The sequence below is a fragment of the Aotus nancymaae genome, unplaced genomic scaffold, assembly GCF_030222135.1.
Source record: "Aotus nancymaae isolate 86718 unplaced genomic scaffold, 86718_ANA_hifiasm-v0.15.2.pri h1tg000062l, whole genome shotgun sequence".
NCBI classification, from domain to species: domain Eukaryota; kingdom Metazoa; phylum Chordata; class Mammalia; order Primates; family Aotidae; genus Aotus; species Aotus nancymaae.
In genome coordinates, this window is record NW_026988476.1 from 33,835,912 (window position 1) to 34,092,686 (window position 256,775).

Sequence of the window (256,775 nt, forward strand, 5' to 3'; positions counted from 1 at the left end):
TACATATTATGTTAACAGTATAGTTGCAGTCATGTAGGTATGTGAAAAATTTGTATCATTTTTATTAAGAATAAATAAATTCATGAATAAATGACAGTGAAAGATGAAAGAAAATAAGAGAAGCATTCCAAAAAGCCAGAGACATAATATAGCCTAGAAAACACAATTATCCTAGGGTTAGGGCATAAGTGATAGGAAGAAAAAATAAGGCTATGGAGGTTGGTAGAGGCAGGGTTATAGTCTTTTTTTTTTTTTTGAGACAGAGTTTCGCTCTTGTTACCCAGGCTGGAGTGCAATGGTGCAATCTCAGCTCACCGCAACCTCCGCCTCCTGGGTTCAGGCAATTCTCCTGCCTCAGCCTCCTGAGTAGCTGGGATTACAGGCACACACCACTGTGCCCAGCTAATTTTTTGTATTTTTAGTAGAGACGGGGTTTCACCATGTTGACCAGGATGGTTTCGATCTCTTGACCTCGTGATCCACCTGCCTTGGCCTCCCAACGTGCTGGGATTACAGGTGTGAGCCACCGAGGGTTATAGTCTTATAAAGAATGTAGTCCTATAGGCCAGAGATTACCAACCTTTTTTTCCTTTTTTTTTTTTTTTAGAGATGAATCTTATTATGTTGCCCAGGCTGGAGTGCAGTGACTAATCACAGTCACGATCATAGAGCACTGCAGTGTTCAGCTCCTGGGCTCAGGTCATCCTTTTGTCTTGGGCTCCCGAGTAGCTGGGACAACAGGCTGTGACAATGCTCTGAGCTTAATCTTTTGACTCTTCAAACTTCTTTTTTAATGTCAAAAACTGTACAGATTACCACGTGATAGTAATTGTAAGTTTAGCATCTATTTTTTTTTTTTTTTTTTGAGACAAAGTTTCACTCTCGTTGCCCAGGCTGGAGCACAATGGCGTCATCTCAGCTCACTGCAACCTCCACCTGCCGGGTTCAAGCAATTCTCCTGCCTCAGCCTCCTTGAGTAGCTGGGATTATAGGCACGTGCCACCACGCCTGCTAATTTTTTGCCTTTTTTTTTTTTTTTTTTTAAGTAGATGGGGTTTCACTATGCTGGCCAGGCTGGTCTTGAACTCCTGGCCTTGTGAACCACCTGCCTGCCCAGCTAATTTTTGTATTTTTAGTAGAGACGGGGTTTCACCATGTTGACCAGGCTGGTCTTGAACTTCTCAGGTGATCCACTCACTTCAGCCTCCTCCCAAAGTGCTGGGATTACAGGCGTGAACCACCATGCCCAAAAAGTATCTATTGATTTAAAAAATATATAAAGAAAGAATATATATATATATCTACATATAAAAAAATGTTAAAGCAGATTCACTAGTAATTTTACTTATTTAATTTTTTTTAGAGACAGGGTCTTGCTCTGTCTCTTAAAGTGCAGTGGCATGATCACTGCTCACTGCAGCCTTGAACTCCTGGGCTCAAGGGATCCTCCCAACTCAGCCTCCCAAGTAGCTGGGAGTACAAGCATACACTACCAAATTCTGCTAATTTTTTTTTTTTTTTGAGACAGAGACTCGCTTTGCCACCAGGCTGGAATGCAGTGGCATGATCTCAGCTCACTGCAACCTCTGCCTCCCAGGTTTACACGGCACTGTTACTAATTGATTACAGTTTGGCCTTTCCCCTTCATTATCCAAAACCTGGTTGGCATGGGATTATACCCCTCTTCCAACCCAGGACAACTCTGAAGGGTCATCATAGCTCATACTCTACATGAAGTTGACTGAAGCTTTCACTACAACTTCCCAGCAGCCCAACTTCTCCCTCTGCCCATCCTGTTTACCTCTCTTTTCTTTCCCTTCCCTTCTGCAGGTGATAAACCCAAGAACGCTCCCTAAAAAATACTTGCTATTACTAATCTCCATCTCACAGTCTGTTTTCTGGGCATGGTTCTCCTGCCACAGCCTCTGGAGTAGCTGGGGACTACAGGCGTGAGCCACCGCACCCAGCCTAGAATACTTTTCGATTGTTGGTTGAGTAGAGCAAGGCCAATATGATTTGAGAAAAACAGAGATGGGAAGGTTCGTTATAGTTAATCATTTCCCATTTTTGCCTTGCTTCCTTTGCCGAAGTCTGTTTGCCATCTGAGAGGGGTAAGGATTTCTTAGATCTTATGAAGCCAGAACTCACGTCTGGCTTCATAAGATCTAAGAAATTAGATGTGAACCAAGTATTAATAATTTTGGTGTTGCGTACTGCATCTATGAGAGAGTAACCATTGTTCTTTGAAGGAGCAATAATACTTCTACGCTACTGCAGGACTTTGGGAAATAATGTTTGAGGATAGGAAGCACAGAATAATTATTCAAAGATGACAAGTCTTCCTGCCTCAAAATTGTATCACTCGGATTTGAATAAAAACACCAAGGTTTTTCCATTCTTGAGGTTTTATACTCTTCAAGTTCTTGAACCTGAGATCTGAAAAATAAGGCAACCCCATCCTCTCCTTAAACAAGTTAGAGCCAGTAACTTTTTATTTTTCTATGCACAGATAAAAGAATTATGCAGAAAAAGCAAAAGAGGCGGGGGCTTTTTCCACATTACTGAAATTCACATTAAACATATAGTTAGCTTGCTATATGCAGAGAGCAATGGTGTTGAGAGTCCCATGATGTGAATTCAAGCCTATTTTAAACCAGATATGAGAAAGTTTCCAAACATCTTTGTGTCTTGGATTCTTTATCTGTAAAACTGCGTTATTGAGAAGATAATTTGAGACACAGTGCGCAAAACAATTTGTTAGGGCTATTATTTCTAACCCAGAATGTGTTGACTGTCACTAACAGTGCATTAGTTACGATTCATCGAGGGCAGCTTCTGGACTTTCTGTTTGGAAGCCCAGCCGAGGCAAAAGCAGCAGTGCGTTTAAAAATTGGAGTGAAATTCTTTCGGTTCGTGAAAGCAGTAACCTTGGAAACGAGACTGGTACCACCCCTTTCAGTCCTAAAGCTTTGTTTCTCCCGCTTTTCTCCATAATGTTTAGGACATCGCTATTTTACGGCCTTTTTGTTTTCTTTTCTTTCCACATTATTAGCACAAAAGAGAAATTCCCCTTCTACAGAAGCAAGTACAAGACTTTTCTAGTCGCCCCTTTCTGGCTGCAGCTCACCTATTTTTTCTATTCCGCGGTCGGAGCCCCAAACGTCCTCAGACAAATATTTTCGCGAGGGCCAGTGTGGGACAGGAACTCCCTAGATCTTGACTCAAGGGAATCTAGTAGGTAATAACAGAAAGGATTCGGACCCATAAACCAGAGACATCAAAGACCGCCAAATTTAACAACACCCTTTGCGACGGAGAAAACTATCGCGAGAAAGGACTGCAAGGAGATGAGAGGAAGCAACGTTCTCGCGAGAAGATGGCCTCGGCGGAAACTCGGAAATGGCCCACTAGGCGACTCGGCCCCAGCCAGTGGGTGGGGCCAGAGTAAATCCGCCCCCTTCCGGCTTTTTTCCCCGCCTCCCAACCGTGAGGTGCTGCGTTGGGGTCGCGGGCAGCTGGGTTCTCCCGGTTCCCTTGGGCAGGTTCAGAGTCGGGTTCAAAGCCTCCGGAACGCATTTTGGTCTGATTTGAGGAGGGGGGCGGGGAGGGACCTGCGGCTTGCGGCCCCGCCCCCTTCTCCGGCTCGCCGCGGACAGATAAGCCCGCCTCCACCCTCGGCCGGCCTGGGACCGTGTCCCCCGGGCATCTCCAGCAGAGGCCTGAGCTTCTGCCTGCAGGTGTCTGCGGCAAGCCCCCTAGGGTACACCCCGATTTGGCCCCATGGTGGGTTTCGGGGCCAACCGGCGGGCTGGCCGCCTCCCCTCTCTGGTGCTGGTGGTGCTGCTGGTGGTAATCGTTGTCCTCGCCTTCAACTACTGGAGCATCTCCTCCCGCCACGTCCTGCTTCAGGAGGAGGTGGCCGAGCTGCAGGGCCAGGTCCAGCGCACCGAAGTGGCCCGCGGGCGGCTGGAGAAGCGCAATTCTGACCTCTTGCTGTTGGTGGACACGCACAAGAAACAGATCGACCAGAAGGAGGCCGACTACGGCCGCCTCAGCAGCCGGCTGCAGGCCAGAGAGGGCCTGGGGAAGAGATGCGAGGATGACAAGGTAAGGACGACCCCGTTCTATTTCAACCCCCATCGTTTCTTTTCTCTACGAGGTCTGGGGCGGGGGTTTAATCCGGTAGCGGTTGCCCTATCCCTTACAGTACTGCAGTCCTGAAGGCTCCTTTCACCCCCAACAACTCTGTTTCTGTCAGACTTTTCCTGGTTTATCAGTGCCATGTTCTCCGGTCCCTGCCAGACAAAACTGACTTTAAATTCTGGTTCTCTAGAGTGGCCTGTGTGCGGATGCCGCCTGTTCTCTAAGCTCAGCTGCTGAGCTGGCAGTAGTAATCGTCTGGCCTATGTGGCTGCCTTACCTTCAAAGACACACAGATCTGGAGACTGCCAGATTTGGTGTGGGTATTGTTGTCTCATTCTTATTCCGTACACATTGATCAATATTTATTTCGTTATTTAAAGAACGAAGCCGCCTCTGACTCCTCTACCTATGGTAGTCACCATATATTTTTTAAGCTGTGTGACTTTTTAAATCTCTATAGGGCGATATATTGAATAACTAAATAATCAGCTATTACTGCTTTTTTGTGATCAAAATGTTTTGATAGATGGACCCTCGAGCTATATGTGAGCCGCACTTGTGTCTGGGACATAGTTGATCCATAATTATCTACTCAATTTGAATTGTTAATGAAATTAGCCAAAAGATTAGAATCTAAAAATAAGTTTTTTTTGTTTGTTTGTTTGTTTGAGACGAAGTCTCACTCTTTCGCCCAGGCTGGAGTGCAGTGGCGCAATCTCAGCTCACCACGACCTCCGCCTCCCGGGTTCAAACGATTCTCCTGCCTCAGCCTCCGGAGTAGCTGGGACCACAGGCCCCTGCCACCACGCCCGGCTAATTTTTTGTATTTTTAGTAGAGGCGGTTTTTCATGGTGTTACCAGGATGGTGTCCATCTCCTGACCTCGTGATCCGCCCGCCTCGGCCTCCCGAAGTGCTGGAACTACAGGCGTGAGCCACCGCACCCAGCCAAAAATAAGTTTTAAGCAATAGAATGCCCTGTCAGTGTCTTCATTGAAAGAAAATAGAATGAAATTTTGTATGACTAAGTAGCTATTAGGGTTGGTGTTTTATGCAGACGGAAAACTATACAAAGTTTTAAATAGTAAAAAATTTAAAATTGAACTGTAACCATACTTGCTACTGAATAGTCTTTATTTTCATTATCTCATTGGTAACTATAGTAATAGTTTATGACTTATGCAACTTCTGTAGGTATAATAGAGTTATGAATATTTCAGGGCAGGATAGTAGATGCCTTTCTTTCTATACACTTCTTTGGTAATCTTCACATTTCTGTGTGTAAATGCCGGTTATAATTACAAGTTTTACTTTGTGTATTAAAATCACTTAAGGGTGAGTCATTATAAATTAAACTGTCCACGAGCTTCTAACTTTCCTGTTGACAGCCTCTACCTTGCTTTCTTATTTCATGAAGATTAAGGCTCTCAGCTAAGTGCTTCCCTATAACCCCCTCCTCTTCACCGTAACATAGACATGCTCTGACAGGGGCAGGGAATCAGTAAATTTATGTATGTGCTACATACCGAGCTCTAAAGACTGAAAAACTTGGGCAGAGTAGGTAGAAATCCCTGAAAATTTGGAGTATTAAAGTAAGGTCTTCCTACTTGGAATGGTTAAGCATTACAATTCACATTCTTCTGTCTGGTCTCAAAGGAAGGTCTCTTCTAGTAATTAATAACTGTTGATTACATTTTTTCATCCACTGGACTTTTTTTTTTTTTTTTTTTGAGACAGGATCTCACTGTGTTGCCCAAGCTGGAGTGCAGTAGCTATTCACAGGCATGATGCACTACAGCATTGAACTTCTGAGCTCAAGTGATCTTCCTGCTTCAGCCTCTTGAGTAGCTGAACTGCAGGTCTGCACCACCTTGCCCAGCTCTACTGAACTGTCAGTCTCTTTCAGTTTGTTTTACTTTTTACCTTCAACAGGATGTGGATGTCCCCTGTTCTAAGTAAAGAACAAAAGACTTATATACATTGCTGTCTCCCAAGCAACCCATTTGTTTTTTCACTTTCATTGGTAAAGTCAAATCATCGATAGTCTACAAATGTTCCATCTACTTGTTTTTTCATACTCATCCTAATCTTAAAATGTCTACCATCTTTCTTTCCTCCCTTTTTCTGAAACTATTCTCTTAAAGGTCACAAATAGCAGTCTTCCTAGTCAAAACCAAAGAACATTTTAATTCTTACTCTATTTGATCTCTCAGTAGTTTGAGCCTGTTGATTGTCTCTAGCTATTTGGAAACTATTTCCTTTCTTGCTTCTGTGATATTGGACTCTTCAGTCCTATCTTCTTCACTATATTCCTTGCTGGTTTTATTTTTTCTTTCCAGCCACCTAATAAGGGATTTTGTTCTTGAGCCTTTGCTCTCCCTTGAGAGCAGTATTCCTCAAAGTGGTGTTAAACAGAATTCTCTTCTTATAATATTTCATAGGTGGTAAGGAGAAAAAAAAGAAAACCTGTTTTGGAGGGAAATGTTAGTGTATCCTCCTCTTGGAATTTATGATGCCTGCTAGAATATAAAAGCTCTAAGAAAATCATTAGTAAAGAAGCCTATTCAGTTTTGTTTAATTCAGTCTCATTTAGTTTATTTGATCACAGGTTACTATTTTCATGGCCTACCTGTTATGGTACAGAATCAAATAGCAAAGCACACTAGTTTGGGAAATGTTGCCGTAGGTATCTTTTTTTTTTTTTTTTTTTTTGAGACAGAGTTTCACTCTTGTTGCACAACCTAGAGTGCAATGGTGTGATCTCGACTCACCACAACCTCTGCCTCCCAGGTTCAAGCAATTCTCCTGCCTCAACCTCTTGAATAGCTGGGATTAGGGCATGCGCCACCACACCCGGCTAATTTTGTATTTTTAGTAGAGATGGGGTTTCCTGAGTAGCTGGGATTAGTGCACACACCACCATGCCCAGCTAATTTTGTATTTTTAGTAGAAATGGGGTTTCTCCATGTTGGTCAGGCTGGTCTTGAACTCCTGACCTCAGGTGATTCGCCTGCCTTGGCCTCCCAAAGTGCTGGGATTACAGGTGCGAGTCACCATGCCGGACCTGCCCTGGGTGTCTTAACTACTAATAAGTGTTTGGTTAATATTCTATGCAGCTGACTCACAAGTTTGCTTCTCTTACTTGAATGTCAGTTCTGTATATTTTTTAAAAATTTTTCTTTTTTTAGTTTTGTAGAAATAGGGTGTTGCTATGTTGTCCAGTCTCACTCTTGGCTTCAAGTGATCCTCCTGCCTTGGGCTCACAAAGTGCTGGGATTCCAGGTGTGTGCCATAACACCTGGTGTGCCACTTCTTCCATATTTTGAGAGCTGGCTATAATAACTTTGTTGGGCTGCTTGTGAATGTCTGTTCTTGGGGTTAAAGAGGACTCTGTGCTGCTTAGTAGAAAGGGTTGTCCTGGTTTCTGTCTTTTAAACTAAAGAGTTTTTCGGTTTTTTTGTTTGTTTTGAGACAGAGACTTGCTCTGTCACCCAGGCTGGAGAGCAGTGGTGCGATCACAGCTTACTACAGCCTTGAACTCCTGGGCTCAAGCAGTCCTCTCACCTCGGCCTCCCAAGTAGCTGGGACTATAGGTGCATGCCACCATGCTGGTCTAATTTTTTATTTTTTGGTAGAGATGAGGGTCTCATTATGCTGCCCAGGCTGGTGTCCGATTTCTGGCCTCAAGTGATCCTCCTGCCTTGGCCTTCTAAAGTGCTGGAATTGCAGGTGTGAGCCACCATACCTGGCCACATAACGGTTTTAGATCTGGAAAATTATTGCAAAGATAGTACGGGGAGTTTCTATGTACCCAATACCCAGTCTTCTCTGTTATTAACATCTTACATAAATATGATGCATTTGTCACAATTAATGAACCAGTGTTCATATCTTACTGTGAAAGTCCATGCTTTATTCAGATTTCTTTAGTTTTCTCCTGCTGTCCTTTTTTAATTCCAATGTCTCATCCAGGGTACTATGTTATATTTAGACATTTATGTCTCCTTAAGCTTCTTTTCAGACTTTCCTTGTTTTTCAGAGCTTTTCTTGTTTTTGATGATCTTGACAGTTTTAAGGATTACTGATTAGGTGTTTTGTAGAATGTCCCTCAATTGGGAATTGTCTGAGTCTTTTCTCAGGATTAGACTGGGATTATGGGTTTTGGGAGAAAGACCACAGAAGTAAACTACCAGTTTCAACACATCATATCATGGGTGCATTTTACAAAATGATTTATCACTATTGATGTTAACCTCGATCACCTGGCATGAGATAGTGCTTGTCAGCCTTCTCCACTAAAAAGTACTCTTAAAAAAAAACAAACTCTTTCCATATTGTACACTTTAGAAGAAAATAATTATGTTCACCCTCATTTAATGAATGCGTAGTTATGCTCTTCCTCCTTAAGGGCAGAATATCAACATAAACTATATGGAATTCTTCTGCACAGGGGATTTGTCTCTTCTCCCTCATTTATTAGCTGAATCATTTACTTACTATGGACTCGTGGATATTTATTTTATACTTCGGCTTATAATCCAATGTGTTTATTTTTTTGTTGCTCAAATTGTTCCAGCTCTGGCCGTTGGAGACTCCTTCAGTTAACTCCTTTATCCCCTCTTTACTTTATTTATTTATTTTTTTGAGATGGAGTTTCACTTTGTCACCCAGAGTGGAGTGCAGTGGTGTGATCTTGACTCACTGCAACTTCCGCCTCTGCAGTTGAGGCTGTTCTTCTGCCTCAGCATCCTGAGTAGCTGGGACTACAGGTGCGCGCCAACATGCCCAGCTAATTTTTGTATTTTTAGTAGTGATGGGGTTTCACCATGTTGGCCAGGATGGTCTCGATCTCTTGACTTCATGATCCACCCACCTCGGCCTCCCGAAGTGCTGGAATTACAGGTGTGAGCCACCACGCCCAGCTCCTTCTTTACTTTTATAGTGCCAGAAAGTACAGAGAATTTCCACATACCCTATGCCCAGTTTTAGTGTGACATACTTCTTTCTTCCTTTTTGTACTTTAAGGTGCTCTAAGGTCATCTTACATATTTCCTACTCCAGTCCTAGAGTCAGCCATTTCTCCAAGGAGCCCTGGTTCCTTTTATTGGAGAATGGCATTAGAAACCAAGGGCTGTGGCTGGGCACAGTGGTTTACACCTGTAATCCCAACACTTTGGGAGGCTGAGGCAGGCAGATCACTTGAGGTCAGGAATTCAAGACCAGCCTGACTAACATGGTGAAACCCCATCTCTACTTAAAAATACGAAAAATTAAAAAAAAAAATACGAAAATTAGGCCAGGCACCATGACTTATGCCTGTAATCCCAGCACTTTGGGACATCAAGGTGGGCAGATCACGAGGTCAGGAGTTTGAGACCAGCCTGGCCAGCATAGTGATACCCTGTCTCTACTAAAAATACAAACATTAGCTGGATGTGGTGGCACATGCCTGTAGTCCCAGCTATTCGGGAGGCTGAGGCAGGAGAATCACTTGAACCTGGGAGGCAGAGGTTACAGTGAGCCGAAATTGCACCATTATACTCCAGTCTGGATGACAGTGAGACTTTGTCTCAAAAAAAAAAAAATTAGCTTGGTGTCGTGGTGGGTGCCTGTAATCCTAGCTACTTGGGAGGCTGAGGCAAGAGAATCGCTTGAACCTGGGAGGCAGAGGTTGCAGTGAGCCAAGATCACGCCGCTGCATTCCAGCCTGGGAAACAGAGTAAAACTCTTTCTTAAAAAAATAAAAATAAAAAATAAATCAGGTCTGCATGGCAGATATGCTCATTGCTACTATAAGGTTATCTTTGGAAATCTGGGAATCCTTGCTCCAGAGGAATCAGAAAAGTGATATTTAATTTCTTCCACATTATTATGCCATTCTGTCACTTCCAATCAGTTACCTGGGCTAACTAAACATAGAAATTCTTTTTTTTTTCCTTTTGAGATGGAGCCCCACTTTGTTACCCAGGCTGGAGTGCAGTGGCATGGTCTCAGCTCACTGCCCATCTACCTACTGGGCTCAAGCGATTCTTCTGCCTCATCCTCCTGAGTAGCTGGGACTACAGGCTCAGCCACCATGGCCAGCTAATTTTTTATTTTTTAGTAGAGATGGTGTTTCACTATGTTGACCAGGCTGGTCTTGAAACTCTGACCTCAAGTGATCTGCCCACCTCGGCCTCCCAAAGTGCTGGGATTACAGGATTGACCCACCACATTCGGCTTTGAACATAGAAGTTCTTTAAAGGAGCTTGAAGCTGCTCCTGTCTTGTCCAAAGAAGTAAGAAACAGCCAGGCACGGTGGCTGATGCCTGTAATCCTAGCACTTTGGGAGGCTGAGGCAGGCAGATCACCTGAGGTCAGGAATTTGAGACCAGCCTGACCAACATGGAGAAATACTATGTCTACTAAAAATACAAAATTATCTGTGTGTGGTGGCGCATGCCTGTAATCCCAGCTACTTGGGAGACTGAGGCAGGAGAGTTGCTTGAACCCGGGAAGCAGAGGTTGTGGTAAGCTGAGATCACGCCATTGCACTCCAGCCTGGGCAACAAGAGTGAAACTCCATCTTAAAAAAAAAAAAAAGTAAGAAACAAGCCCTGCTTTTCTGAGATTCCCTCAAAGTTTTCTTATTTTTTACCTTCCCTCTAAAGGATTTCAGCCTGGAGGAATATATTTGTTTGCTAGGGCTGCCATAACAAAGTACCACAGACTAGGTGGCTTAAGCAGCAGAAATTTATTTTCTCACATTTCTGAAGGTTAGAAGTCTAAGACCAAGGTGCCGACAGAGTTGTTTTACTCTGAGGCTTCTCTTCTTGGCTTGCAGATGGCAACCTTCTTGCTGCTTTATTGTGACATGATAGTTCGTTGTATGCACATATCCCTGAGGTCTTTTCCTCTTCTTATAAGGATACGAGTTATATTGGATTAGACTCATTGTAACTTAAGCACTCTAAAGACCTTGTCTCCAAATACGGTTACATTCTGAGGTCCTGGAGGTTGGGGCTTCAATATGTGAATCTGGGGGAAACACAGTTCATCCTAGAACAAGGGAGATCCATCAGACAGACAGACAGACACACACACACACACACACAACCTTTTATTTCCTCTTTCTATGAGAAAATCCTTATTTCTTTTTCCTCAATATAGGGCATTTCTGTTAACTTGGATTATTAGTCTCTCTCTCTTTTTCTTTTGAAGACATGGGATCTCACTATATTGCCCAGGCTAGAATGCAGTAGCTATTCATAGGTGTGATCATATCACATCACACCACAGCCAGGAATTCCTGGGCTCAAGCAAAGGTCCTCCTGTATAAGCCTTCGGAGTAGCTGAAACTACAGGTGTGCACCACTGTGCTTGGCTCCTAAACTTGGTTTCTTGCAACCTATAGCTTATACTGAAGCTCTGTGGCCCAGGTGGGCCAAGTCAAGCTCTTGATAAATTGAAGGAGCTGTTAGAATGTAGAAGAAAAGTTCTCAAAATTGTCATTTTGTTATAAACACACACACACATAAGCCAGTTTTGAGGTTTGAAGCTGAATAGTAAATGACTTTTTTTCCCTTTAACAACAGTAATTCTCCCTGATGTAGTAAGTGAGTAATACAGCCACTCTGAAAATAAGGTATGAAGAAATTTAGGCTGGCTTCACAAGAGAACTGACTAAAAGAAGTGGAGACCAAGGAAAGGGGACTAGTTAGGAATCTACTAAGTTCTCTATTCTTCAGTCAGAATGGTGTTTTTTTAAATTTAATCAAGTAACTCCTCAGCATGTTGAAGCACTCAATATGATATACTGAAGGAATCAAATACAAAACCCAAATGTCTAACCTCAGTCTTAAATAATGGTTGCATGGGCATCATTTATAGGAACCAAGAAGATACAAAAGGGATGTCTTTTGGAGGAGTTACCAGTTTTGTCTGATTTATTTAATTAAATGCATATGCCTTTAGTTGAATGGGGAAAAGGTCATGTGTCAGAAAGGAGGGTGAGAAGTGTATTATACAAAAATTTTTTTGGGGGGAATATTTTGGAATATAGTAGTAACCTCTCTTATTCTTGAGAGGTTTGAGTAAAATACTATTCTTAAAATAGTAGTGCCTACTACCTGAGTGTTGGGTTAGCTATTGTTATTCTACAGCCATTTCCTTATTTCTGTCCTGTCTTTTTTCCAGGATGGGGCTCTGTCTGTGTTCCTGCCCAAGATCGGGTCCCAGCCGTAGTCTACCTGCCTCACCCTTGGCTCCTGAACATCTGACTTTTTTTTGTTGTTTTCAATTTCCTGGTTCATTTCCAGTTAGGCTTAGTTGACTCCTCCCATAGGTGTCTCAGCTGACCCCGTAGAGCTTGCCTGTTCCTCTGTAATTTGAGTTACCATCCTTCTACAGTTTTAATATGCTGCACATGATAATTCCTGCTTTTGCCTCTGCCTCACCAGCCATAATCTGGCCTTTAACTGTAATTGCTGCCTCAAATTATTCATAAATCAATCAAAACTGGTAACTCCTTCAAATGATACCCCTTTCGTATCTTCTTGGTCCCTATAAATGATGCCCATGCAACCATTATTTAAGACTGAGGTTAGAAATTTGGGTATTGTCTTTGATTCCTTCAGTATATCATATTGAGTGCTTCGACATGCTGAGAAGTTACTTGATCAAATTTAAAAAACATCATTCTGACTGCAGAATAGAGAACTTAGTAGATCCCTAACCAGTCTGCTTTCCTTGGTCTCCATTTCTTTTAGTCAGTTCTCCTGTGAAGCCAGCCTGAATTTCCTCAAACCTTATTTTCAGAGTGGCTGTATTATCAGGTTAGAATTCTGCTGTCTCATCTTTAAGGTCTTCCATAGAATGGCTCCAGCTCCCTTTGTCTCCAACTATCTCCTGACCCAAATTGTTTTTCATTTCAGGCTGGTTGTTTACTTTTGCCTGCCCACCTGCCTTTCTGTATCATGTTAATTCCCGTTTCTATGCCTTTGTTCCTGCTGTTTCACTCTTAGCTTCTTGCCTCTTTTCTGTGTATTTATTCTACCAATCTTTCTTTTTTTTTTGAGACAGTCTTGCTCTTTTGCCCAGGCTGGAGTGTAGTGACGTGATCTTGGCTCACTGCAACCTCTGCCTCCCATGTTCAAGAGATTCTCCTGCCTCAGGCACCTGACCTCGTAATCCACCCACCTTGACCTCCCAAAGTACTGGGATTACAGGCATGAGCCACCATGCCCGACCTATACTACCAGTCCGTTATCCAGCTTCTGATCTATGTCTACTATGAAGCCCTCTGTGACTTCTGACCTAGAACATGCTTTTTCCTCTTTTTTTTTTTGAGATGGAGTTTCGCTCTTGTTGCCCAGGCCGGAGTGCAATGGCGCCATCTTGCCTCACTGCTACATCCACCTCCTGGGTGTAAGTGATTCTCCAGCCTGAGCCTCCCAAGTAGCTATCACCATGCCTGGTCAATTTTTTTTTTTTTTTTAGTAGAGGCAGGGGTTCACTACATTGGCCAGGCTGGTCTTGAACTCCTGACCTCAGGTGATCCACCCACCTATGCTGCCCAAAGTGCTGGGATTACAGGTATGAGGCACTGTGCCTGGCCATGCTTTTCCTTCTTTATACACAATTTACACTTATTGTTTGAGCTTCAGTAACTTATTTTGTTCATTTTTCACTAATAGTTTATTGTGTATGAACTTTGTTTTCTCAACAAAATTTTAAGTTCCTTGAGGAAGGACTATGTTTTAAATTTTTTGCTGTGGGAAAAATAGTTCTTAGTGATGACACAAAATGTGGGGGGTTGATTTGTATCCCCTAAAAGGATATGTTGAAATCTAAATCACCAAATATGTTGAAGTCTGAATGTTATCTTATTTTGGGAATAGGATCTTTGCAGATGTAATCAAGTTAAAACGAGGTCATACTGGATTAGGGTGGGCCTTATTGCAGTATAACTGGTGTCCTTATAAGAAAAGAAGACAGAATTAGAGAGGAGAACACCAAGTGCATGAATACACAGAGACGCGTAGACACATTGGGAAGACAGCATGGCAGATGAAGGCAGAGACTGGTGTTATGTTTCCACAAACCAAGGAATGCCCAGGGCTACCAGAAGCCAGAAGCCTCCCCCTAGAGGCTCCAGTGGGAACAAGGCTTTGCCGACACCTTGATTTTGGACTGCTTTATGCTATTCGGTTTGTGGTACTTTGTTATGTTGGCCCTAGGAAACAAATATATGTAATGCATACTTAAAAGTTACTTTGATTTTTTGACTACAGAACTTTTTTTTTTTTGAGATAGAGTTTTACTCTGTCACCCAGGTTGGAGTGCCGTGGTGCAATCTCAGCTCACTGCAACCTCCACCTCCCGAATTTAAGTGATTCTCCTGCTTCTGCCGTCCAAGTAGCTGGGATTACAGGTGTGCACCACCACACCCGGCTAAATTTTGCATTTTTGGTAGAGACAGGGTTTCACCATGTTGGTCAGGCTGGTCTCGAACTCCTGACCTCAGGTGATTCGCCTGCCTCGGCCTCCCAAATTGACTAGATGACTTCTCTTATATAATATATACTATGTGGCAATATGGTTTGCTGGAAAGAATAAGGGCTTTTGGAGTCAAACAGACTTGAGTTTGTAATTCTGCCATCATATTTCCTCTCCTTAAGCCTGTTTCTTCACCCATAAAATAAGGAGGATTCATGAAATAAAATATTTAGAGGTCTGTCCCATACAGAGCTTGACATTTAATAATTAGTTCCTTTCTTTCATGGGTGCATTGGTATAGTTAATCTTGAAGAAATTTGGGGCTAGGTGTGGTGGCTCATGTCTATAATCCCAGCACTTTAGGTAGCTAAGGCAGGAGGATCACTTGAGGCCAGGAGGTTGAGGCTAGCCTGGGCAACATAGCAAGACCCTGTCTCTAAAGGTGGAAAAAAAAGCTGGTCATGGTGGCACATGCCCACAGTCTTAGCTACTCAGGAGGATCACTTGAGCCCAGGAGTTTGAGGCTGCAGTGAGCTATGATTGTGCCACTGCACCCTAGCCTGGGGAACAGAGGAAGACCCTGTCTCAAAAAAGAAAGAAAAGGAGAAGATAAGGAAAGAAGGAGAGAGGGTGAGAGAGAAAGAAAGAAAGAAATAGGAAAGGAAGGAAGGAGAGAAGGAACGAGGGGGTGAAAGAGAAAGAGGGAAAGGGAAGAAAGAAAATAAAAGAGAAGAAAGAAGGAAGAGAGGGAGGAAGGAAGAAATTTAGTCTTGTATTATTCTATTGAAACCCAAGTATATTAATTCAGTTGACAAAAATTTATTAAATATATTGAGCACATACTGTTCTGTACACTAAAATGATCTTTAAAACATATTCTCCCTTTTCTTTATCTCTCTTTCTTATTTTTGTATTTCTCTGTTTTTTCTTGCTCTCCTGATAAAGCACTGAGTAATCTCAGGGAGTTCTATGGAGAACATAAAACAAGCCTCTTTTTGAAAAATGATGACTAGGATTTAGTTGTACAGAAAAAACGTAAAAGGACATTCAAGGAGCTCCCTTTCACTTACTCCGTAGAGGAAAAATAACCAGTTCTTATCGTGTGGCATGTAGCATCTGTCTCCTGAAGTGATAGGTAGTACCTTTTGACTTATGACTTCATTAAGCAAGAGGAACTAGTCCTAATCTTTTCTGGTTGAAGACCTGAAAATTCCCCGTGTTGGCCTCTTCCTCAAAAGAGTAACTCTCTTTTGTAATTCTGCCATCGTATTTCCTTGAATTCAAAGTCCAGGCTTTTCTCTAGGGACAGGCTGGACATGCAATAATTTCAGTTTCTCACAGTGCTTCAAGGCTCTCACTCCTAATTAAATTTATCTAACTTTCTTACACTCTTTCTGGCCAGGTAGTTTCTCTTTTGAACAATGTTGTGGCAGAGGTTTTGCTCAGGTGCTTTCAACGTCTGATTCTTTCTCTTTTCCAAACTGCATTTTTCCCCTGAGGATGACTTCAAAACTTATATCCCGGAAGCTTTTTCTATTTAATATAAAATGATTTGCTTTCCTTTTGCACTTTCAATTCTTTATATCCAATTTAAATTCAACTTAGGGCAAAATTTTTTTCTCATTTGATGATTAACAAAGGCCTCTCATAGCTCACTGCAGCCTCAGACTCCTGGCCTCAAGTGATCCTCCTGCCTTAGCCCCTCAAAGTGCTGGGATTACAGGTGTGAGCCACCATGCCTGGCCCCATTTTCACTCTTAAACTTGACTCTCCATGACATTTTATACTGATGATCTCTCCTTTCTCTCCTTTTTGAAACTTCTTCCCTTTAACTTTAATAACACCCATTTATCCTGGTTATCCTATCCTTTTCTCACTCAATGTTTATATATGTATGCTTCCATCTTTAACCCCATTTTCATTTCTTAATTGAACAAATACGTTCAAATTTCTATTTTGGATCAGTTGCTATGCTACATGCATATCACATCATGAATGAGTGAATAAGACAGACATGGTATAGGAACTTACACTTGAGCAGGGGCTATGAGGGGAAGACCTAACCTATTTTGAAGGTTTAGGGATGACATTCTTGAAAGAATTTTAGTTGAATCCTAAAAAAAGATCAGGCTTTTAATGAGGCAAAGATTGAATGAGAGGTTTGGGATAAGAAACTCAGGTGAGATGAAAAGAGGGTTCCAAATGTAGGATGTTGCATATTTTAAAGCACAGGGTATCAGGCAGGTGTGGTGCCGCATGCCTATAATCCTAGTTACTTGGGAGGTTGAGGCAGGGAGAATTACTTAAATCTAGGAGGCAGAGGTTGCAGTGAACCGAGATCATGCCAGTGTACTCCATCCTGGGCTACAGAAAGAGACCCTGTCTTAAAAAAAGAAAAAACAACACAGGATAGCGGGATAGAGGAAAGCCTGGTGAGTTTGAGGATCTAAAAGTTCAGTTCATTATGTGCAGCTGGACACAGTGGTTCACACCTGTAATCCCAGCACTTTGGGAGGCCAATGCAGCAGATCACTTGAGGTCAGAAGTTCGAGACCAGCCTGGCCAACATGGTGAAACCCTATCTTTACTAAAAATACAAAAATTAGCTAGGTGTGGTGGTGCGTGCCTATAATCTCAGCTACTTGGGAGGCTGAAGCGGGAGAATCCCTTGAATCTGGGAGGTAGAAGTTGCAGTGAGCCAAGATTGTGGTGCCATTGCACTCCAGCTTGGGCAACAGAGTGAGACCCAATCTCAAAAAAAAAAAAAAAAGTTCATTATGTGGAATGAGGGAGCTGGAATGAGTGTAATAATATTTGATGTTGTGCTGCAAGACTGGATTCAGATTATGAAATGATTTGTGAATCATGTTAAGGGCAATTAGAAGCCATTGATTGCCTCTCTTTTTTACATTAAAAAAATTTTTTTTTTTCACCAAGATGGAGTCTTGACTCTGTTGCCCAAGCTGGAGTGTAGTGGCACGATCTCGGCTCACTGCAATCTCCACCTAATGGGTTCAAGCAGTTCTCCTGCCTTAGCCTCCAAAGTAGCTGGGACTACATTTGTACACCACCACGTCCAGCTAATTTTTGTATTTTTCATAAAGTCAGGGTTTTGCCATGTTGACAAGGCTGGTCTCAAACTCCTGGCTTCAAGTGATCCTCCTGCCTTGGCCTCCCAAAGTGCTGGGATTATAGGCTTGAGCTACCATGCCTGGTTGTTCTCATTTTTTCTTGTCTTCCAATGATATATTGTGAATTTATTTATTTATTTCCTTTTTTTTTTTTTTTGAGATGGGGTCTCACTCTGTTGCCCAGGCTGGAGTGCAGTGGCACCATCTCAGCTCACTGCAGCCTCCGCCTCCCAGGCTCAATTGAGTCTCCTGCCTTGGCCTCCCAAGTAGCTGGGACTGCAGGTGCACACTACCACGCTCAGTTAATTTTTGTATTTGTTTGTAGAGATGGGGTTTCATCATGTTGCACAGGGTGGTCTTGAACTCCTGGACTTAAGTGATCTGCCTGCCTGGGCCTCCTAAAGTGTTGGGATTATAAGTGTGAGCCACCATACCCAGCCTGTGAATTTCTTGACTATAAAAATATAGTCTAAATCTAGTGTAAATCTAACACTTAATATTTCATACTGTTTCCTCTGTCTGGACTCAGTAAATATTTGATGATTGATTCAGCAGTTTGTACTGGTTCTTTAACCAATGGGTGCATAAATATGTGCTAGGGCTACCACAGATATTATCCACATACCTGATTGCACTGCCTTTTCTGGACGACATGACTAAAATATTCAGATGTAAAACTACCGCTTGTCAACTCATCTTTCTAGTATACGTAGAATATATCTTTTATTTGAAACATGCTGTAGTAGATCTAGAATAATATTTTATTCATTTAGAAACTCAAAAATATTTGGGTATGTCTTCATAGCAATGTGTAAGAAAAAAGTTTTCTTTTGAGATTTTATTTTTATTCAATTTATTGAATAAAAATATTTGTGTGATTCAATTTAGTGTTTAAGTGAAAAGAACAAAACCTTGGGATTAGCTTCACGGGGGTATAATGAAAAAGTCTGAGTTATAAGCATAACTTGAATTTTTGCTTGTTTTTTTGGTGATAGGGTCTCATTCTGTCAAGCTAAAGTGCAATGGCATGATCAAGGCTCACTGCAGCCTTGACCTTCTGGGCTCAAGCAGTCCTCCTGCCTCAACACCTGGAGTAGCTAGGACTACAAGCTTGTGCCGTCACACCTGGCTAATTTTTTTTTTTTTTTTTTTTGAGATGAAATTTTGCTCTTGTTGCCCAGGCTGGAGTGCAATGGCTTAATCTCAGCTCACCCTAACTTCCACCTTCCAGGTTCAAGCGATTCTTTGCCACAGCCTCCCGAGTAGCTGGGATCTTAGGCATGTGCCACCACGCCTGGCTAATTTTGTATTTTTAGTAGAGATGGGGTTTCTCTCACACCTATAATCCCAGCACATTGGGAAGCCGAGGCTTGTAGATCACAAGGTCAAGAGATCAAGGCCATCCTGGCCAACATGGTGAACCCCCATCTCTACTAAATTTACACAAAATTAGCTGGGTGTGGTGGTATGTGCCTGTAGTCCCAGCTACTGGGGAGGCTTAGGCAGGAGAATCACTTGAAACCTGGAGGTGGAGGTTGCAGTGAGCTGAGATTGCACTACCGCCCTGCAGCCTGGTGACAGAGTGAAACTCCGTCTCAAAAAAAAAGGAGACAGGGTTTCTCCATGTTGGTCTGGTCTGGTTGGTCTTAAACTCCCAACCTCAGGTGGTCCGCCCACCTTGACCTCCCAAAGTGCTGGGATTACAGATGTGAGCCACCTCACCCAGCCTTAATTTTTTGAGATAGAGTCTTGCTCTTGTCGCGCAGGCTGGAGTGCAGTGGCATGATCTCTGCTCACTGCAGCCTCCGCCTCCCAGGTTCAAACAATTCTCCTGCCTCAGCCTACTGAGTAGCTGGGATTACAGGCACCTGCCACCATGCCCGGCTAATTTTTGTACTTTTAGTAGAGATAGGGTTTCACCATGTTGGTCCAGCTGGTCTTAAACTCCTGACCTCAGGTCATCTGCCCTGCTCAGCCTCCCAAAGTGCTGGGATTACAGATGTGAGCCACCGAGCCCAGCCAATTTTTTTTTTTTTTTTTTTGAGGCAGAATCTTGCTCTGTCACCCATGCTGGAGTTCAGTGGTATGATCTCAGCTCAATGCAACTTCCACCTCCCAGGTTCAGGCAATTCTCATGCCTTAGACTCCTGAGTAGCTGAGATTACAGACATGCACCACCACACCTGGCTAATTTTTGTATTTTAGTAGAGATGGTGTTTCACCAATTTGGCCAGGTTGGTCTTGAATTCCTGACCTTAAGTGATCCGCCTGCCTCAGCCTCCCAAAGTGCTGAGATTACAGGTGTGAGCCACTGCACCTGGCCACAACTGGCCTATTTTTAAATTTTTTGTAGAGATGTGGTCTTGCTATGTTCCCCAGGCTGGTCTTGAACTCCTGGCCTCAAGTAATCCTCATGCCTCAACCTCCCAAAGTCCTGGGATTACAGGCATAAACCACCATGCCTGGCCTATTCAAACTTTATCATGAGATTGCAGCAATTCAGTCACATCTTCAGGCTCCACTTTTTTTTTTTTTTTTTTTTTGAGACAGTGTATCTCGGCTCACTGCAACCTCTCCCTTCTGTGTTCAAGAGATTCTTCTGGCGCAGTCTGTGCTCACTGCAACCTCTCCCTTCTGTATTCAAGCGATTCTTCTGCCTCAGCCTCCTGAGTAGCTGGTACTACAGGTGTTCAACACCATGCCCAGCTAATTTTTGTATTTTTATTAGAGATGGGGTTTCACCATGTTGACGAGGATGGTCTCAATCACTTGACCTCATGATCTGCCTGCCTTGGCCTCCCAAAGTGCTGGGATTACAGGCATGAGCCACCACACCTGGCCCTCTTTTTTTTTTTTTGAGTCAGAACTCTTGTTGCCCAGGCTGGAGTGCAATGGCATGATCTCAGCTTACTGCAACCTTTGCCTCCCAGGTTCAAGTGATTCTCCTGCCTCAGCCTACTGAGTAGCTGGGATTAGAGATGCCTGCCACCATGCCCAGCAATTTTTGTATTTTTAGTAAAGACGGGGTTTCACCATGTTGGCTAGGCTGGTCTCCAACTCCTGACCTCAAGTGATCTGCCCGCCTCAGCCTTCCAAAGTGCTGGGATTACAGGCATGAGCCACCACTCCGGGCCCTCCAGGCTCCACTTCTAATGCTAGTTCTCTTTCTCCCTCTCTTACTCTGTCACTTAGGCTGAATGCAGTGGCGCAATTACAGCTCACTGCAGCCCCGACCTCCTGGACTCAAGCAATTCTCCCATCTCAGCCTCCAGAGTAGGTGGGCCACAGTCCTAAGCCATCATTCCTGGCTAATTTTTAAAAAATGTTTTGTGGACACAGGGTCTTGCTATGTTGCCCAGGCTGGGGTTTTTTTTTTGAGACGAAGTCTTGCTTTGTTGCCAGGCTGGAGTGCAGTGGCGCAATCTCGGTTCACTGCAACCTCTGCCTCCTGAGTTCAAGCGGTTCTTCCACCTCAGCCTCCCGAGTAGCTGGGACTACAGGCGCGTGCCATCACACCCAGCTAATTTTTGTATTTTTAGTAGAGACTGGGTTTCATCATGGCGAGGATGGTCTCGATCTCTTGACCTCGTGATCCGCCCACCTCAGCCTCCCAAAGTGCTGGGATTACAGGCGTGAGCCACCGCGCCTGGCCCCCAGGCTGGTTTTAAATGCCCAGACTCAAGTGATCCTCCTGCCTTGGCCTCCTAAAGTACTAGGATTACAGGGATGAGGCACCATGCCTAGCCTAATTTTAGATCTCTTGCTATTTGTACCACGTCTTCAGTTACTTCCCCCACTGAAGTCTTGAACCCCTCAAAATTATTCATGAGAGTTGGAATCAACTTATTTCAAATTCATGTTCCTGTTGATGTTTTAGCCTCCTTCTATGAATTACAAATATTCTTTTTTTTTTTTTTTTGAGACACAGTCTCTGTAACCCACACTGGAGTATAGTGGCACAATCATGGCTCACTGCAGCCTCGACTTCCCTGGACTCAGATGAACTTCCTACCTCATCAGCTTCCCGAGTAGCTGGGACTACAGGCACATGCCACCATACCCGGCTAATTTTGTATTTTTTGTAAAGATGGGATTTTACCATGTTATCCAGGCTGGTCTCAAAATCCTAGGCCCAAGCAATTCCCCTGCCTTGGCCTCCCAAAGTGCTAGAAGTAATGGCCACTCTGCCCAGCCACAATTATTTTTTTTTTTTTCTGAGACAGGGTCTTGATGTGTTATCTAGGCTGGAGTGCAGTGGTGCTATCTCAGCTCACTGCAATATCTGCTCCCTGAGCTCAAGTGATCCTCCCACCTCAGCCTCCAAGTAGCTGGGACCACAGGCACAGACCACTACGCCTGGCCAATTTTTCTGTTTTTAGTAAAGACAGGGTCTCACCATGTTGCCCAGACTGTTCTCGAACTCTTGAGCTCAAGCGTCTGCCCACCTCCATCTCCCAAAGTTCTGGGATTACAGGCATGAACCACTGCACCCAGCCTCTACAAATGGAATCTAGAATGGTGAATCCTTTCCAGAAGACTTTCAATTTATTTTGCCCAGATCCATCAGAGGAATTACATCATGGCAGGTGTAGCCTTATAAAAGGCCTTTCTTAAATAATAAGACTTGAAAGTAGAAATTACTCCTTGCTCCATGGGCTGCTGTTAGCAGACATGAAAACATTAATCTCCTTGTAAATCTTCATCAGAGATCTTGGGTGACCAGGGACATTGTCAGTGAGCAGTAGTATTTTGAAAGGATTCTTTTTTTTTTAAGTAGTATGTCTCAACAATGAACTGAAAATATTCAGTAAACCATGCTGTAAACAGATGTGTTGTCACCCACACTTTGTTGTTCCATTTATAGAGCACAGGTAAAATAGATTTTGCACAATTCTTAAAGGCTAGGATTTTAGAAATGGTAAATGAGCATTGGCTTCAACCTAAAGTCACCAGCTGTCCCTAATAAGAGAATCAGCCTGTACTTTGAAGCTTTAAAACCAGACATTGACTTCTCTGCAGCTATGAAAGTCCTACATGGCATCTTCCAATTGAAGGCTGTTTCACTTACATGGAAAATCTGTTGTTTAGTATAGCCACCTTCAGTGATCTTAGTAGATTTTCTGGATAACTTGCTGCAGCTTTTTCATCAGCACTTGCCACTCTTGCCACTTCGCCTTGCACCTTTATGGAGATGGTTTTTTTTTAAACTTCATGAACCAACCTCTGCTGGTTTTAGACTTTTCTTGTGCAGATTCCTTACCTTTCACCCTTCATAGAACTGAAGAGACTTAGAGCCTTGCTCTTGATTAGGCTTTGGTTTAAAGGAATATTATGGCTGGTTTGACCTATCTGGACCATGGAAACTTTCTCCATATCAGCAACAGTAAGGCTGTTTTGCTTTCTTGTTATTCATGTGTTCACTAGAGTAACACTTTGAATTTCCTTCAAGAATTTTTCCTTTCCATTTACAACTTGGCTGTTTGGCACAAGAGGCTTAGCTTTTGGCCTGTCTCTGCTCTTGACGTGCCCTCCTCACTAAGCTTAATTCTTAGCTTTTGATTTAAAGTGAGAGACCTACAACTCTTCCTTTTACTTAAATACTTAGAGGTTATTGTAGCATTGTTTTGTCTCAGGAAATAAGGAAGCCTGAGGAGAGGGAGAGAGATAGGGAAATGGCTGTTCCGTGGTAATTCCTATTACCCTTTCTCTAACCCTTGGCAACCTCTATTCTACTTTCTGTTTCTATAAATTTGTTTATGCTAGATATACAATATTTATTAATTAAACTTACTGTCCTCTATGAGTACAGTTTGTGGTGCCCCAATTAAAATAATATTGGGCCGGGTGCGGTGGCTCACGCCTGTAATCCCAGCACTTTGGGAGGCCGAGGCGGGTGGATCACAAGGTTAAGAGATCGAGACCATCCTGGTCAACATGGTGAAACCCTGTCTCTACTAAAAATACAAAAAATTAGCTGAGCATGGTGGCGCGTGCCTGTAATCCCAGCTACTCAGGAGGCTGAGGCAGGAGAATTGCCTGAACCTAGGAGGCGGAGGTTGTGGTGAGCCGAGATCGCGCCATTGCACTCCAACCTGCGTAACAACAGCGAAACTCCGTCTCAAAAAATATATATATATATTGAAGGTCACAGTTCACAGACCATGACGGATGTAATAATGAAAATTTTCCAATATTTTGAGAATTACCAAAATGTAACATAGGGACATGAAGTGAGCACATGTCATTGGAAAAATTGTGCCAATAGATTTGCTCAATGCAGGGTTGTAAGAAATGCATAAAGCGAGGTACAATAAGACAAGGCCTGCCTGTATCCAAGTTATATTGCATATCATCAGGGACTTGTCTCATAAACTGGAAACTAACATGATATTCTCAACAGGCAGAATGAAATAAAACCCTTTATTGATACAGCGCTTTATGATTTTTCAAAGCTTATATGCGTAAGTCATTTATTTGGGAAAGTTGAATACCATGTGGTACATGGTAGGGATTGAAAGATAGTAAGATTCCCCTTCTTTGAATAAGTGAGGGAGGCACACATAGAAAAATAATCCATAATGCATGATTAAATGCTATAGTACAGCTACTTACAAAGTTGAGAATACAGAGGAATGATTGATTAACTTTCTCAGAAAGTCAAGAAAGGAATAATTCACTGAAAAGGTAATCTTTAGTAATTTAATAAAATGTAAAAGGGGTAAGGACAGGAGGAACATAAATGAAGCCAGGAAAGCTGACAAATATGTTGTGCCTTCACACAAGGTTAAGCAGTAGAATAGGAGAGTGTAATGTAAGGTAATAGGGTATTGAGAAATAGGGGAGGTTTTATCTGAGTTAAAGCTATTTGGGGCCAGAATGATGATGATTATTGTTATTACTTTTTTATTGTAAATTATCTATAACAAAATTTACTATTTTTACCATTTTTAAGGGTAAAATTTAGTGGCATTAAGTATATTCACAATGTTGTGTAACCGTGATTGCTACCATCTATTTCTAGAACTTTTTCACTATCCCAAACAAAAACTCTACCCATTAAGCAGTAATTCCCATTGTCCTTCCTTCCAGCCTGGGGTAACCTCTATTCTACTTTCTGTTTCTATGAATTTGTCTATTCTAGATACCTCATATACGTGGATTATACAATATTCGTCCTTTTTTCCCGGCTTAGCTCACGTAGCATAATGTTTTCAAGATTTGTTTATGTTATAGTATGTATCAGAATTTCATTCCTCTTTATGGCGGAATACTATTTTATTGTATATATATACCATGTTTTGTTTATTCATTCATCTGTTGATGAACACTTGAGTTGTTTCTATTTTTTGGTTATATTGAGTAATGCCTCTATAAATGGTGGTGTACAAGTATCTGTTTGAGTTCCTGGTTTCACTTCTTTTATGTTTAGGAGTGAAAATGCTGGGCCATCTTCTATATTTACTCTTTTTTTGGAGACAGGATCTCTCTCTGTCACCCATGCTGGGTGCAGTGGCATGATTGTGGCTCACTGCAGCTTCGACCTTCTGGGCTCAAACAGTTCTCCTACCTTAGCCTCTTGAGCAGCTGGGACTACAGTGCGTGCACCAAAAGCACAGACAACAAAACTAAAAATTGGCAAATGGGATTACATCAAATTGAAAAGTTCCTGTACAGCAAAAGAAAACTATCAACAGAGTCAAAAGATACCTGCAGAGTAGAAGATATTTGGAAATCATGTGTCTGATAAGGGGTTAATATCCAAAATATATAAGGAACTTATACAACATAATAGCAATAAACAACCTGTTTTAAAAATGGGCAAAGGACTGGAATAGACATTTCTTGAAAGAAGACATACAAAGCCAACAGGTATAGTCATATGGAAAAATGCTCAACATTATTAATCATCAGGGAAATGCAAATCAAAACCACAGTGGGATATTATCTCATACCTGCTAGAATGATTATTGTCAGAAAGATGAAAGATAACAAATGTTGGTGAAGATGTGGAGAAAGGGGAACCCTTGTACATTGTTGGTGGGAATGTAAATAGCCACTATGGAAAACAGTATGTAGGTTTCTCAAAAATTAAAAATAGAACTATTTTATGATCTAGCAATCCCATTTCTGGGCATATATTTAAAGGAAGGCTACCAGGGACTAAAGGAAGGGGAAAATGGGGAGATGTTGGTCAAGGGGTATAAAGTTTCAGTTATGCAAATGAATAAGTTCTAGAAATAATGTACATAAGCATATCAAATCATCAAATTGTATACCTTAAATATATACAATCTTTAATTGTCAAATATCCCTCAGTAAAAAAGCAATTGAGAATAAAGTAAATAAAATAAAAAATTCTATGAGATTCTTAATTTATTGCTTTGGCTAAAAAAGCTACATTTTGGAGATTTTTTTTTTTCTTTTGTGTTTTTTTTTTTTCTTTTTGAGACAAAGTCTCTCACTCTGTCACCCAGGCTGGAGTGCAGTGGCACGAACTCAGCTCACTGTAACCTCCACCTCCCAGGTTCAAGCGTGCACATCACCACGCCTGGCTAGTTTTTGTATTTTTGGTAGAGACAGGGTTTCACCACGTTGGTCAGGCTGGTTTTGAACTGACCTCGTGATCTGCCTGCCTCGGCCTCCCAAAGTGCTGGGATTACAGGCGTGAGCCACCATGCCTCGCCCTCTTTTGTGTTGTTTTTAAGTCAGTCAAATTTAGCAGTGGAGGATTGTAGAAATAGTAAAGAAGACATTCTACTCCTTTACATAGTAATAGCTAATACTAGCTAATTTTTATTAAGCTCTTACCATGTGCCAGCCGTGTTGTAAACATTTGTTTATCTCTGACATAACCTTTTTGACAATGCTATGAGTCAGGTAATATTCTCATTTCATAGATAAGAAAACTGAAACAGAGAAGGTAAACAATATATCCAAGGACATAGAGCTAATGAGTAGTGAATTCAGAATTCAGACTGAGGCAATCTGACTTTAGAGGCCCCCTTCCCCCTTTTTTTTTTTTTTTGAGACAAAGTCTTGCTCTGTTGCCCAGGCTGGGGTGCAGTGGCACAATCTTGGCTCACTGCAACCTCCGCCTCGTGGGTTCAAGTGATTCTCCTGCCTCATCCTCCTGAATAGCTAGAACTACAGGCAAATGCCACTATGCCTGGCTAATTTTTGTGTGTTTTGTAGAGACCAGGTTTTGCCCTGTTGGCCAGGCTGGTCTCGAACTTCTGACCTCAAGCAATCTGCTTGCCTTGGCCTCCCAAAATGCTGGGATTATGGATGTGAGCCATTGCACCCAGCCAAAGCCCCTTATTTTATGTACTATGTTATTGGGTCTCTGCATAGTCACAGTCTTTCCTTACTTTGTGCAGCATTAGTTATATGATGCAAGTTTAAGAAATATCTAGAGAAGAGCAACTAAAATCATCAAGGGATGAAAGGGTAGTCACAAAAGAACCAACTAAAAAGACCTGGAAAGGCTGGGAGGCCAAGGCAGGAGTCTCTCTGAGACTAGGAGTTCGAGACCAGCCTAGACAACATAGTGAGTCTCTCTCTATATTTAGAGAGAGAATGGGTCTAGATATAGTTATAGATATAGATTAGATATAGAGAGATATCTCCAGGTGGCCAGGAGTGGTGATGCATGCCTGTATTCTCAGCTACTTGAGAGATTGAGGCAGGAGGATCCTTCGATCCTAGGAGTTTGAGGCTGCAGTGAGCTAATGATTGTGCCACTGTACTCCAGCCTGGATGACAGTATAAGACCCTGTCTCAATCAGTCAATTAAAATATACATACATATATATGTACATACATACTTGGAAAAGTTCCTAAAAGAACATATGACTAAAGAATATGGAATAAACTTTCTATACCAAATCCTGCAAGGTAGTTTTATACATATCCTACTTACAAATGACCCATTCTTATAGATTATGCCACTGACTTGATGCCACATATGATATTTCTTAACTGAAAAAGAAGAAACTATTTTAGAGCTTACTGGGGAAAGTTTGTTAACAGGTTTTACTTCCTTAAATATGCCACTGCCTAAGAATAAAAACATTTTCCCCCAACAAATGTTGTTATGGTGCCTGGAACGCCTCTCTAATTGGAGTTGTTCCAGGCACTATAACTTTAATATGAATTAATGGCATAGTGTCTGTATTTTTCAAATGAAAATCAGAACATGATGTCTGAAAAGGTTTCTTTTTTTTTAAATTGTGTTAAGTGTGTATGTCGTAAAAAACACATACTTTCAAAAGAGTTGGGAGAGACAGTCCTTCAACAGGTATGGGATGAGAACTAGAAATATTAGCCAACATTAATGTACTATCAAAAGTCTTGATGATTAATTCATTCTAACATAAACCTAACGTAGAATTTATTTGTGTATGTGTGTGTGACAGAGTCTTGCTCTGTCTCCCAGGCTGGAGAGCAGTGATGCAGTTTTGGCTCACTCCAACCTCTGCCTCACAGGTTCAAGCTATTCTCCTGCCTCAGCCTCCTGAGTAGCTAGAATTACAGGTGCCCACCATCACGCCTGGCTAATTTTTGTATTTTTGGTAGAGACAGGGTTTTACCATCTCATTTTGGTCAGGCTGGTCTCGAACTCCTGACCTCAGGTGATCTGCTGCTTCAGGCTCCCAAAGTGCTGAGACTATAGGCGTGAGCCACCGTGCCAAGCCATTAACGTAGGATTTCAAATCCTTGAAATTTAAAGTTTGTGAACTTCAAACTTGCATGTTCTTGGGAGAATGTAACAAAAAAGAGATTAAAACTGCCGAATAAACTATAATTGTTCTCCAACTTTATCTGGATCTCTAATCCACTACCTTTTTTTTTTTTTTTTTCTTTTTTGAGGCAGAGTCTCACTCTGCCACCCAGGCTGCAGTGCAGTGGTGCTGTCTCGGCTTACTGCAACCTTTGCCTCCCAGGTTCAAGTGATTCTCCTGCCTCAGCCTCCCAAGAAGCCGGGATTACAGACATGTGCCACCACACCTGGCTTATTTTTGTGTTTTTGGTAGATACGGTGTTTCACCGTGTTGGCCAGACTGGTCTCAAACTCCTGACCTTGTGATGTGGCCGCCTCGGCCTCCCAAAGTGCTGGAATTACAAGTTTGAGCCACCGTGCCTGGCCCATTACCTCTTCCTTTCTAGCAGCCCTATTTACTCTTTACATTCCTTCCTATCCAGCTAAGATTTTGTTTCATTTTAGTTTTTTGGCATTACCCTCTCTTTTACATGCCAGTTTCAAGCACAGCTGCAGAAAAATCATATAACCAGATTTGTAGGAATTTATGATCAGGAAACTCAACTGAGTTTTCTTTCTTTTTTTTGACTGTCCTAAATTATTACGTATGAATTTTACAAACTTTACTTATATTAGTGGTAACGGTGGAGCTGGAGAGTATTGTGCCTTCTCCAAGCTGCCTGGTGAGAACCACCAATAGTGTGGTGGAACCTTGGCCCTTTCCAAGGCCATGGCTCTTTCGGCCTGCAGATGTCAGCCCACACATCTCCCTGTGCTTGTGGACTGGTTTGGTGATCCATTGGGTGTCAGGATTTCCTCTGATATCTTTATAGAATGGAACAATGAGAATAACGTCGAAAAATTTGTATGTGGAATCTTCACCAACCCACTAAGAATTCAGGAATCTTAGAGCCCCACAGTGGCGTCCAGCTCGCTCCTATGCAACAGATTGAAGGCTCTGGCGTGTGCTGCATCCTGCGCTGCACAAGCATTCAAAGACCTAAGAGGGAACAGTGAGGGGATAAAGAAAGATAACACAGACAAACATAGAATGCTAGGCCAGGCGGTCCGAAAAGCTGATGATGTCCGTCTCTTCTGCCCCAACCTGCCTCAGAGTACTTTATCTGTTTACAAAGCACATAGCAGAGGTAGCGTGCAGTTACTTAGAACAGCCTGTGATTATAATTCTCATACTTTAGTTAACATACTTCAGCTAACAACTGTCTTGCAGCAAGGTCAGTGAGAGCTGGTTATCTTTTCCTAGGCCTCTCTGTTCTTCTTTGAGATATACACATTCTCCTATTATGGTTTCGCTTCTCTGGGGTTCACCCGAAGTTCACAGCAGCCTTGCTGCTGATTTGCCCACAGTGGGTGGGCTACTCTGGCTCTCTACAGAAGGCTTTGAGCAAACTTTAGCTGGTTAACACCATGATGGACAGACTTGCCGTAAGTTGCACCCTTAGGAACTGGGCGTTTTCGGCCACCACAGCAAACATGAATCCTATATATAACGTAATCTTGCTTGGTCTTTTAGCCTAGTCAGCGCACTTTATCAGGCCGGGTGGGATGGTAGCCCTGTGGAAAGCAGAGAGCTGCCGGTACTGCCAGCAGCAGACCCTCAGAAGAAAGTGCATGACATCAGACTGCTTCTTTCTCCATAGCTCCTGGATGTACTTTTTTTTTTTTTAAGAGACCTTTAAGAAATCAGCGTAAAAAGGCTGAGAATACCCAAAATCAGAATGCCTCTCCCTCTACAGGTGATCACAGTTCCTCATCAGCAACAGAACAAGGTCTGATGGAGAACAAGTGTGTTCCATTAACAAAAGTAGGCTTCAGAAGGTGGATGATAAGAAACTTCTGTGAATTAAAAGAACTTGCTCTAACCCAATGCAAAGAAACTAAGAACTTTGAAAAAAGGTTTGACGAAATGCCAACAAGGATAGACAATTTGGAGAGGAATATACGTGAATTAATGGAGCTGAAAAACACAACACGAGAACTTCGCGAAGAATGCACAAGTTTTAACAGTCGAATTGATCAAGCAGAAAAAAGGATATCAGAGTTCGAAGACCAACTTAACGAAATAAAATGAGAAGTCAAGATTAGAGAAAAAAAGGATAAAAAAGAATGAGCAAAGTCTCCAAGAAATACAGGACTATGTGAAAAGACCTAATCTATGTTTGATAGGTGTACCTGAATGTGACGAAGAGAATGAATCCAAGTTGGAAAATACTCTTCAGGAGATTATTCAGGAAAACTTTCCCAACCTAGTAAGACAGGACAATATTCAACTCCAGGTAATACAGAGAACACCACAAAGATATTCCTCAAGAAGACCAACCCCAAGGCCCATAATCGTCAGATTCACTAGGGTTGAAATGAAGGAGAAAATACTAAGAGCAGCTAGAGAGAAAGGTCAGGTTACCCACAAAGGGAAGCTTATCAGACTTACAGCAGATCTCTCAGCAGAAATCCTACAAGCCAGAAAAGAGTGGGGGCCAATATTCAACATCCTTAAAGAAAAGAACTTTCAACCCAGAATTTCATATCCAGCCAAATTGAACTTCAAAAGCGAAGGAAAAATAAAATCTTTTGCAAACAAGCAAGTACTTACAGATTTTACCATCACCAGGCCTGCTTTGCAGAAGCTTCTGAAAGAAGCACTACACATATAAAGGAACAACCAGTATCAGCCTTTCCAAAAATATATCCAGCTAGCATCAAATGGCAGTATTAAACTCATATATATTATTAACTGGATAAAAAGCCAAAACCCATTGGTACGCTGTATCCAGACCCATCTCACATGCAACGATACACAAAGACTCAAAGGGACAGAGGAAGATTTACCAACCAAATGGAGAGCAAGCATAAATAAATAAATAAAAAGCAGGAGTTGCAATTCTCACCTCTGATAAAATAGACCTTAAAGCAACAAAGATCAAAAGAGGCAAAAAAGGACATTACATAATGGTAAAAGGATCAATGCAACAAGAAGAGCTAACGATCCTATATATACACACACCCAATACAGGAGCACCCAGATACATAAGACAAGTTCTTAATGACTTATAAAGAGACTTAGCCTCCCACACAATAATAGTGGGAGACTGTAACATCACATTGTCAATATTAGACTGATCAACGAGATAGAAAATTAACAAGGATATCCAGGACTTGAATTCAGACCCAGAACAAGTAAACTTAATAAACATTTATAGAACTCTCCACTTCAAATACTTAAAACATACATTCTTATCAGTACCATATCACACCTATTCCAAAAGTGACTACATAATTGCAAGTAAATCACTCCTCAATAATTGCATAGCATTTCATAGGTTTAAATGAAATATTGGTTGGCTGCTTAAAAAAAAAAAAAAAAAAAAAAGACCTTCAAAGCTACTGCAAATCAAACCTGGATGTACTTGTATGCACCCATGTTGGCTTACCAAACTCTTGCAGGATAGGAGGGAGACCTATCTCCTAGGATGCAGAGTCCCTGGACCTTGATGGCTGAAGAAGAAGATGATCAAAGGCGGATGAAAGAGCAAAGATCCCTAACACAGCCTACTTTCAACTGAGTTTTCAATAACACCTTACATATTATACTTCTCCAGGCAACACGCCCTTTCCAACAGCTTTCAGATCTCTGCCCTCCTTAGGCCCATTTCAACTTTTTATCTCCTTTCTCAAGCTTAGTAGGTGATCTTGTCCCCTGCTTGACCAAGAATTAGACTGATAAAACTTTACCAAATCTGCAGACATACCTACATCTGTCTTTCCTCTGTTAAAATAAAAGAAGGTTCATCCTTTCTCCGGGGCCAGCCTCTCTACCTGTTCTCTGGATCCAATGTCTTCAATTTTTTAAAGACTTGGTAGAATTAGTAATCCAGTCCTCCTCTTATATTTACCCTCTCAATCTATACTTGCTCCTCAGCATTTAAAAAATAGTTGTCTGGGCCAGGCATGATGGCTTACTCCTATAATCTCAGCACTTTGGGAGGCTGAGGCAGGTGGATCATCTGAGGTTGAGAGTTTGAGATGAGCCTGACCAACATGGAGAAACCCCGTCTCTACTAAAAATACAAAAAAAATTATCTGGGTGTGGTGGCCCATGCCTGTAATCCCAGCTACTTGGGAGGCTGAGGCAGGAGAATCGCTTCAATCTAGGAGGCGGAGGTTGCAGTGAGCCGAGATTAAGTCATTGCACTCCAGCCTGGGCAAAAAGAGCAAAACTCCACCGCAAAAAAAAAAGGTCTTTCCAGGAAAATTTCTTGAAAAGACATTTTATCTCTATATGTCCTACTTTTATCTGCATTTTCTCCTCCTACTTTTGATAATTTCAACGTCTTTTCCCCAGCATTTTATGTTCTTATCTTGCAGTTTACTTCTTAGTCTCCTTTGCTGGCCTCGCCTGTATTCATTATTAAATGTTATAGTTCATAGTTTTCTGTCTGAAATATTCTCATTCTACTGTCTTACTAAGTAATCATATTCACTCATAAAACTTGTTACACTCTTGTGGGGCGCAGTGGCTCACGGATATAATCCCAACACTTTGGGAGGCTGAGGCAGGCGGATCACAAGGTCAAGAGATCGAGACCATCTTGGCCAACATGTTGAAACCTCGTCTCTACTAAAAATAGAAAAGTTAGCTGGACATGGTGGCAAGCACCTGTAGTCCCAGCTACTCAGAAGGCTGAGGCAGAAGAATCACTTGAACCTGAGAGGCGGAGGTTGCAGTGAGCCAAGATGGCGCCATTGCACTCCAGTCTGGGTAACAAGAGCGAAACTCCGTCTCAAAAAAAAAAAAAAAGGTTACTCTGTGTGCTAATGACTAAATCTGTCTCCTTTATCCAGACTTCTCTGTTGTTTCTTGTATATTGCTGTATATTGCTGTATCTTTAGGCTTTATACATTGTCTTTCACCAAGTAGGTGTTCAGGAAATGTTTCTTGGTTATTGGCTTGGTTATTTACCAAATGAGTAAACTTTATAGTAATTCTTTGTGATACTTCTTAACAGTCCAAGATCAAATACTTTGTATCCCCAGGCCTAGCACATAGTGTTTACTCAGTAAGTGCTTTATAAATGACTGATTTAATAAATAATGAATAAGCACTGCAATAAAATAAAATAAAATATTTTAATAAGATGAGTAAGTGAATGAAAAAACTTTATGCTGTTCCATTATAGCCAATCAAGACCAAAGACCTTGTTTATTCTCTTTGAAAATGTAACTGGGTAGGCCGGGTGCAGTGGCTCACACTTTGGGAGGCAGAGGCAGGTGGATCACCTGAGGTCAGGAGTTTGAGACCAGCCTGACCAACATGCGGAAACCCCGTCTCTATTAAAAATACAAAAATTAGCCAGGCATGGTGGTACCTCCCTGTAATCCCAGCTACTCAGGAGGCTGAGGCAGGAGAATCGCTTGAACGTGGGAAGCAGAGGTTGCAGTGAGCCGAGATCATGCCATTGCACTCCACTTTGGGCAACAAGAGCAAAACTCCGTCTCAAAAAAAGGAAGAAAAAAGAAGGAAATGTAACTAGGTATAGATTATACTAAAACGTGGTTTAAGAAGACAGTAATTCTTTAACAGATAAGTAAAAGTTGCAGGCGTGTTTGACTGCATACTCTGTGTGAACTATGAGTAGTGAGAATAAAACCAATCACGTGGCCGGGTGCGGTGGCTCACGCCTATAATCCCAGCACTTTGGGAGGCCGAGGCGGGTGGATCACGAGGTCAAGAAATTGAGACCATCCTGGTCAACATGGTGAAACCCTGTCTCTACTAAAAATACAAAAATTAGCTGGGCATGGTGGCGTGCGCCTATAGTCCCAGCTACTGAGGAGGTTGAGGCAGGAGAATTGCTTGAACCCAGGAGGTGGAGGTTGCGGTGAGCTGAGATCGTGCGATTGCACTCCAGCCTGGGTAACAAGAGTAAAACTCCGTCTCAAAAAAAAAAAAAAAAAAAAAAAAAAAAAATCACGTACCAGATCTAGTATATACGGAGTAGTCACAGACACAGACTCTGGACTGGGACTGTCTGAGAAAGTATTCAATATCTGCTGTAGGTATATGACTGAGGGCAGTCTCCTCATTTGTGAAATGGGGAAAATAACTGTGCCTACTTCATAGAGTGGTTGTGAGGATTAAATGAGATAATGCTTGTAAAGCACTTAGCCTTAGCCTAGGATCTGGCACAAAATAATAATTTAATACCCATTTGTTATTATTATATTCCATTTTGATCCAGCTGGTATAGGTGCTAACCATACTATAGATGAATAATTGCTAAACCTGGCTGCTTATCAGAATTACTTGAGTTTTTTTTTGTTGTTTTTTTGTTTTTTTGTTTTTTTTTTGAGACGGAGTTTCGCTCTTGTTACTCAGGCTGGAGTGCAATGGCGCGATCTCGGCTCACCGCAACCTCCGCCTCCTGGGTTCAGGGCAATTCTTCCTGCCTCAGCCTCCTGAGTAGCTGGGATTACAGACATGCGCCACTATGCCCAGCTAATTTTTTGTATTTTTAGTAGAGACGGGGTTTCACCATGTTGACCATGATGGTCTCGATCTCTTGACCTCGTGATCCACCCGCCTCGGCCTCCCAAAGTGCTGGGATTACAGGCTTGAGCCACCGCGCCCGGCGAGATTTTTAACATAAAGATTCATAGGCCATCCCCAGATTAGTGAATCAGACTGGAAGAAGAATATATATATATTTAAAGCTCCCCACGTGGCTGGGCGTGGTGACTCAATGCCTGTAATCCCAGCCCTTTGGGAGGCCAAAGTGGGTGGATCACCTGAGGTCAGCTGTTTGAAACCAGCCTGGCCAACATGGTGAAAGCTTATCTCTACTAAAAATACAAAAATTAGCCCGGCATGGTTGCAGGTGCCTGTAATCCCAGTTACTTGGGAGGCTGAGGCAGGAGAATCACTTGAACCTGGGAGACAGAGGTTGCAGTGAGCCGATATTGTGCCATTGCACTCCAGCTGGGTGACAAGAGCAAAACTTTGTCTCAAAAAGAAAAAAAAAGTTCCCCAGGTGATTCTGAGCATCAGCCTGGTTTGGCAGTTATGTTACAGAAGATAGAATTGTCTCTAGAAACCATCTGAGTATGACATATAATCATGTGGAGAAACAGGAGTCAAGAATGACATCTGTAAAAAGCCAATTGTATAGAACCTTTGGAATAAATGCTCATAGTTGTGCTGATTGCCCAAGAACAGACTGTAATGAAAGGGAAGCAGGCGCAGCTGAGCCATTTTCAAGGTCCCAAAATGGAAAGTGAAGCCGAGTAACTGAGCTGGTAAGAGCTGCCAAAATTAATTTAGAGAAGCCACATAGGTTGGAGAAACATGAAAAGAAGTTCAGAAGAGAGCTGGCAGAAAAATAAAGATGAAGTTTTAGATGTTGCAGGAACAAAGATTAAGGGAAAATAAATGAAGTACCTGGGGATGAACAAGAAGTGCTATAGGGAAATAACAGAAAAAATAATTCTTACTGAGAAAAACAAATAAAGAACCTAAAACTTAGGACAGAGAAGAGGTCTCAGGAAGGACAGTAAACACATTTTAAGAGATTAACAGGGAAAAGGCCAAACAGAGCAAGGATAATTGGCCTATTATAGATGAACTCAAAATCCCAGAGATACAAGTATTACAGAAAGAGAGGGATAAGGTAAAGCCTAAAGGCAATGACAGTGATAATAAGGGGAAATAAATGAAGGCACTCAAAAACAAAACAAAACAAAAAAAACAAAAAACCTTGAGGAATAATCAAAATTATGCAAATATGGATAAAGTATAACTTAGGAGAGTGTGTAGTACAAAGACTATGGGACATAAAATCTAGGGGGTCATTAAGCAAACATTTATTCAGTGTTTATGGTTCTACGCCAGTTTTGGTTCTATTTTTATGATTCTACGCCAGTTTCTCTGTATTCCATTTTAAATGTGCTTCTGAAATTGCTAGAGGTATGCTTTTCTTTTCCTTTTTTTTTTTTTTTTTTTTTTTTTTTTGAGATAGTCTTACTCTGTCACACAGGCTAGAGCACAGTGACACAATCTTGGATCACTGCAACCTCCCACCTACCTCCCACCTCCCACCTACCCTTCCTACTAGCTGGTCAGGAAGTTATGTGCTGTTACCTGTCTGGAATATACTTAGAAAAAACGTCAAAGTATTCTGAAAGCATTAGCAGTTCAACAGAGAGTAAATGTGGCAAAATGAAGACAATCTTATTTTCTAATCATGTGGTTGTAAGAATTCAAATTAATTTCTCAACAGCAAGGACGTTTTGGCAGTCATTTGGAAGGTAACCAAATTCCTGATGACCACAAGGAAATTAAAACTGTGAGGAGAGAGCTGGGTGTGTTGGCCTGAGCCTGTTATCACAGCTACTGAGTTCAAGTCCAGCCTTGAACAACATAGTAAGACTCCCTCTCTAAAAAAACCCCAAAAAACAATGAACTATGAAGAGGAAAGAACACCTAGAAGGCAAGTTAAGCTTTCTTTTGAAGGTGAAGGGATGGTGGTGGAAATATTAAATGAAGACTCTCAGAGGAAGGGTTAAAGCCAAAGGAATTAAAGAGCTGGCCAGGCGTGGTAGCTCACGCCTGTAATCTCAGCACTTTGGGAGGCCAAGGTGGGCAAATTACAAGGAGTTCAAGACCAGCCTGACCAACATGGTGAAACCCTGTCTCTACTAAAAATACAAAAAATTAGCTGGGCGTAGTGGCGGGTGCCTGTAATCCCAGCTGTTCATTAGGGAGGCTGAGGCAGGAGAATCGCTTGAACCCAGGAGGCGGACGTTGCAGTGAGCTACTGCACTCCAGCCCTGGAGCTCCAAGTGACAGAATAAGACTCTGTGTCACAGAAAAAAAAAAAGAGCTAAAAGACCAGATTGGGCAACATGACAAACCCTGTCTTTACCAAGAATACAAGAATACAAAACATTAGCCAGGAGTGGTGGTATGCGCCTGTGTTCCTAGCTACTTGGGAGGCTAAGATGGGAGGAGTGCTTGAGCTTGGGAGGCGGAGGTTACAATGAACTGAGATTGCGCTACTGCACCCCACCGTGGGTGACAGAGTGACCCAGGTTGAATATATCTATTGGTTGAATATACATATATTCAACTATAGATTGAATTTCCCCACCTCCATTAAAATTTTAAAAGTATAAGAATATAAAAGAGACAGTTCAGGGAAGCTGAAGCCACTCACAGCCTAGTGTTTAAGAAGAGTGAGGCTGTGCTCACCTCTGTAATCCTAGCATTTTGGGAAGCTGAGGTGAGTGGATCACGAGGTCAGGAGTTCGAGACCAGCCTGGCTAAGATGGTGAAACCCCGTCTCTACTAAAAATACAAAACTTAGCTGGGCATGGTGGTGGGCGCTTATAATCCTAGTTACTCTGGAGGCTGAGGCAGGATAATCGCTTGAAGCCGGTAGGTGGGAGGTTGCAGTGATCCAAGATTGTGTCACTGTGCTCTAGCCTGTGTGACAGAGTAAGACTATCTCAAAAAAAAAAAAAAAAAAAAAAAAAAAGGAAAAGAAAAGCATACCTCTAGCAATTTCAGAAGCACATTTAAAATGGAATACAGAGAAACTGGCGTAGAATCATAAAAATTGATTTAAAAAAGTAAGACCCCCATCTCTACAAAAGACAAAAAAAATTAGCTGAGTGTGGTAGTACATGCCTGTGGTCCCAGTTACTTGGGAGGCTGAGGTGGAAGGATCTCTTGGGCCCAAAAGATCAAGGTTGCAGTGAGCTGTGATCATGCCACTACACTATAGCCTGGGCAATAGGGCAAGACCCTGTCTCAAAAAAAATATTTTTAATTAAAAAACAAAGTGTTGAAAATGAATACAAAGGATGATGATGTTCTTTGGAAGGACAACAAATACAAAAACAAAAAGAGATTGGGTTCTGCAAATGAAGGAAGTAGGAAAGAAAGTAAAACACAGGCTAATTGGAAGTTACTAAGGAGCAGTTTTGAGTGAGCAAACTAATCAAATATTGTAGTTGTTGGTGTCAGGTTTTTTTGCTGCCCCTGTAGCTTTCCCTCAGTGATCTCATTCTCGGGACCTGGATTGCTATTTGAATGTAAATGGCTCTCAAGTTGTCACCAAGCTCCAGACCCTTATGTCCAACTGCCACCTGAAGTTCTCTTCTTGGATATGTCACAGATGCCTCAAAATCAATAGGTCCAAATCTGAAAATAATAATTTTTCCACTTCTCTCCCCTACCCCAAGTCTCTCTTCCTGTGTTTCCCTATTAAAGAAAATTAGGTTCTTACTCAGCTAGTCACCCTGATTAGAAATCTAAACATCATATTTGATCTTTCTTCATTTACTCCTGTATCTAATCAATCCATAAGACTATGTGTCTTATCTCACATGTATTTACCTCTCTTTTCTGATTCTATTAGTTTAGACCAGAAGTTGATAGACTTTTTCTGTAAAAGTCTAGACTGTAAATACTTTAGGCTTTGCAGGATAGTCTCTGCCACAACTACCATAGCTCAAAAGCAGCCATATACCATATGTAAACAAGTTAGTGTGGCTGTTTTCCTATAACATTTTATTTGTAGACACTGAAAATTGAATTTCATATAATTAATGTATCATAAAATCTTCTTCTGATTTTTCTTTTCCCCTAGCTATTTTTTAAAAAATGTAACAATCATCCTTAGCTTCCTTCCCTACAAAAACAGGCTCACAGGCCCACCCCTCACTTAGACCAACATTCTTACCTGTAATATGACAGTAGTACTTGGTCTCTCTTTTCTCTCATCTTGCCCCCTCTATGCTATTCTTCATGTTGCAGCCAGATTGACTTTTTTAAATTGCAAATTGGATTTCACTACCTTGCTTAAAATAACTTTAAAGATTGAGTATAGTTTACAGGGTGAATCCATATTTCTTGGAAGATCCTTCTTAATTGTGAACCTTGCTTACTTACCATTCTAGCCATATTTCTTACCAATTCTCTCTGTTATAGCTACTAGGAATTATTTATAGTTCCTAGAACATTAGGTGTTTTTCATAGGTAAGTTTTGACATGTGCCTTGAATGTCTTTCTTCCTCATCTTCTCCCTATTTATACCTGGCTAAACACTACTCTTCCTCCAGGACTCACTTCAGTCATCATCATCATCTCCAGAAGCCTTCTCTCACTCTATGAGCTGTATTAAATGCTTCTACTAAGTTCTCCCATCATGTCCATAGAACCAAATGATAGCATTTATTTTACTGTATTATGATTGTCTATTTACTTGACTCCTCTCCTAAATAATAAGCTCCTTGAGTACATAGTGTTTGTCCATTGTTTTATCCTCAGTTTCTGTTTTTCTTTTTTTGAGACAGGGTCTTGCTCTGTTGTCCAGACTGAAGTGCAGTGGCTTGATGATGGCTCATTGCAGCCCTGATCTCTGGGCTCAAGTGATCCTCCAACCTCAGCCTCCCAAGTAGCTGGGACTATAGGCACATGCCACCACACTTGGCTAATTTATTATTTTTTATTTTTAGTAGAGATAAGATCTCATTGTGTTGCTAGGCTGGTCTTAATTCCTGAGTTTAAATGATCATGATCCTCCTGCCTTAGCCTTAAAAATGCTGGGTTTATAGGCATGAGCCATCACGCCTGGCCTCCCAGTTTCCTCTGTGATACCCTATAGTACTGTCAGCATTTTAATGTGTGTATGGATTTTTTTTTTTTTTTTTGAGACAGGGTCTCTCTCTGTCACCTAGGGTAGGAGTGCAGTGGTGCAGTCACAGCTCACTGCAGCCTCAGCCTTTTTGGGCTCAATCAGTCCTCCCACCTCAGCCTCTCAAGTAGCTGGGACCATAGGCATGCACCACTATGCCCAGTTAAGTTTTTGTGTTTTTCATAGAGCGGGGGTTTTGCCATGTTGCCCAGGCTACTCTCAAACTCCTGGACTCAAGTGATCTTCCAGCCTTAGCCTCCCAAAGTGTTGGGATTATAGGCATGAGCTGCTGCACCTGGCCATTTTTTTTTTTTTTTTTTTTGCATTTTAAAAATTGACATGTAATTCATGTACCATAAAATTTATCCTGTTAAAGTGTACAATTTAGTAGGTTTTAGTACATCTAAAATGTTTCACAACCATCACTATGGTCTAATTCCAGAATATTTTCATCACCCCTAAAAGAAACCATTTGCCTTCACTCCTCATTCCTTCTTGTCCCCAGCCCCTGCCAGCCACTAATCTCCTTTCTGTACATTTCATATGAATGGAATCAGATAATATTTGAACTTTCATGACTGTCTCTTTTCATTTGGCATATATAGTGTTTTCTAAGTTCATTCATATTGTATCATGTACTAGTACTTCATTTTTTATTACTGAATATCAACATTATATTTCATTTTATATATATTTATATTTGTATATTAAAATATATTAAATTTATATAAATTTTTATAAATGTAAATTCATATGTATGTAAAATATGTGTGTGTATACATATATATATACATATATATACTTTTTTTTTTATTTTTTATTTTTTTATTTTTTGAGATAGGGTCTTGCTCTATCTTCCAGGCTGGAGTACAGTGGTGCAGTCCTAGTTCACTGCAGCCTCAAGCTTCTGTGCTCAAGTGATCCTCCTACCTCAGTCACCTGAGTAGCTGACTACAAGCATGTTCCACCATACCCGACTAATTTCATTTTTTATTTTCTTTAGTTATTGTAGATCTCACTATGTTGGCCAGGCTGGTCTTGAACTCCTGGCCTCAAGTGATCCTCTTGCTTTGGCCTTCCAAAGAAGTGGGATTCTAGGCATAAACCACTGTGTCCGACATAGCTTTATATTTTAAACTTCATTCTTCAAAGCCCCCAGGACTCCAGGGGAAAATAAAAAGGAACCCCTTTTATTCCTTCTCCTGCTTCAGCTAGAGCGGTTCTATTTCATCTATTATTTATGGACAAACTTTCATTTTAAATTTGAAAGTCATGGGCCCTCAGCTTGAAGAATATACTCTACCTGGGACTAAAAGATACTCCATGGTCTTTTTACTCTATCTTTCTTTCCAACTCTTCTTTTCATATGCTTCAGTCAAACAGTATGTTGCTGGGGTTTTCAGGTATACCTCATGCTTTCCTGCCATTGTACCTTTTCTTATATCATGTCCTCTATCTGAAATGCCCCTTTCCCATCTGTTTAAATTTTTACCTAGCTTTTAATGCCTAATTCAGATATAATTCATTCCATGAAGTTTTACCTGATCTCTGGATTCTTGTAGAAATTATACTGCTTTAGATGGTACCACGTCTAATTTCCTTGAGACTGTGCTCATGTTTTCTTAGTAGTTTTATACTCTCCCATCCAGTGGCTTGACATAGGATGGTGGGGGAATGCGGGTTGGGGGTGACTATAATGGATTGTATGGGCCAGGCGTGGTGGCTCATTCCTGTAATCCCAGCACTTTAGGAGACCAAGGCGGGAGGATTGGTTGAGCCTGGGAGTTCAAGACCAGCCTGGGCAACATAGCAAGACCTCATCTCTACTAAAAAAAAAATATTAAACTTTTTTTACAGGCATGGTGGCAAACGCCTGTATTCCCAGCTATTCAGGAGGCTGAGGTGAGAGGATCGCTTGAGTTGGGCAGATGGAGACTGCAGCAAGCTGTTGTGCCACTGCACTCCAGCCTGGGGTATCTCAAAAAAAGAAAAAAGAATAAGAAAAAAAAACCGATAGGCCCAGCGTGGTGGCTCACGCCTGTAATCCAAGCACTTTGGAGGCCAAGGTGGGCAGATCACCTCAGGTCAGGAGTTCAAGACCAGCCTAACCAATATGGTGAAACTCCGTCTTTATATATAAAAAATAAATAAATAAAAATTAAAAAAAAAACAAAGGATAGCATGAGGGAGATCTTTGTGATGATAAAATTGTTCTGCATCTTGATCGATGCCTCTATCAACCTAGATTTATACAAATCTACACATATGATAAAATGAGATAGAACTATACATATGTATTATACCAATGTCAATTTCCTGGTTTTGATGTTGTACTGTAGTTACATAAGATGTACCCATTGTGGGAAATTGTGTGAATTGTGTGAAGGTTACCTGGGACTTCTCTCTGCTGTCTTTGCAATTTCCTGTGAATCTATAATTAATTTTAGAATAAAAAGTTTAGGTTGGCCATGGTGGTTCATGCATGTAATCCCAGCACTTTGTGAGGCTAGCAGGAGAATCACTTGAGCACAAGAGTTCAAGACCAGCCTCAGCAATATAGCAAGACCCTGTCTCTACAAAAAAATATATTTTTAAAAATTAGCTGGGTGCTGTGGTACATACTTGTAGTCCCAGCTACTCGAGAGCCTGAGATAGGAGGATAGACTTGGACCCTGAAGGTCAAGACTGCAGTGAGCCGTGATTGCAGCACTGTACTTCAGCCTGGGTGACAAAGCAAGACTCTGAAAAAAAAAAAGTTTAAAAATACATTCTTTAGGCCGGGTGTGGTGGCTCATACATGTAATCCCAGGACTTTGGGAGGACAAGGCAGGCAGATCACTTGAGATCAGGAGTTCGAGACCAGCCTGGCCAATATGGTTAGACCCCATCTCTACTAAAAATACAAAAATTAGCTGGATATGGTTGTACGCACCTGTAGTCCCAGTTACTTGGGTGGCTGAAGCAGGAGAATCCCTTGAACCCAGGAGGCAGAGGTTGCAGTGAGCCAAGATCATGCCACTGCATTGCAGCTGGGTGACAGAACGAGACTCCGTATTAAAAAAAATCATTTTTCCCACTGGGTGCAATGGTTCACAGCTGTAATCCCAGCATGTTGGGAGGCAGACGCGGGCGGATCACCTGAGGTCAAGAGTTCAAGACCGGCCTGGCCAATGGTGAAACCCCATCTCTACTAAAAATACAAAAATTAACTGGGTTTGGTGGTGGGCGCCTGTAATCCCAGCTACTCGGGAGGCTGAGGCAGGAGAATCACTGGAACCCAGGAGGCAGAGGTTGCAGTGCACTGAGATTTCACCACTGCACTCCAGCCTGGATGACAGAGCAAGATTCCATTAAAAAAAAAAAAATTCATTTTTCCATGGTGCTACTTCTGATTAATATGAATCTGCCTATGCCTTTAAAGTAAAGATACCTTGGGGTGGACAAGAACCTATCTGTAGTGATATTTTAGTTACATTTTACAATTAGAACAAGCTTGCCTAAAGCAATAACTGAGACAGAGTGGTTCCCTGTGTACAAGGTCCTGACTTGTCCAAGGTCTTATTTTAATTTTTAAATTGACTGGTAAGCCTTTAATTTGAGTCATGTTTTGGTATACCTTAAGTTGTTAGTATTCTTATGTACTGGCTCCTAGATGACAGTGACCATAGCTCTGAGTTTTGGAAGAAAAAAAAATTATGTGATGTTTAGTTCGAATTTTAAAACTTTTAAAGTTGTTAAATTGTTTATCAATTGAAATGAATATTCTTGTGCAAATTTAAAGTAAGCATTACAAGATCAGAATTTACTGCTGATTCTATTTTGGAAGAGGTAGAGTATAAATAAATAGAATTTTTCATTTGCATTTATGATCAAGCACAAAGTGAATATGAGCAAAATAATGGGTAAAAAGTACATATGTTTTAGTAAAATGAAAACTTAATTTTTTTCAGGTTAAACTACAGAACAACATATCCTATCAGATGGCAGACATACATCATTTAAAGGGTAAGAAACTTAAATTACAGATTAAAGATAAACAAAGATCACTAAATGCCTAAAATTCTGAAGAATTAAGAAATAGTAAATAGCCTAATGAAATAAAATTTTCTGAACAAAGCTCCTCTGATGGTAAAACATTTATCCTTTTGCCTTAAGATATGAATTATTGAATGTTCCTTTATATATGATAAATCCAAGTTAAAATTTGAAATCTGTATCTTAACCTTGTGCTATAGACAGGGTTATGTAATGAAATGCTCTTAAGAGAATACTCAAAGAAAATTGACCTGTAGCTTCAGATGCCATGAAATTTCTAGGGAAAAGGTGAGAAGTGTTCCCTCTGTACTGTATCCAAACTGCTAAATTAATTTATTCAGGTCTAGGGATGGTTTGGATAGAGCCTCCAAGCTTAATGTTTTAGATGCCCTGGGAACAGAAAGAAATGTGGAAGATAGATTAAATATATAAAAATAAATAAATAAATAATATAAAAATACACATATATATTTTTGCTTGGACAAAGTGATAAAGAGATACTATAGCTTTTATGGAAAAATAAAAAAGCCCTACAGTCTGCATATGTTACTTCACGCCATTGCTGCTGGCCTTTGAAATTTGGGATCTAAGGAACAATCCTCTTCTTCACACCCTTTGGTTATAATACTGTATTTTAAAACTCTGCATGCATCATCTCTAGGTTTATGTATGTGGGTAGTACATACTCTTTAGCTTCATAAATATCCTTTATTATCATTTTGAGCCTCTTCAGATATACTTAGATAATCTATTTTTATTGTCTTCTTGAAGTAACCAACCTTAGCTGGCTTTGTAATGCAGTAAAATTTTCCCCCTTAACACTTCCTAATGTATGATCATTAGGAAGTGTTATTTGTGTGTTGTAACCCTAAAATAAGTTGTTGATTTCCTATTATCCGTGATTTGTAACAGCTTTGATTTTCTGTTAGAAATGCTTTCTGGGTGGTCACACTGGTTTTTGTTGCATCTGTGTCCATGTTCTACTCTTTTTGACTTATCAAAATATATTAGGATGACACAGAAGATGCCACAGTGCCAGTGCTGCTTCCAACTTGCAATTTTTACAAATGCTTCCACTTGTCGTCAAAGTATACTTCTTATTAAATATTAAGAAATACTATTAGGGCTTATTAAAGGAATAACTTAATGTGTATTAACTGCTTATTAAATAGATGAGTTGAATAAGAAGTCCTGGCCAGGAGTGGTGGCTCATGCCTATAATCCCAGCACTTTGGGAGGCTAAGACGGGTAGATCACCTGAAATCGGGAGTTTGAGACCAGCCTGACCAACATGGAGAAACTCAGTTTCTGCTAAAAATACAAAATTAACCGGGTGTGGTGGCGCATGCCTGTAATCCCAGCTACTCGGGAGGCTGAGGCAGGAGAATCACTTGAATCTGGGAGGTGGAGGTTGCAGTGAGCTAGGATTGTGCCATTGCACGCCTGGGCAACAAGAGAGACACTCCGTTTAAAAAAACAAAGGACCTGTGATGTGGCTTCTGTTAGTATATATCAACAAAAATGACAACCTGTGTTACTGATTAAAAATCTTTATGGTACCGTATGTGTTGAAGTAGATCTTGAGATATTTTGAAATTGTATATGATGATACTCTTCAGCAGAGAAAAAGATCTTGATTTGTATGTATAGCTGAACAACTTTTGGTTTTGAAGCCTGGACTCTTAAAATTGAATTTCCATAATGTGACTTTTGCAACTTTGGAATGATTTCTACTGAAACAAACTTCTTGACAATTTGCCTTTCATAAGCAAGTTTTCTTTGAAATTAATATCTGATATAGTAGAATTAATAGACACTAAGACACTTGAGATGGTTTATATTTTCTTGGAAATAAATGAAAGTTGGTTTTTCTAACCCTCGAGATAATAAATTGACATATCAGATTTATTTTGATTAGTTTACCTTGCTTTTATGCCTGTTACTAAAAGAAAATTCAAAGTCAAAGTTTTCTAGAAGTAATTTTTTTTTAAAGCTGATCCCAGGCAACCCATTTCTTACCTATCCCTAATCTTTTGAAGTTAAATTAAGCCATGTCGTTCTATAACATAACTGGTGTTGCTTTCAGAAATGGAGCATCCTGTATAATTAACCTGACTTGTATTAACTTACTCTAAGAGTTCTGCTGTGGTGACCTGGAACAGTCACACTAGACAGAATATCTCTAGGTTCATATAAAGAAAACACATGCCAATCAATCAAAAGTAAAATTTTTTTTTTTTAACTTTTAAGTTCAGGGGTATATGTGCAGGATATGCAGGTTTGTTACATAGCTAAATGTGTAACATAGGGGTTCGTTATACAGATTATTTCATCACCCAGGTATTAAGCCATTAGTTAGTTTTCCTGATTCTCTTTCTCCTTTGTTTTTCTTTCTGATCTGCTTAATTTTCCCCTTGCAGATCTGTGTTTTGACCTACTGGAAATCACCAATTACCTCTCTGCTTTATGATCTTTCTCTGTATTCAAACAGGAAAAAAATCTTATTTTACATGGACTAAAACTCATTTATATTAATGTTTTATTTTTCTTTGTCAATTGTATTTTAAGTCTGTCTTTAATTACAAAGGAAAATTTTATTTCCTGATAAATGAATTTCAAATATTGTCAACGGGAAGTTTTGTGGGGAGGCAGAGAAGCCATCTGAAATCTTAAAGTTATACTAAGCATCAGGTTCGTTCTGAAGCTATTTCAGGTATTTTACAGCATAGCCTGAATCAGAAGGGACTGTAATTTTTCTGTTCCCTTTTTCCTGAGGAGAATGTGTCCTAAAGATCACCAATTAAAATCTCTTCCTCATAGTTAAGTTTTGTTTGTTTTTTAATTGTAGTTTTTAGATTTAGCTTTCAATTCTAGAACCTGTCCAGCCTGAGCACAGGTTTACTGAACTAGCTAGTTCAGTCCCTGAGCTACAAGGCTTTTTGCCACTGTTTCCTACTGTGATCTCATTGTCGCTGTAGAATCAGCATTCATAGCTGGGGCCAGGGTTTCTGGTACCTCTGGACTGCTATATCTTAGGAGATGAGGACAGAGATCAGGCAATAAGCTGAAAAGGTTGTTTATGGTTACCTGGCCACCACAGATTCATCCCTTTTATTTGAGATGGAGTGGGGTAAATCAACCATGTTTACATATTGAAGAATTAATATAAAAAGAGAAATTTGGCCGGGTACCGTGGCTCACACGTGAAATTCCAGCACTTTGGGAGGCTGAGATGGGCGGATCACCTGAGGTTAGGAGTTCAAGACCAGTCTGGCCAACACAGTGAAACCCTCGTCTCTACTAAAACTACAAAAATTAGCTGGGAGTGGTGGCAGGCACCTGTAATCCCACCTACTTGGGAGGCTGAGGCAGGAGAATCGCTTGAACCTGGGAGGTGGAGGTTGCAGTGAGCTGAGATCATACCATTGTACTCCAGCCTGGTTGACAGAGCTAGACTCTGTCTCAAAAAAAAAAAAGAAAAAAAGTCAGGGTGTGGCTTATGCCTGTAATCCCAGCAGTTTGGGAGACTGAGGCAGGTGGATCACAAAGTCAAGAGATTGATACCATCCTGGCTAACATGGTGAAAAGCTGTCTCTACTAAAAATGCAAAAATTAGGCCAGGCACAGTGACTCACACCTGTAATCCCAGCACTATGGGAGGCCGAGGCGGGCAGATCACAAGATCAAAAAAGAGTTTGAGACCAGCCTGGCCAATATGGTGAAACCCTGTCTCTACTAAAGATACGAAAATTAGCTGGGTGTGGTGGCACACGCCTGTAGTCCCAGCTACTTGGGAGGCTGAGGCAGGAGAATTGCTTGAACCCGGGAATCAGAGATTGCAGTGAGTCAAGATCACACCACTGCACTCCAGCCTGGGCAATAGAGTAAGACTCTGTCTCAAAAAGAAAAAAAAATTAGCTGGGCGTGGTGGTGCGCACCTGTAGTCCCAGCTACTCGGGAGGCTGAGGCAGGAGAATTGCTTGAACCTGGGAGGTGGAGATTGCAGTGAGCTGAGATTGAGCCACTGCACTCCAGCCTGGCTATGGAGCGAGACCCCATCTCAGAAAAAAACAAAAAGAGAAAAATTTAAAATATGGCTTGAATATGCCAAGGTAATGATTCACTGCAAATATTTTTTGTGAATAATTTATTTTTTCATACTTATTATATTATCCAATAGTTATGCATATTGTTAAACATTATGTGTCTCGTCAGATGTTTATGTGACTTAAATTTTTGTTCTTCATTATTGCCACAGTTATAATTCCACAATAACATTTAGAGAGTAACAAGAACAGAAAACAAAACACCTCATGTCCTCACTCATAAGTGTATGCTGAACAATAAGAACACATGGGCACAGGGAGGGGAACATCACACACTGGGGTCTGTCAGGGGGTTGGGGGCTAGGAGAGGGATAGCAGGGTGGTGGGGGGCTAGGGGAAGGAATAGCATTAGGAGAAATACCCGGTGTAGATGACGGGGTGATGGATGCAGCAAACCACCATGGCACTGTATACCTATGTAACAAACCTGCACGTTCTGCACATGTACCCCAGAACTTAAAGTGTAATTTAAAAACTTTTAGAAAGTATAGAAAAAAAAATATTCAAAATCTTACCATCAAACACAATCACTGATAGCACTTTGATATATATATATATATATATATATATATATATATGTTTGTTTTTGGTTTTTTTGAGATAGAGTCTCCCTCTGTTGCCCAGGCTGGAGTGCAATGGCGCAATCTCTGCTCACTGCAACCTCCCGCTCCTGGGCTCAGGTGATTCCCCTGCCTCAGCCTTCTGAGTAGCTGGGATTACAGGCATGCACCACAGTACCCAGCTCTTTTTTGTATTTTTAGTAGAGATGGGATTTCACCATGTTTCTCAGGCTGGTTTTGAACTCCTGACCTCAGGTGATTCACCGGTCTCAGCCTCCCGAAGTGCTGGGATTACAGACCTGAGCCACCGCGCCTGACCCGATATATTTTTATTCTAGTCTTTTTTTTTTTTTTTTTTTGCGTGGATTCAATTATATGTTTACATCTGCTGTTTAAAAACATATGCTTTTTATTTTTTAAAATTTATATATATTTTTTCTTTTTTCTTTTTTTTTGAGAAAAATCTTTTTATCGCCCAAGCTGGAGTGCAGTGGCATGATCTTGGCTCACTGCGACCTCTTCCTCCTGGATTCAAGTGATTCTTCTGCCTCAGTCTCCCAAGTAGCTGGGATTACAGGCATGTGCCACCACACCTGGCTAATTTTTGTATTTTTAGTAGAGATGGAGTTTTGTTTTGTTGGCCAGGCTGGTATCGAACTCCTGGTCTCATGTAATCCACCATCCTTGGCCTCTCAAAGTGCTGGGATTACAGGCGTGAGCCACCATGCCTGGCCAACATCTGTTTTTTGTTTTGTTTTGTTTTGTTTTTGGTTTTGGAGTGCAGTGGTGCAATCTCAGCCCACTGTAAACTCCTCCTCTTGGGTTCAAGTGATTATCCTGCCTCAGCCTCCTGAGTAGGTGAGATTATAGGCACAGGCCACCATGCCCAGTTAATTTTTGTATTTTTCATAGAGACACAGTTATACCATGTTGGCCAGATGGTCTCCAACTCCTGACCTCAGGTGATCCGCCTGCCTCTGCTCCCCAGAGTGGTGAGATTACAGGCATGAGCCACCACACCTGGCCCCAACATTTGCTTTTTAAAAACAGCTGGGCATGGTGGCTCAACGCCTGTAATCCCAGCACTTTGGGAAATTGAAGCAGAAGGATTGCTTGAGCTCAAGAGTTTGAGACCAGCCTGGGCAAAATAGTAAGACCTCATCTCTATAAATACATGTATATATCTACATCTCTCTTCCCACTCAGGAAAGTGGCTCTGTATATAGTATATCTCCCAAGTATTTTTAGAGTAATACGAATTCTATAAGCCTTCTCTGAAAAGTGGTTGTTATAGTATTGGTACATTATAGCGAGATATTATATTTTAATCTTAATACTGTTGCTTATACAGTATAGACCCCTGTTTTTATTTATAAAAATTATTTTAATACTACTTTTGCTTAACTGCTTAGGCTGTTAGCTGTTTTTAAAATCACCTAGCCAAGAAATTCTTATTTATTTATTTATTTATTATTATTATCATTTTATTTCTTCAAATGGAAGTTCAACTCCATCTAAGAAATTAACATTTACTATTTTTCTCCTGCATTTCTTTTGTTTATAGGCCATGAGGGAATGAAATGTAGAACATGTGTGGCTGGTGATGGATTAAACATTTACAAACAAGTGTTTGGCCAGGTTATAATTTACTATCCAGTTTGAAATTTCATATTAATCATTTCCACTAAAATATTTCAGTCCTAGTCCAGAAATTATGAACTTTGAAAATAGAATTTTGGGATATGTGGAGCTACCATCCATAGCCAAACTAGAAATATATATCTAAAGCGATTGGCACCTGAGTTGTTAGTCAAATATGATTTAAAATAAGGGAAAAAACTTAAAATTTATACCCATAGTAAGCATATCTAAAACTTTTTTTTAGTCAAAGCATATCTTTGACTTTTTTTCCTACTTTAATAAAGCAGATAGGTTTGAAGAGATAGGTAGCTTTTTGTATTGTCTCCACAACTTAGCATGTGTCTACATAAAGTGAAACAGTGTATAATTTGAAGACTATTTCAGGTTGGTGTGAAAGCCACTGAAGCTATATTGTTTTAAAAATAAATGTTACTGGTCGGACATGGTGGCTTATCCCTGTAATCCCAGCACTTTGGGAGGCCGAGGTGGCTGGATTGCTTGAGCCCACAAGTTCAAGACCAGGCTGGGCAACCTGGCTAAACCCTGTCTCTAATAAAAATACAAAAATTAGCTCCAGCTACAGGTATTGTGCACCTGTAGTCCCAGCTACCTGGAAGGCTGAGGTGAGAGGATCACTTGAGTTCAGGAGGTGGAGATTGCAGTGAGCCAAGATTGCACCACTGCACTCCAACCTGAAGGACAGAGCAAGACACTGTCTCAAATAAATAAATGAATAAATTTTATTGACCATGAATGTGTTACAAAAGGCTATTAAATGTGGTATTAGTTACATAACTTAATTTCCTGGGAGTGTTAGTAAAGAAATTGAGAATTATGTGTAATTTAAAAGACATCCCAGAGCTTCTCAATAGGAAGCATTATAATGAGTGAACTTGATTCCTTTGGTTCTTACCTCGTGTGGATAGAGCAACTTGCTGAACTTCGTCAGGAGTTTCTTCGACAAGAAGACCAGCTTCAGGACTATAGGAAGAACAATACTTACCTTGTGAAGAGGTTAGAATATGAAAGGTAAGATGTTACGTGCAACATATGTTTATTAATCTAAAATATTTGTCCAACTTTGGGACGCAGTTCATTTCTTCCTCTCTGATTTTTGTTTTCCTTTTCTTCTCTTCTTTCATTTTCTTAGGTCTTTTTAATTTCTTTTCTGTTATCCTTCTATAGCTCTTTGAAATCCAGACTCTTTTATTTTGATAAATTAAACAGCATGAAAATATCTCTTACAGGGCATGTTGAGTTTGTATATGTTGTAGAATTCATGTGAAACAGAAAATACAAGTTCTTGAGTTTTATCAAATTTGATGTGGCAAAGATAGAAAGAAGATTTGTGATTCTTTTTGACGGGCATGCAGAAGATGAAGCTAGCACTGGGAGATGTTCCCAGAAGAGCTGAGGGACTGAATGCTGGCTGCTCTTCCTGCTCTGTATGTCAACCCTCTTGCTGATACCTCTACACTTGGTGATGAGGTTGGGAAACTTCTTAGGGGCCTTTCTAGCTATCACTCCTTAAAAAATTTATTATATTTTTAATCAATTTTATGGTAAAAGATATTCTTTAGATCTATACACCAAAAATTAGAAAGATTTGCCATATTTTAAAGCATTTTTGTTCATTTCTGACTTCTTACATATGCAGAGGTAATATATTATTCTAGCATATTAATGTACCAGAACTTCTTTAGTCTCTTCAATTGTGGGACCACAATAGGAGTTTTCCTTTTCTCACTTTAAGATTTTAGGTATGGTGTTTCACACATATAATCCCAGCACTTTGGAAGGCTGAGATCGGAGAATCAGTTGAGCCCAGGAGTTAAAGACCAGCCTAAGCAACATAGTGAGACCTCTGTCTCTACAAAAAATTTTTTAAAAATTAGCTGGGCATGGTGGCACATGCCTGCACTCTAGCTACTTAGGAGGCTGAGGTGGGAGGATTGCTTGGGCCCAGGAGATTGAGGCTGCAGTGAGCCATGATGATGCCACAGCACTCTAGCCTGGGTGACAGGGTGAGACCTTGTCTCTTAAAAAAAAAAAAAAAGACTATCACAGCTATAAAAATTTCCTTGCAAAAAATATTTCCCAAAACTAGCTGGGTGTGCTGACACATACCTGTGGTCCCAGCTACTCGGGAGGCTGAGGTGGGAGGATCACTTGAGCCTGGGAGGTTGAGGCTTCAGTGAGCCATAATCATGCCTGCACTCCAGTCTGGGCAACAGAATGAAACCTTGTCTCTAAATAAATAAATAAATAAATATTTCCCCTCCCCTTATGTTATTTCAGTAGCATATTTTCTCAAACATAGAATTCCTCAGAAAGAATGCTTTACCAATTTTGTTGCTTTTACAGCATAGATGAAAGATTGCTTTCTAAAATTATTATACTCATTTATAATGCAGATATTTCCCCATGACCCTAGAATTTGGTTTTAATTCTAATTTAATTTTGCTAGTATAGGAATAAGATACTATTATATATATATACACATACAGGAAGTTGGTGGGTTGTTTTGTTTTTTCTTTTTTTTGAGACTGAGTCTGTCTCTGTTGCCTAGGCTGGAGTGCAGTGGCACAATCTCAGCTCACTGCAACCTCTGCCTCCTGGGTTTAAGCAATTCTCATGCCTCAGCATCCTGAGTAGCTGGGACCACAGGCATGTGCCACCATGCCTGGCCAATTTTTTGTATCTTTAGTAGAGACAGGGTTTTGTTGTGTTTGCTAGGCTGATCTCGAACTCCTGGCCTCCAGTGATCTGCCTGCCTTGGCCTCCCAAAGTGCTGGGATTATGGGCATGAGCCACTGTGCCCAGCCACATAAAGGAAGTTTATTTTGCATTTTATAATGGTGAGATTTAACATTTTTCTATATATTTGTTAACTGTTTCTTTTGCATGATTGGTCTATGTGTATCCTTTGACTACTTGGTCAGCAGAAAGTCACCATCTTTATCTGTTTTACTTCTATTCACTTTCTCTTTATGGCACCAGTCTATCTTCTTTATTAGTTTCTTTCATTTCTAGTATTCTATGGTTTAGTCTTTTATTACAGTGTTTAAAGTACTATTGGATGAATCATCTGCTACCACTCCTTATTAACTCTCATAATTCTAGCTTTCCTCATCTCTTACTATAAATTGGTCTCAGTTTTCTCTTCTATAGTATTTTTCTCTTCCATAATTGAAGTTGGTTTTGATAGTGTTTTTTATAGATGCAATTTATGGAAATAATAGGAAAATAACTGTTTTTATCTTTGTAATTTGTTTTCGCAATTAGCTTTATCAGTATTATCTGTCTCCTATAAGTTCAAGTGTTTAAGTTTTGATTGTGAGCTATTTGTATGCTCTTTGTTTTTTCCAACCCACTCTCCCCTGCTGACTGAATGTTTTATCTTTCTTAATGTATGTGTTAACTTCTGGACAACTTTGAGAATACAATTCAAGATAATGTAATCTAAAAGAGTGACTTTGTAATTTAGTTTTCAGTGTGGACAGCAGATCAAGGAATTGAGAGCACAGCATGAAGAAAATATTAAAAAGTTAGCAGACCAGTTTTTACAGGAACAAAAGGTAAATTTTTTAAGTGTTCTTAAATCCAGACATCTCTTTTATAAGTCATGTTAATTTAGAAATCAAAATTGTAATTTGCCACAAAAGTTAGAAGTTTTCCAGCCAGCCTGATTCCAAAAGTGATTTACAACGGCTTTATTTCTGAGTATATTAAACAGTTGCAAAAAGTATAATCTTAATTCTTAAAACTGGCCAGGTGCAGTGGCTCACACCTGAATTCTCAGCACTTTGGGAGGCCAAGGCGGGCAGAGGTCAGGAGTTCAAGACCAGCCTGGTCAACATGGGGAAACCCCATCTCTACTAAAAATACAAAAAATAGCCAGGCCTGTGGTATCTGTAATCTCAGCTACTCAGGAGGCTGAGGCAGGAGAACTGTTTGAGCCCAGGAAGCGGAGGTTGCAGTGAGCCAAGATTGCACCACTGCACTTCAGCCTGGGCAACAGAGTGAGACTCCGTCTAAAAAAAAAAAAAAAAAAAAAAAAAAAAAAAAATCTAAAACTAATTTTGAGCCAAAATATCTTTTTTTTAAAAAAAAATTGTTGTTAATATATTTCTCAGATTGTAAAGTGGGCAGCATTTTACTGAAAATCAACTACTTCCTTTTTTATACGTTTGAGAAATAGAAAAAAAATGAGATACTTTTTCCTTTATTATCAGTTTCTGTTATTCTGACACCCTGTCCTAAAACACAGAATTGAGACACTAGCCACTATAACCAAATTGATTCATACTTTTTTTTTGGGGGGGTGGTAAATTCTTTTATTAATTTATTCATTTTGAATTAATAGGTATTATGAAGATTCTTTTAGCAACAGAAGAAATTGTCTGAAGATTACTAGTTATTAGGATATGATTCATTTTTTATACCCTGTAGTCTTACCTGACTAGGCATGCTTTGTATGTACTCTTGTGATTTAAAGGAAAGAAAGACTTAAAAGTGAAAAGTATTTGTTTTGCTTTTTGGTAGCATCTCTACTAAAGAACTAGAAGTTAAGGATATCAGGTTTTCATTCTTAGCTTTTTCACAATTTTGCAGTAGGATATAGAGGATGTCATTTCTTTGTCTATTGCATTTTTAAAATCTACAAAGTGAAATAGCTGCTGCCTATCTGCAGTCTACTTTGAAGAGGTGTGAGGATGGATTGGTGGAAGAAAGCAAGCCTGAGTGAGCTACCATAGTAGAGGCATTGAGGGCAACCAAAAGGTATTATTGAGACACTGGAGGGTTAAAAGAAGATGTTAGAATACAAAAGGAAGGGGAAGAGAGGTTTGCTATTGCAATTGTGTCATTATAAGCATAGTATATAAATGATGGGATAAGTTTGCTCACTTCTATTCTCTTAAGGAAGGCAGATGAGAACTTCCCCTTTTTTTCCGAGCCATTGTAATTCTTTCTGTTCTTCTATACTAGGCTATTTTTTATGTTATTAATTAGCTAATGCCTCTCCAATTCTTCCTTGCCAGTATCCTACCCTAAATGGAACAAGGCATGGCAGGAATTAAGGTACCCAGAGAACTTCTTCTTTCTGGGTAGCACATCAGCCCTTACTCTCTAGACCAGCTATCTAATTCTCCTCCCCATCCTTCATTTCCTGCTCTTTAACTACTGTAGCAAGTTGGTTCTGTGCAATTTGAGTTTTCATAGAGACACATCCAACGTTAGCTATATGAAATAAGCATAATTTGTATTCAGGGCTTTATTTATCTTTTTGATTGTTTGTTTATTAATTTTTGAATTAATTAACCAAGCACATGTCTATCATACAAATGACTCTGGAAAAGGAGTCAGCAAACTGTAGCCCACAGGCTGAATTCAGCTCGCTCCCTGTTTTTGTACTGTTTAGAGCCCAAAGGCTGGGTGTAGTGGCTTACGCCTGTAATCCCAGCACTTTGGGAGACCAAGGCAGATCACGAAGTCAGGAGTTCAAGACCATCCTAACCAACATGGTAAACCCCATCTCTACTAAAAATACAAACATTAGCTGGGCGTGGTGGCACACGCCTGTAATCCCAGCTACTAGGGGGCTAAGGCAGGAGAATGGCTTGAACCTGGGAGGCAGAGGTTGCAGTGAGCTGAGATTGCACCACTGCACTCCAGCCTGGGTGACAGAGTGAGACTCTGTCTGAAAAAAAAAAGCCAAAAATGGTTTTCACATTTTTAAATGGTTGAAAAAAACAAAGAAAATTATCTTAGTACATGGGAAAATTATAAGAAATTTATATTTTGATGTTCATAAATAAAATTTTATTGAGAAACAGCCATGCTTGTTTACTGCTTTTATGCTATAAGGGCAGAGATATTCTCAGCCCAAAGAAGGCTAAGGAGACTTGAGGACTTAAATGCAGTATAATAGCCAGGAGCAGTGGCTCACACCTGTAATCCCAGCACTTTGGGAGGCCGAGGGGGTTGGATCACGAGGTCAGGAGCCCAACTAACATATGGAAACCCTGTCTCTACTGAAAATAAAAAAAGTAGCCAGTATGATGGCAGCCACCTGTAATCCCAGCTATTCGGGAGACTGAGGCAAGAGAATCGCTTAAACCTGGGAGGCGGAAGTTGCAGTGAGCTGAGACCATGCCACTGCACTCCAACCTGGGCAACAGAATTAGACTCTGTCTCAAAAATAAAAAAATAAAATAAATAAATAAATAAATGCAGTGTAGTTTTCTGAATTGGGTCCTGGAACAGAAAAGGACTTAGTAAAAAAACTGGTGAAATCTAAATAAATCTGGAGTTTAGGTATTAATAATGTACTGATGTTATTTGTTTAGTTTTGTAAATGTACCATGGTAATTATGGATGGTACGTTAACAGGATTTTAAATTTTCTGTAAATCTAAAATTGTTTCAGAATAAGAAGTTTATTTAAAAAACAATCAGGAGGGGCCGGGTGCGGTGGCTCAAGCCTGTAATCCCAGCACTTTGGGAGGCCGAGGCAGGTGGATCACGAGGTCAAGAGATCAAGACCATCCTGGTCAACATGGTGAAACCCCGTTTCTACCAATACAAAAAAAAATTAGCTGGGCATGGTGATGCGTGCCTGTAATCCCAGCTACTCGGGAGGCTGAGGCAGGAGAATTGCCTGAACCCAGGAGGCAGAGGTTGTGGTGAGCCAAGATCGCGCCATTGCACTCCAGCCTGGGTAACAAGAGCGAAACTCCGTCTCAAAAAAAACAACAATCAGGAAACCCCCTAACCAAATCACAAATATTACATCTAGAAAGGCATCTTATTTTATTAATATTAATATTGTCCATTCGTAAAAAGGTACTATCAATAATGAGTTAAAGGGACAACATTTTTGTTAACTATTTCTAGTGGAAAAGTATTTTTGAACAGTAGCTTGTTGACTTTTAATTTTGTTCAATATTTGTTTCATCCACATCTGCAAAAGAGTGAAGAGTAACTATAGCAATAGCCTTATATGAGATAGCATTATAGTGAAGATGCACAGAGATTCAAGCTGGCTGCTCAGCTTGTGCCTCATGGATTTTCTCACCCTTGGCATTCATATTGATATGTTCAAAAATTTCAGTTTATCATTTCATTAGTCTATGATTAAGCTATCAGAATTGATTACAGCTTACCAACTTGCCAGAAAATGTGGGATTTGGAGTCAAAAAGACTGCTGTTAGAATTCCTTCTTCACAAGTCTCTAGCTTTGTGACTTTGGACAAACTACTTAACTTTTTAAAGCCTCAGTTTTATTTCGTTTTTCTCAGAACTGTCTACTTTATGGCTACTAAAGCATAGATATGAAAGCAATTTGGAAACTATGAAGCATGATGCAAATATTTGTTGTTGATTTTATCTGCCAGGGCACTGGAATACCTATACCTGATTGTCAGAGTACCTTTCTCCTTTATTGTGACACACTCTGAAGATTTGACTTTTGTTTTTCCAGATTCCATATAGACTTTTTGTACTATTTTTGTAACATTACTAATAATTACATTTCATACTGCTTTAGAGTTTACAAAGCATTTATAGATGCATTAAATATTGACTAGAGGGATCTATATGTGGCATCCCAAGCATGTGTACTTGACTTCTTGCTGCTCCCAATTTTCCATCGAGGCAAACTCAATACTGGTCCACCGAGAGAATTGAGTTAGGCCTAACCATATACTTGAAGATTCACATTTCCAAGAAGATGCTAGGTTAGGAACAGATTGGAGGAAGCACTCACCTGTTTATTGTCTTGCCATTACTTTCTGTGCTTTGGTGGCCAGCACACTTAGGAATAAAATTGCCTGTTTTTTACCCTTGCTCTTGAAGAAGCACCTGTCTGCCAGTTTCCTCCTTTCTGCCATCCTGCTTAATTTCCACATATGCTTACAGAGAACCCACTCTGCCCATAGCACCCAGGATAATGCCCAATTGTAGGCCATCAAGGCAACCTACATTGCTCAGCAAACTGTCTTGCAGAATCACACACCTCAGCATAGCCTACCAGAATCACACACCTCTGGCTACCAAACTATTCATTTACTGTAACTAGAGACTTTCAGTAGTGTTATTCTTTGACTTTTTATCAGGTATAAAAACTTCACAGAAAATAATATATCCCACATCTCCAATTGTTCATTATTTGAACCCATGGTATATGTTTTACAAAAAGAACTGTTTGAGAACATTTAATTAATAGTTGTGTCAGTGGTTTAACAGTTTGCATTGAAAAATACTTACTGTTATCAAATCTTTATCTAACAGCAAGAGACCCATAAGGTTCAATCAAATGATGGAAAAGAATTGGGTATAAACGATCAAGTAGTATCTAAAAATATTCCAAAAGTAGCTGAGAATGTTGCAGATAAGAATGAAGAACCCTCAAGCAATCATATTCCACATGGGAAAGGTATTATTATTATTTTGTTTTGTATTAATAGGATATTGACTTTTTCTTCCTATTTTGAAGTAAATATTTTCAATCATAAAATTGTTTGATTTTAATTCACACATGATTCGGTGTCTGCATTGTTTCAAATTTGGATCCTTTGGTAGAAGAGAAAAAAGAATAAGTTATTTTAGAGTTAAAGCTGTGTCCAAAGCAAGATATAAAGATGTTCAGTTGATGTAGCCTATTGCTTTTAGAAACTGATTGTTACATTCCTTCAAAACATTTTCAAATTATGTAAGAAAAATTATACAGTTCTCTCTTTTTGTTACTTGGGCAGAACAAATCAAAAGAGGTGGTGATGCAGGGATGCCTGGAATAGAAGAGAATGACCTAGCAAAAGTTGATGATCTTCCCCCTGGTAAGTAAAAATTCTGAGAGAATTCAACTAAAAAGATGATAATACTTTTCATGTTACCCGATTATCTTTTTGGGTAACACTTGGAAAAGTCACAGATATCTAGATGATTGATATTTCTAGTTAATTAAATAACCATTAATTGCCAGGGCTTTTTTGAATGCACTTTTATAAAATTTTTTGCTAAGATATATGAAATACTTGTTTTTGCCTTGATAAGAATCAGTTATATTTGAATCTTTTCTTCATGACTCAGAGTTTTTGCTTATGACAGTTGTGCTATGTAGAGTCATTTATATTTACTAAAAGTTTGCATGGCTCTTTTCTTTTTTTCTTTTTTTTTTTTTTTTTTCATGTTTTAAAAAAGTGACATTGTTTTATTACTATCTGCAGGTGGGGCCCTTATGAGGTGGCTGGTGTGCTGGGCTCAAGGGGTAATGTGTGGGCTGTGGAGATGATGACAGAAAGGCTGGAAGGAATTGGGGTGGATTTGAAGGCCAGGCCTAAGGGGTCCTCAGGTCCGCTTCTGGGAAGGGACAGCCTTGAGGAAGGAGTCATGGCAAGCCATAGCTAGGCCACTAATCAGATTAAGAAATTCTGAGAAATCTAGCTGCCCATCACTGTTGATGTCCAGTTTCTTCATCATGCGGTCAAGGACACCAGGGTCCTTCTGGTTCTTTGTGAAGGCAGCCAGTTCTGTATTCATGAAGCTCAGGAACTCCGTCTTGGAGAGAGAGTAGTTATAACCATCTTTTCCAGCATACTTCTGGAAAACAGCAATCAGGGACTCAATGCACCGCTCAGTCTCTGTAGGGCTGGAGATTTTTGCCATGTTGGAGTTGAGCGAGGCGCGCGGGAGGCTGTGGCTGGGAGTCGGCTCTTTTCTTTTCTACCAAATGTGCCCAGATTCCTGTGTTGTTGGTACGCTTTAATAAGGCATAGTAATACCCTAATAAGAGTTATTTAGTTTTGAGGGCTTGGCTTTTCCTTTTAGTGAATTATCCCACAGTTTAGGATAGTTTACATTTTTTTATTCTTCTTTTCTGGCCACTTCTGTTCATTGTATATCTATTTCCTCCTTAATTGTCTGCTTCTTATCCATTTTCACTTGAAGTCCTGATCCCACTTGCTGCTATCTTAACTTCCTTCATTTTTTCCCCTTCATGTCTCTTCTTTGTTTTTCTTGCCATATCTATGTTTCTTGGCTATTAATGGTGCTTCTCCCTGCTGACTCCAATTGATTATGCTAGAAAAATCAGAAATTAACAGCATGCTTCTGTTGCTTTTGGCTGGTTTTATTTCTTCTCAATCTCAGTAATTACTTCTATAATTATAGCTATTTGTACGTGACTGAAATTGCTAAATGTTTAGATCTAATAAATGAAGTGTTGGTCCTTTCCTTTATATAGTTTTGTTGTTTTCTGAAATTCTTATGGGTTTCCAATTCATAGCGTATTCCCCTAAAATAAAGGTAAGGACAAACGCAGTAACATGAATTTGAAAATGAAGAATCAGAATTACCAAGCTTTGTTTGTAAGGCAGTGAAGTAGTCAAGTGATTTTTAAAAATTTATTTATTTATTTTGAGATTCAGTCTTGCTCTGTTGCCCAGGCTGGAGTGCTGTGGCATGATCTTGGCTCACTGCAACCTCCACCTCCCAGGTTCAAGCAATTCTCCTGCCTCAGCCTCCTGAGTAGCTGGGACTGCAGGCATGCACCACCATGCCCAGCTAATTTTTGCATTTTTAGTAGAGACGGGGTTTTACCATGTTGGCTGGGATGGCTCGATCTCCTGATCTGGTGATCCACCGATCCGCCCACCTCGGCCTTCCAAGTGCTAGGATTACAGGCGTGAGCCACCGTGCTGGCCTCAAAAAAATAATTCTTTAAAAATGTTAAAGAGAGGCTGTTTGCCTTTTTTTTCTTCTTCTTTTCTGGCTATTTCTGTTCATTGTATGTCTCTTTCCTCCTTAATGTGTCTGCTTCTTATCCATTTTCACTTGAAGGCCTGACATAAACACATTTTAAAAAATATTAGTCACGGCCGGGCGCGGTGGCTCAAGCCTGTAATCCCAGCACTTTGGGAGGCCGAGGCGGGTGGATCACGAGGTCGAGAGATCGAGACCATCCCGGTCAACATTGTGAAACCCCGTCTCTATTAATACAAAAAAATTAGCTGGGCACGGTGGCGCGTGCCTGTAATCCCAGCTACTCAGGAAGCTGAGGCAGGAGAATTGCCTGAACCCAGGAGGCGGAGGTTGCGGTGAGCCGAGATCGCGCCATTGCACTCCAGCCTGGGTAACAAGAGCGAGACTCTGTCTCAAAAAAAAAAAAAAAAAAAAAAAAAATATTAGTCACATAATGTCTACACTCAGAACTCAGTGGAATTAAACTGAAAATCAATAGCAGAAAGATAGGCTTTCTGCTCCTTCTATGAGATAAAGGACTACATCTCATGCAGCACTAGCCATGTCCCTGAGACATGATGAAAGTGAAGGTTGTAGTAAACAGATTTGGCTGTTCTAGGCATCTGGTCACCTGGGCTGCTTTTAACTCTGTCAAAATGGATATTGTCATCAGTGACTACTTCACTGACTTCAACTACATGGTCTGCATGTTCCAGTATGATTCCACTAATGCCAAGTTCCATGGCACTATCAAGGCTGAGAATCAGAGGTTTGTCGTCAGTAGAAATCCTATCACCATCTTCCAGGAGCAAGATCCCACCAAAATCAAATGGGGTGATACTGGTACTGATTGTGTTGTGGAGTCAACTGGTGTCTTCACTACCTTGGTTATGGCTGGGACTCACTTAGAAGTGGGAGCCAAAGAGTCATCATCTCTGTTCCCTCTGATCCCCTGTCTGTGATGGGTGTGAACCATGAGAAGTACGAAAGCAACCTTAGAGTTATCAGCATTCCCTCCTGCGCCAGCAACTGGTTTTGAATGCTGTATGCAACCAGTCAGAATACCACATACACTGCACTGTTCTGAGAGTGTTTCCATACTTACCACCTACCTACAAGGGTTGATCCCTATTTTTACCATCATCACCCTATGGTGCAACACTTGAAAGAAAAGACCCGGACTAGAGGCTATGGACTTCAAGATCCACTAAAAACAGTTTTCCATTTGCTTGGAGGTATTTGGGTAATCAAAAATGTTTAGTCACTGATTCACTGTGACTTAAAGATCAATGTTCATTGTGACATAAAGACTCATTAAGATCTTTATGACCAAGAGCCTGAAAATCTTTTTGTTATGCTGTCTAATATTTGTTTGATGATGTTACTTTTCACCTGTTGAGCCCTAAAAAATTAAAGATTCAATGGCAACAATAAACTTGCCATTTAAATTTGTTCAGTAGCCTACATCATCAAGGTCTCTATCTGTGTCAAACCTATGGCCACTCTATATGCACTTTGTTTACTCTTTATACAAATAAATATACTAAAGACTTTACATGCAAAAAAAAAAAAAAAAAAAATCTCTGACCAAGATCATCCATGACAACTCTAGCATCATGGAGGGATTCATGACCACAGTCCATGCCATCACTGCCACCCAGGAGACCTATGGATGGCTCTTCTAGGAAATTGTGACGTGATGGTTGTGGGGCTCTCTAGAACATTACTCCTGCATCTACTGCACTTCCAAGGCAGTGAGCAAGGACATCCCCAAGCTGAATGGGGAGATCACTGGCATGGCCTTCCTCATCCCTATCACCTGGGTGTTGATTATGGACCTGACCTTTTGTCTGGATAACCTGCCAAATATGATGACGTCAAGAAGACAGTGAAGCAGGCATTGGAAAGTCCTTTCAAGGGCACACTGGGCTACACTGAACACCAAGTTGTCCCCTGTGACTTTAATGGTGACACTCTTCCACCTTCAATTCTGGAGCTAGCATTGCCCTCACCAACCACTTTTTCAAGGTAATTTCTTAGTATGACAATGACTGGCTATAGCAATGGGGTAATGTACCTCATGGTCCATATGGCCTCCAATGAGTAACAGCCCTCTGGACCACCAGCCTGAGTGACAGCATGAGAGAAAAAGAGAGGCTCTCAGCTGCTGAGGAGTTCCTACCACACTCTATCCGCTGCCATACCAAGAATCTCCACTCTACCACAGTTTTCATGCCATATCCTCTGAAGAATGGGAGGGCCCTAGAGAGCCCCACCTTGTCATGTTCCATCAGTAAAGTCTTCTGTACTCAGCCAAAAATAAAATAAAATAATAGAAAGATAACTGGAAAATTCCAAAATATGTGGAGATTAAACAACTACTTCTGAATAATGTATGGATCAAAGAAGAAATCTCAGGAGAAATTTAAAAATTTTTTGAACTAAATGAAAATGAAAACATTATCAAAATTTATAGGATCCAGTGAAAGTCATGCTTAGAGGGAAATGTATAGCAGTGAATGCAAATATTAGAAAAGAAGAAAGGTCAGCCAGGCACGGTGGCTCGCGCCTGTAATCCCAGCACTTTGGGAGTCCGAGGAGGGCAGATCATGAGGTCAGGAGATCGAGACCATCCTGGCCAACATGGTGAAACCCTGTCTCTACTAAAAAATACAAAAATTAGTTGGGCGTGGTGGCGCGCACCTGTAGTCCCAGCTTCTTGGGAGGCTGAGGCAGAAGAATTGCTTGAACCCGGGAGGTGGAGGTTGCAATGAGCCGAGATTGCACTACTGTGCTCCAGCCTGGCTCCTGGCAACAGAGGGAGACTCTGTCTCAAAAAAAAAAAAAAGAAAAGAAAAGAAGAAAGGTCTAAAATCGATAATTTAAGTTTCCACCTTAGAAAACTGGAAAAAAAAAAAAAAAAGGCAAATTAGGCTGGGTGCGGTGGCTCACATTGTAATCCCAGCACTTTGGGAGGCTGAGGTGGGTGGATCACCTGAGGTCAGGAGTTTGAGACCAGCCTGGCCAACATGGTGAAACCCTGTCTCTACTAAAAATACAAAAATTAGCTGGGTGTGGTGGCGGGCGCCTATAATCCCAGCTACTGGAGAGGCTAAGACAGGAGAAATGCTTGAACCTGGGAGACAGAGGTTGCAGTGAGCTGAGATCACACCACTGCAATCCAGCCTGGGCAACAAATTGTGAAACTCTGTCTCAAAAAAACTGCAAATTAAATCCAAAGTAAGCAGCAGAAAAGACATAATAAAATTAGAACAGAAGTCAATAAAATTAAAACCAGGAAATCGGTAGAGAAAATCAATGAAACCAATAGCTGGTTCTTTGACAATATGCATAATTTTGACAAAAATGCATAAGCCTCTAGCAAGGCTAAGAGAAAAAGAGAGAGGACACAGATTACTTCTGTCAGAAATGAAAGAGGATTATCACTACAGATTCCAGGGACATTATAAGGAAAATAAAGGAATACTATGAACAGCTCTATACCTACCAATTTGATAACCTACATGAACTATACCAATTCCTTGAAAGACACAATCTGCCAACTCTACAAGAAGATAATCTGAGTAGATTTATATCTGTTAAATAAATTTAATCAATGATAACCCTCCAAAGGAGGAAGCACCAGGCATAGATGGGTTTGCTGGCAAATTCTACCAAACATTAAAAAAGAAATTATACCAATTATCTACAGTCTCTTTCAGAATATACAAGCAGAGGGAATACTTCCTAATTCATTCTATGATGCCATCGCTATGTCAGTACCAAAACCAAAGAAAGTCACTACTGCAGACCAATGCCTTATGATCTTAGATGATAGAAAATTTTTTGCATCTTAGATATAAAAATTCTCAATGAAATATTAGCAAATTGAATCCAACAATGTATAAAAGAATTTGGCCAGGCGCTGTGGCTCACGCCTGTAATCCCAGCACTTTGGGACACCAAGGCAGGCAGATCGCAAGGTAAGGAGATCGAGCCTATCCTGGCCAACACAGTGAAACTCCATCTCTACTAAAAAAAAAAAATACAAAAATAAACTGAGCCTGGTGGCACGTGCCTATAATCCCAGCTATTCGGGAGGCTGAGGCAGGAGAATCACTTGAACCAAGGAGTCAGAGGTTGCAGTGAGCCTAGATCACACCACTGTACTCCAGCCTGGAAATAGAGGGAGACTGTCTCAAAAAAAAAAAAAAAAAAAAATTATTGTCTGGGCATAGTGGCTCATGCCTGTAATCCCAGGACTTTGGGAGGCTAAGATGGGCAGATTGCTTGAGCTCAGGAGTTCAAGACTAACCTGAGCAACATGACGAAAACAAATCTCTACAAAGAAATGCAAAAACTAGCCAGGTTTGGTGGCACATGCCTGTGGTCCCAGCTACTCAGGAGGCTTAGTTGGGAGGATTGGTTGAGCCCAGGAGGTTGAGGCTGCAGTGAGATCACACCATTGCCTAGGTGACAGCAAGACCCTGTCCACCCACCCCCCTAAAAAAGAAAAAAGTATATCACAGCCAAGTGGGATTTATCCCAGATATGCAAATCTGGTTTAATAATAATAAATCAAGTAATGTGATTCATCATATCAGCAGACTAAAAAAGAAAAATCACATGATTATATCAATGATTTTTATAATGTAGTAAAAGCATTTGGCAAAATCCAAAACTCATTCATGTAAAAAATACAGTTAACTAGGAATACAGGGAGTCTTTCTCAACTTGATACAGAATATCTACACAAAAATGTACAACTAATACCATACTTACTGATGATAAACTAGAAGTTTTCTTGCTAAGATCATGAACAAGGCAAGGATGTGCCTTCTTACTACTCCTTTTTGATATTATACTAGAAGTCTTAGCTGGCATAATAAGGCAAGAAAGGGAAATAAAAGTTAAACACATTGGAAAGAAGAAGCAAGAAGTAAAACTTTCTTTGTTCACAGATGTCATTATTATCTTCTATGTAGAAAACCCAAAAGAACTGACAAAAACACTCCTGGAACTAGTAAGTGATTACAGAAGGGTTGCAGGACATAAGGTTAATATATAAAAGTTAATCACTTTCCTATATAACAGCAGTCAACAAGTAGAATTTGGAATTAAAGACATAATACCATTTATGTTAATACTTTCAAAATTCAGTTATTTAGGTATAAATTTAATAAAATATGTAAAGGTCTATATAAGAAAAGCTATAGAACTCTAAGGAATGAACTCAAAGAAGAATTAAATAAATGGAGAGAGATTTCAGATTCATGGATAGGAAGGAAGACTCAGTATTGTCAAAATGTCAGTTCCTCAGAGTGTGATTTATAGAATGATGTGATCCAAGTCAAAAGTCCAGCAAGTTATTTTGTGGATATTGACAAACTAATTCCAAAGTTTATATAGAGAGGCAGGCCAGGCATAGCGGCTCACGCCTGTAATCCCAGTACTTTGGGAGGCCGAGGCGGGCAGATCATTTGAGGCCAGGAGTTTGAGACCAGCCTGGCCAACATGGTGAGGCCCTGTCTCTACTGAAAATACAAAAATTAGCTGGTGTGGTGGTGCACACCTGTAATACCAGCTACTGAGGAGGCTAAGGCATGAGAGTCGCTTGAACCCAGGAGGCAGAGGTTGCAGTGAGCCATGATTACACCACTGCATTACAGCCTGGGCAACAGAACGAGATCCTGTCTCTAAAAAAAGAAAAAAAAGAAAACAACTTGATAAAAAATGGACCAAAGACCTAAACAGACACCTCACCAAAGAAGGCATAAAAATGGCAAATAAATATATGAAAAGATGCTCCACATCATGTGTCATCAGGGAAATGCAAATTAAAACAACAATGAGATACCACTACAGTAGATTTTGGCCTATTAGAATGGCCAAGTTTTGTGAGAATGCAAAATGGTCGGTCACTTGGAAAGACAGTTTGGCAGCTATCTTCAAAACTAAACATAGTTTGACCATATGATCCTGAAATTCTACTCTGGTATCTATTGAAAAGAGTTAAAAACTTATATCCATACAGTAGCCTGCACATAAATGTTTATAGAAGCTTTATTCGTAATTGCCAAAACTTGAAAACAACCAAGATGATCTTTAGTAGGTCAGTGGATAAACTGTGGTACCTCTGGACAATGGAATATTATTTAGCACTGAAAGTAAATGAAATACTAAGACATGAAAAGGCTTGGAGAAAGCCAGGTGTGGTGGTTCATGCCTGCAATCCCAGAACATTGGGAGGCCAAAGTGGACAGATTGCTTGAGCCCAGCAGTTGAAGATCAGCCTTCGCAATACAGCGAAACCCCATCTCTACAGAGAATACAAAAATTAGCTGAGCGTGGTGGTGTGTGACTGTAATTTCAGCTACCCAGGAGGGGCTGAAGTGGAAGAATTACCTAATCCTGGGAAGTTGAGGCTGCAGTGAGCTGTGACTGTGCCATGCACTCCAGCCTGGGTGATGGAGTAAGACCCTGTGTCAAAAAACAAAGAAGACTTGGAAAAAATTAAATGCATATTACTAAATAAAAGAAGCCAATCTGAAAAGGCTACATACTATATGATAGCAACTATAGACATTCTGGAATAGAAAAAATTGTGGAGACACTAAAATGCAATTAAAAAATTAGTAGTTACAAGGGGATGAGAGAGAGAGAGAGATGAATAGGCAGAGCACAGAAGATTTTTAGGGAGGTGAAATGCTCTGATACTATAACGGGGAGACATGTCATTATACATTTGTCCAAACCCATAGAATGTGCAACACCAACAGTGAGCTCTAATGTAAACTAGGGACCTTGGGTAATTAGATTGTGCCAGTGTAGGTTCATCAGTTTTAACAAACGTACCACTCTGGTAGGGGGTGTTAATAATCAAGGAGGCTATCCATGTATGGGAGCAGTAGGTATATGGGATGTTTTTCCCTTCCTGTCAGTTTTGTTTTGAACTTAAAACTGCTGTACGTCTTTAAAAAACAATTAAAGAGAGGCCAGGCTCATGCCTGTAATCCCAGCACTTTGGGAGGCTGAGGTAGGAGGATCACTTGGTTCCAGGAGTTTGAGATCAGTCTAGACAACATAATATGAGACAGAAAAAAATACCAAAATTAGCTATGCATGGTGGCACATGCCTGTAGTCCCAGCTACTTTGGAGGCTGAGGTGAGAGAATCACTTGAGCACAGGGAATTTACGCTGCAGTAAGCTGTGATGGCGCCATTGCATTCCAGCCTGGTCAACAGAATATGACCTTGTCTCAAAGAAAAAAAGTAAAATTAAAGGGAAGTAATTATAGTGATATGTGAGAGGAGGAAAAAAGATAGGAAGATTATGTTTTAAGGCCAGGTACTGTGGCTCACACCTGTAATCCCTACAGTTTGGGAGGCCAAAGTGAGAAGACGGCTTGAGGCCAGGAATCCAAGGATACAGTGCGCTATAATCATGTCACTGTACCACTGTACTTCAGTCTAGGCAACAGAACAAGACCCTGTCAAAAAAAAAAAAAAAGGATTATGTTTTAAGGAAGCATTGTAGTTAATCATTTATATTTTTGGTAGAGATTATTTTTCTAAAAGCACTCTCAGGCAGAAATCTAAGTTATCAAAATTTAAAAATCTTAACAAATTATCAGTCTTGATATTAAAATTGTAATTAAATTTTTTTCTTAGCTATCTTATAAAACAGACATCAGCAAACTACCAGGTGGCCACTTGTTTTAATAAATAAAGTTTTACTGAAACATAGACATACTCATTTGTTTATATATTGCCTATGACTGCTTTTTTGCTAGAACAGCTGAATTTAGTAAGGCCCACAAGCCTGAAACACTTACTATCTGGCCCTTTAAGAAGTTTTCAGCTGGGTGTGGTGGCTCACACCTGTAATCTCAGCACTTTGGGAGGCTGAGGCGGGCAGATCGTCTGAGATCAGGAGTTTGAGACCAGCCTGACCAACATGGTGAAACCCCATCTCTACTAAACACACACACACATAAAAAATAATTAGCTGAGCTCAGTGGCAGACACCTGTAATCCCAGCTACTCAGGAAGCTGAGGCAGGAGAATCACTTGAACCCGGGAAGCAAAGGTTGCAATGAGCCAAGATCGTGCCACTGCACTCCAGCGTGGACATCAGAGTAACTCTGTCTCAAGAAAAAGAAAAAGTTTTCATATCCCTGTTATAAAGGAAACTTGAATCCTTCCTATAGATTAAAATTCCTACTTTGATTATCATTTCCCTTCAGCCTGAAGAACTTCCTTTAGCATTTCTTGAAGTGCAGGTCTTCTAGTGTGAATTTTTCAACTTGTTTATCTGAAAGTATCTTTATTTCATCTTCATTTTTGAAGGCTATTTTTGCCAGATATAGAAATGTGGTCTGATGGGTTGAGGGCATTCATTCAGCATGTTCAAGATGCAGTTTCAACTATCTTCTGGCTTCCATTGTTTCTAGGTCAGCCATCTTTCTTTTGTTCTCTTTTATTAGTGTGTATTTTTTCTCTAGATGCTTTTAAGATTTTCCCTTTATCTTTAATCTTTATCAATTTGACTAAGATGTGCCTTTTTTTTAAATTTATTTATTTTTTTTAATCCTGCTTAGGGTTCTCTGAGGTTCTTAGATTTGTGGGTTGATGCTTTTCACCAAATTTGAGGAAATTTCAGCATTTATTCAGATCAAGTATTATTCAAATTTTAAAATTCTTTTTTTATCCTTCTAGGACTCGAGTTATAGACTTTATTTATTTATTTATTTATTTATTTATTTATTTATGATGGAGTCTCGCTTTGTTACCCAGGCTGAAGTGTAGTGGCATGATACCAGCTTACTGCAACCTCTGCCTCCTGGGTTCAGGTGATCCTCCCACCTAAGACTCCCAAGTAACTGGGATAACAGGCATGTACCACCATGCCCAGCAATTTTTTTTTCTTGTATTTTTAGTAGAGACGAGGTTTCACCCTACATGTTGGCCAGGCTGGTTTCAAACTCCTAAACTCATGTAATCCACCCGCCTCAACCTCCCAAAGTGCTGGGATTACAGGCATGAGCCACCATGCTCGGCTGAGTTGCATGCATTTTAGACTGCTTGATATTATCCCACACACCGCTGAAGTTCTGTTTAGTTTTTTGTAATACCTTTTCTCCTTCAGTTTGCTTAATGTCTTTGATTTGTCTTCAAATTCATTGACCCCATTTTTGGCAGTGTTTAGTCTGCTTTTAAGCCCATTCAGTATATATTTCATTTTAGATGTCGTACTTTCAATTCCAGGAGTTCCATTTGGTTCTTTTTTACTTCCCATTTCTCTACCAGATGTTCTCACATTTTTCTTTAAATCCTTGAACATATATATACACACCCACACACATACATATACATATACACACATATGTGTACACATACACATATACATATATATATAAACAGTTGTTCATAAGTTCTTGTCTGCTAATTTTAACAAGTGGATCACCTCGCCATTTGTTTCTGTTGATTCCTTTTTTTTCTTGATTATGGGTCATTCTCTGCTTTTTTGTATATCTAGTAATTTTATTTTATACTTTATGAGTATTACATTTATGAGTCTCACCTTGTACATACACAACCTGGGGCTTGGCCAAAGACCCAAGGGGTAATCCCCATACAAATTTCTGCCCTCTGTTTCATCCCACATTGCTTCCTCCTCTGTAATATTCTTTCCTCCAAATTCTAGCCACCTCAGCAGGCCAAACTCTGATGATCTCTGTCTCCTCTGCTCACAAAGACTACCTATTCATATATATCACTCCTTTTAAGATCACTGTCTTGTGCTGATGGTTGTACAGTGCTTACAAACAGCTGCCTCATGTATTTTGTCTGCCTTTTTAATTGTTTAGGGTAGAGTAAATCCAATACTAGTTAGTATGTCATTTCTAGCAGTGGAAGTTCATATTGTCCTTTTTAAATTAAATAAATTGATCTCAAAGTTTAAAAGAAACTCAACAATTCACAGACCATGTCTCAGGAGCCATATTAGAACATCATTTTAAATACTGTATGTATATGTTTACCTATATTTCATGGAGAGCTGAGATGGTCCCATTAACCAGTATTTGAGCAAATTTCAAGTGCATTGTATCTGTTCATATACACAGAGCAAAGAAAGAATGTTATATCATTGTTTTGTATTTAATGTTCATGCTTCAGAATGATTAATATTACTTCATCTCTTTCTAGGAGTTTTTATGGTCAATTGCTGATCTGAGTTTCAGTAACTTTCCAAAATGTTACTATAAATAAATATTCATCAGGACTCTGAAGTGTGAGTCAACCATATAATCAGGAGGCTCAGTAAATTGATCATAGCCGGTCAATAAATGGATTAGTTTTACATGTAAATTGTAAAACTAATCAGATTGTTTTCTCAAGCTAAATCTTAGATTCTTTTTCATTCTAAGGATACTTTACTTTGACAGCTCTAAATACTGCAATATGTAGTGATCACAAACTATTTGCTAGGCTTTCCTCATAATCCAGAGGAAAATATTCTCACTTAGTCCCCACATTGATCATGCAGGGTCAATGGCATCATCTCTATTTTATAGATGAGGGTTGAGGCTTAGAAAAATTAGAAACTAACCCAAAGTTATACAGTTAATAAATTACAGAGCCATGATTTGACTCTCTAAAAGAGAAAATCTGGTCTAACTCCAAAGCATATGTTTTTTATTCTTTTATTCTCTTGGCTGTGCAGTAGAACCACCTTTGGAGCTTTCAATAAGTACAGAAACCCATGTGCCATTCCCATATTCAGTATGTCAGGGGTAGTATCTGTAATATTAGAATGCAGCCAGAGTTGAGGACCACTGCTTATCAGTGCCATACTCCTCTGTAGTCATAGGCACTGGATCATGAAGCCCTGCTAGTCAGGAAATTGGAAGTCTCAACGGTTTTGAGATTATAGCCCTGTTGTTAGAGTAAGAAAGTGAGGCTGGGCATTGTGGCTTATGTCTGTAATCCCAGCACTTTGGGAGGCTGAGGTGGGCGGATCACCTGAGGTCAGGAGTTCAAGACCAACCTGGCCAATATGGTGAAACCCCTTCACTACTAAAATACAAAAAATAGCCGGGCATGATGGCAGGTGCCTGTAATCCCAGCTACTCCAGAAGCTGAGATAGGAGAATCACTTGAACCCAGGAGACGGTGGTTGCAGTGAGCCAAGATCGTGCCACTGAACTCTAGCCTGGGCAGCTAAGTGAGACTCCGTCTCAAAAAAAAAAAATAGAAAATGAGAGGAAAAGGCAGGGTCAGTTCTTTTTTGGCTCTCAGAGTAAAGGCTGCAACTGAAGCTTAATAGAGAAGTGGAGGATGATTAATCCTGTTTTGTTTTGTTTTTGAGACCAAGTCCTGTTCTTATCACCCAGACTGGAGTGCAATAGTGCAGTCTCAGCTCACTGCAAATCCGCCTCCCAGGTTCAACTGATTCTCCCACGTTCAAGCGATTCTCCTGCCTCAGCCTCCTGAGTAGCTGGAATTACAGGCGCCCACCACCATGCCTGGCCAATTTTTGTATTTTTAATAGAGACGGGGTTTCACCATGTTGGCCAGGCTGGTCTAGAACTTCTGACCTCATGATCTGCCCACCTTGGCCTCCCAAACTGCTGGAATTACAGGCGTGGTCTTTAATGAAGAGGACCAGGTTAAAATATAAAGAGAGCTGCTCTATTTATTTTATTTTATTTTATTTTATTTTATTTTATTTTATTTTATTTTATTTTATTTTATTTTATTGAGATAGAGTCTCACTCTGTTGCCCAGGGTAGAGTGCAGTGGCACGATCTCAGTTCACTGCAACCTCTGCCTCCTGAGTTCAAGTGAGTCTCCTGCCTCAGACTCCTAAATAGCTGGGATTACAAACACGCACGATCACACCCAGCTAATTTTTGTATTTTTAGTAGAGACAGGGTTTCGCCATGTTGACCATGCTGGTCTCGAACTCCCTGCCTTGTGATCTGCCCACCTTGGACTCCCAACATGCTGAGATTATGGGTGTGAGCCACCATACCTGGCCAAGAGCTGCTTTAATATCGTAAATCATTGTCATTATAGTGTTTGCAGCCTACTCTGCATCTAATTTTCCCCACACTTTCATTGTTTTCAAGCTCACATTTGTTACTGTTTTTTTCTTAATTTGTTTGAGGAGTATTCTTAATTTGACTTAGGACTTTCTTGTCTGAAGATTTATAGGCTGGGCACAGTGACTCATGCCTGTAATCCCAGCACTTTGGGAGGCCAGATCAGGAAGATGGCTTGAGCACAGGTGTTCAAAAATAGCCTGGACAACATAGTGAGACCTTGTTTCTACAAAAAAAATTTTTTTAGCATGTGTAGTGTCACATGCCTGTGGTGCCAGCTACTCAGGAGGTTGAGGTGGGAGGACTGCTTGAGCCAGGGAGGTTGGTGCTCCAGTCAGCCATGATCACACTGATGCACTCCAGCCTGAGTAACAGAGCAAGACCTCTCAAAAAAAAAAAAAAGAAAAAGAAAAAAAAAAGAATGCTCATCATAAATTGTTTATAATGATAAATTGAAAACCATGGAAATCTTACAGGGAGGGTTCATTAAATTTGTTATATTCATAAAAATGTAATATGTAGCCATTAAAAAGGATGATGTTGAGCTATATTTATTGGCATACAAAGATATCTATGTTGTTTTTTGTTTTTGTTTTTTAAGACAGTGTTTCCCTCTGTCACTCAGGCTGGAGTGCGGTGGTGTGATCATGGCTCACTGTAGCCCTAGCCTCCTGGGCTCAAATGATCTCCCATCTCAGCTTCCTGAGTAGCTGGATTACAGATGTATGCCACCACACCTGGCTAATTGTTTTTACTTTTAGTAGAGACAAAGTCTTGCTAGGTTTCCCAGGCTGGTCTCAAACTCCTGGAGTCAAATGTTCTTCCTGCCTTGGCTTCCCAAAGTATTGGGATTGCAGACATGAGCCACTGTACCCAATCTGTATCTGTGATTTTTTTTAACTAAATAGAAAACAGATTACAAGAAGGCAAGTATAACATAATCTCATTTTTGTGGAGGAAAAATAGACATACTTGTATGTGTATACACAAGTATCTCCTATACGAAATAAGAGGGTAAGTTTAATAATTACTTCTTTTTTTTTTTTTTTTTTTTTTTTGAGACAGTCTTGCTCTGTTGCCAGGCTGGAGTGCCGTGGCATGAGCTCGACTCATTGCAACCTCCACCTACCTGGTTCAAGGAATTCTCCTGTCTTAGCCTCCAGAGTAGCTGGGACTACAGGTGCCTGCCACCACACCCAGCTAATTTTTGAGTTTTTAGTAGACACGGGGTTTCACCGTATTGGCCAGGATGGTCTCTATCTCTTGACCTCGTGATCCACCTGCCTTGGCCTCCCAAAGTGCTGGAATTACAGGCGTGAGCCACTGTGCCTGGCCTAATTACTTCTTGTTTTAATTTTTAATTTTTGTAGGTATATAGTAGGTGTTTATATTTATGGGCTTATAACTATTACTCTAGCCTCTGGGAAGTCCTCTTAAGTATTATATCCTAGTTATAAATAAATACCTTTCCCCTTAGTTCAACAAAAGCAATGCTGGAGTTTTCTAAGAGGAATTTTTCAAGGAAACAAAAACAGGAAAGTAAACAAAAGGCAAAGTAAAAAGCATAGAAATCAAAGTGTTTACAGGATACACACTGTTTTTTCCTATGTTAGTAAATGTCTGTCCACCAACCAGTTAAGTTGTTACAGTTTATGGGGCTCTAAAGTTTTTGGGAGCTGGGTGTCAGGGCTCATGCTTATAACTCCAGCACTTTGGGAAGCCAAGGTGGGGTAATTGCTTGAGGCCAGGAGTTTGAGATCAGCCTGGGCCACAAAAAATAAAAAATTAGCCAAGTGTGGTAGAGTAAGTCTGTGGTCCCAGCTACTTGGGAAGTTGAGATGGGAGAATCACTTGAACTCAGGATGTTGAAGTTGCAGTGAGCCATGATTCTGCCATTGCCCTCCAGCTTGGGCAACAGAGCAAAACCCTGTCTCAGAAAGTAAAAAATAAAAAGAAAAGTCCTTGTGACTCTGCCACCCAGGCTGGAGTGCAGTGGCATGATCTCAGCTCATGGCAACCTCCACCTCCCAGGTTCCAGCAATTCTCACGCCTCAGCCTCCCCAGTAGCTCAGATTACAGGCATGTGCCACCACGCCTGGCTAAATTTTTTGTATTTTTAGTAGAGATGGGATTTTGCTGTGTTCGTCAGGCTGGTCACACTCCTGGCCACAAGTGACTCATATGCCTCTGTCTTTCAAAGTGCTAGGATTATAGGCATGAGCCACCGCACCCGGCCCGTTGTAGCAATTCTTTACCCACATCTCTCTAGCCAAAGCTATAAAATTGAGAGTTTTGATTCAGCACTATCATTTGGTAATATTGTAGAAAAAGGTGGAATGACATAGAAAATATGTATTAAATAAAAATAAGATTATAAGATAATGTATATGATATAATCCTAATTTTAAGGCATACAGTGTAATGTACAGAAATAAAAAAATCAAACATACCAGAGAGATACTCTCCAGATGATAACAGTGGTTATCTTTAAGTGGTAGTACTACAGTTAAATTTTAATTTATTTGCATTTTTTGTGTTTCTAAGTTTTCTATAGGAACACATTATTAAAAAGTATATTTTTAGGCCAAGCACAATGGCTCATGCCTGTAATCCTAGCACTTTGGGAAGCTGAGGTGGACTGCTTGAACTCACGAGTTCAATACCAGACTGGGCAATAAAGTGAGAGCTCATCTCTATAAAAAATTTAAAAAGGAATCAAGTGTGTTGGCATTTATCTAGTCCCAGCTTCTTCGGAGGCTGAGGTAGAAGGATTGCTTGAGCCTGGGAGGCAAAGGCTGCAGTGAGCCAAGATCACATCACTGCACTTCAGCCTGGGTAACAGAGTGAGACCCTGTCTTAAAAAAAAAAAAAGAGGAAGAAGAAAAAACATATATACATCTACTTATGTGGGTTCCATAGTGCTACTCTATTGCTGTTATCTCAATTCTAAATTCTTCTGAGTGTTTTATAAGGGCCCTTTTTAATCTTGCTTTGTTCTGTTTGTCTAAAATCAGTTTTGCCTCAAACAGTAACTTTGTTCTTGAGCAGGAAGCATTATTATATAAAGCTAAGGATATGAATGATTACTTCTTTTTTTAATAATGAAGGAACCTCTCTCTGTCTTCTGTTTTGTTTAGAGCTGGGCCCAGCTAGGGTCCAAAAATGATCAACGAATTTGTAGATTATCATTGCCTTCTGTTTCCAAATGTATCTATCAGATGCTTACTGTCCTCAGAGTCTGTTAGCAAATCAAAATTGTATTGTTAAAGTTGGCAAAGTGCTGCTCTTTTAAGACATTTGTCGATTGTAGTTATTTAGCTATTCTGTGTGCAGAAGTGGGTGATGGTATTGCAGATGGCAGTAGGCATAAGAATATAGGAGCACAGTGAGATTCAGAAAACCTCAACTTTCTGTAAATTTGAGTGGTGTGTGTTCTTAGAGTGAATTTAAAATGTTGGGGGTCCTTAAGTTTAGAAAACGATATAATAATAAATGAAATATAATCATTGAAATAAACTTTTAATGATTATAAAAATAACCCAGGCTGGGTGTGGGGGCTCAATGCCTGCAATCCCAGCACTTTGAGAGGCCGAGGTTGGTGGATCACTTGAGTTCAGGAGTTTGAGACCAGCCTGGCCAACATGATGAAATCTCATCTCTACTAAAAATACAAAAATTAGCTGGGCATAGTGGCCCACACCTGTAGACCCAGCTACTCGGGAGGCTGAGGCAGGAGAATCGGTGAACCCAGGAGGTGGAGGTTGCAATGAGCCAAATCACACCACTGAACTCCAGCCTGGGTGACAGAGAGAGACTCCCTCTCAAAAATGATAATAATAATTGCCCAAGTATATATACTAGTTAGGATTAACTAGACTGTGATGTATTAACAGACAACCCCCAAATTGCAGTGGCTTAAAACGATAAAAGTTTATTGATTTGTTCATCCTATAGTCTCAAGCAGGTTGTGTAGCTCTTTTTGCAGCTCTCCTCCATGCAGTGACCCCTTCCATTATATTAAATGAAAACATATAGCATTGTCTCTGTGACACCTAAGTTTTAGAGGAATACAATGTGTTACTAACCATATCTTATAGATGGGGCTTTCTGGTTTTTTCTGTTTATTTGTTTTCTTTCTTTCTTTCTGGTTTCCTTCTTCACTCATGCCTCTGTCATGTTAAGCTGCCCAGAGATAAAATAGAGTGAGTGGTAGTGAGTGAAAAACCATTTTTTTTCTGTTGATTTCATTTCTTAAGAGAGAAGAAAGTCCCAACTATAAGTATGTACATCTTTGCACAAAACTTAAATGTTCTGTCTTCAGAATAAAAACTCATTTCATTGGATTAGTTATATTTAGTTATTGTTAGTTACTCAGATTTTAAATAAAACCTAAATATGACTAATAATGACTATGTATTTTTAGTAGAGATGGAATTTTACCTTGTTAGCCAAGCTGCTCTCGAACTCCTGACCTTGTAATCCACCCACCTCAGCCTCCCAAAGTGCTGAGATTATAGGCATGAGCCATCGAGCCTGGCCTATTTTATTTATTTATCAAATCTTTGTTGAACTTTCTCTTACATGCTAGGCACTGTTCTGTGTGTTGGGAATATAGTGGTGACGAAACAAACTTTGTACTGTCATGGAGCTTATATTCTGGTCAGAGTTATTGGTCAAAAAAATCTGTGATGGGGCCGGGCATGCCTGTAATCCGAGCACTTTGGGAGGCTGAGGCAGGCGGATCACCTGAGGTCAGGAGTTCGAGACCAGTGTGACCAACACGGAGAAACCCCATCTCTACTAAAAATACAAAAATTAGCCAGGCACGGTGGCAGGCACCTGTAATTCCTGCTACTCGGGAGGCTGAGGCAAGGCAAATCACTTGAACCCGCGAGGCAGAGGTTGCAGTGAGCCAAGATCATGCCATTGCACTCCAGCCTGGGTGACAGAGTGAGACTCCTTCTCAAAAAAAAAAACTGTGATGGATGGTACAGTATATCAATTAGTAACTGTAAATAAATTAGCATTCCAGCTATAAGGATTACAAAATGAGAATGCACATCATAGAATTAGTGCAATGTAAATTGATTCAGGGTGGGATTTTTGTTTGTTTGTTTGTTTTTGAGATGGAGTCTCACTTTGTCCCCAGGCTGGAGTGCAGTGGTGCACTGCAACCTCTGCCATCTGAGTTTAAGCGATTCTCTTGCCTCAGTCTCCCGAGTAGCTAGGATTACAGGCACCTGCCACTGCACCCGGCTAATTTTTGTATTTTTGGTAGAGATGGGGTTTTACCATCTTGGCCAGGCTGGTCTTTAAACTCCTGACCTCGTGATCCATCCACCTCAGCCTCCCAAAGTGCTGGGATTATAAGCATGAGCCACTGCGCCTGGCCCTCATGGTGGTTTTTTTTTTAGAAATCGTAGTATCAATGGGAGTAATATGGATTTATTTTTTTCTTGTAGCTTTAAGGAAGCCTCCTATTTCAGTTTCTCAACAAGAAAGTCATCGAGCAATCTCCCATCTTCCAACTGGAGAACCTCTTTCCCCAAATATGCCTCCAGGTATGAAGTCTTATTCTTATAATTCCATTTGAAAACCAATTTACTATTCCTGTGCAGTTATATAATGTATAAAATATATCACCAAGCAGTGTAGTGAAATAGAATTTTTTCTTTGAAGTAATGTTATATATATTTTAAGACTACTAAAAACTCAGAGAGAAATAATCATCTGAAATTTCACATTATCTGGTGGATTTTTACAGTCTTTTTCTTAAGAACAGAAGTATTATTTATTGTGCCACTTTGGGCTATATTCCCTTTCCTCTCTGCCTGCTATACAGGTTTAGCTTCTTCAAAATGTGTTCAAATTTATCTCATAGAGGCCTTCTATAAATGACTATGCCCACCTATATTAAACTCTTTACTTTGTACTTATGAATGTATTTATTCCTTGGACACTCATTCGATTTTATAGAAACATTTCCCTAAAATGAGAATAGATATGATTGAAGAGACTCACTTAAGGGAGATGATGGAAAGGAAAAATGTCAGAGTGGCATAGGATGTTTTCAATCCAAAATTAAAGTCTTTGATAAGGATAAAAAGGGAGGTGGGGGAAAGTGAGGTGGTATCCAGTAGATAATGCTAAGAAAGAATCAAGAGTCAACACTTGTAAGTCACTGTATAGATGAAGATGACAGAGAATAGAAATTTCAAAAGCCTTACTGGATTTTGGATAGTTCTGATAGAGATATGGAATTTGGAGGAAGGAAAAGATATGGGTATCATTGCTATACTGATCTATGGATTTCTACTGTATACGTTTTTGGTGAGTAAGTTTATAACCATTAGTGGAGACAGTTACCTGGGAATGATCAGTAAACCTCCCACAGCTAAAATCAAATAGATCATAAGATTTGATTAAAGAAATGAGAGTAAAGCTTTAAAAAAAAAAAAAAGAGCTCTGTGGCTACCCAAGGTTAAACAACAGTGTGTCTTAGCTTTCTAAAGCAGATCTTGTGAAATTCATCTTTAAAGATTAAATTAAATTATGTTCTTTTAATTTGATGTTTTTATTCCACAGATTCACACGTAAACCACAATGGTAACCCTGGTACTTCAAAACAGAACCCTTCCATTCCTCTTCAGCGTTTAATTCCAGGCTCAAACTTGGACAGTGAACCCAGAATTCAAACAGATATACTAAAGCAGGCTACCAAGGATAGACTCAGTGATTTCCATAAATTGAAGCAAAGTAAGAATCAATTGATGAATATTATGCTAAAAATATTTCTTTAAATGTTATATGAATTAAGGTCTTCATTATTCTGATCTTTAATAAATGTATAGTGAAGTTATATGTATTTAAAGAGAAGGTATGAAAGTGTCAAAATTTAAAGGAAATGTAGGTTTTGGTTTTAAATGGATAGATACTATTTTAAAGAAAACTTTAAAAAGGTTCTCATGTTCTCCATTGTTAAATTTCAGGTGAGTTGACTTTTTTTAAAAAAGGCAATACTTATGAATATAAACTTCTTTGGAGAAATGAGAAAAGATATATTTTGATAGGCTAACAAATGAAAACTTTGGTTACTTTGATGAGGAAGGAGAGAAGATAAATAGTTTTGAAAAATGGAACATTCTGGTAGAAGCATATACTGTAGGGAGACTGTCCTAGTGGATTGCTCAATACTGCTTACTCCTGCAGTCCCTTCAATTGGAGTTTTCCTCAGTTAGATGTTAGAAGTATAAGAAAAAATTCTGGTAGTAGAATTTGAGGCAGGAGAGTGTCTCTTAGATCAGCTTTGTTAAACTGTACTTTTCACTGGTTCTGCTTTTCATGACATCTTCTTACCATCAATTCTGAATAGACTCCCAAAGTGTGACAGGGAAAAGAAAAAAAATTCTGAATATACAATCTTTAAAAGCTTTGGTTTGTCTTTGGTTTATTTTTATTTATTTATTTATTTATTTTTGAGACGGAGTTTCGCTCTTGTTACCCAGGCTGGAGTGCAATGGCACGATCTCAGCTCACTGTGACCTCCGCCTCCTGGGTTCAGGCAATTCTCCTGCCTCAGCCTCCTGAGTAGCTGGGATTACAGGCACGCACCACCGTGCCCAGCTAATTTTTTGTATTTTTAGTAGAGACGGGGTTTCACCGTGTTGACCAGGATGGTCTCGAGCTCTTGACCTCGTGATCCACCTGCCTCGGCCTCCCAAAGTGCTGGGATTACAGGCGTGATCCACCGTGCCCAGCCTTTGGTTTATTTATTTTTAATTTTTGGCAATCACCAGGAGTAGGATCACATTTTTGGTTTTTATGATGGCTTCTGTCTATGGTAGCAACTGTGCAGAGCACTAGTTAGGCAATTATTTGTAGAAAGGTTACTTATAAGCTAATAATTGAACAATGTTATATTTGTGAATTTATTGAAGATATTTTATTTATTTATTTAATCATTTTTATTTATTTATTTTTAGAGACGGGGTCTCACTTTGTTGCCCAGGCTGGTCTTGAACTCCTGGGTTAAAGTGATCCTCCCGCCTTAACCTCACAAAGTGCTAGGATTACAGGCGTGACCCACCACACCTGGCCTATTCAAGGTATTTTTGTTGGTCTTATAACAGTTATTCAAATTTATTCATATATATGCATGTATATTTTGCATTAATTTAATTGGCTTTCCTTTCTTGAATTTTTTTTTCTATTTTCTTCAAATAGAAAATTCCTTGATATTTTAAAGCATATCTGTGTATCTTGACCAAAATATTGTGTGAAAAATATTTTTATTACAAGGATTTAGCCAACATTTTAAATATAATGAAAAAATATTTCCTCCAAATTGGATTGGGAGATTGGCTTGAAAACTTACATCTCAACAAGAAGAGGTGTACACTAAGAGCATAACAAATAAAATATCTTGATTTGATCATTTAAGATTTTCTTCTTTTTTAAAAAATTTTTTTGAGATGGAGTCTTGCTCTGTTGCCCAGGCAGGAGTGCAGTGGCGCCATCTCAGCTCACTGCAACCTCTGTCTCCTGGGTTCAAGCAATTCTTCTGCCTCATCCTCCTGAGTAGCTGGGATTACAGGTGTGTACCACCATGCCCTACTAATTTTTGGATTTTTTTGTAGAGATAGAGTTTCACCATGTTGGCCATTCTGGTCTCGAACTCCTGATTTCAGGTGATTTGCCCACCTCAACCTCCCAAAGTGCTAGGATTACAGGTGTAAACTACCATGCCTGGCCAAGATTTTCTTCTAAACTTATTCTATACATTTTTTAAATTGTTACCTTACTTGTATATATTTTTAGCTGAAATTCGAGTAAAGAAGGTGATTGGAAATAATTGTTAGGAAATTATCACTCCACAATGATTTTGAAAAGAATCTAGGCATGGTGGCACATGCCTGTAGTCCCAGCTACTCGGGAGGCTAAGGCAGGAGAATGGCTTGAACCCAGGAGGGGTTCAAAAAAAGAAAAAAGAAAAGAAAATAGCCTATTTAGTTTTAAACCCTCACTCCAAATTCTTTTCCATGTATCACTAATGTATATAGAGAGTTGAAATCAGTGCATGCACAGTTTTGTGATTTACTTTGACATTTCTTTTTTTGTTTTTTTGATGGAGTCTCGCTCTGTTGCCCAGGATGGAGTGCAGTGGCACAATCTTGGCTCATTGGAACCTCTGCCACTCAGGTTCAAGTGATTCTCCTGCCTCAGCCTTTCAAGTGGCTGGGATTACATGTGCGTGCCATCACGCCTGGCTAAATTTTTTTGTATTTTTTTCTTAATAAAGACAGGGTTTCACCATCTTGGCCCAGCTGGTCTTGAACTCCTGACCTTATGATCCACCCTCCTCAGCCTCCCAAAGTGCTGGGATTACAAATTTTATGTAACTTAAATTTTTATTAATATATATACATACATACACACACATATATGTATACATATACATACATATACTCCGTTGTGCTTAGGCAATAATAATTTACTTAAGTCTCCTCTCTTACTGTTAATTTTTCTTTCCTTTTTTTTCTTTCACATGACACTGCAAACCTTTACACACATCTCTTATTGTTTAGATCATTTCATATTTTCTTGTTGCAGCTGTCATGATTACTGCCATCCCCCCGCCCGAGTTATTTCCTCTTTCTCCTACTTTGGGTGTTCCTTTTAAAGTATAGTCTTCAGAATGAAATTACTGGGTCAAAGCACTTGACTAGCTTTATAGCTCCTGTTACATATTGTCAGATTGTTCTCTAGAACAGTTTTACATTGTCACTGGAGTTATTTAAGTTTAGCAGTTTCTCTGTCGCCTGGCCACATTGATTTTTATCACTTTTATAAGATATTTAGAATATAACGTTTCCTTAAAAGTGTTTTAATAAGCATTTACTTTTTGATGGCTTATTTTTATGTGAGGAATTTTATTGTAATTATTTCTTGGTATATAATCTGTGCATCAGTTTTGACGACTTAGCCTGAGCACTTTGTAGATTGGTCCTATTTGTTTGTATCAACTCTTTTCTTTGTTTCTTTCTTTCTTTTTTTTTTTTTTTTTTTTTTGAGACAAGGTCTCACTCTGTCACCCAGGCTTGGAGTGCAATGGTGCAGTCATGGCTCACTGCAGCCTTGACTTCCTGGGTTCAAGTGATCCTCCCTCCTCAGCCTCCTAAGTAGCTAAGACCACAGGTGTGTGTTATCACACCTGGGTAATTTTTGATTTTTTTTTTTGTAAAAATGAAGTCTTGCTCTGTTGTTGAGACTGGTATTGAACTCCTGGGCTCACACGATCGTCCTGCCTCAGCCTCCCCAAATGGTGGGATTACAAGTATGAGCCACCATGCCCAGCCCCATGTCAAATCTTTATAGATAATTCAGATTTATCACAGTTTTCCTCTTCTATTGTCTTCCCTGATATAAGATCTTATTATGCTTTTCATGCAAAAGGTTTTTTTAATTAAAAATAATTTTTTGTTGTGATGTTACACATAAAATTCACCAAAATGGCATTCAGTGGCATTTAGTACATTCACAAAGTTGTACAAACTGTCACCACTCTAGTTCCAGAACATTCTTATCACCCTGAAAGAAAACTCTATTCTTTCCTACCCACAGCACCTGGCAACCACTAATTTGCTTTTTTCTCTCTATTCCTTTTATATTAAATATCCAAAATTGGTGACTCTATGGAGTCAAATGGCCGGGCTCAGTGGCTTATGCCTGTAATCCCAGCACCTTGGGAGGATGAGGTGGGTGGATCATGAGGTCAGGAGATCAAGACCATCCTGACAAACATGGTGAAACCCCGTCTCTACTAAAAATACAAAAATTAGCCAGGTGTGGTGGCATGCGCCTCTAATCCCAGCTACTTGGGAGACTGAGGCAGGAGAATTGCTTGAACCAGGGAGTTGGAGGTTGCAGTGAGCGGAGATCGCGCCACTGCACTCCAGCCTGGGTGACAGAGCAAGACTCCATCTCAAAAAAAATAGGGAATCATACAATATGTAGCCTTTTGTGTCTGGCTTCTTTTATTTAGCATAATTCAAAGTTCAACTGTGGTGTAACATGTAACATGTATCAGTATTTTATTTCTTTTTATGGCTGGATAATATTCAGTTATATAGATACATTTTACTTTGTTTATTCATCTGTTGATGGTACATATGGGTTTTTTTTTTTGTTTTTTTTTTTGCTATTGAATAGTACTTCTATAAACATTTATGTACAAGTTTTATTGAACACTTGTTTTTAATTCTTTGGATATGTACCTAGATGTAAAATTGCTGAGTCATATGATAGTTCTATGTTTAGTTTTTTAAGGAACTGCCAAACCATTTTCCACTACAGCTGTACCATTTTACATTCCCACCAGCAATGTATAAGAGTTCCAATTTCTTCACATGCTCATCAGTCCGTCCATCTGTCCTTCCTTCCTTCCTTCCCTCCCTCCCTCTCTCCCTTTATTCCTTCCTTCCTTCTTTCCTTCCTTCCACCATGTAGTGCATATGAAGTAGTCTCTCCTTGTGGTTTTGATTTGCATTTCACTAATGACATTGAGCACCTTTTTTGTGTACTTTTTAGCCATTTGTATATCCTCTTTGGAGAATTATCCTTTCAAGTCCTTTGTCCTCTTTTAAAATTTATTTTTAGAGACAGAGTCTAGCTTTGTCACCCAGGCCGAAGTACAGTGGGACAGTCATAACTCACAGCGGCCTCAAACTCCTGGGCTCAAGCAGTCTTCCGGCCTCAGCTTCACAAGTAGCTATGGCTACAGACATATCCTACCATGCCTGGCTAATGTATGTATTTATTTTGTAGCTTCTTTGGACATGGGGTCTTGCTGTCTTGCCCTTGCTGGTCTCCAACTCCTGGCCTCAAACAATCCTCCCGTCTTGGCCACCCAAAAGCACTGGGATTATAGGTATGAACCACCAGGCCCAGCTCTTTGCCAGTTTTTATATTGGGTTATTTGTCTCGGTTGTTGAGTTTTTATTTTATTTTATTTTATTTTTGAGATGGAGTCTCTTTCTGTCACCAGGCTGGAGTGCCGTGGCACGATCTTGGCTCACTGCATCCTCTGACTCCCTGGTTCAAGCAATGCTGCCTCAGCCGGAGATCCCGAGTAGCTGGGATTACAGGCATGAGCCACCATGCCAGGCTAATTTTTGTATGTTTAGTAGAGTAATCAGATTTATGATTTGCAAATATTTTTACACAGTCTATGGGTTGTCTTTTCACTTTTGATAGTGTCCTTTCATGCACAAAAGTTTTTAATTTTGATGAGATCCATTTTATCTGATTTTTGTTTTTGTTCATAATTTGGGTATCATATCTAAGAAACCAATGCCAAAATCATGGTCATGAAAATTTGCCCCTATGGTTTCTTCTAAGACTTTCATAGATTTAGTTGTTATATTTAGGTCATTCATCCATTTAAAGTTAGTTTTTGTATATGGTTTGAGGTAAGCTCTAACTTCATTCTTTTGTATGTGGATACCAGTTGTCCAAGTACCATTTATTGAAGACTCTTCATTTCCCATTGAATAATCTTGGTATTCTTGTCAAAAATCTGTTGACCACAGATATGTGGATTTATTTCTGAATTATCAGTTCTATTACATTTATTTATATATCTATCATATGTCTATATTACACCAGTATCATACTGTATTGATTGCTGTAACTTTGTAGTAAGTTTTAAAATTGTGAATTGAATCTTTCAACTTCGTTCATCTTTAAGATTATTTTAGCTATTCATGATCCCTTATAATTTTATTGTAGGATATGCTTTTCCATTTCTACTAAAAAGGCAGTGATATTTTAAAAGGACTCATGGCTAGGCACAGTGGCTTACACCTATAATTCCAGCAGTTTGTGGGGCCAAGGCTAGAGGATCACGTGAGGCCAGGAGTTCAAGACCAGCCTGGGCAATGTAGCAAGACCCTATCTCTACAAAAAATTTAAAAATTAGCTAGGCATGTTGGCACAAGCCTGTAGCCTCTGCTACTCTGGATACTGAGGTGGGAGGATTGCTTGAGTCCAAGAGTTCAAGGTTATGGTGAGCTATGATTGTTCCACTGCGCTCTAGCTTGGGTGACAAAGTGAGCCCTATCTCTGAAAAAAAAAAAATTAAAAAATTGACCAGGTACATGGCTCGTGCCTGTAATCCCAGCATTTTGGAAGGCAAAGGTAGGCGGATCACTGGAGCCCAGGATTTTGATGCCAGCCGGGCAACATGACAAAACCCCATCTCTACAAAAAATACAAAAACTAGCAACATGTGGTGCCATGCACCTGTAGTCCCCATTACTTGGGAAGCTGAGGTGGGAGGATCACTTGAGTCCAGGAGGTAGAGGCTGCAGGGAGCTGAGATTCTGAGACTGTGCCATTGCATTCCAGCCTGGGTGGCAGACCAAGACCTTGTCTGAAAAAAAAAAAGACTGTAGATCACTTTAGAGAGCATCTTAATATCAAGTCTTTCAATCCATGAATGTGTGATGTCTTTCCATTTATTTAGGTCATCTTTAATTCCTTTCAGCAATGTTTTGCAGTTTTTAGTGCACAGGTCTTGTGCTGCCTTGGTTAAATTTATTCCTAAGCATTTTACTATTTTGATGTTATTGTAAATCAAACTGTTTTCTTAATTTTCATTTTAGACTTCTTGGTAGTGCATAGAAATATGACTGATTTTTGTGTGGATTGATCTTGTATTTTGCAACTTTATACAACCTGACACAAAAGGTCTTTATTTGTATATATTCAAGCATATTTACCTAGACTCTTATGATGATTTTCATTTCTTTTATATAAAATCATTTATTTTATAAAAATATTTTTTAATTCTATCTGGGACTAAATATACTATTCAATTTTTTTTCTTTCTTTTTTTTTTTTTTTAAAGACAGAGTCTTGCTTTGTTGCCCAGGCTGGAGTGCAGTGGTGAGATCTCAGCTCACTATAACTTCCGCCTCCTGGGTTCAAGTGAATCTCTCACCTGACCAATATGGTAAAACCCTGTCTCTATTAAAAATACGAAAATTAGCCAAGCTTGTTGGTGTATCCCTGTAATTCCAACTATTCAGGAGGTTGAGGCACAAGAATCACTTGAACCCAGGAAGTGGAGGTTACAGTAAGCCAAGATTGCGCCACTGCACTCCAGCTTGAGCAACAGAGCGAGACCCTGTCTCAAAAAAAAAAAAAAAAAAAAGAATTCTTGCGTTTATTCATGTTTGCTTTCCATAGAGTAAAAACTATTTAGTCATAAGGAAAATTTATTTTATTTTAGTTATTTAAGAGACAGGTGGCCTGGCACAGTGGCCCACACTTATAATCCTAACACTTTGGGAGGCCGAGGCAGGTGGATTGCTTGAGCCCAGGAGTTCAAGACCAGCCTGGGCAGCATGGTGAATCCCCATCTCTACAAAAGATACAAAAGTTAGCTGGGCATGGAGGCATGTTCCTGTAGCCCCACCTCCTTGGGTGGCTGAGTCGGCAGGATTGCTTAAGAACAGAAGTTCAAGGCTGCAGTGAGCCATGATTGTGCCACTGCACTCCAGCCTGGGCAACAGAGCAAGACCTTGTCTCAAAAGAAAAAACAGAGAGAGAGAGAGAGAGAGAGAGAGAGAGAGAGACAGGGTCTTGCTATGCTAACTGGCTAGATTCAAACTCCTGGGCTCAATTCATTTTCCTGCCTTAGCCTTCTGAGTAGCTGAGATTATAGGCATGTATCACTGACCCCAATGAAAATTCATTTTTTAAGTACAGTTTTGCTTTATAATTTTCTTCTTTTTTGACTTACAGTGTTTTTCTTTTGTTTTATACTTGCCAAATTTGTGTATCTAAATCATTGTTCTCAAAAATTTCAATGCAGCCGGGTGCAGTGACTCATGCTTGTTATCCTAGTAATTTTGGAGGCCAAGGCAGGTAGATCACTGGAGGCCAGGAGTTCGAGACTAGCTTGGCCAATATGTTGAAACCCCATCTCTACTAAAAATACAAAATTAGCCGTGTGTGGTGGTGCATGCCTGTAGTCCCAGCTACTCGGGAGGTTGAGGGGGAGGATCGCTTGAATCCAGAAAGTGGAGAGTTGCAGTAAGCCATGATCACGCCACTGTACTCCAGCCTGGACAACAGAGTAAGACTCTGTCTCAAAAAATAAGTAAATAAATAAATAATAAAAGCACTTGTAGGTACAAAATGACATGCTGTTAGAAAAAAGTTAAAAATTCTATTGAAAACACTATTAGAAAAATAGAGGAAGTCCTTAGACTTTATACAATTGCCACCATTTTTTTTTTTTCAGACAGGGTCTTACTCTATCACCCAGGCTGTACTGCAGTGGCATGATCATGGCTCACTATAACCTTGACCTCTTTGGTCTCAAGGGCTTCTCCCACCTCAACCTCCTGAATAGTTGGGACTACAGGTGCGCACCATCATGCCTGGCTAATTTTTGTATTTTTGTAGAGACGGAGTTTCACTATGTTGCTCAGGCTGGTCTCAAACTCCTGAACTCAAGCAATCCTCCCACCTCGACCTCCCAAAGTGCTGGAATTACAGGCATGAGCCACCACGCCTGGCCTCACTACAGATTTTTTGGCAGCTTTAAATTTAGTCTTTTTATTTTATAGCTTCGTATATCATATTTATATTTATACAGAGTTGCATATTTTTGTAAATTTAATTTTATATTACCACATAATGTAAAAATGGCTAGGACATTTTGTGGCATGTTTTACCATGTTTGGAAGATGTATTTGGGTTAAACTTTAGAATATAGGTTATTTGGTAACACAAAATGTAGTTTAGGGATACTTCAAGGAAATAGATATCTTCCAAAACAGTTGAAACTGAAAATCCATGCAAGGCCCACCTGTTTGCCAGCTAGGAGGGACATATCATTTCTACTTAGATGCTTTGAATAGAGATAAGAATTTACTTATTACATTTACTTAAATGTTAGCTCCCATATGGAAAGTCACAAGGGTAGTTACTCCAAATAGTAGGGAGTGGTTGTTGATCAAACTCCTTCTTGTATTGGCTTTTCTGTATAGCAGCAGGGTTTCATTTATTTAACAGTGGTTATTAATCATTCTCCTGATCAGCATTGGTGATGCAAGCTGGTGTATCATAGAATACCTGACCTTCCTTTACATATATAATTTTTTGGCTGGGTGCGGTGGCTCACACCTGTAATCCCAGCACTTTGGGAGGCCAAGGTGGGTGGATCACAAGGTCAGAAGATCAAGACCATCCTGGCCAACATGGTGAAACCCTGTCTCTACTAAAACTACAAAAATTAGCTGGGCATGGTGATGTGTGCCTGTAATCCCAGATACTTGAGAGGCTGAGGCAGGAGAATCACTTGAACCCAGGAGGCAGAGGTTGCAGTGAGCTGAGATCGCACCACTGCACTCCAGCCTGAGTGACAGAGTGAGACTCCGTCTCAAAAAAAGAAAGAATTTTTAAAAGTATTTTACAGTCTCTGGTCCAGATGGCTTAGTGAGTTCACCATTGACATATCCACCCAGTTCACACATATAACAAAAAAAGATAAAAGAAAGAAAGAAAAGATAAAAAAGACAAAAGAAAAGAAAGAACTAAAAATATATTCATAAGCTTAAAAACATGGTAACCATTTCAGTGCTCAAAAATAATAACAATAATAATAATAATTAAAACTTTTGAGCTTCAGGTCTGGAAAGGCAGGTTTCCAGGAATTTGGCTCTTGAGAGCAACAAGGCCAAAATGGTGCCATTTAAAATGGGAGTCAGGCTTACTCCTTACAGCCAGGACCTAATTATTGTCTCATCCCCTTTGGTGAGAGAAGCAGAAAATAAAACTATTGCTGACTGTCATCAAGGACCACAGCGTTTAGCAGCCTGAATGCTTATGGAGACACAATATTGTGACCATGCACTGAACATACCACCATTGGTTTAATACTGATGCTATTCCCAGTAGCACCATAGAGTAGAAACTCTGAAATGTGATTATTAAATCTCACCATAGACTGGGAAACTGGGTGAAAGCAACTTGAAAGTGACTAGATAGGCCAGGCGCAGTGGCTCATGCCTGTAATCGCAGCACTTTGGGAAGCTGAGACGGGCGGATTGCCTGAGCTCAGGAGTTGGAGACCAGCCTGGGCAACACAGTGAAACCCTGTCTCTACTAGAATAAAAAAAATTAGGTGGGCGTGGTGGCATACACCTGTAGTCCCAGCTACTCAGGAGACGGAAGCAAGAGAATCGCAAGAACCTGGGAGGTGGAGGTTGCAGTGAGCCGAGATCGCGCCACTGTACTCCAGCCTGAGTGACAGAGCGAGACTCCGTCTCAAAAAAAACAAAAAAAGAAAGAAAGAAAATGACTAGATAATATGGACAAATACAAAGAGGAGAAAAGAGAAAAAAAGTAAGTATCTCCACACACTGAAAATTAGTAAAGCAAAACTCCATTGATGTCAGGAGTTTGAGACTAGCATGGGCAACTTAGCGAGAGCCTGTCTCTACAAAAAATTTAAAAATTAGCCAGGCATAGTGGTGCACACCTGTAGGTCTAGCTACTTGGGAGGTTGAGGTAGCAGGATCATTTGAGCCCAGGAGTTGGAGGCTGCAGTGAGCTGTGATCAGGCCACTTCACTTCAGCCTGGGTGACAGAGTGAGACCCTGTCGCAAAAAATAAAAAATGAAAACCCTCCAAAAACATGAAAAATGTTAATGCTGAGACAGCTATATTAAAAAATGTTAATGCTTGGAGGGATCCAAGATGGTCAATTAGGAGCAGCTCAGGATTGCAGCTCCCAGTGAAAGCACAGAGGGTGAGTGGACGCCGCATTTCCAGATGGATTTTTATTGCCCACAGGCCAGGAGATTCCCAGGCAGAGGAGTCCCACGGGTCGCCAGTTCGGCTGGTTTGGCCGGCGCAGCTGTTTTGAACAGCATGGCTGTTTTGCCAGCGCCCCGGTGCGGCAGTTCTCCATACAAAATACACGGGTCTGGGCACCGTTTTAGCTGGCAATAGGAGCCCTGGGAAGGCAGAGTCGCCCATTCATGTGATTAATAAGGAGATTGAAACAAGGATCCAGGTCAGGAGATTCCCAGGCAAAAAAGTACAATGAATCTCAGCCCCACTGTTTCAGCCAGCACAGTGGGTTGCCACACAGGAAATCACACAGATCCCGGCACCTTTTAAACAGGCAACTGGAACACCTGAGAGAGAGTCGACTGTTCAACTGAAAAAAAGACTCTGAGGCAGGGACCCAGGTGATCAGGCTTGGCTGGTCCCACCCCCACAAAAAAACAGCAATTGGAAATGCTCTGGGTTGAGAGATTCACAGCAGGCAGAGCTGAACCCAAGAAGGTCCAGCTCTGTTGGGGAGGGGGCATCCGCCATTACTGAGGCACTCCACCACTATGGAGGTAGCCCACCATTGCTGAGGCAGCCTGCTGTTGCCAAGGCAACCCACAACTACACAGAGAGTCCACCATTACATAGGTGGGCTGGCTTTGCTGAGGCAGTTCTAACTACACCTATATAAACAGGACTGCAGGGAAGTTCACACAGCAGCTGGGTGGAGCCCACAGCAGCTCAGCAAAGCCTCTGCAGGCAGACAGTGACGAGACTGCCTTGTCACTGGGCAGGGCAGCCCTGAAAAAAAGGCAGCAGCACAACAGAAACTCATAAATAAAGCCCTAACTCCCCGGGACAGAGCACCTGGGAAAAAAAGGGGGTTTATGAGTTCTGCTGCACCAGACTTAAACGTACCTGCCCAGCAGCTCTAAATGAACAACAGAGCTCACAGCTCAGCACATGAGCTCCTATAAAGGACAGACTGTCTTCTGAAGCAGCTCCCTGACCCCCGTATATCCAGAGAGTCACCTCATAAAGGAGAGATCAGACTGACATTTGGCGGGTACCCTTCTGGGACAAAGATAGCAGAAGAAGAAACTGGCAGCAACCCTTACTGTTCTGTAGCCGCTGCAGGTGATCCCGAGGCAAGCAGGGCCTGGAGTGGACCTCAGCAGTCCTACAGCAGAGGAGCCAGGCTGTTAGAAGGAAAACTAAGAAAGAAATAACTTCATCATCAACAAACTGGACGTCCACTCAGAGACCCAGTTTGAAAGTCAACAACTACAAAGACGACAGGTGGATAAATCCACAAAGATGGGAAGAAACCAGTGCAAAAAGGATGAAAACACCCGAAACCAGAACACCTCTCCTCCTACAAAGGATCACAACTCCTCACCAGCAAGGGAACAAGGCTGGATGGAGAATGAGTGTGATGAATTGACAGAATCAGGCTTCAGAAGGTGGGTAATAAGAAACTTCTGTGAGCTAAAAGAACATGTTCTAACCCAATGCAAAGAAACTAAGAACCTTGAAAAAAGATTTGATGAAATGCTACACTTGATCTCAGCCAAAAGGCCGAGAAGTGATAGATTTGATGAAATGCTAACGAGAATAGACAACTTAGAGAGGAATGTAAGTGAATTGATGGAGCTGAAAAACACAACACGAGAACTTCGCAAAGCATACACAAGTTTCAACAGCCAAATTGACCAAGCAGAAGAAAGGATATCAGAGGTCGAAGATCAACTCAATGAAATAAAACAAGAAGGCAAGGTTAGAGAAAAAAGGGTAAAAAGGAATGAACGAAGTCTCCAAGAAATATGGAACTATGTGAGAAGACCTAATCTACATTTGATAGGTGTACCTGAATGTGATGAAGAGAATGAATCCAAGCTGGAAAATACTCCAGGATATTATCCAGGAAAACTTCCCCAACCTAGCAAGGCAGGCCAATATTCAAGTCCAGGAAATACAAAGAACACCACAAAGATATTCATCAAGAAGAGCAACCCCAAGGCACTTAATCATCAGATTACCAGCGTTGAAATAAAGGAGAAAATGCTAAGGGCAGCCAGAGAGAAAGGTCAGGTTACCCACAAAGGGAAGCTCATCAGACTCACAGCAGATCTCTCAGCAGAAACCCTACAAGCCAGAAGAGAGGGGGGCCAATATTCAACATCCTTAAAGAAAAGAACTTTCAACCCAGAATTTCATATCCAGCCAAACTAAGCTTCATAAGTGAAGGAAAAATAAAATCCTTTGCAAACAAGCAAGTACTCAGAGATTTCATCACCACCAGCCTGCTTTACAAGAGCTTCTGAAAGAAGCACTAAACAGAAAGGAACAACCAGTACCAGCCACTCCAAAAACATACCAAATGGTAAAGAGCATCAACACAATGAAGAAACTGCATCAACCAATGGGCAAAACAACCAGCTAGCATAAAAATGGCAGGATCAAATTCACACAGAACAATATTAACCCTAAATGTAAATGGACTAAATGCCCCAATCAAAAGACACAGACTGGCAAATTGGATAAAAAGCCAAAACCCATCAGTGTGCTGTATCTAGGAAACCCATCTCACATGCAAGGATACACAAAGGCTCAAAATAAAGGGATGGAGGAAGATTTACCAAGCAAATGGAGAGCAAAAAAAACCAGGAGTTGCAATTCTCGTCTCTGATAAAATAGACTTTAAACCAACAAAGATCAAAAGAGACAAAGAAGGACATTACATAATGGTAAAAGGATCAATGCAACAAGAAGAGCTAACAATCCTAAATATATACGCACCCAATACAGGAGCACCCAGATACATAAGGCAAGTTCTTAATGACTTACAAAGAGACAGACTCCCACACAATAATAATGGGCGACTTTAGCACCCTATTGTCAATATTAGACAGATCAACAAGACAGAACATTAACAAGCATATCCAGGACTTGAACTCAGACCTGGACCAAGCAAACCTAATAGACATTTACAGAACTCTCCACCCCAAATCCACAGAACATACATTCTTCTCAGCACCACATCGCACCTACTCTAAAATTGACCACATAATGGGAAGTAAGTCACTCCTCAACAAATGCAAAAGAACGGAAATCATAACAAACAGTCTCTCAGACCACAGTGCAGTCAAGTTAGAACTCAGAATTCAGAAACGAACTCAGAACCACAAGGCTTCATGGAAACTGAACAACTGGCTCTTGAATGTCGACTGGATAAACGATGAAATGAAGGCAGAAATAAAGATGTTCTTCAAAACCAACGAGAACAAAGACACAACATACCAGAATCTCTGGTACACATTTAAAGCAGTCTCTAGAGGAAAATATATAGCAATAAATGCCCACATGAGAAGCAAGGAGAAGTCTAAAATTGACACCCTATCATCAAAATTGAAAGAGCTAGAGGAGCAAGATCAAAAAAAATCAAAAGCTAGCAGAAGACAAGAAATAACTAAGATCAGAGCAGAACTGAAGGAGATAGAGACACAAAACACCCTTCAAAAAAATCAATAAATCCAGGAGCTGGTTTTTCGAAAAGATCAACAAAATAGACAGACCACTAGCCAGATTAATAAAAAAGAAAAGAGAGAATAATCAAATATATGCAATAAAAAACAATAAAGGGGATATCACCACGGATTCCACAGAAATTCAAACCATGATCAGAGATTATTACAAACAACTCTATGCACATAAACTAGGAAACCTGGAATAAATGGATAAATTCCTGGACACTTGCATCCTCCCAAGCCTAAACCAGGAAGAAGTTGAAACCCTGAATAGACCAATAACAAGGTCTGAAGTTGAGGCAGCAATTAAAAGCCTACCACCCAAAAAAAGCCCAGGTCCAGATGGGTTCACAGGCGAATTATACCAGACATACAGAGAGGAGCTGGTACCATTCCTTCTGAAACTATTCCAAATAATCCAGAAAGAGGAAATACTTCCCAAATCATTTTATGAGACCAACATCATCCTGATACGAAAACCCAGCAGAGACTCAACAAGAAAAGAAAACTTCAGACCAAGATCCATGACGAACATAGATGCAAAAATCTTCAATAAAATACTGGCAAGCCGATTGCAACAGCACATCAAAAAGCTTATTCACCATGATCAAGTAGGATTCATCCCCGGGATGCAAGGCTGGTTCAACATACGGAAGGAAGTCTATAAACGTAATTCACCACATAAACAGAACCAAAGACAAAAACCACATCATTATCTCAATAGATGCAGAGAAGTCCTTTGACAAAATTCAACAGCCCTTTATGCTAAAAACCCTCAATAAACTAGGTACTGATGGAACGTATCTCAAAATAATAAAAACTATTTATGACAAACCAACAGCCAATATCATACTGAATGGGCAAAAACTGGAAGCATTCCCTTTGAAATCTGGCACTAGACAAGGATGCCCTCTCTCACCACTCCTATTCAATATAGTACTGGAAGTTCTAGCCAGAGCAATCAGGCAAGAAAAAAAAAAGGGGGGGTATTCAAATAAGAAAGGAGGAAGTCACATTGTCTCTATTTGCAGACGACATGATTGGATATTTAGAAGACCCCATCGTCTCAGCCCACAATCTCCTGAAACTGATAAGCAACTTCAGCAAAGTCTCAGGATACAAAATCAATGTGCAAAAATCACAAGCATTTCTATACACCAATAACAGACTTAAAGAGAGCCAAATCAAGAACGAACTGCCATTCACAATTGCTACAAAGAGAATAAAATACCTAGGAATACCACTAACAAGGAACGTAAAGGACCTCTTCAAGGAGAACTACAAACCGCTGCTCAATGAAATAAGAGAGGACACAAACAGATGGAGAAACATTCCATGTTCATGGTTAGGAAGAATCAATATTGTGAAAATGGCCATACTGCCCAAAGTAATTTACAGATTCAATGCTATCCCCATCAAGCTACCAATGACCTTCTTCACAGAACTGGAAAAAAACACCTTAAACTTTATATGGAACCAAAAGAGACCCTGCATAGCCAAGTCAATTCTAAGCAAAAAGAACAAAGTGGGAGGCATCACACTACCGGACTTCAAACTATACTACAAGGCTACAGTAATCAAAACAGTATGGTACTGGTACCAAAAGAGAGATATAGACCAATGGAACAGAACAGAGGTCTCAGAGGCAACACAACATATCTACAACCATCCGATCTTTGACAAACCTGACAAAAACAAGCAATGGGGAAAGGAGTCCCTGTTTAATAAATGGTGTTGGGAAAACCGGCTAGCCATGTGCAGAAAGCAGAAACTGGACCCCTTCCTGACACCTTACACTAAAATTAACTCCAGATGGATTCAAGACTTAAACATAAGACCTAACACCGTAAAAACCCTAGAAGAAAATCTAGGCAAAACCATTCAGGACATAGGCGTAGGCAAGGACTTCATGACCAAAACACCAAAAGCATTGGCAACAAAAGCCAAAATAGACAAATGGGACCTAATCAAACTCCACAGCTTCTGCACAGCAAAAGAAACAGTCATTAGAGTGAATTGGCAACCAATAGAATGAGAAAAAATTTTTGCAGTCTACCCATCTGACAAAGGGCTGATACCCAGAATTTACAAAGAACTAAAACAGATTTACAAGGAAAAAACAAACAAGCCCATTCAAAAGTGGGTGAAGGATATGAACAGACATTTTACAAAAGAAGACATACATGAGGCCAACAAACATGAAAAAATGCTCATCATCACTGATCATGAGAGAAATGCAAATCAAAACTACATTGAGATACCATCTCATGCCAGTTAGAATGGCGATCATTAAAAAATCTGGAGACAACAGATGCTGGAGAGGATGTGGAAAAATAGGAACACTTTTTACACTGTTGGTGGGAGTAAATTAGTTCAACCATTGTGGAAGACAGTGTGGTGATTCCTCAAGGACCTAGACATAGAAATTCCATTTGATCCAGCAATCCCATTACTGGGTATATATCCAAAGGATTATAAATCGTTCTACTATAAGTACACATGTGCACGAATGTTCATTGCAGCACAGTTTACAATAGCAAAGACCTGGAACCAACCCAAATGCCCATCGATGATAGACTGGACAGGGAAAATGTGGCCCATATACACCATGGAATATTATGCAGCCATCAAAAACGATGAGTTTGTGTCCTTTGTAGGGACATGGATGAACCTGGAAACCATTATTCTCAGCACACTGACACAAGAACAGAAAATCAAACACTGCATGTTCTCACTCATAGGCGGGTGTTGAACAATGAGAACACATGGACACAGGGAGGGAAGCATCACACAATGGGGTCTGTTGGGGAGAAATAGGGGAGGGACAGCGGGGGGTGGGGAGTTGGGGAGAGATAGCATGGGAGAAATGCCAGATATAGGTGAAGGGGAGGAAGGCAGCAAATCACACTGCCATGTGTGTACCTATGCAACAATCTTGCATGTTCTTCACATGTACCCCAAAACCTAAAATGCAATAAAAAAAAGTTAATGCTGCTGACAAATCCACATTTGAAACATGAAAATAATTTTATGTAACAGTCTACTAAAGACCAGTATATTTAAGGGTGATCAAAGAAATAAATGAGGGAGCAATGGGGAAAAAAAGAGATTAAGAAATAGGCAGATAGGCCCGGCTCCGTGGCTCACACCTGTAATCCTAGCACTTTGGGAGGCCAAGGCGGCAGATCACTTGAGGTCAGGCGTTTGAGACTAGCCTGGCCAACATGGTAAAACCCTGTCTCTACTAAAAACACAAAAATCAGCTGGGTGTGGTGGCAGGCGCCTGTAATCCCAGCTACTCCAGAGGCTGAGGCAGGAGAATCGCTTGAACCCAGGAGGCAGAGGCTGCAGTGAGCTGAGATTGCACCACTGCACTCCAGCCTTGGCGACAGAGTGAGACTGTCTCTAAAAAAAAAAAAAAATGCAGATGGCCAGGCATGGTGGCTCACGTTTGTAATCCTAGCACTTTGGGAGGCCAAGGTGCGTTGGTCGCTTGAGCCCTGGAGTTCAAGACCAGCCTGGGCAACATGGTTAAACCCTGCCTCTACAAAAAAATACAAAAAACTAGCTAGGCGGGGTGTCATGTATCTGTCATCCTATCTACTCAGCAGGCTGAGGAAGGAGGATCAGTTGAGCCCAGGAGGTCAAGGCTGCAGTGAGTGGTGATTGTGTCACTGCACTCCAGCCTGGGTGACAGAACGAGACCCTGCCTCAAAAAAATAAAAATAGAAATAAAAAAAGAATGAGGCAGATATAGAAACAAATAGATATAAAATACAGTTATACCATTTAGAAATGAAAACTATAATCATTGAAAGAAAAAACTCAGTATATGAGATAGACCATGGACATAGCTGACCTCAGGAAGTTACTTGGAAGGTTATATTGAGATAGTTGGCAACAATGTAGCACACAGTGGCAAAGAGACAGACAGATACAGATACAAATTTATTATGTGACATATGTATATATGACAGAGATGTTATGAGACATAGAAGATGTATGTATGTTTAATAGAAGTTTTAAGAAGAGATTGGAGGAAATGGTGGGTAATCAGTACTTGAAAGGAATTTTGAAGGATGACTTTAGGTTTCAAGTTGAATATATCTGCTAATTATTAGGATAATGAAGAAAATTCTTGCTTTTAGACATTGTAGGAAAACTTTAGAATATCAAAAAATAAAGGAAAGAATCTTAAATGATATCAGAAAACATAGATTATTTCCAAGGAATTGACAGTTATATGGATAGGCAACTTTTCATCACATATCAAATCCAAAAAGATAGTGGAATAATATCTTCAACATGATGATTGGAATATAACTGCCAATATATAATATTATCTGAATGAGAACAAGGAGAATAAAATGAAGATGTATTAGTTACACAGCACTAAGTTTACCTCTTACGGATGGCAATGAAAGAAGAAGAGTACAGTTTACTTTTTGGTAAAAATAAAATTTAAAAAAAAAAAGAAAATTCAGGAAAGAAAATAGTGGTAAAACCTCATCTCTACTGAAAGTACAAAAATTATCCATGCATGATGGCAGGTGCCTGTAATCCCAGCTACTTGGGAGGCCAAGGAAGGAGAATTGCTTGAGCCCAAGAGGCAGAGGTTGCGGTGAGCCGATATTGCACCACTGGACTCCAGCCTGGGCTACAGAGTGAAAAAAAAAAAAAGAAAGAAAAGAGGCCAGGCACAGTGGCTCACGCCTGTAATCGCAGCACTTTGGGAGGCCAAGGCAGATCACCTGAGGTCAGGAGTTCGAGACCCTCCAGACCAACATGGAGAAACCCCCTCTCTACTAAAAATACAAAAAACTAGCCAGGCATGGTGGTGCATGCCTGTAATCCCAGCTTCAGGAGGTTGAGACAGGAGAATTATTTGAACCCAGGAGGCGGAGGTTGCTGTGAACTGAAATCATGCCATTGCACTCCAGCCTGGGCAACAAAAGTGAAACTCCGTTTCAAAAAAAAAAAAAGAAAGAAAGAAATAATAGCTTCACAAATGGGAGTGCAAATTGATCAAAGCTGTTGGTAAATTTAATTATCTCTTGGTTTAAAAAAGCTGTTGATTGATTGATTGATACACGGAGTCTCCCTCTCTCGTCCAGGCTGGAGTGCAGTGGTGCAATCTCAGCTCACTTCAACCTCCGCCTCCCGGGTTCAAGCAATTCTCCTGCCTTAGCCTCTCGAGTAGCTGGGACTACAGGCGCTTACCCCCACACCTGGCTAATTTTTGTATTTTTAATAGAGATGGGCTTTCACCATGTTGGCCAGGATGGTCTCAATCTCCTGACCTTGTGATCCTCCTACCTCAGCTTCCCAAAGTGCTGGGATTACAGGTGTGAGCCACCACACCCAGCCTAAGAAAGCTAGTTGTATATTAAGATAGGAAAAACACTAAGAGACAGTAGTAAAAGACAGAGAAAAGATGTTCCAGGGTAAAATGAGCTAAAGTTCATGTCCTGTTCAGAAAGAGAACAGGACAGGGAGCGGTGGCTCACTCCTGTAATCCTGGCACTTTGGAAGGCTGAGGTGGGAGGATGGCTTGAGCCCAGGAGTTCGAGGCCAGCCTAGGCGACATACTGAGACTTTGTCTCTACAAAAAGTAATAATATTAGCTGGGCATGGTGGCATGTACCTGTAGTCCCACCTACTTGGGAGGCTGAGGTGGGAGAATCACTTGAACCCAGGAGATCAAGGCTGCAGTAGGCTGTGATCATACCACTACATTCAGCCTGGGCAACAGAGTGAGACCCTGTCTCAAAAAAACAAACAGAAAAATAATGCTGAATACTTTCAACTTTTGTTAGAAAAATTTATGAAGTATGTATGTTCGAAAATTAAGGGTCATCATTAAAAGAATAGAAATATGATATATAACTTCCATCTAACAGTAGGTAGAGGAGGAGAAGGAATTAATATTGGAAAAAAAGAAAGATGCTCAAAGAGGAGAGCATAAACTTTAAAAGCAAATAAATAAGTTCAAATACTACAGTAGCCACACTAAACATAACCAAATTAATGTTATGTGTCAGAAGGCCAAGGATAAAAGAATATAAAAATAAAAGCTAGGGGCGTGGGGTAAAAAAAAATCCAGCTATATATGGTTTATAAATAAATTTTTTTTTTTTTTGAGATGGAATCCAGGCTGGAGTGAACTGGAGTGATCTCAGCTCACTGTAACCTCCACCTCCCAGGTTCAGGAGATTCTCCTTCCTCACCTTCCAAAGTAGCTGGGATTACAGGCATGCACCACCATGACCAGCTAATTTGTTATTTTTAATAGAGATGGCGGGGTTTCACCATGTTGGCCAGGCTGGTCTCAAACTCCTGACCCCAAATGATCTTCCCACCTTGGCCTCCCAAAGTGTTGGGATTACAGGCATGAGCCACCTCGCCCAGCCTATAACTAAATCTTAAACACACAAAGAAAATGCAAAAATAAAAGCACTATGAAAGCTTTAACACACACAGAAAATGTGAAAATAAAAGGACTATAAAAAGATACTCATCAAGATACTCCTCACTTTTGGATATGTACCCAACAGAAATGAACGCAGAGACTTGAACAGGTATTTGTACACCCATGTTCATAGCAGTATTATTCACAGTAGCCAAGTGGTAGAAACAACTCAAGTGTTGATTAACAGATGAATAGTTAAACAAAATTATATACACAAAGGAATATTATTCAGCCTTAAAAACAGAAGGAAATTATGACAAATGCTACAACATAGATGAACTACTTTTTTTTTTTTTTTTTTTGAGACCGAGTCTCACTCACCCAGGCTGGAGTGCAGTGGCGTGATCTTGGCTCACTGCATTCTCCGCCTCTCAGGTTCAAGTGATTCTCCTGCTTCAGCTTCCCTAGTAGCTGGGACTACAGGTGCATGCCACCATGCCGAGCTAACTTTTTTGTATTTTTAGTAGAGAAGGGGTTTCACCGTGTAAGCCAGGATAGTCTTGATCTCCTGACCTCATGATCCACCCGCCTCGGCCTCCCAAAGTACTGGGATTATAGGTGTGACCCACTGCACCCAGCCAACGTAGATGAACTTTGAAGACATCATGCCAAGTGAAATAACTCAGCCAGGTACTATGGCTCATGCCTGTAATCGCACCACTTTGGGAGGCCAAGGTGGGAGGATCACTTGAGCCCCAAAGTTTGAGTCCAGAAGTTTGAGACCAACTTGGGCAACATGGCAAAAACCCCCTCTCTATCATAAACAAACAAACAAAAAACTGGTACTTTTTAGAACATGTGGAGAAAGTCAACATAAATACCAAAAACAGAAAAAAAAAAAAAGACCAGGTGCAGTGGCTTACGCCTATAATCCTAGCAACTTGGGGAGGCCAAAGCAGGCAGATCACTTTAGGTCAGGAGTTCAAACCAATCTGGCAAACATGGCAAAACCCTGTCTCTACTAAAAAATATATAAAAATTAGCTGGGTGTGGTGGTACATGCCTATAATCCCAGCTACTTGGGAGGCTGAGGTAGGAAAATTGCTTAACCTAGGAGGTGGGGGCTGCAGTGAGCCAAGATCATGCCACTGCACTCCTGCCTGGGCGACAGAGGGAGACTCTGTTTCAAAAAAAAAGTAAATAAGTCAGTCACAGAGGACAAATACTGTAGAGTCCTGTTTATATGAAGTACCTAGAGTAGTCATTCATAGAAACAGAAAGCAGATTGGTGTTTACCATAGTCCAGAGGGGTGGAGAGGGAGTTATTGTTCAGTGGATACAGAATTTCAGTTTGGGAAGATGAAAAAAGTGTATAGATGATGGTGGTGGTTACAATCAATAATGGCATATACTTAATGTCACTGAACTGTACACCTAAAACAGTTAAGAGAGTAAGTTTTATGTAATGTACTTTTAGCACGAATTAAAAGTATTTCTTGGTAAAAACTAATTAAAAGAAAGCAGATGTGAAGGATTAACAAATGAAAAAATAGATTTCAGCTGGCTGTGTTGGCTTACACCTGTAATTCCAGCGCTTTGTGAGGCTGAGTTGGGTGGATCATGAGGTCAGGAGAGAAAAGATCATCCTGGTCAACATGGTGAAACCCCGTCTCTACTAAAAATACAAAAATTAGCTGGGCGTGGTGGCACGTGCCTGTAATCTCAGCTACTCGGGAGGCTGAGGCAGGAGAATCACTTGAACCAGGGAGTCAGAAGTTGCAGTGAGCCAAGATCACGCCACTGTACTCCAGCTTGGCGAAAGAGCGAGACTTTGTCTCAAAAAAAAAAAGAAAAAACTAGATTTCAAGGAAAAAGGAAAAATTAGAATGATCTACTAAAAAGAATCATCACTTTAAAAAATAGTAACTAGGAAGACAAAAAGCTCATAGAATTTCAAGGACTAATTGACAACTATATAATATGTTTTTAAATATATTTCTATGAAAACATAAGTCACAAGACTACAGAAATTTTGAAGCAAAAATTATCAAGTTTATATATGTATATGTATATATACATGTATATAGATCCCTATACTTGATGAAGAGAAGATATTTTTCGAGTACTCATGGAACAATTACAGAAATTGGCTAGATACTATATCACAGGGAGTTCTTTTTTTTTTTCTTTTTTTTTCTTTTTTTAAGACAGGGTATCACTGTGGAACACAGACTGGACCACAGTTATACAATCATAGTAGCTCACTGCAGCCTGGAACTCCTCAGCTCAAGCCATTCTCCCACCTCAGCCTCCCAAGTAGCTGGGTCTATAGGTATGTGGCACCACACCTGATTAATTTTTTTATTTTTAATTTTTTCTTTGTAGAGATAAGGGTCTCACTGTATTGCCCCAGTGCAAACTTCTGACCTCAAGCAGTCCTCCCACATTGGCTTACCAAATTGCTGGGATTAGAGGCCTGTACCAGCATGCCTGACCTCACAGGCAATCTTAGTAAATTTCAAGGAACTTATATTATGAATAGTGTTTTTAAACCCCTATGTTTAGATAAACTTAAAAAAAAAACCCTAAATAACTTATGGGAGGGACTTATAATGGGCATTTCAAAATGTACAGAACTGAACAATAGCATAAATACTATACGTATCAAAACATGAAGGATATGTCAGAATTACCATTTACAGCTAAACTTAATAGCCTCAGAAGCATTAAGGAAAAAACCTAAATGAGTTTAATTAAACTCAAAATAGCAATAATATTAGTGGTGGTCATGGTGGTACATGCCTGTGGTCCCAGCTACTTTGGAGCCTGAGGCCAGAGGATCACTTGAGCCCAGGAGTTCAAGACCAGCCTAGGTAACATAGTGAGACCCCCATCTCAAAAAAACAGTAATGGTAGTGGTAATACTGCTGTAGTATAGTGGTGGTAATAGTATCAGTAGTAACAGCTAACCGTGGAGTGGTTTCTGTGTGCCGGTTGCTGTTCTAAACCATTTCAATGTATAAACACATAACAAACCCATGTTTAGATATTATTCCCATTTCATAGACTGGAAACAGATACAAAGATGTTGTATAAGACTTCCAAGGGTTTGAACCCAGGCGGTCTGGCTTCAGAGAAGAGAGAGAGAAGGAATAACAAAAGACCCCTAGAGAATGTAGAAGGGAGAAAAGAGTAACGACAAGAGCAGTCATAAATGAAATGGAAAATAAAGAATCATTATATAGGAGCAAAAAAGATAAACCTCTGGCAATATTAATGAAGAAAAAATATTTACAGCAATAGATCAAATGAGTAATTTTCTGGAAAAGTATTATCTCAGTTAATTGTTGCTGCTGTAAGAAAACACTGCAGACTAGGTAATTTATAAACAATAGAATTTTATTTCTCATAGTTCTGGAGGCTGGAAAGTCCCAGATCAATGCACCCATAGGACTGATGTTTTGTGAGAGTCGCTATCTGTTTCTAAGATGACACCATGTTGTTGCATCCTCCAGAGGAGAGGAACTCTGTCCTCACATAGCAGAAGAGCAGAAGAGAGTGAACTCACTTGCTCAAAAGTTCCACCCCTTCCCTCAAAAGAGACTGGTAAAAGTTAATGAGAGTTTAGCTTGATTACTAAATTCAGGGTCACTGTATTAAATCAAGGAAACCAAAAACTGGTTCTTTGAAAAGGCTAGTGAAACTGAAAAGACCATCAGCACACATTAAGACAGAAAGAGATGGCACAAATTTTCAATAACAGAAATGAAAAAAAGGCTGGGCACAGTGGCTCACGCCTGTAATCCCAGCACTTTGGGAGGTCCAGGCGGGCGGATCACTTGAGGTCAGGAGTTCAAGACCAGACTGTCCAGCATAGTGAAACCCCATCTCTATTAAAAATAAAACAACAACAGGCCGGGCGCGGTGGCTCACGCCTGTAATCCCAGCACTTTGGGAGGCCGAGGCGGGTGGATCACGAGGTCAAGAGATCGAGACCATCCTGGTCAACATGGTGAAACCCCGTCTCTACTAAAGGTACAAAAAATTAGCTGGGCACGGTGGTGCGTGCCTGTAATCCCAGCTACTCAGGAAGCTGAGGCAGGAGAATTGCCTGAACCCAGGAGGCGGAGGTTGCGGTGAGCCGAGATCGCGCCATTGCACTCCAGTCTGGGTAACAAGAGCGAAACTCCGTCTCAAAAAAAAAAATAAAATAAAATAAAATAAAACAACAACAACAAAATATCAGCCAAGGGGTGGTGGTCAGCTCCTGTAGTCCCAGTTACTCAGGAGGCTGAGGCATGAGAATTGCTTGAACCCAGGAGGCAGAGGTTGCAGTGAGCTGAGATCACACCACAGCACTCCAGCCTGGGTGACAGACCAAGACTCTGTCTCTGAAAAAAAGAGGAAACACTCCCCAACCCATTTCATGAGACCAGCATAAGTTGGATACCAAAACTAAGGATATTATGAGAAAGAAAAATTATAGGACAGTTTCTCTTATTAATATAGGTATAAAAATCCGGAATAAGGCCAAGCATGGTGGCTCACGCCAGTAATCCAGTGCTTTGGGACACCAAAGCAGGTGGATCACCTGATGTCAGGAGTTCGAGACCAGCCTGGCCAACATGGTGAAACCCCATCTCTACTAAAAATACAAAAATTAGCCAGACACAGTGATGCACGTGCATGTAGTCCCAGCTACTCAGGAGGGTGAGGCTGGAGAATCACTTGAATCTGGGAGGCGGAGGTTGCAGTGAGCCAAGATTGCACCACTGCACTCCAGCCTGGGCAATAGAGCAAGACTCTGTTTCAAAAAAAAAAAAATATCCTGAACAAAATATTAGCAAGTCAAATCCAGAGATAGATAAAAATTATATACATGATGATCATGCTGGATTTAATCTGAAAATTTAAGGTTGTTTAATATTTGAAAAGTGATCTGTATAATATACCACCACATTAACAAAATACATGAGGAAAATCATCTCAAAAGATGTAAAGAGAGCATTTGAGGAAATTCATGCATTTATGATAAAACAGCCAATTTTAAGCAAAGTAGGATTAGAAAGTAATTTCCTTAACTTGATAGAGTATTATAAAAATCCTATAACAAATGTCAAATTTAATGATTATCAAAAACCTTCCCCTTGAGATCCAGAAAAGATACCCACCATCATCACTTCTATTCAGCTTTTCACTGTAGATTCTAATCAATAAGATCAAAGCAGAACTGAAGAAGATAGAGACACAAAAAAAAACCTTCAAAAAATCAATAAATCCAGGAGCTGGTTTTTTAAAAAGATCAACAAAATAGTTATACCACTAGTCAGACTAATAAAAAAGAAGAGAGAAGATTGAAATAGATGCAATAAAAAATGATAAAGGGGATATTATCACTGATCCCACAGAAACACAAACTACCATCAGAGAATACTACAAACACCTCTATGCAAATAAACCAGTAAATCTAGAAGAAAAGGATAAATACTGGACACTTACACCCTCCCAAGACTATACTAGGAAGAAGTTGAATTCCTGAATAGACCAATAACAAGGTCTGAAGTTGAGGCAGCAATTAATAGCCTACCAACCAAAAAAAGTCCAGAACCAGACAGGTTCACAGCTGAATTCTACCAGAGGTACAAAGAGGAGTTCATACCATTCCTTCTGAAACTATTCCAAACAATACAAAAAGAGAGAATCCTCCCTAACTCATTTTATAAGACCAACATCATCCTGATACCAAAACCTGGCAGAGATGCAACTAAAAAAGAAAACTTCAGGCCAATCTCCATGAACATTGATGCAAAAATCTTCTGTAAAATACTGACAAACCGAATCCAACAGCACATCCAAAAGCTTATCCATCACGATCAAGTCGGTTTCATCCCATGGATGCTGGTTCAACATCCGCAAATCTATAAACGTAATCCATCACATAAACAGAACCAAAGACAAAAACCACATGATTATCTCAATACATACAGAGAAGGCCTTCGACAAAATCCAACAGTGCTTTATGCTAAAAACTCTCAATAAACTAGGTATCAATGGATTGTATCTCAAAATCATAAGAGCTATTTATGACAAACCCAACAGCTAGTATCATACTGAACGGGCAAAAACAGGAACCATTCACTTTGAAAACTGGCACAAGACAAGGATGCCCTCTCTCACCACTCCTATTCAACATAGTATTGGAAGTTCTGGCTACGGCCATCAGGCAAGAGAAAGAAAGAAAGCATATTCGAATAAGAAGAGAGGACGTAAAATTGTCCCTGTTTGCACATGACATGATTGTATATTTAGAAAACCCCTTTGTCTCAGCCCAAAATCTCCTTAAGCTGATAAGCAACTTCAGCAAAGTCTTAGGATACAAATTCAGTGTGCAAAAATCACAGGCATTCCTATACACCAGTAATAGACAAACAGAGAGCCAAATAATGAGTGAACTCCTATTCACAATTGCTACAAACAGAATAAAATACCTAGGAATATAACTTACAAGGGATGTGAAGGACCTCTTCAAAGAGAACTACAAACCATAGCTAAAGGAAATAAGAGAGGACACAAACAGATGGAAAAACATTCCATGCTCATGGTTAGGAAAAATCAATATCGTGAAAATGGCCGTACTGCCCAAAGTAATTTATAGATTCAGTGCTATCCCCCTCAAGTTACCAATGATTTTCTTCACAGAATTGGAAAAAAACACCAAAAAAGAGCCCGCATAGCCAAGACAATCCTAAGCAAAAAAAAAAAAAAGCTGGAGGCATCATGCTACCTGACTTCAAACTGTATTACAAGGCTACTGTAATCAAAACAGCATGGTTCTGGTACCAAAACAAATTTATAGACCAATGGAACAGAACAGAGGCCTCAGAAAGAATGCCACACAACTACAACCATCTGATCTTTGATAAACCTGACAAAAGCAAGCAATGGGGAAAGGATTCCCTATTTAATAAATGGTGTTGGGAAAACTGGCTATCCATGTGCAGAAAGCTGAAACTGGATCCCTTTCTTACACCTTATACAAAAGTTAACTCTAGATGGATTAAAGATTTAAACATGAGGTCTTAAAAACTCTAGAAGATTCTAATCAACAAAATAAAGCACAGAAAAGGAAATAATATAGATATTGGAAAGGAAGAAATATAACTGATAAGCTGATATTATTTGTAGACAATGTGCTTTTATATGTAGAAAACTCAAAACAATTTATAAACAAATACATGTATGTTGCAAAAGTCATTACATGCAAGATTTATATAAAAGTTATATTTTGTGTATAGTAGCAATAAATATAGTAAAACTTTTAAAAAGAAACTTTAATAGCATAAAGACATCAGATACTTTGAAAACTTCTTACAAAAGATTTACAACACATGGACACAGGGAGGGGAGCATCACACACTGGGGTCTTTTGGGGGGGCACCAAGGGAGGGATAGCGGGGTGGGAGTGGTGGGAGGTCAGGGAGGGATAACATGCGGAGAAATACCAGATGTAGGTGACTGGGGGATGGAGGCAGCAAACCACATTGCCATGTGTGTACCTATGCAACAATCCTGCATGATCTGCACAAGTACCCCAGAACCTAAAGTACAATTAAAAAAAAAAGATTTATAAGAACCTCTATAAGCTACATAATACTGTTGACAGAAATTAGGTAATATATAAATCCATGTCCATGGATTGGAATGCTCAATATTTTAATGATATCAGTTCTTCCCATATTAATCCAGAACTTCATTGCCATCCCAGTTATAATCCCACAGTGTTTTGGGGTTTTGGGTGGAAACTGATAAGCTGACTCCAAAATGTGTATGGAAACTGCAAAGGAATAAGAATAGCTGAGACAATTTATAAGAAGAATAAACTGTAAAGACTTCTATCAGATATCAAGATTTATTATAATGCTTTTTTTTTTTTTCTTTGAGACAAGCATCTCGCTCTGAATGCAGTGGCATGATCTCAGCTCACTGCAGCCTCCGCCTTCCAAATTGAAATGTTTGTTGTCCAGGCTGGAGTACAGTGGTGCAATCTCAGCTCACTGCAGCCTCCACCTCGCAGGTTCAAAGGATTCTCCTGCCTCAGCCTCCCGAGTAGCTGAGATTACAGGAGTGTGCCACCATGCCCAGCTAATTTTTTTATTTTTAGTAGAGACGGGCTTTCACTGTGTTGGCCAGGCTGGTCTCAAACTCCTGACCTCAAGTGATCTGCCTGCCTTAGCCTTCTAAAGTGTTGGGATTACAGGCATGAGCCACCATGCCCAACCTACTGTGCTGTTTTATACAAGGGACTTGAACATCATGGACTTTGGTATCTGTTGGGGTCCTGGAACCATCCTCAGTGGATATTGAAGGAGGAAGAACTATATTCACCATAAATCACTTTGTAGGATAAATTGACCTGATCAGACTGGTACATAATGGCCCAGGCCTCAGGCATACAAAAACATTTATAAAGCAAACTATTTAATGGGTTTAGAGGTTATCCCTCAGAATCCAGCCAATGGCTAGTCCTGAAAACAAAGCTTTCTTTGGAATGTACAGGGTTTGCGCAACCACGGCATACATTGCATCACAACAGGGTATACATTCTGATAAATGTGTTTTTTTAGTTGATTTCATCATTGTGAACATCACAGAGTGTACCTACACAAATCTAGACAATATAGGTTTGCCTTGGAAATGGGGAGATGGTACGGTTTTTCACATGCAGTTAGCCATAAATTCTAGCTACCATGCTTCTCTTATGTCCTGGATTTCTCTTTACCTTTTGCAAGTCCAGTTTATCAATCAGTAGATTGCTTCCTGTGCCTACTATATGTAGGGCCTCTATACCTTGAGATACACATGTGGTATTTTTGCCCTAATATGTTCCTGATAACGAAATCAATTCAAAAGCTAGTCAGTAGTTTTCCTGCAATTGTTCTGTGAAGAAAGCCTGCAGTAACATTTTTGTTACAGTTTGTACACCCCAACCTCCCACCTCTCATGAATATAACTCATATCTCAACAGATTATAAATCATCTCATGAAATAGTCACAACTCTAGGTATTAAATTGAATAATGCAAGATCAGTTGAATGTGTTAACTACCAAATGAATAAGTGAAATGAAAGTGAATACTGCCAATAGATGAAGGCTAGAAAAAAGAGGTTGCCTTCTTTATTTATTTATTTATTTTTTTAATGTATTTATTTTTATTTTTTGAGATGGGAGTCTTGCTCTGTCGCCAGGCTGGAGTGCAGTGGTGCAATCTCAACTCACTGCAACCTCTGACTCCCAAGTTCAAGCAATTCTCCTGCCTAAGCCTCCCAGGTAGCTGGGATTACAGGCATGCACCACCACGCCCAGCTAATTTTTGTATTTTTAGTAGAGACGGGGTTTTACCATGTTGCCCAGGATGGTCTCAATCTCCTGACCTCGTAATGCGCCCTCCTCGGCCTCCCAAAGTACTGGGATTACAGGCGTGAGCCACCTTGCCCGGCCTGGTTGCCTTCTTTAAACTTTCCTTTTCATTCTCTCTAGGTTTATTGTGACTAGCTCTAATAGTTTCATTTGCTTATAATAGTGGTAATAAATTAATCATATAAAAATATAAACTTTAAAAAATAAAATAGTTGAGAAATTGAAACCCACAAATGAACATTGGACTAATGAAGCAAAAGGGACTCATCTTGGTGTTTCATTTGACTTATAGTAGAGAATTAAAATATACAGCCTAGTTTTTCTTGATTGAAATACCCTTTTGTGATTAAGAAGTGTTATTGTTATTATCCTCTTATTTTCTCCTGGTTTTTATTTTTGAAGATGTTTCTATTTTATCTTACTAGCAATTTAAAACTATATTTACCAAAGATTGTCAAAGTCCTATGAACTTGAAAAGCATGAGGGCTAGTTATTTAAATTTTATGTGTTTATTTATTTATAGGTCAATGATACCATGTAGACAATATACAAACATACCTGTATACATGTACACATAATACAGACAAACAAAAGTAAACACTTTACAACTTTGATTTTAAAGTTTTAGCCATGAGGCCAGGCGTGGTGGCTCATGCCTGTAAGCACTTTGGGAAGGTGAGGTGGGCAGATGACTTGAGGTCAGGGCGAAACCCCATCTCTACTAAAAATACAAAAAAAATTAGATGTGCATTGTGGTGCATGCCTGTAATCCCAGCTACTGGAGAGGCTGAGGAAGAAGAATCGCTTGAACCCAGGAAACGGAGGTTGTAGTGAGCCGACACTGTACCACTGCACTCCAGCCTGGGCAACAGAGTGAGACTCCATCTCAAAAAAAAGTTTCAAAAATAAAAAATAAAATTTTAGCCACAAGAAATGGCTACATTTGCTTTTTCATTTGTATTTGCTTTCTCATTTGACATTTGCTTTCTCATACCTTCCCTATAAAACTCACTAGTTTAAAAGGATAGTTGTATTTAAACTATGCCTTTGTAAATGGAAAAAGTTTGTCTGTTCCACATGACCGAAGCCCTTACTGAATTTTTTCTCTACTAGTTTCTAAAGTTTGTAGTCTGATATTTGAGATGTCTTACAGAATGTCTAGCATTCTGTGTGAAGTTTTATTGTGTTGTTTAAAGTGACTGAAAAGTGCATTAAGTGCCTAACATTTTGGGTGACATGAACATATGAAGTTAGACCACATGGTGTATGAAATGAATTAAAGTAAAATGTATGAAAAATTACTTCATACATGCCACATATGCTTATTATCTATTTAATAGAACTTTAGCTCACTTAGCCCAGAAAAGGAATTTAAATATTGAAAATAATCTTTGCTGGGTGCAGTGGCTCACGCCTATAATCCCAGCACTTTGGGAGGCCAAGGTGGGCGGATCATGAGGTCAGGAGATCAAGACCATCCTAACCATGGTGAAACCTCGTCTCTACTAAAATACAAAAAATTAGCTGGGTGTGGTGGCGCACGCCTGTAGTCCTAGCTACTCAGGAGGCTGAGGCGGGGGAATCACTTGAACCTGGTAGATGGAGGTTGCAGTGAGCCAAGATCGCACCACTGCACTTTGGCCTGGCGACAGAGCAAGACTCTGTCTCAACAAAAAGAAAAAGAAAAGAAATCTTTTACGATTTTTCAAACTTGATACAACTCAGACTTTCAATAGCTAATGGGTGTGTTACTGGTAATCAAATAATTTTCAGCTGGCCACCAGAGTGAAAATAATACTCAAGTGCACAATTCAATTTTGCAACAATATATGGAATTCTGGGGATCCAAACTAAATATAATTACCATGTTACTCCCCTAGCTGGGCACAGATTTAACAGTTTAGTTATTGAGGAGCAGAACTGTATTAAAGGTTGTAAGAAATTGAAATGTTTCAGAGATGAAGTCTAGTACTTAATTCCTGTTAAAACACATCATAGATTTATACCATCAAATGATAACTTTACCCTCATTACTTCTTTTTTTTTTTTTTTTTTTTTGAGATGGAGTTTCGCTCTTGTTATCCAGGATGGAGTGCAATGGCGCGATCTCGGCTCACCGCAACCTCCGCCTCCTGGGTTCAGGCAATTCTCCTGCCTCAGCCTCCTAAGTAGCTGGGATTACAGGCACACGCCACCATGCCCAGCTAATTTTTTTGTATTTTTAGTAGAGACGGGGTTTCACCATGTTGACCAGGATGGTCTGATCTCTTGACCTCGTGATCCACCCGCCTCGGCCTCCCAAAATGCTGGGATTACAGGCGTGAGCCACCGCGCCCGGCCTACCCTCATTACTTCTTTTTTCCCTTCTTAAATATAGTCATCCCCCAAAATCACTTCTTTGACTTATAACTGTTTTATGTAAATATTTACTTCCTAAAATAATTATCGGCTGGATGCGGTGACTCACGCCTGTAATCCCAGCACTTTGGGAGACCAAGGTGGGTGGATCACCTGAGGTCGGGAGTTTGAGACCACCCTGACCAACATGGAGAAACTCCGTATCTACTAAAAATACAAAATTAGCCAGGTGTGGTAGCACATACCTGTAATCTCAGCTACTTGGGAGGCTGAGGCAGAAGAACTGCTTGAACTTGGGAGGCGGAGGTTGCGGTGAGCCGAGATAGCGCCATTGCACTCGCCTGGGCAACAAGAGCAAAACTAGGTCTCAAAAAAAAAAAAAAAAGAAAAAGAAAAGAAAAGAAATTATCTTCTGATAGTTTATCACCTTGAAATTTATAAGTTTTTGTTTTGTTGTTTTGTTTTATTTTGAGACAGAGATCTCAGCTCACTGCAACCTCTGACTCCCTGGTTCAAGTGATTCTCCTGCGTCAGCCTCCTGAGTAGCTGCAATTACAGGCACGCACCACCACGTCCATCTAAATTTTTTTTTTTTTTTTTTTGAGATGGAGTCTCACTCTGTCACCCAGGCTGGAGTGCCGTGGCATGGTCTCGGCTCACTGCAACCTCTGCCTCTCGGGTTCAAGCGATTCTCCTGCCTCAGCCTCCCAAGTAGCTGGGACTACAGGTGCATGCCACCACACCTGGCTAATTTTTGTATTTTTAGTAAAGACGGGGTTTCACTATGTTGGCCAGGCTGGTCTTGAACTCCTGACCTCCTGACCTGCCTGCCTCGGCCTCACAAAGTGCTGGGATTACAAGCGTGAGCCACAGTGCCTGCCCTTAATTTTTGTATTTTTAATAGAGACAGGGTTTCACCATGTTGGCCAGGATGGTCTCCATCTCCTGACTTTGTGATCCACCCAACTTGGCCTCCCAAAGGCCTGAGCCACTGCACCTGGCCAAAATTTAAGTTTTAAATCTACATGCTTAGCCCTCATTTTGCACCTAGAGTCTAGATCCATATAGCCATGTGTCTATAAAACATTTTCATTTGGATGTCATACTATAGCCCCAAATTCAGTTTATCTAAAGCATCATTTGCGTTCTCATACCTTCCCAATTTGGGGTATAGGTAGCATTAATTTTAGTTTCCAGGCTAGGATTTGGAATCATCTTTTGATTCTTTCTGCTCCATTATGCCATATATTCATTTTGTCATTTTCAAATGTATCTGATTCATCCGTTTCTAACATTTCCTCCATCTTCCTACTATAAGTCCTCATAGCTTCTTATCTAAATAGATACTGGAGCTACTGTAGGGCATAAGGCAGATTAGATTTCTGTTTTCAGGGATCTTAAAAGAAAAATTGCCTCCTGCATAATGTTCAAACTCACTCTATCAAGAGGAAGCCAATTGAAGCCACTGTCTCCATGTTTGGATGTTACTTTCTAGAGCACTGTGCAATAGCACACATAGCATCACTTCCTAATTACTTACTTACCTGTTTTCTTTACTATACTCAGTTATAGGAGATGAAGATAGGATGTTGTTTTTCTTTATATTTTTATTTTTGAGACAGGGTCTCATTCTATCACCCAGGCTGGAATGCACTGGTATGATCAGAGCTTATTGCAGCCTGAAACTCCTAGGCCGAAGTCTCCTGAGTAGCTGAGACTACAGGTGTGCGCCACCATGCCCAACCGTAGATTTATTTTCGTATCACAGTGCATAGTGCAATACCTATCATATATATCAGTGAACCATAGATGGATGAAATAGCATTGTAATTTCATATATTTTGTCATTGGATTTAAACAATGACCTGGTAAAGTGAATATAGGAGACTTTTTTTTTTTCGAGACGGAGTTTCGCTCTTGTTGCCCAGAATGGAGTGCAATGGGGCAATCTTAGCTCACTGCAACCTGTGCCTCCCAGGTTCAAGCGATTCCCCTGCCTCAGCCTCCCAAGTAGCTGGGATTACAGCTTCCCACCACCACAGCCAGCTAATTTTTTGTATTTTTAAGAGAGATGGGGTTTCACCATGTGGGCCAGGCTGGTCTCGAACTGACTTCAGGTGATGCACCTGACTCAGCCTCCCAAGGTGTTGGGATTATAGGTGTGAGCCACCATGCCTGGCTCTGTAATTATCTTAAGTTGCTTGTTCAAACTTATTCTTTCTAACTTTCTCATATAAATCTAGTCAAATTAATCTCTTTACTACCTTCTGAATACCCCATCTTTGTCCTTATCTGTTCTTTCAGTGCTTCTTTCTTTCTCTCTGTCATAGTGTAATGTAATGCCTTCTTTTTGAGACTTTCCCTTCTCTCACATTGACATGTTGCTCTTAAATGTTGAATAATTTATCAGTCTGTTATATTGATCAGTATTATGCATTTTTGTCTGTACTGTTATATTCATTTAATGTTTAATGCAAAGTTTGTCTGATTTCCTTGATTGGCAACTCTGTGTAGTTGGTTCTGTGTTTATCAACTTTTGTTGTCAATGAGAATGTTGGAAACCCAGTATTAAAGGTTAGCTATAAATATTTCTCCAAACATGATAATTCTGTACATATAATAGCACAGATCACTATTTAACAATGGACAATTGTGTCATTATTCTTGTTATTGATATTTTTATTATCTCTGAGTGTCACTGTAATTATGGTATTAAAATTTTGAGTAAATTTAGGCTAGTCACATTATCAGTTAAACACCTAAAAGGAAATTTTAAATTGTTCTGTTGGAATATTATAATAGGTACAAGTGGGACATTTCTTTATTCCATGTTTGACAATATTAGTAAATGATGTATATTTTGTAGTACCTTGTTTTGGCCTAATTTTTTGAATCTTCTGTATTTCATAACTCTGATTTAAAAATGAAGGCCTGCTGCAGTGAATCATGCCTATAAGTACAGCACTTTGGGAGGCCAAGGTGGGTGGATCACCTGAGGTCAGGAGTTCGAGACCAGCCTGGCCATCATGGTGAAATCCCATCTCTACTAAAAATACAAAAATTAGCCAGTCATGGTGGCGGGCGCCTGTAATCCCAGCTACTTGGTCGGGAGTGGGGGTCTGAGGCAAGAGAATTGCTTGAACCTGGGAGGCAGAGGTTGCAGTGAGCCAAAATCACGCCACTGCACTCTAGTCTGGGTGACAGTGAGACTCCATCTAAAAAAAAAAAAAAAAAAAAGAAAAAAAAATTTTCTTGGAGGAAATAGTGTACTTTGAAAAACTCACTAGTAACTACCATATTTGTATGTTTTAAACAGCAGTTTCACATTGCATAAAGATGACTTAACTCCAACAGCTATTTTGTCCATAAGCAAATACTGCATATTGAGGAAAAGAAAATATAGATATCTATAGATCTCTTTTTACTGTTTACATTGATATCATTTATTTTATTATTTAAAAAAAAATTTAAAAAAACCCCAAAATGTCTGTTTTATAATTAGGAGACAGAGTGTTTTTTTACAAATAGCCTACCTATTCTCTTGTATGTTTCTTCTCTCTATTTCATCTACTTTTGTACTTATTTATTGTACATACTCAAGTTTATACTAAAATAGTTTTAAGATGAATTCATGTTCTTTTTATTGGCCTCAGTTACTCCAATTACTTCAGTCTCCTGTTGTCCCCACACCCTTTCTTCTTTAAAAGCTCTGTAAGTGCAATTTGTTCTTTAACAATTTTCCTGATGGACTCTATACCCAGCTATTAGAAATACATTGGCTTGATGATGTGATGAACCGTCTATAGAATTGACCAGTACCACATAATTCTATTTGTGCTTAACCTTTCTTCCCAAGCAAAGGAAACTTTATTTTTTTCCTTAGTGTTTCATTGCAATGTAAATTTTATTTATTTATTTATTTTTTAATTTTTAGAGATAGGGTCTTGCTGTTGCCTAGGCTGGGGTGCAGTGGCAAAATCATAGCTCACTATAACCTCAAACTCCTGGCCTCAAGTGATCCTCCTGTATCAGCCTCACAAGTAGATGAGACTACAGACACACGCCACCATGCCTGGCTAATTTTTTTTTTTTTTAAGAGACGAGGTCTCACTCTGTCACCCAGGCTAAAGTGCAGTGGCACCATCCTAACTCACTGTACCCTTGGACCCCTGGGATTAAGCAATCCTCCTACCTCAGCCTCCTGAGTAGCTAGGATTATAGGTGCGCACCACCATACCCAGCTAATTTTTGTACTTTTTGTAGAGATGGTTCTCAGTATGTTGCCCAGGCTGGTCTCCACCTCCTGGGCTCAAGCAATCTTCCCACCTTGGCCTTCCAAATTACTGCTATTACAGACATATGCCACTGCACCCAGCCTGCATTGTAAAGTTTTGAAATATATTTTTAAAAATTTGGACCTATCACAGAAAGTTCTTAAATTTCTAAGTCTTACATTCTTGCATCATTAGTAAGTTAATTTTATGGATTAAAACAAATCTACTTTTATGCTAAGTTAAACTTAATGTCTAAGTATAGTTTTAGTTTTACTTGCATTTCTGATTCAGATCCTAGTGTGCCTAACGAACATTTTGATTTTCTTTCTTTCTTTTTTTTTTTTTTTTGAGACAGAATCTCACTCTGTCGCCAGGCTGGAGTGCAGTGGCCAATCTCGGCTCACTGCAACCTTTGGCTCACTGCAACCCCCGCCTCCTGGGTTCAAGTGATTCTCCTGTCTCAGCCTCCTAAGTAGCTGGGACTACAGGCAGGCACCAGCACGCCCAGCTGATTTTTGTATTTTTAGTAGAGACAGGGTTTCACCATGTTGGCTAGAATAATCTCTATTTCTTGACGTTGTGATCCACCCACCTCTGCCTCCCAAAGTGCTGGAATTACAGGCGTTTGCCACCTCGCCCGGCCTAACATTTTGATCTTCAATGTCTAATTGTTGAATAATTTTCTACAGTAGGTATTATGTTTATTTATCTTGATTTCTTTTTTTTTTCTACAGTAGGTATTATGTTTATCTTCTTGATTTCTTTTTTTTTTTTTTGAAATGGACTCTTGCTTTTGTTACCCAGGCTGGAGTGCAGTGGCATGATCTCTGCTCAGTGCACCCTCTGCCTCCCAGGTTCAAGCAGTTCTCCTGCCTCAGCCTTTTGTGTAGCTGGGATTACAGGTGCCTGCCACCACACCCGGCTAATTTTTGTATTTTCTGTAGAGATGGGGTTTCACCATGTTTGCCAGGGTGGTCTTGAACTACTTACCTCAGGTGATCCGCCCATCTCAACCTCCCAAAGTCCTGTGATTACAGGTGTGATCTACGGCACCCAGCCTGTCTTGGTTTCTAATGGTTATAAATGTGTACAATATAATGGCCTTATGTAGGTCAAATTTCTTAAGCTTCCACTGACTTTTTTAAAAATCTGACTTAGGAAATGAGAGGAGATAAACCAGAATTACTTGGGATTTTTTTTTAAACCACTAGGGATTCTGATGGCTTACTTTCTTTGCCATCCCTTTTTGGAAATCCAAAATGCATGCCACCATACCCAGCTAATTTTTGTATTTTTTATAGAGACAGGGTTTCACCATGTTGCCCATGCTGGTCTCGAACTCTTGAGCTCAAGCGATCCACCCACCTCAACCTCCCAAAGTTCTAGGATTATAAGCGTGGGCCACTGCACCAGGCCTAGATTTTCAAATTTTAAATATGTATCATCTCTAGTAATAAAATAATTTATTCTCCTAAAGTGTTAAATTAAACTTACTTATATTAGGGAAGTTTTTGGTTATTAAGAAAACAGCCCTAAAAATGGTGCCAATTTCTTTAAGAAATCATTCAAATCTTAAGTGGCAAGCACTAAAGTTAATACAAAAGAGAAATTTTTAGTAAAAGTTATGTATTTTCACAGTCTTTGCTCTTGAATACTTTTGTCTTGGATAACCTTCACAAAATGTATCCTTTTATATCCAGTACCCTAAAAGTTGCCAGGTTTCTCTTGTCTACTTTCTAGTCTGCCTTCAATATAGATTCCTTCTTTTTTTCTCTCTTTACTCTTGAATTAATCCTCTACCTACTTCACAGGCCGGTTCTTTGATGAGAATGAATCCCCTGTTGATCCGCAGCATGGCTCTAAACTGGCGGATTATAATGGGGATGATGGTAACGTAGGTGAGTATGAGGCAGACAAGCAGGCTGAGCTGGCTTACAATGAGGAAGAAGATGGTGATGGTGGAGAGGAAGACGTCCAAGGTGAGCGTGGGCCTGGCCTCCATGCTGTAACCATGAAACCCAACTATTAGTTTTTTGGTTGAATTTGTGTAGAATTTCCCCCACTTATTAGTAGCAGTATAACCTCAATTTTTTTTTTTTTCCTGGAGACAGAGTTTCACTCTTGTTGCCCAGCCTGGAGTGCAGTGGTGTGATCTCGGCTCACTGGAACCTCTGCCTCCTGGGTTCAAGCCTCCTGCCTCAGCCTCCTGAGTAACTGGTATTACAGGCATGTGCCACTAAGCCCAGCTAATTTTGTATTTTTAGTAGAGACGGGGTTTCTCCACGTTGGTCAGGCTGGTCTCGAACTCTCGACATCAGGTGATCCACCTGCCTTGGCCTCCCAAAGTGCTGGGATTACAGGCATGAGCCACTGAGCCCGGCCAACCTCACTGTTAATACAAAGAGGTTTTGTGTGCTTTTTCAGTTTTATTTTGAAAACTATTTTATGATAGTGGCAGTTGTAAATGTGCAAATTATTTTAATTTTTAAAATTTTGGTTATCTTATTATGTATATTATTCATACAGCTACAATTTAAAACTCAGGATCTTCACAAATTTTAGAATTAAATTGTTTAGAATGACTCTAGAGTTTACCTAAGGCAAATTCTTCTAGAAAATATACTTTTCCAATTTCTAATTTGAAAACATTTCATTATTTCAGGTACAAATATTGCCCAGGTAGCTTTTTCATTATAAGGAAAGCCACAAAGGGAATGGTCTCCTCCACACTGAAGATAGGATTATTTCACCACTCACATAGCAGAGGAAGGCTGTTTTTGAATTTTTTCTGAGAGGCTTAAAATTTATATTTAACAATCAGTATGTGAAGATTTATTTTACATTTAATACACAGATTCAACATATTTTTCTTATTCACTGTGTTACTTCTGCTGAGCATTTAACTTAGTGAAAGTTCACATTCTCCATGTATGCATGCAGCCCTACCCATGCATGCATATCAGAGTGTTTTGTTTTATTGCAAGTTTTTAGGACAGTTTTCTGCCTGCTTATATTGTATATTGTTTAGTAGTATTTGTGGAACTATTTCTCTTTTCTATAAAAGTTGATTGTGACCTTAGAGTGTGATACATTAAATTTTTATGTGATGCATGGAAATTTTTCATTGTATCCTGTTTTGATTTCTTCCTTAGCTGTTTTTAAAGTAATTAAATTTTTATTTAGTTCATGACAAGCATTGTTTTTATAAAACCCAGAAGAAAGTATAGTTGTTCTAGAAGATCATATAGTTTGTAGAAAAAAGGGAAACTAGCATACGACTCTGACTTCTACCTAGGCACTGTTTTAATAGTTCATTTTAATTTTGGAAAAATATGATTATTGGGGATAGAAAAAGGATTAATATGTGCTAGGAGTTATATAAGGTTATATTTATAAGAATTTCTCGGCCGGGCACGGTGGCTCAAGCCTGTAATCCCAGCACTTTGGGAGGCCGAGGCGGGTGGATCACGAGGTCAAGAGATCGAGACCATCCTGGTCAACATGGTGAAACCCCGTCTCTACTAATACAAAAAATTAGCTGGGCATGGTGGCGCGTGCCTGTAATCCCAGCTACTCAGGAGGCTGAGGCAGGAGAATTGCCTGAACCCAGGAGGCGGAGGTTGCAGTGAGCCGAGATCGTGCCATTGCACTCCTGCCTGGGTAACGAGCGAAACTCCGCCTCAAAAAAAAAGAATTTCTCTAACACTTTTTGGTAATATTGATATAAATATAACCTTACAATATTATGTACTTTTTTTATAATCTCATCCTTTTTTCATAAATTTTAACATTGTTTTCCTCATCGTTTTTTTGGATTATATTTATTTGCAATTATTTATAATGTTTTAAGGCTTTTTCATGTGTGTGTATCATATCACCAATTAGATTGTAAGCTCTTGGAGGGCAGGAATTTTTATTTATTTTGCCTTCTATTTTGTTTGTATCATTTTCTACCTTCACACACACACCCCACAGTAGTTTGTACACAGGGCCCTCAATAAATATTAATAACTGATAATTGTATGCTTTTCTCATTGAGCTCTTGTTCTTATAACTGTGACTAGGGTAATAACCCTTTAACTTCTGGTCTTACAAGCTTGCTTGGTTTACACTTTAAATATTCTCTAATTTTTTTAAGGGCTTTTTCATCTCATTGGATAATTTTGAAGTTTTTATTACGGCAGTTTATCTCAATCTTTGTTGTCAATCATTTCTTATATTCTGAAGGTTGCTGTCACAATATTTTAATATTTGTATGGGTTTTAATCTATTGTAAATTTATTTTCAGTACCTTCTCTCTCCCTTTATTGTACCCTTCTCCTTCTTCCTCCCCTGATTCTTGTTGCCACCTTCTACTTCAAGTCCCCAAGACCCTCATGTTGCCCTCCCATTCCTTTCACAAGAAAATAAATTCACTGATTCTAAGGAATGTAAGAAAATGACAGAAGATGATGTCCTCAGTGAAGTAGGGAAGGGGTTGTTACATTTTTTGATTTCCCTATCTGCAAGTGAATCTTACTTGATCTGAGTGTTGCCATTTAACATTTCTTGTCTCATTCTGGCGTTCTCTAGATGATAGCGGCAGGAGGATAGGGCACCTACAAAGGGGACCAAGAACAAAAAGATGCAGGAACATCAGCCCCAACAAATAAAGAGGGATAAATTTGGGTGAACTGACTAAAAAGGAATACTGAAGAGACCTAAATAATTGTTAACATGTTTCCAGGAATTCTTTTTTTTTTTTTGAGACAGAGTCTTGCTCTGTTGCCCAGGCTGGAGTGCAGTGCCACAGTCTTGGCTCACTGCAGTCTTCGACTCCCAGGTTCAATCGATTTTCGTGCCTCAGCCTCCCAAGTAGTGGGGACTACAGGCATGCACCACCACATCCAACTAAGTTTTGTATTTTTAGTAGAAACGAGATTTCACCATGTTGCCAAGGCTGGTCTCGAACTCCTGACCTCAAGTGATTCACCCTCCTCAGCCTCCTAAAGTACTGGGATTACAGGCATAAACCACCATACCTGTCCATCCAAGGATTCTTTAGGTATATTATTAACTGTCTAAAAAGTGACAAGAGGAAATTATGGCTGTTCCCTAACTTATCAACAACTTGGATTCCAGATGTTTGTTACTAAGTCAAAACAGGACAGAATACTTCATTGTGCCAATGTGGAAATAATGGTTGGGTTCCCAGTACGGTTTGCACTTGGAGCCAAAACAAGCAATAAAATAGAATAGAAAAAAAGTTAGTCAGTCAGGTGTGGTGGCTCACACCTGTAATCCCAGCACTTCGGGATGCCAAGGTGGGCAGATCACTTGAGGTCAGGAGTTTGAGACCAGCCTAGCCAACATGGTGAAACCTCATCTCTACTAAAAAATACAAAAATTAGCTGGGCATGGTGGCAGGTGCCTGTAATCCCAGCTACTTGGGAGGCTGAGGCAGAATTGCTTGAACCTAGGAGGCAGAGGTTGTGGTGAGCTGAGATCGCACCATTGCACTCCAGCCTGGGTAACAGAATAAGACTCTGTCTCAAAAAAAAGAAAGAAAGAAAAAAATGTTAGTCTAGAATCAAGAGATAGGCTGTGTATTGCTTTCCAAGTCACAAACTCTCGGCCACAATTTCTTCATCTGTATGAAGACTGTTGAACTGGAATAAATGATCTTTCTCAGCTTTAAAATTCTGTGGCCACATTCAAGTTGGAATCACTATATATAACACAAGTATAATGGGAAAATATGTTTCAGATTTCAGGATGTCTGAAACACATCTATTCCCAAATCCATGAAAGAAAGTAGAAACTTTATTGCCACCATTGTGACTCTACAGCCAAAGATAACAAAAAATGAAGCACACATTTAATGTTATATAGATAGGAGCTCTTCTCTGCTCTCTCTAGTAGTAGGAGTAGTCTCTTAAGTTGTGAGGTCCCTAGGATTAGAGATTCCAGCTGCAGAATAAGATTCTGGCTTCGCCTAAGTACACTTTGGCTTTGGTCTCCAAAATTGTGTATTATGAATTCAGGCTTTGGCAGCATATCTGCCAATAGGGAACTGAAGGATTCCAGCCTTATCTGTATTACCTGTTCATTACATATTAATCACTGGGGTCAGCACTACTTGTAAAGTGTTTTGTAGAATCGAGGCCTATTTTTCCTTTGTTTTCAATTATTTATATATATAGATTAAAATATAACATTTTAATTAATATTTTAATTTTAATTAACTACAACTTAAATTAATAATTAAAATATAACATATTTTAATCTGTTTTCTAATTTATTATAGATATATCTAGATAATTTATTGCAGATAAAAATTATAAACATTTATATAAAAATGTTTACATATTTATAATACATTTATATCTATTTCTATTGATATATAAATGGTTATCTATATTTTAATATGTATATTATATGTGTGTGTGTGTGTGTGTGTATATATATATATATATATATATATTTTTTTTTTTTTAGACAGGGTCTCCCTCTGTCACCCAGGCTGCAGTGCAGTAGTGTAATTGTGGCTCACTGCAGCCTCGACCTCCTGGGCTCAAGAGATCCCCCTACCTCAGCCTCCTGAGTATTTAGGACTACAGGCATGCACCACCACACCTGGCTAGTTTTTTGTATTTTTTTTTCATAGTGGCAGGGTTTAGCCATGTTTCCCAGGCTGGTCTTAAACTCCTGGACTCAAATAATCAGGCTGCACTAGGTCTCCCAAAGTGCTGGGATTATAGGCATGAGCCATTGCACCTGGCTCTTCACTGGCTTTTTGCCTCAAGAAGTTATTGCTTGGTAGAGCTTTCTTTTTTGCTGTTTGTGGGTTTTTTGTTGTTGTTGTTAATTTTTTAATTTTCTAAGATGGGGTCTTGCTGCGTTGCCCAGGCTGGTCTCAAACTCCTGAGCTCAAGCTATCCATTTGCCTCAGACTCCCAAAGTGCTGGGATCACAGGCGTGAGCCACTGCACTCAGATGGTAGAGGTTTCTTTAATGGAGGTAGCCTTTCTTGACTTCAGAGGGAATTTAGGAATTATTTAATAAATTATTGCTATCTTTAAAATTATATTTCCTGTAATGCTCATTTTACCTTGATGAACTATTTAATATTTTGCTGCTTCCTAAAATGAACTATATAAGTTTCTATAACTATATTTAGTGGTTATCCATTATTCTACATTAGATTTGGTTAGATGATTTCATAATCACATACTACTACTTTACAGATAAGGGCAAAGAAGTTGTTGGTAGAAACATGAATTCTGGATAGAATAGCTACACTGAATTTAAAAGTCCTATGAAATTCTGAAAACAATGTGAAGATACCATATTAAAACTTTGCTAACAGGTATAAATTAGTAAAACAAAAAAACCTCTTTATATTTATCGAGGACATTGCAAGTAATGACTGCCTTCACATATGTATTTTTTTTTTTTTTTGAGACGGAGTTTCGCTCTTCTTACCCAGTCTGGAGTGCAATGGCGCGATCTCCGCTCACCGCAACCTCCGCCTCCTGGGTTCAGGCAATTCTCCTGCCTCAGCCTCCTGAGTAGCTGGGATTACAGGCACGCGCCACTATGCCCAGCTAATTTTTTGTATTTTTAGTAGAGACGGGGTTTCACCATGTTGACCAGGATGGTCTCGATCTCTTGACCTCGTGATCCACCCGCCTCGGCCTCCCAAAGTGCTGGGATTACAGGCGTGAGCCACCGTGCCCGGTCCCTAAAAGATGTATTTATAGCCATAAGATGAGGTTCTATAATGTGGATCCTAAGGAGAGCTTTCTGGAGAGATGCCTGTGATTATTTTCCCTTTTAAAACCAAAGATAATTTTTTTAAAGTATAGAGTTCTTTGATAAATTGATTAGCATGTATATAAAGTAAAAGTGTAAAAATGGATATAATTTCAGGCTTAATACATATTAAGACAGATTTGGTTAACCAAAAAAGAAGAGGAAAAGAATAAAATAAAATAAAATAAAAGATTTGGGATTATCATACCTAGTGGGTTATACTATTTAAAAATAGATCATTTGTTAAGAATATGGAGAGGCTGGGCACAATGGTCACAGCTATAATCCCAGCACTTTGGGAGGCTAAGATGGGTGGATTGCTTGAACCCAGAAGTTCAAGACCAGCCTGGGCAACATAGTGAAACCCTGTCTCTACAAAAAAAAAAAAAAAAAAAAAAATTAGTCGGGCATGGTGGTGTGTGCCTATAGTCTCAGCTACTCAGAAAGCTAAGGTGAGAGGATCCCTTGAGCCCTGGAAAGTCGAGGCTGCAGTGAGCCAAGATTGTTCCACTGTACTCCAACCTGGGTGATGGGAGTAAGATCCTGTCTAAAAAAAAAAGGTGCAAAATGGTTGCCTGAAATTCTAGAAATGAAAATTTCTGTAAGTTCCACAGGAAAGATGTTGAGAAAGAAAGTTGGTTTATTTGACCTTTTTCTTTTCTTTTCTTGTTTCTCTTTTTTTTTTTTTTTTTTTTTGAGATTTTTTTTCTTTTGAGATGGGTTTAGCTCTGTTACCCAGGCTGGAGTGCAGTGGTGTGATCTGTGCTCACTGCAACCTCAGCCTTCCAGGCTCAGGCAATCCTTCTACCTCAGCCTCCTGAGTAGCTGGGACTACAGCTACACACAAACACACCTTACTAAATTTTGTTATTTTTAAAAGAGACTGGGTTTCAGCATGTTGCCCGGGCTGGTGTTGAACTCCTGAGATCACGCGATCTCCCTGCCTCAGCCTCCCAAAGTGCTGGGATTGCAAGCTTGTACAACCATGCCAGGCCTATTTGGCATTTTTGAAAGAAGAAAGTTTTAGAGTGTAAAACCTCTCATGCCTAAAGTAATAGATTTCAGAAAACTATAGTATACATATGAATTTAGATTCCAATGTATAACTTTCTTTATATTAACAAAAATTAAGCTATTGGGTAATAGTATCTGTGAACTAGAATGTAGGAAAAGTGATTTTTTAAGCCTGCAGAGGAGCCAAAAGATACCATAAAAATCCATGTACTCCAAAGGGATTCTCCAAGGCTCTGGTCAAAATACTTTTCATTCTTGTTCCAATATAATTTTAATACTCTTGGCCGAGGCCAGCGGATCACTTGAGCCTGGGAGTTCCAGACCAGCCTGGGCAACATGGCAAAACCCCGTCTTTACAAAAAATACAAAATGTAGCCGGGTGTGGTGGCAGGCACCTGTGGCCCCAGCTATCTGGGAGGCTGAGATGGAAGGATCACTTGAGCCCAGGAGGTTGAGGCTGCAAGTTGGCCATGATAGCACCACTGCATTCGAGCCTGGCCAACAGAGCAAGGTTCTGTCTCAAAAACCAACAACCCAATAACAACCTCTTGAGCAGTCTCATTTTAAAATCTGTAATTTGCAGCAAAATTAGAAAGGAAGGGTTGCTACTGGCAGGTAAATTGAAAACAAAGCAAAGTGACAACTCATAGCCAAGAAAGAGCCAGAAAAATATGTAGTAGCCAAATAAATCAAACTTCATAGCACTATTTGGAGAATTTAATATAGCTACTCAAAGAGCCTTTGAAGATTTTATTAACAGTAATCTTTTTTTTTCTGTTTAGTTAAGAAAAGTTTAAATTTTGGTTGTTATACTCCATTTAGGAAGCCAAGAGTAAGCTATTTGCAGAGAAGCAAAGAAATTCACTAAAATGTTAAATGTTGGGATCATGGTGACTTTTACTTTTCTATCTATTATAATTTTTACATTACCAATATGGGATACTTTTTTAATTAGAAAAAAAATTGATTTTTAAAAGCCTGAAAATGTGTACAGAAAGGTTTCTACCAAAGCTTTAATTTAAAGGACTAACCTTCATCTATATAGAAATAATATATTTAGGCTGGGCGCGGTGGCTCACGCCTATAATCTCAGCAGTTTCGGAGGCCGAGGCAGCAGATCACCTGAGGTCAAGAGTTCGAGACCAGCCTGGCCAATGTGGTGAAACCCCATCTCTACTAAAAATACAAAAATTAGCTAGGCGTGGTGGCAGGTGCCTGTAGTCCTAGCTACTTGGAAGGCTGAGGCAGGAGAATCGCTTGATCCTGGGAGGTGGAGGTTGCGGCGAGCCGAGATCGTACCATTGCACTCCATCCTGGGTGACAGAGTGAGACTCCATCTCAAAAAAATAAAGAAATAGAACAACATTTGTACTTTTCACTCTTTGGCTAAGCATCTAAGAAATAGAACACTATTTATACTAGGTGTAAAATAACAAGCAGAAAACTATCTTAAGGCTGAAAAAAACTGAGACATTAATTGGATTTCTGCAGTGATAAAAAAATAATATTTTGATACAAAACTATTTTACTTACAGATGATGAAGAACGAGAACTTCAAATGGATCCTGCAGACTATGGAAAGCAACATTTCAATGATGTCCTTTAAGTCCTAAAGGAACACTTCAGAAAACCTAAAGTGCTGTAAAATGAAATCATTCTACTTTGTCCTTTCTGACTTTTGTTGTAAAGATCACTTGTATCAGTTGTAAAGATACATTGAGATAGAATTAAGGAAAAACTTTAATGAAGGAATGTACCCATGTACATATGTGAACTTTTTAATATTGTATTATCATGGCAGAGACTTTTTTGGTTATAATACACCTAAGCCAAAAATAGTTAATCTTTGCATTTAAAGCAAACTAATGTATATTTCACATTTTATTGAGCCGACTTATTTCCACAAATAGATAAACAGGAAAAAATGGTTGTACAGGTTATATGTTGCATAGCATAACCATAGTAAGAACAGATATTCAGCAGAAAACTTTTTATACACTAATTTTTTTTTTTTTTTTTTGAGATGGAGTTTTGCTCTTGTTGCCCAGGCTGGAGTGCAATGGCGCAATCTAGACTCACTGCAACCTCTACCTCCTGGGTTCAAGCAATTCTCCTGCCTCGGCCTCTGTAATCCTGGTGGGATTACAGATGCCCTCCACCATGCCTAGCTAATTTTTGTATTTTTAATAGAGACAAGGTTTCACCGTGTTGGCCAGGCTGGTCTTGAACTCCTGACCTCAGGTGATTCTCCCACCTTGGCCTCCCAAAGTGCTGGGATTAGAGGCGTGAGTCACCATGTCCTATACACTAATTCTTGTTAGCCCAACAGCTGTTCTGTTCTATCTACCCCTCATTTCATTCTCAAGGAGTCATACCTAGAATAGTTACACACAAGAGGGGAAACTAGAAGCCAAACACTGGACAGTATGTATACAAAGTCACCTCCCTACTCCTTTTATTTTGCATGAGTGCAGATGTGTTTTGGCAGATAAGATTTCAGCTGAGGCCTGATGGAAATTGAGATAACCTGTAAAGACATAACAATATTTATGAGTTATATCTTAGTTCTTGAAATTATGGAATGCATGATTGATAATATATTTTTAATTTTTATTTTTTCAAGTAATACCAGTACTGTTTAACTGTAGCCAGCACTGGCTAAAATTTTTATATTTTCAGAGTTGAAGTTGGTGACGACATTAATGATTTAAACACCAGATCCTGAAAGGGGTTAAATCTACTTTGAAATGAATCCGTAATCAGTATTTCAAAGCTTTTCTGGTAATTTTAGTGATCTTATTTGACTAGACTTTTTCAGAAGTACTAAATAAGGAATTTTAACAGGTTTTTATTAATGCACAGATAAATAGAAGTACAGTGAGGTCTATAGCCATTTTATTAAAGTAGCTTAAAAGTTTGTAAAATAATGAATCTTGGTAATTACTTAATATGTAAGTTAAGAACCCATCAAGCTTATATTTGCCGGACTTACAAATTATTTTAAATGCCTTTATCTTTTTTGACACTATTCAATGGAATGTGTAAGCAACCTAATTCTTGTTTTCTGATTTAAAGCACTTTTAAATCTTATCCTGCTCCCAAAAAATGAAAGGTTTTGATCATAAGGGGAAATTTAAGATTGTTAACCTTGTTTTTCAGAAGAGCTACTGTTAATTGCACATAAACATGAAATGTGTTTTCCCCTGTGTACTAACAGATTCTAGTCAAAATTCAAACTTACAGTGGTAGAGAAACAGATTGTTCACTTATTGAGGTGCAAAAATTCTTAAGACTTCTGTTTAAAATTGCTTAATGACTAGGAAAAGATGCAGTAGTTTACTGAAATTGTTTTTCCACCATATCAAAGTAAACAATTCATGCTTTTATAAGGTCAGGCCTACAATGAATAGGTATGGTGGTTCACAGAATTTTAAAAATAGAGTTAAAGGGAAGTGATGTACCTTTTGGGGGCATTAGGGTGGGGAGATGAATCTAAAAATATCGCTATTAATACTTTATATTTAATAGTGCAAAAGCTTTACAAATGGAAACCATGCAATTACCTGCCTTTGTTCTTTTGTCATAAAAACAATCACTTGGTTGGTTGTATTGTAGCTGTTACTTAATATGGCAACATTTCTTTAATTAGCAGCCTAGATATTTTATAAACAGAAATCTTGGACCAACTGATAATATTTCTGACTGTATTAATATTTTAGTGCTATAAAATACTATGTGAATCTCTTAAAATTCTGACATTTTACAGTCTGTAGTAGACATACTGTTTTTATAACGTTTTACTTCTGCCTTAAGATTTAGGTTTTTAAAATGTATTTTTGCCCCGAATTAAGTGTTAATTTGATGGAAACTCTACTTTTAAAATCATCATTTACTGGGTTCTAATAAATTAAAAATTAAACTTGTTTCACTGATTTGCTGAGTCTAATACATATACAAACATCACATTCATGCTGCAAATACATTTTAACACTAAAACCTGAGTAAGTTGGCTCAGCGTGGTGGCTCACGCATGTAATCCCAGCACTTTGGGAGGCTGAGGCAGGTGGATCACCTGAGGTCAGGAGTTCAAGACCAGCCTGACTAACATGGTGAAACCCCATCTCTACTAAAAATACAAAAATTAGCCAGGTGTATTGGTGGGCACCTGTAATCCCAGCTACTCAGGAGGCTGAGGCAGCAGAATCGCTTGAACTCAGGAGGTGGAGGTTGCAGTGAGCCAAGATTGCACCATTGAACTCCAGCCTGGGTGATGACAGAGCTAGGCTTCATCTCAAAAAAAAATCTGAGTAAGTTAAGCACTCGTTTTAAATTAAGCTCAACTAGAAAACCAATTTTTTTTTTTTTTGAGACGGAGTCTCACTCTGTCGCCCAGGCTGGAATGCTGGAACGTAGTGGCACGATCTCGGCTCACTGCAACCTCTGACTCCCAGGTTCAAGCAATTCTCCTGCCTCAGCCTCCCAAGTAGTTGGGATTACAGGCGTGTGCCACCACACGCAGCTAATTCTTGTATTTTTGGTAGAGACAGGGTTTCACCATGTTGGCCAGGCTGGTGCCCTGCCTGAAAACCAAGTATTTTTATACCAGGGCTCTTTACTGTAGGTCTAGTTTATTCAACAAATATTGAATGCCTATTGTGTGCCCAGCATTGTTCTAGTTATTAAGATAAATGGATAAGATAGACAAGGTCTCTGTTCTCATGGAGTATACATTAAAGTGGGAGCAGTCAGACAATATACAAGTAAACAAATGAACAAGATAACTTGAAATAATGTTGAAGAGCTATTAAAAATAAAAGTTTCAGCCAGGTGCAGTGTCTCATCTGTAATCCTAGCACTTTGGGAGTCTGAGGCAGGTGGATCAGGAGGTCAGGAGATCGAGACCATCCTGGCTAACATGGTGAAACCCTGTCTCTACTAAAAATACAAAAAATTAGCCTGCTGTGGTGGCGTGTGCCTGTAATCCCAGCTCCTCAGGTGGCTGAGGCAGGAGAATCGCTTGAACCTGGGAGGTGGAGGTTGCAGTCAGCCAAGTTCACGCCATTGCACTCAAGCCTGGGCAACAAAGTGAGACTTCTGTCTCAAAAAAAAATTAAATAAAAATAAAAGTTCCAAGGTTCCAAATAATTAGGTTTTCACTGAACTAAAACATTTCAGTTATGTGGCTGGAGTGTAATGCGCAAGGGAGAGAGAAATGAGACTGAAGATGTATGGAAGGGGCAAGATAGGGGAGAGCATTGTAAGTTTAGGTATTGTTACTGACCCATTAACAAAAATGAAGCAAATATACATGGAAGGATTATTTTAGGAGAAATGTGATTGAAATGATTTTGAAATGACTTCAAAATCATTTCTAAAATATGTCACACTGTTTGAAGAAAATCTTAAGATTGTATCTTTTGGACCTCTCATTCCTGTAATCATGTAACAACAAAATTTGCTTGAATATGAGGACGGAGAATTTGTTTTAAAAAAAAGCAACAACATATTTATGAGGAAGTGTATTAGTCCGTTTTCACACTGCTATAAAGATACTACGTGAGACTGGGTACTTTATAAAGGAAAGAGGTTTAATTGACTCTCAGTTCCACATGGCTGAGAGGCCTCAGGAAACTTACAATCATGGTGGAAGATAAAAGGGAAGCAAGGCACATCTTACACAGAGACAGGAGAGAGAAAGTGCACAGGAAACTGCTATTTTTAAAACCATCGGATCTTGTGAGAAATCACTGTCAGGAGAGCAGCATCAGGGAAACCCTCACTATTAACCAAGCACCTCCTGGAACCAGGTCCCTGTCTCCACACACAAGGATTATAATTTGAGATGAGATTTGGGTGGGGACACAGAGCCAAACTATATCAGGAAGGTAGTCACTTTCCATAATGGGGCTGACCTTAGAAACACCTATTCCCTCATGTGTGGCATATGGTTTCAATAGGACAAACAGTGTGTCATTAATACATTTTCATTCTAGGTTATAGTTTTCACATCACATGTGGGCCATCGACATTTAGTTCTAATTGGACTATACAAAGCCCAGTCCAGCTTCTTTTTTTTTGAGATAGTCTCACTGGGCTGGCTCTTTTTTTTTTTTTTTTTTTGAGACAGTAGCGCAATCTGGGCTCACTGAAACCTCTGCCTCCCGGGTTCAATCAATTCTCCTGCCTCAGCCTCCCAAGTAGCTGGGAGTACAGGTGTTTGCTACCACACTCAGCTAATTTTTGTATTTTTAGTAGAGATGAGGTTTCACAATGTTGGCCAGGACGATCTCGATCTTTTGACCTTGTGATCCACCTACCTCAGCCTCCCCAGGTGCTGGGATCACAGGTGTGAGCCACCATACCCAGCCAAGTTTCTTTTAAAACTCTCATCACTAAGAGTTCCAAATGAAAATTCAACCAACTAACCCAGAAAAAGGAGGAAAATTTAATGGTTCATGTAAGAAAAATGCATAAAGAACAGGAATTCTCTGGACTTAAAGACAATTGAAATAAGGACTTGAATGCTGCCATGACTTCATTTCACCAACTCCAATTTCTACCTCCCTCTACTTATTACCTTGTTTCAGATTAGCTCCCTCCTCAAAGTTCTGTGGCTTCTACAGATCATATATTCTTTTGCTATCTGAGAGGAGCTGCTACTCTTCCCTTAGCTTAACTTCAAAAAATCTGATGGAGGCCAGGCACAGTGACTCATGCCTGTATTCCCAGCATTTTGGGAGGCCAAGGTGAATGGATTCCTTGAGCCCAGGCAACAACAGCCTGAGCAACATGGTGAAACTCTCTCTACAAAAAAAATACAAAAATTAACCAGGTATGGGTCTGTAGTGGTGTATACCTGTAGTTCCAGCTACTCAGGATGCTCAGGTGGAAGGACACTTGAGCCCAGGAGGTCAAGTGAGATCCTGTCTCTTTAAAAAAAAAAAAAAAAAAAATTTGAGGTAAGGAAAGGGAGACTTCTGTTTCTGGCTATGATGGAGTAACTTGACTAGCCCTCTTGGATTAGTAGCACCTATAAAACTGGACAAGATGTATTAGGCAACTATTTTCAGCCAGCACAAGACTACCATCTCTGAGAGAAGGGAAACTTAGGCAGTGGGCCCCACAATCATCCCACTATCCCACTTTTTGTGGTGTAAAGAGGCTGGAGTAAGAGCAGAGCACAGTGGATCTACTGAACTGAGAAGGCAGAGATCATAGGGAGCAGCTGAAAGATTTGGAATCTGCCAGGTGGGACACAAGAGAAGAGGGAGCTGTTCACAGAGGCAGCCCCAGAAATCCATATAGAGGTCCTCACAAATCCATGGCTGACGGCTAGACTGTAAATGCTCAGAAAAAGGCCATCTAATGCGTGCAGATAGCAGTTGCTACAGGTTGAGAACAGAATGGAGATACCAGAGGCCACGAAGTTTTGGCACAAAAGCAGTGCTAAGGGACATTGGATTTCTGGGCCTGCCAAGGTAAACGTGTCTTTTTCTTTCTTTTTTTTTTTTTTTTGAGACAGAGTCTTGCTCTGTCGCCCAGGCTGGAGTGCAATGGTGAGATCTCAGCTCACTGCAACCTCCGCCTCCCAGGTTCAAGCGATTCTCCTGCCTCAGCCTCCCGAGTAGCTGGGATTACAGGCGTGTAGCACCACACCTGGCTAATTTTTGTATTTGTAGTAGAGACAGGGTTTCCCCATGTTGGTGAGGCTGGTCTTGAAATCCTGTCCTCGTGATTCTCCTGCCTTGCCCTCCCAAAGTACTGGGATTACAGATGTGAGCCACTGCACCCAGTCTGTGAATGTCTCTTTAACAACTGCAGCAACAGGCTGGGTGGGTGGCTCATGCCTGTAATCCCAACACTGGGAGTCTGAGGCAGACAGATCACCTGAGGTCGAGAGTTTTGAGACCAGTCTGGCCAACATGGCAAAACCCCATCTCTACTAAAAAAAAAAAAAACACAAAAATTAGCTGGGTATGGTGGCACATGCCTGTAATTCCAGCTGCTTGAGAGGATGAGGCAAGAGACTCACTTGAACCAGGGAGGCAGAAGTTGCAGTGAGCCAAGATAGCGCCACTGCACTCCAGCCTAGGTGACAGAGTGAAACTCTGTCTCAAAAAAAAAATAATAATTGCAGTAACAGCTGAAACATTAGAAAGGCTGCATGTTAGGAGTAAACCCCATCCTCTACAGTAAGACCTACTCCAGATCTGCCTTATCAAAGCCTAAAGTCAAGCCTTGGCAAGTTCAGCAGGGGAAACAGTATGGAGCTTGAGTACTGCCAATGTAGGGCTTGCAAATCTCCTTAGGCTTTCCATAGATGTGAGCTAACAAAGTTTAAATAAAACCAAGCGCCAGGCACAGTGGCTCATGCCTATAATCTCAGCACTTTGGGAGGCCGAGGTGGGTGGATCACCATGGTCAGGAGTTCGAGACCAGCCAGGCCAACATGGTGAAATCTTGTCTCTACTAAAAATACAAAAACTAGCCAAGAATGGTGGCGGGTGCCTATAATCCCAGCTACTCAGGAGGCTGAAGCAGAATTGCTTGAACCCAGGAGGCAGGGGTTGCAGTGAGCCAAGATTGCACCACTGCACTCCAGCCTGGGCAACAAGAGTGAAACTCCGTCTCAAATAAATAAATTAATATATAAATACAAGCATCTACAAATTTAGGTGACCACTCAGTAACTGAAGTGCCTGCTAAAACAAGAATCATAACTTTTCAGGGAAGATAACAGAATCTAGAGTCTCTAAAACATATTATTCATGATGTCCAGTGTTCCCTAAAAAATGACCTACAAAGATATGAGAAAATGTGATCCATAGTTTTAAAAAATTGGGATGGACTTTGTTATTCTTTTTTTTTATTTTTTATTTTTGAGACGGAGTTTCGCTCTTGTTACCCAGGCTGGAGTGCAATGGCGCAATCTCGGCTCACTGCAACCTCCGCCTCCTGAGTTCAGGTAGTTCTCCTGCCTCAGCCTCCTGAGTAGCTGGGATTACAGGCACGCGCCACCATGCCCAGCTAATTTTTTTTTTATTTTTAGTAGAGACGTGGTTTCACCATGTTGACCGGGATGGTCTCGATCTCTTGACCTCGTGATCCACCCGCCTCGGCCTCCCAAAGTGCTGGGATTACAGGCTTGAGCCACCGCACCCGGCCGGACTTTGTTATTCTTATTTTTGTTTTGTTTTGGAGATAAAGTCTTGCTCTGTCACCCAGGCTGGAGTGCAGTGGCACCATCTCGGCTCACTGCAACCTCCACCTCCTGGATTCAAACAATTCACTTGCCTCAGTCTCCTGAGTAGCTGGTACTACAGGCACACCACCACAACCAGCTAATTTTTTTGTATTTTAGTAGAGACAGGGTTTCACCATGTTGCCCCGGCTGGTCTTGAACTCCTGAGCTTAGGCAATCCACCAGTCTCAGCCTCCTAAAGTGATAGGACTACAGGTGTGAGCCACTGCACATAGCATTTATTGTAATGCAGCTATTATAAATATGTTTAAAGAATTAAATGGAAATATGTTAATGAAAGAACAGATAGGAAATCTCAGCACAGACATGGAAATTATAAAAATTCTAATGAAATTCTAGAACTGAAAAGAATAACTGAATATGAATGAATAACTGAAATGAAAAATTCATCAGATGGGTTTAATAGTAGATTGGAAATGGCAGAAAAATGAACTTGAAGGTATACAAATTAACTTGTCCTAGTATTTGGAAACATATGGTTGAAATGTTGAAAGTCTCAGAAATGTTAATTCGGGATTTATTCGTCAAAATTAATGTACAGGCCTTAAGATGCTATCCATCCCACTCTCTAACACAGGATTCCATCATGGCAGAACAACAATCATTCTTTCAACTACATATTGAATACCTAATATGTGTACAGAACTGTTTGGAGTACTGGGGATATAGCCATGACAAAAATCCCTGCCTTCATGGAACTTATATATTACAGGAAGACACAAATTATTTTCTATACTTATTATATGCCTGGTAGTGATAAATGCTGAGAAACAGAAGCCAGAATAAAGTGAATAGTGGGCAGGGCATGGTGGCTCATGCCTGTAATCCCAGCACTTTGGGAGGCCAAGGCAGATGCATCACTTGAGGTCTGAAGTTGGAGACCAGCCTGGCCAACATGGTGAAACCCCATCTCTACTAAAAATACAAAAATAGCAGGACGTGGTGGCACGTGCCTATAGTCCCAGCTACTCAGGAAGCTGAGGCAGGAGAATCACTTGAACCCTGGAGGCGGAGGTTGCAGTGAGCCAAGATCATGCCAGTGCACTCCAGCCTGGGCAACAGAGTGAGACTCAGCCCCCCAAAACAAAAACAAACAAAAAACAAAATGAATAGTGATGGAGGGGTGCTATTTTAGATAGGATGGATCAGGGAAGGCCTTTCTGAAGAGGTGGTGTTAAAACATGCAATGTGAATATCCTGTATCGCACTATCCAATTGAAATATTGTGTAACACAAACCACCTATATAGTTTTATATTTTCTAGTAGCCACATTTTTTTAAAAAGGGTTAAATTTTGATACTTTACTTAACCAATATACCCAACATGTGTTCAATATAGAATACTACTAATGAGATATTTTATATTCTTTTGTGCTGAATCTGAAATCTAGTGTGTATTTTACATTTACAGCATATTTCAATTTGGACACCAAATTGCCATTGGAAATATGTATTGGTATTTAGAAACCATGAAATTTATAGTTGAATAAGTAGATCCACATATTCATGATCCAAGCATACTTAAAGGTTTTCCAATAACTGAATCAAGTACTAATTTTTTTCAAAAGACTACTTTTTAGGGTAGTTCTAGGTTCAAAGTAAAATTGAGCAGATGGCCAGGCATGGTGGCTCATGCCTGTAATCCCAGCACTTTGGGAGGCCAAGGCGGGCAGATCACCTGAGGTTGGGAGTTCAAGACCAGCCTGATCAACATGGAGAAACCCTGTCTCTACTAAAAATACAAAATTAGTCAGGTGTGGTGCTGCATGCCTGTAGTCCCAGCAACTTAGCAGGCTGAGGCAGGAGAACTGCTTGAACCTGAGAGGTGGAGGTTGCAGTGAGCCGAGATTGTGCCATTGCACTCCAGCCTGGGCAACAAGAGCAAAACTCCGTCTCAAAAAAAATAAAAAATAGAGTTCCCACATACCCTCCCTTCACACACACACACACACACACACACACCCCTTAAGTACCATCAACATTCTGAACTAGTGTAGAACATTACAGCCGATAAGCCAACATTAATACAACATGATTAACCAAAGTTCATGGTTCCCATGAGGATTCATTCTTTGAATTACATTCTCTAGGTTTGGACAAATGTATAATGATATGTATCCACCATTCTATTATCATGTAGAATATTTTCATTGCCCTAAAAATCCCCTGTGCTTCACATATTCCTCCTTTGTGATCCATAAATCCCTGACCACCACTGACTTTTTTTTTTTTTTTTTTTACTATCTCTATAGTTTTGTCTTTTCCAGAATGTTATATAGTAGGAATCATACAATATATAGCCTTTTCAGATTGGGTTTTTTCAGTTAATAATGTACACTTAATATTCCCCCATGTCTTTTCATGGGTTGATAACTCATATCTTTTTAGCTAAATAATATCCCATTGTATGAATGCACCAGTTTATTTATCTATTAACTTATTAAAGGACATTTTGGTTCCTCCAAGTTTTGGTAATTATGAAAAAGGCTGCTATAAACATCTGAGTGCAAGTTTTTGTGTGGACCTGTTTTCAACTCATTTGGGTAAATACCAAGTAGCAATTTTTTATATACATAAAATTTACTGATATACATTTATATTTAAAGCATACCATTCATTGTCATTAAATACACTCACAATGTTGTGCAACCATCACAGCTATTTAGTTCCAGAACTTTTCAGGTACCCAAACATTTCAACTTTCCCCTTAATGGGAACCCTGTACCCATTAAGCAGTAAAGTATTTTTAAATTTAATTAAAATGGAATTGAAAATGAAGTTCCTTAGTCACACTTGGCAAATGGAGGCAGAGAAAACAACGAATCTAGAGCCTTTGATGGAGGAATGCATTTTATCAAAGAACAGTTAGTAGGCCAGTATGACTGGAGAATACAGAGCAAGAAGTCAGGAAAGTGGTCACTGAAAACGAGATAGCTAATAAAGGGATCTCCATGTCATAGTGAAGAGTTTAGGTTTAAGAGTGATGGAAAATTTGCCAAAAAAAATTTTTGTTTGTTTGAGACGAAGTCTTGCTCTGTAGCCCAGGCTGGAATGCAATGGCATGATCTCGGCTCACTGCAACATCTGCCTCCTGGGTTCTAGTGACTCTCCTGCCTCAGTCTCCCGAGTAGCTGGGATTACAAGCACCCGCCACTTTGCCTGGGTAATTTTTGTAGTTTTACTAGAGGTGGAGGCCATGCCCGGCCAAATTTTTTTTTAAATGATAACTGGCTGGCCAGGCATGGTGGCTCATGCCTGTAATCCCAGCACTTTGGGAGGCTGAGGTGGGCAGCTCACTTGAGGCCAGGAGTTCGAGACCAGGCTGGCCAACATAACGAAACCGGACTCTACTAAAAAATACAAAAATTAGGCCGGGAGTGGGGGCTCACACCTGTAATCTCAGCACTTTAGGAGGCTGAGGCAGGTGTCATCTGAGGTCAGGAATTCAAGACCAGCCTGGCCAACATGGTGAAACCCCGTCTCTACTAAAAATACAAAAAAATTAGCTGGGCGTGGTGGCGCATGCCTGTAGTCCCAGCTACTCACGAGGCTGAGGCAAGAGAATTGCTTGAACCCAGGAGGCAGAGACTGCAGTGAGCTGAGATCGTGCCACTGCACTACAGCCTGGGCAACAGTATGAGACTCCATCTCAAGAAAAAACAAAAGCAAAAATTAGCTGGGTGTTGTGGCAGGTGCCTGTAATCCCATCTACTCAGGAGACTGAGACAAGAGAATCTTGAACCCAGGAGGTGGAGGTTGCAGTGAGCTAAAATCTCGCCATTGCACTCCAGTCTAGGCGACAAGAGCAAGACTCCACCTTAAAAAAAATACAAAAATTAGTCGGGTGTGGTGGTGCACACCTGTAATCCCAGCCACTTGAGAGGCTGAGGCAGGTGAATCGCTTGAACCCAGGAGGTGGAGGTTGCAATGAGCCGAGATTGTGCTACTGCACTCCAGCCTGGGCTACAGAGCAAGATTCTGTTTCAAAACAAAACCAAAAACAAAACTGGCTGCTGTGTTGAAAAGATTGAAGGGGTTCCAGAATAAAACTGGAAGACTTTAAAGGCTGTTACAGCATTCCAAGTTAAAGACGATGGTTCTTCAACTAGGGAAGCAGTTGAGGTGATGAGAAGTGTTTAGATTCAGAATGTATTTTGAAAGTTTATTGTACTTTAAAATTGGCCATTCGGTGTGACAAATAAAAACTGCATTCAGTAGAGAATACTTAGAAGAGGTGCAGATTTGAGAGAAAATTAAAAGTTTAGTTTTGAACATATTAAGTTTCAGATGACCACTGCCAACAAGTAATTGCAACAGTAGAGCAAAATAACAGTTTTTTTTAATTATTAATTTTTTTTGAGACAGTCTCTCTCTGTCACCCAGGCTTCAGTGGTGCGATCTCCGCTCACTGCAACCTCCGAGTCCTGGGTTCAAGCGATTCTTCTGCCTCAGCCTCCAGAGTATCTGGGACTATAGGTACGTGTCACCACGCCTGTCTATTTTTTATTTCTTTAGTAGAGACGGGGTTTCACCATGTTGGTCAGGCTGGTCTTGAACTCCTGACCTCATGATACACCCGCCTTGGCCTCCCAAAGGTCTGGGATTACAGGTGTGAGCCACCTCGCCCAGCCTACATTCCTTTTTTTTTTTTTTTTGAGATGGGATTTCTCTCTGTTGCCCAGGCTGGAGTGCAGTGGCATGATCTCCACCCACTGCAACCTCCACATCCCAGGTTCAAGCAAGTCTCCTGCCTCAGACTCCTGAGTAGCTGAGATTACAGGTGCATGCCACCACACCCGGCTAATTTTGTATTTTTAATAGAGATGAGGTTTCACCATGTTGGCCAGTCTGGTCTCAACTCCTGACCTCTGGTGATCTGCCCTCCTCAGCCTCCCAAAGTGCTGGGATTACAGGCATGAGCCACCGCACCTGACCCTATTACAGTACTTAATGAACACTCTATTTCATTAGTGTCTTCATATAGCAGTAGTTTTGAATAGTTTAAAAAGCATTCAAGCTGGTTGTGATGGCATGTTCCTGTAGTTCCAGCTACTGAAGAGGCTGAGGTGAGAGGATCACTTGAGTCCAGGAGTTTGAGTCCAGCCTGGGCCGCCTGGCCAATATAGCTTGACTCCACCTCTTAAAAAGCATGCAAAGATACCTCCTACTAGGTTTTTGCATTTATTATATTCTTTTTCCTGTGGCCACTGCTTTAGATCTAAAAATTATTCATCCTTTTTTTTTGAGATAGGGTCTCGCTTTGTTACCCAGTCTGGCGTGCAGTGACATGATCTCGGCTCACTACAACCTACGCCTCCCGGGTTCAAGCGAGTAGCTGGGATTACAGGCATGCGCCACCACGCCCGGCTAATTTTGTATTTTTAGTAGAAATGGAGTTTCAACATATTGACCAGGCTGGTCTCGAACTCCTGACCTTGTGATCCGCCCGCCTCGGCCTCCCAAAGGGCTGGGATTACAGGCGTGAGCCACCTCGCCCGGCTAAGATCCGAGTTTTCAACGTGCAGAATTACCGCCAACATAGGGTTGAGTCATATTTATGACTGATCCAAAAGCGACTGCTACGCCCTCTAGACAATAAAATGGAAAGGTAACCTTCGGGGGCCACCGAGATCCCAGTAAAGGCGCCAGATTCGCTTTCTCCCGGCCTCGGGTAACGCTCCCTACAAACTACCTCCTCCAGCGCGCCAAGCCGTTAGTCCCGCCTTATACCTTCGGCTCCACCCACCCGGCGCGCCCAGTCACTAAACCCTAGCCCGGGTGCGCGACGCATTCGTAAGCCCCGCCTCCGGGGCAAGGGCGCACTCCCCCCCTCCCAGCTCGGCCCCAGCAGTTCCGTTAATAGCGGGAGGAAAAACCTTCCTTCGGGTCCCCGCCTCTCCACTCCTAACGCTTTACTCCCTACTCCCCCTGCGACCACTAACACAGCCGGCTACGGAGGCCCCCAACGTACAAATATCCCCCAGGCCCTTGCGTGTCCTAATAGGTTTTGTCCTTTCTTACTCTACCCAGTCCTATGGCCTTGTGTTCAATATTTCTCCAGGATTCAGACTAAAGAGTGTCCTCCGGCGTAAGGAACTTCAACGCTCTTCACGGAAATAAAAGTGTTTTTTTGGTTGTTGTTGCCGTTGTGGCCACCCGCATTCCTTCCCTCCCACCTCTCGGAATTGTGGCGGGAGGGGGAGGAGAAAGTCAGGGCGCCTGCGCGGAGAGGCCGCTTTCCATCCGGGTCTCTGTCCGTGCGGTGCAGCAGGTCGGTAGGCGGGAAATGGCGACTGGCTGAAGGAGCTGGTTCTGTTGCTGCTGCGGGGGTAAGCGGGAAAGACACCACACATTGCGCAGTCGAGACCATCGCCGGAGCCTGAGGACACTTCTCTGTCGTCACAGTTAGGTAATCCCCTTCGTCTAGACGCTGCCGCTACTCCCAATCTTAGTCCTCCTCCTCTTCCAGCGCCGTCTGCCGGGATCTCCTCCCCTTCTAAACCAGGTCCTCCAGCGGCTCTGGCGCCTTGGTAGGCATGCACTCTTGGCGCCTCGTACGTCCACTGTGGGGAGTCGCTCCTCTCTGGACTTTCCCCTGGGAACGGAGAGGGAGCTCGCTTCCCGCCAGCTTCACCTCCTGGGCTGCGGCCTGCGTTGTGATTTCTGGGGTTAGATTTCACTCTGCTACCCACCCCCACTCCGATCTCACGTTCCTAGTCCCCAACCTTTGGGTAATTAAGTTAGAACTTTAGCTTTTCTAACCTTTTTGGCCCACCTGATGTTTTCGGCATTTCATTCTTTGGAGTAGGGTGCTTTTAGGGGGGCGTTGCTCTATCTCAGTTCTTATAAACACCTTTTCAGAATCTGGAGGAAGCGATTTGCCCAAATTCTGTTTATCTTTTGTACTGTTAAAATGTCGAGTTGACATTGTTACTTTTTCAAATCGAGAGTGCTAGTAAGGAACAGCCCATGTGGAAGGCCTCTGGTTTCTACAGTGGTCAATTAAAGGGTAAATCTTACTATCCTTAATGTTCCCTGCTTTCTTTGGGTTTTAAATGCCTGTATGGGTGTTTACTTTTGCATTCTTGACCAGAATTCTGTGGTAAATAATTGCATAAGTAAATCTTGTTTATTTACTTTTCACCCTAGCGGTGGCTGGATGTGTGAATGATGTTAAACAACAGAGTACCTTAGGGAAACCTAGAGATACAGCTCGTAAACTTACCTGAGATCCGGAAATGAGACGTACTCAGTAGATGTTCCTCTGAGGCAGGGATTTATCTTTTTAATGCTGGTAACGCAGTACCGAGATTAATTTCTTACGTGGGTATGCAAATTAGTGACTTGAAATGATGGATTTTTCTGTAATTTTTAGATTGTAGATTGCTTTATTTTGTCTCCCCGTTATTTACCAAGTTTTGTGGACCATTTGTTATTCTTAGAAAAGGAAAATGGCAAATTAAAGCTTGTTTTACTGTTTTTCTTTACTTTTTCTTTTGGCTTTTTTTTTTAAAATTACATTGCAGACCAGTTGTTCATAAAAAGAAGTAAGAAGGAGGTTGTTGGTGTTTTCAGAATTCTTTAATCATGTTGAATTTGGGATCTTTGTAGTTTTTTTGTTTTGTTTTTACTAATCAAATCAAAATTTTAAAAACTGTTCACATTGCATATCAGTTGATATTTGTAACTGAAGTTTTCAGCTCTGGATAGGTCCAATTTAGAAAATTTCACTATTGCTTGAAAGATACTATGGTTCATTTTCAATAATAAACTGGAACACATAAACATTGTTATAGTCTTCATTTGGTAGACTTTGTCCAAGGTCATAGAGAAAGTCAAGGCAAAACGTAACTCTTATGTGAAGGAGTTTTTTTAGGGTTGAGTTGAACTTCATACTTTCCTAGAGCCAATAGAACAGTGGAGGTGCAGGCATGTTAACTACTTGCTGAACCAATTTATTTTAAAAATGGAGCCAAATGTGTAACTTAAAGGGATTTAAAATCATTGGTCTAGTATAGGCTTTGTATTTTAATGACCTTTTTGGGTAGTTATTAGCGTTAATGTTTTTATAAAATTTAGTGTACAGCTAGCTGAGTGAGCATTGTCGACTTTGTTTTCAAGAGTTTTCCCAAATTGTTTAGTACTACATGCATTCAGTACTTGGACTCTTTTAATGCTTTTCTCAGAGTTGAAAGAATGTAAAAGCTGTAAATGGTATAGTCCTTAACTTTTGTGGACTTGTAGCTATATAGAAAGGCTAAATAGGATTGCATAGGAATATCAGGGTTTGTATGTTTCACAAGATTCCATTCTACATAGTGTCTCTTGTGCATTTAACTTGAGCTAGTAATGTACTGTTTTCCCACTGTTAAGAAATTAAGAACTGGGGAAGTCTTATCTTTCCCAGATTCATCTAGCTGATCTCAAGTTTGTGATTTCTGGTTAATTGGTTTTTCATGAGATTATTATATAACAGAGTCTATCTAATTCTTGTTAAACAAACTTGGACCCTTTGTTCACAAAGGATGTATTAGATTCTAGATTTACAACTATAGGTTTTAATGTCAATTGAGTAAAACGGCATTAATTTATTTTTATTTTTTAGAGATAAGGTTTCTCTCTGTGGCCCAGGTTGGAGTGCAGTGGTGTGATCATAGCTCACTGCAACCTTGAACTCTTGGGCCTATGCATTCCTCATGCCTCAGCCTCCCAAGTAGCTGGGACATCAGGCACGTGCCACTACACCTGGCTAATTTTTTAATTTTTTTTTGTAGAGATGAGGTCTCACTATGTGGCCCAGGCTGGTTTGCAACTCCTAGCTGCAAGCAGTCTTGCCTTGGCCTCCCAAACTGCTGGGAAGATGGATGTGAGCCACCAAACTGACTCCAAAATGGTATTAATTTATCCTAGTCATAGGGGTCTATGCTTTGGATTAATGAGATAATGAATAAAATGGTTTCCCAGAATTTTAAAAAAGCAATATCTAATTGTAATTTACCAAGTTGTGAAAGTATAAAGTAGAAGAGACACTTTTAAGTCACAAATATCAGGTGTGCTGAGAGGAGTTTATTTGTGGTGTGCTCTTAAGTAGTTTTTTTGGTTAAAGGTAGGTTAAAAATACCTGACCATTTTAAGTAAATTGGCCACAGGCGGTCATTTGCTGCTTTTTTTTTTTTTTTGAGACGGAGTTTCGCTCTTGTTGCCCAGGCTGGAGTGCAATGGCGCGATATTGACTCACTGCAACCTCCGCCTCCTAGTTTCAAGCAGTTCTCCTGCCTCAGCCTCCCAAGTAGCTGGGATTACAGGCATGTGCCACCACTCCCGGCTAATTTTGTATTTTTAGTAGAGACTGGATTTCACCATCTTGGTCACACTGGTTTCAAACTGCCGACCTCAGGTGATCCGCCTGCCTCGGCCTCCCAAAGTGCTGGGACTACAGGCGTGAGCCATAATGCCTAGCCCACTTTTGTGTGTGTGTGTGAGAGAGAGAGAGAGATGGAGTCTCACTCTCGCCCAGGCTGGAGTGCAGTCGCACGGTCTCAGTTCACTGCACCCTCTCTGCCTCCCGGGTACAAGTGAGTCTCCTGCCTCTGCCTCCCAAGTAGCTGGGATTACAGGTGCCTGCTACCAAGCCTGGCTAATTTTTGTATTTTTAGTAGAGACGAGGTTTCACCATGTTGGCCAGGCTGGTCTTAAACTCCTGACCTAGTGATCTGCCTGCCTCGGCCTTCCAAAGTGCTGGGATTACAGGCGTGAGCCACTGCGCCCTCCCACTTTTTTTTTTTTTTTTTTTTTTTTAAATAGAAATGGAGGTCTCTCTGCGTTGCCCAGACTGGTCTCAAACTCCTAGTCTCAAGTGATTCTCCCTCCTTAACCTCCCAAGGTGCTGGGCTTACAGGCATGAGCCATTGCACCCAGCCCATTTGCTGCTTTGAAGATAAGGAGACTTAACACATATGGAACCTATGTTAAAACCGTTCAATTGCAGCTTTACATTTCACTTACTTGGCATTTGCCAGGAAGCATATCTGAACCAGACATATATTCACTAGTGTTTGTATGACTACATTAATTTTTTAATTTAAACTATATTAAATTGTAATTGGACCTACATTAGAAATAGGTAGATTAGGTAGTTGATTGTGTGGTAAAATTTGAGAATTGCCAATGCCTAACTTTATTTATATCTCTCCAGTGTTTTTGTAAATGTCTTGTTTAAAAATCACAAATTCATCCCAGCACTTTGGGAGGCCGAGGCGGGTGGATCACGAGGTCAAGAGATCGAGACCATCCCGGTCAACATGGTGAAACCCCGTCTCTACTAAAAATACAAAAAATTAGCTGGGCATGGTGGCGCGTGTCTGTAATCCCAGCTACTCAGGAGGCTGAGGCAGGAGAATTGCCTGAACCCAGGAGGCGGAGGTTGCGGTGAGCTGAGATCGCGCCATTGCACTCCAGTCTGGGTAACAAGAGCGAAACTCCATCCCCCTAAAAAAAAAAAAAATCACAAATTCTCTGGAAGAGAAACTTTTAAAATTGTCTTTTATTGACAGTATTAGCGCAGATTGACTATGAAATAAGCTTACTGATACCACACACAGGATGAGGGTTCAGAGATAAGGAAGCATAGTAAAGGGTTTTTTTTGAGACGGGGAGTTTCGCTCTTGTTGCCTAGCCTGGAGTGCAGTGGCGTGATATCGGCTCACTGCAACCTCCACCTCCTGGGTTCAAGCCATTCTCCTGCGCCAGCCTCCCAAATAGCTGGGATTACAGGAGCCTGCCACCATGCCTGGCTAACTTTCTCATTTTTTTTAGTAGAGAAGGGGTTTCACCATGTTGATCAGGTTGGTCTTGGACTCTTGACCTCAAATGATCCGTCTGCCTTGGCCTCCCAAAGTGCTGGGATTACAGGCCCGGCCAGGAGAGTTAAGTTTTTATGCACTAGCTGTGATTAGAAGAGGTATAGAGTATAGGAGCACTGTCTTGGAAAGACGACAGGTATGGTGGGGATAGAGTTTGAGTGAGAAGTTTTGTCTGCTTGGAGTCCTTTGGGAATCTGGCAGTATGGAATGGTGAGACCAAGTATGGCCCCAAGAAGAACTGTAAGACCTTAAAGACAAATATTTTAATGGAAGGTCACAGTAGGCCAGTTTACTACACTAGGGACTATGTATATTGTGATATTTATAGGTTCCTAGATTATTATTTTATTATTATTTTTTTGAGATGAAGTTTCGCTCTTTCGCAGAGGCTAGAGTGCAGTGGCATGATCTTGGCTCACTGCAACCTTCGCCTTCCAGTTTCATGCAATTCTACTGCCTCAGCCTCCCCAAGTAGCTGGGATTACAAGCGCCCACCATCACTCCTGGCTGCTTTTTGTATTTTTAGCAGAGATGGGGTTTCACCATGTTGGCCAGGCTGGTCTTGAACTCCTGACTTTGTAATCCGCCTGCCTTGGCCTCCCAAAGTGCTGGAATTACAAGCGTAAGCCACCTCGCCTGGCTATTTTATTATTTTTTTGAGGCAGAGTCTTGCTCTGTTGCCCAGGCAGGAGTGCAGTGGCACCGTCTCGGCTCACTGCAGCTTCTGCCTCCTAGGTTCAAGTGATTCTCTTGCCTCAGCCCCCTGAGTAGCTGAGGTTACAGGTGCCTGCTACCATGACTGGCTAATTTTTTGTATTTTTAGTAGTGACAAGGTTTCACCATGTTGGCCAGGCTGGTATCGAACTTCTGACCCCTCTGCCTGCCTCGGTCTTCCAAAGTGCTGGGATTACAGGCGTGAACTACCACACCTGGCTGATTCCTGTATTAGATTGAAGAAAAAGGAGAAAGTCTAGATTAAACATGAATGATCAACATGGGGTTCTAGCATGACAATGTGTTTGCTGATTTGATTAAAACAACACAATGGGCCAGGCTCAGTGGCTCATGATTATAATCCCAGCATTTTGGAAGGCTGAGGCAGGCAGATCTCTTGAGTTTGGGAGTTCAAGACCAGCCTGGGCAACATGGCAGAACCCTGTCTGTACCTAAAATACAAAGGTTAGCTGGGCATGGTGATTCACATCTCTAGTCCCAGCCACTAGGGAGGCTGAAATAAGGGAATTGCTTGAGCCCAGGAAGTTTAGGCTGCAGTGAGCCATGAGCATGCCATTGCACTCCAGCCTTCCAGCCTAAGTAGGATCTTGGCTCACTGCACCCTCTGCCTCCTGAGTTCAAGTAATTCTCCTGCCTCAACCTCCCGAGTAGCTGGGATTACAGACCACCACACCTGGCTAATTTTTGTATTTTTAGTAGAAACAGGGTTTCACCGTGTTGGCCAGGATGGTCTCAATCTCTTGACCTTATGATCCGCCCGCCTCAGCCTCCCAAAGTGCTGGGATTACAGGCGTGAGCCACTGCGCCTGGCCTAAAAGTATATTTTTAATCCCAGCACTTTGGGAGACTGAGTCCAGTAGTTCAAGACCAGCCTGGCCAACATGGTGAAACCCACTCTCTCCAAAAAAACAACAAAAATTAGCTAGGTGTGGTGGTGCAGATACACGCCTGTAATCCCAGCTACTCAGGTGGCTGAAGCATGAGACTCGCTTGAGGTAGAAAGGCAGAAGTTGCTGTGAGCCGAGGTGAATGGTGCCACCGCACTTCAGCCTGGGTGACAGAGCGAGACTCCATCTTAAAAGGAAAAAAAAATCCATATGTTAATTAAAAGAAAAGTAAGGCCAGGCGAGGTGGCTCACACCTGTAATTCCTTGGGGAGGCCGAGGATGGTGGGTGGTTCAAGCATAAATTTGAGATTGGCCTGGGTAAAAACAGCGAAAACCCATCTCTACTAAAAATACTAAAATTAGCTGGGTGTGGTGGCACATGCCTTTAGACTCAGCTACTCAGGGCCCTGAGGCAGGAGGATTACCTGAACCTTGGGAAGTGGAGGCTGCAGCAAGCCTTGATTGAGCCACTGGCACTGGACTACAAAGTAGGACCCTTTGTTAAAAAAAAAAGGTGGGGTTTGGTGGCTCAAGCCTGTAATCCCAGCACTATAGGAGGCAGATCACCTGAGGTCAGGAGTTTGAGACCAGCCTGGCCAACATGGCAAAACCCCATCTCTACAAAAATAAAATATAAAATATTAGCCAGGTCTGGTGGCGCACATGCATGCCTGTAATCCCAGCTACTCATGTGGCTGAGGCATGAGATTTGTTTGAGCTAGGGAGGCAGAGGTTGCAGTGAGCTGAGATGGCACCACTGTACTCGAGCCTGGGTGACAGAGTAAGACTCTGTCTTAAAAAAAAAAAAAAATTGGCCAGGCACAGTGGCTCACGCCTATAATCCCAGCACTTTGGGAGGCCTAGGGGGGCGGATCACAAGGTCAAGAGATTGAGACCATCCTGGCCAACATGGTAAAACCCCGTCTCTACTAAAAAATACAAAAATTTGCTGGGTGTGGTAGCACACACCTGTAGTCCCAGCTACTGGGGAGGCTGAGGAAGGAGAATTGCTTGAACCGAGGAGGCAGAGGTTGCAGTGAGCCGAGATTGTACCACTGCCCAGCCTGGCGACAGAGCGAGACTGTCTCAAAAAAAAAAAAAAAAAAAATCATGTATTTATTAAAAGAAAAGTAAGCCTGGGCGTGGTGACTCACATTTGTAATTCCAGCACTTTGGGAGGCTGAGGAGCGTGGATTGTCTGAGCCCAGGAGTTCAAGATTAGCCTGGGCAACACAGTGAAACCTAGCTTTACTAAAAATACAAAAATTAGCTGGGCGTGGTGGCACACGCCAGTAGATCTAGCTACTACCGGGCTGAGGCAGGAGGATCTTGTGAGCCTTGGGAGTTCTAGGCTGGAGTGAACCCTGATTGGGCCACTGGCACTCCAGCCTGGGTGACAGAGTAGGACCCTGTGTCCAAAAAAAAAAAAAAGGAGAGTGCAGTGGCTCATGCCTGTAATTCCAGCAATTTGGGAGGCTGAGGCAGGTGGATCACATGAGGTCAGAAGTTTGAGACCAACCTGGCCAACATGATGAAACCCTGTCTCTACAAAAAATACAAAAAATTAGCCGGGCATTGTGGTGGGCACCTGTAATCCCAGCTACTGGAGAGGCTGAGGCAGGAGAATCACTTCAGCCTGGGAGGCAGAGGCTGCAGTGAGCTGAGATCTCAATCGTGTCACTGCACTCCAACCTGAGCAACAAGAGCGAAACTATGTCTCAAAAAAAAAAAAAAAAAAGAAAAAGTATATTGCTTGTTTAAGAAAAATATCCAGTACACACAGATATCTTTATAGTTGAGAGAAAACTGATTATTTGCTTTAGTAATAATGCTTTCATCCTGATATCCCCAAATATGTATGATTTTCTTACTGAGTTGAAAACGATAACCTCTCATTGACCTTACAAGTACCTGCTTTGGCATATTTTGTTAAATTAAGATTATTATATACTTCTTTAAGATAAAAATTATTTGAAAAAATACTCATAATCATTTCAAACTATCACACATTTCCCCTTGTGTTGGGAATAATATACCCTTTTTTTTTTTTTAGTAGTAGCAAACAGGAAGACACTTTTTTTTTTTTTTTTTTTTTTGAGTCGGAGTTTCGCTCGTTACCCAGGCTAGAGTGCAATGGCGCGATCTCGGCTCACTGCAGCCTCAGCCTCCCAAGTTCAAGCAATTCTCCTGCCTCAGCCTCCCGAGTAGCTGGGATTACAGGCGTCCACTGCTATGCCCAGATAATTTTTTGTGTTTTAATAGAGATGGGGTTTCACCATGTTGGCCAGGCTGGTCTCGAACTCCTGACCTCGTGATTTGCCTGCATTGGCCTCCCAAAGTGCTGGCATTACAGGCGTGAGCTACTGTGCCCGGCCTTCAAGAGGACACTGTTAGTAGAGAATTATGATTATACCTAATATTTGACCAGTGACTTTAGGTAAAAATTCACTTTTCATAAACTTTCTTGTCTTCTCTCTCCCGTATCTTAATAGTTTACCTCAATCATAATGATTCATTTTTCCTTTATAGGTAGTAATAAGAATAGTGGGAAATTCTTCTCTTTTTTTTTTTTTCCCCCAGACAGAGTCTCACTCTGTTGCCCAGGCTGGAGTACAGTGGCACAGTCTTGGCTTACTGCTACCTCTGTCTCCTGGGTTCAAGCAATTCTCTTGCCTCAGCTTCCTGAGTAGCTGAAATTACAGGTGTACACCACCATACCTGGTTAATTTTTGTATTTTTAGTAGAAACATGGTTTCACCATGTCGGCCAGGCTGATCTCAAACTCCTGACCTCAAATGATCTGCCCACCTTTGCCTCCCAAACTGCAGGGGTTACAGGTGTGAGCCACCGCACTTGGCCTCAGTTTATTTTAAAATTTTTATTTATTTATTTTGGAAATCAGGTCTTGCTCTGTCACCTAGGCTGGAGTGCAGTGGTACGCTCCTGGCTCACTGCAGTCTTGACTTCCTGCGCTCCAGCGATCCTCCCACTGCAGCCTCCCCAGTAGCTGGGACCACAGACTGGCACTACCATGCCCAGCTAATTTTTATATTTTTGGTAGAGTCAGGGTTTCACTATGTTGCCCAGGCTGTTCTCGGGCTCAAGTGATCCACCTGCCTCAGCCTCCCAAAGTGCTGGGATTATAGGCATGAGCCACCACGCCTGGTTGAGAAAGTATTTCACATAACTCAATACAGATGTATTTTGGACAAAGGATGTTTTACATGAGACTGAGTCTTGCTCTCTCACTGAGGCTGGAGTGCGTTTGTGTGAACATGGCTCACTACAGCCTTGACCTCCCAGGCTCACTTGATCCTCTTCAGCCTCCCTAGTAGGTGGGAGTACAGGCACACACTACCCTGCCTGGCTAATTTATTTCTTTAAATTTTTGTAGAGACAGAGTCTTGCCATGTTGCCCGGTTATTATGAATTCCTAGGCTCAAGCAGTCATCCTGCCTTGGCCTCCTAAAGTGCTGGGTTTACAGGTGTGAGCCACCGGACCTGGCCTGATTCTTTTCTTACCATCAAATTGCTGTGTTGTTAGGATTTCAGATTTCTCCTGGCCTGAGAGTAAGTTTAATCAAAAGAGCATAAATAAGTAGTCACATCTCTTCTCTTGCCTATTTTGGTGAGAACTATTTAAATACAAAGCACTCTTGCAGGACATGGTGGCACGTGCCTATAGTCCCGGCTACTCAGGAGGCTAAGGCAAGAGGATTGCTAGAGCCCAGGAGTTCTGGGTTGTAGTGCCCTATGCCAATTGGGTGTCCACACTAAGTTCAGCATCAGTATGGTGACTTCTCAGGAACAAGGGACCACCAGGTTGCCTAAGAAGGAATGAACCGGTCCAGGTTGGAAATGGAGCAAGTCAAAACTCCTCTGCTGCTCAGTAGTGGAATGGCACCTGTGAATAGCCACTGTACTCTAGCCTGGGCAACATAACGAGACCCTGTCTCTTAAAAAAAAAAAAGCGCTCTGGCTGGGCATGGTGACTTAACACCTGTAATGCCAGCACGTTGGGAGGCCAAGGTGAGTGGATCACCTGAGGTTGGAAGTTCAAGACCAGCGTAACCAACATAGAGAAACCCTGTCTCTACTAAAAATACAAAATTAGCTGGGGGTGGTGGCTCATGTCTGTCATCACAGCTACTCGGGAGGCTGAGGCTGGAGAATTGCTTGAACCTGGGAGGTGGAGGTTGCGGTGAGCTGAGATTGCACCAATGCACTCTAGTCTGGGCAACAAGAGTAAAAGTCTGTCTCAAAACAAAACCAAAAAAGGCACTCTTAGGAAAATTCTGCCAAAATTGAGTTAACTTTTCTTTCTTTTTAGAATGTCTTTGTTGTATGTAATATATACATTGAAACTTGTATGTTAGTATATAGGTGAGCTCAGTAAATTAAAACAAAATATGTTGGCACAGGCCACGATAGGATAGTAATATGTGAGAAATGATAGCCTAGGAATGTTGAGTTTCCTATGAGCTTGTTGAGAAAATGAACTATATTACTTAGTTCTTACAAATTCATAACCCATATTTTTGCTAAAATAGCATTGTGTTAAGCTTAGGGTAAAGAAATATCTCATTACAGATTTTGTCATTTATTTATATATATATTTATATGTATAATATATATATTTTATATAAATATATAAAATGCACTTGCTCTGTTGCCCAGGCTGGAGTGCAGTGGCGTAATCTAGGCTCACTGCAACCTCTGCCTCCTGGGTTCAGGTGATTCTCGTGCCTCAGCCTCCCACGTAGCTGAGACTACAGGTGTGCACCACCACACCCTGCTAATTTTTGTATTTTCAGTATAGACTGGGTTTCACCATGTTGGCCAGGCTGTTCTTGAACTCCTGACCTCAGATGATCTGCCCTCCTTTGCCTTCCAAAGTGCTGGGATTACAAGCATGAGTCACTGCACCTGGCTCCTTTGTCCTGATTTCTGCTAATGACTTAGAAGATTTTAAATTGGGGTGCCAGTAGTAGTATTTAAAACATCTGAATGTCTGTGCCTTAATAAGTATTTTTGGTGATCAACAAACTGAATATTGCTATCTTTAAATTCCTTTTTTTTGAGATGGAGTCTTGCTCTGTCACCCAGGCTAGAGTACAGTGGTGCTATCTCAGCTCACTGTAACCTCTGTGTCCTGGGTTCAGGTGATTCTCCTGCCTCAGCCTCCTTAGTGGCTGGGACTACAGGTGCCTGCTTCCACACCTGGCTAATTTTTGTATTTTTAGTAGAAACGGGGTTTCACCATGTTGGCCAGAATGGTCTTGATCTCCTGACCTTGTGATCCTCCTGCTTCAGCCTCCGAAAGTGCTGCACTCCAGCTTGGGCGACAGAGCAAGACTCTGTCTCAAAAAAAAAAAATCAGTTTCTATTTTAAGAGTGTGTTTCAGTCATCAGTCATCTAACAACCCATATATTGTTTCTTTAGAGAAAATAGATTGATAATGGTATTAGAAAAATCTTTCTTTTTTTTTTCCCTTGAGAGACAGTGTCTTACTCTGTTACCTAATCTGGAGTACAGTGGCACAGTCATGGCTTATTGCAGCCTTGACCTCCTGGCCTCAAGCAATCCTTCTGCCTCAGCCTCCCAAGTAGCTAGAGCTACAGGTGTGCACCACCATGCCTGGCCATTTGATTGATTGATTGATTGATTGATTGAGACAGAGTCTCACTCTGTCACCCAGGCTGGAGTGCAGTGGTATAAACTCAGCTCACTGCACCCTCTGCCTTCCACATTCAAACGATTCTCCTGCCTCAGCCTCCCGAGTAGCTGGGACTACAAGCGCCTGCCACCATGTCCAGCTAATTTTTTTTGTATTTTTGGTAGAGACGGGTTTCCCTATATTGGCCAGGCTGGTCTTGAACTCCTGACCTCATGATCCACCCACCTCAGCCTCCCAAAGTGCTGAGATTACAGGTGTGAGCCTCCGTGCACGGCCAATTTTTTTTTGTTTTTTGTTTGATACAGAGTCTCACTCTGTCACCAAGGCTGGAGTGCAGTGGCATGACCTCAGCTCACTGCAACCTCTGCCTCCTGGGTTCAATCGATTCTCCTGCCTCAGCCTCCCTGTAGCTGGGACTACAGGCGCATGCCACCATAGCTAAGTTTTGTAATTTTTAGAAGAGATGATGTTTCACCAGATTGGACAGGCTGATCTTAAACTCCTGATCTCGTGATCCACCCTTGTTGGACTTCCAAAGTGCTGGGATTCCAGGCGTGAGCCACTGCGCCGGCCTTAAATTTTTTTTAATAAAGACAGGATCTCACTGTTGTCTTGGCTGGTCTTGAGCTCCTAGTCTCAATAGATGTCTTCCTGCCTGGGCCTTCCAAAGTGCTGGGATTACAGGTGTGAGTGAGTCACTGTGCCCATCAGAAAACACATGCTTTTTGTTGTTATTTGTTGAAGAAGACTTTAAGGGAGAGAAAGACCCATAATTTTATCAGCCTAAGTTAGTTCTTTTATTTTGGTATAGTCCTATATTTTGCCAAATGTTTTTGAGAAGTTTTTTTTAATAGCAGTTTTTAATTCTATATTATTAGCTAACTAAAAAAGAAGGGAAGACCATGTATCAGAAATATTAATGATCCAAAAAGACCACCTGTCTTTATCACACACTTTGTTGTGAATGGGATTAAAATAATCTTTCTGGCCAGGTGTCGTGGCTCACACCTGTAATCCCAGCACTTTGGAAGGCCAGCGCTGGTGGATCACAAGGTCAGGAGTTTGAGATCAGCCTGGCCAACATGGCAAAATCCTGTCTTCACCAAAAATACAAAAATTAGCTGGACGTGGTGGTGCATGCCTGTAATCCCAGCTCCTAGGGAGGCTGAGGCTAGAGAATCACTTGAACCTAGGAGGTGGAGGTTACAGTGAGCTGAGATCACGCCATTGCACTCCAGCTTGGGCAATAAGAGAGGAAACTCTGTCTCAAAACAAAACAACTTTTTGTTGTAGAGTTGATACTTTATATAGTGCTCCTATACTTAGTCCTTCTTCCCTAGTTGATTTTTTTCCTTAGGTGACAGAGAAATCTATTTCTTTTTTTTTTTTTTTTTGAGATGGAGTTTCGCTCTTGTTATCCAGGATGGAGTGCAATGGCACGATCTCGGCTCACCGCAACCTCCGCCTCCTGGGTTCAGGCAATTCTCCTGCCTCAGCCTCCTGAGTAGCTGGGATTACAGGCACGCGCCACTGTGCCCAGCTAATTTTTTTGTATTAATAGAGACGGGGTTTCACAATATTGACCAGGATGGTCTCGATCTCTCGACCTCGTGATCCACCCGCCTCGGCCTCCCAAAGTGCTGGGATTACAGGCTTGAGCCACCGCGCCCGGCCAGAAATCTATTTCTTTACTAAGTCCTCCTCCTCCTTTTCCTCCTCCTTTCATAATGAAGGCTTATGGAAGTAGTGGAGAGTAAAGGTGAACAGTAGTAATACCTGAAACTTGATTGCATATTAGTCAGGCTGGAAATGTGGACTAGGTGGATACTCGCTGCTACTTTTGAAAATGTTATTTGGTGTCAAATAGGTCAATGACTTTAGCTTTTTCTTTCATGAATATTAGTTAATATAAATTTAGTAATCATACCATTTGTAAGATAGAGTATAAATTAACAGACCCAGAGAATTTTAGAGCTGGAGGAGACCAAAGAGGTCAGCTAGTCCAGTAACATTTGTGTTTCATTATAATGAATCATTCTGAAGACTGCTTAACATGTAGTAAAAATGTTTGTCTTAATTAGCCTGCTGCAGGATGAGTTGTATATGTATATGATGGATGGATGAAGACAGCTCTGATTAATTAGTGATTCATCTCCCATTTTGACAGCTCTTTATTTGTTTGTTTATTTTTTAGGTAAAATTTGCATGTGAAATACCAGATTTGATGTCCAGTAACTTCTTTTGCTGTTGAGGAAACAAAATGCTAGAATGATTGCATGACTTAATCATTGTCTCACAGCTAACTAATGATAGATTAAGGACTGGAAACTGAGTGTCTACCTCCTAATTTGGAGTTCGTTCCTTTAATAACTCCTTCAGGAGTCTAGTGTAGAACCTTGCATGCATGAACTACTTTTTATATAGTCAACTATAAATACACAAAGTTTTATGGCAAATCTTGACTTTGTTGCCTTTAATGTTTGATTTGTGATCTTTTGGCAATTTTCTTTATTTGTATGTATTATTTCTCTCTTAATGCATGATACATCAGAACAGGTTGAATAACACTCATCTGGAATGTTCAGTATCAGGAGTATTTTGGATTTCAGATTTTTTTGGATTTTGGGATATTTACATATACATAATGAGGTATCTTGAAAAGGACCCAAGTTTAAACATGAAATTCATTTGTGTTTCATAAGTACCTTACACACATAGTCTAAAGGTAATTTTAAACATTTTTCTTTTATTTTTTTGAGATAAGAGTCTCAAACTGTGGCCCAAGCTGTAGTGCAGTGGCTCGATCTCGGCTCACTGCAATCTCTGCCTCCTGAGTTCAAGCAGTTCTCCTGCCTCAGCCTCCCGAGTAGCTGGGACTACAGGTGTGTGCCACCACGCCCAGCTAATTTTTTTGTATTTTTATAGAGACAGGGTTTCACCGTGTTAGCCACAGTGGTCTTGATCTCCTGACCTTGTGATCCACCCGCCTCGGCCTCCCAGAGTGCTGGGATTACAGGCGTGAGCCACCGTGCCTGGCCTTAAACAGTATTTTTAATAGTTTTGTGCATGAAACAAAGTTTTGACTGCATTTTGACTGATTTGTCATATGAAGTCAGGGGTGGAATTTTCCACTTGTGGCATTATGTTGGTGCTCAAAAACTTTTGGACTTTGGGGAATTTTGGATTTTCAGATTTTTGTATTTCAAATTTTCATAGTAAGGATGCTCAAGGTATATACCACTTCTCATTCATTCAGCAAATACATTTGTAAAGAGGGCATATAAGTTAATTCTAGATACTGTAATTTGTTGAGAATTCTTCATATATAATGTGCTATTTTCTCTTAATGTTGTTTAGGTAGAAATGTGTGCATTCAAGACTTTAGGAGCAGATTATCAACTGAGTTTATGCTTTTATCATTATTGTAATCTTACTGTTAATACAAGACAATTTGAAACCATAATTGTCTGCCTCAAAAATTGCCTGGTATCATGGATTTTGTGAAGGGGAAGGAAATCTTATGAGGAAGAAACTTTTAGTTTTATTTATAAGCCCATTTTTGTAGGCAAGAATTGATTATTGGTGTGAAGATTGTTTATGTCTATAAGTAATACAGTCTGCCCCACGCCAATTATCTGGCCTTTTAGAGAGAAATTAGAAAAATAGGCTGGGCGAGGTGGCTCATGCCTGTAATTCCAGCACTTTGGGAGGCCAAGGCAGGCAGATCACAAGGTCAGGAGATCGAGACCATCCTGGCCAACATGGTGAACCCTGTCTCTACTAAAAATACAAAAATTAGCTGGACATGGTGACATGTGCCTGTAATCCCAGCTACTTGGGAGGCTGAGTCAGGAGAATCGCTTGAACCGGGGAGTTGGAGGTTGCAGTGAGCCCAGATCACACCACTGCACTCCAGCTTGGTGACAGAGTAAGACTCCATCTCAAAAAAATATAAAGAAAAGAAAAATAAAAATTGTGACTTAGTTCAACAAAGATTGAGTTAACTTGTGTGCCATGTTACTAGAGTTATGGATCAGGCATCTACCTTTAAGACTCTTATAAAATCTAGTGCAAATAAAGAGAAAGAAACAGATTATTTAATATGATTTAAAAGGTAGAGATAATCACAGGGTTTACACAGGTTTGAGGCTATGGAGTTAGTTACTTACACGTGATACTTGGGCTGAGTTTTAAACAACGAAGACAATTGAAAGAATGAGGTAAAAAGAGCAGAAGCATGTATAGAGCACTGTATGGGCAGGAAACTATTATTATTGCAGTGGTAAGAATGTGGCAGCAAATAGCAATGAAAAAAGACTGGGAAGTAGTTCTTGTGAGTTTCATATGCAATGCCCGAGAGTTTAGTTTTTATTTTGAAGGCAGTTGATGGGAAACCTGGGTGAGAGGAAAAGGCAGGTTTGTGCAGTGACAAGGATCAATTTAAAGGGGACAAGACTAAGAAATATTTTAGATGTAAAATCATCAGGATTTGGTGATTGATTATAGAAGATAAGGGAGAGGAATAATAACTGGGATGTTTCTAAGTTTCTGGCTTGGCTAATTAAGATGGTAGTAGCATTACTTGCGATGAAGAATGTATTAGGAAAAATGCAGGCTAGTCGAGGTGGTTCTTGCCTGTAATTCCAGCACTTTAGGAGGCTGAGGTGGGTGGATCACCTGAGGTCAGGAGGTGGAGACCAGCCTGGCCAACATGGTGAAAACCCGTCTCTATTGAAAATACAAAAATTAACCGGGCATGGTGGTTCGTGCCTGTAGTCCCAGCTCCTGGGGGTGCTGAGGCAGGAGGATTGCTTGAACTTGGAGGTGGAGGTTGAAGTGAGCTGAAATCATGCCACTGCACTCCAGCCTGGGCAACAGTGAGACTTTGTCTCAGAAAAATACAAAAGAGCCGGTTTTGGTGTGGGGTTGGTACGGGAAAAGTGAATTCAGTTATGGGTGAGTTGAATTTCAAGTGCCAAGTAAAAGTATTGAGAATGTGGTTGGGTGTGAGTCTGAAATTTAGAGGTGGTGGAGATTCTAGAAGAATTAATGATTCAGTTTACAATGAACATTTGAAAGAGGCTCCTTCTCCAACCTCAACCCCCTCCCTCTTTAATTCTTTTACCTGGGCTGCAGTCAAGTAGAAAGGAAATTTTATTGCCCAGTTTTGAATTGCTGGGCACTTAACTTTTGTATTATTGAAATGAGATCTGGTTCAAGTGTTGTGAAGAAGTTGGGACTGTTTTACATTATGTACTTTTTTCCTCCAGTGTCATGAATTCTTAGGCTTAAAATGTTGTTGCTCTTATTGCTATGTTTGTTTCATGATGATACTTAAATTGTATCATTTTCATTGACAGACTTCTTTCCTGGACATAGTCATTTGCCCAGTCTTTATTTGTACCTTTTGTTTTTTTAGACGGAGTCTCACTCTATTGCCCAGGCTGGAGTGCAGTGGTGCAATCTCGGCTCACTGCAGCCTCTGCTTCCCAGGTTCAAGTGACTCTCCTGCCTCAGCCTCCCAAGTAGCTGAGACTACAGGCGCATGCCATCACACCTAGCTAATTTTTGTATTTTTAGTAGAGATGAGCTTCACCATGTTGGTCAGGCTGGTCTTGAACTCCTGACCTTGTGATCCACCTGTCTCTGCCTCCCATAGTGCTGGCATTTCAGGTGTGAGCCACTGCGCCTGGCCTTTTTGTTTCATTTTTTCACTGATACAGGTTGGGTATCCCTTGTCTGAAATAACTTGAGACCAAAAGTCTTTCTATTTTTATATTTTTTTGGGAGGGACTTGCATTTACTGGTTGAGCATTTTCTTTGAGTGTCATGTCAGCACTCAAGTTTCTGGATTATGGAATATTTCAGATTTTGGATTTTCAGATTAGGGATACTTAACCTGTAATAGAAAAGAATTTATTGGCCAGGTGAGGTGGTTCATGCCTGTAATCCCAGCACTTTGGGAGGCTGAGGCGGGCAGATCATGAGGTCAAGAGATCGAAACCATCCTGGCCAACTTGGTGAAACCCCGTCTCTACTAAAGAATGCAAAAAGTAGCTGGGCGTGGTGTTGCACACCTGTAGTCTCAGCTACTTGGAAGGCTGAGGCAGGAGAATTGCTTGAACCTGGGAGGCAGAGGTTGCAGTGAGCCAAGATGGCACCACTGCACTCTAGCCTGGCACCTGACAACAGAGCAAGACTCTGTCTCAAAAAAAAAAAAAAAAAAAAGAAAGAAAGAAAAGAATTTATCCAGTAATGGAACTCTAAAGAACTGAGAGGACATGGTAAATTCTGGCATAAATAGTAGCATTACCAACACGAGGCTGTATATGTATGTTTAAAACTGTTTCCTTATATTTTAAATTTAAGTAATAAAATCAGTTGTTGCTGATGTTAGTAAGCAATCCCTAATTTGTACTGGGCCCAGTTACTATTGTATTATATTTGTTTGGTTTTGTTATCACGGTTTCATAAAATGAGTTGGGAAGCGTTCCCTTCTATTTTCTGGAAGAGTTTATGTAGATTTGGTATTGTTTCTTTTTAGATGATTGTTAGGATTCTCAAGCGAAGCCTTTTGGGCCTGAAGTTAGTTTGAGGTTTTTACTACAGTTTCAATTTAGAAATAATTGGTATGGGCTAATTAGGTTATGTAATGTGTGAGCTTTGGTGGTGCATATGTTTTGAGGACTTTGACTTTCATCTAAATTGTTGAGTATACAGGCATAAAGTTGTTTGTTTGTTTGTTTGTTGAGATGGAGTCTTGCTCTGTTGCCCAGGCTGGAGTGCAGTGGCGTGATCTCGGCTCACTGCAATCTCTGCCTCCCAGGTTCAAGCCATTCTCCTGCCTCAGCCTCCCGAGTAGCTGGGATTACAAGTGTGTGCCACCACACCTGACTAATTTTGTATTTTTAGTAGAGATGGGGTTTCACCATGTTGCCCTTGCTGGTCTCAAACTCCTGACCGCAGGTGATCTGCCTGCCTCAGCCTCCTAAAGTGCTGGGATTACAGCTTGAGCCACTGCACCTGGTCCTGTTTGTAATATTCTATAAATTCTCCTTTAAAGTATATAGGATCTGTAGTGATGTTCCCTTTTCTTCCTAATAATGATTATTTGTGTCTTTTTTTCTCAAACCTGCTAGAGATTTATCAGTTTACTGATCTTTGCAAAAAATTTAATTTCTGGTTTCTTTTTATTTTATTTTTTGACTTCATTGATTTCTGGTCTGTTGAATGCTTTCTGTCTTGACATAGGTTGTAGTTTCTTCCTTTTTTGTGTGTCTTCAGTATGTTACTGAATATCAGATATTGTGAATAGGATAGTAAAGACTGAGTAAATAGTAGGCTGGGCATGGTGGCTCACGCCTGTAAACCCAGCACTTTGGGAGGCCGAGGTGAGCGGATCACCTGAGGTTGGGAGTTCAAGACCAGCCTGGCTAACACGATGAAACCCTGTCTCTACTAAAAATACAAAAAATTAGTTGGATGTGGTGGCACATTCCTATAGTCCCAGCTACACAGGAGACTGAGACAGGAGAATCGGTTGACCTGGGAGGCAGAGGTTGCAGTGAGCTGAGATCATGCCACTGTACTCTAGCCTAGTGACAGAGCAAGACTCTGTCTTAAATTAAAAAAAAAAAAAATTATCTAAAATTGTTAACAAACTGTTGAAGGCAGAATGTGGATTAGCATGAGCACATATTATTCCTGGGAGACACACATACAAGGGAAATTGAGAGCACTTACAAGATCTTCCCAGACCTCCACCAAAGCCTCACATCACAATATGGGAACATGGGACTGAAGAGAGCCTTCCTCTGTGGTGCAGGGCTGGAGGAAGGGAGCAGCTTCTATAATGGGATAAATACAAAGCCCCAGCCAGATCCTTCTTCTCTAAGGAACAATAACTGAAAGGGACTGGGGAATGAACAGCAAGTCTAGTCACCCAGAATGCGCAAGTGAATAGAGGGCAGTGAAAGAAAAAAACTCTACCACTGTAGGGGCAGGGAACAATGTTGGACCCAGGGTCTTATACCAGTTTGGTATAAGACCTCCCAAAGTGAGGTCAAGGCGGGCAGTTCATAAGGTTAGGAGTTCAAGACCAGTCTGGCTAACATGGTGAAACCCCATCTCTACTAAAAATTCCAAAAAAAAAATTAGGCATGGTGGCGCACGCCAGTAATTCAGGTACTCCCAGGTACAAGCAGGAGAATCACTTGAACCTGGGAGGCGGAGGTTGCAGTGGGCCAAGATCGCACCATTGTACTTCAGCCTGGGCGACAGGACGAGACTTCATCTCAAAAATATGTATATATATAAATATAAACATAGTGAATTTTGAAGTCTGCAATTAAGATGAAGTATTTCAGCACTGTGTACCTGACAATTTGCCATTTTTTGTCTACAGCTTATATTGTCATTTTTTAAAATAAGTAAATGTTAAAACGGTGGGGTAATTTTACTTGGTCGCTTCTCCTGTCCTTTTCTTCCGTCCCCTTTATATTCTACCCCTTGTTCACAGTAGTCAGGAAAAACAAATAGTGCCGGGCATGGTTGGTTACCTCATGCCTGTAATCACAGCACTTAAAGAGACCAAGGTGGGCAGATCACTTGAGCCCAAGAGTTTGAGACCACCCTGGGCAATATAGTGGGGCCCTGGCTCAATAAAAGATTAAAAAATTAGCTGGGCATAGTAGTGCACGCCTATAGTCTCAGCTACTCTGGATGGAGGCTGAGGTGGGAAGATCGTTTGAGCCTGGGATGCAAGTGAGCTGTGAACCTGCCACTGTACTCCAGCCTGTGTGATAGGGTGACACTCTGTCTTCAAAAAAAAAAAAAAGATATTGTTTTCCAATTCCAGAGTCCTTGTCTCTTACTCATTTGGAAACCTTTGGATTAGATGAAGATCTGTAGTTTTGTTAAAAACTGTATTAAAATTTCCTAACATAAAACTTACCATTTTAACCATTTTAAAGTATATAGTTCAGTGTGGTATTAAGTACATTCACCTGGTTGTCTACCATCTGTCTTTAGGACTTTTTCATCTTCTCAAACTGAAATCCCATCTTCATTAAACAGTCCTCAGGGTTCATCATATATGTCAGAATTTCCTTCCTTTTTAAGGCTGAATACTACTTAATTGCATGTGTGTACCGCATTTTGTTTATCCACTGATGGACGCTTGGGTTGCACCCACCATTTAGCTATTGTGAAAAATGCTGCTATGAATGTGGTTGTACTGTGTGAGTCCCTACTGTCAGTTATTTTGGATGTATACCTAGAAGTAGAATTGTTGGATCATATCACAATTCTATATTTAAGTTTTTTGAGGAACTGCCATGCCGCTTTCCACAGCAGCTTTACTATTTTACATTTTCTCCAGCAAGGCACAAGGATTCCAATTTCTTCACATTCTTGCCAGCTCTTTTTATTTATTTTTTTTATTTTTTTATTTTTTAGTAATAGTCATCCACATGAGTGTGAAGTTGTATCTTACTGTGATTTTAATTAGCATTTCCATGATAATTAGTGATGTCCAGCATGTTTTCATGTGCTTATTGTCTATTTGTATATCCTCTTTGGAGAAATGCCTGTTCAGGTCCTTTGCCCAGTTTTGAATCTGGTTGCTTTTTTCTTTCCGATTGTAATGCTTTATATATTCTAGATATGAACTCCTTATGAGATACATGATTTGTAAGTATTTTTTGCAGTTCCATGGTTTGCCTTTTCACTCTGTTGATAGTGTACTTTGTGACACAAAAGTTAAAAACAAAAATTTTTAAGAGGTGGGGTCTTACTCTGTCACCCAGGCTGGAGTGCAGTGCCGCAATCATAGCTCACTGCACTTTTGAACTCCTGAGTTCAGGGGATCCTCCCACCTCAGCTTCCCAAGTAAGTAGTAGGTAGCTAGGACTGCAGGTGTACACCACCATGCCTGACTAATTTTTTTAGTTTTTTAGGGGTGGAGTCTCACATTGTTGTTCAGACTGGTGTCAAAATGTCCTTACACCTTAGCCTTGCAAGTAGGTGGGATTATAGGTATGAGCCATGGCACCTGGCTCAAAAATTTTTCATTTTGACACCCAGTTTATCTGTTTTTCCTTTTATTATGTGTGCTTTTGTTGTCATGACCAAGAAACCATTGCCAAATTCAGTGTCATGTGCTTTTCCCATACACACACACACACACACATATTTTTTTGACAAAGGGTCTCACTTTGTCACCCACATTGGAGTGCAGTGGTGCAATCTCAGCTCACTGCAACCTCTCTGCCTCCCAGGCTCAAGTGATCCTCCCACCTCAGCCTCCCAAGTAGCTGAGACCACAGGCACACACCACCATACCTGACTAATTTTTTGTGTTTTTGGTAGAGATGAGGTTTCACCATGTCGTTCAGGCTCGCCTTGAACTCCTGAGCTCAGGTAATCTACCTTTCTTGGACTCCCAAAGTGCTGGGAATACAGGTGTGAGCCACCATGCCCAGCCTATATTTTCTTCTGTCTTAGTCCTTATGTTTAGGTATTTGATCAATTTTGAGTTGATTTTCTATATAAGTGTCTAACTTCTGTGGTTTTTTTTTTTTTTTTTTTTTCCATTTAGATATATAGTTTTCTCAGCACCAGATATCTATAGCTTTAGTTAGGGGTACAGATAGCCCTGGTGTTGAGATATGGAACATAGTTTTTCACATTATTTATCTGATAGGATAGGTTCTAGATTTTGTTTTTTTCCTTTTTGAGACAGGGTCTCACTCGTTGCCCCAGTTGGAGTGCAGTGACACAATCACAGCTCAGTGCAGCCTCCACTTCCCTGGCTCAAGTGATCCTCCCATCTCAGCCACTCAAGTAGTTGGGACTATAGGTGGGCACCACTACACCTGGTTGGTTGTTTTTTTTTTTTTCCTTGAGGTGGAGTTTTGATCTTGTTGCTCAGGCTGGAGTGCAGTGGTGTGATCTCAGCTCTCCGCAACCTCCACCTCCCAGGTTGAAGCGATTCTCCTGCTTCAGCCTCCCGAGTAGATGGAATTCCAGGGATGCACCACCACACCTGGCTAATTTTGTATTTTTAGTAGAGACAGCGTTTCTCCATGTGGTCAGGCTGGGTCTCAAACTCCCAACCTCAGGTGATCCGTCCTCTTTGACCTCCCAAAGTGTTGGGATTACAGGTGTGAGCCACAGTGTCCTGCCCTTGGCTAATTTTTTAATATTTTTAGTAGACACCGGGTTTCATCATGTTGCCCAGGCTCATTTCAAACTCCCGGGCTCAAGTGATCTACCTGTCTTGGCCTCCCAAAGTACTGGCATTACAAGTATGAGCCTCTGTATTTGGCCTAGGTTCCAGATTTTTGAATTACCAGCCAATTTGTAAAGACAGCTTTTTGCCTTTTTTTTTTTTTTTTTTGAGACAGAGCCTTGCTCTGTCACCCAGGCTGGAGTGTAGTGGCACAATCTTGGCTCCTGCAACCTCCTCCTCTTGGGTTCAAGCAATTCTTCTGCCTCATTCTCCCAAGTAGCTGGGACTACATGCGCCTGCCACCACACCCGGCTAATTTTTGTATTTTTAGTAGACATAAGGTCTCACCATTTTGGCCAGGCTGGTCTTGAACTCCTGACTTCGTGATCTACCTGCCTTGCCCTCCCAAAGTGCTGGGATTACAGGCATGAGCCGCTGCACCCTGCCATAAACACAGCTTTTACAGGTTAACTTTATCTTAAGATTTTGTGCACCACGGTTTCAGCTGAAAATTACTCATTTCAATGGACCATTCAGGTAAAAGCCAGAAGTAAAAAACAAACCTGGCCGGGTGTGGTGGCTCACACCAGCCTGGCCAACATGGTGAAACCCTGTCTCAACTAAAAAATATAAAACAGTTAGCCAGGTGTGGTAGCACGTGCTTGTCATACCAGCTACTTGGGAGGCTGAAGCAGGAGAACTGCTTGAACCTAGGAGGTGGAGGTTGGAGTGAGCTGAGATCATGCCACTATACTCCAGCCTTGGTGACAGCAAGACTCTGTCTCAATACAAGCAAACAAAAAAAACCTTAGAGGAAAATGAGAAATTGCTGGCTCAGAAGGGGGAGCAGGCCCCCCCAAAAAAAAGGGAGAGAGAGAAATCGGAAATTGGAATGTTTGGCAACTTTTTTTTTGAGACGAAGTCGCACTCTTTTGCCTAGGCTGGAATGGAGTGGTGTGATCTCAGCTCACTGTAACCTCTGCTCCTTGGTTCAAGTGTTTCTCCTGCCTCAGCCTCCCGAGTAGCTGGGATTATAGGCACCTGCTACCACAGCTAGCTAATTTTTGTATTTTTAGTAGAGACAGAGTTTCACCATGTTGGCCAGGCTGGTCTCAAACTCCTGACCACATGATCTGCCCACCTCAGCCTCCCAAAGTGCTGGGATTACAAGTGTGAGACACTGCACCCAGTGACTTTTTAATTAGTTAAAATGTTTTGTTGGTTATAAATCTACTGTTTTCACATTGCAAGTTATTTTTATTGAAATTGTGTAGAAATTGTTACTTAAAACACTTTTGCCATCTTCTCCACTTCCATTTTCTCTTTCATAAAATAGAAATGACAGACACTACTTTATGTGGTTGAGAAGATTAAGTGAAATAACATATTAGAAAGCCCTTATGACAGTGCCTTGCACATAGCACTTAATTAATGGTACATATTTGTTAATATCACTTTAACCTTTTCCATGTTTAGGTAAATGTAGTTAAAGTAGGTACTTTGTTTTATGACTTTTCTGGAAAAGAATAGATTGAGAATTGGTTTTCTTTTTTTTTTTTTCCGGGAACTAGTATTTATTATCAGAGTTATGTTTGATGTCAGCAACGTGCCACAACACAAAAACAATTTTGCATATTGCAATCTTAATGCAAACATTAGAATGGAACCCCAGTCCTTAAAAAAGTAATTCAAATTTCATCGAAAAGCAACTGAATTTTATCCAGCCAACAAATTACAATAGTTAACAAGAAAGAAATAGAAAATATCGATGTTTAAAAAGGCGTGTTTCTCTCTCTCTCTCTCTTTCTTTTTTTTTTTTGTTGTGAGACGGAGTCTCAGACTGTTGCCTGGGATGGATGGAGTTCAGTGGCACCATCTTGGCTCACTGCAACCTCCGCCTCTTGGGTTCACATGATTGTCCTGCCTCACTCCCAAGTAGCTGGGGTTACAAGTGCACACCACCACACCCGTCTAAATTTTTTTGTATTTTTAGTAAAAGTGGGGTTTCACTATGTTGGCCAGACTGGTCTCAAACTCCTGACCTCCTTATCTGCCTGCTTCAGCCTCCCAGAGTGCTGGGATTACAGGCATGAAGCACTGTGCTTGGCAAAAAGGCATGTTCCTATCGATTTATTTGAACATCGATCTCTTAGCCACTCAGCTTCATGCCATTCATCATCTGGCAGGCTCTCAGCCACCTCTGGCAACTCAAACTTAACCAAAGCACACCCCTTGGACATCACTTTCTTCTTCATCTTGGTTTTGGCTTGTAGCACAAGGCCATATTTGTCTATTTGTCTTTTAGCATTTTCCATGTAAAATCAAATGAGAGATTTCTCACAAATATTTGGTAGGCCTTTCTGGCCACCCCCAGGAGCATGGCCTCCAGCCCCACCAAAGAACCCTGCCATGCCTCCTCCAGGGTTTAAGTGGGTGCAGTCAAAGCTCACATGGCCACTGCCACCCATAGCTAGGCCCATACACCCAATCTCAGCGCCCAGTGTCCGGTCCATGGGGGAACCCATGCACTCGAGGCTGTTGATGCATGTCCTCTCCAGGCTGTTGGGACCTGTCCACACCAGGCCCATCCATTCTAGGTTGTTGGCACCTTTGTGCTCCAGGCCAGCCTCCATGCCTGCAGGAATCATGCACTCCACACCAGAGCCCATGTGCCCAATGGTTTGGTCCACATGGTCAATGGGAGCAGCTATGCGTTCGAGACTGAAGCCCGTGCTGGCATCCATGTGCTCCACGCCAGAGCCATTGTGCTTCGTGATCTCGCCAGTGCGCTCGATCCTAGAGGCCATGTGGTCAAGATCCAGCAGGTTCATGTGCTTTGTGCAGGAGCCTTTATGCTCCATGAAGCCCATGCAGTCTTTGACCAGGCCCGTGCGCTGCATCTTGAAGCTCACAGAATCCACACCATGGGCCCAGGCCTGGACCTTTGCATTCCATGCCAGCACCCCCCATGTGGTCAGTGCCTGGGGCCTATCCTCTAGATTTTGGGAATGCTGCCTCCACCTCCACTTCCTCTCTGCTTTGTAGTGATCTTGCCTCTTCTCAATGTATTAATTAGGATTTCATTTATTCTGCCTGTGTTCATCCCGGATCCAAATTGACCCATGTTTTCCATACCACCACTAAGGGGTCCCTCCTGCACTCTTATTTTGTTCCAAATCCATGCCCTCCATTCTCAGTTCTTCAGGCCCTATGTTTCCCATTCCAGTGCCTTTATTCAGGTGATTGGAATCGATAGTCTGCCCTGCTGGTCCTAATCCTGTTCCATCACCACCAAGGCCATAGGAAAGTTGTGGATGCTCAGGAGGGAAAAAAAAATCTGCTTTGGTCTTTCGAATAGCAGTAGGCCATTGAACATAGATATAGCTTGCATGGCTGTAGTGGACTGTTCAGAAGTAACAGTGCCAATTTCATGATTTTTTTCATCTTTATCCTCAAGAATGTGCTCAGACCACCACATCAGCCAATCAGCTATACTAAAATATTTCCTTCAGTTTCTTCCAGCCAACTTTATAATCCTGATTTGCTGCATATACTGTGCAAGTCTTTCTGCTGTAATACATGGATAATCTCGTTTGGGATGTTAGGATTATTTAAGATACCGGGTGGGATATTAATCATTTCTGGGCCACCTGGTGTTATACCTACTCTGCCAGTGGTAGCCATCACCTTTTGCATTGCCCTCCTGGCATGTTCACTATCAGGATCTTCTTTGACTTACGGTGGTCTTCCACTCAGTGCTTGTGTAGGACTTGCATGGACTTTTTAATGTTTTCTTCCATCTTGAATTCAACAACAGCACACCCTCTTGACTTTCCTTCAGTTTCCGTTGCCCAGGCTGTAGTGCAGTGGCATGATCTCGGCTCCCTGCCTCTGCCTCCCAGGTTCGAATGATTCTTGTGCCTCAGCCTCCCAGGTACCTGGGTTACAGGTGGGCACCACCACACCTGGCTAATTCTTTTGTACTGTTAGTAGAGATGGAGTTTTGACATGTTGGCCAGGCTGGTCTTGAACTCCTGAGCTGAGACAGTCTGCCCACCTTGGCCTCCCAAAATGTTGTGATTACAGGTGTGAGCCACCGCTCCTGGCCTCAGTTCAGTATAAAAGTTTTTTAAGGTGATACCCTGTGTCAACTAAAAATACAAAAGTAGCCAGGCGTTGTGGTGCTTGCCTGTAATCCCAGCACTTTGGGAGACTGAGATGGATGAATCACTTTGAGGTCAGGAGTTTGAGATCAGCCTGACCAACATGGTGAAACCCCATCTCTACTAAAAATGCTGAAATTAGCAGCACGTGGTGGCACATGCCTGTAATCCCAGTTACTTGGGAGGCTGAGGCAGGAGAATTGCTTGAACCCAGGAGGTGGAGGTTGCGGTTTGCTGAGATTCCCTGGATGACAGAGTGAGACTGTCTCTGAAAACAAAAAAAAAAAAGCAGGACTCGTTTAATTTTTTTATGTTTGCATTATAAAGTAATGATCCTTATGTCTTTTTTTTTTTTTTTTTGAGACAGGATTTCACCATGTTGGTCAGGCTGGTCTTAAACTCCCAACCTCAGGTGATCCACCCGCCTCATTTTCCCAGAGTGCTGGGATTACAAGCATGAGCCACTGCACCTGGCTGTCCTTATGTCTTTTTAAACATTCGTTAGATTCTACATTACCTTTCCTCGGGAATGCTACCTGAGGTGTTTTTGCTTTGGTTGGAGAGGTTGAATTAAGAGCATTTTTCAATTTTAGTGTTTTAGATTTTTAGAAAAAAATGAGAACTGGAGGTAACCTATAAATATAATTAAGTTACTTAATTTTACTGTTTTTTTGTTTTTACTTAAAAGTAGCATACATAGGCCGGGCGCGGTGGCTCAAGCCTGTAATCCCAGCACTTTGGGAGGCCGAGGCGGGTGGATCACGAGGTCAAGAGATCGAGACCATCCTGGTCAACATGGTGAAACCCCGTCTCTACTAATACAAAAAAATTAGCTGGGCACGGTGGCGCGTGCCTGTAATCCCAGCTACTCAGGAGGCTGAGGCAGGAGAATTGCCTGAATCCAGGAGACGGAGATTGCGGTGAGCCGAGATCGCGCCATTGCGCTCCAGCCTGGGTATCAAGAGCGAAACTCCGTCTCAAAAAAAAAAAAAAAGTAGCATACATTTCAAATATTAAATTCTGATTTGGAAGACTTAGTCATACAGGCACTCTTTGTACACTGGTAGTTCAAACCACTTTTCCAGATAGCAGTTTGTTTAGTATTTCTAGAGATACTACCAAATGTTAACTAACAATCTTTAAACTTGTATATTCACCTTTTTTTTTTTTTTTTTGAGACAGAGTCTCTCTCTGTTGCCCAGTCTGGAGTGCAGTGGCGTGATCTTGGCTCACTGCAACCTCCACCTCCCGGGTTCAAGTGATTCCCCTGCCTCAGCCTCCCAAGTAACTGCGACTACAGGTGCACGCTGCCATGCCCACCTAATATTTTGTATTTTAATAGAGACAGGATTTCACCATGTTGCCCAGGCTGGTCTCGAACTCCTGAGCTCAGGCAGTCCACCCTCCTCAGCCTCCCAAGTGCTAGGATTACAGGTGTGAGTCACTGTGCCCAGCGGTAAATTCACTTCTAAGAAACTGTCTTAAGGAAAGAATCAGAAATGTAGACTGAAATTTATGTGATTATTTCATTTGAGGTGATGTTAGTAATTATGAAAGTTTATTTTCCAAGAAGTCAGTGATGGAATCTGTTTTAATTTATCTGTATATTGAAATATTACCTTACCATTAAAAATTATTATTATTTTTTGAGACGGAGTCTTGCTCTGTCATCCAAGCTGCATTGCAGTGGTGCAACCTTGGCTCACTACAACTTCCACCTCCTGGGTTCAAGCGATTCTCCTGCCTCAGCCTCCAGACTAGCTGGGATTACTGGTGCCTGCCACCATGCCCAGCTGATGTTTGTATTTTTAGTAGAGATGGGGTTTCACCATGTTGGCCAGGCTGGTCTTGAACTCCTGACCTGAGGTGATCTGCCCACTTCAGCCTCCCAGAGTGCTAGGATTACAGGCTTGAGCTACCGCATGTGGCCAATATTCTCAGAGTTTTAAAACAATGTTGGTAAAATATAGTAAGAGCCGGGCACGGTGGTTTACGGCTGTAATCCCAGCACTTTGGGAGGCCGAGGCAGGTGGATCACAAGTTCAGGAGTTCGAGACCAGCCTGGTCAATATGATGAAACCTCGTCTCTACTAAAAATACGAAAAAAATTAGGCAGGCATGGTGGTGGGCACCTACCAAGTCCCATCTACTTGGGAGGCTGAGGCAGGGGAATTGCTTGAATCTGGGAGGTCGAGGGTGCAGTGAGCCAAGGTCGAGCCACTGCACTCCAGCTTGGGCAGCAAAGCAAGACTCCATCTCACCAAAAAAAAAAAAAAAAAAAAATACACACACACATACACATATGTATGTATATATAAATAAATAGAAGGAGAAAAACATGTAATACAGGTAGTGTAAGTATAAATATTGATTAAAATATTTATACATATTAAAACAAGCAGAGTAATATACCCACATTTTCAGTCATCTCTAGGTTAAGGAATTATGGGAGGGTTTTTTTTTATGTTTTTCTGTCTTTTTGGTTTTTTTTTTTTTTTGGTTGGTTGGTTTGGTTTGGTTTTTTGTCAAAAAAATCAATGTACTCCCCAGGGAGTCTTTTTGTTTCTTGTCTTTTGTTGTTGTTTGTTTGTTTTGGAGACAGGGTCTCAGTCTGTTTCCCGGGCTGGAGTGCAATGGTGTGACCATGGCTCCCTGCAGCCTCAACCTCCCAGGTTCAAGTGATCCTCTCATCTCAGCCTCTCAAGTAGCTGGGACTACAGGCGTGCACCATCACTCCCATATAATTTTTTGTTTTTATTTTTTGTAGAGACAAAAGTTTTGCTATGTTGCCCAAGCTGGTCTAGAATTTCTGGGCTCAGATTATCCTCTCACCTCAGCCTCCCAAAGCTTTGGTATTATAGGTGTGAGCCACCACGCCCTAAAGTTTTAAAATTGTGTGTATTTTTTAATCAGAGAAAAGGATCAATATGTCCACCAAAAATAAGAATTTTTCCAGCTCTTAAGGAATAAAGAGTGATTTTTGTTTTATATAAATAATTACATACATCTCTCACTGGATTGTTGTAAGCCCAGCACATGATTAATATGTTTTCACTGAAGTTTTTCCCCCTGAGTTTGAGTCATTTACTGTTTCTATCATGTCTTACAATTTTTTGTTGAAAACTGGCCATTTTAGATAATATTGTAGCCACTTTGGATTCATTATTTTTTCCCTTCCGTTGGTTGTTTAGTAGTAACTTACATAGGCAGAAGAAAAATCTATGAAATTTATCTCCCTGCAGTATGCAACCACTGATGTCTCTGCTTAATTTTTTTGTTTGTTTTTGAATATTTTTGCTTCTATTTTTTAAGCCTGACTTACTAAAGCATATCTTCCTATATATTTGCATAACCTAGTGGTCAGCTAATGATTGGACTAATAATAATCCCAAACATCTTAAACACAGATCTCAGCTGTAAAATTTTTGAACTAGTAAATTCACTTATCTATCTTAAGGAAAGAATCAGAATTGTAGACTGAAATTTATGTGGTTATTTCATTTGAGGTGATGTTGGTAGTTATGAAATAGTTTATTTTTCAACAAGTTAGTGATCAAATAAATTGTGAGACATTTATATTGAAATATCGAAACATTTATATTGAAATATTAAATGACCATTAAAGATTATATTCTGTAAAATTTTGACAAAAAGATACATGCTCCTATAATATTAGAGGGTGTTTCCTTTCTTCAAGGCAAAAATCTGTTTTGATTTTTTTCTCTTTAGATTATTTTTGTCCCTGATAAAATTTCTTTTTAGTGATATCATTAAATATGTATTCTTTTGTCTCTGCCATTGTTTAGCATGTCTGTGAGATTATTTTGTGTTGTTTATGATAGAAGTACTTGTTCCTTTCTGATGCTGATTAGTATTTACTTGTATGAAAACACCACAGTATTCATTTTTCTGTTTTGGAGCATTTTTGTTGTTTCCAGTTTGGAACTAGAAACAGCCTTATTGTGAATAAGGGTGTCAGCAGCATTTTTGTAAAAATATATTGTGGACGTATTTACATTTCTCTTGGATAACAATTTATAAGTGAAATCACTGGGTCAAAAGAGTTTGGTGAATGTTTATTAGAAATTACCCAATTTTATAAAAAAAAATATGTACTTACCAGCAGCATATGAGACTTCTTTTTATTCTCCATCATTGTTAACTATTTAAATTTGTCATTCTTTTAAATTTTTGCCATTTTAGGAGATATCAGTTGGGTTTTTTTGGCATGTCTTTGTGGTTTTAACTTAAAATTCTTATGAATAATATCGAGTATCATTTTTTATGCTATCACCAGTCATCTAGTTTTTGTGAAATATTTTCTCTTATCTTCGCCCATTTTTTCTGTTGGCTTGTTCTTTTTATCATGTTGTAGGACTTTATGTATCTCCATACAGGGTCTTTGTGATATGCCTTTTGTAAATATTTGCCAGTTTGCTCCTTGCCTTCTTATCTTCCTAATGATGTCTTTTGGTAGACAGAAAGTTTTTAATTTTTATGAGGTCTAGTTTATCCAGTTTTTTCTTTATGATTATTCTTTAAACAAGACCATGCCATTTGCAAAGAGATAAGTTTCACCTTTTTTCTTTTTAATATGGATTACTTTTATTTTTCTTGCCTAATTGCCTGCTTACAACTTCCAGTAAAATGTTGACTAGAAGTGGTGAGAGGGGCTATCCTTATCTTGTTTCTGATATTAGAGGGACAGCATTCAGCCTTTTACCATGCATGATAGGTCCTGTGGGTTTTCATAAATACCTTTTTATTATGTCAAACAGGAATATTATTTTATTCCTGTTTATTCTTCATGTGTTGATTTTTTTTTTTTTTTGAGATGGAGTCTTGCTCTGTCACCATGCTGGAATGCAGTGGTTCGATATTGGCTCTTGGGTTCAAGCGATTCTCCTGCCGCAGCCTCCTGAGTAGCTGGGACTACAGGCTCTCGCCACCACACCTGGCTTATTTTTGTATTTTTTTTGTAGAGACAGGTTTTCACCATGTTGGCTGGGATGGTCTCGATCTCTTGACCTCATGATCCGCCCATCTCAGCCTCCCAAAGTGTTGGGATTACAGGCGTGAGCCACCGCACCCGGCTGATTATTTTTTAATGTGAAAGGGTGTTGGATTTGATCAAATGCTTTTTCTGCATTAGTTGAGATGATTATGTGGACTGTGTGTGTGTGTGTGTGTGTGTGTGTGTGTGTGTGTGTGATGGGCTCTCACCCAGGCTGTGTCACCCAGGCTGGAGTGCAGTGGCACTATATTGGCTTACTGCAGCCTCAGCCTCCTGGACTCCAGTGATCCTTCCACCTCAGCCTCCCAGGTAGCTGGGACTACAGGCATGCACCACCATGCCCAGCCAGTTTTTGTATTTTTTATAGAAACGGGATTTCCCTGTGTTGCCCAGGCTGGTCTTGAACTCCTGGGCTCAAGTCATTCTCACCTGCCTTAGCCTCCCCAAGTGCTGGGATTACAGGCGTGAGCCACTGTGCCCAGCCTGCTGTGAAGCCAGGCATTGACTTTTCATAGCTGTGAACGTCCTAGATGGCATCTGTTTCCAACAGAAAGCCCTTTTATCTACTTAGAAAATCTGTTGTTTAGCCACCTTCATCAATGGACTTAGCTATAACTTGCCTCCATTTTTATATCAGTACCTGCTGCTTCACCTCACCTTGCACATCTATATTATGGAGACAACTTCTTTCCATAAACCTCATGAACAAATCCGCTAGCTTCAAACTTTTCTTGTGCAACTTCTTCACCTCTGGATTAGCTTTGGTTTAAGGGAATGTTGTGGATGGTTTGATCTTATATCCAGACTACTAAAACTCTCTGTATCAGCAAGAAGGTTGCCTTGCTTTTCTTATTGCCCAGTCTGGAGTGCTGTGGTGTGATCTCAGCCCACGGCAACCTCCACCTCCCGGGTTCAGGCTATTCTTCCGCCGCAGGCTTCTGAGTAGCTGGGATTACAGGCACCCATCACCACACTTAGCTAATTTTTTTGTGTTTTTAGTAGAGACGGGGTTTCGTCATGTTGGCCAGGCTGGTCTCAAACTCCTGACCTCAGGTCATCCACCCGCCTTGGCCTCCCAAAGTGCTAGGATTACAAGCCCTAACCACCACGCCTGGTGGCATTTTTAATTTCCTTCAGTAACTTTTCCATTGCATTATAACTTGGCCAGCTAGCACAAGATGCTTAGCTTTTGGCCTGTCTCAACTTTCAACATGCCCTCCTCACTAAGCTGAATCATTTCTAGCTTTTGATTTAAAGTGAGAGATGTTTGACTCTTCCTTTCATTTGAATACTTAGAGACATTGTAGGGTATAATTGGTCTAATTTTTAAATTGTCTTGTCTCAGAATATGGAGGCTTAAGGAAGGGGAGAAAGATGGGGAATAGATGGTCAGTGGAGCAGTCAAAATACAATTAAGTTCACCATCTTATATGGATGCAGTTTGTGGCACTCCAAAACAATTAAAAAAGTAACATCAAGGATGACTCATAGTAGATCACCATAACAGATAAAATAATAATGAAAGAGTTTGAAATGCTGCGAAAATTACCAAAATGTGACACTGAGACATGAGGTGAGCACATACTTTTGGAAAAATAGCTCCAAAAGACTTGTATGCAGGGTGGCCACAAACCGTCAGTTCATAAAAAACACGGTATCTGTGAAGTGCATTTAAACAAAGTATGCCTGTACTGTCATATGATTTCAGCCCTTTTAAATGTATTAAGGCTTGTTTTGTGGCCTAACATATGTACTATTCTGAAGAATGTTCCATGTGTAGGTTGAAAGTATTCTGCTTTTAGAGTGTTCTATACAATGTTACATCTAGAGAGTATTTCAGGTCTTCTTTTTTCTTGTTGATCTTTTGTCTAGTTCTGCTACTAAAAGTGAGATATTGAAGCCTGCAGTTTACTCTTTTTCACTTCATTTCTGACAGTTTTTCTTCATATTTTGGGGTTCTATTATGTGTGCATATATTTAGAATTTTTTTTTCCCTCTCTGTCGCCCAAGCTGGAGTGCTGTGGACGAAATCTCGGCTCACTGCAACCTCCGCCTACCGGATTCAAGCAATTCTCCTGTCTCAGCCTCCTGAGTAGCTGGGACTACAGACACACACCACCATGCTTGGCAATTTTTTATTTTATTTTATTTTTTATTTTTTTTGTATTTTTATTAGAGACAGGGTTTCACCATGTTGGCTAGGATGGTCTCAATCTCCTGTCCTCATGATCCGTCCGCCTTGGCCTCCCAAAGAGCTGGGATTACAGATGTGAGCCACTGCGCCCAGCCTATATTTAATTTCTAAGTGCTGCTTATTACATCAGAAATTTTGATGTGCTGTTATATTTTGTTTATTTTTTCATTCAAAATATTTTGTGTATCCCTTGTCATTTCTTTTTTGACTCACGATTTATTTATGTATTTTCAAATTTCCAAGTATTTAGTACTTTTAAAGATTTTTTATTGATTTATAGTTGTGGTTAGAGAACGTACTTTGTATGCATTTATTCTTGAAACTCATGGCATCTTGTTTTATCGTTCAACATATAGATCTCTCTTAGCATTCCATGTACAATTGAAAAGTATGTTTTCTTTTTGTTGTTGTTGTTTTTTGTTTTTGTAGACGGAGTCTTGCTCTGTTGCCAGGCTCTGGAGTACAGGTGGCGCCATCTTGGCTCATTTCAACCTCCGCCTTCCGGGTTCAAGCTATTCTCCCGCCTCAGCCTCCCAAGTAATTAGGATTACAGGCACTCGTCACCATGCCCAGCTAATTTTTGTATTTTCAGTAGAGACAGTGTTTCACCATGTTGGCCAGGATGGTCTCAGTCTTTTGACCTTGTGATCCATCCACCGGCCTCCCAAAGTGCTGGGATTACAAGTGTGAGCCACCACACCTGGCCAGTGTTTTCTTTATCTGTTTTTTGAGTGGTCAGTTTCCCAAATTAATAAGGGCTTGACTGCTTTAGCCCTTTCAGACTTATAAAGTGTATCTTTTACAATCTACTTACAGAATAGGCAAAAACTTCACACTTCAGAGCTTTCTTTTTTGAATATTAATCTTTCTAGTGAATACTAGTTTGTTAATTTTTAGTTCAAAGGACCTTTCTCCTAAGCTTTCCTTCACTCTCCACACAGAATGATCTAGCGTTTTATATATACAACATGGTAAGTAAATAAACTTACCTGCTATGTATATGTATATATATTTTTTGCTTTTTGGGGGCAGAGAGATTATAATTTTCTTCTTTTTTTTTCCCCCATTCAGACATTACAGTAAGTGTTTAAATTTTAATTAGCTGAACCTCTTGAGACTGGGTTACGTTGTATATCTTCAGTCTTTTAAGACCTACTTTATGTCAGTATGTTATGTCATAATCGTTATGATTTCAATTTAATGATTGTGGGTTTAAGATAGGTTCACCATTAGATATTTTTCAAAAGGCACTTATAAAAAAATTCACAGAAATTAATTTAAAAAGCTTTAAAAAATTTCCCCATGTATTTGCTATAGTAATTTTCCTTTTCTAGGAAGTTCTTTGCTGAATAACAAAGGAATTCAGAGAGGAAAAAAGCAATATTTATTTTATTTGGGGATTGCAGTTTAAACCCAGCACTGTTCGGTTTTAGAAAAATTAGTTATTGGGAAAGGTATTTTGGGACTTCTCTGGTGAATCCTTTGAGTTTGGAAGTGTCTTAGGTCATTTTGGGCTGCTGTAACAAAAATACCCGAAACTTGGTGGGTGAGTTATAAACAACAAATTTGTTTCTCATAGTTATGGACACTGAGATGTCAAAGATCAAGGTACAGGCAGATTTGATGTCTGGTCTGCTTCCTCATAGATCACTGTCTTCTTACTGTAATGTCATGGTGGAAGGGGCTAGGCATCTCTCTGGGGCTTCTTTTATAGGGGCACTAACCCAATACATTCAGGCTCTGTCTTCATGATCTAACATCACAGAGGCCTCACCTCTAAATATCATTGCATTAGGGATTAAGTTTCTACCTGAATTTTGGTGGGGGAGGTGTAGGGGACACAAAAATTTGAGGTAGACACACACAGACATATGTAGTTTCTTTTTTTTTTTTTTTTTTTTTTTTTGAGACAGGGTTTTGCTCTTGTCACCCAGGCAGGCTGGAGTGCAATGGTGAGATCTCTGCTCACTGCAACCTCTGCCTCTCAGGTTCAAGTGATTCTCCTGCTTCAGCCTTTCCAGTAGCTGGGATTGCAGGTGCCTACCACCACGCCCAGCTAATTTATTTTTATTTTTATTAGAGAAGGGATTTCACCATGTTGGCCAGGCTAGTCTCGAACTCCTGACCTCAGGGCATCCAACCACCTCAGCCTCCCAAAATACCGGGATTACAGGTATGAGCCACCATGCCCAGGCTGCAGTTTCTACTTTTAAAAGAGCTTCTCTTTTTTTTTTTTCGTGATTGTTCTTAGTAAAAACAATTTCTAAGACTCTAATCTTTGCCAGGAATTTCTGTACCTTTAGAGTTTAGGGTACTTAATTGGAGTTAGACTGTTCTGTGAATGTGTCCACTGTAGTGAATAGCTTTATTGTCCTTTGCACATTATAGCCTTTCCTAATCCTTTTTTCATTTTGAGCTTCAGGATAGTAAGGTAAATATATTTTTTATACATGTGATTAAACATACCTAAGTTTGTACAAATGAGCCATGACTGGAGTAGGATTAATTCACATCTCTTAATTCTTAGTTTAGTATTCTTTGTATTCTGTTTTACAGATTGTAATTCAGGTATGTCTCTAACTAATTCTAAGTGTTGGGACGATTTTGCTAGCAATTAATTGTCTTACCTATAAAACGAGGGAGCTCGAGTAAATAGCCTCATGTATTCTTTCTGATGTGAATTGTTTTAAAAGTATCATTAAATGTGGTAAGATAGGACTCTCTCAAAATGATCTAAATTCTGTTGTTACACGTATATTATTGTTGATTATTAGAATTGTGCTCATGGAATTAATGAATTCATTGACTGACATTACTTTTCCACCACCTGCTGAGTTCCAGAAAAGCAAAACCTTTCCTTATCTTGTTTATTATTTATTCAGTGCTTACCTGGTCCAGTGCCTTGAATGTGACAAAGTATGGAATAAATATTTGTTGAATGAATGATTAAGCAAATAGTAATGTTGGCAGGCAGTATAGTATTATGGAAATAGCATGCACACTCTGTGGTGCTACCCTTACTTTAGATCATATGATATGTATATTACAGTATTTCAGAGGTTATTGGGAAGGTTACTTGGGATAATATAAATAAAATATATTTAATGCCTTTTACTTAAAATGTTAGTTTCTTACTACAGTCTCGTAGATTCTAGGACTTTTGTTTTTTTAGCCAAGATATTTTTATTATATAAGCTGGGCATATTTGGGTGCAGTAGGTTGAATTTAATAACCTTTAATGTTTTTATTACATTTACTATTTTTCTCTTACAGTTTTACATGTGGCACCCATAAAAGATGAGGCTGAGAACACGGAAAGCTTCTCAGCAGTCAAATCAAATCCAAACACAACGCACTGCCAGAGCGAAGAGGAAATATTCAGAGGTTGATGATAGCCTGCCTTCAGGAGGAGAAAAACCACCGAAGAATGAAACCGGCTTGTTGTCTTCAATTAAAAAATTTATTAAAGGAAGCACACCTAAGGTAATGATTTTATCACATACTTTCATATCATTGAAAGTGAAAATTAGCCGGACACAGTGGCTCACGCCTGTAATCCCAGCCCTTTGGGAGGCTGAGGCAGGTGGATCACGAGGTTCAAGAGATTGAGACCATCTTGCCAACATGGTGAAACCCCGCCTCTACTAAAAATACAAAAATTAGGTGGGGGTGGTGGCATGTGCCAGTAATCCCAGCTACTTAGGAGGCTGAGGCAGGAGAATCACTTGAACCTGGGATGCGGAGGTTTCAGTGAGCCGAGATTGTGCCACTGCACTTCAGCCTGGCAACAGAGGGAGACTCTGTCTCAAAAAAAAAGTGAAAATTATGACATTTTCACTAAGCATGTGTAGATGAGAACTGATAATGCACCAAAAAATTTTGGTGTTAATTTTACTTCTAAGAATTTTACATGCGGAATATTCAATGACAATTTAAGAAGAACATTATTTATTCCACTGAACTGATCCATTTCGCCTTCTGCTTTTTCAACATAGCATTTTGGGAAGCAAAATAAATTTTTCCTTCTTCTTTTACTTGAGTTGTGTCTTTTACTTTCATTTTCTTTCAAAGAAAAGTTAAGGTTTCTTGTTAATATTCACTATGTAGGGAGGTGATGTTTCTCATCTATTCTAACAGTTTTATGATCAGTTCTAACATTTGTATGATGAAAATGTATTGCTTCGTTAAAGAGAAAACAACATTACTAAAAGAAAGAATGGACATTGACCAGATGTCATATACTCCAGATTCATTTTCTGGACCAATTTGAGGTGACCCAAAGAGAGAATCATTTACCCCTCTGAGCCTCAGGAAGATAGTAAAATGGCACTGATACCAACTGTTTTCGTCTGTCTCAAGAGTTGTTTTCAGATTAGATGGTACAACAGATAGAGAAGCAGTTTGATCAACCTTAATGCACTCTATCAATGTATAGTATTATTCGTTGTATGTGTGGATTTTTTTATGACTTTACTATTTTTGTGTTCTTTCTTAGAATAATTATTTATATGGTAAATTTTTCATTATAATGGAATTTTGTTACTTTGTTAAGCAGAAAAGTAAATTACTGGTTGACTTGTTCATAGGAATAGGTTTTGTTGTAATAGAATTTACAAAGCCTAATTACTGTGAGTCACTGGGCAAGATTTGGAAGTATTCATTGTTTGCACAGGGTTTTAATTTTTGTTTTGGTGGTTTTATTTTGTGTTTTTCTTTGTTTCTAATACTAAAATTTTTTGTTAATTAGAAATTTTTAAAAGTTTCTGAATTTATGTAAACTGAGAAAATATTCTAGTATTATCATAAAACAAAGATGAAGTATCTTTCATGAACCTGAATTTCTATCTATGAATTCCTAATGAGTTGTCATCAGCCTCTGTTGCTAGGAACCTTGGTACATATCTTTACTTGGTTCTTCTGAGCAGCTCTCGTTGTCATAAAGTACCTCCTCATCTTTTTGCTTTCTCATGTTACTTTTTTGTATTTTTTCACTTGAAAATAGATACTGTGTTCCCTTATATGTGCAAGTACAAACGCTCAGTTATTATCTAGGGCAGCTATTTCTAGTTTTCCTTGTATGATGTTATATGATATTTATCATCAGCCTGATCACCTTTATCTGTTCTTCATGAAATATAAGCTGGGCGCGGTGGCTCACGCCTGTAATCCCAGCACTTTGAGAGGCCAAGGCGGACAGATAGCAAGGTCAGGAGTTTGAGACCAGTCAGGCCAGCATGGTGAAACCCTGTCTCTACTAAAAATACAAAAAATTAGCCAGGGGTGGTGGCAGGTGCCTGTAATCTCAGCAACTCGGGAGGCTGAGGCAGGAGAATCACTTGAACCCGGGAGGCGGAGGTTGCATTGAACTGAGACTATGCCACTGCACTCCAGCCTGGGCAACAGAATGAGACTCTGCCTCAAAAAAAAAAAAAAGATAAAAACCAGAAGTGAAGATAGGTTTTTGTTATATCTTCAGAATTCTTCAGAATTCTATTCATGTAGTTGACCCTTGAACAAAGTGGGGTTTAGGGATACTGACTCCTCAATGTGGTTGAAAGTCCACATACAACTTTTGACTCTCCAAAAATTTAACACTAATAACCTACTGTTGACCAGAGCCTTATCAATAATGTAAACAGTCAGTACATATTTTATATGTTAATGTGTATTCTATATTGTGTTTTTTGGACAGGATCTTACTTTACTGCCCAGACTAGAGTGCAGTAATACTATGATAGCTCACTGAAGCCTTGAACTCCTGAGCTCAAGTGATCCTCCCATCTCAGCCTGCTGAGTAGCTAGGACTACAGGCATGTACCACCATGCCCAGCTATTTTTTCTCTCTTTTTTGTTAAGAGATGAGGTCTCATTTATGTTGCCAAGGCTGGTCCTGACCTCAAAGCAGTCATCCCACCTTGGCCTGCCAAAGTGTTGGTCTTAAAGGCGTGAGCCATTTCACCTGACTTTATACTGTAGTCTTACAATAAAGTAAGCTAGAAAAAAAGAAAATGTTATTAAAATCATAAGGAAGAGAAGATGTGTTTACTGTTTAAGTGGAAGTAGATCATCATAAAAGTCTTCATCCTCATTATCTTCTAAGCTGAGGAAGAAGAAGGGGTCTTTCTGTTGCAGAGGTGGCAGAAAATTTGTGTATTAATGTGCCAATACAGTTCAAACCCAGGTTGTTCAAGGATCAGCGTACTTCTTTTGACAGTGAATTGTTTTTTTCACTCCCATCCAGGCTATTGTGCAGTTGTGCAGTCACAGTTCACTGCAGCCTTGACTTCCTGGGTCAGGTGATGCTCCCACTTCAGCCTCCCAAGTATCTGGGACTACAGGCTTGTGCAACTATGTCTGGCTAATTACTTGTAACTTTTAGTAGAGGTGGGACTTCACCATCTTGCCCAGGCTGGTTATTCTCCTGCCTCAGCCTCCCGAGTCCTGGGTAGCTGGGACTTCAGGTGCCTTCCATCATGCCTGGCTGATTTTTGTATTTTTAGTAGAGGTGAGGTTTTGCCATGTTGGCCAGGGTGTCTCAAACTCCTACCTCAAGTGATGGATCTGCCCACCTTGGCCTCCCAAAGTGCTGGGATTACAGAGATGAGCCACTGTGCCCGACTGTCTTATTTATTAATTAAGATTTTTGGGTAAGGTTTTTCATACAGCTACAAATTCACTTAATTTTGCTGAAATTCAACTCAGATTTTAACAATCACATTCTATAAGATGATTATTGAAATTGATATTTGAATGCTTTACTAAGATAGGAGTGAAATCACAGCTGTCTTTTCTGAGACAACTGACCCTATGTTAGGAATAAGGTTAGTTTGTCATGTATTAGTCTTAATGAGCGTATACTGGCTTCTAATTATTGTTGCTTTCTTATCTACAGTGTCATAAGCCATCTTCTTTTTTTATTTTTATTTTTTGAGACAGTTTCACTCTTGTTACCCAGGCTGGAGTGCAATGGCACGATCTCGGTTCACTGCAACCTCCGCCTCCTGGGTTCAAGCAATTCTCCTGCCTCAGCCTCCCTAGTAGCTGGGACTACAGGCATGCGCCACCATGCCCAGCTAATTTTTGTATTTTTTTAGTAGAGACGGGGGTTTCACCTTGTTGACCAGGATGGTCTCGATCTCTTGACCTCGTGAGCCACTGCGCCCGGCCCCATAAACCATCTTCTTAATCACATATTCTAAAATTGTGTTGAGTATCTAGGCAACGCTTGCTTATGTATGTATCTTAAATACAGTGTCATTGTCTTTTTCAAAATTTGGGTAGGAATTCACAGCTAAAACATTGAATATTAACCATCTTTTGTTATATTTTATAGATGAAAACAGGTTAATTTAGGTAACTTGCAATATCAGTAGTAGCAGTAACAAACAAACAATAATAGTAGTAATAACCTACCCAGGTTAAAAAATAGTGAATATCAATACCACAGCCCTTACTTTGTCTTTTTGTTGTTTTTTGTTTTTTGTTATTTTGTTTTTTTGTTTTTAGTTTTGAGATGTAGTTTCACTCTTGTTGCCCAGGCTGGAGTGCAGTGGCAGGATCTTGGCTCACTGCAACCTCCACCACCTGGTTCAAGTGATTTTCTTGTCTCAGCTTTCTGAGTAGCTGGGACTACAAGTGCGCACCACCATGCCTGCGACAGCCCTTTCTTATAGTTACTGAGCAGTTACTATTTGCCAAGCACTGTCCTCAGTGTTTAAAGTGTAATAATTTAAGCCTTACAAACCGTATGAGATAGGTGTTACTTATATATTACTAATGAGGAAACAGAGGCACAGGGAGGGTAAATAACTTGTACAAGGTTGCTTAGCTTTAAGTGGCAACACTGGAGCCCAGTTTACCTGGCTCCAGAGCCTGCACTCCTAACCACTGTATACTACTGCATCTCCAGTAAGTGACACTGCTAGGATTTAAACCCAGATATATTTAACTGATACCTGCATTCTTTCTCCTTTGTTATTCTCTGTCAAAGTGACTGGACACTGTCTAGAAGCCCAAGATCAAGATGTTGGCCAGTATGGTTCCTTCTTAGATCTCTGTTCTTGACATATAGATGGTTGCCCCTCACTGTGCCATCACACCCCTCACATCGTCAGTCTTCTATCTGTGTGTGGTCTGTGTCTGCATCTTTACAGACACTGGTCATACTTCTTTAGGGGTCCACCCAAAGAAAGAAATCTCCCTCCCGTGTGTGTGTGTGTGTGTGTGTGTGTGGTGTGTGTGTGTGTCATAGTCTCCCTCTGTCACTCAGGTTGGATGAAGTGGAACCATCTCAACTCATTGCAGCCTCCCATCTCCTGGGTTCAAGTGATTCTTGTGCCTCAGCCTCCTGGATAGCTAAAATTACAGGCATATGTCACCACACCCAGCTACTTTTTGTATTTTTAGCAGAGGTGGGGTTTCACCATGTTTCCCAGGCTGGTCTTGAACTCCTGACCTTAAGTGATCCACTCGCCTTAGCTTCCCAAAGTGCTGGGATTACAGACCTGAGCCAGCGAACCTGCCCAAGAAAACCCTTTTAACTTAATTACTTTTTTAAAGGCCCTATCTTCAAATATGGCCACATTCTGAAGTATTCAGGTTACGGCTTAAACATAAACTTTGGGGTGACACAGTTCATTGTGAATGAAATCTTTGGTCACTTTCAAATACAGATTTTGTGATTCAGACTTCAGATCTATGAAATTATCAGGAAGATTATTCAGGAATTGTTCATGTGCAGCCTTTCAGCTTTTTAGCACAGTGAGATTTCTAATATGTAGAAATCTCACTAAATATATATTGTTTAGTACCATGAATCTCTCTATATTTTTTCCAAGCAGGGCATTTCTAAAGTTTTCTCCATAATAAAATGACGTTTTCCCCTATTCTTAACTGAATGCTGTGATAGTTAAGGATGATAAATTTGAATGTAATTTTAATGAAATACTGAAATATTATCTCTTAAATCATTGTTTTTTGACCTTTTAACTGTGGTCTACAAAAAGAAACACATGTTAATCCTTGCATGTGAAATAGAAATCACCCTTATATATGTGATGTGCTCTGATTTTTCTTTTCTGTTTTGTTTCTTCTTCTTCTAACGGTGATTGTATGATTGTATTAATTTAAATTGATTTGATAACCCATTGATGGGTTGCTTTTCTGTTTTCTTTGTTTTTGTTTTTTTAGACAAAGTCTTGCTCTTGTCCTCCAGGCTGGAGTGCAATGTTGCGATCTCGGCTTACTGCAGCCTGCATCTCCTGGGTTCAAGCGATTCTCCTACCTCAGTCTCCCGAATAGCTGGGATTACAGGCACTTGCCACCATGCCCAGCTAATTTTTGCATTTTTAATAGAGTTGAGGTTTCGCTCTGTTGGCCTGGCTGGTTTCGAACTCCTGACCTCAGATGATCTGCCCACTTCGGCGTCCCAAAGTACTGGGATTACAGGCATGAGCCACTGTGCCCAGCCAATGGGTTGCATTTCTTAGTTTGAAAAACATGATTAAATAAAGACTTTTGTTCTAACTCTTTAACTCTGATTTGCCAAACTTTCATTTGGGAATTTTCCTCTTTACTAAAGTTAAACTCCACTTGTTCTGTCTCTCTCTCTTTTTTTTTTTGATGGAGACTCACTCTGTCACCCAGGCTGGAGTGCAGTGGTACGATCTTGGCTCAGTGCAACCTCCACTTGCTGGTTTTAAGCGATTTGCCTGCCTCAGTCTCCTGAGTAACTGGAATTACAGATGTGTGCCATCATGTCCAGCTAAGTTTTTCTATTTTTAGTAGAGATGGGGTTTCACTACATTGGCCAGGCTGGTCTTGAACTCTTGACCTCAAGTGATTCACCCACCTCAGCGTCCCAAAGTAGGTTTACAGGTTTGAGCCACCGTGCCCTGCCTAATTAAGTCTCTTTAGATGTGTTCTTTAACAAGTGGATTAATTCAAGTAATTTACCACTTATTATAGAATGGAAAAAAATCAGCTCAGACTCACTGGTTGAATTTATTGAGAAAATGACAGTTTAAAATTCATTTGTATTCATTCATTCTCTCTTCCTTCCCCCCCCACCACACACACACTTATATTCAGTCATGTGTCACTTGTCAATTGGAAATGGATTAGTTGGCAATTTTGTCATCATGTGAACATTATAGTGTACTTATGTGAATATAGATGGTATATCCGAGTACATATCTAGGCTATGTGGTATAGCTTTTTGCTCTTAGGCTACAAACCTTTATAGCATGTGACTGTACTGTATAGCATAGGCACTTGTAACACAGTGTTAAGTATTTATGTATCTCAGCTTAGCTAAACATAGGAAAAAAATATATACAGTGAAAATACAGTATTATAATCTCATGAGACCACTGGCCTATATGTGGTCTGCTGTTGACCGAAACATTGTGTGGCACGTGATGTTTCCTTGCTCTGTCTGCTGAACTATGTGCACATAGCATCCAGATCTTGGTTTCTAAATACCGTTCTCCACTAAAGGAACTAGGGTTCTATCTTGTTTGCTTTAAACATATATAATCACGTCATGTGCCAAATAATGAGAGTTTTGCTTACTCTTTTTCGTCACTGGGACTTATTTTTTTCTTTACTTATTACATTGGTTAGGATCTGTAGTACCATGTCCAGTAGAAGCGGTGAGAGCCAACACCCTTGCCTTGTCCTTAGGGGAAGGAAGAGAATTGTTTTACCATTAGGTATGATGTTAACTAGATGTTTTTCTTAATTATCTTTTATTAGTTTGAGGAAGTTCTCTTCTATTGCTGTTTGTAAAAAGTTTTTATTATGTTGTTGAGTTTTGTCAAAGGCTTTTCTGCTTCTTCAAATTTCTCTCTCTCATTCTTTTCTGATTGATTGAGATGGAGTCTTGCTCTGTCGCCCAGACTGGAGTGCAGTGATGCAATCTCAGCTCACCACAACCTCTGCCTCCTGGGTTCAAATGATTCTCCTGCCTTAGCCTCTCAAGTAACTGAGATTATAGGCACATGACCCTATGCCCAGCTAATATTTTGTATCTTTAGTAGAGATGGGGTTTCACTATGTTGGCCAGGCTCATCTTGAACTCCTGACCTCAAATGATCCACCCACCTCGGCCTCCCCAAGTGCTAGGATTACAGGCATGAGCCACTGTGCCAGGCTACTTATTCTTTTAATGTAGAGTAGTACATAAATTTTTTTTTGAATGGAAGATCATAACATGGAGTTGATTTTTGTGTTTTTAAGAATTTTTATGTCTGTATTCATGGGGGACTTTGTTCTGTTGTTTTGTCTTGATTTATAATGTTTTTAAATTTTGGGATTAAGATTAAGCTGGTGCCATAAAACAAGTTGAGACCTGTTCATCTTTTCTGAAAGAGCTTGTTTTTGATTGGTATTATTTCATTCTTCAGTATTTAGCAGAATTCATTGGTGAGTTCTGGAGAGGGGTTTCTGAAATGTGACTGGAATTTGCTTTGTGAGTTTTCTTTTTTACTGTAATTTTATTTCTCTAATATAGATGAGATTATTTAGCTTTTCTCTTGTTTCCGTTTCAGTCATACATGTTTTCAAGGAATTTAAGTTAAGATTTATTTGATGTCATATTTTGCCAGTACATATATATATTTTTAAAAATACATATATATGTATATATTTTTAAAAAAATACATATACATATATATATATATATATAATTTTTTTTTTTTCTTTTTTTGAGATGGAGTTTTGCTCTTGTTGCCCAGGCTGGAGTGCAGTGGGACGATCTCGGCTCACCACAACCTCTTCCTCCTGGGTTCAAACGATTCTCCTGCCTCAGCCTCCCAAGTAGCTGGGATTGCAGGCGTGTACCACCATGCCTGGCTAATTTGGTATTTTTAGTAGAGACAAGGTTTCTCCATGTTGGTCAGGCTGATCTTGAACTCAACCTCAGGTGATCAGCCTGCCTCAGCCTCCCAAAGTGCTGGGATTATAAGCATGAGCCACCACGCCCAGCTCTATATTAATTTAATACTGTCTATATGATTTGTAATGATGTCCCTCTTTTCATTCTTGATCTAGATAATTTATTATTAATCTTTATTTTGATGAGTCTTGCTTGGGTTTATCAATTTCATTATTTGTTCAAAGGGATTTTTGATATTAACTTTTCATCTGTTTATGCTGTTTAATTGATTTCCTCTATTTTCAATATTTTCTGTTTAGTTTGATTTACTTTTGTAGCTTTTAGAAGTGAGAGCTTAAATCAGGTGTCAATAAAATTTTCTGTAAATACTTCAGGTAAGAAATACTTTAGACTTGGGGGACGACATTGTCTCTGTTGAAGCTACTATTAACTGCCAGTTGAGACAGGCTACATAAATTAATGAGCATAGCTTTGGACACTGGTACAGTAGTTCCCCATACCTGTGGTTGCCAGGGTCTGAAAATATTAAATGGAAAATTTCAGAAATAAACAGTTAATAAGTTTTAAATTAGACACCCATTTTGAGTAGTATGGTAAAATCTTGCATCATCCTGCTTCATCCCAACTGGGACACGAATCATCCCTTTGCCCAAGTATCCATATGTATATGCTGTACTCCTGTTAGTCACTTAGTAGCTTTCTTGTTTATCAGATCAGCTGTCTAGGTTTCACTCTGTATTGAAATAATCCTTATTTTACTTAATAATGGCCCCAGATTGCAAGACTAATGATGCTGATAATTGTTCTATTATACTAGTAGTCTCTTACTGTGTCTAATTTATAATTCAGGTTTTATCATAGGTGTGTATATATGGAGGAAAAAACAGTATGTATAGGGTTTGATACTATCTGTGGTTTCAGGCAACCACTGGAGGGTTTTGAAAGTTATCATGTGAGCGTAAGTGGGAACTACTGTATTTGGATTTCATATCGTTTCCATGTGGCATGAAATATTATTGTTCTTTTGATGTGTTTTCCTCCAATTATTTAAAAATAAAAAAACCATTTTTACTTTCTTGGCCCATACGAAATAATCAGTGTGCTGAATTTTGCCTATGGCTGTAATTTGCCAGTTCCTTGGCTAGTTCATTACTTTTACACTTTTCTTTTTTTCTAATATAGGTATTTGAAGGTATGAATTTTAAAGTACTCCTTTCCCAATATGCCATACATTTTGATTCATTATTTTTTATTACTTTATTTTTCTTTTGATTTATTCTTTGACCCATGGATCATTCATTTTGTTTCAAGAATATACTCTGTGTGATTTGATTTCTTTGGTATTTTTTGATGCTTAATAGCATGTAGTCTATCTTGTTGAATGTTCTGTGTATATTTGGAAACGTGTATTTTGGAGTTGTTCAGTGCAGTATTCTATAAATATCAATTAGATCCATATGGTTGATAATCTGATTTTCTATATCTTTTAAAGTGAAAGCAAATTTATTAAAGAAGTAAAGAAACAAAAGAATGGTGACTGTATAGTCAGAGCTATCTTTTTTATAAATGCACTTATTTTATCAGTTATTAAGAGAGGGATGTTAAAATCTCCACCTATTTTTGTGCATTTATCTACTTCAGTTTTCTGTCAATATTTGCTTTATGTATGTTGAAGCTTCATATATTTATAATTGTATGAATTGTTCTTGTTAATATTATGATATAGCTCTCATTATCTCTAGTAATATTGTCTTGAAGTTTATTTTAATATTGACATAGCCACACAGTTGTCTTACTTAGTATTTGCATGATACATATTTTTCCAGCCTTTTTAAAACCTGTGTATATGTATTTACATTGGCTTTTTTTTTTTTCTGGAGACAGTCTCACTCTATCACCGTGGTTGGAGTGCAGTGGTGCACTTTCAGCTCACTGCAACCTCTGCCTCCTGGATTCAAGCAGTTCTCCTACCTCAGCTTCCCAGGTAGCTGGTATTACAGGTGCCTGCCACCACGCCCAGCTAATTTTTATGTTTTTAGTGGAGACCGCGTTTTACCATGTTGGCCAGACAGGTCTTGAACTCCTGGCCTCAGGTGATCCACCTGCCTTGGCCTCCCAAAGTGCTGGAATTACAGGCGTGAGCCACTGAACTTGGCCTACAGTAGCATATATTGTCTATTTATATTTAATGTAATTATTAATATGTTTGAGTTTAAAGTCTTTTGTCTTACTATGTATTCTGGATTTGTCCTATCTGTTATTTGTTTCTCTGTTCTTTTCCTCTCATTTTGGTGAACTAGCTATTTTTTAGAATTATATTTATCTCCTATATTGACTTTTCAAAAAAATCAACCTTACACACAATAAAATATACCTGTTCAAAGTGTATGTTTTCTTGAATTCTGGCAGATTGATGCACATGACCAAAAACTACCCTTATTTTGTGCCCAATATCACCTGAGACAAGCACTGATCTTTCTGTCATAGATAGAGTTTCATAGGATTACGATCAGTGTATCTTGCTTTCTTCACACAGCATAAAGTTTTTGGATTCTTCTGTGTTACCATATGTATCTGTAATTTGTTCCTTCCCCTCCCTTCCCCCAATAGTATTATGTGTGAGTCCACCACAATTTGTTTGACCATTTAAGTTTTTTCTGTTTTTTTGGCTAATATAAATAAGGTTGTTAGGAATATTTGGATAAATAACTAAGTTATATTATTGGATCATAAAATGTATGCTTAACTTCTTTGTAGCAACTTTATTGAGATATAATTTATATACCATAAAAATTGTAGTTTAGCCGGGCGCGGTGGCTCACGCCTGTAATCCCAGCACTTTGGGAGGCCGAGGCGGGTGGATCACGAGGTCAAGAGATCGAGACCATCCTGGTCAACACGGTGAAACCCCGTCTCTACTAAAAATACAAAAAAATTAGCTGGGCATGGTGGCGCGTGCCTGTAATCCCAGCTACTCAGGAGGCTGAGGCAGGAGAATTGCCTGAACCCAGGAGACGGAGGCTGTGGTGAGCCGAGATTGCGCCATTGCACTCCAGCCTGGGTATCAAGAGCGAAACTCCGTCTCAAAAAAAAAAAATTGTAGTGTAGAAGCTTTTTTTTAAAATTATTATTTGATATAAAAAGCTGTACTTTTTTTTTTTTGAGGTGGAGTCTTGGTCTTTTCTCCTAGGCCGGAGTGCAGTGGCACTGCACCCTCTGCCTCCCAGGTTCAAGTGATTCTTCTGCCTCAGCCTCCTGAGTAGCTGGGATTACAGGCGCCTGCCACTACCACGCCCAGCTAATTTTTGTATTTTTAGTAGAGACAGGGTTTCACCATGTTGGCCAGGCTGGTCTTGAACTGCTGACCTCTTGATCCATCTGCCTCAGCCTCCCAGAGTACTGAGATTACAGGTGTGAGCCACCACACCTGGTCCAAAAAGCTGTACTTGCTTAATGTATACAGCTTAATCAGTTTGGGGATAAGTATATTCCTGTGAAACCATCACCATAATTAAGGCCGTAAATGTATCTGTCACCTCGCATAGTTTCCCCTGCCCCTTTATTGTTATGATCTACTGTCTTAGAAAACTTTAACTGTATAATACAGTATAGTTAAGTCTAGGCACAGGCACTATGTAGTATATTAAAATTCATCCATTTAAAGTATAAATTCAGTAGCTTTTAGGACATGCACAAAATTTTGCAACCATTGCCTCAATTTTAAAATATTTTCATCACCCTCAAAAGAGACCTCTAGCTCCTAAATTCCCCTTTCCTCTCTGGCCCTAAGCAGTCACTTATCTTCTTCCTCTCTCTATGGATTTCACTGTATTTGGACATTTAATGTAAATGAAATCATAGTCTGTTATGTATAGTCTGTTAAATCTGGCTTCTTTCACTTAGCATGTTTTCACAGTGCATCCATGGTGCATTTGTTCTCAGGATCTCCTGGAGCTATGTCCTGGGCCATTGAATAAAAATATAACTTAAAAAAAAAGTAGAGAGAAGAAACAAAGTACATCCATGATGTGGCATGAATTATATCAATATTTATTTCCTTTTTATTGCCAAGTAATATTCTGTTGTGTGGATATACCACCAACTAATGAACATTTGGGTTGTTTTCATATTTTGGCTATGTGAAAAATGCTGTGAACATTCATATGTACATTTTTATATGGACCTCTATTTTGGATTGTCTTGGGTAGGAGCTTGAATTGCTGGGTTATATAACAACTTTGTGTTTACCTTTTTAAGAAACCACCAGACTTTTCCAAAGTGGTTGCACCATTTTACAGTCCCACTAGCAGAATATGAGGATTCCAGTTGTCTTGAGGACAATGAACACTTGTAATTGCCTTTTTTTTTTTTTTTTGAGATGGAGTTTCGCTCGTTACCCAGGCTGGAGTGCAATGGCGCGATCTCAGCTCACCGCAACCTCCGCCTCCTGGGTTCAGGCAATTCTCCTGCCTCAGCCTCCTGAGTAGCTGGGATTACAGGCACGCGCCACCATGCCCAGCTAATTTTTTGTATTAGTAGATAACGGGGTTTCACCATGTTGACCAGGATGGTCTCGATCTCTTGACCTCGTGATCCACCCGCCTCGGCCTCCCAAAGTGCTGGGATTACAGGCGTGAGCCACCGCGCCCGGCCGTAATTGCCTTTTTTATTGTAGCCATTCTGGTGAGTGTGAAGTGGTATGTCGTGGTTTTGATTTGCATTTCCTTAATGACTGATGGTATTGAGCATCTTTTTTATGTGCTTGTTGGCCATTCACGTGTCTTCTTTAGAAAAATGTCTTGTTTTGTGATTGGATTACTTTTATTATTGTAAGAGGTGTTTTGTTTTGTTTTTGGCATGATCTTCGCCCATTGCAACCTCTGCTTCCTGGGCTCAAGTGATCCTCCCACCTCATCCTCCTGAGTAGCTGAGACTACAGGCATGTGCCACTACGCCCAGCTAATTTTTTCCCCCCGCTTTTGGAGGTGAAGTCTCACTTTGTTGCCAGGCCGGAGTGCAGTGGTACAATCTCGGCTCACTGCAACTTCCACTTCCTGTGTTCAAGTGATTCTCCTGCCCCAGCCCCCCGAGTACCTGGGATTACATGCATGTGCTACCATGCCTGACTATTTTTATATTTTTAGTGGAGACGGGGTTTCACCATGTTGCCCAGGTTGGTCTCAATCTCCTGACCTCAGGTGATCTGCCTGCCTTGACCTTCCAAAGTGCTGGAGTTACAGGCTTGAACCACCATGCCAGGCCTAATTTTTGTATTGTTTGGTAGAGAAAGGGTTTCACCATGTTGCCCAAGAGATTGTCCCACTTTGACCTCCCAAAGTGCTGGGATTATAGGTGTGAGCCATCACACTTAGCCTAGAGTTATTGATATAATCTAAATACAGGTCCCTTTTCAGATATATGCAAATACTTTCTTTTCTGTGAACTGTTTCTGAAACACAGAATTTTTAAATTTTGATGAAGTCCAATTTGTTTTTTTTTTGTTTCGTTGCTTGTGCTCTTGGTGTCATATCTGAGAGACTGTTAGCAAAATTAAGGGGACAAAGATTTATCCCTAGATTTTCTGATACGAGTTTTATACTTTTAGCTCTTTTATACATTGAGTTAATTTTTATAGATGGTATGAAGGAGCCTTTGTTCTCGTGGACGTTTATTTTCATTAAGTCCAAACACCATTTGTCTCTTTTTTCTGTTTTTTTTTTCCCTCTTATTTTGCCCTTCTGATTGTACCAAACACCATTTGTTGAAGAGACTGTTTAACTTTTGAGAAACTGCCCAGCTGTTTCATAAAATGTTTGTACCATCATACGTTCCCTTTACCCACATTCTTACCAGTATTCGATATTGTCAGTCTTTTTAACTTTAGCGTTTCTACAGGGGTGAAGTATCTTACTGTTTCTAACTTGCATTGTTTTAATTTCCATATCCCACGTTCACGTGATCCTCCCACCTCAGCTAGCTGGGACTACAGGTTTGTATCACCACACCTCGCTAATTTTTATATTTTTGGAGGAGATAGGGTTTCACCATGTTGCCCAGGCTGGTCTCCAACTCCTGGGCTCAGGCAGTCTACCTGCCTTGGCCTCCCAAAGTGCTGGGATTACAGGAGTGAGCCACCGCCCACAGAATAAGATTCATATATAAAGGCCGAGATTTTACAATTTTACGGCTTCATCAAGAACTTTCTTGAGGCTGGGTTCGGTGGCTCATGCCTGTAATCCTAGCACTTTGGGAGGCTGAGAACGGCAGAGGGCGGATTGCCTGAGCTCAGGAATTCAAGACCATTTTAGGCAACATGGTTAAACCCCATCTCTACTAAAATACAAAAAATTAGCCGGACATGGTAGTACATGCCTGTAGTCTCGCTACTCAGGAGGCTGAGGTGGGAGAATTGCTTGAACCCAGGAGGTGGAGGTTGCAGTGAGTGTCGATCTTGCCACTGCACTCCAGCCTGGGCGACAGAGTGAAACTCGGTTTTTTTTTTTAAAAAAAAATAAAGAAAGAAAGAAAGATCTTTCTTGAGAGGAACTGGCTCCCCCTACTTGCTAAGCACGGCAATAAAGAATACAGTGGGCCAGGCCCTGTGGCTCACGGCTGTAATCCCAGCACTTTGGGAGGTTGAGGAGGGCGGATCACCTGAGGTCAAGAGTTTGAGACTAGCCTGGTGAACATAGTGAAATTCCGTCTCTACAAAAAAATACAAAAATTAGTCAGGCATGGTGGCACACACCTGTCGTCCCAGCTGCTTAGGAAGCTGAGGCAGGAGAATTGCTTGAACCCTGGAGGTGGAGGTTGCAGTGAACCGAGATCGTGCCACTGCACTCTGACCTGAGCGACAGAGTGAGACTCCATCTCAAAAAAAAAAAAAGAATACAATGACTATTGGGTTTCAGTGCCTTGATTGATCTTAAAGTGCTAGTTACTATATCCACCAATGTTGCTTTTGCATACCTAGCACAAATGTTAACACAAGTTGTTCCAGAATGGACTGAGAGACAAAAAAATAAAAATAAAAGGATTCACCACTTGTGTTTGTTACCATGCATTCACAGTAACAAAAATCTGTGATAATTAGTTGGTGCTGATATCAAATAAATACATGCAGGCAAAATACTAAGTCTGGCCACATTAATAAGGCAGAAGTACAATTCTACATACCAGATATTACTTCTTTTTTTATGTTTGCAGATAAATCTTTCATTCAGTGATTCACCTTATCATTGGAAAGTGGGAGGGCGTGTTGATTTTATTGACTTTTTATCCAGCAGACTTTCAGCACTATCTACTATGCAAAGATTTATCTCTGATATTGTGTACCCTTTTCAACCAGCACAGTGTGATAACTTACTCTTTAAGATTCTTTAGAGACTTTTCCATTTTTAGTTTGAAAACCTGTAACCATTTTTTGCTTTCAAAGAACTCATTATGTGTACATTTAAAATATTAAATTCCTTTTCTTAAAAAACGGAATGATTATTCTCAAATGACAGTATATTAAATTGTCACCATTTAAATATCTTCCATCTATTTATGTTCCATTACATAAGATGTAATAAGACAACCTTATGAAGCCAAAGGGAAGATATCTTTATCGTGTTTTCATTTTTTTTTTTTTCCGAGATGGAATCTCACTCTGTCACCCAGGATGGAGTGCAATGGCGCGATCTTGGCTCACCACAACCTCCGCCTCCTGAGTTAAAGCGATTCTCCTGTCTCAGCCTCCCGAGTAACTGGGACTATAGGCACGTGCCACCACGCCTGGCTAATTTTTTTTTTTTAAGTAGAGATGGGGTTTCACTGTGTTAGACAGGGTGGTCTCGATCTCCTGACCTCCTGATCCGCCCGTCTCGGCCTCCCAAAGTGCTGGGATTACAGGTGTGAACCACTGCGCTCGGCCATGTTTTCATTTCTTATTTACAATTGCATTTAGAGTCTCTGGAATAGATTTACTGCTTTGTGAGTCAGAGAATCCTGATATGTCAGTTTCTTTTCTTTTCTTTTTTTTTTTTTTTGAGGCAGAGTTTTGCTCTTGTTGCTCAGGCTAGAGTACAATGGCTTGATTTCAGCTCACCGCAACCTCTGCCTCCTGGGTTCAAGTGATTCTCCTGCCTCAGCCTCCCGAGTAACTGGGATTACAGGCATGTGCCACCATGCCTGGCTAATTTTGTATTTTTTAGTAGAGATGGGGTTTCTCCATGTTGTCAGGCTGGTCTTGAACTCCCCACCTCAGGTGATCCACCCACCTCGGCTCCCAAAGTGAGAGTTTCTTATTTTTTAGCAGTGCAGCAGTGGATTGAAATCACAACTCTTCTAACCTCCCTGTTTAATCTAATGATTCATTATTATTTAAAAATTATAAATTTTATATTAAAATATTGCTAAATTCTGAAATAACTTTTATGTAAAATTTAGAAACATGTATTTTAAATAAATATATTATTGCAAAGCAAAACCAGAAGAATATTCTTGCTGTGTTTTCATATTATATATGATATATATGAGATATGTATGAAATACACACACACACAAGTTATATGCCACATAATGATATAATGATGTTTAGGTCAGCATGGACCACCTTATGGTCCCATAAGGTTATAGTACCATATTTTTACTGTACTTTTAATGTTTAGGTACATGAATACTTAACATTTTGTTATAATTGCCTACAGTATTTGGTACAGTAGCATGCTGAACAGGTGGGTTGCCTAGGAGCAGTAGGGTATGCCATGTAGCCTAGGTATATAGTAGACAATATCATCTTGGTTTGTGTAAGTACACTATGATTGTACGATGATGGAATCACTAAAGATGTTTTTCTCGAAACATATCCCAGTTGTTATGTGATGCATTACTTTATATAGAAAAATTTAGAAATTGCAAAATAATAATTTACTAAATCATAATGAAGTTACAGAGATTGCATGATGCTGCACACTAGAGTCACAGCTACTTCAGAGGGTGAGGTGGGAGGATCATTTGATCCCAGGAGACAGAGATTACAGTGAGGTGTAAGATTGTGCCACTGCACTCTAGCCTTGTTGACACAGCAAGACCCTGTCTTTAAAAAATAAAAGGCAGGGAAAGGGGGCCAGGCATAGTGGCTCATACCTGTGATCCCAGCACTTTGAGAAGGTGAGGTGGGTGGATCACTTTAGCTCAGGAGTTCCAGACTAGTCTGGGCAGCATAGCAGAACTCCATCTCTACAAAAAAAATTTGTTTAATTAGCTGGACTTGGTGGTGTGTGCTTGCTGGGAGGCTGAGGTGGAAGGATGGCTTGAGCCTGGGAGGTTGAGGCTGCAGTGAACTAAGATCATGGCATTGCACTCCAGCCTTGGTGACAGGGCAAGACCCTGACTTTGTTTTATTTAAAAAAAAAAAAAAAAAAAGTGCTTGCAGGGCATGGTGGCTCACACCTGTAATCCCAGCATTTTGGGAGGCTAAGGTGGGCAAATCACCTGAGGTCGGGAGTTGAGACCAGCCTGACCAACATGGAGAAACCCTGTCTTTACTAAAAATACAAAAACTCAGCTGGGCTTGGTGGTACATGCCTGTAATCCCAGCTACTTGGGAGGCTGAGGCAGGAGAATTGCTTGAACCTGGGAGGCAGAGGTTGCAGTGAGCTGAGATTGAGCCATTGCACTTCAGCCTGGACAACAAGAGTGAAACTGTCTCCCTGCATCAAAAAAAGCACTTAACACAAAAATCTTTTATATTTATTCACATATTTTTCATTATAGTATTCATACCTCAATACATTTAGGATTTTATCTGGTACTGTTTATCTAATGCTTGCAGAAATTCATTTAGTGTGTGTCTCTCACCAGTTTTCTTAGTTTTATGTTTATGTTTTTGGAGCACATACTCATTACATGCTATCCTTTATTCAAATTTGTCTTAATTCTACAGATTCTCCATCTGTATGATGTACTTAATGTGTATGCTTAGTCCTCACATCATTGTCTGAAGCTCATTTGTCTAGTGTATTCCTCAGAAAAGATTCATGGGGTCTGAGCGTGGTGGCTGTGGCTCAGGCCTGTAATCCCAATACTGTGGGAGGCCGAGGCGGGCAGATCACCTGAGATCAGGAGTTCAAGATCAGCCTGGCAAATATGGTGAAACCCGTCTCTACTAAAAAAAAGAAAAATACAAAAATTAGCCAGGTGTGTTGGTAGATACCTGTGATCCCAGCTACTCAGGAGGCTGAGGCAGGAACATTGCTTGAACCTGGAGGTGGAGGTTGCATTGAACTGAGATTGCACCACTGCCCTCCTGCCTGGGGGACAAGAGCCAGACTCTGTCTCAAAAAAAATAAAGACCCATGGAGACCATATTCTGAGTTTTTACATGTTGATAACAGTGCCCTTTATGCTCAAAAATCAGTTTTGCTGGATATAAAATCCTTAGCTCACATTTTATCTTGATCATTTTAAATGTTATTCTATTTTCTTCCAGCATGAAAAGCATTTCTGTCAAATCTTTTATAATTTTTCTCTTTCTTTTTTTTTTTTTTTTAAAGTTGTTAAGTTTAGAATATGTCTTGGATTGGGCCAGGCATGGTGGCTCAGGCCTGTAATCCTAGCACTTTGGGAGGCCAACGTGGGCAGATCACTTCAGGTCAGGAGTTCAAGAACAGCCTAACCAACATGGCGAAACCCCATTTCTAATAATAATACAAAAATTAGTTGGGTGTGGTGGTGGGTGCCTGTCATCCCAGCTGCTCGGGAGGCTGAAGCAGGAGAATTGTTTGAACCCAGGAGGTGAAGGTTTCAGTGAGCCGAGGTGGTACTACTCAGTGCATTCCAGCCTGGGTGAGAGTGAGACTGTCTAAATAAAAAATAAAACATGTCTTGAATTGACATGTTACTCCTGGCTTTTACATTTTCTTCATTTCTTTAAAAAAAAAAAAATCATTTTTTCCCTTGCCAGGTGTGTTGGCCAACATCTATTGTCCCGGCTACTAAGGAGGCCGAGGCAGGAGGATTGCTTGAACCTGGGAATTTGAGACCAGTTTGGGCAACTTAGTGAGACCCTGGCTCTCAAAAAAGCAAAATTGTTCATTTTACCCTCTGTTTCTTTTAAAGGTAGAATCTAATGTTTACTCTGTCTTGGGCCCCTTCTAGTGTAGTCTTTATTTCTGAAATGATTTGTAAAAATTTTTGAAATCTTTTGTTCTAAGTTTTTCTTCCTCTTCTTATGTCTCTCCTTTCCTCTCCCTTTCACTTTCCCTTTCCTTTTTGTTTTTGGTTTCTTTTTTTTGGAGATAGGATCTTGCTATATTGCCTAGGCTGGAGTGCAGTGGCACAATCATGACTCACTGCAGCCTTAAATCCCTATGCTTAAGTGATCCTCTTGCCTCAGCCTCTTGAGTTACTGGGACTGTAGGCACCTGCCACCATGATTGGTTAATTTTTAAATTTTTTCTGTAGAAATAGGAACTTGCTGTGTTTCCCAGGCTGATCTCAAACTTCTGGCCTCAAGCGATCCTCCTGCCTCAACCTCCCAAAGTGCTAGAATTACAGGCATGAGCCTCCACACCTGGCCTCATTTTTTTAAATGTATTTTGTCTGGTTTTGAAATAAAAGATTATAATTTTAATCTTTTCCCTATGCATGTTTTTCTTACATGTGTTCTTTATAGAGGTATTTTTGGCTCCATGTGTGTTTCATTATAATAGTTTGGGATTTTTATATCTACACTTTCTTGATCATTTTTATGTGAAAGTAGTTTTTCTGAATTTTCAGAAACTTGTATAGTTCAGGGTATCTCTTTGAACAAATTTTGTTTTTATGTAATGTTTTCAAAATATTAGTGATGCTTTTTGAGTTTTGTCTTTTATTTCTACTATGTGTTTATTTGGAATTTCTCTTTCCTCTCTTTTGTGCCTGCCCTACCAACATTTGATTTCACTCCCAATACTTCCCCCTCAGTATGGAAACTCTTCTAGAAGGGGCCCATAGTTGGTCAGTTTCAAGAGTTCATAGGAGCAGACTGTTCCTGTCATTTCAATTCTAACCATAGACCTCTTATGCTATTGGACTGGACAGCAACTCCCCAACTTCCCTGCCCCTTGTTTCATCTGCTGTTCTCAAATTGGCCTGCTGTGGTTTCCAGTGACTACGTACCTGTCAGGTGTTTGGGGCTTCTGTTCTCAGGTGTACCATGCCACTTGTTGCTTCCTTCTGTTTTCCTTTGCACTGGTGTATATGGACATTTAGGTATTGTGCCTGTTGGTGTGTCCTCATCTGCTTCCATTTTCGAGTTTGTGGGGAATACCTTGTCTTCTGGTTTTGTTGTAAATGTTGCCCATGGGTTTTTGTTGCTTCTTTAGTTCTCTGTATTTATGTGGGGATTCATAGATTTAAGAGCACCACCTTACCAAGATTTTCCCCCTTAATTGCCTATCTTAGAGACAACTTAGAAAAATACAAATTTTGCACTGAGGGGGTGTGGCAGTGCCAGTCCCCACCTTCACCCCCACCCCCTGTTTTTGGACAATATGTGACTTGCCAGTACATTCAGTGGGGCTCTCTCTCCTACCCTGAGTCACTTAAGGAAATGATCTCTATTCTTTGGGACAGTTCTAAAAATGAGGGAAAACTGCTGAAGTTTTAGAGCACATTCTGTAATTCAGTATTTTGATAGCATGGAAAACTTAGTGGACCTTGAGGAAGGGATCTGAATTGTGGGGATGCTGTAATTATATTTGTATATTGTAAATACATTCATATTCTTACAGCTCTGTCAAATTTTTCCTGTGTTTTCTACTACTATTTGATATTACCTGTAATTGCATTTTGTTTTTCCTGTATATGAAAAACAGAGGAAAGTATATTATACCATATTTTCTCATTTTAATATTGTAACCTATAAGGCAGAATGACTGTGCTTAGTGTGTTTTTTTTTTCTCTTAAGGAAGAGAGAGAAAATCCTTCAAAACGGAGTAGAATTGAACGTGATATAGATAACAATTTGATCACGTCAACACCAAGAGCAGGAGAAAAACCTAACAAACAGATATCTCGAGTAAGACGGAAAAGTCAAGTAAATGGAGGTTTGTTAATATTTAGATACTGTTTTATTTAGGTGTAAGCAGAGATCTCACCTGACACATTTCTTAGGTATTTTTAAAAATCTACTTTGAGGCCGGGTGCATTGGCTCACACCTGTAATCCTCACATTTTGAGAGGCCAAAGTTGGCGGATCATTTGAGGCCAGGAGTTTGAGACCAGCCTGGCCAACATGACAAAACCCCATCTCTACTAAAATCACACACAAATAATTAGCCAGGCATGGTGGTGCTTGCCTGTAATTTCAGCTACTCAGGTGGCTGAAGCTTGAGAATTGCTTGAACCCAGGAGGCGGAGGTTGCAGTAAGCTGAGATTGTGCCACTGCACTCCAGCCTGGGTAACAGAGTAATACTCTGTCTCAGAAATAAAACAAAACTACTTTGAGTAATTTTTGCCTCAATTTCATAATCTTTGTATTAGGTATTAGTAACGTAGTAAAATAAAAATGTGCTACTTTAAAAATTTTACTTTGAATTAAAATAAGTAAAGATAGAGTATATACTTTTATGCTTTTTAGCATAAAAATGTGTATGGATCAACATCTTGGACATCTAATAAACTCATTTCTTAAAGCAATAATGATTGTGACTTAATTTAATTGAAATATGTACCAAATTTTTTCCTAGATTATGCTACTTAAGAGCTCAGAGGGGACTTGCATCACTTAGTCCAGTAGTTCTTAATTAGGGGTGGTTTTTTCCTCTAAGGGTCATTTGTCAATATCTAGAGACCTTTTTGGTTGTCATAACATGTGAAGGGGTGGCTACCAGTGTCTAGCAGGTGGGTATCAGCGATGTTATTAAACATCCTACAATACACAGGACAGCTCTTCAAAACAAAGAATTATCAGACTGAAATGTCAATAGTGTAGCTGTTGATAAATCTCTCAATACCTTATTGTATAGCAGAGAAACTCCTCAAAGTCAAAAAGAAGGAGGAAAAACATTAAGGAAAAGCAGAGACAGCTATAACTTTAGAGGAACTGTCCCCAACCTTTTGGTACCAGGGACCAGTTTTGTGGAAGACACAGTTTTTCCACTGTCAGTGATGGGGATGGTTTTGGGATGACATTGTTCTATCTCAGATCATCAGACATTAGTTAGATTCTCATAAGTATTGCACAACCTAGATCCCTTGCATATGCAGTTCACAATAGGGTTCATGTTCCTAAAAGAATATAATGCAGCAGCTTATCTGCAGGTAAGGTAGTAGAGGCAGAGCTCAGCCATTAATGCTTGCTAATCTCCTGCTGTATGGCCCAGTTCCTAATAGGCTGTGGACTAGTACCAGCAGGTAGGGGGTTAGGGAATCCCTCCTTTAGATTATGGAGTACTATTTTGACCAGTGCTGTCTTAAACACAGCAGCAGTTTCTCCCCTTGTCTCTGACCAGTGCAATAATATATCTTTATTGTTAGAAAAATACAAACCAGAGGGGAGAAAAAGAAGACTGAGACAAGACAAGTGGGGACAAAATAGAGAAACAAGTTAGGCTGGGCATGGTGGCTCATGCCTGCAATCCCAGCACTTTGGGAATTCGAGACCAGCCTGACCAACATGGTGAAACCCCGTCTTTACTAAAAATACAAAAATTAGCTGGGCATGGTGGTGTGCGCCTATAATCCCAGCTACTCAGGTGACTGAAGCAGCAGAATTGCTTGAACCCAGGAGGCGGAGGTTGCAGTGAACTGAGATCTTGCCACTGCATTCCAGCCTGGGCAACAGAGCAAGACTCTGTCTCAAAAAAAAAAAAAAAAAAAAAGGTGGGGGCCAGGCGTGGTGGCTCACACCTGTAATCCCAGTACTTTGGGAGGCCAAGGTGGGCGGAGCATGAGGTCAGGAGATAAGACCATCCTGGCTAATATGGTGAAACCCCATCTTGACTAAAATACGAAAAAATTAGCCTGGTGTGGTGGCATGCGTCTGTAGTTCCAGCTACTTGGGAGGCTGAGGCAGGAGAATCACTTGAACCCAGGAGACGGAGTTTGCAGTGAGCCGAGATCACGGCACTACCCTCCAGCCTGGGTAACAAGAGCAAGACTCTGTCTCAAAAAAAAGAAGAAACAAGTTAAAAGAACATAGCAAAGAAGGAAATAAATATAATGGTAGACATCAAGTTGTGGAAAGTTAAAGAATGATTAATTAGAACAGTTGATTTTACTTTTACATTAAAAAATCTGTGGAACATATTTATTTACAGGAAACTTACCATTATTCTCCTTAGCCACTCTGAGATGGTGCCTCAGTGTCCACAAGTAATTTTTGACACTGCTGTATGTAGTCTTTGCTTCAGTAGATTTATGTTGCCTCTACTCATTTAGCTGTCATTCATTATATAGAAACAGATGTGAGGGAAGTGTTTTTGGGTTTTTTGTTTGTTTGTTTTTGTCTGTCTCTTTTAAGATGGAGTCTCTCTCTGTTGCCCAGGCTGGAGTGTAGTGGTACAATCTTGGCCCACTGCAATCTCCGCCTCCCAGGTTCAAGCAGTTCTCTGCCTCAGCCTCCCAAGTAGTTGAGATTACAGGCACCTGCCACCATGTCCAGCTAATTTTTGTATTTTTATTAGAGACGGGGTTTCACCATATTGGCCAGGCTGTTCTTGAACTCCTGACCTTGTGATCCAGCTGCCTCAGCCTCCCAGAGTGCTGGGATTACAGCATGAGCCACCACGCCCAGCAAGGGAAGGTTTTATGAAGTAGAATCATCCCAGAATATAAACAAAAATAAAATAATTTGTGTTTTAGATAGTAGGAACTAGTTTGCTTGCTTACAAAGAATTTTCTTCATTTTGTGTTATACTGTGTTGATTTGAAGACTTTCAGTCTACAGGTGTAAATCTACTTTGAAAAAATTCACTAAATGTTAGCATTACAAACACATATAGAGCATTTGACTTACAAGTAATTTACCACAGCGTTTCTTTAATAACCTCTTCTGAACATTAGCATTAATTAGCTTTCATGAAGTATTTTGAGGGAAAAAGAGTTACTTCTGTAAATGATTTATAACATTTCTGAAAGTCAGTATTTTCTAGATCATGACTTTTTTCTTTTTTCTTTTTTAGAAGCTGGTAGTTATGAAATGACAAATCAACATGTAAAACAAAATGGAAAATTAGAAGATAATCCTTCCTCTGGCAGTCCTCCAAGGACTACTTTGTTGGGGACCATATTTTCACCTGTCTTCAACTTTTTTTCACCAGCAAATAAAAATGGTAAGTATAAACCATTACCTGTGATTTGGATTTTAAAAAATGCATAGGTTTTTTTAAGATGAAGTATCGCTTTGTTGCCCTGGCTGGAGTGCAGTGGCGTGATCTTCACTCACTGCAACCTCCACCTCCTAGGTGCAAGCAATATTCCTTCCTCAGCCTTCCAAGTGGCTGGGACTATAGGTGCCCACCACCATGCCCAGCTAATTTTTTTCTGTATTTTTGGTAGAGACAGAGTTTCACCATGTTAACCAGGCTGGTCTCAAAATCTTGACCTTCAAGTGATCTGCCCACCTCAGCCTCCCAAAGTGCTGGGATTACAGATGTGAGCCACTGCGCCCAGCAAAAAAATACATAGTTTTTTAAAAGATCTTTTTTATTTTATTAGCGTATTTTGTCAGCATCTCGTTTGTTTTCCACCTCATTAAAAATATACAGCTCCTTGTGAGCTGGGTGTGATGGCTGATGCCAGTAATCCAAACTCTTCGGGAGGCTGAGACAGGAGAATTGCTCAAGGGCAGGAGTTTGAGACTAGCCTGGGCAACATAGTAAGGCCCTGTCTCTACAAAAAAAGTAAAAATTATTCAAGTGCACTATAGTCCTACCTACTCCAAAGGCTGAAGTAGGAGGAATGCTTGAACCCAGCAGTTTGAACCCAGAAGTTTGAAGCTGCAGTGAGCTATGATTGTACCATTGCACTCAAGCTTGGACAGCCAAGTGGGACCCTGTCTCTTAAAAAAATAAAAGAAAAAGAATGGAATGGCACTGTCCTCTGGTGGGGGCAGTGGAAGTAGTGGCTCACAAAAGGCTTGAAAGAAAAGCTGAATCTGGAAAGGTGGTAAAAGGCATTCCAGGTAGGAGCAGCATGAGTAGAGGCCTTGCAGCAGAAAACAGCATAGTGTATTTGAGAGTGTATTGTAGTTTGTAATTGATGGAACTGTGGATTTGAGAAGGGATAAGGTAGGAGAGCTATGAAGAAGTCATACTATAGAGCTAACCCAGTAAGATAATAAATTTATTCAAGTAGGTGATAATTGAAAGGTGTTTTTTTTTTCCAAAGTGAAAGCAAGTTTATTAAGAAAGTAAAGTAATAAAGAATGGCTACTCCATAGGCAGAGCAGCCTGAAAGGTTTTAAGTTGGCGAATAATATGATCTAATTTATGTTTTATAAAGATCACTTGGGCAATAGTGTGTAGGGTAGATTCTGAAGAGGCTGTAGGCAGGTAGAACAATTATTAGACTCGTAGTAGTTCATGTGAGACTTGATGAGACCTTAATTGTATTAGAGAACACAGGAAGGATCAGAGGACAGAAAATAGACACATTTTTGGTGTAGATTGGAGGTGAAAGAGAATAGAGAAGATGACAGAAGAGTAGATTCAAGGAAAATAAAGTCCCTGGGAGATAGATAATTGAGTGTAATTTGGGCCATGATGAGTTTGAGATGCCATGAAATATTCAAATAAAAATATTCAGGGCTGGGCATGGTGGCTCACACTTGTAATCCCAGCACTTTGAGAGGCCGAGGCGGGCGGATCATGAGGTCAGGAGATCGAGACCATCCCAGCCAACATGATGAGAACCTTGTCTCTACTAAAAATAGAAAAATTAGCTGGGCATGGTGGCGCGTGCCTGTAATCCCAGCTAGTCAAGAGGCTAAGACAGGAGAATCGCTTGAACCAGGGAGTCAGAGGTTGCAGTGAGCTGAGATCATGCCATTGCATTCCAGTCCAGGAGACAGTGTGAAACTCCATCTCAAAAAATTATACTATTTAGTAGTAATATTTTTTCTTCATGCTGAAGAATCTGTGAAGATATGTACAGAAATAGATGTTTGGGGAACAAGGAGTTGAAGTTTGATAATTATAAGAGATGCTCGCTCGCTCTCTCTCTCTCACTCTCGCCCTCACCCCCCCTACCCCTACCCCTCTCCCCACCCCTGTCTCCATGCCCCTGTCTCCCCCTCTCTCTCTTTCTCTCTATTTGGATTATGACCAGTCTTTGTAATTGTATTTTTTGTTCCATAGCCTGGGACTAGGGTCTGAGAAACCTGTTGGTTATGTTAATTCAAGAGGGATTTCTTGATGGATGGCAGTGAAAGAATAAGAAATCAAGGCTACTGAGGCTGCCAGCTTGAGAGTGGGTTTAAGTGATATACCACGAAGTCTAACTAGATGAGGAGGGTGGTGAAGAAGTGTTTGAGGGATGTGTTTGGAATTAAACACACTGGCCTTTATCAGGTTCGAAGATCACATATAATGGGAGTATGAGATATAATTTGAAGGTTAGGAGGTTGTGGTAAGTGGTTAATACAGTGTTAGAATTTTAGGTTTCAGAGGTGAAATTTCTCAGTGTTAAGGTCCAGGTTATGGCCATGGTAGTAACTGATATAGAGCAGTATGAATGAAGATAGTTGGAGCTGAAGAGGGCAAGAACTTTGAGGATTAGTTGTTGGATGAATCATTGACATCATCTTTAATAACAACTAGACAAAATACTGTGTTAAGTAGAAGAGTAAACTGGTAGCTGTGTATTAAACTCCTTTGTGATTGAGAGGATTCTTGCAGTTGATGGTAGGTGCCAGCAGCGAGGATAAGTGAAGAATTATATAGCCATGTGACATTGGTGGAAAACCAGTGATTGTATAGTAGCAATGGAGATAAATGAATTGTGATTCTATTAGTATGTTGGGTATGGGAGAATAAAGAGCATTTGAGGGAAGGGATCAGGAAAACCTTTTAGGAAAGAGGTTAAATTTAAAGCAACATGGGAGAAGGGATGTTCTCTAAGGAAGTTGAGAATATTGGAGGTTAATTTTGTTATGTTTGTTTAAAATGACATTTGGAAGATTCCAGAAGGAAATGGAAAGACTTGGAATCATTTTTTTTTTCTTTTTGAATTGAGACAGAGTCTTGCTCTGTCACTCAGGCTGGAGTGCAGTAGTATGGTCACAGGTCACTACAGACTTGAGCTGCTGGGCCCAAGCCATCCTCCCACTTTAGCCTCCTGAGTAGCTGGGATCACAGGTGTGTATCACCCCACCCAGCTAGTTTTTGTATTTTTTGTAGAGACAGTCATGTTGCCTAGGCTGGTCTTAATCTCCTGAGCTCAACCAGTCTGCTTGCCTCAGCCTCTCAAAGTGCTGGGATTACAGCCATGAATCACCACACCTGACCCAGTCGTTACTGAGATAGAGTTTTGCTGAGAAATTATTCTTCTGTCTTTTGATTAAAAGGTTCTCATGATTAGAACAGTTAGCTAATTTTTTGATACTTCTGGTTGAAAAATTACAATTGCACACATGACTAGGATGCAGAAACGTTGCTCACAAATGTTACTCTATCCCGTAAGCCTTCATTCCTCATTGTTTGAAATGGCTGGCAAAGATTCTCTAAAAAACAATATTCTCGGCTTTGCACCTGTAGGAATGATCAGTCTTAATAAATATATTGTACAGTGATATTGTATTTAGTTTTTCTAAATAGTTGGGATTTTTAAATGATAATAATACACTGAATTATGATTTTAGGAACATCAGGATCAGATTCTCCAGGACAGGCTGTTGAAGCTGAAGAAATAGTAAAACAGCTTGATATGGAACAGGTGGATGAGATCACTACCAGTACTACTACATCAACTAATGGAGCAGCTTACTCAAATCAAGCAGTTCAAGTGAGAGCATCAATAAACAATGGTTTAGAAGAAGCAGAAGAAACAGTTAATCGTGATATCCCACCCCTTACAGGTGAAGAAAATTTCTTATACATCTTCATGAGTAGTTGATAAAAATACAGTATTTCATATTTTTCTTAAATAAGCAGATTATATGCATAGGTTTTTCTTCCTGGAAGTTAAAAAAAAAAGTTAAAATTGGAAACAAAACTTTGTCCCAAAAATCCAAAGTCATTTTGAAATTGAATATTTTTTAAAGGTTTTGATCAAGTATTAGTCATTTCACAGTTTAATTATTTCCACTAATCTTATTACTTGGAGAAATTTGACACAACTAACAAAATATGTGCTCATGTTCATGAACATCCTTATCATTATTGCACAAGTCTTGGACCCTTATGTCTGAGGTCTTTACCTAGAAGCAGTCTCATACCTTCAGATTTGTTTCATTACATAGATGAGATCCCCCCATAGGTGCTTCTGTTCCTAGATCTCCTCATATACCTAACTTTGCAGCCTGACTTGGATCTGCCAAACATAATTACTGGGTTTCTGAGCCAGTTATCCTTGAAATGTGGAAACACATGGATCAGGAATTTATTACCTCTGAATATTGTGGTAGATAGATAAGGTACAAGATGGAATTGTGTTCCATCATTCTTAAGAGCAGAAATAAAACTGAAGAAGGCCATCTCACTAGGGCATGGAGATTTCATCTTAAATTTTTTTTTGTTTGTTTATTGTGGTACCAGGTATTTGAGAGAGCCCAGTAAATATCTATTAGTTAAGAAACTTAGTTTGGGGTCAGGCATGATGGCTCGGGCCTGTAATCCCAGCACTTTAGGAGGCCAAGACAGGAGGACTGCTTGAGGTCAAGAGTTTGAGACCATCCTGGGCAAAATAGCCAGACCCCATGTAGGGTGGAGTCTAGCTCTGTCCTTTAGGCTGGACAGTGCAGTGGCACGATCTTGACTCACTGCATCCTCTGCCTCCTGGGTCCACGCAATTCTCCTGCCTCATCCTCCTGAGTAGATGGGATTACCCAGCTAATTTTTTTTTAACTTGTAGTATAGATGGGGTTTCATCATGTTGACCAGGCTAGTCTTGAACTTCTGACCTCAAATGATCCGCCCACCTCAGCCTTCCATAGTGCTGGGATTACAGGTGTGAACCACCTTGCCTGGCCAAAAAAATTTTTTTTTTTAATTAACAGGGATGGTGACGTGTGCTTGTCGTCTTAGTTACTCAGGAGGCTAAAGCAGGTTTGATTGAGCCCAGGAGTTCCAGACTACCATGAGCTATGATTGATTGAGTCACTGCAATCCAGCCTAGGCAGCAGAGCAAGATCCAGTCTTGGGAAAGAAAAAAAGAAACATAGTTTGGTTTAAGGAAATAGAATAATATATAGATGGTTCCTGAGTTACAGTGGTTCATCTTCAACATTTTTTACTTTACAATGGGTTTATCAGGGTGTTAAATGCATTTTGACTTATGATATTTGTGACCTATGATCGGTTTATTGGGATATAGCCCCATCATAAGTCTAGGTGCATCTGTACTTCTCTCAGCTATAAAAAGGAAGCTTTTAAAAAAGTCATTGACATAGCAGAAAACATTTAAAGAAAATATGGTACAATTATGAAGCTTCTATATAATGCAATCCAGTAATACCAATATGAAGGGACAAGCAGCAAAATAGGAAAGGTTTATTTTAAATTCATCAAGTAAAAGATTCATATCTATAATGTTAAATTTATATTAATACAGACTCCAACAAGCAAATCAATTACGTTCATTTTGTGAATGATACTTTCAATTAACCCACCTTTGACCCGTCATTTTATGCTTATTACTTTGCGCATTGGGTATAAGACTAATGAAGTAAAGTATAGACTAAAGTTCAGAGTTTTGGCTTCCTGTTTGATGTTTGTTTTGTATTTTCATGCTGGTTTATAAGCCTTTGTATTTATTTTTTCTGACAACTGTGAGGATGGAGAAAGGATTTCTATAACCTTAGGGGTTTCTAGAAGGGAAAATTAAAATTTACTATAGTTGTCACAGTCATTCATTTATTCCCCCAACGTTTATGAGCACCTATTTTTCTGTGATGGGAACTGTTGATGAATTGACCCCTGAGAAGTTTGTTATGTAACTGAAGAGCCAAGTATACAGAAACATCACCATACAGTATGGTGAGTGCTGCTGCAAAGAAGTGAGCTTAATGACATGGTGTGACATATTACAGTTACTCTTTTGGGATGATCATGAGAACATAAATAGAGGTAACATTTATACTGATCTTAAAAGATGAATATGAGTGACAAAAGTATTATTTTCCTTGAGAACATAGCCAAAGAGAAAAAGAAGGTAGGAAGCTGGTGGCTGTATTACTTTGGATGACTGATTTAAGCCCTTGAGACAGTTTCAAATACAGTTTTCTCAGCTTTAACATGGCTATTATAATACAAGGTTTTGCAGGCTAAATGAGATAAAATATGCAAAATACTTAACATATAAGCATTTAACAAATATTCTTGGCTGGGCACCATGGCTCATGCCTATAATCCCAGCACTTTGGGAGGCCGAGGTGGGCAGATCACTTGAGCTCAGGAGTTTGAGACTAGCCTGGGCAATATGGTGAAACCCTGTCTCTACAAAAAAAATATATAAAAAATTAGCTGGCCATCATGGCTTATACACCTATAGTCCCAGCTACCTGAAGGACTGAGGTAGGAGGATTGCTTGACCTGGGAGGTCAAGGTTGTAGTGAGCTGTGTTCATGCCACTGCACCTGGGTGACAAAGTGAGGCTTGTCTTGAAAAATAATGATAAAGTAAATAAATAAAAATAAATTTTGTTTCATTTATCTGAGGTTAATAGGAACTTGAAACAGTAAGTTGTTGGAAGATACATTTTCTTGTGCTAATTATTAGAAGCATAGTACTCTCAGAGATGCACAAAAATTCTGTTTTACATCTGATGTCATGCGTTGAACATACGCACCAGGTTGACTCTGTCTCAAAAGGTGTTAATACATTATAATTGGACAAAAGACTGTTTTGTCTTAAAAGACTATTCTCTACCATTTCATTTCTATAGAAACATCACAGAAATTTTTATTGGGTTCCACTTTAAATTTTTATATCTGAGACATTTCCTATTTGGCTTATAAGTTACCTTTGTCTTCTTACATTTAAGTTGTAATTATTGTCTTGGAAAATTCCCAGTATAATTTCTAAAGCTCTATCAAATGATATGATCTTAGCTCAAACTGGGAATGAACTATGGCATGAAGTATAGAATTACTTCTGGATCATTTTTAAGTTGTTTATAAATTAGAAGTAAAATAATATGTCTTTTAAGGCAGTGATTTTGATCAGGCACGATGGCTCACCAGTACTTAAGGAGGCTGAGAAGGGAGGATCTCTTGAGCTCAGGAGTTTGAGACCAGCCTGGGCAGCATAATGAGACCCTTTTTTGTCTCTACAAAAAAACTTTTTTAATTATCCAGGTGTGGTGGTACACCTGTAGTCCCACCTACTTGGGAAGCTGAGGCAGGAGGATTGCCTGAGCCCAGGTCAAGACCACAGTGTTTGCTCCACGGCACTCTAGTCTGCGAACCAGAACAGGACCCTGTCTCAAAAAAAAAAAGAGACAGACTGACTAAAAGAACAATTTCTGGCTGGGCGAGGTAGCTCACGCCTGTTATCCCTGCACTTTGGGAGGCTGAGGTGAGTGGATCACCTAAGGTAAGGAGTTCAAGACCAGCCTGGACAACATGCTGAAACCCCTTCTCTACTAAAAATACAAAAAAATTAGCCAGGCGTGGTGGCAGGCACCTGTAATCCCAGCTACTCGGGAACCTGAGTCTGGAGAATCACTTGAACCCCAGAGGTGGAGGTTGCAGTGAGTTGAGATCGTGCTGCTGCACTCCAGCCTATGTGACAGAGGAAGACTCCATCTCAAAAAAACTAAAATAAAGAACGGTTTCTGCATAGAGTAGCATTTCTTAATTTATTTTATTTTTATATACATTTTTTGAGATGGAGTTTTGCTCTTGTTGCCCAGGCTGGAGTGCAATGGTGCAATCTTGGTTCATTGCAACCTCCGCTCTCCAGGTTCAAGCAATTCTTCTGCCTTAACCTCCTGAGTAGCTGAGATTACAGGCATGCGCCACCATGCCCAGTAAATTTTGTATTTTTAGTAGAGACGGTTTCTCCATGTTGGTCAGGCTGCTCTCGAACTGCTGACCTCAGGTAGTCCGCCCACTTTAGTCTCCAAAAGTGCTGGGATTGCAGGCGTGAGCCAATGTGCCTGGCCACATGTCTTAACTTTTTAAGATTGTAGTCTTGAGATTCCTGGAAACATGTACATACAATTTGTTTAAAATAAGTCTTCAAAGAGTTCATGAACCTTTTAAAGACTGTTTGTGGATCTCAGGTTTAAAAACTACATTTGGGCCAGGCGCGGTGGCTCACACCTTTAATCCCAGCACTTTGAGAGGCCAAGGCAGGCAGATCACGAGGTCAGGAGTTCGAGACCAGCCTGACCAACATGGTGAACCCTCATCTCTACTAAAAATACAAAACTTAGCCAGGCGTGATGGTGCACACCTTTAATCCCAGCTACTCAGAAGGCTGAGGCAGGAGAATCATTTGAACCCGGGAAGCAGAGGTTGCAGTGAGTTGAGTTGTGCCATTACACTCCAGCCTGGGCAACAGAATGAGACTCCATCTCAGAAGAAAAAAAAAAAAAAAAAAAATTTGGGGTCTAATGTCAGGATACATTTATTGACTGCCTGTGTATACAAGGTGCTTTTTAAACTATTACCCCTATAAGAGCACCATGAAATTTTTTTTGGTGATTACATGTAAACATTATACAATTAAGAGATTCCTTTTTTTAGAGTATGTTTTTCTATTAATAAGTAGTACATTTTCTTTTAGCTGATAAGCATCTTAATTCTAGCTATGATCTGATTTGCCATTTTGTCTGTAGTGGTCATTTTTCCCTTTAGATTTAAAGTTAGATCCATATGTTAATAAATTTGCTTTTATGTGTTGTTTACAAATTATTTCTGTTTTTAATCTAAAATACACAGGGTTTCAGGAAGATCTTATATAGAAGCAGAAAGATGTGTATTACAGGGCTTCAGGAAGATCTTACATAGGAGCAATAAAAATGTGTATTTCATGAAGCATTAAGTAAAAACAACATTTTGTCTTTCACTGTGTTAAACAGTGCCAGTAACTCCAGATAGTGGTTATTCATCAGCCCATGCAGAGGCCACCTATGAAGAAGACTGGGAAGTATTTGACCCGTGAGTTAGTTGTTTGTTTGTTTGTTTGTTTGTTTGTTTGTTTGCTTCCTTCCTTCCTTCCTTCCTTCCTTCCTTCCATCCCTCCCTCCCTCCCTCCCTTCCCCTTCCTCTCTCCCTCCCTCCCTTCCCCCTTCTTCCCTCCCCCCCTTCCTCCCTCCCCCACCTTTCTTTTTGGAGCATGATGAAAGTTTGTTATATATGTGGATTGGTGGCTAAATAGTATATTGTCAAGATATATAACCTGTAGGTATTACAACTTTTACTGGGTATATAACCTGTAGGTATTACAACTTTCACTGGGGCTGGGTGCAGTGGCTCATCCCAGCACTTTGAGAGACCCAGGCAGGCAGATTGTTTGAGCCCTCAAGTTCAAGACCAGCCTGGGCAACATGGCAAAACCTGTCTCTATAAAAAATACAAAAATTGGCTGGGCGCGGTGACACATGCCTGTAGTCCCAGCTATTGGGGAGGATAACTTGAGCCCAAGAGGCAGAGGTTACAGTAAGCTGTGATAGAGTGAGACGGATTTATAGAGATACTAATTTCTATATTTTCACTTTTATTAACATATTTTATAAGTTTTGTTTTCTGGGTTAACTGCTTTATAGACTTTTAAATGGGCTGAGCTTAGTAATGTTTTATATTTATAAAAAGTAAAATGTTGAAATTTTTCAAAAATCTGATTTATAGCTATTATTTCATCAAACATGTCCCGCCACTGACAGAAGAACAACTAAATAGGAAACCTGCTCTTCCGTTGAAAACAAGAAGCACACCGGAATTCTCCCTAGTTTTAGACTTGGTAAGTCTCTAAAGGTAGAGAGAATAAACGGGTGAAATTCTTTTTTTAAATCATGTCTATATTAGCTTTCTCCTTTTTTGTTAGGATCATGTTTTCCTGAAGGACCAACTATAGTTTGGGTCAATTGAATTAACCATATGCAAGACCATAACCCTTATTTTTATATATATATTATACCAATAAACTTTTGATTAATAGTCTTAAAAGCACAGTTTCTTAATACTGACTAACAAAGTTTTTAATCTGATCTCCGATATTTAAAAATTTGTATTTTAGGGGCTCAGGGCAGTAGCTCATGCCTGTAATCCGAGAATTTTGGGAGATCAAGGTGGGTGGATCACTTGAGGCCAGGAGTTTGAGACTAACCTTACCAACATGATGAAACCCATTCATTTTCTACTAAAAATTCAAAAACTAGCTGGTGATATGCACCTGTAATCACAGCTACTTGGAAAGCTGAGGCACGAGAATCCTAGAACCCAGGAGGCAGATGTTGCAGTAAGCTGAGATCATGCCACTGCACTCCAGCCATGGCGACAGAGCAAGATTCTTTCTTGAAAAAAAAATGATATTTTAGGGTCCCAGAAGAGCTTTGAAAACAGTTATCTCCTATTTGCTAACCAAATTTAATATACAGTCCTATTTCCTATCTGCCTCTAATTTCTTATTGATTTTGTATTTTTAAAATTTGTTTACTTTTTTTAAGGCTAGTAAAGTGAAAGCAGTGGGATTGGGGAAGGAACTAATTTTTGATATTGGTAAAAAATGAAATCTCATGTCATATTGGAAAATATTATTAAGCATTTGTTTCTGGTACCCTATAATTGGAGATGTGATTTAGTTCTCATAGAAAATTTATCTTAGCCAGGCACAGTGTCTCATGCCTATAATTTCAGCACTTTGAGCCTCCATTTGGCCCAGGAATTCAAGACCAGCCTAGACAACATAGTGAGACCCACGACTCTACAAAAAATGAATGGGCCTGGTGGTGCAACCCTGTGGTCCCAGCTATTTGGGAGACTGAGACAGGAGGCTCCCTTGAGGCAGGGAATTTGAGGTGGCAGTGAGCTACAATTTTGTCACTGTACTGCAGCCTGAGCAGCAAAGCCGGATATCATTTCAGTTTTAAAAGAAGGAAAGAGCCGGGCTCAGTGGCTCACATCTGTAATCCCAGCACTTTGGGAGGCCAAGGCAGATGGATCATGAGGTCAGAAGTTCAAGACCAGCCTGGCCAAGATCCCAACTCTACTAAAAATACAAAAATTAGCCGGGCGTGGTGGCACGTGCCTGTAATCCCAGCCACTCAGGAGGCTGAGGCATAATGGCTCACACCTGTAATCCCAGCACTTTCGGAGGCCAAGGCGGGCAAATACTTGAGTACAGGAGTTGGAGACCAGCCTGACCAGTAGAGTGAAACCCTATCTTTACTAAAAATATAAAAATTAGCCGGACGTGGTGTTGCACGCCTGTAATCTCAGCTACTTGGGAAGCTGAAGCAGGAGAATCGCTTGAACCCAGGAGGTGCAAATTGCAGTGATCCTAGATTGTGCCACAGCATTTCAGCCTTGTTCAGGTTGTTCACAGAGTGAGACTCTGCTTCAAAAAAAAAAGAAAATTTATCTTGAGGAAGAAGTCTATTATTTTAAATTTGCATGTATAATTGTGTTTTGAGAGTTCAGCAGCTAGTTTTTGCCTAGCCAAAGAGATATAAGAGAAGTATCCAGAAGTCCTAAGGTACTTATTTGAGTATAAATAAAAATAAAATTTTGAAACTGATTATAAGTAGCACAGATTTGATGTGCAGGTCAGTGGAGACAATGAAAAAGATGATTTTGACCAGGCACGGTGACTCACGCCTGTAATCCCAACACTTTGGGAGACTGAGGCAGGTGGATCACAAGGTCTTTCAGGAGATCGATACCATCCTGGCAACATGGTGAAACTCTTATCTCTACTAAAAATACAAAAATTAGCTGAGTGTGGTGGCATGTGCCTGTAGACCCAGCTACTCAGGAGGCTGAGGCAAGAGAACTGCTTTAACCCCAGAGGCAGAGGTTGCAGTCAGCTGAGATTGTGCCACTGCATTCCAGCCTGGGCAACAGAGTGAGACTCTGTCTCAAAAAAAGAAAGAAAGAAAAAGGTGATTTTGAATTTAGGAATTGATGTGATCAAGTTTGACCCTATTATTTTGAATCTAGTGTGCAGGTAACAGAGAAGGAAAGATAAGAATTGGCAAAGCATAAGTAATTTTACAGAAGTAGATGAAGAATACTCAAAATTTAATAGGCCATAGATGAAGTATTATGATTAATTATGATTCAGTTGTAAAGAAAATACTTAAGATGCTAAGAGAATACCATGAAATGCTTAGTCTGGTATGCTATTAAAATGAGGCATATCTAGAGTATTTTTGTTCTTTGCCTTCCCAGAGTTTAACTTTAGGTTAAAAGAAACACTCCAGCTAATAAGTTGTGGGATTACAAAGGATGAACATTTGTGTTTTATTTTAGCTGATCTTAAACATACTGAAAATTTCAGGGATTGTTACTAGCCACTTTATTATTATTATTTTTTAATTCTGTCACTTGATACTAATGAAAGCCTTTTTTTAATTTAAGCATTCAAGGTTTGAGAAATGGACATAAATATTTGTGCCTGCCTTATTTGAACTCACCTTACTTTCTTAATCTTTTAATGAGAAAACAAGATGTGGTAATTAAGAACGAGAAGTTTTCATTGTTTGCTATTTAATAAAACCGTGTATGAAACATAATTTGTGAGATGCTAAAACACCTACTTAAAGTAAGATGCTTTATAAAAAGTTGGAGGATGAGGAGTTATATGAACAGAATATATTTTTTAAATAATTAGATTCTACACTTAAACTTACTAATTATAAAAAAGTAGATGCATGTAGATTTAAGTAAAAGTTGGCAACTACAGAACTCAGAGCCGTGCTTCTCAAACTTGATTATGTGTCAGAGTCATCTGAAGTGCTTCTAAAAACAGAGATTGCTAGGCCGGGCATGATGGCTCACGCCTGTAATCCCAGCACTTTAGGGGGCCGAGGCCAGTGGATCTTGAGGCCAGCAGATCATGAGGTCAGGAGATTGAGACCATTCTGGCTAACACGATGAAAACCCTGTCTCTACTAAAAATACAAAAAAATTAGCCAGGTGTGGTGGCACACGCTACTCAGGATCCTGAGGCAGGAGGATCCCTTGAATCCAGGAGGCAGAGATTGCAGTGAGCTGAGATCTTGACACTGCACTCTAGCCTGGGCAACAGCGCAAGACTCTTGTCTCAAAAAACAAAACAAAACAAAACAAAACAGATTGCTACCAGGCATGGCGGCTCACTCCTGTAATCCCAGCACTTTGGGAGGCCAAGGTGTGTGGATCACTTGAGGTCAGGAGTTCGAGACCAGCCTGACCAATATGGTGAAACCCTGTCTTTAACAAAAAATACAAAAATTACCGAGGCATGGTGGCAAGCGCCTGTAATCCCAGCTACTTGGGAGGCTGAGGCAGGAGAATTGCTTGAACCTGGGAGGTGGAGGTTGCAGTAAGCTGAGATCGTGCCACTGCAACAGAAGGAAACTCCATGTCAAAAAAAAAACAAAAACAAACAAAAAACCACACAGGGATTGCTGAGCCCCATCCCCTCTCCTGAGTTTCTGATCATCAGAAGTGAAGTTAACATTTGCATTTCTAACTAGTTCTCAATGTTGATGCTGCTTGCTGGTCCAGGAGCTACACTTGAGAACCGGTGACTTTAGAAACTCCTATCCCACATTGCTGTGCCACATATCGTAATATATTATAAATGTAAAATTCCACATATGAGTGGGTGCTTTAGTGTTTTTGGTGATTATGAGTACATAAAATTATCCTTTGAAGTTTCTTTTACTATCTTGTTTGAGTCAATATGTGTTTTTTATTTTAAGGATGAAACACTAGTGCACTGTAGTCTGAATGAGCTAGAAGATGCAGCACTTACTTTTCCAGTCCTTTTCCAAGATGTCATTTATCAGGTAATTAACATTTTTAAAATGATTTTTGGCCTGATAGGTAACATTCTGAAGAAAGAAATCTTTTTGTGTGTATGTGACATTAAATGTGTTTTTCTGTAGAAGTATAATGGATTTCATCAACATTTTAATAATTTATTAACAAAATTAGCATCATGCTAGATATTGCATAAAACAACATTAATTTGTTACTCCAAAAATGCTAACTCTCTTACCCTGATGATCTCTGCTAGTTTTGTAATCTGTTTGCCAGCAGGTGGAGGCAGGAACACTGATACCATAGATCCCCAAGAGGAACTTGTCAGGTTAACTCCTGGTGTTTTTGTTTTCCAAAAATCAAGTTAATACAAAGAAAACTCATTCCTTGTTGGTCATTTTATTTCCTGTAGAAATAATAATGTGGTCTGTGAAAATTACACTTTAGTACATCTCTTTTATTATTAATCTGAGAATTCCAGGACACTTTTCTAGTTTTTGCTTTACTTAAGGTGTTTGGGTTTAAGCATTTCTCTCTCATCTGTGCTGATAGACAGGTAACAGTGCAAAATACAAATATTATTAACACTTCACTGTGGATTATGTGTGCTGGCCATTGTTTTTACTTTATGTTTAAGATTTTCCCATTATTATAAGATTAATAATCTAAGTGAGTTCACTTTGAAAATTGCAAAGTGTCTTTCTGTTTTGGAGGTTGTTATTGAATTAGCATTATTTTCATTATATAATAGTTGTTCAAAGATTGGGGATCAAAAAGTTTGTTGTCTGTCAAGAGGGAGCCAGCCTAAAGCTTAACTTAATAAAGTCACAGAGCATTTGCCATGTGGATGATGAAAAGGTGTTTGGTTGTTTATGTGCTTTTAATAGGCAGTTAGGATGTGGTTATAGTTTTCTTGGCAGATAATAGTTGTTGTCTCACAGAAATCATGAAATTTAAGAGTTAAAAAGAAGTTTGTGGCTCATGGCTAGTTTAACCTACTTTGTCTAGTAATGAGTTGTAAAAGGATTTATTTTATTGTCTAGTTTTAACATCAGGTAGGTATTGCAGCTATGGCAATAAATATGTGAATACTGAATTCACTTTTTATGTAAGCAGATTTTGGTCCTGATAATCAGGAGATAAGCAAAATACACATAAAATTAAAAATTAAAGACTTTTCTGTTCCCTTTCAAAGCTTGTTATTTGGTTTAAGGCAAATATTTTTCTTGAGACATTTTCTATCTGATTGGTGGTTCTTGTTTAGTGGACTTTAAGGACAGAAGTCTTTGTGGCAGATCTAAATAGTATAGTCATATCTTAGTTTTCTCTTTTTAGCTCGATAACCTTGGGGTTTTTCTTTGTTTGTTTTTTGCTTTTTGGGTTTTTTTCATGATTGCATTTGAAAAAAAAAGTCTTCGAATTTGGAAAGGAAAGCTATTAATTGAAAGACATAGATAAATGATTTTGAGATGACTTCTTAAGCTTCTAGGTTTGAAATTGAAATTTGTTACAGATGGGTTTTTCATCCATTTATGTAATTTTTAGTAGTAAAATAAGAAACTTAAGTAGGTAAATTTGATTCTTCTCTTTCATGAGTATTTCTCTTCAGTATGATGATAAAATTGAATTTTTTTCTACTGCTTCTACCATTTCTGCTTTAACTCTCTTTTTAAAGTTATTATTTCATGTGGATCTGGATAGTTGTCTTATTTTGAATAAAAAGCTTCTAGCAGCATATATGTCTAATTAAAAAAGTACATATATGTACTGCATCTATGGAATTCAGAGAACTCTTTTTCTTATATATTCTGAGTTACACTTTCTGAAACTGAAAAATAAATGATCTAGCATTAATGGGAGCACAGAGCAGGTAGTTTGAACTTTACAAGCTATAGAGATGATTGCATTTTAATATGATTTAGTTACCACATCGCAGACAGAGTTTAGTTACTCTTCAGTAAATTTTTGAAGCTATCTGTAGTTAATATTGGGTACTTTCCCTTGGATTTCTGGTTTTGGCATAGCCATTCTATCTTTTAAAAAATAAATGAAGAAATCTTTGGGTTAGGGTTCCCCCAGTTTTCAGACCATCAAGCTCCCTTTAAACAGGGAATGATGTCTTTTAAACTTTCAGTGGTGTTGTCTCCATCTACTGGCAAAGAAGAAATATACACAAGGGTCTGAGATGATCTAAGAGATTTTGGAGAAACCACATTATTAGGTAAGACGTAACTTAAATATTTAACCACTGTACTATGATGTGGCCCACTTAAAGGTAGAAACCTGTAAAGTACTATATATATTCTTATTTTAAAAAAATGTATTGGCCGAGTGCGGTGGCTCACGTCTGTAATCCCAGCACTTTGGGAGGCTGAGGTGGGTGGATCACAAGGTCAGAAGTTCAAGACCAGCCTGACCAACATGGTGAAACCCCATCTCTACTACAAATACAAAAAAAATTAGCTGAGCATGGTGCCATGCGCTTGTAATCCCAGCTACGTGGGAGGCTGAGGCAGGAGAATCGCTTGAACACCGGAGGCGGAGGTTGCAGTGAGCCAAGAGTGCACTCCAGCCTAGGCGACAGAGTGAGACTCCGTCTCAAAAAACAAAAAATTATTGAGGTGAAATTCACTTGAAAAATTAACCATTTTTAAATGAACATTTCCATAGCATGTATCTGTATATTCTTGAATGTTAGTTTTATAGCATTTACTTATATATGTATATATAATCTATATGTAGAGATCAATTTATTCATCTGAATCAAAGCCAGATGAAGTGCCTTCTTGGGACTTGCTTTACATTTTTTTTTTCTTTTTGTGGTAAATTTGTTATGATTGACTTATAACTAATTTTAATTCTACCTTTTATTTCTGTTTCATTTAAAAACAATTTAAAGTAATTGTATTACATATGTTTTAATAATTGCCTATATCAGGGGTTTGCAACCTTTTTCTATAAAGGGCCAGCTCAGCTGTAAATATTTTAGGTTTTGTGATCTTTGTCATAACTACTTTTTCTGCTGTTACAGCATAAAAATAGCCATGGACGATACATAAATTGTGAAGCATGGCTGTGTCCCAGTAAAACTTTATTTACAAAAATCAGTGGCAGGCTCCATTTGACCGACCAGCCATAGTTTGCTGATTCCTGGTCTAATAGTTATGACAGTATATATGGGCCAGGCGTGGTGGCTCACGCCTGTAATCCCAGCGCTTTGGGAGGCTGAGGCAGGAAGATCATGAGGTCAGGAGTTCGAGACCAGCCTGACCAACATGGTGAAACCCTGTCTCTACCAAAATACAAAAATTAGCTGGGTGTGGTAGCCAGCACCTGTAATCCCAGCTAGTGGGGAGGCCGAGGCAGGAGAATTGCTTGAATCTGGGAGTCAGAGGTTGCAGTGAGCCAAGATCATGCCATTGCACTCCAGCCTGGGTGAAACAGTGAGACTCCATCTCAAAAAAAAAAAAAAGAGAGAGAGAGAGTATGTACAGTAAATTTACATATTTGAATTCTAAGTAGAAGTAAGTAATCAAAATGTTCATCAAAACTCCTGTAAATATATGTAGAAAATTTAAATTATATCCACAGTAATCTGGTTGTGGGCCTTTAAAGTTTTTTTAAAATTAGAGTTTGAGGGAAATTTGAGGTGGCCACTACTCACATTTAAAGATTGCCTGATTTAATGACACATACTCTTCTTTTGGTTGACATGTAGGAATAAACTTGGTTAATGCAAGTCTTAGAATTTGTAAACGGGTAGATTATTCTAAATTAGTACCTTGAAGTATAATTTGAATTCCATTTCTCTAGGAGATTTTGAAAAAAGCTTATTCTAGATTAGTACCTTGAGGTATAATTTGAATTCCATTTCTTTAGGAGATTTTGAAAAAAGCCTGAAAGATCCATCTCAAATTAAAATTTTATGTATGTTACTACTGACACTATGTGGAGTAGACAGATTGTAGTTTGTATATGGAGAAAAAGTCATTTGAAAGAAGAACTGACTTTTTAAATGTGAGGATATGCCATTCATATAAGCAAAATTATAGGCTCTTTGTTTGAATGGGTCTACTTTTCTTAAATTGGTATTTTTTTTACATTGTTTTATAATCAGTTATTAAGAAAACATGTATTCATAAAGTGGTACAAATGCATTTGATATCTGAAAAAACACGTGCATGATCACTTTTATTGCACATGTTTAATCTTTATATTTAGCCTATATTGGCACATTGTCAGGAAATCCATCTCGTGGTGTTACTCAGTTAAGAGGTCTCCACTGTATTTAGTTTCTGTTCCTGCAGATCCACCAATTCAAGACTCTAGGTCATCTCACTCCCTCTTCCATCCCGAAGATGACTTCTATCCACAAGCAGGACTGAATCAAAAGACATTTTTCACTTAGCTCTTGAGCTGAACCACCTCCTCAATGACCTTCCTCTGTCTCCATCAAGAACTGGAGCTCAGTTTTTTGAAGATGTAATAGAACTACTCAGCCCAAATGTGGCTGATTGAAGACAAAAAGAAGATAACCTCCTATGTTTCACCACAGTGCAGCCAAACGTAACTGTGTTGTCCAACTCCTCTCTCTGTAAAGCATGGCAGGGGCATCTGATTTTTGACTCTGTTCACCAATAAGACTTTAGCCAGTCAGTGGCTTTCTGAAGATCAGTAAAATCAACAAGCTTTGGGTCAGCTGTCCAGAAATCAGATTGTGGTAAGCACTCAAGGACAGATAGGATCCCTGTAGGGAGCTACTTGTAAAAGATGCTTTGTTATATTAGTAGAGGTTGCTTTTATGGGAAAAGTTGGGGGAAGAGGTGGATGGGGAAGGCCACGGTTTGCAAAGCTTACCCGCATCCCCATTCTTTCAGCTGTTTTCTTGGGAATCTTAAAGCTTAGGATAATTTTCATATCACAGAACAAGGGAAGTAGCACCAGGTGCAGTGGTTCACGCATGTAGTCCCAACACTTTGGGAGGCCCGAGGCAGGTGGATCACCTGAGGTCAGGAGTTTGAGACCACTCTGGCCAACACAGCAAAACCCCGTCCCCATAAAAAATAGAAAAATTAGCTGGGCGTGATGGCGGCCGCCTATAATCCCAGCTACTTGGGGGTGCTGAGGCAGGAGAATTGCTTGAACCCAGGAGGCAGAGGTTGCAGTGAGCTGAGATCACGCCACTGCCCTCTAGCCTGGGCTACAGAGTGAGACTCCATCTCAAAAAAAAAAAAAAAAAAAAAAAAGGAGAAAAGAACAAGATAAGTAGAGGGTCAGTTGCTTCTTTCTCCTTTCTACTGTCTTTTTTAGAAAAGTCAGCTTTATTGCTTCATGAAGGAAAGAAACCAGTCATTTAAATTTAAAATTTTGTAGTAAATACCTAATTTTTTTCTCAAGTTCTTATTTAAACTGATACTCACCAACATGCACTTTGTTGTTGAGATTCATAAACCATATTTTTGTTCTACAAAAGTAGCATGTATATTTGTGCCTCAAAAATAACATTTGAGGCCGGGGCAGTGGCTCACTTGTAATCTCTGCACTGGGAGGCTGAGGTGAGAGGATTGCTTGAGCCTAGGAGTTCAAGACCAGCCTGAACAAGATAGTATGAGACCCTGTCTCTACAAAAAATACAGAAAACTTAGCCAGGCGTGGTAGTGCACTCCTGTAGTCCCAGATACTCGAGAGGCTGAGGCAGTAGGATTGCTTGAGCCAGGAGGCTAAGAAATCAGACATTTCCAGGGGCATGGTTACATAGTATGGAGGATAAAACTAATAGGTTAGCCAGTAGGGAATAATAATAATTGTAGATGAATATTAAAAATACTACCTTAGAATAATTTTAAAGTCACTTTCCCATCCTTATTAGTAAGTGTAGTTATTGGTACTAATTTTTCATCATAATTATTCATTATTGGCTTAAAAAGGAAAAGATACAAATGAAAACAATAGTTCTCTACTTCTCAAAAATGTGAAAAAATATATTCCATGGGGAATCTTTGTCTAAAATGTATCTTTTAAAATTAGGAGCAATTCATTAAAATAAAATACAGACTGGGTGTGGTGGCTCATGCCTGTAATCATAGCACTTTGGGAGCACTAGGTAGGTAGATGGCTTGAGCTCAGGAGTTCAAGACCAGCCTGCGAAATGTAGTAAGACCTTGTCTCTACAAAAAATGCAAAAATTAGCTGGCATGGTGGCATGCACCTCTAGTTCCAACTACTTGGGAAGCTGAGGTGGGAAGATCACCTGAACCCCAGGAACTTCAGGCCACAGTGACCTATGATTGCACCATTGCACTCCAGCCTGAGTGACAGTGAGAGAGGCTATCTCAAAAAAAAAAAGAAGAAAAGAAAACATAAGGGCCTGGCAGAGTGGCTCACGCCTGTAATCCCAGCACTTTGAGAGGCTGAGATGGGTGGATCACCAGAGGTCAGGAGTTTGAGGAGTTCGAGACTGTCCTGGCCAACATGGTGAAACCCCGTCTCTACTAAAAATACAAAAAATTAGCTGAGCGTGGTGGCAATTGCCTGTAATCCCAGCTACTCTGGAGGCTGAGGTAGGAGAATTGCTTGAACCTGGGAGGTGGAGGTTGCAATGAGCCAAGATGGCGCCATTGCACTCCAGCCTGGGCAACAGAGCGAGACTGTCTTAAAAGAAAGAAAGAAAGAAAAGAAAACATACTATATGGAAAGTTCATATTTAATGGCTGAAAATTTTCTGTAAATTTAGAAGATGTGGCAGTTGATTACTTTAAGTTGGAGGCTTCACTCCTTTTGAAGTTTAGAGTTTAAAGGTAATATTTTTGTTTTATTAAAATGGCTATTGTTTTTACTAAACTTTTATTAATGTAAATACATCAAGTTTTAAAATATATGCAAATGTGTGTGCATACATTATAATGGCCAGTTTTTCCCTGATGAAAATTACACTTCATTGGTAAATTTTGTTTTTGTTTTGTTTTGTTTTTGAGACGGAGTTTTGCTCTTGATACCCAGGCTGGAGTGCAATGGCGCGATCTCGGCTCACCGCAACCTCCGCCTCCTGGGTTCAGGCAATTCTCCTGCCTCAGCCTCCTGAGTAGCTGGGATTACAGGCACGCGCCACCATGCCCAGCTAATTTTTTTGTATTAGTAGAGACGGGGTTTCACAATGTTGACCAGGATGGTCTCGATCTCTTGACCTCGTGATCCACCCGCCTCGGCCTCCCAAAGTGCTGGGATTACAGGCTTGAGCCACTGCGCCCGGCCCGGTAAATTTTTTTTTAATATGGAGTCTTGCTCTGTTGTCCAGGCTGAAGTGCAGTGGCAAGATCTCAGCTCACTGCAGCCTCCACCTGTAGTGCCTCAGCCTCCTGAGTAGCTGTGATTACAGGCGTGTGTCACTGTGCCTGGCTGACTTTTGTATTTATAGTAGATACAGTTTCCCCATGTTGGCCAGGCTGGTCTCGAACTCCTGACCTCAAGGGATCCACCTGCCTCAGCCTCCCAAAGTGCTGGGAATTACAGACATGAACCACTGTGCTGAGCCTCATTGGTAACTTTTTTTTTTTTTTTTTTTTGAGACGGAGTTTCGCTCTTGATACCCAGGCTGGAGCGCAATGGCGCGATCTCGGCTCACCGCAATCTCCGCCTCCTGGGTTCAGGCAATTCTCCTGCCTCAGCCTCCTGAGTAGCTGGGATTACAGGCACGCGCCACCATGCCCAGCTAATTTTTTGTATTAGTAGAGACGGGGTTTCACCATGTTGACCAGGATGGTCTCGATCTCTTGACCTCGTGATCCACCCGCCTCGGCCTCCCAAAGTGCTGGGATTACAGGCTTGAGCCACCGCGCCCGGCCTCATTGGTAACTTTTAATACAAATCACCTATATGAATACATTGTTTCATTTTATCCTACTTCAACTTTTTTTTTTTTTTTTTTTTTTTTTTTCTGGAGACATGGTCCCACTGTGTCACTCAGGCTGGAGTGCAGTGGCACAATCTTGGCTCACTATAGTCTCTGTCTCCCAGGCTGAAAACCATCCTCTCTGCTTAGCCTCCCAAGTAGTAGCTGGGACTACAGGAGTGGGCCACCATGCCTTGCTAATTTTTGTATTTTTTATAGAGACCAGGTTTTGCCGTGTTGCCCAGGCTGGTCTCAAACTCCTGAGCTCAAGAGATCCACCCATCTCAGCCTCCCAAAGTGCTGAGATTGTAGGTATGAGCCACTGTGCCCAGCCTGTACTCTTTAAAAACATTTCTTTTCAGGTTGATTTTTATTAAAGATTTGCAGGAGCCTTTTTTTTTTTTCTTTTTTTAAACAGTCTTGCTCTGTTGCCCAGGCTGGACTGCAGAGGCGTGATCTGAGTTCACTGCAACCTCTACCTCCCGAGTTCAAGCGATTCTCCTGCCTCAGCCTCCCAAGTAGCTGGGATTACAGGCACATGCCACTACGCCCGGCTAATGCTTGTATTTTTAGTAGAGATGGGGTTTTATCACGTTGGCCAAGCTGGTCACGAACTCCTGACATCAAGTGATCCACCTGTCTCAGCCTCCCGAAGTGCTGGGATTACAGGCATGAGCAACCAAGCCCAGCTGCAGGAGCTTTTAGTTTAGGGATTTTTGTTGTAGTTTTGTTTTTATTTTTATTGGTTTAATGTTTTAGTGTTTACCTATTAATCCCAGATTTATCCACCTACAAATACTACCCCCAGTATCCATCTACCTCTTATTGGAACTTTGTGAAGCAAAAGATGACTGCTGTAAAATCACTCAGTGGGTTATGAAATTGAGACCACCATAGGGCCTACCTGGGCAGTCCTCTTTCCTTGGAGAAGGTTTGGGTTTTATCTTTATGCGCTGGTATTGATGCTAAGAAAATAACTAACTTAGTTATACTGTTTACTGAAACAGTTTGTTGCTTCCCTCTTCCAAAAGTACAGATCATGGCTGAAAGGCTTTCTCTTTGTAATTGAGGTTGCCTGGTTCTCCCCAATGGAATTATACTCATTCCAGCTCTTCTTGTGACTGATTACTTAATTTAAATAATGGTGTAGATAATAATAGCTAATAGCTGTTGGCACTTTAAATGTGCCAGACACTGTTCTAGGTACTTTACATGTATTAACTTACTTAATCTGCATAACAACCTTTTAAAGTAGATACTTTTGAATATATCCATTTTATAGATAGGGAAACTGAGGTGTACAGAAGAGTTAAAAAATTGGTACCGCTGCTTGTACACTTGTGTTATCTACCGATGGTAAGATTTTTTCAGTTAATTGTAGCATCTCTCTCTCTCTCTCTTTTTTTTTTTTGAGAAAGGGTCTCATTCTGTCACTTAGGCTCTAGTGCAGTGACATGATCACAGCTCATTGCATCCTCGACCTCCTGGGTTCAGGCAATCCTCCTGCCTCAGCCCCCTGAGTAGCTGGGACTACAGGCGCCTCGCCTGGCTAATTTTTATAGTTTTTTATGGAGACAGGGTTTCACCATGTTGCCCAGACTGGTCTCAAACTCCTGGGCTCAAGTGATCTGCTCACCTCAGCCTCCCAAAATGCCCCAACATTTTGGGATTATAGGTGTTGAGCCACCACAGCTGGCTGCATCTCATTCTTTATATTCCCCAACTTTGTTGGTTTTCTACTGTTCTAATTCTTCCTGCTTAATTTAATAAGAAATGGTACTCACCACTCATCTTTTTGATTAAAGGAAAACAGACATCATATTCTTAACTGGGTGATTCCTTGGATTCATCATTTTTTAAAAACATGTTGCTACAATATAGCAATAGGTTGGAAGTATCGATATTATGGAAAAAGTATCAAAGATGTTTCTTTTTTTAAAGTTATAGTCATATTATCTGGGCCTAAAAATAATTTAGAAATATTTTTCCTAAAAAGACTCACATGTAAGATAATTTTTTGGGGGTCATATGTTAAAATTATCTATAATATTAGATTAAGGTTTGATAAACTAATAGAAATTACTAAGTGTGTAACTTGAATATATATAATTAGACATGAGTTTTAATTTAGACAGACTTTACCACACAGTATCTAGAATCAGTTTATAAGTGGATTGCCATTTTAATGACTATCTTTTTTATTTTAATGTTTTTTATTTTTTTGAGATGGAGTCTCAGTTGCCCAGGCTGGAGTGCAGTGGCGTGATCTCAGCTCACTGCAACATCCATCTCCCCTGTGCCAGCAGTTCTTCTGCTTCAGCCTCCCAAGTAGCTGGGACTACAGGTGTGCACCACCATGCTCAGCTGATTTTTTTAATTTTTGGTACAGACAGGGTTTTCACCATGTTGGCCAGGCTGATCTTGAACTCCTGACCTCAGGTGATCTACCCGCCCCAGCCTCCCAAAGTGCTGGGATTGCAGGGGTGACCTACTGCGCCCAGCCAATGACTACCTTTCAAAAATCCAATTCTGTTAACTATTAATGGCCTATCAATACTATCTATATATAATTATTATCTTAATACTAAAAAATATAGACCATCAGGTATTATTCTTATCAAGAAATATTAGTGTAGTGGGTTTTTAAAAATTATATATGTGGCCAGGCGCAGTGGCTTACACCTATAATCCCAGCACTTTAGGAGGCTGAGGTGAGTGGATCACGAGGTCAGGAGTTTAAGACCAGCCTGGCCAACATGGGGAAACCCTGTCTCTACTAAAAATACAAAAATTAGCTGGGTGTGGTGGCACATGCCTGTAGGCCCAGCTACTCAAGAGGCTGGGACAGCAGAATCACTTGAACCTGGGAGGCACAGGTTGCAGTGAGCCTAGACCACACCACTGCACTCCGGCCTGGGCGACAGAGCAAGACTTGGTTTAAAAAAAAACAAATTTCGTATTCATTTTCTATCTAATGTTTAAATTTTCGTACAATCAGTTCACAACACTCTTTTTTTGTTTTTTGGTGAGACTGAGTCTCACTCTGTTGCCCAGGCTAGAGTGCAGCGGCGTGATCTCAGCTCACTGCAACCTCCACCTCCTGGGTTCAAGCAATTCTGCCGTCTCAGCCTCCTGAGTAGCTGGGACTACAGTCACATGCCACCACGTCTGGCTAATTTTTATAGAGGCAAGGTTTCACCATGTTGGTCAGGCTGGTCTCAAACTCCTGACTTCAGGTGATCCACCTGCCTCAGCCTCCCAAAGTGCTGAGATTACAGGTGTGAGCCACCATGCCTGACCCCACAAAATTCTTTAACAGATATTATATTATTCTGATAGATTTTCATTTTAAAAGTTTTGCATAATAAACATGTTCATAAAGCCCTATCTTCAAGTAGTTGTCAATCTTGAATAATATTTTTATATAATTATTTCTTTATTTAGGCATTATTTGTATAGTTTTGATAGTTTTCACAATATATTTGGTTTACTGAGAAAAGATTAAAATTATTTGAACTGTAAATAAAATAGTTATTATAGATTTGAAGGAACATATGTATACTAGACTGAAATGAAGCTATTGGCCTTTGAGAGATTACATGTTTTGAAGAGTTGCACATTTGAAGAAAGTAAAATACTAAGTTGAGAAAGGTGTGGATTAAGTAGATGTAGAAAATGGGAGGTAGGCCAGGCGTGGTGGCTCACACCTGTAATCTCATCACTTTGGAGGCCAAGGCAGGCATATCACCTGAGGTCGGGAGTTCGTGACCAGCTTGACCAACATGGAGAAACCCTGTCTCTACTAAAAATACAAATTAGCTGGGTGTGGTGGCGCATGCGTGTAATCCCAGCTACTCAGGAGGCTGAGGCAGGAGAATTGCTTGAACCCGAGAGGCAGAGGTTGTAGTGAGCCGAGATCATGCCCATTGCACTCCAGCCTGAGCAACAAGAGCAAAACTCTGTCTCAAAAAAAAAAGAAAAAAAAGGGAAGTAGGCAGTCCAGGAAACGAACCTTTGAGAGTAAAATTAGAATAAAAATGGAGCTGATGGCATTTGTGGAATAGATTTTAAAGCATTTGGAGTCATGCCTATATCTGCATCTGTCCGTTTTTATATCTCTGACCTAACACAATAATGTAATGGTAGTCTCAAGTTAAACTCATTGTATTATATGTACATGGCAGATGTTCTTGTTTGTTCTTACCAGACAGTTCTTAATGCTTCTTGACTTGTATATTTCTGTTCACACTTAACTATATCCAAATGAGTTAGACATTGCTGGCCTAACATCTCATCTCTTCTTCTGTTTCTGAGATTTTGCCTTTGCATCACATGGCACAACCCATGTGGCCCTAACCCCAGCCTGGTAACTTTCTACATTTCTTCCCACTTTCCTTCTACTAACCACCTCATTCTCTGCCAGTGTCTTTTAATCCTGAAACACCTTCTTTTCACATGGTGTGTCTGTTCTGAGGAAACTTTTACAATCTACAATTATTATTTCTATTCTCATAGTAAAGAAACACTCTAGCAATATATTCCTTTATCTTCAGTGCCACCTTTTATCCCCAGTAAACAAACACATCTGGAAAGCAATGTCAGATTTTAAGATGCATGTTATATTTAAGTATATTTGAAGTAATAGTATGCATAATGAAGTTACAGCTTTGACCTAATCTGAAAGTCACTGTTTGAGAAGTTGGAATATGTCACTTTTCAACAATGTTCCACTTATTATGCTTGGAAAATATTGTTAACTAGATGTATTCTTGTGCAGTGGAATTGTGTTGTGTTCAAAGGGAATGAATCTTAAAGAGGCCCTGCTTATCTGAGTTTACTGCAGGTTGAGTATCCCCGATTCAAAAAATGCGAAATCTGAAACACCTCAAAATCTGAAATTTATGGCCAGGTGTGGTAATCCCAACACGTTGGGAGGCTGAGGGAGACAGATCAACTTGGTTTGGGAGTTTGAGACCAGCATGGCCAACACAGTGAAACCTGTCTCTACTAAAAATACAAAAATGAGCCAGATGTGGTGGCGCACGCCTGTAACCCCAGCTACTTGGGAGGCAGAGGTTGCAGTTAGCCAGGATCGTGTCACTGCCTCCAGCCTGGGCAGCACAGTGAGACTGTCTCAAAAAAAAAAAAAAAAAAAAGTTCTGAAACTTAGCTGGGTATGATGGTTCATGCCTGTAATCCCAGCACTTTGGGAGGCTAAGGCAATATTGCTTGAGCCTAAGAGTTTGAGACCAGCCTGGGCAACACAGTGAGACAGCGAGAGCCCGTCTTTACAAAAAAAAAAAAAAATTTTTTTTAAGCCAGGCATGGTGTTATGCTCCTGTCATCTCAGCTACGTGGAAGCCTGAGGCAGGAAGATCACTTCAGCCCAGGAGGTCGAGGCTGCAGTGGCCCTGTTTGCAGCACTGCACTCCAACCTGGGCAACAGAGTGAAACCTTGTCTCCCAAAAAAAAAAAAAAAAAAAAAAGGTCTGAAACTTTTTGAGCACTGACATGACGCTCAAAGGAAATGCTCATTGGATCATTTTCCATATTCAGATAAGGGACACTCAACCTGTATATGGAGCAAGTGATTAATAGGAATATTGAAGATAAATCAAAATATTTATATGTATGAGAAAATGAAAGTTTTGGTTACTAACTGCATGTGAATGATGAACACCAGCAACAAGTAAAAGGCTCTGACAGAAAAAGTATTGGCAGACTAGATGGGTTTTTCTCAACCATCACAAATCTGTTTTGAAAAGACTTAAAGTTGATTAAAATGATTTTGTTAGTAAAATAATATATCTAAAAATCTGTTGTTATTTGGCTTACCAAAGAAATAAGATGTGTGTGGTTTTCAATCAAGGCTACAAACTACACTAAATGTTTCAGGATGAGAATATTACAACTGATTAGAAGAGCAACTATAGTTAAATTTTTTAGACCTTATCCTAAATGATGGTAATTGGATACTGAGGATTTGGTTCTTTTTTTCTGCTTTGTGGAGGTGTATGTGGTTTACTTGGTATTTGATCAGTCTAGACTGATAGGATTAGGCCAGGTCAGGTGGCTCACACCTGTGATCCCAACACTTTGGGAAGCAGGCAGATCACTTGAGGTCAGGAGTTTAAGACCAGCCTACCCGATGTGGTGAAACACCATCTCTACTAAAAATACAAAAATAAGCCAGGCGTGGTGGCGCAAGCCTGTAATCCTGACTGCTCCGGAGGCTGAGGCAGGAGAATCACTTGAACCTGGGAGGTAGAGGTTGCATTGAGCTTCTCACAAAAAAAAAAAAAAGACTAATAGGATTAAACAAGTGAACCTTTATCTAGCCTAGAGATGGGAACAGAGTGATATTATTAGCAAAGTAATGATCATTCAAACTTTGTCTACTGGCTGGGCACAGTGACTCATACCTGTAATCCCAGCACTTTGGGAGGCCAAGTAGGGCATATCACCTGATGTCAGGAATTTGAGACCAGCCTGCCCAACATGGTGAAACCCCGTCTCTACTAAAAATACAAAAAATTAGCCGGGTGTGATGGTGAGTGCCTATAGTCCCAGCTACTTGGGAGGCTGAGGCATTACTTGAACCCAGGAGGCAGAGGTTTCAGTGAGCCTAGATCTCACCACTGTACTCCAGTCTGGGGGACAAGAGCAAAACTCCATCTCAAACAAACAAACAAACAAAATTTGTCTTCTAAAGTAGGCAGTTCTTAAGGAAATTCTCTATTTTTCCCTAAAACATTCCCAGAACTAGATTTTTGTCATGGGGGCATTTTCGTGTGCATGTATATGGATACCAGAATTGAAACTCCACTAAGCCTAGATTTGAATTTGTTACTACCACACAGTGTTTTATTTGTTTTTAATCTGAATCCATGAATCTAGTTCAATAAAGACGTGTTATTCATGGTGTCTGAAATTATAATAGTAGTCACCTTTGAGTGAAGTACAGTATTTTTTTTTCTGTAAAATTTTGTCAAAATGAATGCAATTTAGAGGAGTCAGAATGTAAATGGTTTTAATGGTTGCTCATGGCTTTTTGAATATTAGATTATAAGACTACATTAAATGTAGGCAAGAAGACAGACACAGAAATAAGAAAATAATGTATATAAGGCAGCTCTGTGGGTACTGTAGTCTTTCTGATAATGACCCGTAGATTTTGAGAACTGTTGTGTTCGACTGTTAAAATTTTAACCTCAAGTAGCCAATAGTGCTAATTTACATGCCACATCTGAATCTTACACGTAGAATAGCAAGATTGATTTCTGAAAAATGGAGGTTATTTAAACCCACCAGTCAAAATATCTCCTTCTTGGATATTATTTACCTTGTAAATTTAAAATAAAGATTTTTTTAGCAAGTGGTTGTTGAGATGAAATTTTGAGTAATTATTGAGAAACGTCATTGAGACAGGTCAGCTAGAGGTGGATACACAGCCTGCCTAATAATTGGATGGATGCTACCTGGCTGGAAGATGGAGCTTATTGGTGGATCAAAATCTCAGAGGGAAACTTTCTATTTTTAGCTTAAATGTTTATTAAAATTACATTCCATTGAAGTACTGTATGCTATTTTTATTGTTAAAAATGAACTGATCGTCAGTGATTATTATTACACCAAAGAGACTGTTCTAAGTGATCGCTTATATGTGAAATATATTTGGTTTAAGTGGTACTTAGTTAATATTTCTATACTTTAAATTATGAACTTCTTTTATTATAATATATCCAAAGTTAGAATACAGCATACCTTAAAAAGAAATGGTTTCCCATTGTATGTTTATTTGCTGAAACCTATCTTTTTATCTCCTCAGGTTTATGTGAGATTAAGACCATTTTTCAGGGAATTCCTGGAACGAATGTCTCAGATGTATGAGGTAAACATGCTTAAGCCAATTACATATGTATTTTTATTTTATTCAATATAGTACCCATATTTAGACCATGTATAATGATTACTTCTTTTCCCCTGAATTTATAGATCATTCTTTTTACTGCTTCTAAGAAGGTGTATGCAGACAAGTTACTGAACATACTAGACCCTAAAAAGCAACTGGTCAGGTAAATTTAATTAAGAAATAGTGGAAATGTCTGTCACACTGATCTATGAAATTACTGATTCTATATCATTTTAATGGCCATTTTCATTTGGCTGCATATGTGTTGAATGGTGAATATAAATGAACTTTTTAAGCCCCTAAACTCTTTAAAAGAGTTCCTAATGATGGAACTCCAGACAGACGTTCTTTAAAGGATACAAAGATCCAGTGCCTTTATTCACTGTGACATCTATATCCTCATTTCTTTTGGGATTGGGGGAGACAGTGGTTGGGGGTATGTGTGGAATTTTTCCACAATGTGCATGATGTTTCATCTCCATATGTCTCTGAGATAATGCATGTTAATTTACTTTTTAATGGCATAAATAAAAGATAATATTTAGCAGAAAGGATCATATCAAGCTCTTCCTTTTTTTGAAAGCAAATTTATCTTCCATGGAAAGAAAATGTTACATGAATTTGATGAAAAATTACAATGGGTTCAGTCGCTCAGGTTATCCTAACTGGACTCAGTTCCTTGTGTGTGCCCTGAGCCAGCAGATGCAATGTGTTCCTGGTTAGTGGGAGTGCCCTGGGTGATTTTAAAACATTATAATAATTAGTTCCATTATTTTGTCAGCTGAAGTGAGATAGTAAGACTGCAGCAAACTTGCTGCATCCTTTAAAATGAGGGGTTAATCTTTGAGTTTTTGACCAAAAGCTGAGAGAAATGACACAAAAGGCTCATAAAAGCTTCAATAGGGCCCAAGGTGGGCAGATCACCTGAGGTCGGGAGTTCGAGACCAGCTTGACCAACATGGAGAAACCCCATCTCTACTAAAAATACAAAATTAGCTGGGTGTGGTGGCGCATGCCTGTAATCCCAGCTACTCAGGAGGCTGAGGCAGGAGAATTGCTTGAACCTGGAGGTTGTGGAACCAGGTTCCTCCTTGCAGAACCAGGAGGCAGCCATTGCACTCCAGCCTGGGCAACAAGAACAAAACTTTGTGTCAAAAAAGAAAAGGAAAAGAAAAAAAGCTTTAATAGCTGGGTACTAATTTTCTTTCTTTTTTGATACTGATTCTCACCCTGTTTCCCAGATTGGAGTGCAGTTTGGGATCTCCACCTCCTGAGTTCAAGAGATTCTTCTGCCTCAGCCTCTCAAGTAGCTGAGACTACAGGAGCATGCCAGCATGCCTGGCTAATTTTTGTGTTTTTATTAGAGATGGGGTTTCACCATGTTGGCCAGGCTGGTCTTGAACTCCTGACCTCAAGTGATCCACCCACCTCGCCTTCCAAAGTGCTGTGATTATAGTGGTGAACAACACAAGTTCTTCTCTCTTGGAGCTTTTGCTTACTAATGAGGAACGAGTTGATAGTCATGCTATTACAATATGTTATAAATTAATAATCCTCTTTTAAACTAGAGTTATAAAATCTACACACTTGAGGATTTCCATTTGTTTTATCTAGTTCTATTTTGAAAAATCTGAAGCAAAAGCTTTTTGTTTGTTTGTTTGTTTGTTTTTGAGCTGGAGTGTCGCTTTTTCACCCAGGCTGGAGTGCAGTGGCATGATCTCCACTTACTGCAACCTCCTGCTCTCAGGTTCAAGCGATTCTCCTGCCTCAGCCTCCTGAGTAGCTAGGACTACAGACACACGCCACCACACCCTAATTTTTGTATTTCTAGTAGAGATGGAGTTTCACCATGTTGGTCAGGCTGGTTTCGAACTTGTGACTTCATGATCCGCCCGCCTCAGCCTCCCAAAGTGCTTGGATTACAGGCGTGAGCCACCGAGCCCAGCCAACAAAAGCTTTTCAAACAGTAGATTGTGAGTGCTATGGGGAATTGTCTATGTCGGTGACAAGGTAAACTCTAAGAAATTCCTGTGATCTCTAAATCTCATGAGGTTGTTTTTTTTTTTTTTTTTTTTTTTTTTTGAGACAGAGTTTTGCTCTTGTTGCCTAGGCTGGAGTGCAATGGCGCAATTTTTCGGCTCACTGCAGCCTCCGACTCTCAGGTTCAAGTGATTCTCCAGCCTCAGCCTCCCAGATAGCTGGGATAACAGCCATGCGCCACCTGGCTAGTTTTGTATTTTTAGTAGAGACTGGGTTTTTCCATGTTGGTCAGGCTGGTCTCGAACTCCCGACCTCAGGTGATCCACCTGCCTCAGCCTCCCACAGTGCTGGGATTACAGGCGTGAGCCACTGCGCCCAGTCAGTCCCATGAGTTGTTAATGCAAATTTACTCACATGGATGATCTGCTCTGTGATGACTGGTACCAATAGTTTTTTTCCTACAAATGCATTCATCAGGATATTCCCAGATTTTAGAAAAAATGCAGATACATGCTATAACACTCTCATGTTCCTGAATAATTGAAAGGTTTTTAGTCTAATATAATTTCAGTAACTGTACTATCCACGCACAGATTCAGTTGTCTCCTGTCTTAGTGAGTTTGCCACTATTGATGAAGAGGCATCAACAGTGACTTGAATTTACATGCTGTACCTGCCTTTCCAATTTCCTCAGATCCACATGTTTATAGAAATAAAACAGGGAATCCTATTTAGGCCCAAATCAAGGCTTGAATTAATTTACCTAGTCTTTTTTTTTTTTTTTTTTTTTTTCCCCCAAGTAGAACTGACTTTAAACCTTCCAAGGGCCAGGTGATCATTTGACTGTGATTATTAAAGTTATTCCTTATAATAAGGGGGAAAGAACTGCTTATACATTTTATCCATTTGTTAAATTCTTCCTTTTTGCTATAACGACTGGCACTGATAATTTTAAGATTGAGTTTTTATTTGTGTGTGTGTATATGTAGATTTTGCTTATTCTTGGTAGCACTGTGACAGATTTTGTGGGTAGAAAATATCTGTTTCTTGAAACTGCGTAATTTAAAATACAGGTGCAAATAGGTCCTAGGTTTTGCAAAATTGTTAGTGTAATTAAAACACAGGAAGACGGCCGGGCGTGGTGGCTCACACCTGTAATCCAAGCACTTTGGAGGCCAAGGCGGGTGGATCACCTGAGGTCGGGAGTTCAAGACCAGCCTGACCAACATGGTGAAACCTCGTCTTAAAAAAAAGACACAGGAAGACAATTTACCAATTATTAGTAACACTTTATACAGAATAGAGTATCAAGGTAGAAAAAAATTATTGTATGTATCAGTTATTAATAATGTTCAGAGACTAATATTTTGAGTATAAGTTGAGATTATAATAATTACTCTAGTATTTATTGTAAAACCTTTAATAGCTTTCTAAAATGATGTAGCATTTTTCAATTTGGGTGAAACATTAGTTTACATTTATAATACTTAAATCTGAATTCCTCATTTTATTTCATCTCTTTTTTCAAATGATCATACACATACACTAAAAGAAATAAGGGTGTTTAGGAAAGGTTGAAATGATGGAATGTTTTGGTCTTAGGACCTTTTCTCAGAAATTATAAGAAAATCTAAAGAGCACTTTTTAAAATGCCAACACAAAAACATTCCTTCTTATATTTTCTATTCTGGCATGTACAGGGATAGGGAGGCTGTGTGGTCCACTGGTTAGAGCCAAGATCTGGGAGCCAGGAGGATCCTGGGTTCCAATGCGGGGCTAACCACTGACTTACTGTGTGACCTTGGGCAAGTCACTTGACCTCCTTGTGCCTCAGTCAACCATCTGGAAAATTGGTTAAAAAGCAGGACCTCGCTGACAACCAGATGCTGCATCTGAGCTGAGCTTTCCTGGGTAAATAAATTACAAAAACAATTTAGAGTTTTTAATCCCCCTTTATAATTTAATAATAACATTTTGGGATAAACTGGAGTTAAAGCATAGTAATATTTGGTTGTAAACTTTCAATAATTGCTAAGAATTTTTATAATAAAATGGCAGCCCACAGAGCTTAGGCCCATATTTGTGTTTGATTTTCCTTCATGAGAGAAAATAATATGGCTTAACCTATAAAGCCTATGGTATATATATATGTGTGTATATGTCGTACTTTTTAGAAAGTTTTGTTTTGTTTGTTTGTTTTGTTAATTTGTTTTTATTTTTATGTTTAGGCACCGGCTTTTCCGTGAACATTGTGTTTGTGTACAAGGAAACTATATAAAGGACTTAAATATTCTTGGAAGAGATCTTTCAAAAACTATAATAATTGACAACTCACCACAAGCCTTTGCATATCAGGTAGGAAGAAAGTTCATAAACTCAGATTCGAAAAAATGCAATGAAGACACATGCTGCCAAACAATATGATGGGAGAAGAAGAAGAGAATTTTCACTGGTGGAACTTCCCTTTAATGTATCACTTTTTTAGCATTAGAAGTGACAAAGTGCTATATTTCTGGAAAATTTTTACTTAAATGACATGCAGCATAAATGAAGAAAAATCTGAGTAGTAAATCTGAATAAGAAAACTATAAGTATCATTCAATAGCATTCTAATCAGTTATTAAGTCAGTAATTAATCAGTAATTTAATCATAAACATATTTGAGTGCTATAGTTAGCTTAACTATGTTCTGGTCTGCTTATTTGGTTTAATATTCTGAAATACTTTCTTAGACTATTTTGTCAATATATTTGTACCCTTTGTTAATATTTCTTTGATGTATAACTACAACTATAGATGAATCATTCTTTCAAGATATATTTTAGATTATGAATATGTCCATGTAATATTTTTTGTTTGGTTTGTGTGTGTGTGTGTGTGTGTGTGTGTGAGAGAGAGAGAGAGAGAGAGAGACAGAGACAGAGAGAGAGACGGAGTTTCACTCTTGTTGCTTAGGCTGGAGAGTGCAGTGGCATAATCTCAGCTCACTGCAATCTCTGCCTCCTGGGTTCAAGTGATTTTCCTGGCTTTGCCTCCTGAGCAGCTGGCACTACAGGTGTGCGCCACTACACCTGGCTAATTTTTTTGTATTTTTAGTAGAGATGGGGTTTTGCTATGTTGGCCAGGATGGTCTTGAACTCCTGACCTAAGGTGATCCACCTGCCTCAGCCTCCCAGTGTGCTGGGATTACAGGCGTGAGCCACCGCACCCAGCCCCATGTGATATAATTTCTTAGATTTGCTTCACAATAAGCCAGTCCAGAATAGGGATGATGGAAAGTGGATTGGCATATAAACATGATTTGTCCTTCTGTGTTTCAAAATGTCTATAATAAAAAGAAAACAAAGGAAAAATTGTATATGATATTAAGTTATATTTAGTTCCTTTTGTTTACACTTAAAAATGTCTTTAAGAATTTCATCTTGGTTCTTAGATAAAATGACATCAGTTATTCTCCATCTCATACACAACATTTAGCCTAAATTTTGAAATATTTTATCCCAGAGATTATTCATCATAAAATAAATACGGCTTGCATCTTGTTTTTAGGCTCCTTTTCAATGAAATGCCATTGAGTTAATTTGTTCTATATTTCAGGTTATCATCCTACTTGTTGAGAATAGAATAATGAATGGGAGAGATATATGGTCACTGTATTTAAGGAAAAAAAAAGTATAGGCTTTCCAATATTCTCTTTACATTGGTGGTATCCCATCTTTCACAGTGCCTACCTAGCATTGTATAATTGTGACTATTTCTGGAAGAAATTAAGGAATATTTTAGTTATATTAATGATTCTTGTAAAATGTATTTTAAAGGAAATTTCTTGTTTAACTTTATATAATCTGAGAAGAAATGATACTAAAACACCAATAGGCTTCAGTTTAATTTATTATCATCTGTCTCTTGAGCTATTAAGTTATCAAACAAAGGTCTGGTGGCATTGCTGTTCAAAGGATCTTTTAAATCAGTGTTTACTTAAAAAATCTTTTGTTTATTTTTTAACTTTTTCCAAACTAGGCAAAATATAAGTAAAAGAGGATTTAATTACTTATTTATTGTTTTAGCTTTCTAATGGAATCCCTATAGAAAGTTGGTTTATGGATAAAAATGACAATGAACTCCTAAAATTGATTCCATTCCTGGAGAAGCTTGTAGAACTGGTAAGTATAGCTTATCTTTTTCTGTTGTGTTTTTGTTAGCTCACCTATATTGAAATAAGTCTTTTTAAATGTCTTTGCTTTGTGTATACTGAATTACAAAGTCAACTGTGAGCCAGGTCACAGGTGCCATCACATACGCCTCTGTAGTGCCAGTTACTTTAGAGGCTGAGGCAGGAGGATTGCTTGAGCTTAGGAGTTTGAGGTCATAGTAGGCAACATGGTAAGACTCTGTCTCTTTAAAAAATAATATTGATGATGATAATAAAGTCATCTGTCATGGGAGGTAAGGGCAAAGGTTGAAAAAGATTTATGTGCATTTTCAAATTTTTTTGTTTTTTGAGGAAGAGTCTCGTCTGTCACCCAGGCTGGAGTGTAGTAGCACAATCACTGCACACAGCAAGTAGCCTTGACTTCCTGGGCTCAATCCATTCTCCTGCCTCAGCATCCTGGGTAGCTGTGAATATAGGTATGTGTCACCACGCCTGGCTAGTTTTTGTAATTTTTGTAGAGATGGGATTTCACCATGTTGCCCAGACTGGTCTCAAACTCACGGGCTCAAATGATCTGCCCATCTTAGCCTCCCATAATGCTAGGATTACAGATGTGAGCCACCATGCCCAACCACATTTTCAGACTTTATATATTATATTAAAATTATACTTACCAGTATTTAAGAATTTATAGATTGAATATCTTTACTATTTCAGTGGTCTTTCTTTTACAAGTTGCTAAGCAGTTGTATTAGAAATAACATTAAATTGGCCGGGCATGGTGGCTCACACCTGTAATCCCAACACTTTGGGAGGCCAAGGTGAACAGATCACTTGAAAACAGGAGGTCAAGATCAGTGTGGCCCACATGGTGAAACCCCCATCTCTACCAAGAATACAAAAATTAGCTGGGCACGGTGGTGAGCACCTATAATCCCAGCTACTCTGGAGGCTGTGGCAGGAGAATCACTTGAACCTGGGAGGTGAAGATTGTAGTGAGCCAAGATTTCACGACTGCACTGCAGCCTGGGCAACAGAGTAAGACTCTGTCTCAAAAAAAAAAAAAAAAAAAGGGCCGGGCGCGGTGGCTCACGCCCGTAATCCCAGCACTTTGGGAGGCCGAGGCGGGTAGATCACGAGGTCAAGAGATTGAGACCATCCTGGTCAACATGGTGAAACCCCGTCTCTACTAAAAATACAAAAAATTACCTGGGCATGGTGGCGCGTGCCTGTAATCCCAGCTACTCAGGAGGCTGAGGCAGGAGAATTGCCTGAACCCAGGAGGCGGAGGTTGCAGTAAGCCGAGATCGCGCCATTGCACTCCAGCCTGGGTAACAAGAGTGAAACTCTGTCTCAAAAAAAAAAAAAAAAATTGAATTTTTCATTTTGGTCTTATAATTCACATCTAGAATTAATGCTTATGCCACTGAAACTTTATTCTGGGAATTATATTTCTATATCACATGGAACACTTAGCTTTAAAGACTGTAGAAAGTAGAATTCCCTTTTACCTATCTTGGTTTGGTCTCTTGCTTAATTATTCAGACTTTGACTGGGCATAGTGGTATATACCTATATAATCCCACCCCTTTCCTTTCCTTTTTCCGTTTCTTTCCTTCCTTCCTTCTCCTTTCTTCTCCTTCCCTCCCTCCTTCTCCTTCCCTCCCTCCCTCCCTCCCTCCTTCTTTCAAGACAGGGTCTTACTCTGTCTTTTGCCCAGGCTGGAGTGCAGTGGCGCAATCTTGACTCACTGCAGCCTCTGCCTCCCATGTTCAAGCGATTCTTGTGTCTCAGCCTTCCAGCTTCCAACTAGCTGGAATTACAGGCACCCACCATCATGCCTGGCTGATTTTTTGTATTTTTAATAGAGATAGGGTTTTGCCATGTTGCCCAGGCTGGTCTAGAACTCCTGACCTCAGGTAATCCACCTTCCTCAGCCTCCCAAAGTGCTTGGGAGTACAGGCATGATCCCACCATTTGGGACCCCACCATTTTGGAAGCCTAGGTGGGAGGATTGCTTGAGGCCAGGAGTTTGAGACCAGCCAGGGGAATATAGTGGGACCTCATCTCTACAAAAATAAATAAGTAAATATAAAAATTAGCTAAGCATTGTGGCATTTGCGTATAATTCCAGTTACTCAAGAGACTGAGGTAGGAGGATTGCTTGAGCCCAGAAATTTGAGGCTCCAACGAGCCAGGATCATGCCACTGCATTCCAGCGGGGGTGAAAGAGCAAGACCCTATCATGCATTCATTCATTCATTCAAATAACTAAATAAATAAGTAAATCTTCTTGAGAGGCCAAGGTGGGTGGATGACCGGAGGTCAGGAGTTCAAGACCAGCCTGGCCAACACGGTGAAACCTGGTCTCAACAAAAAAATTAGGTGTGGTGGCAGGCACCTATAATCCCAGGTATTTGGGAAGCTGAGGCACAAGAATTGCTTGAACCCGGGAGGCAAAGATTGCAGTGAACCAAGATTGTGCCATTGCACTCCAGCCTGGCTACAGAGCCGAGACTCTGTCTCAAAAACACAACAACAGAAAAATAGCTGGGGGCGGTGGCTCATCCCTGTAATCCTACCACTCTGGAAGGCTGAGGCAGGTGGATCACCTGAGGTCAGGAGTTCGAAACCAACATGACCAACATGGTGAAACCCCCTTCTCTACGAAACAACACAAAAATTAGCTGGGCATGGTGGCAGGCACCAGTAATCCTAGCTACTCGGGCTGAGGCAGGACAATCACTTGAACCCGGGAGGCAGAGGTTGCAGTGAGCCAGATCATGCCATCGTACTCCAGCTGTGCAACAGAGCAAGACTCCGTTTCAAAAATTAAAATTAAAATAAAATAATCTTTAGTGAAATTTTTTAAATCTAAATTTAACTGCATCTTTGTAGTATCTCTATTTGGTAAACAAAATATGTTGTAAAATAAAAACTGATGTTTTCTCTGCAAGGTAAGAATATCAGTGTTATGATGATCATATCTTTCAAACTATATGCCTTTTTAAAAATTGTCTTTTTTTTTCCACACAGAATGAAGATGTTCGACCACACATCAGAGACAGATTTCGCTTGCATGATTTGCTGCCCCCAGATTAAGTATAAAGACTTGTCAAATCACTGAAGGGGGAGAGAATGCAGGACCCTTTTGGACTAAGACAAAAACATTGCCATTACTGTTGAAATTTTGCATTTTTGTACCCCGTCTTGCTTTTCTTATCTTTGGTGCCCAATAATAATCAAGGGTTACAGAAAGAGACTTTATCTATCTCAGATTGAATACATACAGTAGGTAGGCTAAAACAGAAGAGTCTTTAGAACTAGTGCAACTCCAGTGAAATTTTTTTATGTACAGGACATCTGCAGTTTATAAAGAATTCTGTTTCTGCCACCAGCAGTTTGACCTGTAGACACACAGGATTTTATGATAATAACAGAGATGAAAATGGACTTTTATTTTCTCTCTGTTTGGTGCTCTAAGTGGGTTTGTAGCCACTTTTCTGTTACTTTATGATTCTCATTTCAACAGGAATGGCCAGTAAATGTTGTTTTATTTTTCCTGTTAAGGTTTATAACCTTTTTACATTTTTGACCTGTATTAGATTAGAATTTCATTATGCATTCCTTTTAGTTGAGGCGCTTCATAGTTTTCTGGAGATAGTCCATTTTTAGTTTTTTATTATACATTTGAATGGCCGTTTTCCTGCTTTGTCTGCCTGCATATTGTATTGTATATTTGTTTAAAAATATTCTCTACTTTTAGTCCATGTAAGTTTCATTTAGAAAGACATGCATTTATATTTTGTTTCTGTAATATTCTACTGTAGGTGAAATCTTTTCAAAAATCAAGAGACTGGGTAGATAAGAATATATGAATGACTAATATACAAAAGATTTAAACCATTGTGATGGTGTGTATTCTCAAATGGTAATATCTTGCAATGGCACACAGATTTAATGGATAAAGGTATACCTCAGACTTCACTGTGCTCACAAATATTTGAGGAGAAAGTTTGGTCACCTGTTTGGCTTGATTTAGTTACTGCTGCCTTTGGTTTTCTCCAGGAATGAAGTATTCAGCACAGTGACTCAGTATTTTTAGTTATTTTGCATGGGCTGGTAGTACCTCTGTTATGCTCTCAGTTACAATCAATTTAAAACTGTGTAACAGTCTTGGTACCTAACAGTAGCTATGCATAATCCTGTGGCACAGTACACTCCCAAGCCACCAATGCAGTTAATATGCTCTCATAGTGGTTTTTCTATGCTATATGAAAATAGTCTTCAAGCCTTGGTTCTTAAATGCAGCTACCACAAGAGGTTGATATTTTTATAGTGGCGTGTAATCTCCTTTTCGGGAGGCTTTTTATGGAAGGTAGAATTTGTAAAAGTTCATATGCTTTGCCTCTCAACTGCATTAACATGCCACAGGCTCAGACTGTTTTTGTGTAAAGGATGTCAAAGAACGGCACTTTTTCTAAAGAGAAGTTTGATATTTTGTATGCTTGTTAAGAAAGTACAGTATTGGAAATTAAAGGTGGACAACTGATAATTGAGGAGTATGTCAATTAATTTTTTATGTATATTACCTGTTTACTTGTACAACTTACTGTACAAATTACATGCAGCTTCATTTTCAAATGAATCCTTAAAATAAGGAAACCTTTTTAGGAAAACATTTAATTTTTATATCTTTGATTTTAAAGGCATGAGTTATGTCAATTTTCAGTGTATTAATGAAGATTTTAACTTTTCATCAGGTTGAGTGTTTTCTTACTATATTATCTGTTGTGTATGTAGTTAGCCTATTGTGTCACTGAACTGTTTAAAAATCTAGCATGTAGAGCAAGCCTGTTTTGTGGAAAATCCTTATTCATTAAAAAAGTAATCATGGCAGATTTTCTGCAAAAAAAAAAAGCATTTGCAATTCAGAATACTGATTTTTTTAGTTTTATTTAAAGAAAGGTATTTTGCTTGCAGGAAAAAAATACTACAGATTCATTTTAATGAGAATCTTTGAAATGTATTTATCTTTAGGGCATCTGGGCATCTTTATGCTGTTTGTCTTCTGTCTTTCTTGAAATAAAATGTACATACGTTACCTTTACATATGCTCTTGCTCAAAATTGTGAACCTAGTTACATTTCTCCCTGCTCCCTTCCTTTTTATGCTCAAACAGCGAAACCCAAAACTTATATAAGATCTGAACTTTCAGCATGCATTCTGATTGCTGAAAGTTTTCCTGATTTAGTCCATTCTCAAAGGGCTTTCCCATACTAAAGGGAAATGTTAAGCACCTATACTATTGTGCCTGTGGGCACTGCAGTAATAAACGCCAACTTTTAGACTAATCATCTTTTATCAATGATAAAGTTGTTTTCAGTCCCATGCTAGGTGAGTTCCTTTAAGTTAGCTGATACAAGCATAAGAAGCTTCTATAAAGAAATAAGTTAAGGAAAATTTTATATGGCTTGAGAAAATTTCTTGAGACCAAATTAATATATTTTTTCTTCATTACTTTGAGTCATTTTAAATTTGTTAATACAAAATTTAAGATGATTTACAGAGACAATTTAGCCAGCTTCCTTTCACCTTAATATAATGTTTTGTCTTCCCATTATCCTTTCTTTTCTTTATCTGTTGGTAGACGTAGAGTACTTCCATTTAGTTCATTGGAGGTGTATATTTTTTAAATTGAAATGTGCCCAGCCCCTTCAGCTCACACAGGAACCATGAACTCTTAAAAAAAAAAAAAGACTAGTAAATGCAGGAGAGGTGGATATCTGATGAGACTCAGCGAAAGTGACCTGTATACACATTGCAACTCTGGAGTACATATTAAAGTTGTGCTATTTCCAGTGGTAAATGTCTGACTTTTAAGACATTCTTTTAAATTTGTATCATTGTTAGGATGTTTTAATCAGTTGTTTTTTAATTCTATGTAATATATGTGGCCCTTATCAAATTTATATCACCATTATTTCTCCTTGTGTCCTAAGAGAATTCATGACAATTCGTAACCATAAATTGTTTTATATTGCTAGTATGTATATTTATTTTTACCCAATGGCTTTATCTGTTTCCCAATATTTATTTGGGATTTGTTGAAAGCATTGTGTAACTTCTATAAACGGCTGTTTTCTTGTAACTGTCAGTGAAATGAATGTGTACATTGTTTTTTTGTATTTCTTTGTTTTTTGGTTTTTGGTTTTTTTGGGTTGGTTTTTTTTTCCCCCAAAGGGTTAACATAGAATGGTTTTTTTTTTTTTTTTTTTTTAATTATCTTTGGCCAGTGACTTTTTCAGCTAGATCTTACTTTCATTCAGCCTTCTAAAGAAGTTTGTTTCTCATTGTTTTGTTCCGTCAACTTGCCTGAAAAACAGAGACTTCATCTCATCAACGAAGAAAGCATTTCATTATTCCTACAAATCTTTCCTGCGAGCACAGAATTCTTCATAAGGACCAGATCTCTTCCATGTCTGTGTCAATCACATAAAGCTAAAATGTAAAGGACATTGAAGCCTTTATTTAATTGTACTAATATGATGGCGTTATATGCTACATCATTAGCTACTTAAGGTTTTCTGACCTGACTTCTCTTTGTCTTCCTAGGTATTTATTTGTTATCTCTTTTAATCTTGTGTATCTAAATTAACTTAGTTAATAGTTACCCACCGAATAACTATGCCAAGCAACTAGTAAAGAATGTTTATTTTATTTCCCCTTATAGGGGAAGAGTGGACTGGGAACAAAAATGTATGGGCCAAAAGGCCTTAGGTTGTCATTCATTCACTTTCTTATTCCTCTCATGAGCTATATTTGAGTATGGTATTTTTTTAGTGTTGATGTGCTTATGTCATTACTTCTCATGTCTTCCCCTGAGTTGAAAGCCTACAACGAACCTGTATAAAATACATTTAAGAATCTTCAGAATAAGAACCACAAACTCAGTATCTTATATTTAAATACTTCTTAAGTTATTATTGGAATCCAAGCCTCACTAGGATACATTTTTATAAAATGTTTCTCTGTATCTTGAATTGAAATTACTTGCCCAGAGGCAAGAGTTTTGGGGATAAACACAATTTGAGATCTTTTTTTTAAAAAAGGGCAGCCAGGGAGGGGAGGGGGAGAGTGACAAATTTATACTAGTTAGGTTATGGTTTTCATATTAGTATTTTAAGATACATTAGTTGGTTCCCAGAACTGACCATTAGAATTACTATGAGGAGCTCTTAAGATAGATTCCTGGGGCCTACCCCTGGAAAATTGTCCCACTGGATCTCCAGTGGGGCTTGAGAGTTCTGGGTTGTTTTTGTTGTTGTTGTTTTGTTTTGTTTGTTTGTTTGTTTCTTAAAAAATCTCTCCTGGTGATTCTAATAGCCAGTATTGGGAAATCGATGTTTTAGGTAAATGTGCACTGGTCTGATAGTAGACAACAAAATTAAAGTTTACCAGACATCTCTTTGTGGTATAGAGTTGTTTTGTTGTTGTTGTTGTTGTTGTTGTTTTTTAAACTGGGACCAGATTTCACAGAGCTTATTCAAGATACATGGAGGAATAATAAAGAAGATTGAGGCTACTGCTCATTATCATTTTTGTCTTTCATACTTTTTTAAGAGTTTGCATTTCTAAGACTTGGAATAGTTGACCATATACATAGCTAAAGGACATGTCCCTGAATGAGACCATTATATATATTATCTGTAAAATATTTAACTATTTTTTTATTTTATAAATATTTGTAGAAATAAGCAATGAAATACTACTTTCATCTTTTGAAATGGGATTTTTCAAGGCAGTGTCCTTTTGGCATTAAGGTAGAGGGGAGTTAATATTCTCTCTGCCTGTTTCCACGTGAATCAGTATAAAGTCATGGACATTTAAAAATCTCAATTTAACTTCTACTTATTTACTATGCAGTATAGCCATGAACAAGTAATGTAGATTTAGTTTTCTCATCTTCAAATGCCCTGATCACCCTACCTCACAGGGTTGTTGTGGGGATAAATAAAACTTTTATGGAAGCACTTTTTTTTTTTGATATTTTATCAGCCATCAGAAACAATATAATTTCTAACAACTTATATTTGTATAGTGCTGTTTTTACAAGCCTGTCTTTTTTTTCACATTACTTTCCCTTTTGATGTTGAAAAATATAAAGGAAACTGAGACTTAAGAAAGCTGTGACTCAAGACTGCAGCTCCTCTGGGAGACTTGAATTTAATCACTATAATATTCTATTTCCCAATGCCTGGGCATTGTGTATGACTATGTTTGTGCATGAATACAAAGCTTTCTCAAGTTTATAAGTCAGTTCACCTAAAAAAAAATCTTATAAAATGTAAGGAATATATAGTGGTACAAACTAGACCTACAGGTAATAATCCATTTTAAACTAGAAGGAAATTTCAGGTTCTAGGTGTACCTCTATTTTACACACTTTTCCCAAGGTCACAGAGCTAGGACTAGATTGTAGGTCTGTTAATTACCATTATTCACAGTAATGATTTAAAAGGAAGGGCATTCTTTATTGCTGGAACTACTGTGAGCGGAGGTGAAATTTGAGGATACCAACCAGAATAAAAGGAGTTGGTTTTTAAAAGGAGAGATAAGATGGCAAGAGTGAACCAGATTATAGTGAGCTAAGCTGAGGAATTTATACTTCATGTATGGGCTAAAATACATACAAAAATGTATGGGCTAAAGTAATGATTGCTATCACTATAGCATAATAGCACTGATCCCATCCCAGTTTTTGTGATGAGACTGATAGCTGTTTTCCCTAAGCTCCAAAGGAATTTTATGCGCACACAGTTTTGAAAGCCACTGCAGTAATCCTCGAAAAATAAATGATTGCAGTATTAACTTTCTATTCAGGCAGATAGTTGACTTGAGAGCATGATCAATTAAAGCATGAATGAAAGCATGAAGTTCAGAGTCAAAATTAAATTCAAGTCCCTGAAAACCTAGCCACTTACTAAGCAAGAGGGTTCCTATCTTTCAGAATAGTAAGGATCAAATGAAACATCAAAGCATGTTATAAACCATAAAGCAATATACAAGTAACAGAATGAAGATGTTAAAGCAGCTAATTATTTGAAGGAGGGATGAGAACTATACACGCGGTTCTGAGAGATGTCAAGAAGGCAGGAATGAGCAGTAGAATCAGGATACTGTAATACCACGAAACCATAGGTGGTCAGGGAGGGTTTTTAAGAAACACATAGCAGTAGGTTGCATTTTTAAAGAGAGCTCTTACGCCAGGCACGGTGGTTCACACCTGTAATCCCAGCCGTTTGGGAGGCCAAGGCGGGCGAATCACAAGGTCAGGAGTTTGAGACCAGCCTGGCCAAATGGTGAAACCCCGTCTCTACTAAAAATAGAAAAAGTTAGCTGGCTGTAGTGGTGGGTGCCTGTAATCCCAGCTACCTGGGAGGCTGAGACAGGAGAATCACTTGAGTCCGGGGGCCAGAGGTTGCAGTGAGCTGAGATTGCACCACTGCACTCCAGCTTGAGCAACAGAGGAGAGTCTCACAAAAGCTTTTAGTGGCCATCATAATAATAATCAAGTAGTGTTATACTTGATGTATGACAATATTTGTTCAAGGCAGTGTTCAGTGGCCTTCCTAATGTCAGTAAAGAATCGTTTTAAAAATAACTTGTCTCAATGGATCTAGAACTTCATCGCCATCTGATCGCCGATCACCTCTGAGACCCACCTTGCTCATAACCAAAACTGCCCATGTTGGTCCTTTGCCCTGGACCTGTGACATTCTGGACTATTTCTGTGTTTACTTGTGGCCGAGTGTAACAACCATAAAATAAATCACCTCTTCCGCTGTCTTAGCTGAAGAATTAAAAAAAATAAAAATAAAAATAACATTACTAGCAGGGAGTGGTAGCTCATGCCTGTAATCCTGGTACTTTGGGAGGCCAAGGTAGACGGATCACTTGAGATCAGCTCAAGACCTTCCTGGACAACATGGTGAAAACCGTCTCTACTAAAAATACCAAAATTAGCTGGGCGGGTGGGGCAAGGTGGCTCATGCCTGTAATCCCAGCACTTTGGGAGGCCAAAGTGGGTGGATCACCTCAGGTCAGGAGTTCAAGACTAGCCTGGCAAACATGGTGAAACCCCGTCTCTTACCAAAAATACAAAGATTAGCTAGACGCAGTGGCACGCGCCTGTAATTCCAGCTACTTGGGAGGCTGAGGCAGAATCGTTTGAACCTGGGAGGCGGAGGTTGCAGTGAGTGGAGATTGTGCCATTGCACTCCAGACTGGGTGTCAAGAGTGAAACTCTGTCTCCAGAAAAGAAAAAAAAAAATTAGCTGGGTGTGGTGGTGGGCACATGTAGTCCCAGCTACTCAGGAGGCTGAAGCAGGAAAATCACTTGAACCCGGAAGGTGGAGGTTGCAGTGAGCCAAGATGGCACCACTACACTCCAGCCTGGGTGACACAGCAAGACTCTGTCTCAAAAGAAAAAAAAAAAACCTACTACCGCCGGGCGCGGTCACACTTGTAATCCCAGTACACTGGGAGGCCAAGGCAGGTGAATCAAGAGGTCAGGAGTTCGAGACCAGCCCCCCGCCAACATGGTGAGAACCCATCTCTACTAAAAATACAAAAATTAGCCGGGTGTGGTGGCGGGCACCTGTAGTCCCAGCTATTCAGGAGGCTGAGGCAGGCAGAAGAATCGCTTGAAGTAGGGAGGCGGAGGTTGCAGTGAGCCAAGATCATGCCATTGCACTCCAGCCTGGGCACCAAGGTGAGACTCGGTCTCAAAAACAAACAACAAAACAAAAACCGAAACCACTACCTTACTATGTACTAAGCACTATGCCAGGCTCTGTGAGTGGTAGAAGGTGGCAAAACAGACAATGCCTTAAAATCTTAAGCTTAAAATCTGCCAGTAGAGAAAGTCAAGATCCTTAAAATGTTTGTTAAAGGGCTAAAACTAGGCTTGGCTGTGGGGAGAGGAGGCTCAGTTAGGGGAATAAATGACCAGGTGTGTATTTTAAAAGATCACTTTGGAAATAGAGTGGGTGGGTGGGAGGCCAGTTAGGAGTTATATAACTCTCCATGCAGAGTATTCCCTTTCTCTAAGACGGTTAACGCATTGGGTGATAGCATTATAGTGGACAATCAGGTCAGGAGATTGTTAAGGTTTTGGGAAGAGTATGGCTTGTGTGGTTTACTGAGAGCTTACTAACCATGTGGATTTTAGGCACTCCCTGAGGAAGGCATGTTTTTTCTGCTGGCCAGACAGGAATGGGAAGGTACCCTAGGATTTGACGGCACCTTGTAAAAGTAAGTATGGAAAAGGATATGGAAGTTGAATTAAGTCTCATGTCTAAAGACTCATGGGGGTAGGGTTTTGGTTTTTTGTTTTGGTTTAAAATGAAAAATTTCATTTAACTTTATCAAATCATATAAATTAAAAAAAAACATATTTATTTATTGAGATGGAATCTCCCTGTCACCCAGGCTGGAGTGCAGTCATGTGATCTCAGCACACTGCAGCCTCTGCCTCACAGGTTCCAGCTATTCTACCACCTCAGCCTCCCTAGTCACTGGGACTACAGACGTGCACCATGACACCCAGCCAATTTTTGTATTTTTAGTAGAGACAGGGTTTCACCATGTTGGCCAAACTGGTCTCGAACTCTTGACCTCAAGTGATCCACCCGTCTGCCTCAGCCTCCCAAAAGTCTGAGATTACAGGCATGAGCCACTGTGCCCCACTGAAAAAAACTTTTTTTATATGTACTCTTTTTCCCAAGAAGTCATTTTAAAAAATGTAATGACCATCATTTTGCAGTTTTATAAATAGGGGTTTTGACCCTCTTTGCAATTAAAACAATCTGCTCTTCAGCCTTAGCCTAGTCCATCCTTATAAGATTTTGAGTTTGATGCTTAACGTACTTTCTCTTAAAAAGAAGCTATAAGGCCAGGCGCAGTGGCTCACGCCTGTAATCCCTGCACTTTGGCAGGCTGAGGTGGGTAGATCATCTGAGGTTAGAAGTTTGAGACCAGGCTGGCCAACATGATGAAACCGTCTCTACTAAAAATACAAAAAATTAGCTGGGCATGATGGCACATGCCTGTAGTCCCAGGTACTCAGGAGTCTGAGGCAGGAGAATTGATTGGACCTGGGAGGCAGAGGTCGCAGTGAGCCAAGATCGCACTATTGCACTCCAGCCTAGGCCACAAGAGCAAAACTCCGTCTCAAAAAAAAAAAAGCCATAAGCAGCTCTGCTTCATTTGCGCTTTTTATTTACTCTTCTATGGCTTTAATGATAAAACTTTTTTTTTTTGAGACAAAGTCTCGCTGTCACCCAGGCTGGAGTGCAGTGGCAGGATTTCGGCACACTGCAACCTCCACCTCCCGAATTCAAGCGATTCTCCTGCCTCAGCCTCCTGAGTAGATGGTAGAACTGCTGACCTCAGGTGATCTACCCGCCTCTGCCTCCCAAAGTGCTGGGATGACAGGCATGAGCCACTGTGCTTGGCCATGATGTAACTTTTTTTGAGATGGACTGGCTCTGTTGCCCAGGCTGGAGTGTGGTGGCATGATCATGGCTCACTGCAACCTCAACCTCTCAGGCTCAAGTGATCCTCCCACTTCAGCCTCCTGAGTAGCTGGGACTGCAGGTGTGTGCCACCATGCCCAGCTAATTTTTTATTTTTTGTAGAGATGGGGTCTCACCATGTAGGCTGGTCTTGAACCGGGCTCAAGCGATCCTACTGCCTCCACCTCCCTAAGTGCTGGCATTTTAGACATGAGCCATTGTGCCTGGCCTGGAATTTCTTGACAGAAGTTTTAATGTTAATTTGTTAAGGAACATTGATTATCTATTCTGCTCATCTGTAAAATGGGAATACTGTCACTGTATTTGTGATTATAGGGCTCCCCTAGAGACTAACATGTGAATCACAAGTTTGTTGTTTCTTTTGTTTTTTGTTTTGAAACGAAGTCTTACTCTGTTGCTCATGCTGGAGGCAGTGGCATGATCTCAGCTCACTGCAACCTCCGCCTCCCAGGTTCAAGTGATTCCCTTGCTTCAGCCTCCGGAGTAGCTGGGATTACAGGACTGCACCACCACACCTGGCTAATTTGTTGTATTTTTAGTAGAGACAGGGTCTCACCAGGTTGGCCAGCCTGGACTTGAACTCCTGACTTCAGGTAACCCTACCACCTCAGCTTCCCAAAGTGCTGGGATCATAGGTATGAGCCACTGCACCTGGCACAAGTTTTATGGACTGAATGAGGCCCTAACACATAGTTCTAGACCTTTGTTTTCCTGCTTCCTCATTTGAAAAAGCAGTATGCACACAACTGTAAACAAATTCTCAATTTCTGCTTCAAAAGCAATGCTGCATTCACAAAGCCCATGTATCTTTCCATAGTACCTTCAACCCACATCCCCCAATTCTTTTCTTTTGATAAAGTTCGCCCAGGCTGGAGTGCAGTGGTGCAATCTTGCCTCACTACAACCTCCACCTCCCGGGTTCAAGCCATTGTCCTGCCTCAACCTCCCAAGTAGCTGGAATAGCTGGAATGACAGGCATGAGCCACCACACCTGGCTAATTTTTGTATTTTTAGTAGAGACGGGTTTCACCATATTGTCCAGGCTGGTCTCGAACTCCTGACCTCAAGTGATCTGCCCACCTCAGCCTCCAAAGTGCTGGGATTACAGGCATGAGCCACAGCACCCGGCCTTCTTCTTCGTCATCTTTGTTTTTTACATAATTATTTATTGAGAGCCTCCTCTCCCTGCCTTTGTAGTCTCTAGGTCACTTTTTCTGCTTGTAGATTTTGCACACAAGCCCAAGAAAGATAGCTGGGGGCAGGGGCACTGCATATTGTTCAGTGAGACCCATAATGAGTGGCTGTAACTCTCTTCCTCGCTGCAAGAACGTGGCTGGCAGATCCAGCCCCTCATATACTGCCTTCACTTGGGCCACCTTCTGCCTGTAATTCTCCTTCAGGATCTGGTACTGTTCTAGGAGTGGCCCGTTGCAGACACTGAACCACCAGCCAGCTGCATGTGTTGTCCTGGATGTCAGTGCTAACTCTGCCGGTCACACTGGGGTCCCCAAAGAACTCAAGGTAATCATCCTGAATCTGAAATAACTCTCCCATCTCCAGCAAGATCTTCTTGGCATTGGGGTGCTCCTTCTCACCATCAATTCCTGCCATGGACATGGCTGCAGCTACAGGAAGGTAGGAGTAGAAACCTGTTTTGTGCCTGACAATAGATTTGTACCTCTTTTCAGTGAATCTGCCAAGATCTGCATTGCCCTGGGGGGCTGTGATGAGGTCCAGGGTCTGCCCAATCTCATTCTGATAGGAACTCTGCAGAAAGAGCTCAATCAGATTCAGGTAATAGGGCTGCTCCTGGCAATAGAACTTCAGCAGGCGGTAGATACATGCTTCCAGAAGCATAGCATCATAGATGGCATCCAAACCCACGCCCGGCTTCTGATACCAGCAGATCTGTCCCCGGTGGGTGAGGGATGAATCCATGATGTAACCTGCCATTAGGAAGAAAGCTTATAGCAGTTCCACACACCAGCCACAGTCAGGGCCCACTGGAGACTATCAGCATCCTGTTTCCTCAGCTCCACCAGCTCCTAGCACTGTCAAACCACAGTGATACTTGCCTCCAATGGCACTGTACTCCAGGAAACTCCTTGAGTCAGGCAATAGCATCTCCTGTTTCTGGGTGCCCCATCTCATCTTCAGTCAGCACCCTAATCTGGGAGAAGTGCTGAATGAAATCCTGCTTGCTTTTTTTTTTTTTTTTTTTGAGATGGGGTCTTGCACTGTCAGCAGGCTGGAGTGTAGTAGTACAATCTTGGCTCACTGCAGCCTCCACCTCCTGGATTCAAGCGATTCTCCTGCCTCAGCCTCCTGAGTAGCTGGGACTACAGGTGTGTGCCACCATGCCCAGCTACTTATTTTGTAGTTTTAGTAGAGATGGGGTTTCAGCATGTTGGCCAGGATGGTCTCGATCTCTTGACTTCATGACCCGCCCGCCTTCCCAAAGTGCTGGGATTACAGGTGTGAGCCTCTGGGCCAGGACCAAAATCCTACTTTTCTTGCGTATAAACATCTGATTTCTGGTCTCCATTCATTCTGAGGGAGGAGCAAAGGGATCTGTTCCTGGATGTGGGTTCCTGCTCCTCTTTTTTTTTCGGAGACGAGTTTCGCTCTTGTCGTCCAGGCTAGAGTGCAATGGCGCGATCTCGGCTCATTGCAACCTTTGCTTCCCAGGTTCAAGAGATTCTCCTGCCTCAGTCTCCTGAGTAGCTGGTATTATAGGTGCCTGCCAACACACCCAGGTAATTTTTTTTTATTTTTAGTAGAGACAGGGTTTTGCCATGTTGGCCAGGCTGGTCTCAAACACCTGACCTCAGGTGATCTGCCTGCCGCGGCCTCACAAAGTGCTGGGATAAGCCACTGCGCCTGGCTTTTTATTTTTTTTTAATTTTTATTTATTTATTTATTTATTTTGAGATGGAGTGTCTCCCAGGCTGGAAAGCAGTGGCACAATCTTGGCTCACTGCAACCTCTGTCTCCCTGTTTCAAGGAATTCTCCTGCTTTAGCCTCTTGAGGAGCTAGGATTACAGGCATGTGCCACCATGCCTGGCTAATTTCTGTAGTTTTAGTGGTCTCAGGTTTCATCATGTTGGCCAGGCTGGTCTTGAATTACTGACCTCAAATGATCTGCCTGCCTCAGCCTCCCAAAGTGCTAGGGATTACAGGCATGAGCCTGTAACAGGCAGGCCTGACCAGTTTTCAGGTTTTTGACTTAAGCAACTGTGAGTAAGATAAGTGTCACTCAATCTCCAAAGGCATCATCTATCTTCTATTTCTCCCTTCCCCTCCTCCTCCATATCCAGTCAGAAACTATATTAGTCTGGGTTCTCCAGAGAAACAGAACCAATGGGATGTGTATATATAGAAGGAGACTTATTTTAAGGAATTGGCTCACATTGTTCTGGGACCTGGCAAGTCTGAAATCTGCAGGGCAGGCAAACATGCTGGAGACCCAGGGAGATTTGATGCTGCAGTCTAAAGGCTGAAATGCTTCTTCCTAAGGGTCTCTTCTTAATTTGGACTGACTGGAAACGGCCCACCCTCATTACACAGGGTAATCTATTTTAATCAACGTTTACTGATTTAAATGTTAATCACATCTAACAAATACATTCATAGCAACAACTAGACTAGTGTTTGACCAAAAACTGAGTAACAAGGGTACCATAGCCTAGCCATGCTGATAAATAAAATTATTACAGTCACTAAATTCCACTGACTCTGACCTTTAGATATTTCTCAAATTGGTTTCTTCTTATCCATTGCCATTGCCTTAATTTAGGCTTTTGTTCTTCTTATTTAATTAAATCATAAAATACTTAAGTATTAGGCACGATGCCAAATGTTGGAGTTACAATTGTAAGTAAGATAGATTGTGCCCCAGGGACTTACATTCCATCCTTTTCCTGCCTTCTTTCTTGCCTCCTTCCAGTTCACTTTTTTTTTCTTTGGTCATGTCACCTTGATGCCCAGGCTGGAGTGCAGTGGCCAGAAGGTGGGCAACCTCAACTGCCTCAGCCTCCTGAGTAGCTGGGACCGCAGGACCACAGGTGCACACCACTATGCCTGGTTGTTTTTTTTTTTTGTAGAGATGGGGGTCTCACCATGTTGGCCAGGCTGGTCTTGAACTCCTGGGCTCAAGCGATCCTCCCCC

At 40.2% G+C, this 256,775-nt stretch overlaps 3 protein-coding genes and 5 pseudogenes across 9 annotated transcripts; 3 read left to right on the forward strand and 5 right to left on the reverse strand.

Annotated features, from left to right (window-relative positions):
* The first annotated feature begins 3,472 nt into the window (after nucleotides 1-3,472).
* Nucleotides 3,473-129,975, forward strand: GOLM2 (golgi membrane protein 2). Of its 6 annotated transcripts, none has more exons than XM_064366001.1 (11): nucleotides 3,527-4,107; nucleotides 42,079-42,123; nucleotides 44,172-44,226; nucleotides 51,490-51,592; nucleotides 54,051-54,141; nucleotides 58,855-58,999; nucleotides 59,319-59,399; nucleotides 78,872-78,970; nucleotides 79,995-80,165; nucleotides 85,233-85,335; nucleotides 85,453-93,232. In XM_064366001.1, the coding sequence occupies exons 1-11, from the start codon at nucleotides 3,781-3,783 to the stop codon at nucleotides 85,493-85,495; spliced, it is 1,263 nt and encodes a 420-aa protein (XP_064222071.1). In that variant the 5' UTR covers nucleotides 3,527-3,780; the 3' UTR covers nucleotides 85,496-93,232. The 6 variants fall into 6 exon arrangements, with proteins under 6 accessions (XP_012297702.1, XP_012297703.1, XP_064222070.1 ...); XM_064365999.1 differs by lacking the exons at nucleotides 85,233-85,335; nucleotides 85,453-93,232 and adding exons at nucleotides 119,056-119,223; nucleotides 127,588-129,975 and having other exon boundaries at nucleotides 3,703-4,107; XM_012442279.2 differs by lacking the exons at nucleotides 42,079-42,123; nucleotides 85,233-85,335; nucleotides 85,453-93,232 and adding exons at nucleotides 119,056-119,223; nucleotides 127,588-129,975 and having other exon boundaries at nucleotides 3,473-4,107.
* On the reverse strand, nucleotides 29,140-31,949 carry LOC110568758 (large ribosomal subunit protein eL15-like; annotated as a pseudogene).
* LOC105710045 (protein S100-A11-like) lies at nucleotides 59,749-60,256 on the reverse strand. The gene has a single exon (XM_064366003.1). The coding sequence runs from the start codon at nucleotides 60,226-60,228 to the stop codon at nucleotides 59,911-59,913; it is 318 nt and encodes a 105-aa protein (XP_064222073.1). The 5' UTR covers nucleotides 60,229-60,256; the 3' UTR covers nucleotides 59,749-59,910.
* On the forward strand, nucleotides 61,169-69,542 carry LOC105710046 (glyceraldehyde-3-phosphate dehydrogenase-like; annotated as a pseudogene).
* LOC135270497 (U2 spliceosomal RNA) lies at nucleotides 92,698-92,849 on the reverse strand (annotated as a pseudogene).
* An 11,598-nt stretch (nucleotides 129,976-141,573) lies between the features above and the next one.
* Nucleotides 141,574-248,040, forward strand: CTDSPL2 (CTD small phosphatase like 2). Of its 2 annotated transcripts, none has more exons than XM_012442202.2 (13): nucleotides 141,574-141,723; nucleotides 179,351-179,560; nucleotides 200,908-201,046; nucleotides 204,126-204,275; nucleotides 207,803-208,018; nucleotides 213,187-213,265; nucleotides 213,956-214,067; nucleotides 218,014-218,100; nucleotides 233,791-233,853; nucleotides 233,958-234,037; nucleotides 238,083-238,209; nucleotides 239,922-240,017; nucleotides 243,044-248,040. In XM_012442202.2, exons 2-13 carry the CDS (start codon nucleotides 179,375-179,377, stop codon nucleotides 243,107-243,109), a joined length of 1,401 nt encoding a protein of 466 aa, XP_012297625.1. In that variant the 5' UTR covers nucleotides 141,574-141,723; nucleotides 179,351-179,374; the 3' UTR covers nucleotides 243,110-248,040. The 2 variants fall into 2 exon arrangements, with proteins under 2 accessions (XP_012297625.1, XP_012297626.1); XM_012442203.2 differs by having other exon boundaries at nucleotides 141,574-141,718.
* LOC135270393 (heterogeneous nuclear ribonucleoprotein M-like) lies at nucleotides 166,829-171,297 on the reverse strand (annotated as a pseudogene).
* Nucleotides 248,041-252,564: 4,524 nt separating the features above from the next.
* LOC105710015 (farnesyl pyrophosphate synthase-like) lies at nucleotides 252,565-255,101 on the reverse strand (annotated as a pseudogene).
* Between the last annotated feature and the right edge of the window lie 1,674 nt (nucleotides 255,102-256,775).

Bases quoted from the DNA above. Each gene is read 5' to 3' on its own strand.
- GOLM2 (XM_064365999.1), top strand. From the start codon at position 3,781: ATGGTGGGTTTCGGGGCCAACCGGCGGGCTGGCCGCCTCCCCTCTCTG. The intron at 59,400-78,871 runs GTAAGTAAAAAT...TTTTTCTTGTAG, and splicing joins AGTTGATGATCTTCCCCCTG to CTTTAAGGAAGCCTCCTATT. The intron at 78,971-79,994 runs GTATGAAGTCTT...TTTATTCCACAG, and splicing joins TTCCCCAAATATGCCTCCAG to ATTCACACGTAAACCACAAT.
- LOC105710045 (XM_064366003.1), bottom strand. From the start codon at position 60,228: ATGGCAAAAATCTCCAGCCCTACAGAGACTGAGCGGTGCATTGAGTCC.
- CTDSPL2 (XM_012442202.2), top strand. From the start codon at position 179,375: ATGAGGCTGAGAACACGGAAAGCTTCTCAGCAGTCAAATCAAATCCAA. The intron at 204,276-207,802 runs GTAAGTATAAAC...TTATGATTTTAG, and splicing joins TTCACCAGCAAATAAAAATG to GAACATCAGGATCAGATTCT. The intron at 240,018-243,043 runs GTAAGTATAGCT...TTTTCCACACAG, and splicing joins TGGAGAAGCTTGTAGAACTG to AATGAAGATGTTCGACCACA.